Here is a 288,358-nt window from a genome sequence, read left to right on the forward strand (position 1 = left end):
CCAAGCCAGTAGAGATGGAGTATGAAGTAAAACTCCCCTCCTTATTGATAAAGTACCTGAGCGAGATGGAGAGAGGAGATGTCTAGTGGAGAATGAAGGTCATTCTCAGTTGGAGGGTCTGACTGCCTGTAAGAATCTGTTTCCGTCTGAAGACCCAAGATGCTGGAGAGAACAGATTAAATAAAGAGTCTGCTAAAGGACTCAAATGTAAATGTGGCTTAAAGCTAACCTAGTTCACTTTTTAGGATACCTTTCTTTTGGGTTCTCAATGGGGAGTGTTTGACCTAAGGGAAGAAAATGATGAATATGCTGCACTTCGCATATACTCTAGATCAACCAGCGATGGAAGATATTCTGGGAACTAAGTGTGTTGGCTACTGGTTACCTATGAGATACTGAACTAGTCTAAAGGACAGTTTTATTGCTTCTTTCAATTCTAACATAATTGCAAAAGGGTTTTCTAATGATCAATTTGTCTTTTAAAATGATAAACTTGGATTAACAAACACGCCACTGGAAAACAGTTGTGATGGTTTCTGATAATGGACCTCTGTAATGGAGCTCTGTACGCCACCAGAACGGATTTGAAATTAGACAACCAAGACGCAGTGTAAGTGCAGACTTTCAGCTTTAAATCAAGAGGTTGAACAAAAATATCATATGAAAGGTTTAGGAATTAAATCTATCTTCATATACATTCCCCTTATTTCAGGAGCTCAAATGTGATTGGACAAATTAACACAATCATAAATAAAAGTATCATTTTCAATACTTTGTCGAGAATCCTTTGCAGGCAATGACTGCTTGAAGTCTGGAACGCATGGACATCACCAAACACTGTTTCCTCCTTTGTGATGCTTTACCAGGACTTTACAGCAGCTGTCGTCAGTTGTTTGTTTGTAGGTCTTTCTGCTTTAAATTTTATCTTCATTGAGTGAAATGAATGCTTGATCGGGTTGAGATCAGGTGATTGACTCGGCTATTGCAGAATATTAAACGTCTTTGCTTTAAAAAAACACCTGGTTTGCTTTCACATTCTGTTTTGTGCCATTGTCCATCTGTGAAGTGAAGCGCTGTCCAATCAACTTCGCTGAAGTTGTCTGAAGCTGAGACGACAATATATCCCTATACACTTACAGAATTAATCCGGCTGTTTCTGTCACATCATCAATAAACACTAGTGAGCCAGTGCCATTGGAAGCCATGCATGCCTATGCCATCACACTGCCTCCACCGTGTTTTACAGATGATGTGTTATGCTTCAGATCATGAGCTGTTTCCTAATCTAAATCTAAGCTGGCCTTTGCACCTATTGGTGAACCCTCTATATTTGCTCTCATTAAGTATTTTTATGGTAGACTTGGATAATGATATGCCTACCTCCTGGAGAGTGTTCTTCACATGGCTGGATGTTGTGAAGGTTTCTTTTTACCATGGAAAGGATTCTACGATCATCCACCACTATTGTCTTACATGGACATCCAGGCCTTTTTGTGCTGCACAGCACACCAGTGTGTATTTTTTTTGCAGCCCACGGATGTCCTGTATCACTTGCATTGAGAGCTACTTTGACAGCATGTTGTGGGTTCACAGCAACAGCTTCCAAATGCAAATGCCACACCTGGAATCAACTCCAGACCTTTAACCTGCTTAACCGATGAAGAAATAATGAAGGAATAGCCCACACCTGTCCATGAAACAGCTTTTGAGTCAATTGTCCAATTACTTTTGTTCCCTTGATACCCACAAATTAAAGCTGTGAGACTGATCTTTAAGCCCATATTTATTATTTAACTGTAACTTGAATTTATTTTTGGTAAACAGACAAAATATCAAAACTTGTGTCCTTGTCCAATTATTTCCAGACCTAAATGTACATATTGCATTGAAAATCAGCCGTTCACAGCTACAATTGTCATTTCCAACATTTTATTTCTGAACAATTTGATGTTATTTAAATGGACAAAAAGACCTGAAAAAACTTTTGAAAAACAGTGTAAATACAACCTCAGGGGCAACAGAGGTAAGAGACCAGTGAAGGAACTGACTCTGTGCTAATAACTATTTGCGGGACATACCATTACATGCATATTGATAATGTTATTGGCTGTCCAGTTAATGTTCTGTATGTAACAGACTCCAGAGTGCCTCCTAATACGTCTTCTTGTCATAATCCTGTGAACAGCATGAAACAATGTGCAGGGGGCCAGACGGCCGGCTGTTAAAGCCCCTAATCTGATGCCATTGTGAGACATCTGCAAGTAACAGCATTAGACTTTAAATAGGTCTAGACATTGTTTCACAAAAACAAAATGGTACACAAACCCATGACAAAATGGCTGTCAAAATGATTCAGGTTTTATTTGCATAAATTACAATTAAATGTGAAGAGGGAAGAAAAATAACACACACACACACACAAAAATGTCCTCTAGCAAACAGAGGTACTGGCCAAAATCCTTTAATATCCTTCCAAAATCCATGTTCTTGTTCAGGCTGAATGAATCTCCCACAGTTCCCGCAACCTGACCGCAGATGTTCAATGTAAGCCGTTGAACCCAACATCCAATGAAAGCATTCATTTATACATGTACAGTCCCCTATCTAAACGGGTCTTCCTGTCGGCCCCATCAAAGCTTTCTGTGATAGTTATGTTTGATTTGTGGGATCCAGCCTGATCAAAAACATAATTTTAGGAAATGTAGAACGTGATAGCTAGTAGCTTTAACATATTAAAGTAAATAACAAGCTTTAAGAAACATCATAACATGGGGATCATAACAATTACAACAGCAAACCCAGCCATGTAAACACCATCCTTGGGAGTGTACTTCCAGTATGAACAAAAAACCTATCAGGGAACTCAGGAGAAGAAACAAAGACAGTATGAGGTAGAGGTAAAACCTCTGGCGAACAGATGCATTTAAAAACTACAGTATGCCTGTATGTTAATAACAGCCACCACATAATAAAGTACAAATATTTACAAAACTGAATTGAGTCACAGTCACAGTCTTCAGTGTATAGCAGTGTTTGTGTATGTGTGTGTTCATAGTGCAGGGTAGTATTTATTAGTGAACTAGGGGTGTCAAACTCATTCTATGGAAGCTACATTGCCTGCAATTTTAGCTTAACAAAATTACAGTCATGTAGACCAGTCCAGCCACAGAGACCTGTACAGCCATGTAGACCGGTCCAGACACATAGACCTGTACAGCCACAGAGACCTGTAAAGCCAAGTAGACCGTTCCAGCCACGTAGACCGTTCCAGCCACGTAGAGCGGTCCAGCCACGTAGACCGGTCCAGCCACGTAGACCGGTCCAGCCACGTAGACCGGTCCAGCCACGTAGACCGGTCCAGCCACGTAGACATGTCCAGCCACATAGACCTGTACAGCCACAGAGACATGTATAGCCACGTTGACCTGTAAAGCCACGTTGACCTGTAAAGCCACATAGACCTGTAAAGCCACATAGACCTGTAAAGCCACATAGACCTGTAAAGCCACATAGACCTGTAAAGCCACATAGACTTGCCGACAATCAGAATTCAAACATAGACAACCAGGTGAAGGATTTCTTTTAACTAATCTATGAATAAACTTACACAAAAACTAGGGATGAGGTCAAATGCAAAGTGATTCCTGGAATGAGTTTGGCAACCTTGTACACTGTTGTACACCTGTGTAGTACACCATTGCAAAACACTGTGCAAACAAAATCAAGCATTTCTTAAATTACCAAATTAACAACTGTTTTGGCCAGTTTTCTTCCATTTGGATCCCAGTAAACACCGGCCAGTGGAAACAATCCAGTTAACAATGGCCAGTGAAAACCATACAATTAACACCGGCCAGTGAAAACCATCCAGTTCTCACTGGCCAGTAAAAACCATCCAGTGAAAATCATCCAGTTAACACCTGCCAGTGAAAACCATCCAGTTAACACTGGCCAGTGAAAACCATCCAGTGAAAATTATCCAGTTAACACCTGCCAGTGAAAACCATCCAGTGAAAATCATCCAGTTAACACCGGCCAGTGAAAACCAACCAGTGAACACTGGCCAGTGAAAACCAACCAGTGAACACCAGCCGGTGAAAATCATCCAGTGAACAACGGCCAGTGAAAACCATCCAGTCAACACTGGCCAGGTTAAACAACCCAGTGAACAGCGTCCATTGAAAACCATCCAGTGAAAACCATCCAGTGAACACTGGCCAGTGTAAACTACCCAGTGAACTCTACGCAGGGAACACCACCCAGTGCTACACAGAGGAGGTCCGTGCATCCTCGTTGGGGGCCTTGTTGTTCCCCTGCAGAGTCCCAGAGAAGTTATCAGAGTCCAGCAACTCCACAATACTGTATGGAGAACAGTCCTCCAGCCCCAGCTTCCCACAAGCCCAGCCACAGAAGCCTTTCTCCAGGTCCCGGACCGACAGCCACCACTCGCTGAAGGCCCATGACACCTGGGCCAATGCGGAGTACAGGGCTAGAGACAGGGCCACTGGCATGATCAGCAGCGGGTAAAAGATAATGAGGAACGGGCAGATGGTGACTTTGTGCCAGAAAGTCCTTTCCTCGTTGTAGACCAGAAAGACGTTGTACCAGGTGAGCGTTCCGTAGTAGAACGACGTGATGAATGCCAGGAGGAAGACCACGGGAGCACATGATATGCTCCAGAGGATCACATGGGGTCCCTGGTAGAACCCAAAGCCACAGGAACGCTTGGCACCTGCGCCCCCCTCACACTCAGCATCCAGGCGTTCTTTAGAGCGGGCCATTTCTCGTAACTCCCTTTCCGACAGAGTGACGTGGATGTCCACCATCTGACCCTTCTTCTTCCCCCTGGTGATGGTGCCAGTCAACGTCACGTAGCGGCTGTCTGGGGGCACGCTCCTGTCACTCCACCCTCCTGGAGACACAAAAATATCATCATTATGACTCACTCCACCCTCCTGGAGACACAACAACATCAACATTATGACTCACTCCACCCTCCTGGAGACACAACATCATCATCATTATGACTCACTCCACCCTCCTGGAGACACAACAACATCATCATTATGACTCACTCCACCCTCCTGGAGACACAACAACATCATCATTATGACTCACTCCACCCTCCTGGAGACACAACAACATCATCATTATGACTCACTCCACCCTCCTGGAGACACAACAACATCATCATTATGACTCACTCCACCCTCCTGGAGACACAACATCATCATCATTATGACTCACTCCACCCTCCTGGAGACACAACAACATCATCATTATGACTCACTCCACCCTCCTGGAGACACAACAACATCAACATTATGACTCACTCCACCCTCCTGGAGACACAACATCATCATCATTATGACTCACTCCACCCTCCTGGAGACACAACAACATCATCATTATGACTCACTCCACCCTCCTGGAGACACAACAACATCATCATTATGACTCACTCCACCCTCCTGGAGACACAACAACATCATCATTATGACTCACTCCACCCTCCTGGAGACACAACAACATCATCATTATGACTCACTCCACCCTCCTGGAGACACAACATCATCATCATTATGACTCACTCCACCCTCCTGGAGATAAAACAACATCATCATCATTATGACTCAATCCACATCTTGTCACACTCCAGCAACTCATTGTGGTAAAGCGTGGTTGTTGGCTGGAGAATGCACTCTCCTCTAATATGTGCCACTATCTCTTGATTTTTGACTCGACTGAACATGCTGAGGAGTTGTTGTCATGAGTAAAGGACATAATTGCACATTAAAATTAGAAAATTGAGAGGGGAGAAAAATAGGGTTAAGAAGTAGTAATAGAATAACAAATAGAAATGTAGTATCTTACCTTCACCAGTGGGTGTGGTGAGAAACTTGGAGCCCTCCTCTGTGCTCCTCTCAGCACCTCCCTCCTCTCCTCCCTGCTCCTCTCCGGTACACCTCTCATTGTCTGAGCGGTAGACGATGATGGACTCAGGCCTGGGCTCCTTCCTCCTCCTCTTTCTCCGGGTGGCGGAGCCCACTACGGTCTCCTCTACGGGATTCCCGGACATCTCTAACCTCTCCGAGCCGAGGGAGATGAGCTGGGGGCTGCTGTCCCCACTGGGCTGGGGCTCCTCCTGGGCCATTCTGACTGCTTGTGACAGGGGGCACTACCTCACTCTGCAATCAAGACACAGGATTAGAAGAGTAAAGCGGAGAAGATGCAGTGCTTCTTGGAAGACGATGAAAGTAAATAAAACAGCGACAGGCACTCATCTGACTCACCCCTGTCCTGGCTGACTGACTCGCCCCCGTCCTGGCTGACTGACTCGCCCCCGTCCTGGCTGACTGACTCGCCCCCGTCCTGGCTGACTGACTCGCCCCCGTCCTGGCAGACTGACTCACCCCCGTCCTGGCAGACTAACTCACCCCCGTCCTCACATATTGACTCACCCCCGTCCTCACAGACTGACTTGCCTGCCCTGGCAGACTAACTCACCCCCGTCCTCACAGACTGACTCAGCCCCGTCCTCACAGACTGACTCACCTCTGTCCTCACAGACTGACTCACCCCCGTCCTGGCTGACTGACTAACCCCTGTCCTGGCTGACTGACTAACCCTCGTCCTGGCTGACTGACCCCCCCCCCCCCATCCTGGCTGAATTTGGTTTCTTTGAACATTATTTGTGGAAGAAATGTCAGGATAATTTATAATGGATGTGTTGATGCGACAAGGATGGTTTAAACGGATGATTCAAAGCCTCTGTGATATATGAACACTCAATGTGTATTATGTAAATGTTTTATTATTTTGTAAATGCACCTAGTGTTTGTGTTGATGCAGTATTCCATTTCTGTTTCACTTTTGATGCCGGTATTATTTGCTTGGCCTGCTTAATGTTAAGGCCAGAGTCCCTTAATATGATTCTCTCTGTGAAACTAAAGTACTTGCTGGGTTCTCCATCCGCATATTGCAATAAAGCATCGTAAAAAAGGCATAAACACGGTATAAATGAATTAATGGAAGGGTGAAAATGTTGTCCGACGCGCACATGTATAAAAGCGCCGACACCCTGTTCGGCGATGGATCACGTCTACACACAAGCCCACCTATAAACGAACCAACTTAAACACGGGGTTGACCACAATTCAGCGGTGAAACCTCGCATTAGTAGTGTAGCCTATTTTCTACATGTACCGCCTTATACAACAATGCATTTTACCACGTTTACAGGTCAGGATAAGGCTACATGGATGGATATAATACATGGATATAATGAAGAGGCTGTAATCGCCAGTGTTTTTCGTTGACAGCTGATAATTTCCCCTTTAAACCACATCACATGCACCATATCTGTTCTATTGTCTCAACTGACCCCTACGTAGAAAACGTTTGCACTTGCCATTTCAAGTATTACTGATCTTACCTTATTTACCTAGGGCAGTATCGAAAGAGCATTAGTTGTATGATATTCCTATATTTTAATTTTTATTCGACCCCTTCTCAATCGACGGACGGACGCACATCACGACGCTGTACACCAATCCAGAATTCCAGATGCGCGTCGTAAACTATTCCAGAATAGCACTAACTCCGCCCCACCAGATCCCTCCGCTGCCCAGCTCATTCCCATGCAGACATTACCCAGCGATGAAACCGTACTAAACACACCTGGACGATTTTCCACCCGGAGACAGACGGCTAGTTCTACATTAAAGCCGCAAATGCACCGCAATGTACGCTACTCTCGGTGGACTGATCTTCAAACACTTAGTGAAGCATGGTAGTTGTAATTATTTATTTGTTAATCATTTACCCAGCATGCACTTGGATTAGATGCTCTCACAGTTCAAGAGCTCGAGTCTGAAATGCACCCTAAAAAACTTCGCTGACCAGGTCTGTATATTCATGCATGGAAAAACTGCTATTGTCTGAAATAAGGGCGATTAAGGCGATGGGATGCTGAAAATGTGACCCATTACTGCGGGCAACATACTACCTTCCTTGGCTTGAATCTCAGTTTACCGAAGTTACTGTAAATGAGAACATGTTGTAAATCAATTTACCTGGTTAAATAATAATCATTAAACAAAGAAGAAACCATGTTGACTGGGTATTGCTCTTTTAGCATGGAAATACAGGAATTTCTTATTTTTCTTAATGTTTCTTCCATTTAATCAATGGCTCTAATATACAGAAACTCACATGAAAAACTGTAAACTTAAAATTGTCAAACACAGGTGAGCAAGTACTGTATGTCAGTCACACGATAACACAGGCTTTCTTCAGACCATCAACAGTCAGGGTTAGGGGACTTGATGGAGGAGGAGAGGATGCAGACAGACGTAAATCTGTGGAACATCTCAGTACTCAGCGGGACGCAGGGAGAATCATCCACTCTGGGGATGAGTCCCGCCTGCTTGTTGCTGCAGTTTTCTCTGAGAAGAAGAGTGTGAAGTGCTGTTCAGCAGAGTGGCTCTGGGACTTGTCCAGTTGTACATCTGGATCTGGACTGGTTCTTTGAAACCAGGCTTTCTCACCCCCTTGTGGTGAAAGATGTTCACAAACCAACTGAAAGCAAAATCAGTTGTTTTGAATGCAAGATTTAATGATTTACGAGTATGATCTGTTTGGAGTTCTGTACTAAGCGTTTTTAAACACTGCACCATATTACTGATAATATTACCAAAGCGACAAAAAAATCAGTGAAAACAGCCATCTGTTCAGTAAAAACAGCCAGTATGTTCTCTGCACGTCCATCAATGTTTGGTTGGGATCTGCCATGAAACTGGAAAGGAACAGACTACAATGGACAGTCAGAACTGCAGAAAAGATCATTGGTGCCAACCTGTCCTCCATCCAGGACTTATACAAAACCAGAGTCAGTAAAAGGGCAGGAAACATCACTGCAGACACATCACAACCATAGACTGTAAAAATAATGGACGACGCCTTTTCGCTCTTTTCCATTGGTGAAAAATGAAGCCACCAGTGTCCTGATACGGCGCTGACATCTTGGACTTGCGTCTGCGCAGATAGCGATCTTGGGACCAGTTCTGCGCAGTAGTTATGCGCAGTAGCGAGAAGGAAGTAAAGCCGTAAAGCCACGAAATCAACGGCCCCACCTCTGTGCCCCGCCCTCACTCTCCCTTGCAGAATGCGCATACCGTAATCAATCGCAAGTCCAAGTACAGTACAACCTTTGCTTGTTAAACCTAGACGATATTTTATAGCCTAACTTACATCATGTTTAACCTTTATTTAGAATAGGCCTAATACAAAAATAATTGGTTACTTCTAGCTAACGATCACCTGCTAGCTATTAACATGGCTATTAACGAGGCTTGTTGTCTTTTAGCTAAAGTTAGCTAGCCCATTACATTTATTTACTAATTAAATAGCTTATAAATTTAACTTACCGAAAAAAATTCAAAGATCGATTGGAAATGCCAGATCGGTTAGCACAATGTACTGCAGAACAACCCATTATGTCCGTGTGAAATTATAGAAATTTAGAGATTAAATGTAAAGTTCCAATCTCCTCAGTCCTCCGAAGATTCAGTGGCTCCTCGGCTCAGATAGCTGTCAATCACAGCTGTGAATCACGACGTCACACCACCGTTTTTAGAGCATTAAATAACTAACTAAAAACAAACTCTTGAATTTACATTAGCATGATACAAACTACAGTAAATGACAGAAACCAGCTTCGGAAAAAAGATATTTGAAGGGTAATTTAATTGTTTAGTTGGTCTCGCGTCCCATTGAATAACATGGGGAGGGCGGGGTTTATGACCTATACTGGGACCACTCACCAGAGGGCGATCGAGACGTTTTGGCTTCACTTTTCAGGGCTTGTGCGGCACGCTTGATCACAACCTGGATACAACCTGTTCCAGCCCCTCCCCTCTGGTAGGCACTTCAGAACACTGTACACCAAAACAAACAGACACAGGAACAGTTTCTACCCACAGTCCATCACTCTGATGAACAGTCAACTTCAGACACTTAGTGTCAGGCACAATCCCTGTATAACAACCCAGTAACTCTGACCCTAACATCCACCTGCCTACTACTTATTTATTTGTCATCTTGTAATTCAGTGTTGTTCATACTGTATATATCATATATACCTACCTCATGTACATGACAACTGCAAAACAATTACATTTAATAATTCCAGCATCATTTGCACTCTGCTCCATTACACTATATGTAGATCACACCCACTGTCATTATGTAAATAATAATACCTGTACAAAAATATTTATTTCCAGCACCTTTTATACCCTGCTCATTGCACTATTGTCTCATCAGTCTTACTATGTTATTGTTTTGGTTTATAATGTGTATTTATGTGTACTGTATATTGCAATCGGTGACTCTTGAGCCTGTATAATCCAGATCCCTCGTATGTGTACACCATAGACTGTATATATAAGGTGTACACATACCTGGCGAATAAAGCTGATTCTGATTGTCAGGGAAACCTCCCCATCTGGCGACACAGCACGGGCACGTTCACGCGAACGTCATATCACGTATTCTAATAGCGATATGGCCCCACCTGCTGGAGATAATACAGCATGACAGATACCTACGCGCCGTGAGGGAAGGCGGCAAAACCCCGTTGGAGCAGGCGCGAGCGGGCGGTAAAGAATATTTCAAACAGATAGATAAATAGTAGTCAAAGCATGTGCTAGCTAACTTGATAATATTGAAAAATCTTTATAATCATTTTAAATTATCTGTATCCTTACATTTCTCATTGATAGCGTAGCAAGTGTTAGCCAAGTTAATGGTCGTTTTTCTTTTCACCAGCCACTGATGGTGCGGGTAACGTTAGCCACTACAGCACACTACTGTACTCACTAAAGATGTTAGCGGCAAAACGTTCGGTAATTTAGTTTCTAGGTTCAACAACTTGTGAAACCCAGTCCTATGATTTATGTAACATTGTTAGCTAACAGCTGACTAGACATCTAACCGCTTGACCCTTGTGTGCTGTGCGTCAGGTTTGTTGAAATGGATGACAATGATTCCTTGGGCAGTATGGGCAGTATGGACAGTTTACTCCTTCAGCTGGGTAATATTTTTACTTTGATCTTTATGGCTTTGTAAAGTTAGCTAGCTAGTAAATTTACTAAACATGTTGCTGTTAAATTGTGGATTACAGCTCTACAAACCTGGGAGATAACTGAGAAGAGGGATCAACTAAATCAACAAATTCAAAGTAAGTGATGTAGTTAGCCCACCAGAGTATATCAGGGAAAAACACATTAAGACCATAACGTTGTGTGGTGGTTGCCTGATGTCTGAGCTGTGTGTTCACTGTTCATTAATCAGCTTCTTGTGTTGTCTCACAAGTCATCAAAGCTAATGTTGCAGAGAAGAAATCCTTCATTGAAGGTGTACAAAGAAACATCCAGAAGCTTGAGGAAGAATCTCACCATAAGCAGAAAATGGTGAAACATCTCAAAGACAACTCAAAAAGGTAAAGCAGAATTGCCTTAATTGTATGTACATACCTGGTCCATTCCCAAAGCAGATTCAGCGCTAGAGTCAAGCTAATGGACCATAATGGATCATTATGTAGGTAGAGCTGTTATTCTTGCAAGGAGAGGTAACACATTACTGAAAATGGATGGCAATCATTTTAAAAACATTTATTTTGATTAACCTGTATCATATATGTTGAAAATTACAGTATAACTCATTACCTTTGTTGTTTGTTATACAGACCTGTTTTGCTCTAGTTTATTTAACAGTTACCAAGAATGTCTTGTGAAAGAGTGAAAATGATCATCACCCTTGTTTTCAGTACAGTGTGAAAAACCATAAGAATTTATTTAAAAAATGTCTGAGATTGGAGAAAACATTGGTAGGTATCAAAGGCCATTCCTCCACACAGAAGCTGATCTGAGATTCCACCATCTGAACTTCGGCCCTCTTTAATTCAAACAGCAGGTTTCAATGGGAATCAGGTTGAAAGGCTGATAAAGCAATTGAAACCTTTCAGTCAGTTAACTGTTCCTTTATGGATTCTGAGGTCATTATCTAGATGGAAAATCTACCTGGCAGACACATTTTAGCCTCCTGGCAGAGACAAGCAGTTTTTTTGGCTTAAACTAAGGTGTACTTAGTATTGCTGGCTTGTGTAATTGTTCCAACTTGCTATCATAAGAAGAACACAACAAATAAGTGGCTTTGGATAAGCTCAACCTAGATCATTAGTCGGAAAAGAGTATATATGATACCAACTAGCTCTGGTCCAGGTTGCTGTTTGGCTTCACTCTCATGATTGTAAAAGCAGCCAAATGATGCCCTGGTCACAAGCTAAAACCAACCACCTCTTCTGCAGTCTGAAAGGAACTAACAGCCTCCTGCTGCATTATGAGAAGACCCTGCAGGCTGAACTGGAGAGTAGACAAGATAACTGCAACCAAGACATGTAGGTCAAATCCCATCTTTCACTGCCAGCTGGTGGCTGTTGATTCTTAATGCTTGTTCTACCATGACATGTATGAAACCACTGCTATTGTCGGCTGTTTGCGCAGGATTAGTGCTTTTATTCTCACATCTGATTGTTAGAGAATCTATAACACCTGACAATCAGGCCTCCACTGTTTCAACTGTAGGAAGGTGTACCAGGAGAGAATCGAGAGCTACAGGAAGGTTTACCAACAGCACAAAGAGCAGTACTGCCAGAATCCTCTGGCCAATAATCTGTTGCTGATACAGGGGGAGAAGGAAGAGATTGAGAGACGGATTAAAGCAATTGAGGAACGAATAAAGGCTAAAGAAAAACTTTTACAGGATCTCTTAGGTAACCAATAGCTAACACACTAAGTTCACAGAATATCTTCCATCGCTGGTTGATCTAGAGTATATGCGAAGTGCAGCATATTCATCATTTCCTTCCCTTAGGTCAAACACTCCCCATTGAGAACCCAAAAGAAAGGTATCCTAAAAAGTGAACTAGGTTAGCTTTAAGCCACATTTACATTTGAGTCCTTTAGCAGACTCTTTATTTAATCTGTTCTGTCCAGCATCTTGGGTCTTCAGACGGAAACTTCTTACAGACAGTCAGACCCTCCAACCGAGAATGACCTTCATTCTCCACTAGACATCTCCTCACTCCATCTCGCTCAGGTACTTTATCAATAAGGAGTGAAGTTTTACTCCATACTCCATCTCTAATGGCTTGGGCCAGTTTTGCGGACTGATTGGTTTAATCCTGGACTTGAGAAACATAAAGCTCAATGGTGATAAGATGGAAATCCTGGTATTTTGGTAAAACCTGTGAATTTAGGAAAAGGTACACTGTTCAAAAGTTCTGGGTCACTTGGAAGTGTCCTTGTTTCCGAAAGAAAATAACATTTCTGTCCATTAAAATTGCATCAAATTGATAATAAATACAGTGTAGACATTATTAATGTTGTAAATGACTATTGTAACTGGAAACGGGCTGATTTGTGTACAGAATATCTACATAGGTGTACAGAAGCCCATTATCAGCAAATATCAGTCATGTTTTCCAATGGCACATTGTTTGCTAATCCAAGTTTATAATTTTAAAAAGCTAATTGATCAATGGAAAACCCTTTTGCAATTATGTTAGTACAGCTGAAAACTGTTGTGCTGATTAAAGAAGCAATAAAATTGGCCTTCTTCTGGGTTCAATTACAGGATTTATAAATGGTATCTTGAAGAAGGAATGCTATCACTCCATTTGATAATGCCATGTCATACCCAGTGGACGGTGCTTGATTGGAGCCAATTTCCTCCTACAACCGGACAATGACCTAAAGCACAGCTACAAACTATGCAGGAAGTAGTCAGCTGGTATTCTGTATATAATGGAGTGGCCAGCACAGTCACCAGATCTCAACCCTATTGAACTGTTGTGGGAAGTGCCCATCAAGTCAATCCAACTTGAGGGAGGTGCTTCAGGAAGCATGGGGTGAACTTTACTGCATTTCATTAAACTGTACTTGTACTGTTCAATGACAAAGTTGAATCTAATCTCTTCAGATTACCTCAACAAATTGACAATTAGAATGCCAAAGGTCTGCAAGGCTGTAATTTGCTGCAAAAGGAGGATTCTTTGACAAAAGCAAAGTTTGAAGTACACAATTAGTATTTCAATTAAAAATCTTGTCAATGTTAGACTATATTTCCTAGTCATTTTGCTACATTTCCTATTCAAACTTATTTCAAGTGACCCCAAACCTTTGAACAGTAGTCTACCTTTATTTTGTTACGGTAGCTTACAGTTGTTTAGCATTGTAGACATTTTTATGCCAGTATAGCCCATTTAATTGAAATGTACACGTGGCATACCATCTTCCTTTGGTCCGTTACAGGAAGACAAACAAGGAGATGGAGTGACTGAAGAGAACCAGGAGATCTTTTTGAGGGAAACTTCTGCTTTCCCACCAGCACAAGAAGCCCCAAACTGTGACCTGTGGTCTGAGTCAGAGTCTATGGGTAGGAGGCTTGGTGCTTTGCCTGTGGGCCTTCTTGTTACTTTAATACTATTTAACCTTTCTTTCTATTTAACCTTTCTTTCTATTCATGGTTTGTGTGCTGTATTATGACAGTCCTTGGTGCAGTTGAATCCCCATTAGACAGTGAACAGCAGACCAACTTCCTGGGCTCCACAGTCCCACATTTAAAGTAAAAATAACTGTGTAGATTGGGGGTGGATTAGTGTCTGTTATTTCTCTTCATTGGGTTTATTAGTTACTCCTGTAGTAGGATGTTTTCATGTCCCAGTTCAGACAGCAGGCCAGGTGGCTGGCTTAGAGCAGCACACAGGGAGTGGGCTGGAGGAACATCTCAACATCTCAGGGGAGGGGATGGAGGAGGTGGTAAAGGAGAGAGGGACTAAGGGAGGAGAGGAGCAGCCTACATCTTTTATTACTGAAGAGGAGAATGAAGCGATGGTAGTAGCTGTCTATCCCCGGACGTCCCCTAAGACCCCTGCCAGAACGCCAGCAGTGTCCAGCACCCCAACCTTCTCAATAAAGTATGATCTCTGACTTATTTACTGAATTTTAAACTGAAGACCACCAATATACCGTTTTTTATTACTGAACACCCCTGACTTACATACCACGGGCAGTTTCTCTATGCTCTATACTACAGTACTACAGACTGTGGTCAGAAGTACTCTACTGGGGGAAGAGAAGAGCCAGATCTGGTGTTTGAACCCTTACTCACCTAGTTACTGTATAATGTGATGCCAATGTGTCATGTCTCCAGCAGTACCCCCAGCAGTTCACCAGGCCAACCAGATGGCTCCACAACCAAATCCCCAGGCTTCCTGTTCTCCCTGACGTCTGGTCCGAGGCCCGCCACACCGGCCTTCTCTGGCTTCGACTGTGGCTTTGAAATGGGCTCGGCTCCGGAGGAGGTGAGGTTTGACTGGCTTTGAAATGGGCTCGGCTCCGGAGGAGGTGAGGTTTGACTGTGGCTTTGAAATGGGCTCGGCTCCAGAGGAGGTGAGGTTTGACTGGCTTTGAAATGGGCTCGGCTCCGGAGGAGGTGAGGTTTGACTGTGGCTTTGAAATGGGCTCGGCTCCAGAGGAGGTGAGGTTTGACTGGCTTTGAAATGGGCTCGGCTCCGGAGGAGGTGAGGTTTGACTGGTTTTGAAATGGGCTCGGCTCCGGAGGAGGTGAGGTTTGATTGTGGCTTTGAAATGGGCTCGGCTCCAGAGGAGGTGAGGTTTGACTGGCTTTGAAATGGGCTCGGCTCCGGAGGAGGTGAGGTTTGACTGTGGCTTTGAAATGGGCTCGGCTCCGGAGGAGGTGAGGTTTGACTGGTTTTGAAATGGGCTCGGCTCCGGAGGAGGTGAGGTTTGACTGTGGCTTTGAAATGGGCTCGGCTCCGGAGGAGGTGAGGTTTGACTGGCTTTGAAATGGGCTTGGCTCCAGAGGAGGTGAGGGGAAATAATGATGACGATTGAGGACAGATTTTATACAATTATGTTGCCCGGAAACTGTCTGGATTAAATGTTGGATTGTTCATTACAGGACACCCCTTTTTCCTTCACCAGTTCTTACTTCAGCAGTGAAAAGGTACCATTATTATCCGTTCCTTGATAATTGTTGGTAGCGCACACAGTAGCTTGCTGAACTTGCTGGCTAATTTATTAGTTTTTTTTGGTCATTTTTAGAAATCGCTTGGATTCAGCTTGCCAACAGGTGGGAAATTGTATCTAATATTTAAGTCGTGTTTGATATTTTCTGGTCCGATACTTGACCATAGCTAGATGTTGTTGCAGGCTTCCCGTTTGCCCTGCCGGAGTTGGAGAAGTCAGAAGATGGTTTTGAGTTTCCTTTCAGCTCCAGGAGTCCCAATCAGCCATCTGCTAGCAGGGAGAAGTGGGAAGAGGACTCCTTTGCCTTTAACTTGGGGAAGTTCTAAAAAAAAAATACTGTGTTTAAAGGAGGAATCCCAAGAAGCAGCCTATTCCTTCTCTAGTGCAGTGTTTGAGCTCAACCCCAAAGGGTCCTGGCTAAAAATAGTGCACTTGGAGAATATGGTTCCAGTCCGCACACATCCTGATATACTCCAGGGGTTGTTACTGCACTAGTTTCCTGTTTGTTTGGTTATTTCCTGTTGGATCATTTCCTGTTAGGCTATTTGTAGAAATATGCTTTTAAGTTGTTTGAAAGTACAATTACATTGTAACATTCAGACCAAGTAAATCTTTTTGGGTACACTGTAATGTGGACATTTCCACACAAGTTTAGGACAGTCTAGCTTCTCTTCATTATAACACGTCTATATGTAACATTTATAATACTTGAGTTTTAAAAATAATACTTTTATGTACTCATATAAAAATAAAAATCTGAATCTGTAGAACCGTAAATGTTTTTATTCATGGATCTTTCCATAATTCATTATTGAATTAGATATTTTTATTTTTGAGGCGTTTCTTTTAAACTACTGACATTTAAACAACTGAAAGACTTGGATGTTCTGCTGAAACAGAACATCCTGGAATAAGGGAAGTTGCACGTGATCAGTGTTTTGATTTGAAGAATCATCAGTTCAGATTTACATAGTTGCACAAGCATGAATAAAACAGTCAAATAATAGGAGTGTTTTCAGTCATTAAAAATAAAGAATAACAAACCGACTCTAAAAATGTGTTGGTCCCTCAAAATTACTAAACAATTTGATTGTTGCACAACACAATTAAAAAAATGTCATTACATTGGCAAAGAGTAGGACTTCAAATCAATACAGATCATGAAGAGGGAATAAAAGTACAATCTGAGTAATAGACAATGTAATAGTTTGAGTTCAATAAGTCGCACAATGACACATGATGCCACTCAAATAGCACCCAAGTCCCTATATAGTCCAGTACTTCAGACCAGAGGCCTGTGCTAGGATGCTATTGGAAACTATAAAGCGTTCCTCAAGACTACAAATGCCTTCACAGGGATAGACATTAGAAGTGGAGTCTGTCAATGTTTTTAAAGGACTGGTCTAGAACCTACAGGTCCATGATGGAAAATACTCCCAAGGTTGTGGACGGCATGTTGTCTGTGTTAAGGTGTTTCTGCATGGCAGTAGAGTACCTGATGTATCTCAATGATATGTTGGCAACTGCTAGAATACTATATTTGCTGTTCATACGGTCACAATAACGTAATAGATCCTGGCACTAAGAAGTCTTAAAAAAGTACAGATTAAAAATATTTTTTTAAACAGACAGACTTGAAAACAAGCAGAGACACACAACACTTACTGACAGACAGATGTGAGATGTCATGGCACTTGTTTAAAGAGGGAGGATTACAAGTTGTTGGGAGACAGAGAGGATATGAACCTAACCCACTGTTTCAATGGCCAGAAGCTAGCATCTACAGACCAGGGTTAGTGTGTGTTTTAGAACCTATCAACTGTAGACCAGGATTAGTGTGTTCTAGAACCTAGCAACTGCAGACCTGGATTAGTTTGTGTTCTAGAAGCCAGTGTCAGTATAACAGGCTTAGTGTGTGTTCTAGAAGCCAGTGTCAGCATAACAGGCTTAGTGTGTGTTCTAGAAGCCAGTGTCAGCATAACAGGGTTAGTGTCTGTTCTAGAAGCCAGTGTCAGCATAACAGGGATAGTGTGTGTTCTAGAAGCCAGTGTCAGCATAACAGGGTTAGTGTCTGTTCTAGAAGCCAGTGTCAGCATAACAGGCTTAGTGTGTGTTCTAGAAGCCAGTGTCAGCATACCAGGGTTAGTGTCTGTTCTAGAAGCCAGTGTCAGCATAACAGGGTTAGTGTGTGTTCTAGAAGCCAGTGTCAGCATAACAGGGTTAGTGTGTGTTCTAGAAGCCAGTGTCAGCATAACAGGGATAGTGTGTGTTCTAGAAGCCAGTGTCAGCATAACAGGGTTAGTGTCTGTTCTAGAAGCCAGTGTCAGCATAACAGGGATAGTGTCTGTTCTAGAAGACAGTGTCAGCATAACAGGGTTAGTGTCTGTTCTAGAAGCCAGTGTCAGCATAACAGGCTTAGTGTGTGTTCTAGAAGCCAGTGTCAGCATAACAGGGTTAGTGTGTGTTCTAGAAGCCAGTGTCAGCATAACAGGCTTAGTGTGTGTTCTAGAAGCCAGTGTCAGCATAACAGGGATAGTGTGTGTTCTAGAAGCCAGTGTCAGCATAACAGGGTTAGTGTGTGTTCTAGAAGCCAGTGTCAGCATAACAGGGTTAGTGTGTGTTCTAGAAGCCAGTGTCAGCATAACAGGGTTAGTGTCTGTTCTAGAAGCCAGTGTCAGCATAACAGGGATAGTGTGTGTTCTAGAAGCCAGTGTCAGCATAACAGGGATAGTGTGTGTTCTAGAAGCCAGTGTCAGCATAACAGGGTTAGTGTCTGTTCTAGAAGCCAGTGTCAGCATAACAGGGATAGTGTGTGTTCTAGAAGCCAGTGTCAGCATAACAGGGTTAGTGTCTGTTCTAGAAGCCAGTGTCAGCATAACAGGGTTAGTGTCTGTTCTAGAAGCCAGTGCCAGCATACCAGGGTTAGTGTGTGATCTAGAAGCCGATGTCTGCAGTCCATGGTTAGTGTGTGATCTAGATGCCGGTTTCGATGCTGAGAGAGCGTCGGGTCACATGTTCTATCTCTCCAGGGACATATTCACTGAAGCTTGTCTGGTGCTTGGCCAACATCTTCAGCATCTGGTGGAGGTTCAGCCACCACTGCACCTTGGGCATCCGGTGTCTACAGACAGGGACAGATTTTAAGGCCTGACTCAACGGTTGTATTGCAAATCAAGACAAAACATGACAATTCAAGCTCTCTCTCCGCTGTTTTGTGTTTACGTGTTATTTAACCAGTTGAGTCAGTGGAGAACCAACTTATATTCAATGATAAGCAAGCCAAGGGCATTCCATTGCAATAAAAATTATATTTAAAAGATTGTTTAAAACTGTAACTGCTGTGATTGTCCTACTCACTCGAAGTCTGTCTGTTCCTTGAGCTCAGTGACAGGGATGAAGGAGAGAACCTTCTTACTGAAGCCAAGGACCGTAGCCGTGTCGGGCCCGTTGGCAAACACACGCCCTGGAAGGAAAGAAAGATGATGTATTCATCTCTACATGCCCCATTATATATACCAGTAGGTCCGGAAATATTTGGACACTGACACGATTTTCATAATTTTGTCTCTGTACGCCACCACAATGGATTTGAAATGAAACAACAGAGATGCAATTGAAACACAGACTTTCAGCTGTAATTCAAGGGGTTGATTAGACATTTTGTATGAAACGTTTAGGAATTGCAACCATTTTCATACACAGTCCACTTATTTCAGGGGCTCAAATGTAATTGGACAAATTGACATAATAATAAATAAAATGTTCATTTTTAATACCGGAATGCTGGGTAATCACCAAACGCTGGGTTTCCTCCTTTGTGATGCTTTAACAGGCTTTTACAGATGCTGTCTTCAGTTGTTGTTTGTTTGGGCGTCTTTCTGCGTTAGGTTTTGCCTTCAGCAAGTGAAATGCATGCTTGTTCGGGATGAGATCAGGAGATTGACTCGGCCATTGCAGAATATTTCTCTTATTTGCCTTTAAAAAACTCCTGGTTTGCTTTCACAGTTTGTTTTGGGTCCTGTAAAGTGAAGCGCTGTCAACTTTCCTCAGTTTGGCTGAATCTGAGCAGACAATATATTCCTATACACTTCAGAATTCATCCAGCTGCTTTTGACTTCTGTCACATTGTCATGGCTTTAGAAGCCATGCATGCCCATGTCATCACACTGCCTCCACTGTGTTTTACAGATGATCTGGTATGCTTCGGATCATGAGCCGTTCCAAGCCTTCTCCATACTTTTACTATTCCCATCATTCTGGTTCAGGTTGCTCATAGTTTCATCTGTCCAAAGAATGCTGTTCCGGGATTGGGCTGGCTTTTTTAGATGTTTTTGGCAAAATCTGGCCTTTCTGTTCTTGCGGCTTATGAATGGTTTGCACCATGTGGTGAACCCTCTGTATTTGCTCATCTGAAGGCTTCTCTTGATGGTAGACTTGGATAATGATATGCCTACCTCCTGGAGAGAGTGTTCTTCACTTGGCTGGACATTGTGACGGTTTTCTTTTAACCATGGAAAGGATCCTACGATAATTTTTTTTCCTTCTCAGAATGTACCAAACTGTTGATTGGGTCACTCCTAATGTTCCTGCTCTCTGATGGATAATTTTTTTGCAGTCTAAGGATGGCCTGTTTGACTTGTATTGAGAGCTCCTTTGACCGCATGTTGTGGGTTCACAGCAACAGCTTTCAAATGTGAATGCCACATGTGGAATCAACTCCAGACCTTTTACCTGCTTAATTGATGAAGAAATAACAAAGGAATAGCCCACACCTGTCCATGAAGCAGCTTTTGAGTCAATTGTCCAATTACTTTTGGTCCCTTGAAAAAGAGGGGGCTACATATTAAAGAGCTGTAATTCCTAAAGCTGTAATACATACCATTTTCATAGAACTATTTGGATTTTAGAAATTGCCATCACAATAGTACTCCAAAGTATTTCACTATATAAGGAAGAGCTGTCCACAGAGGACCCATCCTGCACCTTGTCTGAAGCTGTCATTCATCTTCTCAGTTAACCACTGCACAGCCTTCACACCAACCTTGGTGCCAAAGTTTCTGTCAAATGGTGTTGGTGAGCCTCCCTAGAATGGAAGACAAACAAAGGAATTTAATGTGATTGTTCATGTGCTTCCCATTCAGGTCAAGAAACATCATCCTTTTGGCAGTTGTATGCAAGTCAGATACTGTGGATGAGTTAGTTCCGTACCTGCTGGAGGTGTCCCAGCACATTGACCCTACAGTCGAAAATGCCCTTCCCCTCTGCAGAGTACAGCTTGTGGATGAAGTCAGTTGTGTAGTGCTCATGGCACTTCTCATTCCTACAGAGAGAAACAGTCACTTCACTAGAGAGAAGCTGACGGACAGACAGACACTTCGCTAGAGAGAAGCTGACAGACAGACACTTCGCTAGAGAGAAGCTGACAGACAGACACTTCGCTAGAGAGAAGCAGACAGACAGACACTTCGCTAGAGAGAAGCAGACAGACAGACACTTCGCTAGAGAGAAGCAGGCAGACAGACACTTCGCTAGAGAGAAGCAGGCAGACAGAAACTTTGCTAGAGAGAAGCAGGCAGACAGAAACTTTGCTAGAGAGAAGCAGGCAGACAGAAACTTTGCTAGAGAGAAGCAGGCAGACAGAAACTTTGCTAGAGAGAAGCAGGCAGACAGAAACTTTGCTAGAGAGAAGCAGGCAGACAGAAACTTTGCTAGAGAGAAGCAGGCAGACAGACAATTCGCTAGAGAGAAGCAGGCAGACAGACAATTCGCTAGAGAGAAGCAGACAGACATTTACAACCTGGGTGCTTGTTTAATGGATGTCTTACCTCAGCACCAGCCCTCTCTGGATATCCTTCTTCATCTTTTCTGTGAGGTGCTCCACATTACTCTATTTGAAAAACATGGTAGTTAAAGGACTGTATTGGAGGTCACTCTAGTTCTCTACATGGTTAGATACTGTATTGAAGGTCGTTCTAGAGCTCCACATGGTTAGATACTGTATTGAAGGTCGTTCTAGAGCTCTACATGGTTAGATACTGTATTTAAGGTCGTTCTAGAGCTCCACATGGTTAGATACTGTATTGAAGGTCGTTCTAGAGCTCTACATGGTTAGATACTGTATTGAAGGTCGTTCTAGAGCTCTACATGGTTAGATACTGTATTGAAGGTCGTTCTAGAGCTCTACATGGTTAGATACTGCATTGAAGGTCATTCTAGTGCTTTACATGGGTTAGGGATCGCATTCAAGTCAAGAAACACATCCTCATCCTGGAAGTTGTATGCAAGTCAGCGACTGTGGCCAATGCAGACAATGCCGGCCTGAGTAGACAATGTAGACCATGCCAGCCTGAGTAGACAATGTAGACCATGTAGACCATGTAGACATGTAGACAATGTAGACCATGCCAGCCTGAGTAGACCATGTAGACGATGTAGACCATGCCGGCCTGAGTGGACAAATGTTTCCATGTCAGCTGCCTCCTGGTTCTCACCTTAAGGTCCTGGATGTTGAAAGGGTCCTCGAAGATGTAAGCTGCGTCCGCTCCGACGGCGATACCAGCGTAGGTTGCTAGGTAACCAGAGTATCCCCCCATGGTCTCCACTACAAATACCCTTCTCTTAGTCCCTGTGGCCGACTGTTTAACCTTGTCACAGCTCTGAGAGGGAGACCAAAAGACCACCGGCAGACGCCAGGAAGACCACCAGCAGAGAGTGAGGCAGGCAGACGTACAGAGAAGCAGACAAAAGCAGGTCAACAATACAGACAACCATAACTATCAGAGGCTAGCCTTGCAGTTAGAGGGTTGGGTCGCTAACAGAACGGTACATAACCCAAACTGCCTTAAGACATAAATATTATCATTATGATGGCAGTTATATCTCTGCTGTGCCATTACACTAAAACAGGCCATGCTAAGGCAGCAGGATCTAAACATCTGGTTGGATTAACGTTTGAGTGAGAAATTAGAGCGTTTGGGGTTTGTGACATACCTCCATGGCGGCGTTGACAGCGGTGTCAGCCCCCAGACTGAAGTCTGTTCCCGGGACGTTGTTACTGATGGTGGCAGGGATCACCACCATGGGGATGCACAGCTCATCGTAAAGACCACGAGCAGCAAACAACTCCAGCACACCCTCGTACGCCTACAGGGATGCAATCACCAACAACACACATCCTACTAGTTTACTACTTTACTAGTTAATAAAAGAAAACAGAAGGAACTCTGTTTACCTCAAACCCCCCGACAATCAGCAGAGCCTGGATGCTGTACTTGGTGATGGTCTCCACTATCTTCTCCATACAAGTACTGGGAAGGGTTCTGTAGGAAACACCCACCAAGAAGCCAGCAGACAATTGAGAACATCGTCTTCATAGGTTGGTTCAGGGAAGTTGGTATTTGGTGTAGCAGTGTCTTACCGTTTGGTCCCCAGGAGAGACCCCCCCTGGCCCGTCCATCCAGCCACACTGCGCCACCCCATCTCAGTCAACTGGTGGAGACAACACAGGTCAGATACCATCCTCACCCTACTGGACATTATGCACTCTGCTCACATCACAACAGGGATTCTGACCTGGGTTATTATTATATATGGGAAAAAAAATCTGCTAGATAACCAAAAGGAACCCTGAGCTTTAAATTATTATCCTAGATAACCAAGAGGAAAACCAAGCTTTACTAATATTCTGTTGGAAAACCAAGATAAAACCGTTATGAACTAATATGCTTCACAACTGAAATGTAGGTATACTAAGGATGCAGCATAATGGATAATGCTGTTGAATTGAAGTCAGTCCGTCCCCACGTCGGTCCTGCCCAACCGCCTTCCCTCTCATTCAACAAACAAAGCTAGCGGTGGTCTCCAGACGACGTCAGGTCCTCACCGCTTCCTTCGCCAGCCCCTCGAACCCATCGTTGACCCCGTAGACCTGATGCCCGCAGGCCAGGGCCACTCTGACCGCCGAGCGCACCGCTGCGTTCATCCCCGCCGCCGGAGCCCCCACATTCAGCACCGCCATGGTCCGGCCACTCTGAGAGGGACGGGACAGGACGTCAAACACTATTCAACATTTCGGATGTATGTGGTGGCGGTGGTTTAAGAGACTGGTGTACCTGGGTAAGGGAAGGCTTCTGAAATGCAAGCAGTTTATATGTGTTCCAGTTGTTCTCAAAGCTCCTGGAATGAGACATATTTCACATGTTTAATTTTACAACCCTGTTTCCAAAAAGGTTGGGACGCTGCATAAAATGTAAATGAAACCAGAATGCAATGATGTGCAAATCATTTAAACCATACATTCAATAGAAAATACAGTGGGGAGAACAAGTAGGAATGTTTGAGTTTGCGGATTGTTGACGTGCTGTACACTGCCTGCTGTTACCTACCTGGCTACCTGCCAAACTTTTTTCGAATTTACTCTATATAAACGAATTGGTCAAAATTCTATTTTAAGAGTTTTACCAACGCAATATTTTTATCTGTTGACCCAACTTTACCCAACCGGGACTCTTACTCGACATAATTAACGGAACTACTCACCCCTGAACACCCGAGGCTAAGTATCATTACAATGCCTTATCACTGTAATTGTTGTAGCAACAACACGGAGGAGAATTATCGTCTTCAGTTAAAGATAGCAGAGTTAGAGGCTCGGCTTCTGACGCAAATGTCAGGCAAGGATTATGCTAGTGTAGAAATAGAAAAAACTGCGTCAGTGCCACCAGGAAGAAACAACAGTTTTGTTAGCCCCCCGGCACAGCTCTTGCAGCTGGGCAATAACTTTCTCTTGGTCACTGGGAAGAAATGCCGTCGACCAGTTAAACCTGAATCTTTGCTAAATCCAACTGAGACTTTCAACAGGTTTTCCCCACTGGAGTCAGAGTCAAGGCCCGAGCCGTCTTCGGAGGGGAATGATCGGCAGGCATGTTCTACCGGTGGCATTGAAAAACTGAAAACGCAGTATTAGACTAAAGAATCAGCCGGCGATCGTACACTGTTTACTGGGGGGCAGAGCCACCGACGTAGCCGCAAATCTGGGGTTGGTGCTAGCGAAGTCTAAAACTGGCAAGTATAGAGAGTACAGAGATATTGTTATTCACATTGGCACCAACGACTTTAGGATGAAACAGTCAGAGGTTACAAAGCAGAACATAGCATCAGCGTGTAAACTAGCTAGAAAGATGTGTCGGCATCGAGTAATTGTCTCTGGCCCCCTCCCAGCTAGGGGTGGTGACGAGCTCTACAGCAGACTTGCGCAACTCAATCGCTGGCTGAAAACAGAGTTCTGCCTGTCACAGGAGGTAGAGTTTGTAGATAACTGGCTTTCTTTTTGGGACTCTCCCAGAAACAAGGCCAGGCCTGATCTGCTGAGGAGCGACGGACTCCATCCAAGCTGGAGTGGTGCTCTTCTTTTATATAGGAACATTGACAGGAGTCTCACTCCTATAGCCTTAACATGAGATAGGGTGCAGGTCAGGCTGCAGGCTGTTAGCCAGCCTGCTAGCAGAGTGGAGTCTGTCAATAGCATAGCCAGAGTAGTTAGTACAGCTTTACCTATTGCCACAGTGACTCGTTCCAGGCTGAGAAAAGTTAAACAAGACAGTGCTAACAAAAACAACCTTATTAAGATGTTAGATCCCTTGCTCCAAAGGCAGTTGCCGTAAATTAATTAATCTCTGATCATGAACTAGATGTTATTGGTTTATGTGAAACGTGGCTAAAGCCTAATGAATTCACTGCCTTAAATGAGGCCTCTCCTCCTGGTTATACTAGTGATCATATCCCTCGTGCATCCCGAAAAGGAGGGGGTGTTGCTAATATTTATGACAGTAAATATACATTTACTCTCAAACATATCACTGAGTTTCATTCTTTTGAAGTTTTACTCATGAAAGTTAACCAGGCCGATAAATCGTTTTACATAGCTACTATTTATAGGCACCCCGGGCCATACACAATGTTCCTCAATGAGTTCCCAGAATTCTTGTCTAACCTTGTGGTCATGGCAGATAGTATTCAAATTTTTGGCGATTTCAATATTCATATGGAAAAGTCTAATGACCCTCTTCAAAAACCCTTTGAAGCCATAATTGACTCAATGGGTTTCATCCAACATGTCTCAGGTCCAACACATTGCCACAATCACACCTTAGATTTAGTCCTGTCACGAGAAATAGATATTGTAGATCTAATAATTTCCCCCCAAAATCCTGGATTATCGGATCACTGTCTTCTTACATTTACCGTTAAAACAAGAAATCCACTTGCTCCGCAAACAATGAGTTTCAAAAGCCATACTATAAATTCTCCGACTACAAATAAATTCCTTGATATTCTTACAAGTTCGAAATCGAGGATCTAAACTCAATACTGCGAAATACATTAGACACAGTTGCACCACTAAAAACAAAAGAAATACGCAACAAGAAACTTGCTCCCTGGTACACAGACAATACTAGAGCACTTAAGCAAGCCTCCAGAAAATTGGAGCGAAAGTGGCGCTCCACCAAGTTGGAAGTATTTAGACTAGCCTGGATAGACAGTACACTACAATACCGAAAATCACTCACGTCTGCTCGATCAGCTTATTTCTCCAACCTGATTGAGGTGAACAAAAACGATCCAAAATGTCTCTTTGATACAGTTGCAAAGTACACAAAAAAGCAAAGCTTAGCAAGTGAAGTGGGTCTTCACTTTAGTTGTAATGAATACATGAACTACTTTGATGAAAAGATCACCATTAGAAAACAAATAACTGACTCCTCCTTAAATAGTTATGGTCCTCAAAATCTCAGTTGTCCTAAAAATGTCCTGAACCTCCCTGACCAGGTGTCAATGGGGACATGTGAATTTTTTGATGCCGTATCGCTCGACACATTCACTAAATTTATAATGAGTTCTAAACCCACAAACTCTCAGTTAGACCCTATTCCAACAAAATTACTTAAGGAGCTATTTCCTGTGCTAGGTCAGCCAATGCTGAACATAATAAATTGCTCCCTTTCCTCCGGATGCGTACCAAACTCACTAAAAATTGCGGAAATTAAGCCTCTTCTAAAAAATTCTAATCTGGATCTCGATATATTAAACAATTATAGGCCAATATCGAACCTCCCGTTCCTCTAAAAAATCTTAGAAAAATGTGTTTCCCAACAACTGAATGCCTTCCTAAAGACAAATAACATTTATGAAATACTCCAGTCCGGTTTCAGATCCCATCATAGTACTGAGACTGCCCTCGTGAAGGTAACAAATTACCTTCTAATGGCCTCAGACAAAGGTTCTGCATCCGTCCTGTTGCTTCTTGATCTTAGTGCTGCTTTTGACACTATTCTATCACTCCCTTCTCTTAGAGAGACTGGAAACCCATATTGGGCTACATGGACATGTTCTAGCCTGGTTTACATCTTATTTATCTGAAAGATATCAGTTTGTTATGTGGATGGCATATCCTCTGACAAGTCAAAGGTATGCTTTGGTGTTCCTCAAGGCTCGGTTCTGGGCCCATTATTGTTCTCACTATATATGCTCCCTCTGGGCGATGTAATACGAAATCACAATGTAAACTTTCATTGTCATGCTGATGACACACAGTTATATATTTCAATGAAGAATGGAGAAGCCCCTAAATTAGCTACTTTGGAAGCATGCATTTCAGATATTAGGAAGTGAATGACAGATAATTTCTTGCTCTTAAACTCAAATAAAACAGAACTGCTCATTTTAGGACCCAAGAAACAAAGAGCGTTGTTAGCAGATTTCACTGTGAACCTCGACGGCTGCTTGGTCGTATCCCAAAAAACTGTAAAAAACCTTGGCGTTACCCTTGACCCTGACCTCTCCTTTGATGAACATATAAAATATGTCTCAAGAGTTGCTTATTTTCATCTTCGAAACATTGCAAAAATTAGAAACGTTCTATCAAAAACTGATGCAGAAAAATGTATCCATGCTTTTGTTACTTCTAGACTAGATTACTGCAATGCTCTTCTCTCTGGTAATCCAGACAAATTAATAAATAAACTTCAATTAGTGCTGCACACGGCTGCTAGAATCCTAACTAGAACAAAAAAATTAACACATTACTCCTGTCCTGGCGTCCTTACACTGGCTGCCTGTTAGGGTTAGGGCTGATTTTAAGGTTTTACTCTTAACCTATAAATCAATTAATGGACTTGCTCCTATTTACCTTGCTGAAATGATCCAGCCATACATACCTACGCGTAACCTACGATCGCAAGATGCAGGCCTTTTAATTGTACCTAGAATTTCTAAATAAACAGCTTGCGGCACTACTGTGGAATGATCTGCCAATGAAGGTTAGAAATGCAAACTCAGTGCAAACTTTCAAGTGTCTACTAAAAACTCATCTCTACAGCACGGTTTATAATTAGGTGTAGCCTGGCCCGGGGGCGTGAAGGTGACCAGTAGGCTTGATACTGTCCACCCTTGCAGTCTTGCCAGGTGGGCTCTCGTCGCCACTGGGATGCCCTCCCTCCAATGCCTTTCGGGGGAAGAGTCACTGGCTTATTGTTGACTCTCTGTTGCGCACTTGGGAAATTGGGCTGTACGCTGCTGACAATATTCGGCCCTCATTCAGGGGGGTTGCGGTTGATGGGTGTCCCTTTGATTGATACCTGGCAATATGGGTAGATTGATTTCCTGCCTGTTCCAAGGTTTTACGCTGCTATATTATTGTGCTGGGGGATATGAGGAATGCACTTCTAACTTTTCTCAGTCTCCTCCAGTTTTACATTTTAGGAGGAGATGAGGTCCTGGTCCACACCTGCGGATTACCTGGTTTGGGGGGCCCGTTGCTGTCCCTGTCCTTGTCCCCCTGGTCATACTTTTGACCTAGTCTAAAATCAAATAGCCTCTGGATTTAGCCCAGATAAATGTATGAATTATTCCAATTGGACTCTTAATATCTCACCCGGCACAGCCAGAAGAGGACTGGTCACCCCTCTGAGCCTGGGTCCTCTCTAGGTTTCTTCCTAAAATTCGGCCTTCTTAGGGAGTTTTTCCTAGCCACTGAATTTCAACACTACTGTTGTTTGCTCCTTGGGGTTTAAGGCCGGGTGTCTCTGTAAAGCACTTTGTGACAACTGCTGTTGTAAAAAGGGCTTTATAAATAAATTTGATTGATTGATTGAAGTATTTTTGATACACTGATGATTTTGCAGGTTTTCCCAAGTCTTCAACTGTGAGTAACGGAATCTAAAACAAAAATCCAGAAAATCACATTGTATGATTAAGTAATTAATTAGCATTTTATTGCATGATCTAAGTATTTGATACATCATAAAAGCAGAACTTAATATTTGGTACAGAAACCTTTGTTTGCAATTACAGAGATCATAGGTTTTCTGTAGTTCTTGACCAGGTTTGCACACACTGCAGCAAGGATTTTGGCCCACTCCTCCATACAGACCTTCTCCAGATCCTTCAGGTTTTTGGGCTGTCGCTGGCCAATACAGACTTTCAGCTCCCTCCATTTTCTATTGGGTTCAGGTCTGGAGACTGGCTAGGCCACTTCAGGACTTTGAGATGCTTCTTACAGAGCTACTCCTTACTTGCCCTGGCAGTGTGTTTCGGGTCATTGTCATGCTGGAAGACCCAGCCACGACCCATCTTCAGTGCTCTTACTGAGGGAAGGAGGTTGTTGGCCAAGATCTCACGATACATGGCCCCATCCATCCTCCCCTCAATATCGGTGCAGTCGTCCTGTCCCCTTTGCAGAAAAGCATTCCCAAAGAAAGATGTTTCCACCTCCATGCTACACAGTTGGGGTGGTGTCCAAACACGGCAAGTGGAGTTTAGACCAAAAAGCTCTATTTTTGTCTCATCAGACCACATGACCTTCTCCCATTCCTCCTCTGGATCATCCAGATGGTCATTGGCAAACCTCAGACGGGCCTGGACCTTGCGTGCGCTGCAGGATTTTAATCCATGACGGCGTAGTGTGTTACTAATAGTTTTCTTTGAGACTGTGGTCCAAGCTCTCTTCAGGTCATTGACCAGGTCCTGTCATGTAGTTTCTGGAGTGATCCCTCACCTTCCTCATGATCATTGATGCCCCACGAGGTGAGATCTTGCATGGAGCCCCAGACCAAAGGAGATTGACCGTCATCTTGAACTTCTTCCATTTTCTAATAATTGGGGGTCCACAATTTTATCCCTGATGTCCTTACACAGCTCTCTGGTCTTGGCCATTGTGGAAAGGTTGGAGTCTATTTGATTGAGTGTGTGGACTGGTGTCTTTAATACGGGTAAAGAGTTGAAACAGGTGCAGTTAATACAGGTAATGAGTGGAGAACAGGAGGGCTTCTTAAAGAAAAACTAAGAGGTCTGTGAGAGACGGAATTCTTACTGGTTGGTAGGTGATCAAATACTTATGTCATGCAATAAAATGCAAAATAACTATTTAAAAATCATACAATGTGATTTTCTGGATTTTTGTTTTTGATTCTGTCTCTCACAGTTGAAGTGTACCTATGATAAATTACAGACCTCTACATGCTTTGTATGTACAAAAACCTGCAAAATCAGCAATGTATCAAATACTTGTTCTCCCCACTGTAGTACGAAGACGCCTGAATTTGATCCCAGTAACTTGTTTTTGACAGGGGCAAAGTTGTGACAGGGGCAATAAAAGACTGGAAAAGCTGTGTAATGAAAAAAGAGAACCTGGTGGAATATTACACAACTAATTAGGTCAATTGGCAACAGGTCAGTAACATGATTGGGTATTAAAAGATCTGTCAGAGGTGAGGATGGGGAGGGGTTCATCAGGGCCGCGCTTAGCTTTCTCTCCAACGGGTGCGAACCTTAGCCATAGAGGCCCCCACACCACTAAATTTCCCAACTAAAAGATAGCTGCAGATAATATATTTAATACTATCCTCCCCAAAAAATACATAAGTTTCATGTACCATGATGAACAGACACTTGATATTAGGCTACAACAAAACATACCTGCAGTGACAAAACTTCGCTGCTAGCTGCTTTGGACCTGGATCATAACGGCAATCCCCTTTCGCTATAAAGTGCTCCTGTCATTGTAACATCAGATCTATCCATCTTCTCATGCTTCTGCTGCTCAACAACTTCACTAAAGAGGTTTCTCAAGGGCACATATCATTATATTACATTTTCAGAATGTATTACTTTTCTATCCTCTGAGTGGCAGACATATCTATGTTCCATTTTTATGTGGTGTTACTTTGGTTAGCTAACTTCCACTGTTTAAATCCTTAGCAAATGAGCTGACAAGATCCCAGGGTTGCCATATTTCACTGACAATATACTGGCCAATTAAGAACATAAAAGCTGCACAAATGCCATTTCTTCCATACAACCGGATCTGGAAACCTAAATTTCTGGCAACACTGGTTACAGCCCCATGGTCACATATTGGTCCATCAAACAAATGCATTATGAAATAAGAAAACAAGTACAGATGTTTATCACTGCAATGTCAACTAAATAGTATCAAGCAAAAAATCATAGTGTAATTTTATTCTGCTTGCAATGTTTTCTACTGTAAGCAACTAATTGTGGGCCCCTTTGATTGGCTGCCATGTGCAACAGTTTAAGAGTAATGTTTCTTAAGGTAAAACTGCAAAGGGTTTGGGGATCCCATCATCTACAATACATAATATAATTCAACCAAGACGGCGGTGCGTGTACATTGTGAGGCTTAGCGTCTACCCAGTTTTTGCTAATTAGCAGTAATTTACTTAATAGGTCATAGCTTATTCTCTTAGTACAGCTTAGCACATACTTTATACAGCTGACAAGAACTCCTGGACTTGGGTTGCACAGTGCACATAAAGAGTTTTTGACAACTTCCAACTTTCACCGGAGATCGCAAAGACGCCTCGGGAGATGCTGTTTACATGGCCGACTGGAAGTGCCCGGAGGAACAGTGAAGCGTGGAGACACCCGGGTTAGGCTAATGCTAGCCCCCCGTCAACCTTCACTGCCTAGCATTTTCCTTGCTAACGTACAGTGACTGGCGAACAAAACGGATGAAACACGACTGAGAATCATCTCACAAAAATGGATTATAGATTGCAGCGTCATGGTATTCTCAGAAACGTAGCGTAACAACATCATACCTGACAACATAACTGAGCTGGAAGGCCGCGATGTCTTGAGATCGGCCATTTCACAGCCATTCCCCTCCCCCACCAGGGACAGTAGGATCATCTTTCCCTGATCCTACCTCCCAAGTATTTTCCTTGTATTACACGTGTGAAACCATCAGTGAGGACAGTCAGTGTGGCCAGAAGTGTCAGACTCACTTCTATAGCACCAGTATCAACACACACACACTGGAGTTTGTTTGCCACTCAAGCCACCCTTGACACCCATAAGGACATTTAAATTCAACACTACTGTTGTTTGCTCCTTGGGGTTTAAGGCCGGGTGATTTTTAAAAGCACTTTGTGACAACTGCTGATGTGAAAAGGGCTTTATAAATACATTTGATTGATTAAAACGAATGCTTCCTCCCTTCTGTATTACATCAACATCTGCACCAACAATGTCACCACCATTAAACTAATAAAGACCTTCCCCAACCAGAAGGTGTGGATGAACAGAGAGTTCCAACAACTGCTAAAGGCATGCAAAGCTGCTTTCAGATCCAGAGCCAACCTGAATCTACATCTCATCCAGGGCCAACATGTAAAAGGGGGATCAAGATTGCTAAAAATGACCACAAACTGCAGACTGAAGAGCACTTCAACAACAATTCCAAACATGGACGCATGTGGCAGGGCATCCAAGCCATCACAGACTACCAGCCAAAAATCCTTCCCCCACAGCAAGTGATGTCTCCTTCACCGTGGATGTGCTGGGCAGCTGGTCACGGTCTTTACTGCCATTTTCGACCTGTCACTGGCCCAGGCGGTTGTCCCAATGTGCTTCCAGACCACAACCATTGTGCCAGTGCTGAAGCAGTCGTCTGCATAGACATAATAAACAGTAGACCCCGCATTGGCTGCTGGGCGCAAGAAATACGGCCGCCATCTTGGACCGGTCATACTCCTAGTTGCGTAGCAGCAGGAGCAACGATGCCAGAGCACTGTGCAGCATATTCCTGCTTAAATTGCTGGACCATCGAAAGCAGGGCTCGGGGGATCACTTTTCACAAGTGAGATTTAACATTACCGTACTATTGGTTGTATTTTGTGACTAGAATATTACCAGAGAGTTGAGAAGGAGCAAGGTTCTTTGATATTACTGTACAAAAAACGTATCCAGCTAGCTTGGCTATGTTTACCGCACCAGCCGGTGTTCACCCAGCTATGAACGGAGACCTGATAAGTCATATTCCATAACACTGACTTAGATTACAACTGACTCAAGAATGCTATTGTAGAAATAAAACAAATATTACTGGTATAACATTGGCCAGCTAATTTTACACAAGTGGCACAGACTGTATCATTTATATTATAAGACGGTATTATCATTGTTAAGCAGTACTAGCAAAAGTAAGATACCTCCCATGTCTCATACCCACCCCACTTATAATAAAGGCAACATAACATCTGATAGTAGAATGGTTTGCAAACAAGCTTATTCACAATTTCAGCAACTTTGGTTCATTATCAACAGATATGCATCAACGTAGGGGTTTTGTTTAAAGAAAGGTTCTAAGAAACTTGAAGGAAGAAAATAATCTTGACCTCCTTTTGAAATGTTTTTGTGTTGACTCTCCCAAATCTTCTGTTTTCATTTTGAAGGTTTCCCAAGGACAAAGATATGAGGAAGAAGTGGGAAGTAGCTTTGAGGAGAGAAGGATTCACTGCAAAGTGTGTCATCAGTGCTTTGCTGTCAACATTTTAAGCAGGGCGATTTTGATAGGACGGGTCAGATTGTCCGGCTCCGAGATGGAGTTATTCCATCCGCCAAGCTTCACCATTGCAAGCTCCGACAGTCACACACATCGTCCGAGAGGAGATTGGAACGGAGGATGTTTTTCTGCTTGGGGAACACATTGAGGAGACACAGTTTGGCATCGACAACCGTCATTCTGACTTGTTGTCATTGGTTGTGTCTGTTTCTCAAAATAAGGTTGCACCAGATTGCCAAACTCACCTCTCTTGAACTGCAGAGAGCATGAGGAAGACGCTTGGCAAAACTGTCCTCTTTCAGGGGTTTTAGAGCGTGTGCGTGTGTGTGGTTCCACGACAATTCAAGACTTTTATCCTATATTCCGGCATCCCAAACAAATTCTAAGCTTTATATCTGTAATTTAACCTTACTCATCACACATAGTATCTTTGTCATATCTGTCATCATTCTGACAAGATTAACACTGAAAGCAATGGCTTAAAACTGCCTGGAAACAGTGGTCTGTCACATTATATGTGAATACTGTTGGTGGGTCTGTAAATACCTCTGTTTGTGTTTCATGAACTCTAGCCTCATGGTGTGTGTCTCCAGGAATCAAAATGTTGGTCTCCTTTGCCTTACATTGGGTTTGCGAGATTGTGTATTGTGAAGTTTATCTTTACATTATGTCTTTGTGTTTGTGATTGTCTGAACACTGATCTCTTTCCCTCTGGGTTCTGAAAAGCACTTTGTTACTGTGTTTTGAAAATTGCTACATTAAGTTTGCAGACTTTTCAAGGGAGTTTCAACAAAGTAAATGTGCAGTTTAAATAAAAACAGTCACTTTTCATTTCATCCTGCAATTTTAGACAGAGTACTGGGACCCGTGTGTGTATGTTGGGAGGGGGGGCTGCAAAATGAAAGAGAGAGAGAAAAATAATATATATATATCTGACTTTACTGCCACTATTTACACATTAGGTGTTTCAATCAGAATGATAGTTAAACTGGAAATGTCCCTGTTTTTCTCCCTTTTTGGGGATTAAGTTCCCAGTTTTGATCTCGGACGTCTGGTCACTTTATATCATATATCAGAATATTCTATTACTGTTAAGCCCACTATGAATATTAAAATACGCCGAACCATGTGTCCTGTATCATAGCTACATGTATGACTATGCTATGCTATTCATAGATTTTAGCTCAATATTCAACACGGTCATTCCCTCTAGGCTGGTCAACAAACTCCATGACCTGGGGATCAGACCCTCTCTCTGCAACTGGACTTTGGACTTCCTAACCAACAGACCCCAGTCTGTCAGGTTAGACAACTTCACCTCCTCCACCCTGATACTGAACACTGGTGTTCCACAAGGCTGCATGCTGAGCCCCCTCCTGTACTCCTTCACCCATGACTGTGTTCCTGTACACAGTTCTAACAACATCATCAAGTTCGCAGATGACACCACGGTGGTAGGACTGATCAGTGACAATGACGAGTCAGCCTACAGGGAGGAGGTCATGTGCCTGCAGCATGGTTTGCTGACAACAACTTGGCCCTCAACGCAAAGAAAATCAAGGAACTCATTGTGGATTACAGGAAGTTTAAAGGCTGCAGTCACGCCCCAGTTCTCATCGATCGCAGTGAGGTGGAGCGTATGTCTCCAAGGACCTCTCCTGGACCCTCAACACCTCAGCCCTGGTCAAAAAGGCGCAGCAGTGCCAGTACTTTTTGAGGAGGCTGAAGAAAACCTGTCTGTCCTCAAAGATCCTTGTGAACTTATAACACTGCACAATCAAAATAATTCTGACAAACTGCGCCACGTGTGGTTTAGGGGTTGCTCTGTGGCCGACCAGAAGGCCCTGCAACAGGTGATGAAAACCGCCCAGCAAATCAATGGTGCCCAGCTTCCTGCAATCGCAGAGCTCCAGAGCAAGTGGTGTCTGCACAGGGCACACGGGATCATCAGGGACACTTCACATCCATCCCACATCTGTTTGCCCTCCTACGATCAGGCAGGTGGTACAGGTCACTTCATTCCCGCAACAGCAGGCTCAGGAACAGTTTCTTCCCATCTACTGTTACCCTGCTTAACTCCGTGACCCAGAGAACTCCGTGACCCATCTTTTACCATACCCCCCGCCTCTCAGGTCCTTGTTGCACTACTTCCTTGTACTACTCTGACACTGTCTTGCAAAGTCTGATAATGGAGGTTTTCAGTTGTAACAGGTACGGGTCTACCTCAGGAACCTCACTGCTGCTATCCCTGCATTTCAGTTGCACATGCATCTCGCACATTTAATTTGCTTCTTTGCACATCTAAAATGCCATTAAAAATTGTCATTTGTATCAGCACAACGATTATCCCACTTGTAACAAACACTATACTTAATACTTGTAAATGTTCTGCCCTCCTCTATTTGCCTCAATTGTACATTTAGTATTACCATTTGTACTGCATTTGCCTTCATTGCACATCTATACATTCCACTTGTAATATACATATACTTAATATTTGTAAATACTCTATTTGCACTTCTGGTTAGATGCTAACTGTCTTTCCTGGTACTGTACTCGTTCAATTATAATAAAGTTTAATCTAATCTAAAATATTCAGTGAATCTGTACAAATCTCGGTATGCAAGGGACAAGTCTGAAAACCGGATGGCGGTGATCTTCAGGCCCTCAGGTGGCAATGGATAGTTTGTCCAAAATTCATGTGTGTCTCAAAGTTTACTTACCAAAAGATATTACAGAAGGCCCATAGAGTCTCTATTTCAAACAATATATTATTCAGCTCTGTCCCAGTCTGTAATGACTGTGTGTCTTAAGGACCAACTGGGGGACTGTCACAGAAATATGATTTTTGGACAAATTATCCCTTTAAAACAGACATGATTCTGCAGTGGACATCCCTGCATGGGCTCAGGAACACTTCCAAAAACCACTGCCTGTGAACAAAGTACATCCACAAATGCAAGCTAAAACTCTACCATGTAAAGAAACCATGTATAACCAAGATCCTGCTCTTTAAAAATGTGTGGCTGGCATCAAATTCAAAATGGGCATGTATTTTTCCAAAAACAATCACATTTCTCAGTTTCAACATTTGATATGTTGTCTTTTTACAATTTTCAATTAAATATTGGGATACATGATTTGCACGTCATTGCATTCGGTTTTGATTCGAATTTCAAATCAGCTTTTTTGGAAATGGCGTTGTATCATATTATTACACATTTATAACATATTTCTCATGGTTATTATAACATCAAACAGTTTATATACCCCACAGCTCACCTTCCTCGAAGTTGGATTGCTTCGTCAAACCGCTTCTCATTCATGGCCTTCTGAACCTCTTTAGTCTACCGGGATGAGACAAAATCCTCATTCCATGTTCATCATAGAATCTCAATCATCCTCATTCCATGTTTATCATAGAATCTCAATCATCCTCATTCCATGTTCATCATAGAATCTCAATCGTCCTCATTCCATGTTTATCATAGAATCTCAATCATCCTCATTCCAAGTTTATCATAGAATCTCAATCATCCTCATTCCAAGTTTATCATACAATCTCAATCATCCTCATTCCATGTTTATCATAGAATCTCAATCGTCCTCATTCCATGTTTATCATAGAATTACAATAATCAGCAGATGGGACAGTGGAATTCATGCACATACATACACATGCATATTTTATTTATAACATGTGCCTATTACATATCATTTGAATATGCTGTCTCTCACAATTTATTGACTCCCTGGAATATTCTGTAAAACTGGTAAAGATGTAGTTCCACCAGCCGGGACTAGACTGAGGCAGACCGTGGATGGGATCAAATACATCCAGGAGATTCTAATATCAGGATGTGTGAGTTTGCCAGTGCCAAGACAAGATATTAACTGCCCAAAAAACGTATTGACCAACACAATCTGGGGGTTCTAAAAACAACACATTCCACTGTCAGGGGGTTCTAACAGTACTAACAGGTGGGATACTGTGTGGGGTTCTGACAGTACTAACAGGTGGGATACTGTGTGGGGTTCTGACAGTACTAACAGGTGGGGTACTGTGTGGGGTTCTAACAGTACTAACAGGTGGGATACTGTGTGGGGTTCTAATTGGACTAACGGGGTGACTCACCATCTCCACACACTCCATCATAGGCAGACGTATAGCCTGGTTCCCTGATAGGCCGATCACACAGGCAGGGGTCTCTGGAGTGGCTTCCAACAGGGCTACCACAGCCTCAACCCCCATTTTACTGCTCTGTAGAGACAGGCAGACAGAGAGAGACAGGCAGACAGAGAGAGACAGGCAGACAGAGAGAGACAGGCAGACAGAGAGAGACAGGCAGACAGAGAGAGACAGGCAGACAGAGAGAGACAGGCAGACAGAGAGAGACAGGCAGACAGAGAGAGACAGGCATGTTGTAGTAAACATAAAAAATATGATAATAGAGCCTCAGTGTATGAAGCCATACAGAGATAATGGAGACATGTCAACTCACCAGCACCCTGTCAAAGGCTGAGGGTGTTCCACCCCTCTGGACGTGACCCAGGACAGTGACCCGTGTGTCATAGCCCAGACGATTCACCATCAGCTAGAGAAACCGAGGAGAGAAGGCCAACAGACAAAGGACAGTGGTGGAAAAACAGGACAGATGGAGCGAAGTTGGAGAAATAAAGAGATGGAGAGACAGAAAGGTGGAGGAAGAAGGACAGACAGGGGAGGACGGACAGATAACAGACAATCAGAGCCAGGGAGATGTGGAGAGATATGGAGCAATGGGGAGAGGAGTGGAGCGATGGGGAGGTTTGAGAGAAAGTCCTTTAAAGTGTGTTAAATGCTGTTTATCAGGTTTAACAGGGGAAACATCTCCATACATCCTTAATGTAGCTTGAAGAGATGGGCTGGCCAGTTCTGTCGATGGCCCCTTCAGCAAGGATCACAATGTTCAGTCGTGAGCCCTTACTGCGACTCTACAAGAGACAAGAAAACATTCCAGTTTATTCAGTGTAGCTGAAATAGACAACACACAGTGCCCTGCTCAAGGACACAGCAACAGAATAATTTTTTGCTGGTTGAGATTATAACAAGCAACATGTCATTTACACCAGAGGTTCTTTGAGATTGAGTGAGAAGAGATTGAGTGAGAAGAGATTGAGTGAGAAGAGATTGAGTTCATAAGACGTCATGTATGAAGACCGTCTTTAGATTCATGAACAATAGTCTACTGTATCATATTCTGCAATTGAATATAATATAATTGAACTAATTGAATTACTCGCTCCCTTAATGACCGGGTACGCAATAATATTTTCAACCACTATACAAAACGTCTGATTTCTAACAAGTGTAACTGAATCTGTAAAACAGAGCAGACCATTAGAGAAGAGAGTGGACCTCCCCCAGAACCAGTTTTATAACAGAATATACAACCCTGTTAACAAAGAAGTTGGGAGGATGCGTAAAATGCAAATAAAAACAGAATGTAATGATGTTCAAATCATTTATCCCTATATTTAATTGAAAATAGTACAAAGACAACATATCAAATGTTGAAACTGAGAAATGTGATACATGCCCATTTTGAACAGTTGGGACAGGGGGGGACAGGGGCATGTTTACCACTGTGTTGCATCAGTTCTTTTGACAATACTCTAAGAGTTGGGAACGGAAACCAATTGCTGTAGTTTGGAAAGTGAAATGTTTTCCCATTCTTGCTTAATAGAGGATTTCAGCTGCTCAACAGTTCAGGGTCTCTTTTGTCATATTCTTCATTTCATAATGCACCAAATTATTTCAATGGGTGACAGGTCTGGACTGCAGGCAGACCGGTTTAGCCCCTGGACTCTTTTACTATGGAGTAATGCGGTTGTAAAACATGCAGAATGTGGTTTGGCATTGTCTTGCTGAAATAAGCAAGGCCTTCAGCTGCATTTTCTTAGTTGCATCTCAGAGTAAAAGCCATGGTGCTCAGAGAGCTTCCAAAGCATCAGAGGGATCTCATTGTTGAAAGATATCAGTCAGGAGAAGGGTACAAAAGAATTTCCAAAGCATTAGATATACCATGAACACATTGAAAACAGTCATCATCAAGTGGAGAAAATATGGCACAACAGAGACATTACCAAGAACTGGACGTCCCTCCAAAATTGATGAAAAGACGAGAAGAAAACTGGTCAGGGAGGCTTCCAATAGGCCTATAGTAACACTAAAGGAACTGCAGGGATTTCTGGCAAGTACTGGCTGTGTGCTACACGTGACAACAATCTCCCATATTCTTCATATGAATGTGCTTTGGGGTAGGGTGGCAAGATGGAAGCCTTTTCTTTCAAAGAAAAACATCTAAGCCAGGCTGATCTCACAAAAGCGTGTTAATGTGTTATGGTCTGATGAAACCAAGGTTGAACTTTTTGGCCATAATTCCAAAAAGTATGTTTGGCACAAAAACAACACTGCACATCACCCCAAAAAAAACATACCCACAGTGAAGCATGGTGGTGGCAGCATCATGCTTTGGGGCTTTTTTTCTTCAGCTGGAACCAGGGCCTTAGTCAGAGTGGAAGGAATTATGAACAGTTCCAAATACCAGGCAATTTTGGCACAAAACCTTCAGGTGTCCATTAGAAAGCTGAAGATTAAGTTCACCTTTCAGCACGACAATGACCCAAAGCACACATCCAAATCAACAAAAGCATGGCTTCACCAGAAGAAGATTATCATTTTGGAATGGCCCAGCCAGAGCCAAGTCCTGAATCCAATTGAACTGTGGCGTGATCTAAAGAGGGCTGTGCGCAGGAGATGTCTTCGCAATTGGACAGATTTGGAGTACTTTTGCAAAGGAGAGTGGGCAAATATTGCCACGTCAAGATGTGCCATGCTAATAGACTCCTACCCAAAAAGAGTGCTGTAATAAAATCAAAAGGTGCTTCAACAAAGCATTAGTTTAAGGGTGTGCACACTTACGCAGCCAGGTTAATGAGAGTTTTAAATGTATGTTAAATGTATATTAAATGTATGTTTCCTCCTCAAAGATATCAGTTTGGCATAGTTTTAATTGTTCAAGTTATAAGTCACATTAAAGGTGGAAAAATATTTATCTTTGTCTCATTCTTTTACAGCACAAGAACCTGGCATTTTAACAGAGGCGTGTAGACTTATATCCACTGTTTGTTGCTCCAAAACCAGTATATATTGTTCATTAGCACAGATCTGCAAGTCACCCATGCCATGTATACTAATGCACCGCCATACCATCACGGATGCTGGCTTTTGAACTGTGCACTCTCCTCTTTAGTCCGAAGGACGAGGCGTCCATGATCCTTGAAAATAATTAATCAGACCACAGGACAGTTTTGCACTTCGACTCAGTCCGTCTTAAATGAGCTTGGGCAGAGCAGACGGCGTCATTTCTGGATCTTGTTTATATATGGTTTCTTCTTTGCAAGGTAGAGGTTTTTATTTGCTTTTTATTTGCATTTATGGATGCAGTGACAAACTGAGTCCACAGACAATGGTCTTCGGAAATGTTCCTAAGCCCATGCAGTGATGTCCACTACAGAATTGTGTCTGTTTTTAATTCAGTGCCGCCTGAGGGCCCGAACATCACGGCCATCCAATCTTCAGCCTTGTCCCTTGCATACAGAGATTTCTCCGGATTCTCTGATTCTTTTTATATTATGTACCGTAGATGATGAGATCTCCAAACTCTCTGCAATTTGAGAAACGTTGAGAAACGTTTTGCGTAATGCTTTGCATTTTACAATCTTTTTTTGCCTGTCACAACTTTTTTCAAATGTGTAGCTGGTATCAAATTCAAAATGGGCATATATTTCTCTATTTCAGAAACAATAAAATGACTCAGTTTCAACATTTGATGTTGTCTTTTTACTATGTCTATTGAATATAGGGTTTAAATGATATGTACATCATTGTAATAAGTTATTTACATTTTATGCAGCATCCCAACTTTTTGGAATGGTGTTGTAATAGACCATTAGACAAGTCCGTAAACCTCTTCCAGACCCAGTCTTACAACAATATAATAGGCCATTAAAGATGACTGTATACCTCTCCTCAGACCCAGTCCAATAATAGAATAGAACATTTGAGATAACTGTAGACCTCCCCAAGAAACCCAGTCTTACAAGCTCCAACCGAGTACACATGTGGTCCTCCCATCCATCCAGTGGGGGGGCCTCCGGAATGAAGAGCCAGTCAGCTCCAGAGGCCAGGGCCGACACCAAGGCCAGATATCTGCAGAGATAAAGGTCATAATGAAACACCAAGGCCAGATACCCCCGGAGATCTCATTTTTCAGTGAAACACTAAGGCCAGATACCTAGAGATATCATTGTTTCTGTGAAACGCCAAGGCCAGATACCTACAGATATCATTGTTTCAATGAAACACCAAGGCCAGATACCTGCAGAGATATCAATGTTTCAGTGAAACGCCAAGGCCAGATACCTAGAGATATCATTGTTTCAATGAAACACCAAGGCCAGATACCTACAGATATCATTGTTTCAATGAAACACCAAGGCCAGATACCTAGAGATATCATTGTTTCAGTGAAACGCCAAGGCCAGATACCTAGAGATATCATTGTTTCAATGAAACACAAAGGCCAGATACCCGCAGAGATACCAATGTTTAAATGAAACAGCTGATTAACAGATGCTGCCAGAGACAGATTTGGAAGATTAAAGAACATATTGTAAAATAACAATATATTAACACAAAACAACTGACCCGCAATGGCGTCCCATTACCTCCAGGACAAAAGCACGCTGGTGGCTGTTGGAGAAATATGAGATATTTAGAAACATAAAGTAATACTTTTAAAGTTATGTTCTGCAATCATGACTTGTAACTACATGAAAACAAATTTTTAATTACATGAAAACAAAACAAATAGCCAGAAAGTCTCATCAGAGCACATTAAGATTAGATTATGATTCACAATTTAATTCCTTAACCCTTAACAGTCAAATATAATGTAAAACAGCCTTGTGTCATGTCTACAACAAGCTATAAATGCCATGTTCTCTCTGGCATGCTAATAATGTAACAGGTACGTGATCAATGTTATGCTCCCAGAATCCAGTTGACGACTTCATGACATCAACTGATCAAGAGGCCCACCCTGGCGGCATTTGCTTTAACAACATTCTTAAAACTACACAAAGAAAAGAAAAACTGTTGTGAAAATATGAACATGAGGCAGATAATGCGACTAGTCGATCTTTAGTCTTAACACATTTTTGCTAGATTTAGTCTTTAGAAGTTTCTGCTAGATTTACATTCAAAGCAAGCTGCAATAAGAACTTGGCTAAGAGAAAGCCGGTATACTGAAATGACAAAGGTTTGCAGAGTGAAAGGACCGAAACAGAAAATTTAGGGTAGCTGAAGGTAACGGCAAGTGAGAGTGTACAGTATGTAAATTAGTTGAAAGTGAAGCTTTTGTGATTGGACAATACAAGTTCAATGGTTTTGTTTTTTGACCCCGTTTCAGACAGGTTATTTTGTCACCGTATTTCTGGGGCTAGCCCGGAAAAGTCAGTGCTAACCCTGCTCCAGAGCAGAGCCAGCTAGCTCTAGGCTAAGGGTGGTGCTAGCCCACTTCAAAATATGCAAATATAAGCGCTTGCTTAGCCCTGGGCTAAAATCTCAGTGCAGCATTTGACACTGTAGATCATAGAACACTTATAGATAGGCTGGAAAATTGGGTAGGACTCTCTGGGACAGTCCTTGATTGGTTCAGATCTTATGGCCGGTGTTACTTTGTCACCATTGGTAATCATGATTCTGATAGGGTGGCTATGACGTGCAGAGTTCCACAGGGATCAGTTCTCGGACAGCTTCTGTTCAATCTATATATGCTAACTTTGGGCCAAATTCTACAAAACAACAACATTAACTACCACAGCTATGCCGATGATACTCAAATATATATGGCTCTCGAACCATTTGACAACAGCTCAATAGACTCTCTGTGTCACTGTGTAGAGCACATAAATAACCGGATGAACCAAAATTGTCTACAATTAAACCAAGATAAGAGATTGTGTTTGGCAACAAAAATAAAAGAACAAGTATTAGTAAAGAGCTGGATTCTCAGGCCCTTAAAACCAGGGATCAAGTGTGTAATCTTGGAGTTCTGATAAAACTCACATTTAACAGTCATATCAAAGCGGTCACCAAAACAGCATTCTATCATCTAAAAAATATCGCCAGAATCAAAGGCCTGGTGTCCCAAAAAGACCAAGAGAAGCTCATCCATGCTTTTATCTCTAGTAGGGTTGACTACCGTAATGGCCTCTTAACGGGACTCCCGAAAAAGAGTGTAAAACAACTGCAGCTCATTCAGAATGCTGCTGCTAGAATGTTAACCAGGACCAAGAGAACAGAGCACATCACTCTGGTTTTTAAATCTATGCATTGGCTTCCAGTCAGTTATAGAATAGATTTCAAAGTGGTGCTTTTAGTTTATAAATCTCTGAATGGTTTAGGACCCGAATACATTTCTGATATGTTTGAAGAATATAAACCAAGCAGGGCTCTTAGACCCATGAACACAGGTCAGCTAGTGGAGCCCAAACGTATCAATTTTTAAATCCAGGTTAAAAACACTTCTCTTCACACATGCCTATGACTGAGCACTTTAACTTAACCACACTGTTTAGCCTTATAGCTTCCTATGTTTTTATCCCATTTTGTATTCATTTGGTTTGATGTTTTCATTTGAGTTTTTTTTTTATGTTATTGTTTTCATATATTTTTCTTTGTAAAGCACACTGAAATGCTTCGGTGTATGAATTTTGTTATATAAATAAACTTGATTGCTTGCTTAGTGCAAGAGTTAGGCGGCTCTTAGCTACACACCTTAGGTGTGTTAGTGTAATTTGATGTAGAAGTGTCATGTGATATAGTACCTTAGGGGCGTTAGTATAATGTGAAGTACCGGTGTCATGTGATATAGTACCTTAGGGGCGTTAGTGTAATGTGATGTACCGGTGTCATGTGATATAGTACCTTAGGGGCGTTAGTGTAATGTGATATAGTACCTTAGGGGCGTTAGTGTAATGTGATGTACCGGTGTCATGTGATATAGTACCTTAGGGGCGTTAGTGTAATGTGATGTACCGGTGTCATGTGATATAGTACCTTAGGGGCGTTAGTGTAATGTGATGTACCGGTGTCATGTGATATAGTACCTTAGGGGCGTTAGTGTAATGTGATGTACCGGTGTCATGTGATATGGTACCTCTGCGCGGTGGTGGTGATGGCATCCACGGACTCCATGATGCGATGCAGGGCGGAGTCAGCTCCAATCGTCATGTCTGTTCCACAGAAGTCGTTATCGATAGATCCAACCAAACCTACAATGTTCAGGTGCTGATGCTTCTTGGCCATCTTGTCTGTAATCCTGCCTGGAAGACCACAGAGAGACAAGCTTACACACTGGAAGCATACCCTCTGTCAGTTTGGTGAAATGCCAAGGATTATGAATCAGAATGTGTTCATTACTGAACTATTACACACTTCACTGTAGATTCCACAACGTTGTGGGCGTGTACCTTTCTGCACGAGTTCAGCCAGCAGTCCACTCCACTCGTTCCTGAAGATGTTGGCTCCCGTGAGACTCCCGTCTCCTCCACACACACACAGGTTGGCAATGCCCCTCTTCACCAGGTTAAATGTTGCGGCCAGGCGCCCGTCACGAGTGGTGAAGGCCTTACAGCGGGCACTGCCAATCACTGTGCCACCCTGCCGAAGACGAGACAACAGACACTCAGAAACAGACAACAGACACTCAGAAACAGACAACACATTTTCTGAACATTGCAACAATCTGAAACTTTTTATCAAAACTGATGCAGAAAAACGAATCCATGCTAGGGTCATTTCTAGATCAGATTACTGTAATGCTCTTCTCTCCAGTCACCCTAATAAATCAATAAACATCAATTAGTGCTGAACATGGCTGCTAAAATTCTCATTAGAACAAAAAAATTTGAACACATTACTCCTGTACAAGCCTCTTTACAGTGACTGCCTGTCAGGGCATGGGCTGATTTGAAGTTTTTTTTGTTAACCTATAAATCAATACATTGACTTGCTCCTACTTACCTTGCGGAAATGATCCAGCCATACATACCTACACGTAACCTATGATCGCAAGATGCAGGACTTTTAATTGTACCTAGAATTTCTAAAACAGCTAGAAACAAGGCATCTCTCACAGAGCCCCACTACTGTGGAATGATCTGCCAATTAAGGTTAGAAAAGCAGATTCAGTGCAAACCTTCAAGTGTCTACCAAAGACTCATCTCTTCAGCATGGTCTACAATGAATATAAAAAGTCTACACACCCATGTTAAAATGCCAGGTTCTTGTGATGTAAAAGAATGAGACAAAGATAAATCATGTCAGAACTTTTTCCACCTTTAATGTGACCTATAACGTGAACAATTCAATTGAAAAACAATTTTACTCACAATAACCTGGTTGCATAAGTGTGCACACCCTTAAACTAATAATACTTTGTTGAAGCACCTTTTGATTTTATTACAGCACTCAGTCTTTTGGGGTAGGAGTCTATTAGCATGGCACATCTTGACGTGGCAATATTTGCCCACTCTTCTTTGCAAAAGTACTCCAAATCAGTCAGATTGTGAGAACATCTCCTGTGCACAGCCTTCTTCAGATCACGCCACAGATGATGTTCAATTGGATTCATGTCTGGGCTCTGGCTGGGCCATTCCAAAATGTTAATCTTCTTCTGGTGAAGCCATGCTTTTGTGGATTTGGATGTGTGCTTTGGGTCGTTGTCATGCTGAAAGGTGAACTTCCTCTTCATCTTCAGCTTTTTAACAGATGCCTGAAGGTTTTGTGCCAAGATTGCCTGGTATTTGGAACTGTTCATAATTCCCTCCACCCTGACTAAATCCCTGGTTCCAGCTGAAGAAAAACAGCCTCAAAGCATGATGTTGCCACCACCATGCTTCACTGTGGGTATGGTGTTCTTTTGGTGATGTGCAGTGTTTTTGCACCAAACAAATCTTTTGGAATTATGGCCAAAAAGTTCAACCTTGGTTTCATCAGACCATAACTCATTTTTCCACAGGCTTTTGGGGGACTTGATGTTTGTTTTTGCAAACTTCAGCCAGGCTTAGTTGTTTTTCTTTGTTAGAAAGGGCTTCCGTCTTGCCCCCCTACCCCAAAGCCCATTCATATGAAGAATACGGGAGATTGTTGTCACATGTAGCACACAGACAGTACTTACCAGAAATTCCTGCAGTTTCTTTAATGTTTCTGTAGTCCTCTTGGAAGCCTTCCTGACCAGTTTTCTTCTCGTCTTTTCAAAAAATTTGTAGGGATGTCCAGTTCTTGGGAATGTCTCTGTTGTGCCATATTTTCTCCATTTGATGATGACTGTCTTCACTGTGTTCCATGGTATATCTAATGCTTTGGAAATTATTTTGTACCCTCCTCCTGACTGATATCTTTCAACAATGAGATCCCTCTGATGCTTTGGAAGCTCTCTTCGGACCATGGCTTTTGCTCAGAGATGCAACTAAGAAAATGTCAGGAAAATCCTACGAGAACAGATTAACTTTATTTGTGATTAATCAGAGTCACTTTAAATGATGGCAGGTATGTATTGACTTCTATTTAACATGAGTTTGAATGTGATTGGTTAATTCTGAACACAGCCACATCCTCAGTTATAAGAGAGTGTGCACACTTATGCAACCAGGTTATTGTAAGGTTTTTATTTTTCATTTTTCCCCCTCGAAGATTTCAGTTTGTTTTTCAATTGAATTGTTCACATTATAGGTCACATTAAAAGTGGGAAAAAGTTCTGACATGATTTATCTTTGTCTTATTCTTTTACATCACAAAAACCTGGCATTTTAACAGGGGTGTGTAGACCTTTTATATCCACTGTATGTGTAAGTGCAGCCTGGCCCAGGGGTGTGAAGGTGGACAGTAAGGCTTGATACTGTCAACCCTTGCTATCTTGTCAGGTGGGCTCTCATTGCCACTGGGATGCCCTCCCTCCAATGCCATTTGGGGGCGGATTCACTCCGCTGGCAATACTCGGCCCTCATTTCAGGGTGGTTGCGCTAGGTGGGTGTCCTTTTGGTTGATTCTTGGCAATGTGGGTAGATTGACTGAGGCGAACAAAGGACCAGAAAGAGCTCGGAATCTATATCCATGCGCTACTATGTGATACTCCATGTCAGCTGAACATTACAGTCGATGTGACTTCAGTCCAACAAGCAGTGGTAAGAGCCACACCAGCAGGTGAACGCCAAGCTGATGTTATCTGTGCCAGTAGAACAGAATGCGCCCCCAACATAAAGCACTACAGCACATTAGAGCACCTAATACAACTCACCCACTGGCTCTGTCCATCTACAGATGAGATGGCTGCTAGGGGCTACATCGGGGCAGGGAAGCGGGTGCTAGGGGCTACATCGGGGCAGGGAAGCGGCTGCTAGGGGCTACATCGGGGCAGGGAAGCGGCTGCTAGGGGCTACATCGGGGCAGGGAAGCGGCTGCTAGGGTCTACATCGGGCGGGGAAGCGGCTGCTAGGGTCTACATCGGGCGGGGAAGCGGCTGCTAGGGGCTACATCGGTGCAGGGAAGCGGCTGCTAGGGGCTACATCGGGGCAGGGAAGCGGCTGCTAGGGGCTACATCGGGGCAGGGAAGCGGCTGCTAGGGGCTACATTGGGCGGGGAAGCAGGTGCTAGGGGCTACATCGGGTCCAAAAAAAGATGTAGTCAGGTTGTCTGTTGTCAATCCCTGGGCTACAGCCACACAAGCAGCTAGATACATTACCGTTAGGACAGCCAGAAGAGGACAGAAAGAATTGAGAGAAATGGAGAGAGGGATGAGGAAATAGAGAGAAGACCGGAAGATATAAAGGAGAATAAAAACATAAATCAAAAGGAAACACTTTATGGATGTCAGAGTGAAATGGCATTCTGAAAGAAATCTGATGTAAAAAACTATTCAGGTGCTAGTCATAAAATTTGAATATAATCAAAAAGTTGATTTATTTCAGTAATTCCATTCAAAAAGTGAAACTTGTATAATGTTCATGTACATTCAGTCGACACAGACTGATATATTTTGAGTGTTTATTTCTTTTAATTGGGATGATTATAACCCGGGAAAGTCTATGCCAGGGTTCTGGAGAGGAGAATACGGCCGATAGTAGAACCTCGGATTCAGGAGGAACAGTGTGGTTTTCGTCCAGGCCGTGGAACACTGGACCAGCTCTATACCCTCTACAGGGTGATGGAGGGTTCATGGGAGTTTGCCCAACCAATCCACATGTGTTTTGTGGATTTGGAGAAGGCATTCGACTGTGTCCCTCGCGGCATCCTGTGGAGGGTGCTTCGGGAACATGGGGTCCTGGGTCCCTTGCTAAGGGCTGTCAGGTCCCTGTACGACCGAAGCAGGAGCTTGGTCCGCATTGCCGGCAGTAAGTCAGACTTGTTCCCTGTGCATGTTGGACTCCGGCAGGGCTGCCCTTTGTCACCGGTTCTGTTCGTAATTTTTTTGGACAGAATTTCTAGGCGCAGCCAGGGGCCGGAGGGTGTCAGGTTTGGGGACCACACGATTTCGTCTCTGTTCTTTGCGGATGATGTTGTCGTGTTGGCCCCTTCAAGCCAGGACCTTCAGCATGCACTGGGACGGTTTGCAGCCGAGTGTGAAGCGGTGGGGATGAAAATCCGTACCTCCAAATCCGAGGCCATGGTCCTCAGTCGGAAAAGGGTGGCTTGCCCACTTCAGGTTGGTGGAGAGTGCCTGCCTCAAGTGGAGGAGTTTAAGTATCTAGGGGTCCTGTTCACGAGTGAGGGAAGGATGGAACGGGAGATTGACAGACGGATCAGTGCAGCTTCTGCAGTAATGCGGTCGATGTATCGGTCTGTCGTGGTGAAGAAAGAGCTGAGCTGCAAGGCGAAGCTCTCGATTTACCAGTCAATCTACGTTCCTACTCTCACCTATGGTCATGAGCTTTGGGTCATGACCGAAAGGACAAGATCCCGGATACAGGCGGCCGAAATGAGCTTTCTCCGCAGGGTGGCTGGGCGATCCCTTAGAGATAGGGTGAGAAGCTCGGTCACCCGGGAGGAGCTCAGAGTAGAGCCGCTGCTCCTCCACATCAAGAGGGGTCAGCTGAGGTGGCTTGGGCATCTGTTTCGGATGCCTCCGGAGCGCCTTCCTGGGAAGGTGTTCCGGTCCTGTCCCACCGGGAGGAGACCCCGGGGAAGACCTAGGACACGCTGGAGGGACTATGTCTCCCGGCTGGCCTGGGAACGCCTCGGTGTCCCCCCGGAAGAGCTGGAGGAAGTGTCTGGGGAGAGGGAAGTCTGGGCATCCTGGGCTCTGATAGTGGCCTTCAGCTCTTCTGCATTGTTGGATTTGGCGTATCGCATCTTCCTCTACACAATACCCTATAGATTTTCTATAGGGTTAAGGTCAGGCGAGTTTGCTGGCCAATTAAGAACAGGGATACCATGGTCCTTAAAACAGGTACTGGTAGCTTTGGCACTGTGTGCAGGTGCCAAGTCCTGTTGGAACATGAAATCTGCATCTCCATTAAGTTGGTCAGCAGCAGGAAGCATGAAGTGCTCTAAAACTTCCTGGTAGACTGCTGCGTTGACCTTGGACCTCAGAAAACACAGTGGACCAACACCAGCAGATGACATGGCACACCAAACCATCACTGACTGTGGAAACTTTACACTGGACTTCAAGCAACGTGGATTCTGTGCCTCTCCTCTCTTCCTCCAGACTCTGGGACCTTGATTTCCAAAGGAAATGCAACATTGACTTTCATCGGAGAACACAACTCAGCAGCAGTCCAGTCCTTTTTGTCTTTAGCCCAGGCGAGAAGCTTCTGACGCTGTGTCTTGTTCAAGAGTGGCTTGACACAAGGAATGCGACAGCTGAAACCCATGTCTTGCATACGTCTGTGCGTGGTGGTTCTTGAAGCACTGACTCCAGCTGCAGTCCACGCTTTGTGAATCTCCCCCACACTTTTGAATGGGTGTTGTTTCACAATCCTCTCCAGGGTGCGGTTATCCCCATTGCTTGTACACTTTTTCTACCACATCTTTTCCTTCCCTTCGCCTCTCTATTAATGTGCTTGGACACAGAGCTCTGTGAACAGCCAGCTTCTTTAGCAATGACCTTTTGTGTCTTGCCCTTGTGCAAGGTGTCAATGGTCGTCTTTTGGACAGCTGTCAAGTCAGCAGTCTTCCCCATGATTGTGTAGCCTACAGAACTAGACAGAGAGACCATTTAAAGGCCTTTGCAGGTGTTTTGAGTTAATTAGCTGATTAGAGTGTGGCACCAGGTGTCTTCAATTTTGAACCTTTTCACAATATTCTAATTTTCTGAGATGAATTTGGGGTTTTCATTAGTTGTCAGTTATAATCATCAAAATTAAAAGAAATAAACACTCGAAATATATCAGTCTGTGTGGAATGAATGTGTACATTATACAAGTTTAACTTTTTGAACGGAATTACTGAAATAAATCAACTTTTTGATGATATTCTAATTTTATGACCAACACCTGTATACATTGAAAAACATTGTTTAAAATAAAAGATCCATGGAAACCATCAGAATTGGATGACAGTTATAAATGAAGCCAGAGAGTACATACAGTAGAGTCCTCAGTCTACCTGAGATGTTTCCAGTCCATCAGTAGTAAAATATGGGCTCACCTGCTGGATGATGTTGGTGACACTCTGCCAGTGGGCCGGCTTTATGTTGTCTCCTCCATCCACCAGACCCTGGTAACCCTGGAAACATCCAATCATATTGATCCAACAGACCAATACGGGTCATAATGGAAGACAACCCAAGTGGGCTAGTAAGCTAGCTAATAACCTATGAACATATTAGTGAAATAAGGTGGAAATAGACTCCATAAATCTGAAGTGTCAGCTCTAAGACAGTCTCCATAAACGTGATGTTTCAGCTCTAAGACAGTCTCAATAAATCTGATGTTTCAGTTCTAAGACAGTCTACAGTATTGCCATTTGGAGGAACGGTCTCCATAACAATGATGTTGTCTGAGTGTGTGGTATTCCAAAATAATTATTATTCCCAACATAGAGCAAATCTTCTGACAAAGCCCTGTTGGACCTGGCACTGTAGGGAGTGAAAATGCAATTTTGTACTTATAGATCCTTTATGTGAGACTGTGAAGTAGCTCATAGATCCTTTATGTGAGACTGTGAAGTAGCTCATAGATCCTTTATGTGAGACTGAAGTACCTCATAGATTAGATACATCTTGGCTCCAACAAATATCCCCATACGGGTCACAGCACGCAGCGCTGCATTCATTCCTGGCGGAGCAGAAGAATACAAACGTATCTACCTGCTGATATCCTCCACATGGTCCCCCCCCACCTCCCCACGCCCCCCCCCCCACCTCCCCACTGACAGAGGCGTGGCACCAGGTAATAGGGGAGCTCTTCACTGAAGATCACTCTCAAATAAACTAAAACAGTGTTCAAATCACAGAGTAGGGATTTTGTGCTTTAATAAGCCTTTTCCAGCAGAATATAGCCTGGTACAAATCGCAATTCATAAAATATCGCTAATGTGTAGTTCCAGGTGCTGGTAAATTTTGTATTTATTTTCCACCAAAACACACTTTGTATCAAAGGAGTGTCTTTGATTGGCCTGCCTTCACATGCTTAATTCTGATACCTCTGGGGTATTCAACATTTACCCCATGAGGTCTAGAGCCTGCTGGCCTCTGTTCTACCTCATCAATAATTGCACCCAAATGAGTAAGTCCCTGATTAGAGTGTTGCATGGAAAAACAAGAAGTGGAATTAGCCTCAAGGTCCAGAGTTTCAAGGCTGTAGATCGGTCCCTGAGCAAGGCATTTATAGCAGCTCACCACACCTTTCCAATTCCAAATGGTTGGGTTAAAGACGGAAGACGTCTCGGTTGAACCTTGTATGAAACTAATATCTCCTTTCCCTAAGTTATGTCGCCATGATGACATTATTAACAAACGTGATTGATGAGTTTTTTTTTACTTCGTACCTTAATCTTGATATACATAATGTTGGCAATGTGGTAGGCAAAGTTTAAAACCAGATATAAGAACCCTCCATACTAATCAGAATAATAGTTTTTACAGGACAACAAAACACACCCACCTTGCATCATCTGAAAAAAACTAGTATTCTGATTAGTATTGAGGTTTTAAACCATTCAAGCGATTGAGTATTGCAACACTTTATTAAAGGGACGGGAGCAAATCTGTAAACATGCACAACAGTCAGTTATATCTTCAAGCCTCCTTTCTCCAGTATTTGATCACAAATAACCAGGTTTAATCAATCAGAAAAGTAGCAAGTAAAATTAAGTAAAAAAAAAAACTGGCAAACATCTATTATAACGCTGTTTAGCGTATGCTCCTACAATGTAGCCGAGTTCCTGTCACCATTCATAACAAGATAAGGGTTTATCAGTTGACCACACAACATATTTGACACGAACTTACCTTGCGCATCTCCGCCACTGGTCAGCACAGCGATTGCTTTCCCAGCTCCCGTCATCTTCAGTCTCTCTAAATCCGTAGAAGACATTTTGGCAGCGGTGCGAGGCGGTGTAAAACCCTTTAACAAAATATAAGCTGAGCGTTCCTCGAATTCACACAGCCATTATCGTGGGTGACCTTTCTCCTCGTACTACGTGCAGAAGCAAGTTTCTAAGGGTTCACGCCCCTCCCTCTGGTGCCTGAGTCTTCGTTAATAAAACACGGAAATGGTTCCAATCGTTGCACTTCTATTGACTGTTACCATCTTAAAAAGTGGTTCCTACGTACAATTCTTATCCATATTTGGTATTGATTAAAATCATTTTAATGGTTTAAACGAAGAACGGCTCGTTCGTTTAAAATGTTAGATTTTCTTTGAGCGTGAAAACACTCGTTCTTCCTGTCCTGTCTTTATTAAACTTCTTCATATTCTACCTGACTTTACCCTCCAGCAAAAAATGTGCAGTCTTTACTTAGTTGTTTTTGCAAGTTAACAGCATATAATCATTGTTTGAGCTAAATGATTTCAAGGAAATCAGGGAGCCAAATGAATGCATCCTTTCACCAATGAAATTCGGTGTCCAACTTTCACCAGAAACAGCTCTTTAAAAGCTGTAAATTCACGAATGAACCATCACTAATGTTTGTTGCAAGCTTACCCTAACTTGCCCCATAACCCTGAAAAAATCTACCGGACAAGATAACAATCAGTATGTTTAACCCTAATTGTCCTCAAACAGTTAAATGCTAAATAGCAGTTACTGTGGCTATACTCACATACTCTCTGACAACACCCACAAAGGCGATCCACGTTGCAAAGATGTTAATGGAACTTCACCCAAACAGTGGTAAAAGTAAAGGAAACGCATGGAGGAAAGTTCATAAATCTCCTTAATGCCCAAAGCAAAATTCACTTACGTATATGCAATTATTTTGTATTGTTTTTCACTATTTTTAGGTAGAAATCAAAGTAGGCTATTAATCTTGTATGGATGTCAACCCCAGTAATCCATGCATATGTGATCATCACTGATCAACTGTATTACAACTACAAACCACTGTCTACCACCACTAAATTATTTATGCTTGCTATGCTAGCTTACATGAATTTGAGGCATACTTTTGCAGTCACTCTTAAACCTGAAAAGGAAAGCTTCTAAAGGTTATGCATAATGTTTGACTTCTACCAGCTAGCTAACTGAATTTTTTGTCTGACATTAGCATCCTCTCTTTAATCAACAGTGTTAAAACCTAAATGTGAAAAGAAATGAGTCTGTTTGCGGTTAGTCCCATGAGAGCAGAGCATTAGTACAGGTAGTGGGACAATTTATACATTTGTTGGTATTTACATGTTTGTTATGGAGGTATACATCAATTCCAAATAAATCTGCCCAAATTTCAGGTTTAGTGGAACTATTACAACAATTGTTGTAATCTCAGTTTTATCTAACTGGATCCACCAACAAAACATAAACTATAGTTTTATTGTTTCCCCAGAATATCTAGGTGTTTTTTACCGTTGCAATTCCCATATAAACTCACAGCCACATTGAAAATACAGAAGGCAGGAAATGAGAGATAAGAGACATGCAACAGTGTGTTGGTACATCAGTGTTTATTCCATGCAGCAGTTTGCTTAGATTTTATTTTTCCTGGTGCCCATTGCACACTATGGTACACTGGATAATACAGGAAAATGAGAGGATTGGTTGATCATAATGCCATTCAAGAGAAGACAAAGAAACAAACCCTGGGTATGTATGGCTGAGGAGGTGGTTTACCGTGAAAGACACAGAAACTCAAATGTCACTGGTACCTTGGGATAGTGAGAGACAGGGAGTTGGATCCAGAGGAGAATGGTCTGATATTAATCTGTTCTGAGACCAAGTCTCTCTAAACCTTCTCTGCCATGGAACTGTCATTCAATCCAAAGCTGCATTCCTGCATACTCTCAGGTAATAACACTGCTCAGACATATTCAGTGGCAGCTTGATTTCAAGCTTGGAAAATCCAATGATATGTGCCATGAACAGGGAGGGTTATATTGTGGGCCCTAGGAGGAATAGCGGAAAAAGAAAATTCTGACAAACTATGGTGGCGAAATGGGTCGGCAGCACCCTTGCTGTTCAGAGTGGGTTTGAGACCCTGGTTCTAGCTGTGGATGGACAGCAGAGGAAGGCCAGCTACTATTTCCACTGACTGCTCCTCCTGAGACTGCCCAGAGGAAGTACAACATGGCTATATAGTTTGCCCAGAGGAAGTACAACATGGCTATATAGTTTGCCCAGAGGAAGTACAACATGGCTATATAGTTTGCCCAGAGGAAGTACAACATGGCTATATAGTTTGGGCTGAAGAAGTATATCACAGGAAAGAGGTTTCTTTTCCCCCATAACAAAATAAATCCACCTCTATCCTTAAGCTAACCTTAAAACCTAGTAGTTTGTCTTGTAACTGTAAGAAACCTACATCACCTTTTCTACTCCTCAAGTTTGTTATGCCCCACCCTCTTTACAACACTCCTTTGAATGTAATTCTTGAGGTATTTTTTGTATGGCCTCTTCAAGCCCCCCACAACATTTCCAGAGTATTATAATCTGGATTTAGATTCTGCCATTCTATAATGATTCTACTTTCAGCCATTTGATGGGATGATAAAGACTGATGCATTAACTTTGCATAAGGAACATGCGGTTCAGTTTATTTAAATTACACATATACACACATATATATATATACATATACATATATACACATATACATATATGTGTGTATGATTGCTAGCAGTAGTATATTAGTGTAATTTTGTCAGTGTTTTTTATTCAGTCAGGATACCTTTATCCCTCATTAGTGCGGAAAAAAGACACCACGTGTCAAAATGAGGAACAATACAAGATTTTAGGTGGTATCCTCACAGCACTGTATATTAAGTTGATTCAGAAGCACCCTTGATAAAGAAGAGCAAAAAAGACAGAATGAAAGAAATATATACAAAGTCTGAGCTTTTTCCTAATGTTTATCAAAAGTGCAATCATGTTGAATCTGTTTGAATGCTTGAATACTTTCCAGCAGATTCCTATAGCTTCCCAGAGCAGAAAGAGAATACAATAGTTAGATTGTTCAACCATACACACCCAAGACTGATCAACAAATTTTACAAAACCCAAAGAATTATGACAATAATACCTCTGATCACCATTCCTTACAAGGAATTCCTTCACTCATTATACAGTTGTGCTTTCTTTATGTCAAATAATACTTATTTTAAAGAGAAATCATAAAGACAAGAGAAACAACCATTCTAAAGCTGCCTGAAATTAAAAAGAACTTAACTTTCCAGGACAGGACATTGACAATAAATTAATTCAATAATCATGTAGGCCAGCTACAAAAAAAGCAAGAAAAATAATCATAGTTGACAGGATTTGTTGCCAGTAAGACATTGTTATTCACTCGTATCATAAGAGTGTCATCTGATTCCCATAAATGACACGTTTTTCTGCGTAAACACACTAAAGGAGGACTGGCTGGAACAGACAACAGGAGTCAGGGCCAGGCTGAATCCCAAATTGCACCCCATAGGGCCCTGGTCAAAAGTAGTGGACTATAAAGGAAACTGGGTGCCATTTGGGACTCAAGGGTTATTGGTATTCTATACTGATTGGACTGTGGACTACAGACCGTGGTCAACCAACACAAGAGATATCCTGAATTACATCATTATTAAATCACCCACAGCTTCGAGGTTCACACACTGGTCATGTGACAGGGGTCAGAACATACTACAGGTTAGAGGTCATACAACATGAATACTTAGACAGACTGGCTGGTAACACTAAAAAGAGGTCTGTTAGAACAGGAGCATCAGTCTACTTGTGGTCTTTATGTCTCTGGTTGTATTCCTTAACCTTCTGACCTTCATTAATTTAACTGAAGACAGAGTTTCATACAAACGTTTGACCTCATCTGTTAACCTTCAATCCCCACTGGCCATAATCTGAAGTAAAACAAACGCTTTACACAAACATGGAAACACAGACCAGGGAAAAAGGATCCTAGGGTATATAGTTACATGAGATGCAGTATCCCTTTTTAAAGAAGATTACACAAAGGTGTAAACAAGACTGTGATGAGATGATTAACTAAGAAGAAAACAATCCTTATCCTATCAGACCAAAAGAAGTGTCACAAATGGCGACCTATTACCAAAATAGCGCCCTGCTTTTGACCATGGCCCTTTAGACCGATGTCTAACGTAGTACAGTATATAGGGAAAAGAGTGCTCTTTGGAACACTAATTATGAAACAACACTAACACAGGGCAACATAACCCAGAGTAGCTGCCGCCACCTTGTGGACATTATATTGCTATCGCGCACGCACGCACATACACACTTTCTACAACTGAACCTGAGCGTCAAACCAGCCAAGGCAAGTTGGCATCATATACAACAACTACTCTCAGTCTTTAAAAATATAGCTATTTAAAAAGCCTGTCTGTCTGCCACTGACTAGAAAGCGGCAGTGCATCTGTCCAGCCGGCTAGACAGCCCTGAGCTAAGGATCACCTATCACATACAATCTATTACAATATCATCTACTAACTGTCACCTGAGACTTGATCCTACATTATTATTGCTGTTTGGCGCCTGTTCCTTCCTCTGATATCAACCATATAACATAGTTAGGTACAGTTAAATAAAGTTACATGGCTTACCACAATCTACAACCAATGCCTTATGAACAACCCTGCAGAGAGATGTGGAACAAACACTAATGCCTTAATTAAAAATCCGACTAAGATATTTGAAACAAACACCAATGCCTTATGAACACCGCTAAGAGAAGTCAAACAAACACCAATGTCTTCTCAATATCCCTGCTAAGAGAAGTGGAATAAACACCAATGCCTTCTCAATATCCCTGCTAAGAGAAGTGGAATAAACACCAATGCCTTCTCATTATCCCTGCTGAGAGATGTTGAAGAACCATCAATGCCTTCTCAACAACCCTGTTAAGAGATGTGGAACAAATGGATCATAGCTGGGATACTGCACCTCAGTGGTAACTATGTTACAGCTTCCTACCTACCTGGCTAGCCATTACATCCGGCCTACCTAGCTAATCATTACATCCGGCCTACCTAGCTAATCATTAGATCTGGCCTACCTAGCTAATCATTAGATCTGGCCTACCTAGCTAATCATTACATCCGGCCTACCTAGCTAATCATTACATCTGGCCTACCTAGCTAATCATTACATCTGGCCTACCTAGCTAATCATTAGATCTGGCCTACCTAGCTAATCATTAGATCCGGCCTACCTAGCTAATCATTAGATCCGGCCTACCTAGCTAATCATTAGATCTGGCCTACCTAGCTAATCATTACATCTGGTCTACCTAGCTAATCATTACATCTGGCCTACCTAGCTAATCATTACATCTGGCCTACCTAGATAATCATTACATTTAGCATACCTAGCTCCTTTATAACCTCTCTAGTTATAAAGGTTGAACACTGCTATCATGACTTAAACCTGGTCCAATGTGCCACTCAACCACAAACAACATGGTACTGGTCCAGTCAGAACAACATACAACATGGTACTGGTCCAGTCAGAACAACATGGTACTGGCCCAGTCAGAACAATATGGTACTGGTCCAGTCAGAACAACATGATACTGGTCCAGTCAGAACAACATACAACATGGTGCTGGTCCAGTCTGAACAATCAGGTACTATCAGTCCTGGTTCTTCACAGATAGACCACCCTGAGCAGGTGACATACAGTTAGTCCAGTACCATGACTGGAGTAAAGAGAGCAGAACTGTATCAATGCAGAAGTGGATACTTGATTATTGATTCCGGATTAAAGAGGGGATAAAAGCTGAGCTCTGTGCTGGGTAGTAGAGAAATGCTGGGGCTTGGGTCTATGGTCTGGGGCTTGGGTCTATGGTCTGGGGCTTGGGTCTATGGTCTGGGGCTTGGGTCTGGTTCTATTGGCAGAGTCTTGGGTCTATGGTCTGGGATTTATGTTTGGGTTCTATTGTCAGGGTCTTGGGTCTATGGTCTGGATCTTGGGTCTATGGTCTGGGATTTATGGTCAGGTTCTATTGTCAGGGTCCTGGGTCTATGGTCAGGTTCTACTGTCAGGGTCCTGGGTCTATGGTCAGGTTCTATTGTCAGGGTCCTGGGTCTATGGTCATGTTCTATTGTCAGGGTCCTGGGTCTATGGTCAGGTTCTATTGTCAGGGTCCTGGGTCTATGGTCAGGTTCTATTGTCAGGGTCCTGGGTCTATGGTCATGTTCTATTGTCAGGGTCCTGGGTCTATGGTCAGGTTCTATTGTCAGGGTCCTGGGTCTATGGTCAGGTTCTATTGTCAGGGTCCTGGGTCTATGGTCATGTTCTATTGTCAGGGTCCTGGGTCTATGGTCATGTTCTATTGTCAGGGTCCTGGGTCTATGGTCAGGTTCTATTGTCAGGGTCCTGGGTCTATGGTCATGTTCTATTGTCAGGGTCCTGGGTCTATGGTCATGTTCTATTGTCAGGGTCCTGGGTCTATGGTCATGTTCTATTGTCAGGGTCCTGGGTCTATGGTCAGGTTCTATTGTCAGGGTCCTGGGTCTATGGTCATGTTCTATTGTCAGGGTCAGACAGACATGCCAGGATGGGGCGGATCCACTGCAGGGTACATTTCAACACAGAACATGGTTGATGTTTGGACCACAATTGGGGAACATTGAATAATGGTTGGAGAACATTTTCTGGGCCAATTTGGTTGATGATTAGGAGAATGTTGGTAGATGGTTGGGCTGTTGTTTCATGCTGGTGTTGAAAATATATTTGTCCATGTATTTGTCTTACAGCTTCGGCCAGACTACAGGGCCTGGTTGTTCTGTAAACTCACGGTTCATCGGGTAGGTTATATTTTACTGTAGTATAGTTGCAGTCAGTCCCAGAGACACTGCTGGTTGTTCTAATCACAGAATCATGTCAGAGTCTGGTCTGATCTAGACCTGGTTTAATCTGGACCTGACCTGTTCTGGGTCCGGGTCCGCCTGACAGCACATGCTGCCCCAGCCCAAACAGTCACAGTCACAGAAACCCCCACTGGTTAGTTTCTGGTCTCGTTCTTGTCCAAGCTGCACTGCATCCACATCGTTTTACTCTTCTTTCTAATCATCATCATCATTATCATCATTATCATCATCATTCCCACCACCACTACATCGTTCTTCTCTTCCTCCTTCTCTTCATCATTAACACATTGTACAAGTCACATCAGTTTTTCCTTTGTAGTGGTTCATTTTAAAGTTTCACTGTTAGAGTTCCTGATTTTCCCCTCAAACCCAGACAAAAATATATGAACAAAGGTTAGAATGTAACAATCTACAGTATATTTCAAAAGAGATCCCTGCTCAGTTTGCCTGGGAGGGGGCTGCACAGAGATTAGGGAGGAGGAGGAGCTATTACAGGGGCGTTGCTATAGTAGAAGACTGTTTAAAATGGGGGTGGTCCTTTTATTGCCACAGAGGTTAAGGGTTGTTTTTGTTCTAGGTGCGGGGTGGGGTTGTTCAGGCTGATCACCAGGAGGTGCGAGCTCCAGGTCTGTTGTTCCTAACGGTAGCGTCAGAACACTCTGCGTCAGAGGTGTCGCAGTCTGAGTCAAAATGTAGTGGGTTCTGAGAGTGAAAGACAGCCAAGACAGAGAGAACAGATAGAAGAATCGGTGGAGAGAAAGTCAGACATTGAATGAGAAACATAAAATAGAAAATTACCTGCTGTGGTCATAAAATATATTTGCAAGACCACAGTCACTTTAAGCTGTCAATGAGAAACATTCAACACAGTGGAAAGAAAGCCAACCCTCCCCATCTCTCACCTCATAACTGTGCTCCTCAGAACACAGTTTCCCCAGGGAGATCTGGGTTTTAACCCTGCGGACAGCACACTCCTTATCTGACAGTCCGTCAGACTGTGTGCTGATGTCAATGGGGATGTCAGGTGTGTGAGACAGTAGCTCGTCCAGGTGATCCTCCTGGGAGGCTGAGAGGCGGTCCAGGGGGCGGTCCAGAGGTCCGCTGTGGGAGTGGTCGCTGGTGTTCCCCTCCTCCCCGTCTGACACAGATAGGTTCTCCGAGCTGAAGGTAGAATAGGACTGGAAGGAACTCATACAGCGATGAGCTCTGAACAGTGTGACAGGAGGAGGGTCAGAGAGAAGGGGAGGAGACAGAACCAGATATGGATTGGGTTAAAGTTGTACTAATTAATACATTTATATTGTTATAACAATTCACATACTGTAAAAACCCTAGAGGATATTCATATTAAATGTGATCATGGATAGAATGTCACAGATCTAGAGAGAGAAATAATGTTCTGGTTATGGGATTAAACGGCACCAAGCGCTGAAGCGAGACACAGCAGGCATTTCATCTGTATGTGTGGCCCTAATTTTGCTGAAGAACTGTTAGTATTGTTTGTGAATTAATGTCTTTATTGATCATAAAGACATTATGATCATTATTCTAAGTTATTATAGTAATAACATGATCAACATGAACACTGAGGAGCCTCTCACCTCTGTCTCCGTGGAAACTCCACCTCGCTGTCCACCTCCCCCTCTTCTTCCTCAGATGACTCATCTCCTGCCTGAGAAAGGCACAACGCACTTCAGAAGACAGATATTACAGACAAGCAGACAGTCTGAAACAACAGACAGACAGACCCCCCCCGACACACACGCACAGACAGACCCCACCCCCCGACACACGCACAGACAGACCCCACCCCCCGACACACACGCACAGATAGACCCCCCCCACCCCCACCATGCTAATAATGTCCCCTGAGAAATAGACTGTCCTCTCCCCTCTCTCTGTTTTACCTTCCTGGGAGGCCTCATGCTGCGTGGCAGGCCCGCTCCAGTGGGTAAGCTGCTCTTCCGCGCCGTGTCCTGCTGCTCTGTCCTACCCGGCCCCTCTGCCGAGACATCCGCTGGTCTGGGAGGCTCGGGGGAAGACCTCCCACAGGTGGACAGGAGAGGGTAGTGAAGCAGCTGTGTGTGGCTGGGGGCCAGCGGGGCCCCCAGCCGGCACTGAGGACACCCTGGGAAAGGCTGAGTCTGGCAGCAGGGACACAGCACCGCCCCACACCCTCCAGGACCCCCTGGGCCGGACACTGAAATGCTGCGCTGGCGCGAGTCCAGCGCGGCTGTGGGGATGAGGTCAGGCCCGGGCCCGGAGAGACGGCGCTGCAGGTGGTCGGTTTGGGGACTGCGGAGGGCTGCGGCCGGTCCGAAGTACCGCAGGTTGTTGGCACAATTCACCACCGCCTCCTGTCGGTTCTTCAAGGGCAGAACAGCACCCTCTGGTGGCGGAGGCTGAGCCCGGTAGTGTTGTTGGAGGGGCTGCTGCTCCTCGGGCCCTGCCAGCCCGCTCTTCAGCAGCCCTGGGAACTCGTTGTAGGAACCCCTGCTGTTGGCACGGCGATGCCGGGGCTTGCTGCGGTGCCTCTGCTTGCCAGGGGGCGTGGAAACCTTGGGGCTGGCTGAGAGGGGCGAGGGGGACGGTAGCATGTCGACACTGGGGATACCGTCAGAACGCAGCAGGTCAGGCCTGGAGGGGTCAGAGTGCAGGAATTAGAGGTCAGAGAGTGGCAAGTCAGGGTTATAGGTCAGGGTGCAGTGCTCTAGATTCTATTGATCAATAAGGCAGAAATCTTAAGCGTAGAACATACATGGTCCCTAATAAAACACACATTCTATGTTAAATCCCGGATTTAGGGTCATGGGTCACTTCAGTATTTTGGGGTGTGTGTTAAGGGATGCATGTATCGTTAAGACTACACAGTAAGTGTGGTAACTTGTAACTTAAGATTAGCCAGTTTTTGGACAAGTGTTAAGGGATGGACCTATCATTAAGATCAGACAGTGTAAAGGGTTAGTGTAAAGGGTTAGTGTAAAGGGTTAGTGTAAAGGGTTAGTGTAAAGGGTTAGTGTAAAGGGTTAGTGTAAAGGGTTAGTGTGAAGGGTTAGTGTGAAGGGTTAGTGTGAAGGGTTAGTGTGAAGGGTTAGTGTGAAGGGTTAGTGTGAAGGGTTAGTGTAAAGGGTTAGTGTAAAGGGTTAGTGTAAAGGGTTAGTGTAAAGGGTTAGTGTAAAGGGTTAGTGTAAAGTGTTAGTGTAAAGTGTTAGTGTAAAGGGTTAGTGTAAAGGGTTAGTGTAAAGGGTTAGTGTAAAGGGTTAGTGTAAAGGGTTAGTGTAAAGGGTTAGTGTAAAGGATTAGTGTAAAGGGTTAGTGTAAAGGGTTAGTGTAAAGTGTTAGTGTAAAGGGTTGGATTTATCATTAACATTCGGCAGTATGTGAGGTTAGTGTTAAGGGTTGAACCTCTCGTTAGGATTAGCCAGTATTTGGGGTACATTTTAAGGGTTGGATTTATGGTTAGGATTAGTAATTGGGGTAAGGGCTCTGACCTCTTTGCGGGAGGCATTCCAGGCTTGTGAGTCAGGCTGCCTTTCTTCCGGATGAGTTTCTCCACGGCGTTGGGCCTGATGATGGGCCGCACCAGCTGGGCACGTTTCCCATTCCCTGGGTACTTCTTCTCCACAGCCTGCTCTCTCCTGGGCGGGTGAGAAGAGCTTATTATTAACAAATTTAAGAAAGCTGTATCCATTCCATACTAGTAGAGCAGTTTCCATTCCATACTAGCAAAGCCGTTTCCATTACATACTATTAAAGCAGCTTCTATTGCATACTAGTAAAGCAGCATACATTCCATACTAGTAAAGCAGCATACATTTCATACTAGTAAAGCAGCATACATTCCAAACTAGTAAAGCAGCATACATTCCATAATAGTAAAGCAGCATACATTCCATACTAGTAAAGCAGCATACATTTCATACTAGTAAAGCAGCATCCATTCCATACTAGTAAAGCAGCATCCATTCCATAATAGTAAAGCAGCATCCATTCCATAATAGTAAAGCAGCATCCATTCCATAATAGTAAAGCAGCATCCATTCCATAATAGTAAAGCAGCATCCATTCCAAACTAGTAAAGCAGCATCCATTCCAAACTAGCAAAGCAGCATCCATTCCAAACTAGTAAAGCAGCATCCATTCCAAACTAGTAAAGCAGCATCCATTCCAAACTAGTAAAGCAGCATCCATTCCAAACTAGTAAAGCAGCATCCATTCCATACTAGTAAAGCAGCATCCATTCCATACTAGTAAAGCAGCATCCATTCCATACTAGTAAAGCAGCATCCATTCCATACTAGTAAAGCAGCATCCATTCCATACTAGTAAAGCAGCATCCATTCCATACTAGTAAAGCAGCATCCACTCCATACTAGTAAAGCAGCATCCACTCCATACTAGTAAAGCTGCATCCATTCCATACTAGTAAAGCTGCATCCATTCCATACTAGTAAAGCTGCATCCATTCCATACTAGTAAAGCAGCATCCATTCCATACTAGTAAAGCAGCATCCATTCCATACTAGTAAAGCAGCATCCATTCCATACTAGTAAAGCAGCATCCATTCCATACTAGTAAAGCAGTATCCATTCCATACTAGTAAAGCAGCATCCATTCCATAATAGTAAAGCAGCATCCATTCCATACTAGTAAAGCAGCATCCATTCCATACTAGTAAAGCAGCATCCATTCCATACTAGTAAAGCAGCATCCATTCCATACTAGTAAAGCAGCATACATTCCATACTAGTAAAGCAGCATCCATTCCATACTAGTAAAGCAGTATCCATTCCATACTAGTAAAGCAGTATCCATTCCATACTAGTAAAGCAGCATCCATTCCATACTAGTAAAGCAGCATCCATTCCATACTAGTAAAGCAGCATCCATTCCATACTAGTAAAGCAACATCCATTCCATACTAGTAAAGCAGCATCCATTCCATACTAGTAAAGCAGCATACATTCCATAATAGTAAAGCAGCATACATTCCATACTAGTAAAGCAGCATACATTCCATACTAGTAAAGCAGCATACATTCCATACATACTTCATGAGTTCCTTCTCGCGGACCTCCAGCTGCAGCATGATGGCGCTCAGCTCCATGTACAGGTTATTGGCTCTCTCCAGCTTCCTCTCATAGTGCTCCCTGATGTCCAGGGCATGTCTGGAGGGACAGAAGAGATCAATACATTGTCTGTCTGTCATGACCTGGAATGAATCATTAACCAGCGCTAGTGCAGGTTAATCACAGAGTTGACCGCCTCTCTATATCTGCTTCCTCCCTCTCCATTTGAAGAGGAGGGAGTTCAATAATGAAGGAGGGTTAAGACAGTCTAGGAACAAGACATTCCATAAAATATGCCAGGTCAGCAGACAAGACAAGATGTCTGGAAGTAAAGGCTAGTATTGCGCCATCAGTTTCTCAAACCCACTTTCTTGTAAATCTGTGCGTAAATTATTGGTCACAGGAATCTTATGTAACATATTACAACACAAACCAGAAGTGTTTGGTTTCAATATAAAGACAGGCCATATTTTGCTGAACTTCCAGAAGATAAATGTTACCATAACATCAGTTTTATAAACCTCACTTGCCAGACCCCCAACCCCCAATCTCTCTTTCTTTCTGTCCATCTTTCAATCTCACTCTGTTCTACCTGAGTTCATTCCTTCTTCGTTTGATTAGCTCCTCGTCCAGTCGATGGATGCAGGTTCCTTCTGACTTAATCTTCTCAAAGTGCTTCCTCACCTCCTCCCTCCACTCAGACTGACAAGAGGATAGAAAACAATGGTCAGGACCTGGAAGTTTAATGTCTTCAGTTCTACATGCTACATCACAGAATGGATCTGAAAGGATGAGTTCTAGAGGCTGAACATCAGAAGGGATGAGTTCTAGAGGCTGAACATCAGAAGGGATAGGTTCTAGAGGCTGAACATTAGAAGGGATGAGTTCTAGAGGCTGAACATTAGAAGGGATGAGTTGTCACCTGAGACCTGAAGTACGTTTCCTGTGGTGCTCCTAGGATGTCTGCGGAGGCGATGTCCAGATGGAGAAGAATCTGACGGAATGACGGACGACTCCTCGGCTTACCTTGCCTAGACGAGGAGAGACATCGGATGAGGAGAGTGATTAGAGAGTGAGGAGCAAGGATCGAGTAGAGTGAGAAGAGTGTGAGGAGAGAGTGAGGAGCAAGGATTGAGTAGAGTGAGGAGAGAGTGAGGAGCAAGAATTGAGTGAAAAGATTGTGAGGAGATAGAGAACAGAGTGAGGAGTAAGGAGTGAGCAGTGTGTGAGAAGTGATTGAGGAGAGTGAGAGTTGAGTGAGAAAGCAGAACAGAGTGAAGACAGTGGAGGTGCATCATGATAATAATCCACAACGAGATCACCTTGGATTTACGCAAAATCAACCACATGCTTGAAATAACTCACCATGTTTGCTTCATGAGAATCTTGAAGCCGTCGGGGCAGGTGGTCGGGACAGGGAGGTGCAGGCTGTTACTGCCCACCCCCCAGATGATGGCCGAGGAATCCACGTCTTTATAGGGGATCTCTCCCGTCAGCAGCTCCCATAACACCACGCCAAACGACCTACAGTCACACACAGGGTTTATTAGTCATATACCGGCTTATTTACAAGCAGCTACCTCCTGTGATCCCTGCCCATCTACTCCCAGACAATCAGACTGTTAAACTAACTGCCCGTCTACTCCCAGACAATCAGACTGTTAAACTAACTGCCCGTCTACTCCCAGACCATCAGACTGTAAAAGTAACTGCCTGTCTACTCCCAGACCATCCGACTGTTAAACTAACTGCCCGTCTACTCCCAGACCATCAGACTGTTAAACTAACTGCCCGTCTACTCCCAGACCATCAGACTGTTAAACTAACTGCCCGTCTACTCCCAGACCATCCGACTGTTAAACTAACTGCCCGTCTACTCCCAGACCATCCGACTGTTAAACTAACTGCCCGTCTACTCCCAGACCATCAGACTGTTAAACTAACTGCCTGTCTACTCCCAGACCATCAGACTGTTAAACTAACTGCCCGTCTACTCCCAGACCATCAGACTGTTAAACTAACTGCCCATCTACTCCCAGACCATCATACTGTTAAACTAACTGCCCATCTACTCCCAGACCATCAGACTGTTAAACTGGCCATCATCCCTGCACCCAAATCACTACCTATGAGTTATAAGTTCCAAAAACATTTCCACACCTTCATCTCTACAACTAAATCTGTCATTTGTATTTGACTAATAAACCAATAAAATGTGAAACATGCAAGTGAAAGTCTACACACATCCTGCAGTCTTGACATTTTGCAGCCTTAAATTAAATATGAAATAGGAGTAGGTGGTGTAAATCAGTATTACCTAAGTTTAAATCAAGTTTAAGGAATACCAGACTCAGCATTTTAAGAAACCCAACCCTGGAATAAAGTTAAGGTTAGATATTTCACGTTGGAGATTTATACAAGCAACCTTTTGGTAAACAGGCTAGCTATTTAACAAACTTACCACCTGAACGAATTTCACTATTTTTCATGCCACTAGAACAGCTTTCCAAGAGGTGTTGAGGGTACTTGAGTGGACTAGTCTCAATCTTGACCTGCATTTCCTTGAAAGTCAAGGTTTGTATACTGCTGTCAATCATTGCTGAGCATTTTTAACCAAACTATGGACATTTGTTGCCCTAAGAGCAAAGTTGTTTAAATGCTATTTAAAATTATTTACAACAGTGCCACCAAGCACAAACTCTAGTGAAGACATGTAAAAAGGACATTATTCTTATTATATTAATTTGCAATATTGTTTTTAACAATCTTTCTCTTTGAATATCGGGAATAGGTTTCGTAGCTTTTTTAAAAATGTATTTATATTTTACATTTAAAATGTAAAGACTGCAATGGGGTTGTAGATCTTCCAAAAAACATGAGTTTCACATTTTAGTCTTTTAGCAGAAGCTTTTATCCAGAGCAACTTACAGTAAGTGCATCCATTAAAAGACCAAGGTGAGACAACCACATAGTTGAAACAGATGTTGTCAACCTTTTGAAAGTAGATGACAGTGATCTTCAGAGATGGATTATGACGGGGAAGGAGGTGGAGGGTTAGGGAGTGAGGAGGAGGTGGAGGGTTAGGGAGTGAGGAGGAGGTGGAGGGTTAGGGAGTGAGGAGGAGGGTGGAGGGTTAGGGAGTGAGGAGGAGGTGGAGGGTTAGGGAGTGAGGAGGAGGTGGAGGGTTAGGGAGTGAGGAGGAGGTGGAGGGTTAGGGAGTGAGGAGGAGGTGGAGGGTTAGGGAGTGAGGAGGAGGTGGAACATAGTTTCCTGGGGTTGAAGGAAAAAGCCCTACATTTTGAGTGATACAAGTTGTCATTAGCAGCAGATAGGGAGGAAGAGAAGGTATCAAGTAGGGATTTAGAAGGAAGTTTAGTTCTCCTCCATTTTCTAAACAGCCCAAAGCCCACTCCTGTCAGCTCACAGTGAGTCACTTAGCAACGGAGCAGGAGGGGATGGCCGTGCCAGACGGGAGGGAAGGGAACAATGAGTCATGGGACTCGGATAGTGAGGAGAGAGGGGCGGAAAAGGTAGATTCTGGAGACAGAAGGGAGAAGGATCTAGACTCTGGAGACAGAAGGGAGAAGGATCTAGACTCTGGAGACAGAAGGGAGAAGGATCTAGACTCTGGAGAAAGAAGGGAGAAGGATCTAGACTCTGGAGACAGAAGGGAGAAGGATCTAGACTCTGGAGACAGAAGGGAGAAGGATCTAGGAGATGATAGGGAGAGGTGGAGAGAGAGTGTGAACGACCGTTGGGGTGACATAAGACATTGGAGAGAGCAGACAGTGTTGGGGTGACATAAGACATTGGAGAGAGCAGACAGTGTTGGGGTGACATAAGACATTGGAGAGAGCAGACAGTGTTGGGGTGACATAAGACATTGGAGAGAGCAGACAGTGTTGGGGTGACATTAGACATTGGAGAGAGCAGACAGTGTTGGGGTGACATTAGACATTGGAGAGAGCAGACAGTTGGGGTGACATAAGACATTGGAGAGAGCAGACAGTGTTGGGGTGACATAAGACATTGGAGAGAGCAGACAGTGTTGGGGTGACATAAGACATTGGAGAGAGCAGACAGTGTTGGGGTGACATTAGACATTGGAGAGAGCAGACAGTTGGGGTGACATAAGACATTGGAGAGAGCAGACAGTGTTGGGGTGACATAAGACATTGGAGAGAGCAGACAGTGTTGGGGTGATATAAGACATTGGAAAGAGCAGACAGTGTTGGGGTGACATAAGACATTGGAAATTCAACACTACTGTTGTTTGCTCCTTGGGGTTTAAGGCCGGGTGTCTCTGTAAAGCACTTTGTGACAACTGCTGTTGTAAAAAGCGCTTTATAAATACATTTTGATTGATTGATTGATTGATAAGACATTGGAGAGAGCAGACAGTGTTGGGGTGACATAAGACATTGGAAAGAGCAGACAGTGTTGGGGTGATATAAGACATTGGAAAGAGCAGACAGTGTTGGGGTGACATAAGACATTGGAAAGAGCAGACAGTGTTGGGGTGACATAAGACATTGGAGAGAGCAGACAGTGTTGGGGTGACATTAGACATTGGAGAGAGCAGACAGTGTTGGGGTGACATAAGACATTGGAGAGAGCAGACAGTGTTGGGGTGACATAAGACATTGGAAAGAGCAGACAGTGTTGGGGTGAAGGGGAGAGAACGTGAGAACGAGACAAAGTGCTCAGACGACTGCAGCGGTGTAGAGGTGAGATTATTAATGGGCAGACAGCCTCTAGTAAAGAATAGATCAAGGGCATTGCCCACTTTGCAAATAGGGAAAAAAGTCTCTACCACATCATAACCCTACCCCTCCCTACATGGTCATCACACCTCCCCTCCCTACATGGTCATCACAACGCCCCTCCCTACATGGTCATCACACCTCCCCTCCCTACATGGTCATCACACCGCCCCTCCCTACATGGTCATCACACCTCCCCTCCCTACATGGTCATCACACCTCCCCTCCCTACATGGTCATCACACCTCCCCTCCCTACATGGTCATCACACCGCCCCTCCCTACATGGTCATCACACTGCCCCTCCCTACATGGTCATCACACCGCCCCTCCCTACATGGTCATCACACCGCCCCTCCCTACATGGTCATCACACCTCCCCTCCCTACATGGTCATCACACCTCCCCTCCCTACATGGTCATCACACTGCCCCTCCCTACATGGTCATCACACTGACCCTCCCTACATGGTCATCACACTGACCCTCCCTACATGGTCATCACACCTCCCCTCCCTACATGGTCATCACACCGCCCCTCCCTACATGGTCATCACACCGCCCCACCCTACATGGTTGTAACCCTACTACTCACCAGATGTCTACTTTTTCTGAAACTGGTTCATTCCTGATGACCTCTGGGGCCATCCAGGCGACTGTCCCAGCAAAAGACATCTGGGTGCTTTTATCGCTGAGCTCCTTGGATGTCCCAAAGTCACTGATCTTCACCGTATCTTGTTGGGTCACCAGGACGCTGAGTTGGACAACCATGGAATTACAAACAGAACAATGACAACAGCCCATTGAACTACAGAAACATACAGTTAGGTCCTGAAATAATTGGACACTGACACAAGTAATGTTATATTGGCTGTTTACCAAAATTCATTCAAGTTACAGTTTAATATTGAATATGGTCTTAAAGTGCGGCGTCTCAGCTTTAATTTGAGGGTATTCACATCCAAATTGGAGGAAGGGTTTAAGAATTACAGCTCTTTAATATCTAACCCCCTCTTTTTCAAGGGACCAAAAGTAATTGGACAATTGACTCAAAAGCTGTTTCATGGACAGGTGTGGGCTATACCTTCGTTGTTTCTTCATCAATTAAGTTTGGAGTTGATTCCAGGTGTGGCATTCACATTTGAAAGCTGTTGCTGTGAATCCACAGCATGCAGTCAAAGGAGCTCTCAATGCAAGTGAAACATGCCATCCTCAGGCTGCTAACAAAAAATCCATCAGAGAGATAGCATGAACATTAGGAGTGGCCAAATCAACAGTTTGGTATATTCTGAGACAAAAAGAACATACTGGTGAGCTCTAAAAACACAAAAAGGCCTGGACGTCCATGGAAAACAACAGTGGTGGATGATCGTAGAATCCTTTCCATGGTAAAGAAAAACCCCTTCACAACATCCAGCCAAGTGAAGAACACTCTCCAGGAGGTAGTCATATCATTATCCAAGTCTACCATCAAGAGAAGACTTGACAAGAGCAAATACAGAGGCTTCACCACATGATGCAAACCATTCACAAGCATCGAGAAAAGAAAGGACAGATTAGACTTTGCCAAAAACATCTAAAAAAGCCAGCCCAGTTCTGGAACAGCATTCTTTGGACAGATGAAGTAAGATCAAACTGGACCAGAATGATGGGAAGAAACAAGTATGGAGATGGCTTGGAACGGCTCATGAACCAATACATACTACATCATCTGTAAAACATGGTGGAGGCAGTGTGATGGCATGGGCATGCATGGCTTCCAGTGGCACTGGGTCACTAGTGTTTATTGACGATGTGACAGAAGAATGAAGCAGCCGGATGAATGAAGTGTATAGGGATATATTGTCTGCTCAGATTCAGACAAATTCAGCAAAGTTAATTGGACAGCTCTTCACTTTACCCAAAACATACTGTGAAAGAAAACCAGGAGTTTTTTTAAGGCAAAGAAGTGGAATATTCTGCAATGGCCGCGTCAATCACCTGATCTCAAACCGATTGAGCATGCATTTCACTTGCTGAAGACAAAACGTAAGGCAGAAAGACCCACGAGCAAACAACTGAAGAGAGCTGCAGTAAAGGCCTGGCAAAGCATCACAAAGGAGGAAACCCGGTGTTTGGTGATGTCCATGTGTTCAAGCAGTCATTGCCTGCAAAGGATTCTCGACAAAGTATTAAAAATGAACATTTTAATTATGATTGTGTTAATTTGTCCAATTACATTTGAGCCCCTGAAATAAGGGGACTGTGAATGAAAATTGTTGCAATTCCTAAATGGTTTATATGATATTTTTTTCAACCCCTTGAATTCAAGCTGAAAGTCTGCACTTCAATTCCATCTCAGTTGTTTCATTTCCAATCCATTGTGGTGGCTTATAGAGACATAAATATGAACATGTCAGTGTCCAAATATTTCCGGATCTGACTGTATGTAAAATTTTGAATTTGAGTGACAAATTTTATCCATCAATTAAAACCTCCACATACACTGATGGTGGATTTGAAACGCGAGCAAATACTCTGACAGAAATACGACTGTGAGACAACAACTCTTTCCAATCACACAGACCGTAGTGAAAGGATGCAACAGTTCAAAGGATGAATCAGACAAATAGAAAGGTCTGTGACATCAACAGGCAGACAAATAGACAGGTCTGTGACATCAACAGGCAGACAAATAGACAGGTCTGTGACATCAACAGGCAGACAAATAGACAGGTCTGTGACATCAACTGGCAGACAAATAGACAGGTCTGTGACATCAACTGGCAGACAAATAGACAGGTCTTCTGACAGAAGCTGATTAGGAAGTCACAAAGACCTACAGTAGATTCCAACATGGTTGTCATTTACTAAGAAGAACTCCCTGTCTTCTATTGTTTTCAACATGGGATGATTTTTGGGTCACAGTCATGAAAACAAACCAGACACTCACTTGGGTGACTTCAGATCCCTGTGGATGATCTTGTGCAAATGCAAGTAGTTCATCCCGGAGGCAATTCCTGAGGCCCAGTCCACCAAAAGCCTGGGGGTCACCTTCCGCCCTGCCCTGAGGACCTCATACAGCTGGCCCTGGGAACAGTACTCCATTAAGATACAGTAGCATGGAGCCTGGGTACACACACCCCTGGAGAAGAGAGACAGAGGGCAGAGGGAGAGAGGGACAGAGGAGAGGGAGAGAGACAGAGGAGAGGGAGAGAGACAGAGGAGATAGTGAGGACAGGGGAGAGAGTGAGGACAGGGGAGAGAGTGAGGACAGGGGAGAGGGAGAGAGGGACAGAGAGGGGAGACAGAGGGACAGAGAGGGGAGAGGGAGGGGGAAGGGAGGGGGGAGAGAGAGGGGAGACAGAGGGAGACGGAGGGAGAGAGAGGGAAGAGGGAGGGGGAGAGAGGGGAGACAGAGGGAGAGAGAGGGAGAGAGAGGGAAGAGGGAGGGGGGAGAGAGGGGAGACAGAGGGAGAGAGAGGGGAGAGGGAGGGAAGAGGGAGGGGGGAGAGAGGGATAGAGAGGGGAGAGGGAGGGAAGAGGGAGGGGAGAGGGAGGGAAGAGGGAGGGGGGAGAGAGTGAGAGAGAGGGGGGAGGGAGGGGGGAGAGAGGGGAGAGGGAGGGAGGAGAGGACAGAGAAAGAGTGGAAAACAGGAGATAAAAATGAGAGGAGACAAATAAAGTTCAGAACACAGAATAAGACCAAAAATCTACTTAAAGGTACCCCTCATCACAGGATCATCCCAATGACACTACCAAGCTCCTTCAAAAACACACTGTTCTAAAGACAGGACCTACTGGAAGCTGAAGATTTGGGGTGTTTCAGAGAACAGGACATACTTGAAGCTAATGATTTTGGGGTGTTTCAGAGAACAGGACCTACTTGAAGGTAATGATTTTGGGTTATTTCAGAGAACAGGACCTACTTGAAGCTAATGATTTTGGGGTGTTTCAGAGAACAGGACCTACTTGAAGCTAAGGATGTTTGATTGATTCAGAGAACAGGACCTACTTGAAGCTAATGATTTTGGGGTGTTTCAGAGAACAGGACCTACTTGAAGCTAATGATTTTGGGGTGTTTCAGAGAACAGGACCTACTTGAAGCTAATGATTTTGGGGTGTTTCAGAGAACAGGACCTACTTGAAGCTAATGATTTTGGGTTATTTCAGAGAACAGGACCTACTTGAAGCTAAGGATGTTTGATTGATTCAGAGAACAGGACCTACTTGAAGCTAATGATTTTGGGGTGTTTCAGAGAACAGGACCTACTTGAAGGTAATGATTTTGGGGTGTTTCAGAGAACAGGACCTACTTGAAGCTAATGATTTTGGGGTGTTTCAGAGAACAGGACCTACTTGAAGCTAAGGATGTTTGATTGATTCAGAGAACAGGACCTACTTGAAGCTAATGATTTTGGGGTGTTTCAGAGAACAGGACCTACTTGAAGGTAATGATTTTGGGGTGTTTCAGAGAACAGGACCTACTTGAAGCTAATGATTTTGGGGTGTTTCAGAGAACAGGACCTACTTGAAGCTAATGATTTTGGGGTGTTTCAGAGAACAGGACCTACTTGAAGCTAATGATTTTGGGTTATTTCAGAGAACAGGACCTACTTGAAGCTAAGGATGTTTGATTGATTCAGAGAACAGGACCTACTTGAAGCTAATGATTTTGGGGTGTTTCAGAGAACAGGACCTACTTGAAGGTAATGATTTTGGGGTGTTTCAGAGAACAGGACCTACTTGAAGCTAATGATTTTGGGGTGTTTCAGAGAACAGGACCTACTTGAAGCTAAGGATGTTTGATTGATTCAGAGAACAGGACCTACTTGAAGCTAATGATTTTGGGGTGTTTCAGAGAACAGGACCTACTTGAAGGTAATGATTTTGGGGTGTTTCAGAGAACAGGACCTACTTGAAGCTAATGATTTTGGGGTGTTTCAGAGAACAGGACCTACTTGAAGCTAAGGATGTTTGATTGATTCAGATAACAGGACCTACATGAAGCTAATGATTTTGGGTTATTTCAGAGAACAGGACCTATTTGAAGCTGAAGATTTTTGCAAGGGATTCAGAGACCAGGACATTTTGTTGCTGATCACGGTGGGGTGTTTCAAGGAAGATGACCTACTTGAAGCTTATTATGTTGGGATGTTTCAGCTTCCTCAGGTGTTTGATGTCTGTTTCCTTCTGCTCGCGGACCTTCTTGATGGCCACCTCATTGCCGTGCAGCTTGCCCAAAAAGACAGCACCCTGCGCACCGCTGCCCAGCCACTGCAACTCCGAGATCTCCTCAAACGGAACTTCCCACATGTCTAGAGAGAGGACAGGCCAATGTGTTATTACACGTCCAGAGAGAGGACAGGCCAATGTGTTATTACACGTCCAGAGAGAGGACAGGCCAATGTGTTATTACACGTCCAGAGAGAGGACAGGCCAATGTGTTATTACACGTCTAGAGAGAGGACCGGCCGATGTGTTATTACACACGTCTAGAGAGGACCGGTCGATGTGTTATTACACGTCTAGAGAGAGGACCGGTCAATGTGTTATTACACGTCTAGAGAGAGGACAGGCCGATGTGTTATTACACGTCTAGAGAGAGGACAGGCCAATGTGTTATTACACGTCTAGAGAGAGGACAGGCCAATGTGTTATTACACGTCTAGAGAGAGGACAGGCCAATGTGTTATTACACGTCTAGAGAGGACCGGCCAATGTGTTATTACACGTCTAGAGAGAGGACCGGCCAATGTGTTATTACACGTCTAGAGAGAGGACCGGCCAATGTGTTATTACACGTCTAGAGAGAGGACCGGCCGATGTGTTATTACACGTCTAGAGAGAGGACCGGCCAATGTGTTATTACACGTCTAGAGAGAGGACCGGCCGATGTGTTATTACACGTCTAGAGAGAGGACCGGCCGATGTGTTATTACACGTCTAGAGAGAGGACCGGCCGATGTGTTATTACACGTCTAGAGAGAGGACCGGCCAATGTGTTATTACACGTCTAGAGAGAGGACCGGCCAATGTGTTATTACACGTCTAGAGAGGACCGGCCAATGTGTTATTACACGTCTAGAGAGAGGACCGGCCAATGTGTTATTACACGTCTAGAGAGAGGACCGGCAAATGTGTTATTACACGTCTAGAGAAAGGACCGGCCGATGTATTATTACACGTCTAGAGAGAGGACCGGCCGATGTGTTATTACACGTCTAGAGAGAGGACCGGCCGATGTGTTATTACACGTCTAGAGAGAGGACCGGCCGATGTGTTATTACACGTCTAGAGAGAGGACCGGCCGATGTGTTATTACAGACGTCTAGAGAGAGGACCGGCCAATGTGTTATTACAGACGTCCAGAGAGAAGACAGGCCGATGTGTTATTACAGACGTCCAGATAGAGGACAGGCCGATGTGTTATTACAGACGTCCAGAGAGAAGACAGGCCAATGTGTTATTACAGACGTCCAGAGAGAAGACAGGCCAATGTGTTATTACAGACGTCCAGAGAGAAGACAGGCCGATGTGTTATTACAGACGTCCAGAGAGAGGACCGGCCGATGTGTTATTACAGACGTCCAGAGAGAGGACAGGCCGATGTGTTATTACACACGTCCAGAGAGAGGACCGGCCAATGTGTTATTACACACGTCCAGAGAGAGGACCGGCCAATGTGTTATTACACACGTCCAGAGAGAGGACAGGCCAATGTGTTATTACACACGTCCAGAGAGAGGACAATGTATTATTACAGACGTCCAGAGAGAGGACAATGTGTTATTACAGACGTCCAGAGAGAGGACAGGCCAATGTGTTATTACACACGTCCAGAGAGAGGACCGGCAGATGTGTTATTACACATGTCTAGAGGGGAGGACGATGTGTTATTACACGTCTAGAGGAGACAGCAGGTGGCATCGTTAAATATAAAATATCATCATAATATATGCACACAATGTTGCGATTGGGAAGCATGCAATCATAACAAACAGGCATCCTATGACTATGGTCTTTAAGGGACACAACCAGCCGATTGGGCCCTGTCTGACCATAAGGATCATACTCATCTGATTTAATCTTCAATGTCTGATATTACATCCAACATTAGTATGCATAGTGGTAGAGGGGCAGCTAGCAGTTATCAACATGGTGTGTGGTTCTGGTCAGGGGCAGCTGGCAGTTATCAACATGGTGTGTGGTTCTGGTCAGGGGCAGCTAGCAGTTATCAACATGGTGTGTGGTTCTGGTCAGGGGCAGCTAGCAGTTATCAACATGGTGTGTGGTTCTGGTCAGAAGCAGCTAGCAGTTATCAACATGGTGTGTGGTTCTGGTCAGAAGCAGCTAGCAGTTATCAACATGGTGTGTGGTTCTGGTCAGAAGCAGCTAGCAGTTATCAACATGGTGTGTTGTTCTGGTCAGAAGCAGCTAGCAGTTATCAACATGGTGTGTGGTTCTGGTCAGGGGCAGCTAGCAGTTATCAACATGATGTGGTTCTGGTCAGGGGCAGCTAGCAGTTATCAACATGGTGTGTGGTTCTGGTCAGGGGCAGCTAGCAGTTATCAACAAGCTTTAGTCGTGGTCTCGAGGGATGCCAAAGATTATTCTATTTCCTGCCCAGCCCTGACAAGCTTCCCCAGTATTTCAGCTATGGTGATATATTTACGTAGAAACCACACAGCCAAACCCTTTTCCATCTTGTATCGTTCTGGTGCAGCTGGTTAAACGGACCCACCCCAGGAGAGCAGAGCCAAGACCCCTGACAGCTGGTTCAACTGACCCAGACCAGGAGACAAGGGCACACAGAAGTACAAAGACCGAAGGGATAGGATGAACTCAGGTCAATTATTTTGGGATGTTTCACAGTTGGCTTGCCTTGGCCAATGAAGTGTGTGTGTATTAATGTTTTACAAAACTCCAGGACCTAAAATCATCAAGAAGGGAAAACAATATTTTAGTTAGGGGTTGGGTTAAGGGTAAAAGGTTATTTAATGGAGAAAAAAAAAAATAGTAGGGAATGGGATTTTATTTTGTTTCTGCACACTTTTTCTGCATACTAAAATGTGTGTACAAACCTTGTTGCTGTAGTTTGTATTCTGTACTGTAGGTCTTCCCTATAATATTCCAGACAGGTCTGAGACAGCCAAACAAACCCTCCAGGAAACCTCCTCCGCCCCCACCAGGTGATCTATGAAAGTGCAACTTGATGTCATCGTGGGGGTGCGGGTGGTTGTGGGGTCCAGACCCAGGGTGGTGTTGGTGTATGGGACACACCCCCTCTTCTGTCCCCTCCCCCTCACTGCCCTGACCACATGGGGGCGGAGACTCCGTCTCCTCTTGTTCCTGTAGCTGCAAGACGCTGTTGTCGAAGTGTCTCTGCTCCCGCCCAGAGTCCTCACTCAGCGCTGTGATTGGTGGGCTGGTACCCAGTACCGCCTCCTCGTCCTGGCCTGGCGGCGGGGCCAGCGTTGACAGGGACACTGGGAGGTGTGTGGGTGGAGCCAGGTCTGTGATGATCTGCGGAGGTAGAGATGGGGCCTGGGGAGGGATGTTGGGGGAGGGTTTCTTAACACTATCCCCAACCACTGTGTTCTTTAGCTCCTCCTTCAGCTTCCCAACCAGCAGGCTGGGGCACGACGCCCAGGACAGCACCTCCGGAGAGCTGCCCATGGTGGACTGTGGGAGCATGGGCTACCCAGCAATGTGGCTGGAGGTTGGCCAGTTCGCTCCTAACAGGAGGGGTTCTCTGAACTCAGGGAATCACCTGCAGAGAGAGAGAGAGAGAGAAGAAGAGAGTCCTACATCAGAGTCCTCTCGTCACATGATGTACATTAGTCATGACTTCCTGTCATCACAGAGGTAATCCCTGGACTTCCTGTCATCACAGAGACAATCCCTTGACTTCCTGTCATCACAGAGGTAATCCCTTGACTTCCTGTCATCACAGAAACAATCCCTTGACTTCCTGTAATCACAAAGACAATCAATTGACTTCCTGTCATCACAGAGACAATCCCTTGACTTTCTGTCATCACAAAGGTAATCCCTTGACTTCCTGTCATCACAGAAACAATCCCTTGACTTCCTGTCATCACAGAGACAATCAATTGACTTGCTGTCATCACAGAGACAATCCCTTGACTTCCTGTCATCACAAAGACAATCAATTGACTTCCTGTCATCACAGAGACAACCCCTTGACTTCCTGTCATCACAGAGACAATCAATTGACTTCCTGTCATTGCAGAGACAATCAATTGACTTCCTGTCATTGCAGAGACAATCCCTTGACTTCCCGTCATCATGGATTTGGGACTGAGAAGAATTACACATAAAATATTAATTATTATTAGGACTTTTTGAACATGTAGACTCTACAGAGAGAGGAAGAGAGATATAAAGAGGAAGACAGCGAGTTGGGAAGAGATTCTGGGAAGCTACCTCTCTCCAGGCAACAGGGATTAATCCAGCTACAGCAGAGCATTAGAAGATGTGATCTGGGAGCTAAACATCTGGCAGCCCAACACACTGGGGGACTAGAGACAGGAAGGGGGTGGGGACAGGGAGGGACTGGGGACAAGAAGGATCTAGGGCAAGGGAGGGACCAGAGACAGGGAGGATCTAGGGACAGGGAGGATTGAGGGACAGGGAGGATCTAGAGACCTCACAGTACTCTGAGGAACCAACTATGCAGACAATGGGAAACAGGAGGAGGACAGCCAGGGGGACTGTGAGGTTAAGGGGGTCCAGTACTCTACCAACCACGGTCCGGTTTGGTGCTGGTTCTGCTGTGTTCTCTAGTGCTGCTGTAACAGGATCTCAGTGTAACAGAGTTCTATAGTGCTGCTGTAACCTTCTGTGTGACCTGCTCATAGTACAGAACCCTGCTGGACAGGAGGCGGCTGAGAGTGCAGGTAGGAGAGAACCAACGCTACTCCCAGGTAATGATGAATCCCTCCTTTCCTGTCTGTCCACACCAGCCCTGGATGCTGAGGGGCCCTTGTTGTAATTCCACCCCAGGAAGAGAGACGGCTGGGTTACTGATGAGGGTGGCATGATTCACCTGCCATGTGCTTGCATTATTAACAAAGACATACACGTTTTTGGGGTTCTCTCTCCTTGTGGTGTCAGAAAAGAAACCAAAGCCTAACCCCAACTCTAAGAGTAATTATTACTCTAAACATGTCCCCTGAACTAAATTATGTTGAAATGTCAGGTAGGTTAGTGGGTTTTTCAGTCCTCACAGAACACACACACACACGTATGGCTATCCTCATGGGGACTAGAAAATAGAAATTGCATGCTCCCTTGTCCTAATCTTAACCCTAACCCTAACCCTAATCTCAATAAAGTAACATTTATGCCCAAACTTTACCTAGATGTAATGCCTAACCTTAACCCTAAAATTAACCAACAGCGCCTGGACCTTAGAGAAGCCCAAATTCTAACTCTAAAATGAATTGTAAATTTGATCCTAAACATAAACCCTGAGCCGGAAGTGGACCTTTGCCTCACGGGGACCGGCTGTGATTCAGACGGACTAGCCAATATGTCCGCTTGGCTCCGACATGTTTCTACATCAACACATGAGCATTACGGAGCCATAGTCATCAACAGACTAGATCAACTATGATCTGTGTTGAGGTAAGGGTTAAACGGCCAGTGTTGGGGATTTAGGGTTAGGGGTTTGGAAAGACGTTAGTGGTACATAATAAGAGGTCAGGGTTATGGGTTAAGGCTTATATTAAAAGTCTAAAGGTTTGTTTTTAAGGGTTAGGTAAGACCTCATGTTTAGTGGTTAAATTGAGTGGTTAGAGTTAAGGGTTCATCAAATCAAGACTTGGTCCACTGAAGTGAATCCTGACATTTTAACTATGATGGAACCTTGGATGGACTGATATATTTTTGTCAAAAAACATCTGTTACTATGTTTGAATCTCTAATCTTAAATAATTTTAATTACCGGCATTAAACCAACGTTAAACAATCTGAAACACTGAGGAACAATGAAACCAAATCAGAGATGGGCTGGCAGAGATATAACACACCCCCCATCTTCACATAGGCGTGGGTGTAACCTGACACCATCCTCCCACACCAACTGTTACATATCCAGCGTACAGCACGCACGCACGCACACACACGTTTGTATGGCTATCCTCATGAGGGCAGTAGGATAATCCTGTACTGTAGCACTCAGTCTCTCTACAGCCACCCAGACACACAACCGTAAAATCCATTCACAACATTAGCCGCCGTAATATCCATCCCAACATTAACCACCGGAATATCCATCCCAACATTAACCACCGGAATATCCATCCCAACATTAACCAACCGGAATATTCATACCAACATTAACCACCGGAATATCCATCCCAACATTAACCACCGGAATATCCATCCCAACATTAACCAACCGGAATATTCATACCAACATTAACCACCGGAATATCCATCCCAACATTAACCAACCGGAATATCCATCCCAATATTAACCAACCAGAGGTGGTGGTTAACTTGAGTAAACACACCAGATATTCAACACTTGAGATGCTCAGCTCGAAATGTGGCTGAATCATTCAAATACAGGAGGCGGACAAAATAACAGAAACACCACATGGATAAGAACTTAAAGCAACTAAATCACAATTACAAAGCAACTGCAGGTCATAATAGGCTATCAATAAGCAGTGTATTGTATGCTGCCATTATATCTGAGACTGTTCCGTTGACAAATTGAATAATTTTTCCCTATACTAAATTGATACTAAGTACAAAGACAAAATATCAAATGTTGAAACAGAAATGTTATTGATTTTGAAAAATACATGCCCATTTAGATTTTGATGTCAGCAACACATTTCAAAAAAGTTGGGACAGGGTCATGTTTACCACTGTGTTGCATCACCTCTTCTTTTAACAATACTCTGTAAACGTTTGGGAACTGAGGAGATCAATTTCTGTGGTTTTGAAAGTGAAATGTTTTTCCATTCTTGCTTAATATAGGATTTCAGTTGCACAACAGTTCAGGGTCTCCTTGATTTTTCAAAAGGTTTTCAATGGGGCAGGCCAGTTTAGCACCCAGACTCTTTTACTATGGAGCCATGCTGTTGTAATACATGCAGAATGTGGTTTGGCTATGTCTTGATGATATAAACAAGGCCTTCCTTGAAAAAGACATCATCTGGATGGCAGCACATGTTGCACCTGTATATGTTGTTCAGCATTAATGGTGCCTTCACAGATGTGCAAGTCACCCAAGCCATGTGCATTAATGCACCCCCATACCATCACAGATGTTGGCTTCTGAACTGTACGCTGATAAGAGGCCGGACGGTCCCTCTCCTCTTTAGTCCGGAGGACGCGGCGTCCATGATCACCAAAAATAATTTAAAATGTTGATTCATCAAAGTTTTCCATTTCAACTCAGGCCATCTTTAATGAGCTCAGGCCCAGAGAAGGTGGCACCATTTGTGGATCTTGTTTATATATTGTTTGCATGGTAGAGATTTAACTTGCATTTGTGGATGGAGCAATGTACAATGTTTTTTTCGGAACTGTTCCTGATCCCATGCAGTGATGTCCACTACAGAATCATGTCAGTTTTCAATGCAGAGTCGCCTGACGGCCTGAAAATCACGGCCTTCTAATATTGGTTTTTGGCCTTGTTCTTTGTGTACAGAGATTTCTCCAGATTCTCTGAATCTTTTAGTGATACTATGCACCATAGACAATCATTGCATTCTGTCCCACATCATTGTGTCCCAACTTTTTCAGAAACGGGGTTGTAGATTTTGTAACCGATCCACCCGCAATTCAGGCATCAACGATTTGGTGTCTTCAGCACTCTCTAAGTTGCTTGAAAACAAAAACTAAAATATTAAAGTGCTGATTGTCAGACCTTTTTCATATCGGACTCATTGAATGGATGCAGCGCCTGTAAGGACACAATCCACGGTCCACATACAGGGTCATCGTCATGCAGGGTCATCGTCTGTGGTCCACATGCAGGGTCATCGTCATGCAGGGTCATTGTCTGAGGACCACATGCAGGGTCATCGTCATGCAGAGTCATCGTCATGCAGGGTCATCGTCTGTGGTCAACATGCAGGGTCATCGTCATGCAGGGTCATCGTCATGCAGGGTCATTGTCTGTGGTCCACATGCAGGGTCATCGTCATGCAGGGTCATCGTCATGCAGGGTCATTGTCTGTGGTCCACATGCATCGTCTGCCTCCTGCCCTCAATCAAGGTCCTACAGGACTCCAGGATCAGGAAGTGTGCAGGAAAGATAATCTCTGGCCCCTTCCATCCCGGACACACAATGTTCCAAAAATGATCCGTGGGCCAGTGGGAAGAACAGCTCATCCTCGTGGTCCTCCATAACAGGCCTTCTGTCCCATAGAGACTAACAAAACTATATTCACCACATGGAGCCACCTTCCGAACAGATCACAGCCAATTCAAAAGCCGTATTGTTCCGCTCCTAAAACTGCTCTCTATCGAATCATATACTGGAACTATAGATCTGTAATATGTCTAGATCAACTCTAAATTACTGAGAATGAATGTAAATTTTATACTCTTACTGTTAATAGTCCATTATCCTATATGCTAACTCACCACCCATTGTATGCAAATGCATGTACATTTTACATCAATTTAATGTTTCCTGTCAGAATTGCTACAAGGCAAATGCTGGGCATCAGTGAATTTATTTTGTGAATGAAGGTGATTGTGGTTCTGATGTGTGTGTACCTGCCTGAATGTTCAAAATAAAAACTAATATGGGTGTGTTTGTCTTTATATACCACAGCCCTTCATGTCTCAATGCCTTCAGCTTCCAATTCATACAGATGGCCTTATCCATCCGGGTTCACAAAAGACCCTTAACTCCAAAAGGCAGAAGCAAGGTGATGGGGTAGGAGCTATACCCTAAACTCACCAAGTAAGAGGATGAATAGGTACTAGCAGTACTTTATGTCCTCATGTGTTCTCTAAAATATGGGTCGATGTTGATGAATTTTAAAGCTGCTTTACACGCCTCAGGATGAGGAGGTTTTTAGGTAGGATGGAGGGCAGACATCTGCTCAGTTTAAAGGTACTAATAAATCATTCTAACATAACCCAGGCATTTGCTCCAAATATCACATCTGCCTGACTGTCTGTCTGCTAGCTCATTGGTAGACTGTCTCTCTCTCTGAATGTTGGTCTGGCCAACTGACTGATTGTTTGAAGGACTGCCTTACCGAGACGGTATTAGTTATTCTTCATTAAGGGCCTCTTGACATTCTTAATTTCCTCCTGATTTGGTACGTTCGCTACGTATCGTGGTTTGGTACGTTCGCTACGTATCGTGGTTTGGTACGTTCGCTACGTATCGTGGTTTGGTACGTTCGCTACGTATCGTGGTTTGGTACGTTCGCTACGTATCGTGGTTTGGTACGTTCGCTACGTATCGTGGTTTGGTACGTTCGCTACGTATCGTGGTTTGGTACGTTCGCTACGTATCGTGGTTTGGTACGTTCGCTACGTATCGTGGTTTGGTACGTTTGCTACGTATCGTGGTTTGCGGGTAATGGTACAGCTTCTCTATGAATTACATCATCATGTTAGAAGTGTTTCCACTCAAGCAGTTGACAGTGGCAAAGCAATGCTGGCAGACTGTACTTTGTTTACGGTCTTATTAAATTCGTCATTATATTTAACGCTGAATCTAAAATGTTCCCTCACAGTGGATTTGAAAGACTGCAATGCCTCTTCAAATTTGCTTCTCTTTGAAGGCATTTTAGCTCTGGTCGCACACAGTGAAAAAACACGATTTCAGTCAGAATGTTTGATGTCAGCAAGACACTCGTGGCGATTGGCTGCATTTCTCCCAACACGGTTGTTCATGAGATATAGTTGTGCTCAAAAGTTTGCATACCTTTGGAGAACTGGTAATATACACTCACCTAAAGGATTATTATGAACACCATACTAATACTGTGTTTGACCCCCTTTCGCCTTCAGAACTGCCTTAATTCTATGTGGCATTGATTCAACAAGGTGCTGAAAGCATTCTATAGAAATGTTGGCCCATATTAATAGGATAGCATCTTGCAGTTGATGGAGATTTGTGGGATGCACATCCAGGGCACGAAGCTCCCGTTCCACCACATCCCAAAGATGCTCTATTGGGTTGAGATCTGGTGACTGTGGGGGCCATTTCAGTACAATGAACTCATTGTCATGTTCAAGAAACCAATTTGAAATGATTCGAGCTTTGTGACATGGTACATTATCCTGCTGGAAGTAGCCATCAGAGGATGGGTACATGGTGGTCATTAAGGGATGGACATGGTCAAAAACAATGCTCAGGTAGGCCGTGGTGCCCAATTGGGCAATCGATGCCCAATTGGCACTAAGGGGCCTAAAGTGTGCCAAGAAAACATCCCCCACACCATTACACCACCACCACCAGCCTGCACAGCGGTAACAAGGCATGATGGATCCATGTTCTCATTCTGTTTACGCCAAATTCTGACTCTACCATCTGAATGTCTCATCAGAAATCGAGACACATCAGACCAGGCAACATTCTTCCAGTCTTCAACTGTCCAATTTTGGTTGAGCTTGTGCAAATTGTAGCCTCTTTTTCCTATTTGTAGTGGAGATGAGTGGTACCCGGTGGGGTCTTCTGCTGTTGTAGCCCATCCGCCTCAAGGTTGTGCGTGTTGTGGCTTCACAAATGCTTTGCTGCATACCTCGGTTGTAACGAGTGGTTATTTCAGTCAAAGTTGCTCTTCTATCAGCTTGAATCAGTCGGCCCATTCTCCTCTGACCTCTAACATCAACAAGGCATTTTCGCCCACAGGACTGCCGCATACTGGATGTTTTCCCTTTTCACACCATTCTTTGTAAACCCTAGAAATGGTTGTGCGTGAAAATCCCAGTAACTGAGCAGATTGTGAAATACTCAAATCGGCCCATCTGGCACCAACAACCATGCCATGCTCAAAATTGCTTAAATCACCTTTCCAATTCTGACATTCAGTTTGGAGTTCAGGAGATTGTCTTGACCAGGACCACACCCCTAAATGCATTGAAGTAACTGCCATGTGATTGGTTGATTAGATAATTGCATTAATGAGAAATTGAACAGGTGTTCCTAATAATCCTTTAGGTGAGTGTATATTGTTAGCAGTCGTACTGCTCTTACAACAGTGGGTACTTCAGTCGAATTGGGGTCCTTATGTATTTTTTGTGTGGGGTGAAATTGGTCTTAAATTGAATTCATAGTGGCATTGTTACGCAGGCGCACAGGGGCCGCATTGTTACGCAGGCGCACAGGGGCCGCGTTGTTACGCAGGCGCACAGGGGCCGCGTTGTTACGCAGGCGCACAGGGGCCGCGTTGTTACGCTGGCGCACAGGGGCCGCATTGTTACGCAGGCGCACATGGGCCGCGTTGTTACGCAGTTGCACAGGGGTCGTGTTGTTATGCAGTTGCATAGGAGAATGAACCCAGCTTGACAACAAAGGACACAAAGAGGAGCCGGCTCCATCCGACCGTCCGGCTAGAAGACATACAAACGGAGAGCAGCAGACCAGCTGCTCCACAACAATCACTGTTGTACTCTTCAAGAGGAAGCAGGGAATAACGAGAGACAGACACACAGAGATCAAATTAGACATACCATTTAGGATCTAGCTCAAAATATTCAAATCTATAATTGAACCAATTGCACTATAAGGCAGTGAAGTGTGGGGCTCGCTTACAAAACAAGAATTTGACAAATGGGACAAACATCCAATTGAAAGCCTTCATGCAGAACTCTGTAAGAGCATCCTGAGAGTCCAGAGAAAAACCACAAACAACTCATGCAGAGCAGGACTAGGCCAATTCCACCTTCTGATGAATATCCAAAAAAGCCACCAAATTTTATAATCATTTTTTTTTTTAAAAGCCACCCCCACTCCGATCACTACAAAGCCCTCCAATGCCATGAGGAAACCACACAGAAGAGAGCCATCAGCAAGCTGATTCTGAAACTAAGTTCACAAAGCAATACCAACCCAACAAAACATCAGGACATCACTCAGTCTGACCCAATTAAATTACCACAAAACAAAAAGAACTGCACTGCTATTTGGCCCCAAACAGACAGTATACAGGGGCAGATTATCTGACCACTGTGACTGATAGGAAACCCAGGCACTGAGTCTGTCAGTGTTTTTCTATGTACAAACTCAAGCTGCATTTCCACCACAGGAACTTTACCCAGGAACTATAACCAGGAACTTTACCCAGGAACTAAACCAGGAACTTTACCCAGGAACTATAACCAGGAACTTTACCCAGGAACTAGGAAACTTTCGAAGAACTGCGTGTCCATCGTTTATGTTGAGGACCAAATCCAGCGGGAATTATTATTCATACCGGGAAACAGTACCGGGAGAAGATTTAACATTAAAACAAATTGTGTTTAAAACAACCTGTGTTTTGCACATTTGTATTTTGTACCTACATTTTTGTGGAACCAAATGTGTGTATAGGCCATGTGTAAATCTGAAAACAAAAGAACTCCCACACAATGTCTTGCTCACTGCAGAAACATTTATTAATTCGCAGATAAAAACTAAAAATGTTTATGTGCGATAGCGTGAATTTCTCAGTCATCTCACGGTCAATCTCATCAAAAAATCTTTAAATCCGTTTACTTGCTTAAGGTCTAGAATGTCGGGCGTCTTGAACCTGCTTTGCTACTACGACTCATCTCTTCTCCACCATTGACTCAATGACCACATTTGCCAACCAATAAATCATGATCAACAGCAGCACAACTTGAATCTCCTCCCTGGTTGCTGTGCTGTTGCTGTGTCACATCAATAATAAAGATGCCTTTCCGTTGCTTTGTATGGCGTACATCAGAGTAAGAACATAAGTCAAAAGACAAAAGTTTCCTAATCTTCCCAGGTCTTCAGACCACGGTGGAAACACACAACAATGGGCTGAAGGAACATTTTAGTACCTGAAAAGTAGTTCCTGGGGCTAAAAGTTCCACATAAACACAACCTGACCACAGACACAACTCATCACAGACATCTGGGCACCCAGAGAGGACAGGTTGTGCTCTTCCCATTTTTCCCAAAATGTGACACCAAAATGTAATTGAAACACTGAAACGTTGAAAGAATAACAGAAACTGAGAAAATCGAGCTTATTCGAGGAGAAAAACAGAGTAATGCCATCTTAGCTGCAAATGATGTTACACCCAACCAGATTAGTAATGTATCAGGTTAATAATGTATCAGGATAATGTAATGAATACCTGGACCCTTTCTACTACTTACTTCGGTATTTATTTTTTTGTCTGTTTGTTTATTTTCCCTTTAACTTTATTTTAATGTATATTTCTGTATGTAGTAACACATTCCATGCCAATTAAGCCGTTTGAATTGAATTGACACAGAGAGAGAGGAGGACAGAGAGGAGAGAGGGGGACGGGGGAGAGAGATGGAAGGAGAGGTCAGAGGTTGGCTGTGACTGACCATTTTATTGACAGAAACCATATCAGACTACAGAGGAGAAACAGCAGAGCATAATTACCATAATATTACTATCATCCTGGAAATCATTACCATAATGATATGATCACCTTGGAGATCATTACCGAGTTACTATCATCCTAAAGATCATTACAACTATTAGGGATGCACAGATAACACTTTTTCTGATGTTAAAAGGCACACAAGGCATTTGTGGAAATTCTATAGCAATGTAGGATAAGAAAGTGGGTAAGTACTGTACAAAGAGGTCACTGAAGTGAAAACTAGGCATGTGACAAACGGAAAGTTTTCCTTAAAACCTGGTGTTAACTGGAAGGCCTCAGCTAGCATTAGCCAACTCTACTGACACCCCATGAAATGCAACATTTGCAACTACTAGTTTTACTAAAGGCTGTATCAAGTATAAAGTAATTCAGACTGCAGAACATTTTTGTTTCTGTGGTCTGGTCTGCCCATCATCAACAACTGACATTGTGTTTTCTGTACATTGTTATTACTGTTATCTTTTTCATGGTATCGGATCATTACAGACTCTCTGTCGCAGATACCTAATCCTGTATTTTTGGCCAGTATCGGACAAAGTTCTGATGCCAATATTGGATTGGTGCATCCATCACCATAATGTTACCTTGGACACCCTGGACATCAATAACATAATGTTACTATGATCCTGAATTTCATTACCATAATGTTACTATGACCCTGATGATCATTACCATAATGTAACTATGATCCTGTATATCATTACCATAATGTTACTATGATCCTGATGATCATTACAATGTAACTATGATCCTGAATATCATTACCATAATGTTACTATGACCCTGATGATCATTACCATAATGTTACTATGACCCTGAATTTCATTACCATAATGTAACTATGACCCTGATGATCATTACCATAATGTAACTATGATCCTGAATATCATTACCATAATGTTACTATGATCCTGATGATCATTACAATGTAACTATGATCCTGAATTTCATTACCATAATGTTACTATGACCCTGATGATAATTACAATGTAACTATGCTCAAAAACCCAGGCCAATGTTATATAATGATATATACTCCTACTGCTCTAAACCCCAGGCCAATGTTATATAATGATATATACTCCTACTGCTTTAAACCCCAGGCCAATGTTATATAATGATATATACTCCTTCTTCTCTAAACCCACAGGCCAATGTTATATAATGATATATACTCCTACTGCTTTAAACCCCAGGCCAATGTTATATAAAAATATACTCTGGATTTAGCCAAGAGAAATTTATTTATTATTCCAATTGGACTCTTAAAATCTCACCCGGCACAGCCAGAAGAGGACTGGTCACCCCTCTGAGCCTGGGTCCTCTCTAGGTTTCTTCCTAAAATTCGACCTTCTTAGGGAGTTTTTCCTAGCCACTGAAATTCAACACTACTGTTGTTTGCTCCTTGGGGTTTAAGGCCGGGTGTCTCTGTAAAGCACTTTGTGACAACTGCTGTTGTAAAAAGCGCTTTATAAATAAATTTTGATTGATTGAAATACATTTTGATATACTCCTTCTCTAAACCCACAGGCCGATGTTATATAATGATATATACTCCTTCTTCTCTAAACCCACAGGCCGATGTTATATAATGATATATACTCCTACTGCTCTAAACCCACAGGCTGATGTTATATAATGATATATACTCCTTCTTCTCTAAACCCACAGGCCGATGTTATATAATGATATATACTCCTACTGCTCTAAACCCACAGGCTGATGTTATATAATGATATATACTCCTACTGCTCTAAACCCCAGGCCAATGTTATATAATGATATATACTCCTTCTCTAAACCCACAGGCCGATGTTATATAATGATATATACTCCTACTGCTCTAAACCCCAGGCTGATGTTATATAATGATATATACTCCTACTGTTCTAAACCCCAGGCCAATGTTATATAATGATATATACTCCTACTGCTCTAAAGGACAGGCGGCCCAGTGTGTGTGTGTGGATTTTGGATGTCCTTAGACTGCTAAATGTCTCCTTCTGACAGAGAACATTATGGTCTCTCTCTCCTTTCCCACTATATTCTGTCCTTCATCAAATGACAGACAGGAAGGGAGAGAGAGTGTCAAAGAAACAGAAAGAGAGAAAGACAGGGAGAGAGAGTGAAAGACTGGGAGAGAGAAAGACAGGGAGAGAGAGTGAAACAGACAGAGAGAGAAAAGGATTGAGTTAGAGAGAGAGCGAAACAGATAGAGGGAGAGAGGGAAACAGAGAAAGGGAGACAGAGAAATGAAGAGAGACAGAACGAGAGGGAGAAACAGACAGAGCACTGCAGCATCGCAGGCTGATCCTAAAATAACTTCAAGCAACAAACACAATGAGCACGCACACGCACACACAAGCATAGCTACACACAAACACACAGATCGACCAACACACACCCACAGATCGACCCACACACACCCACAGATCGACCCACACACACACACAGACCCACACACACACACAGACCCACACACACACACAGACCCACACACACACACAGACCCACACACACACACAGACCCACACACACACAGACCCACACACACACAGACCCACACACACACAGACCCACACACACCCGTTCACCATATATTAACTCACAGCTGCCAGAGCTCAGAAGCATCCTGCTTTTCTCCGACCAGAGAGGGAGGGACTTTAAACAGACTGATAGAAAACCTGAGCAGATGGGAAAATGGAGGAAGGAAGATGGAGAGAGAGGGACTGTAAACAGATGGATAGAAAACCAGAGAAGATGGGAAGATGGGGAGAGTCTGATGCAGGAGAGGTCCTGTAGTTTGTGACTCGTGTGGGAGGACAGGGTGATCTGTCCACGTCCCTCTTCATGAATGAAGCTGCGCTATCACAGACAACTGGGGGAGGGAATAAATATGGATGTGAAATCCTATATGAGGGACAATACATAGAAAATAATTTCCTTAGAAGGAAGATGTATTTCATATTGACTGGATTATATGTATTTCATATTGACTGGATTATATGTATTTCATATATTTGATTGGATCAGTGGAACACCTATTGGCATCGGGGTAAAATAGATTTCATTCAGGCATGGTCACGGTGTCAGGCATATTGGACCTTTCAGTGGGTTCATTCTGTGATGGTCCTGTATCTACAGACCTTTCTAAATCCCTGTCCTAGCTGTGTCTGTGCCAGGTCATGCCTCCATCAGCAAGGTTACAAGTCCGAACCAGAGCAGTACCATTGCATGGATTTCTGTGGTTAACCTTCCAACTTCCTGAGGTCAAAGGGATAACATGGCTCTGCTGTAGCCGGAGCTTCCAAACCACAAGATACTACAGTATCATATCATTTAACAGGTAATTAATGACATATCAGTGTCACTTGTCAAGCAAATACAATCTGGAACTAGAATTAACTGATCTACACTGAGGATTACATAATTGGGGAAGTCTCTTTAACTACAAACACAAAATTGAAATGTTTTAATTGCATGAATACTTCCCCTTTTGTTCCAAATAACTTAAATATGATGTAGCAGGAACCCAAAGGAGAGAAAAGTAACTGATTACTGAAGGAAAAGAATGGAGTAACTGATTACATAAGGAGGACAGAGGAGTAGCAGGTCACTGAAGGAGGAAAACAGAGGAGTAGCCGGTTACTAAAGGAGGAAAACAGAGGAGTAGTCGGTTACTGAAGGAGGAAAACAGAGGAGTAGCCGGTTACTAAAGGAGGAAAACAGAGGAGTAGCCGGTTACTGAAGGAGGAAAACAGAGGAGTAGCCGGTTACTAAAGGAGGAAAACAGAGGAGTAGCCGGTTACTGAAGGAGGAAAACAGAGGAGTAGCCGGTTACTGAAGGAGGAAAACAAAGGAGTAGCCGGTTACTAAAGGAGGAAAACAGAGGAGTAGCCGGTTACTAAAGGAGGAAAACAGAGGAGTAGCCGGTTACTTAAGGAGGAAAACAGAGGAGTAGCCGGTTACTAAAGGAGGAAAACAGAGGAGTAGCCGGTTACTGAAGGAGGAAAACAGAGGAGTAGCCGGTTACTAAAGGAGGAAAACAGAGGAGTAGCCGGTTACTGAAGGAGGAAAACAGAGGAGTAGCCGGTTACTGAAGGAGGAAAACAGAGGAGTAGCCGGTTACTGAAGGAGGAAATCAGAGGAGTAGCTGGTCACTAAAGGAGAATGGGAAGAATAAATTAAAGGTTCCGTTTCTTGCTGAAGGTTAGGTAACATTCATTATAAACCCTACCCCACATCAGGGAATTCATTATAAACCCTACCCCACATCGGGGCATTCATTATAAACCCTAACCCACATCGGGGCATTCATTATAAACCCTACCCCACATCGGGGCATTCATTATAAACCCTACCCCACATCGGGGAATTCATTATAAACCCTACCCGACATCGGGGCATTCATTATAAACCCTACCCCACATCGGGGCATTCATTATAAACCCTACCCCACATCGGGGCATTCATTATAAACCCTACCCCACATCGGGGCATTCATTATAAACCCTACCCCACATCGGGGCATTCATTATAAACCCTACCCCACATCGGGGCATTCATTATAAACCCTACCCCACATCGGGGCATTCATTATAAACCCTACCCCACATCGGGGCATTCATTATAAACCCTACCCCACATCGGGGCATTCATTATAAACCCTACCCCACACCGGGGCATTAATGGAGCCTTGTTGTTGAGACTACACATTGGAGAAGGAACCTCCAAGAACCGTTTCTTTCAGAGTCTAACAGCAAAAACATAATCTCTCCCTAACCCAACAGCGCACACACTATATCAGTAAGTTGCCACGCCTCCCAATCTGAACATAAATAAGTCGTTTTTATTTCTATAACTTTGTATTTATTCCTGTTGGTTCTTTGTACTCTTTGAATGTATATTTATTGTTGTGTGCATTGGAAGAGGGCCCTTCAGTGAGCTGTTAGTCTACACCAAGGAAGCATGGGACCTTCCTCCATCTTACATTTTTCCATTCCATTTGGATATCAGGGGAAACATTTGTTTACACTATGAAACAGCGTGGAAAAAAGAAACATAAATAACTGAGAAAAAAAGACCTAATGAAAATGTAAAAAAAGTAGGTATTTTGAGTTTTAAGACTGTTTTAATTCAATCCCCACCCTACATGAGCAGCTAATTTGTTTAGTGTTTCTTTCTCTCAGCTTTTCACCAAAACAGTGGGAATTCGGAGTCAGACTGCAACATATCCAGAGTAGAGCAGGCTGAATCCTCTCTAGATATGACTGCTGATGTGGGGGGTGGGGGGGGGCATAAGATATGAAAGAAGGACAGGATTCAGGGAGAGTGGTGGGAGCAGATGCTCTACACCCTCATTTAAAACCCAAACCTTTGGGGGCAGCTGGGCCCCGCCTCCTGGGGTGAGGAAAGGGGGGCAGTGGGTCAAATCTGAGCCCTCCGGCCTCCGCCCACTCTGGGTCTCTGTTATATGGTATATTAAGATGGAGACAGAGAACAGGGGTTGATGCAGCAGTCTGGGTCTCTGTTATATGGTATATTAAGATGGAGACAGAGAACAGGGGTTGATGCAGCAGTCTGGGTCTCTGTTATATGGTATATTAAGATGGAGACAGAGAACAGGGGTTGATGCAGCAGTCTGGGTCTCTGTTATATGGTATATTAAGATGGAGACAGAGAACAGGGGTTGATGCAGCAGTCTGGGTCTCTGTTATATGGTATATTAAGATGGAGACAGAGAACAGGGGTTGATGCAGCAGTCTGGGTCTCTGTTATATGGTATATTAAGATGGAGACAGAGAACAGGGGTTGATGCAGCAGTCTGGGTCTCTGTTATATGGTATATTAACATGGAGACAGAGAACAGGGGTTGATGCAGCAGTCTGGGTCTCTGTTATATGGTATATTAAGATGGAGACAGAGAACAGGGGTTGATGCGGCAGTCTGGGTCTCTGTTATATGGTATATTAAGATGGAGACAGAGAACAGGGGTTGATGCGGCAGTCTGGGTCTCTGTTATATGGTATATTAAGATGGAGACAGAGAACAGGGGTTGATGCAGCAGTCTGGGTCTCTGTTATATGGTATATTAAGATGGAGACAGAGAACAGGGGTTGATGCAGCACTCTGGGTCTCTGTTATATGGTATATTAAGATGGAGACAGAACAGGGGTTGATGCAGCAGTCTGGGTCTCTGTTATATGGTATATTAATGGTGTGAAATTACATTCACAGATGGCCCAGTCCCACCTCACCATGTGGGTCTACTCAGAGATAGGAAGCATACTTTAATCTGAAAGGGCTTTTGAAACAGAGATTTACATCAAATAAACAACTGAATGTCACGTTTCTGAAAACCCCGTCTACATCTTACAAACAGGCAAATGTCCAGTCTAAAGGTCCTTCTGAAGCCCAGGTCTACATCTTACAAACAACCAAACGTCCAGTCTAAAGGTCCTTCTGAAGCCCAGGTCTACATCTTACAAACAGGCAAATGTCCAGTCTAAAGGCCCTTCTGAAGCCCAGGTCTACATCTTACAAACAGGCAAATGTCCAGTCTAAAAGTCCTACTCAAACAGTTTTTCATAATTTTACATCTTATGTCAGTCATTTCTTTTATTAAGATTAGCCAAATGACAGGACTGAAAGCTCTTCTGAAAGGTTTAAGACACACCAGCCTACATACTGTTGCTCTATTCTACAAGAATCTTAGTACAATACCAAGCAATACATAGCATTACTCACTCATAGCTAGCATTACAATACCAAGCACTACATAGTATTACTCACTCATAGCTAACATTCGGCATTCAGAAAGTACACAAAGCATTACCTCGTTGTCATATAGTGGAATAACAGTTACCTTGTCCTTGTCATGTTGCAGTGAAATAACACAGTTACCTTGTTTTTTGTTTTCTTGCAGTGTAATAACACAGTTATCTTGTTGTTGTAATCTTGCAGTGTAATAACACAGTTACCTTGTCTTTTCTAATCTTGCAGTGTAATAACACAGTTACCTTGCCCTTGTTATCTTGCAGTGTAATAACAGTTACCTTGCCCTTGTTATCTTCACATCATCACATACACTGATGAGCTAAAACGTTATGATCACCTGTCAAATATGCTGTTGGTTGTCCGCATGCAGCCAAAAACAGTGCCAACCCACCGAGGCATGGACTCTACAAGACCAATCAATCAATCAAATGTATTTATAAAGCCCTTTTTACAACAGCAGTTGTCACAAAGTGCTTTACAGAGACACCCGGCCTTAAAGCAAACAACAGTAGTGTTGGATTTCAGTGGCTAGGAAGAAGGTCGAATTTTAGGAAGAAACCTAGAGAGGACCCAGGGAAGACCTCTGGAGGTATCCTGTGGTATCTGGCACCAAGACAGCAGATCCTTCAAGTCCTGTAAGTTGAGAGGTGGAGCCGCCGTGGATCAGACTTGTTTGTCCAGAACATCCCATAGATGTTCAATCAGAGTGAGTTCTGGGGAATTTGGAGGCCAGTGCAACACCTTGAACTCTACATTATGTCCCTCAAACCATTCCCGAACAATGTGTGCAGTGTGGCAGGGTGCATCATCCTGCTGAAAAAGGCCACTGCCATCAAGGAATACCATTAAAATGAAAGGGTGTTTAGGTAGGTGGTACGTGTCAGATTAACATCCACATGAATGCCCAGACTCAGGGCTTCCCAGCAGAACACTGCCCAGAGCAGCACACTGCCTCTACTGGCTTGTGGTCTTCCCACAGTGCATCCTGGTGCCATCACTTCGCCAGGGAAATACTGCACACGTACACAGCAGTCATGTTATGTACACTGCTCAGAAAACATTAAGGGAACACTTTAATCACACATTGGGTCTTGATTAACAAAATATATTAAAGATCAAAATCTTTAGTGTACAAACCCGATTCTAAAAAAGTTGGGACATAGTACAATTGTGAATAAAAACAGAATGCAATGATGCGGAAGTTTCAAATTTCAATATTTTATTCAGAACACAACATAGATGACATATCAAATGTTTCAACTGAGAAAATGTATCACTTTAAGGGAAAAATAAGTTGATTTTAAATTTCATGGCATCAACACATCTCAAAAAAGTTGGGACAAGGCCATGTTTACCACTGTGTGGCATCCCCTCTTCTTTTTATAACAGACTGCAAACGTCTGGGGACTGAGGAGACAAGCTGCTCAAGTTTAAGAATAGGAATGTTGTCCCATTCTTGTCTAATACAGGCTTCTAGTTGCTCAACTGTCTTAGGTCTTCTTTGTCGCACCTTCCTCTTTATTCCTTCTTCTATGCAGCCATGACATTGTAATTGATGCAGTATGTGGTCTGGCATTGTCATGTTGGAAAATGCAAGGTCTTCCCTGAAAGAGACGACGTCTGGATGGGAGCATATGTTGTTCTAGAACTTGGATATAACTGTCAGCATTGATGGTGCCTTTCCAGATGTGTAGGCTGCCCATGCCACACGCACTCATGCAACCCCATACCATCAGAGATGCAGGCTTCTGAACTGAGCACTGATAACAACTTGGGTTGTCCTTGTGCTCTTTAGTCCGGATAACATGGTGTCCCAGTTTTCCAAAATTAACTTCAAATTTTTATTTGTCTGACCACAGAACACTTTTCCACAGTCCATTTTAAATTATCCTTGGCCCAGAGAAAATGCCTGCACTTCTGGATCCTGTTTAGATATGGCTTCTTTTTTGACCTATAGAGTTTTAGCCGGCAACGGTGAATGGCACGGTGGATTGTGTTCACCGACAATGTTTTCTGGAAGTATTCCTGAGCCCATGTTGTGATTTCCATTACAGTATCATTCCTGTATGTGACGCAGTGCCGTCTGAGGGCCCGAAGATCACAGGCATCCAGTATGGTTTTCTGGCCTTGACCCTTACGCACAGAGATTGTTCCAGATTCTCTGAATCTTTGGATGATATTATGCACTGTAGATGATGATAACTTCAAACTCTTTGAAATTTTTCTCTGAGAAACACCTTTCTGATATTGCTCCACTATTTTTCACCGCAGCATTGGGGGAATTGGTGATCCTCTGCCCATCTTGACTTCTGAGAGACACTGCCACTCTGAGAGGGTCTTTTTATACCCAATCATGTTGCCAATTAACATAATAAGTAGCATATTGGTCCTCCAGTTGTTCCTTATCTGTACATTAAACTTTTCCGGCCACTTATTGCTACCTGTCCCAAATTTTTTGGAATGTGTAGCTCTCATGAAATCCAAAATGAGCCAATATTTGGCATGACATTACAAAATGTCTCACTTTCAACATTCGATATGTTATTCTATTGTGAATTACAGATAAGTTTATGAGATTTGTAATTTATTCCATTCCTTTTTTACTCACAATTTGTACAGTGTCCCAACTTTTTTGGAATCGGGTTTGTACATTTGTGTAGTTTGTTTAGTTCGTGGCGAACAAAATCACGTAACAAAGGTCAATGGAAAACAAAATCACCAACAGATTGAGAGCTGGATTCAAACTCACTGAAAATGTAAGTAAACAACTGATGTCACAGGCAGTTCTAACTGAATTTCATTATGGCAACTCAACGTGACTCAGTAGTGCGTATGGCCCCCACGTGCCTGTATGCACTCCTGACAACATCTGGGCATGCTCCTGATGAGATGGTTGGATCAGGGCATCAGTAAGCTCCTGGACAGTCTGTGGCGCTGTTTGGCGCCATCGGATGCACCGATACTTAACGTCCCAGAGGTTCTCATTTGGATTCAGGTCTGGCCAACGTAAGGGTCAGTCAATGGCCTCAATGCCTTCATCATCCAGGAACTGCCTACACACTCTGGCCACATGAGGCCGGGCATTGTTCTGCACCAGGAGGAACCCAGGGCTCACAGCACCAGAGTAAGGTCTGACCAGAGTAAGGGCTGGCCAGAGTGTGGCCAGAGACTGATGATGGGTCTGAGGATTTCATCAGTCAGTGTACCGTTGGCTAGCGTGTGGAGGTCTGCGCGACTCTCCAAGGATATGCCTCCCCAAACCCTGGCAGTGTTCCTGATACTGGTCCTGCTTCTGGGTTTCATGTCCTTCTACGGCCCTGTCCAGCTCTTCTCGTGTTACGGCCCATCTCCAGGTATCTCCTCCAGGCTCTTGAGACTACACTGGGAGACATAGCAAACCTTCTTGCGACGGCACGTATGGATGTGCCATCCTGAAGGAGCTGGACTGCCTGTGTAACCTGAGTGGGCTGCAGGTACCACCTCATGCCACCAGTAGTGACAAGGACACTATCAAAACACAAAACTAGAGAAGATTCAGTAACGAAGGATAAGGAGAGAACAATTGTCTGCGGCCACCTCCTGCAAAAACATTCCCTTTTTTGGGGTTGTCTTGTTGTTGCCTCTCCACTGCATCTGTTGTCACTTTCATCTCCACCAAAACAGGTGACATTGATTCACAATCACTTATGATTCCTACTCCACCCTGGACTAGCTAATACTATACCAGTCAGTACTATCCTTCCCACCCTAAACCACCATGGACTAGCTGGTACTATACCGGTCGTTACTATCCTTCCGACCCTGGACTAACTGATACTAAACCGGTCAGTACTATCCTTCAAACCCTGGACTACTGGCGTTAAGGTTCGGTAAGGGGAGACGAGGAGAAAGTAGTTTTATTGTTTAGAGGCAGGATACCACAGGGTTCCTTTAATGCCTTTTACCAGCACCTCGCTTATTGCAATGCTTAGGTTGCACTGCGCTGATTCTGTCTTCAAGATTATACACTCCCGAGATTTAGCTGGAGCCTCTGGTGGTGTAAATAGTTAATGATTATAATACACAACCAGTCTGTAGTAGGCATGAGGCATGTCCTTGGAAATGTAACTGATTAAGTTAATTAAGCCTCATACGTTTTAAGACAGTAGCAACTCAGACTATGAAATATGAAAATGATTAAAGTTATCGTCAGGTTTTGCAACAGCAAAGATGCCTTAAGTGAGTTCTGATGTGAAGATTTCTAAAGTGAGTTTCCTATCTAATATTAAGGTATTAATTGTTATCAGCTTTTTTGGTCTTGCAATAATCTGGGCTTTTTTTGGCCTCCCAATAATTGGTATCGGTGTTGAATAATCATAATGGGTCGACCTCTAGTCAGAATCTTAGTTGAACATTCACCAGTAGAACGGAGAGCCAACAAACTACATATACCCCCCCCCCCAGCATGAGAGTAGCCTGCGAAGCTGGTGTGCTTCTGGATCACTGAACAGGATCATTCCAAAGTTCACATTAAAAAAGAAAACAACAGATAAGACCTGAGTAACTAGGCAGCACTTAGAGAAGAGAAAACTCTTCTCTAACAACATGGTCACACCCAAAACAGCATACTATTCTCTATAAAGCATCTGGTAAAAAAATAAAACAGAACAACTAGAACCATGTTCCTCTGAAACAAACCAAAACATTAGTCCACCAGACAGCAAGACAGACAGCCTGCTCACCAGCCAGCCAACCAGCCAGCCTGCCTATCAGACAGCCTGCTCACCAGCCAGCCAGAACAGAGACAGCTAGACTGAAAGAACATTAAGACAGACCGCAAGCCAACCAGATCATTCAGTCAGACAGACAGATAGACACAGCTAGATAATCAGTCAGTCAGTCAGACAGACAGGGCTCTCTGGCAGTAAGCCACACTGTTCCAAGCAGTATGTATTACTGATTCCAGTGTTACTTAGGTACAGACAGCCAGCTCCTCATTACTAATTCACCCAGTCCGGAACCCGACCCGACCGAGGAGAAGACACCAGCAGCACTGGCAGAGGTTCCAGTGTCCCATCAGTAACCAGAGAGAAACCTGCTTCATTCCTCGGATCAAAGAGGACCCAGCGCCTATAACTCCGTGCAGAGTTTCAGATATGCTGGGCTCTGATGTTATTGTTCTAGTAGAGGTGAAAGGGCACAGTAATATGCTGGGCTCTGTTGTTATTGTTCTAGTAGAGGTGAAAGGGCACAGTAATATGCTGGGCTCTGTTGTTATTGTTCTAGTAGAGGTGAAAGGGCACAGTAATATGCTGGGCTCTGTTGTTATTGTTCTAGTAGAGGTGAAAGGGCACAGTAATATGCTGGGCTCTGTTGTTATTGTTCTAGTAGAGGTGAAAGGGCACAGTAATATGCTGGGCTCTGTTGTTATTGTTCTAGTAGAGGTGAAAGGGCACAGTAATATGCTGGGCTCTGTTGTTATTGTTCTAGTAGAGGTGAAAGGGCACAGTAATATGCTGGTTCATGATGGATTAGGGTTACTATGGTGACGTCTACAGCAATACATAACCTCCCCCTCACTAAGCTTTTACATATACCCAAATACACACAGAAGTGGAAAATGACAAACACACAGCCCTGCGTGACTAGGGTCAGGCCTCTGAGGCTGACTATAAGTGCTCCACTGGTGTGTGTTAATCTGCTGCCATTGGGAGCTGCACAGCAAGAGGTTTGGGTTTGTGTGTGTGTGTCAGTGCTGCAGGGGTAGAAAGGCTAAGGCAGCATGGGTAATTATAGAAAAACTGCTCTGATTGTTGGACACACATTTTTTATACAGATTGAAGTCACTATTGATCCAGAAAAATCCTCAGTAAAAAAAACAAAAAAAGCTAATTATTAAACATGCCTGCAGGTCTTTTCCTGTGTGAGAGGCTTGCCTCTTGTTTACGACTTACAGGATTTGACAGGATCTTGCCTTTGGCTCGCAGAAGACGTCATGATATTTCCACCCCCCCCCCGTTCACTACGACCGGTCGCCTCCTGTAGCCCAGTTCAACGCGCGTCTCCTCCTGTAGCCCAGTTCAACGCGCGTCGCCTCCTGTAGCCCAGTTCAACGCGCGTCGCCTCCTGTAGCCCAGTTCATCGTATATCGGCAACCAGTCGGTGTCCCTAACAAACCCTTTTCATGACTACCGGACAGCAGGAGCTTCTTAATGAAGGGGGGCAGATGGCTGGCATTTCCATGAAAAGCTTCCCAATGTAATGTTGAACACAGTGGGGTATGGAGGCCCTGCCGAACAGTTCCATTCATCAAACAAATGTCAAATCGGCAGAGGAGAGAGACCAGGGGAGACAGGGAAAGGAGACCTGTTGGAGGGAGAGAGACCAGGGGAGACAGGGAAAGGAGACCTGTTGGAGGGAGAGAGACCAGGGGAGACAGAAAGAGGCAGAGAGACAGGAAGAGGAGACCTGAAGGAGGCAGAGAGACCAGGGGAGACAGGGAAAGGAGACCTGAAGGAGGCAGAGAGACCAGGGGAGACAGGAAGAGGAGACCTGAAGGAGGCAGAGAGACCAGGGGAAACAAGCAAAGGAGACCTGTAGGAGGGAGAGAGACCAGGGGAGACAGGAAGAGGAGACCTGTACAGACTCAAAGACAGAGTGGGGTAGTGGAGCCCCCCAGGGTACTCCCTGTTCATGGATGACTGCGTGGCCACACACAGCTCCAACATCATCCTCACATTTGCGGATGACACCACCATGATGCATACAGTGGTGTGGGAGCCAAAGCCTCTTTAAAGGTGTGGGGTTGTTTAATATTGGGTTTGGACGAACAGGGAACAGTATCACTACCGTATACACCGATCAGCCACAACATTATGACCACCTGCCTAGTATCATGTAGGTCCCCCCTGTGCCGCCAAAACAGCCCTGACCCGTCTATGCACTGTGTTCTGACTCCTTTCTATCAGTACCAGCATTCACTTTTTCAGCAATTTGAGCTTCAGTAGCTGTCCGATCTCTTGGACCGAACCTCATGTGCCTTCGCTCCCTGCATCCATCAATGAGCCTTGGCCACCCATGACCCTGTCGCCGGTTCAGCTTTTCCTTCCTTGGACCACTTTTGATAGGTACTGACCCATGCAGACCAGGAACACCCCACAAGGGCTGCAGTTTTGGAGATGCTCTGACACAGTCGTCTAGCCATCATAATTTGGCCCTTGTCAAAGTCGCTCAGATCCTCACGCTTGCCCATTGCCCATCCTCACTTCACCTGTCAGTGGTCATGTTATGGCTGATGGGTGTATTAGTGTTATTCACTTCACCTGTCAGTGGTCATAATGTTATGGCTGATGGGTGTATCAGTGTTATTCACTTCACCTGTCAGTGGTCATAATGTTATGGCTGATTGGTGTATACTAAACACTAGGTTTAAATTCTTGTGCAATTATTTTATTGTAATTTCTGACATTTTACTATAATGGTAGGAGACTATGACTGATGTACCTTGTATAGGCAGGGGATGCATTGTCATTGTATATCTTTCTTATTTGGTTACCGTCACTTTAAGACAGGTGGTGATTGGACTTCCTTTAACAGCTGAGTGTTCAGCAGTAAATGAAGTGGGTGTCTGGAGTTTTGGACAGCAGAGCAACACAGTTTTCTTACTGTAGTTGCACGAGTTATATGCAGGAATTGCTTTACTTTGTCTAAGAAGATTTCTTTAACATACTCTTAACTGTGAAGCAAATGGAATAAACACAATACATTCTATTATTCGTAACTACGTGGAGTTCTGTGTAAGACTTTTCTTTATATTAGCACGCACACGAGTCAAGGAGCTGTTGCCATCACGCTACCACCAAAGGCAAAGGCGGCATGAGCTCTTATAAGTGGATTTCAATATTTGAAGACTGATACAATCCATAAGAAATATGCTAAAGGCCATCTTTAACAGTCTAAATGTTTTAATGGTACAAGTCTTGACTGGAAAAATCTCAACATTAATGAATAACTTAACTTCAATTAATATAACTTAAATATAAATTAACCTCTGCAATTAAATAAATAAGCATTACCATCTACAGAATGATCTATGGAACATGGGGATGGACAGACAGGGAGTAGAGCTGGTTCAGGGGTATGGGGATGGACAGACAGGGAGTAGGGCTGGTTCAGGGGTATGGGGATGGACAGACAGGGAGTAGGGCTGGTTCAGGGGTATGGGGATGGACAGACAGGGAGTAGGGCTGGTTCAGGGGTATGGGGATGGACAGACAGGGAGTAGGGCTGGTTCAGGGGTATGGGGATGGACAGACAGGGAGTAGGGCTGGTTCAGGGGTATGGGGATGGACAGAGAGGGAGTAGGGCTGGTTCAGGGGTATGGGGATGGACAGAGAGGGAGTAGGGCTGGTTCAGGGGTATGGGGATGGACAGACAGGGAGTAGGGCTGGTTCAGGGGTATGGGGATGGACAGACAGGACTGCCGAGCCTGAAGCTGCATCTGTTGGGCCTGGCACCAGGGAGACGCAGGGACAAATTTAGTTTCAATAATTTGCTAAACATTTGCCTGCATTGATTAAATGCCAGCTAAAAGCGGAATGAAATGTAAACACAGAATTTTCTGAGACAATATTAAGTAACTAACGTTAGGGGTACAAAAGTAGCCTATTTCACTATGGACTAAACTAACAGTTAATGTCCACCACTCACGGACTACACCCACCTTCCTGTTTGAAACATTGGGTAACATACTGCATTGTTGAGATTGCGGATTGTTGACTTGCTGTATGCTGCCTGCTGTTACCTACCTGACAAACTTTTTCGAATTTACTCTATATAAACTAATAGGTCAAAATTCTATTTTAAGAGTTTTACCAACGCAATATTTTGTATCTGTTGACCTCTTACCCAACTTTACTACACCAGGACTCTTTTTGGACATAATTAACAGAACTACTCACCCCTGAACACCCGAGGCTAAGTATCATTAAAATGCCTTATCACTGTAATTGTTGTAGCAACAACACGGAGGAGAATTATCGTCTTCAGTTAAAGATAGCAGAGTTAGAGGCTCGGCTTCTGACGCAAATGTCAGGCAAGGATTATGCTAGTGTAGAAATAGAAAAAACTGGGTCAGTGCCACCAGGTAGAAACGATAGTTTTGTAAGTCCCCCGGCACAGCTCCTGCAGCTGGGCAATAACTTTCTCTTGGTCACTGGGAAGAAATGCCGTCGACCAGTTAAACCTGAATCGTTGCTAAATCCAACTAAGACTAAGACAAGTTTTCCCCACTGGAGTCAGAGTCAAGGCCCGAGCCATCTTCGGAGGGGAATGATCGGCAGGCAATTTCTACCGGTGGCCTTGAAAAACTGAAAACTTTAGACATCGGTGATTCCATTACCCGCAGTATTAGACTAAAGAATCAGCCGGCGATCGTACACTGTTTACCGGGGGGCAGAGCCACCGACGTAGCCGCAAATCTGGGGTTGGTGCTAGCGAAGTCTAAAACTGGCAAGTATAGAGAGTACAGAGATATTGTTATTTACATTGGCACCAACGATGTTAGGATGAAACAGTCAGAGGTTACGAAGCAGAACATAGCATCAGCGTGTAAACTAGCTAGAAAGATGTGTCGGCATCGAGTATTTGTCTCTGGCCCCCTCCCAGCTAGGGGTGGTGACGAGCTCTACAGCAGACTTGCGCAACTCAATCGCTGGCTGAAAACGGAGATCTGCCTGTCGCAGGAGCTAGAGTTTGTAGATAACTGGCCTTCTTTTTGGGACTCTCCCAGAAATAGGGCCAGGCCTGATCTGCTGAGGAGCGACGGACTCCATCCTAGCTGGAGTGGTGCTCTTCTTTTATCTAGGAACATTGACAGGAGTCTCACTCCTATAGCTTTAACATGAGATAGGGTGCAGGTCAGGCTGCAGGCTGTTAGCCAGCCTGCTAGCATAGTGGAGTCTGTCGATAGCATAGCCAGAGTAGTTAGTACAGAGCTTTACCTATTGCCACTGTGACTCGTTCCAGGCTGAGAAAAGTTAAACAAGGTAGTGCTAACAAAAACAACCTTATTAAGATAAAGCCTTCCTCCGCCTCGGTCACAAATAAAAATGCCACAATAATACCTTAGATTTAGGGTGCCCTGTACATACCGAGACGCTGGCCACGCCCTGTACATACCGAGACGCTGGCCACGCCCTGTACATACCGAGACGCTGGCCACGCCCTGTACATACCAAGACGCTGGCCACGCCCTGTACATACCGAGACGCTGGCCACGCCCTGTACATACCAAGACGCTGGCCACGCCCTGTACATACAGAGATCCTACAGAGACACTGGAGTCTCTAGGAAGAAGAATCCCATGGTGTATCATGGTCCACACTGACCTCCCAACGCTGTGGCCCTCAGGAGATGTGGAAGGTGGCTGAGAAGGCAGACAGAGCCCCCCCATGTCATCCATGACATCAACATGACATGTAACTGCACAGCTCTACCAGTCCACGGGGCACATCAGGCCAACCAGGGAGCACAGGACCAGATGGGCTGCACCTTGTTCATCAGGCCAACCAGGGAGCACAGGACCAGATGGGCTGCACCTTGTTCATCAGGCCAACCAGGGAGCACAGGACCAGATGGGCTGCACCTTGTTCATCAGGCCAACCAGGGAGCACAGGACCAGATGGGCTGCTCCTTGTTCATCGGGCCAACCAGGGAGCACAGGACCAGATGGGCTGCACCTTGTTCATCTGGCCAACCAGGGAGCACAGGACCAGATGGGCTGCACCTTGTTCATCGGGCCAACCAGGGAGCACAGGACCAGATGGGCTTCACCTTGTTCATCGGGCCAACCAGGGAGCACAGGACCAGATGGGCTGCACTTTGTTCATCAGGCCAACCAGGGAGCACAGGACCAGATGGGCTGCACTTTGTTCATCAGGCCAACCAGGGAGCACAGGACCAGATGGGCTGCACTTTGTTCATCAGGCCAACCAGGGAGCACAGGACCAGATGGGCTGCACCTTGTTCATCAGGCCAACCAGGGGACACGGGACCAGATGGGATGCACCTTCAGAATAAGCTGCTTGAACATACAGCAACATTAATCTTCAAATGTTGGCCTTAAACGTAAAGACCCTGATATCAGTGAAATCATGAATAATACTGCAAAAACCAAAACACTAAACCCTCTGCAAAAACAGAGGGTTTAGTGCCCTCAAAAAAAAGTAGCCAAGATTCAGGAGGGCTATTAATGTTGATATAAATTTGAGAATGTGAGAGAGTGGGAGAGTGAGGAGGGGGTTAGAATGAGAATAAGACACCCATACTTTGGGGGGAGGACAGACAGCTGGGTAATGGCAGCAAAATGTCGCCTTAAAAGGAGGGACAGTGTTAAAGCATGTTTTTCTGTTTTCTACTGTTGTTCATTTAGGGATTTCATCAATGTTTTATTTATCTTATATTTAAATAAAACATTTCTTATATATATATAAAGAAATCTTTCACGCCATAATAGAGGTAAAGAGACAGTGAGAGGGTAACAGTAATAGAGAGACATTCAGACAAATTCACCTCTCCCTCAATCTCAGGGTTGGTCTGTTGGTTTTTCAACTCTGAGGCCTTTCAGAAGCAGCTCTGCAGGGCATCTGAACATCAACATTCCCATCAGGATACTCTGTTGACATGGAGGTCAGCATGCAGTGTAAGAGTCACCTCACACTAAACAAGCTACCTAGTTCCATAACAATGTACTACCCTAAAACAAGTGGGACTGTAATTGAATATGTCTATGATCTTTCGATCGGCTGTGAATATCCAGCAGCAGATGACCTGACAGGACTTGTGGCAAGAGGTCATGGTAGTAAACTACACCGCTCAAAAAGAATTAAGCGAAAGCGTAAATATTCCAGTATTCCACCAGGTCAACTAAACATTAGGGATAATCTATCCAGTTAGGAAGCATAAGCGATTGTGAATCAATGTCACGCAGTATGATATCCTTGTAGGGTCTGATACTGTGTAATTTGGTATTCAGAGCAGTATGTTAGCCTTGTAGGGTCTGATACTGTGTAATTTGGTATTCAGAGCAGTATGTTAGCCTTGTAGGGTCTGATACTGTGTAGTTTGGTATTCAGAGCAGTATGTTAGCCTTGTAGGGTCTGATACTGTGTAGTTTGGTATTCAGAGCAGTATGTTAGCCTTGTAGGGTCTGATACTGTGTAATTTGGTATTCAGAGCAGTATGTTAGCCTTGTAGGGTCTGATACTGTGTAGTTTGGTATTCAGAGCAGTATGATATCCTTGTAGGGTCTGATACTGTGTAATTTGGTATTCAGAGCAGTATGTTAGCCTTGTAGGGTCTGATACTGTGTAATTTGGTATTCATAGCAGTATGTTAGCCTTGTAGGGTCTGATACTGTGTAATTTGGTATTCAGAGCAGTATGTTAGCCTTGTAGGGTCTGATACTGTGTAATTTGGTATTCAGAGCAGTATGTTAGCCTTGTAGGGTCTGATACTGTGTAGTTTGGTATTCAGAGCAGTATGTTAGCCTTGTAGGGTCTGATACTGTGTAGTTTGGTATTCAGAGCAGTATGATATCCTTGTAGGGTCTGATACTGTGTAGTTTGGTATTCAGAGCAGTATGTTAGCCTTGTAGGGTCTGATACTGTGTAGTTTGGTATTCAGAGCGGTATGATATCCTTGTAGGGTCTGATACTGTGTAGTTTGGTATTCAGAGCAGTATGATATCCTTGTAGGGTCTGATACTGTGTAGTTTGTAGTTACATTGCAATACAATAAACAAATTAATAAAGCAGGTACCATAGGGAGTTATGGCAGGCTCATTATGAAATATAATGGAGTAAACAAAAAGTAAAGATAGCCCTGAAGTAATGGGCTGATTCATACTTCAACCCTGACAGAACTTGGCCTGTCACAAATGGCACAATATTCACTAGTGCACTACTCCTGAACAGCACTATGAGTACAGCGCACTACTCCTGAACAGCACTATGAGTACAGCGCACTACTCCTGAACAGCACTATGAGTACAGCGCACTACTCCTGAACAGCACTATGAGTACAGCGCACTACTCCTGAACAGTACGGAGTAAATTTCACTATATGGCGTAATTTGGATTGTACCCTGGTTCCATCTCACTGAATCTGTGTCAATATGAATCAGAAGGATTTCTCTAGAGGCTGGATTACAGCTCACATCACATGACAATTACATAGACACACAGCGTCACCAGCATACTGCCCCCCACATGAAGCACCACCTCCCCAGCATCACTACACTGACCTCAGATGCCCACAAGGCCCCTCCAGGCATCACTTCTCCAGTCATTACAGACCTTTGAGGTTAAATACACCCATGAAAACGTATTAAATTATTGAAAATAATGATAATATTTCTATGTATGAGCATTAGAAAATCTGTTTAATTGGACTTAATACTCATTCATGAGATAAAAAAAGATTAATGGACTTCAGACATATGATTTTACATTAGTCAATTAGCTGATGCCTTTATCCAGAGCGACTTACAGAAATGTGTACTTTTCCTACCTCTGGCCTTGCAAGCGGCACAGTAAAATAGATTAATTGGACTTCTTACTCATGCAAAGAGGCTTGGGATACTGGACAAATGAGTTGCCATGCAACCACAGAGGTAGCCCTCTTTTTTTGGGGGGGAAGAAAAAGTCTTCCCAAAAAAATAACTGGTTTAATCTGAATTGTAGGAATATAAATAAGCCTAAAGAGAACGATATGGAAATAACCTTAACCTGCACCACAGTTCCTCACCCTTTAAACAACCAATACTAGTTGGCGCCATCACTTGACTTACAATAATCTATGGACAGACAAAAAATGAAATGGAAAAAAACAACATAAACTGTCTCCGTAAGGCCACAAGTCACCATGACAACATCAAAACACCATGACAGAGATTCTACGAGGCCTCTACTGGAGGGATGGAAACCCAGTCTTCCCTCATTTCATGTCAGTCTTTAATTTATCAAATGCACCAAGCAACAGCATCATTCTGAACAATGAAATTCTTGTGGCACATGACACCTATGCAGTAAGTGCCTTGCACGGAGGGAGGACGGCAGCCATTGATTCGCTCCACAGACTTCACCACCCTCTGGAGTGACTTGCGATCCACAGCGGAGCAGCTGTCTTACCAGGCAGTACTGCAGCCTGAGAGGGTGCTTTCAATGGCGCACCTGTAGAAGTTGGTGAGAGTTTTAACAGACATGCCAAACTTCTTGAATCTTTTCAGGATGTAAAGTCACTTTTGGGCAGTTTTCATGGCCGAGTCTGCTTGCCTGGACCAGGTGAAGTCATCTGTGATGAACACACCGAGGAACTTGAATTCGGAGACTCTCCATTTCAGCTCCATCAATGGGTATGGGGGCGTGACCCCCCCCCGCCACTTACTGAAATCCACGATCATCTCCTTAGTCTTATAGACGTTGAGAGAGAGCTTGTTGTCCTGGCAACATGTAGCCAGGTTCCTTACCTCCTTTCTGTAAGCCCTGTCCAAAGACCAAATCATGTAGCTGCCTGATGATTCCTGCTGCCACTGCCCACAGCCCATCTGATTGTCCCCGTCCACCTGATAGGCATGCAGGGCAGGGACAATCTGATTGTCCTTGTCCACCTCATTGTCCTTGTCATGCAGCCAACTTGGATTCTGTTCATAGACTCTGGACACGACCTCAACTGAACATGCAGAAACGTTGACATGGCCCAAAATGTAATGTACACTTAAAATTCTCACCTGGCACAGTCAGTTGAGAACTTGCCAATGCTCAGTCTGGTTCCTCATTCCTAGTATTTGTCCTTATCAGGGAGTTGTTCCTAGCCACTGTAGGAACAACTCCAACTCTGTTATTCCAACTTTGTTATTGTTTGCTCTTTGGGGTTTCAGGCTGGGTATATGTAAAAGCACTTTGTGACAACTGTTGTAGTAAAAAGGGTTTTGTAAAATAAATTTGATTAACTGATTGAAACAGATCATTGACTATTGACTATCCAGAGTGCAGATTTATAACAGTCCTAAGTATATGATACTCAACAAAGTAGCTATCAGCAAAGTCAGTAGTAAAAGACACCTAACGAAAATAGTAAGACAAGAGACCGATGCCAGTGTTCACAAGACAATAGAGAAGATGCATAACTCCAGAATGCGCAATTAGCTTAGACAATATTTCTTTACAATATTTAGGGACCATGCAATTCCATAGCTGATTAAACTCGACAAAAGATGATGAAGTAATGCTTCGCTGGAGTTTCCTCAGTTCAGTATGGCACTGAAGTGGGCCTGGGTCATAAAGGATCACGTTTTATTCTGAGCTCTAAGAGTACATGTTTGATCTGGGCCAACAAGGCCGTATGGGCTGAACAACCACAGTGTAACAATAACATGTGATTGTGATGTTCTACCAGGGTTAGGGCACTTTAAAACATGGCCAAACCCCCCCTTAAATGGCACCCTATTCTGTACAAACTATACATTACTAAAAGTGTGTGTGATGTAGGAAAAGGATGCCATTTTAGGCACACCCTAAGTCTGGCCCTGATTGTCACGCAGAAGTCAGGCAGGTGTTGTGTGTCCTTTGTTAACGACAGAATAACACCAGAGGTCCAGACTTCACAACTGTGCCAGTTGGTGTGTCCATCATACATTACAGCTGATGGCTGTGTGCCTTGTTACTGCTCCCTGTTGCTCAATGCTCACCACTCAGACAGACAGACAGACCACGTCCTCACTCGGCAGACTGAGGAAATGCAACGCTGACATCACAATGACAGACAAGATACACCGCTACCCTTTACACTGCGACCAGGCAAAAAGCGCTCGGGCACTGAACCCAATCTTACTTTCCAAGCACGGAAAAAACGCATACGCCTGTCCCCCTCCGACATAAAACAATGAAAATATAAACTTCAGCAGCTTGGACACAATAGAAATGTTACAACAATTGGTAGAGAAGGTTTTTATTTTATGTTTAGGTTATTTCATGTTTAGCCGCTAAAATGTAACAGAGTAGGGATAACGTCTGCGGACTGAAGCAACTCAAACGAAAAAAATCTAAATAATTTAATTCAATTATTAGTGCAATAATATTACTGCCATTTTGTGAAATGTTTCATGCAAAAAAAAAAAACATTCCGTCGTTTTTTAAACACACATTTCGCATGTTTCTTTTCCAATACTAGCAACCCAACGTCCAGTTACATAATGAAACGCAGCCGCATAGCACCGAACAGCTTTGTAATGACGGACCGACCGACCAACGTCAGGAAAGGGATGTAAAAATCAGCCACAACTGATCCAGTTTATAGGCTACATAACTAATAACAACGTTAAACAATTGAAGTCAATCATTTACTTTTCAGAAATATTGTTAGTTACCGGACTGCACAGTTCACCCACAGTTCGATGCCAAGAACACCAACACCGGACAGATAGCACCAATACAGAAACCACGTCTCTAACCTTAGTCTATGAAACCAGCAAAAATGTAACATGCATAGTTAAATACAATTTGCGTTTACTTTCAGATCTTCCATATTAAACTATTTAAACTATATAAATACTGTACAGAACCCTACCTTTTTAAAGTCGCTCGGACGGTCTGCCGCTCAATCCCACTGTTTACTGTAATCCAATGTTTTAATCCAAGTCTGGTGAGCTGTAACGTCACTTCCGTGTTTTGTGAACCGTGTACACCTGTAAATAAACTATAAATAGCTCAAACTATAGGCTATACTGCGTCTTCACTGGTTTTTTCTTTAACATAAATAGTAACTTTATTGTAAATGTCGATGTATTGCGATATTTTATACAAAATCTGTTTTATTTTAGGCAAGAAGCACATCTGATGTTTATTTTTGGTAATTTATTTAAACGCCACAAAATCTGTAGACATTCTACTATTTCCTTATTTTGACAATGTATGAGAAAACGGACATAATTTATGTTCTGATAACGGTACCCTGCCTATTTTAAATTATGAAATGTGTTTGCTGTGGTTGAAAGTTTAGAGAAAACGAACCTCACACACACAATCGACAAAAGTGCGAGGGAACAAAGCGTCTAACTGGCTGCTTTACTACATAGAAAAATCGCGATATCCAAATAGCTCCGCAACGAGGTTGGGAGGGGGTGAAACCGATACTGCGCCGTCCGTCTGGCCACGTTGCATGGTCCAATCAGAGCTCACTATGCTTGGTTTCGAAACATCCCATTTCTGTATGCTTGGCTAAGACACGGTCTTGCACACACCGAAATGGTTAGTGAAGGCTATGAAAAACAAAATATTACAATTGTAAGAAGACATTTGAGAGAGTTGACAGGATGAGAGTGTCATTTGTATCTGTAAAAGACACAAGACTAGCCAGTTCGTTATTTATTTGTAGGGCGGTTAGCCTCTAGATATCTATAAAAAATAAATACACAACCCTCCCCAACTTGACACTTCTCTGTCCTCCAAAAAAGTTATAAAACCCTTCCCTCTAATTATTATAATTATAGTAAAAATTGTGAAGTAGGTCTACCTGATGACAATGTGCTCCTGAAAACGTATTAAAGTTATGAAGGTCTAGCTCTTTAGGTAGAACAAGTCCAGTTTTAAAAAACATTCACCCGATGCACATAAAATATAAACCTGTTAATTTCAAAACAGAAAGTAGAAAGTGAAAGAAACCTCAACATTGTGCAGTCTCAATGTGAAGTTTAGATTTGCTGGTTGTTTGTGGTCCATGTTGGTTTATTGTTCATGTGGTTTACGGTAGATTAGGTTTGCTGGAGGTTTAGGGTTCATGTTGGTTTATGGTTCATGGTAGTATAGGTTTGCTGGGGGTTTATTGGTCATGTTGGTTTATGGTTCATGGTAGTATAGGTTTGCTGGGGGTTTAGGGTTCATGTTGGTTTATGGTTCATGGTAGTATAGGTTTGTTGGGGGTTTAGGGTTCATTTTGGTTTATGGTTCATGGTAGTATAGGTTTGCTGGGGGTTTATTGGTCATGTTGGTTTATGGTTCATGGTAGTATAGGTTTGCTGGGGGTTTAGGGGTCATGTTGGTTTATGGTTCATGGTTGTATAGGTTTGCTGGAAGTTTGAGGTTCATGTTGGTTTATGGTAGTTTATGGTTAATGCTGGCAAAAAGGAACAAAGCATGGAGACATTTTTAGTCAAAGGGATGTCATGCTCAGACTGGATATTAAAAACGTGATTGACAGATTTTGGAAGTAATATATTTATATATTTTTATTTTTTATACATGCCCATTTTGAATTTGATGACAGAAACACGTTTCAAAAAAGTTGGAAAAGGGGCATGTTTACCACTGTGTGGCATCACCTTTTCTTTTAACAATACTCTGTAAACGTTTGGGAACTGAGGAGACCAATTTCTGTAGTTGGAAAAGTGAAATGTTTTCCCATTCATGCTTGATATTGGATTGCGCTGTCCTTATCCTTCCTGACTGAATCTTCTCTAGTTTTGCCTTTTGGCCTGGGGACCAAATAAGTCAGCAGGTCAGGTCTTTGTCTCCACCTGCTGGCCACATAGCATCACTCTTTTGTTACATGGCTCCGTATGTCACAGTAAATATTCAGGTTGTGTACATCTTGTTTTCTTTTATTGTCATACTGATTTGGCTCAACTTCTGAGAAAATATACCTTATCTGCACAGGAATCTTGTGAACTGTGCTTCTTGGCCCTGTTCTTGGGGATTCATCAAGCCTCTTTTTAGGGTTTATGCTGTGATGGGATACATCCCTGTTGTTACAGTTGTGGGTTGGCAGGAAATGAGTTGCAGAGCTATAAAACATTTATTTTATTGGTTTCCTTCCAAAAATAACAAAGACAAGCCACCAACCAAGTGTTGCAGCACATAACACACAAACAATCATCCACACAAAGTAGAGTAACACCTAAACTTAAGTAGGATCCCAATTAGAGGCAAAGCAGGGCAGCTGCCTCAAATTCGGGATAACCAAGATTGCAGCACAGAGATGCCTAGAGGCACCTCTGCTGTCAGGCCCGGACCATCACCCCCAGGCACAGAGATGACTAGAGGCACTCCATAGTCAGGGCCTGACACCTGTAGTCCTCGTTGCAGGATTGAGAAGGAATGTCTCTAAAGGTGTAAAACTCTGACTAATTGATAGTGAAAATTAACTACTCTTTATTGAAATTATATGCCTTTTATTAAAAAAAATTAAGAGGTATGTCTCTTTTTCCTTAATTACTACTGTGTTAAGACGTGGCTATATGTCCCTTTATTAGTACTGCATTAAGAGATGTGGCTGTATGTCCTTTATTACTACTGCATTAAGAGATTTTGCTATATTTCTTTTATTAATACAGTGTTAAGCCGTGGTCTATATGTACTTTGTCACTACGGTGTTAAGAGATGGGGCTATATGTCCTTTATTAGTACTGTGTTAAGAGGTGTGGCTATATGTCCTTTATTACTACTATTCCGTTATCTTCCCACAGAAAGGGCAACCCAGTGTACAAAGGATATTACTCAGTATTGCAGATTAATTTATTTATTTTTCATAAAGAATAACCAGCAGGTAATAAACCTGAAATAATAAGAAATACAACGTTTCAAACATACTAGCTACCAACAGCATCAGTTTACCTCAATAGCCCAATAATAATAAGCAACAATAAAAAGCATAAATCAAATACAAATATACACAAATATTAATATACTATAAATAGCATATTTCATAATTATCATGTACACGCTTCACATTTCAAACATTATACACCATACTCAAATCCCACAAAACCTATGCAAAAAAGTTTTCTGCAAGCAGACACTACAGCTCCCAAAATGCCCGCGGCAAACCAGGAAGTACCGGTCCGCGATTCATACTTCAAACATTTATAAATCTAAATAAATAATCACAAATAGACACGTATGTTATAGAAAGGTTATGAAGACTAAAATGTTAGCTTTATGTCCCACGGCTGCCACCTTGTCAACTTATAACTTTAGAGCACAGCGTTATATTTATCCGTTAACTAAACTGCTTAGATCTACCAGAGCATAGTATTAACATTAAGTTCAACGGACGTAAACGCAATACAACAACATAACACGGCGAAAGTAGACAATATGAAGCGTACATCATAAACAGACAAGAAGACAAAGAGCTTACCAAGTGGCTGCACACCATCTGCGATCTGCATCTTGTGAGCAACATTAAAGAAACACTTCCGGGTCACGAAAATCTGGACATTTTCAAAATAAAAGCGACCAACGAATTACTTAAAAACTGAGATAAATTGAGTTTATTAATTGTTTGAGAACATGTACCTCTCAAATCATTGACAACAATTCAAATATGATCATATTTAAGTGTAATTTCGATAAAAAGTGGGTGTTAAAACACGTTCCAAGGGTAAAAATCAGACAATACCAATTACAGAATATGGAATACATATTGCCTCATGGCTCAAACTATTGAATATTCCACAGAGAAAGCAGTGTAGGAAATGTCCAGGAGAATGTGTAGAGTAAGATAAACCTGTCTAATTATGAGGAACGGTGTGTTACATCTAGCAACACAATATTTCCACACCCTCTTTTTCCACCATGTAACTCAATGGATATGAAATACATATTGACTCATACAGAAAAAACTATTCTATATGCCACAGTGAATGTATTGTAGGAAATGTTTAGGAGACTCTATGCAGTGATTATATGCAAAAAAATCAAGGGGCACTGTGTATTTGCAATTGTTCCTGGTGTTTTACTCCACCCATCCCATGCAACTCAATGGATATGAAATACATATTGCCCTGTACAGAAAAAACTATTCTATATGCCGCAGTGAATGGCATGGCATGGCATGGCATCTTCTTCCGCTTATCCGGGGCCGGGTCGCGGGGGCAGCAGTCTAAGCAGGGATGCCCAGACTTCCCTCTCCCCAGACACTTCCTCCAGCTCTTCCGGGACACCGAGGCGTTCCCAGGCCAGCCGGGAGACATAGTCCCTCCAGCGTGTCCTAGGTCTTCCCCGGGGTCTCCTCCCGGTGGGACGGGACCGGAACACCTTCCCAGGAAGGCGTTCCGGAGGCATCCGAAACAGATGCCCAAGCCACCTCAGCTCTTTCTTTTTTTTGAGCAATATATATTTCATATCCATTGAGTTGCAATGTGGCCAATGGGGCGGGCGGAGTAAAACACCAGCAACAACTGCAAATACACAGTGCCCCTATTTGCATATAATTACTCTATCCACTCTCCTGAACATTTCATTTAATAAATTTTTACTATATACTCTAATCAAAGTGTCAAAATCGATACATTTAATATTATTAAAATAGCGTTTTACCGCGGACTTCTATTTTGAAGGCAAAATCCGAAACCGGAAGTCTTACTGTTGCTACGGAATCTCTAATTTTGCCAGCATGACGCTAATCTGCACACCGAGTTGAAAGTCATAACAACTGAATGAAACGCGCTTCCTTTTAACATAGTAAACACCGGTCACATGTTTCACAGCTCATTCCTCTCTTAAAGAGGCACTACACTGTTAGGCTAGTGTTACTTGCAACATTTGTAGCTCTTGTTTAAAGTAAACACGTAAATAAACGTAAATAAGAAGTAACAAAAAATAGTTTTTACGAACTGCATTGTGGGATTGTTGAAGTGCTGTACGCTGCCTGCTGTTACCTACCTGGCTACCTGCCAAACTTTTTTCGAATTTACTCTATATAAACTAACTGGTCAAAATTCTATTTTAAGAGTTTTACCAACGCAATATTTTTATCTGTTGAGCCAACTTTACTACACCGGGACTCTTTTTGGACATAATTAACGGAACCCACCCCTGAACACCCGAGGCTAAGTATCATTAAAATGCCTTATCACTGTAATTGTTGTAGCAACAACACGGAGGAGAACTATCGTTTTACTACATTTCTACACTAGGATTATGCTAGTGTAGAAATAGAAAAAACTGCGTCAGTGCCACCAGGAAGAAATGATAGTTTTGTTAGTCCCCCGGCACAGTTCCTGCAGCCGGGCAATAACTTTCTCTTGGTCACTGGGAAGAAATGCCGTCGACCAGTTAAACCTGAATCTTTGCTAAATCCAACTAAGACTTTCAACAGGTTTTCCCCACTGGAGTTGGAGTCAAGGCCCGAGCCGTCTTCAGAGGGGAATGATCGGCAGGCATTCTCTACCGGTGGCCTTGAAAAACTGAAAAAATTAGTCATTGGCGATTCCATTACCCGCAGTATTAGACTAAAGCAGTGGCTCCCAACCTTTTTCAGTTACTGTACCCCCAAAAAGAATTTGTACTGCTTGGAGTACCCCTGAAGTACCCCCTCATGTTCATTTCACTAGTAAGTCTATGGTGTCATGAGTGTTTTCAAGTACCCCCTGTGGAAAGGCCAAGTACCCCCATGGGTCCTAGTACCCCTGGTTGGAAAACCACCTGGACTAAAGAATCAGCCGGCGATCGTACACTGTTTACCGGGGGGCAGAGCCACCGACGTAGCTGCAAATCTGGGGTTGGTGCTAGCGAAGTCTAAAACTGGCAAGTATAGAGAGTACAGAGATATTGTTATTCATGTTGGCACCAACGACGTTAGGATGAAACAGTCAGAGGTTATGAAGCAGAACATAGCATCAGCGTGTAAACTAGCTAGAAAGATGTCGGCATCGAGTAATTGTCTCTGGCCCCCTCCCAGCTAGGGGTGGTGATGACCTCTACAGCAGACTTGCGCAACTCAATCGCTGGCTGAAAACGGAGATCTGCCTTTCGCAGGAGCTAGAGTTTGTAGATAACTGGCCTTCTTTTTGGGACTCTCCCAGAAATAGGGCCAGGCCTGATATGCTGAGGAGCGACGGACTCCATCCAAGCTGGAGTGGTGCTCTTCTTTTATCTAGGAACATTGACAGGAGTCTCACTCCTATAGCTTTAACATGAGATAGGGTGCAGGTCAGGCTGTTAGCCAGCCTGCTAGCATAGTGGAGTCTGTCAATAGCACAGCCAGAGTAGTTAGTACAGCTTTACCTGTTGCCACTGTGACTGGTTCCAGGCTGAGAAAAGTTAAACAAGGTAGTGCTAACAAAAACAACCTTATTAAGATAAAGCCTTCCTCCACCTCAGTCACAAATTAAAATAAAAATGACTATCACCTCGCATCTCAAAATGGGACTCCTAAATGTTAGATCCCTTGCTCCAAAGGCAGTTGCCGTAAATTAATCTCTGACCATAAACTAGATGTTATTGGTTTATGTGAAACGTGGCAAAAGCCTAATGAATTCACTGCCTTAAATGAGGCCTCTCCTCCTGGTTATACTAGTGATCATATCCCTCGTGCATCCCGAAAAGGAGGGGGTGTCGCTAATATTTATGACAGTAAATATACATTTACTCTCAAACATATCACTGAGTTTCATTCTTTTGAAGTTTTACTCATGAAAGTTAACCAGACTGATAAATCGTTTTACATAGCTACTATTTATAGGCCCCCCGGGCCATACACAATGTTCCTCACTGAGTTTCCAGAATTCTTGTCTAACCTTGTAGTCATGGCAGATATTATTCAGATTTTTGGCAATTTCAATATTCATATGGAAAAGTCCAATGATCCTCTTCAAAAAGCCTTTCAAGCCATAATTGACTCAATGGGTTTCATCCAACATGTCTCAGGTCCAACACATTGCCACAATCACACCTTAGATTTAGTCCTGTCACGAGAAATAGATATTGTAGATCTAATAATTTCCCCCCAAAATCCTGGATTATCGGATCACTGTCTTATTACATTTACCGTTAAAACAATAAATCCACTTGCTCCGCAAACAGTGAGTTTCAAAAGCTGTACTATAAATTCTCGGACTACAAATAAATTCCTTAAATTCGCTCATTAACGACAGAGTAAATAAATCTGTAAACAATCAAATCGAGGATCTAAACTCAACACTGCGAAATACATTAGACACAGTTGCACCACTAAAAGCTAAAGAAATACGCAACAAGAAACTTGCTCCCTGGTACACAGACAATACTAGAGCACTTAAGCAAGCCTCCAGGAAATTGGAGCGAAAGTGGCGCTCCACCAATTTGGAAGTATTTAGACTAGCCTGGATAGACAGTACAGTACAATACCAAAAATCACTCACGTCTGCTCGATCAGCTTATTTCTCCAACCTGATTGAGGTGAACAAAAACAATCCAAAATGTATCTTTGATACAGTTGCAAAGTTAACAAAAAAGCAAAGCTTAGCAAGTGAAGTGGGTCTTCACTTTAGTTGTAATGAATACATGAACTACTTTGATGAAAAGATCATCACCATTAGAAAACAAATAACTGACTCCTCCTCAAATAGTTATGGTCCTCAAAATCTCAGTTGTCCTAAAAATGTCCTGAACCTCCCTGACCAGGTGTCAATGGGGACACTTGAATTTTTTGATGCCGTATCGCTCGACACATTTACTAAATTTGTAATGAGTTCTAAACCCACAAACTCTCAGCTAGACCCGATTCCAACAAAATTACTTAAGGAGCTATTTCTTGTGCTTAGGTCAGCCAATGCTGAACATAATAAATTGCTCCCTTTCCTCCGGATGTGTACCAAACTCACAAAAAATTGCGGAAATTAAGCCTCTTCTAAATAAATGGATCCCGGCATATTAAAACAATTATAGGCCAATATCGAACCTCCCGTTCCTCTCAAAAATCTTAGAAAAATGTGTTTCCCAACAACTGAATGCCTTCCTAAAGACAAATAACATTTATGAAATACTCCAGTCCGGTTTAAGATCCCATCATAGTACTGAGACTGCACTCGTGAAGGTAACAAATTACCTTCTAATGGCCTCGGACAAAGGTTCCGCATCCGTCTTGTTGCTTCTTGATCTTAATGCTGCATTTGACACTATTGATCACTCCCTTCTCTTAGAGAGACTGGAAACACACATTGGGCTACGTGGACATGTTCTAACCTGGTTTAAATCTCATTTATCTGAAAGATATCAGTTTGTTAGTGTGGATGGCATATCCTCTGACAAGTCAAAGGTATGCTTTGGTGTTCCTCAAGGCTCGGTTCTGGGCCCATTATTGTTCTCACTATATATGCTCCCTCTGGACGATGTAATCCGAAATCACAATGTAAACTTTCACTCTTACGCTGATGACACACAGTTATATATTTCAATGAAGCATGGAGAAGCCCCTAAATTAGCTACTTTGGAAGAATGCATTTCAGATATTAGGAAGTGGATGACAGAGAATTTCTTGCTCTTAAACTCAAGGAAAACAGAAATGCTCGTTTTAGGACCCAAGAAACAAATAGCGTTGTTAGCAGATCTCACTGTGAACTTTCGACAGCTGCATGGTCATATCCCAAAGAACTGTAAGAAACCTCAACGTTACCCTTGACCCTGACCTCTCCTTTGAAGAACATATAAAATATGTCTCAAGAGTTGCTTATTTTCATCTTCGAAACATTGCAGAAATGTGAAACTTTCTATCAAAAACTGATGCAGAAAAAGTAATCCATGCTAGGGTCACTTCTAGATCAGATTACTGTAATGCTCTTATCTCCAGTCACCCTAACAAATCAATAAACTTCAATTAGTGCTGCACACGGCTGCTAGAATCCTAACTAGAACAAAACATTATGAACACATTACTCCTGTCCTTGCGTCCTTACACTGGCTGCCTGTTAGGGTTAGGGCTGATTTTAAGGTTTTACTCTTAACCAATAAATCAATACATGGACTTGCTCCTACTTACCTTGCTGAAATGATCCAGCCATAAATACCTACACATAACCTACAATCACAAGATGCAGGGCTTTTAATTGTACCTAGAATTTCTAAACAAACAGCTGGCGGCACTACTGTGGAATGATCTGCCAATTAAGGTTAGAAATGCAAACTCAGTGCAAACTTTCAAGTGTCTACTAAAAACTCATCTCTACAGCACGGTTTATAATTAGGTGTAGCCTGGCCCAGGGGCGTGAAGGTGACCAGTAGGCTTGATACCCTTGCTGTCTTGCCAGGTGGGCTCTCGTCGCCACTGGGATGCTCTCCCTCCAATGCCTTTCGGGGGAAGAGTCACTGGCTTGTTGTTGAGTCTCTGTTGTTCACTTGTGCTGTACGCTACTGGCAATACTCGGCCCTCATTCAGGGGGGTTGCGGTTGGTGGGTGTCCCTTTGGTTGATGCCTGGCAATGTGGGTGGATTGATTTCCTGTGCTGTTGGGCCCTGTCCGGGGCCTCCCCCGGGTAGGGCCACAGTGTCACCAGACCCCCCCGTCTCAGTTCCAAGGTGTTACGCTGCTATATTATTGTGCTGAGGGATATGAGGAATGCACTTCTAACTTTTCTCAGTTTCCACCAGTTTTACATCTTAGGAGGAGATGAGGTCCTGGTCCACACCTGCGGATTACCTGGTTTGGGGGGCCCGTTGCTGTCCATGTCCTTGTCCACCTGGTCATACTTTTGACCTAGTCTAAAATCAAATAGCCTCTGGATTTAGCCCAGATAAATGTATGAATTATTCCAATTGGACTCTTAATATCTCACCCGGCACAGCCAGAAGAGGACTGGTCACCCCTCTGAGCCTGGGTCCTCTCTAGGTTTCTTCCTAAAATTCGACCTTCTTAGGGAGTTTTTCCTAGCCACTGAAATCCAACAGTACGGTTGCTTGCTCCTTGGGGATTAAGGCCGGGTGTCTCTGTGAAGCACTTTGTAACAACTGCTGTTGTAAAAAGGGCTTTATGAATAAATTTGATTGATTGATTGATACAGAAGTCAGAAATCATAAGAAAACACAACACCTCCCACTTAAGTTCCTGATCTTATGATCGAAATCACTCAAAAAACCCTCTCTTAGTGACACCCTATTCCACACAAATATTATTATAATTTTTTCTTTTTGACAGGGGGGCGGTGAATGAAAAGGGTTTGGGCCAGGGGAAAGGGCGGTGCGCAGAATGAGTGGGGTTCAGGAAGAGGTGGGATCATGGTGGCTGGGGTGGATGAATTCTTTCCTCCACCGGGAGGAGGACCACCAGTCTTCTCACGTCTCTTCTGATAACGGTCATGGGCAGTGAAGAACTCCTCTTCTTCCGGCCACCCACCAGGGAAACAGGAAGGCCAGCACATGTTGTGATGTCAGCATCCCTGACAATCCCTTTATTGTCAGGATAAACTGTCAGAATCCGGCCCAGACGAAACTGACCTCTCAAAGCATTTGGGTCAGAAATCCAGACGAGATCACCGACTTTGACGTTCCTCTCTGTCCGGTGCCATTTATGTCGAACGAACAGATTTGGGCCAGCTAGTTCCCTCCACTTTCCCAGAACCGGTCCACTCCGATTTGAATATCCCTTAGACGACGCCAGGGATGGGTCTCTAAGTCAAGCCCGCCGGTGTCTCCTCCAAGCGATGCTCAACCCAGTATGAGGGAGTTAGGTGTTAAATACTCGACAGAGTCTTCCTGTTCTTGAGCTCTGGCATCGATTGGGCGTTGGTTTGTCAAGTTGGCTGCCTGATAGAACAGAGTTTGGAGCTCACCCCATGTGAGAGACCCTGTAGCTCCATTCCTGTGGGGTGCATCTGCAAGGAAAACCAGTCAGCAGAAGGCTTGCTCCAAGCATACTGCCGCTTTGTTGATCTGAGGGGGCATCCAAGGAAACTATGGTCCGACAGAGGCACCAATTTCGTTGGCGCCAAGTCTGCTCTGTGTGAGCTGCATAAACATCTGGCTTGCCTGCAGGTTACGTCCATAGAAGATTTAGTCGCTAAGAACGGGACTGAGTGGAAGATTAATATTCAGGATTAATGATGATCAATATCCCTGCTTAGACTGCTGCCCCCGCGACCCGGCCCCGGATAAGCGGAAGAAGATGATGATGATGATGCAATATCCCTGATATTGAACAGGGGATGAATAATTGATCTTTTATTACATTATATAATTCTTTGTTAATTGTACTCACTGCTTAAAACAAACAGTGTTATTTCTGCCCACCATGAATGCGGTATAATAAATTCAACAAATCCACCCAAATCAATTATCAAATAATAATCTTACCTTTACAATAACATCTGGAAGGCTGGCTGTCATTCTAGAGAGGTCATCATTCAGGGCAAGTGTCTTTGACATCAGGCATGTGAGTGTTGGTAGTAAAGCCCCATAGGTGCACTCGTCCCCTTGTAAGATGTCTAATGCAACGGCCAGGGGCTTCATCACGGTGCATGATTCTGGAAATGGCCTCGTACAGGGAATTCCACCTGGATGTGGGTACCATTAGTTTCCTGCGGCTGACTTCCTCCACCTGTTCAGAGGCTAATGTTGATCAACTTGCTTTAGTCCAAAGAGCAGAGCATTTTGCAATACTACTCCTATATACAGCCTTGGTGTCTGCACAGGAATTAAGATGTTTGTCAACATCACTGGTGGAAATTAGGTTAATTGTGTGTGATGCACACCTGTAGTGTGGAGGGAGGCTAAACTGTCCATCACCAGATGCGGTTGAAAGAGCTTCTATGACATCTGTAAAGGTCGGTTCCTCATCATCATCACCTTCTTCTTCATTTTCAGATTCAGACTCTAATGATAAAGTTGTTAGTCACCAAAGAGGAGAGGAACCAAGAGAGAATGAAGATTTGGAGGCAACAGGGACAGAGAAAATAGAGAAAGAAAATGAGCGGGAGTCAGAAGTTGCGCCGGAGGAAACCGATGAGGAGGGAAGGAGATGGCAAAAAAAAGGGTGATGAGGGTGAACACCAGACGGGTAAAAAAAGAAGGAAATACGATGACAATTATCTGGGTCTGGGCATCACTTGGATCGGCGATACAGATTGCCCGAAGCCTCAGTGCGTGTTGTGCAGTGAAGTCCTAGGAAACAGCTGTCTGAAGCTGTCTTATCTCCGTCGTCACCTGCACACGAAACATGGCAATTTAAGTCAAAAGCCCCTTACATTTTTGAAAGCAAAGTTGGAGGAGTTGCATAAAAGCCAAAAAAAAATGCTGTTTCATTCATGCGTTGGGTCTACGAAAGACGCCTTACGGGCTTCAAATCTGCTCAGTTACAGAGTAGGGAGAAAGGGGCTGCCGCACACAATTGCCGAAGACGTGTGTTTGCCAGTGGCCAAAGAGATGGTGGAGTGTATGTGTTATATGTTAAGGGTGGTATTAGAGTTGTCCAGGAGGGGGCGGTGGCGTACCATGTTTGTGGGCTATAGCACTGTTAAAAGCAGAGAAGAATGCGCCGTGTGTGGTGCTTGCGGGTGTTTGTGTGTGTATTGCTGGCTACAGAGATGAGTCCTAATAAAGGGAGACCATTCTGAAGTTCCCGTTGTGTATGAGTTTCTCGTTGGAATCTACGATTCAACATATGGCGACGAGGATGGGATGGAAGTCAGAACTGTGGAGCAACAGATTTCTGTGTGGCAGATAAAAAGCAGGACGCCAATGGGGTGGGTTGAAGAAAGTGGCCAATGACCATCTGGATGATCCAGAGGAGGAATGGGAGAAGGTCATGTGGTCTGATGAGACAAAATAGAGCTTTCTGGTCTAAACTCCACTTGCATTGTTTGGAGGAAGAAGAAGGATGAGTACAACCCCAAGAACACCACCACAACCGTGAAGCATAGAGGTGGCGAATGATGTTGAGGAACCAGAGAAAAAACGAGCCATATTATGGAGCTGTGTGGGAGCCCAGACATACACACTGATGAGAAATTTACTGAGTCCTGTGAAACCGGGATCGAAACGTTTTGAGGATCTGGTGGGTTTGCTGAAAGACCACTTTAATCCAAAGCCCAGTGAAATAGTTCAACGGTGGAAATATAATTCCCATAACAGACACAGAGATGAAAGCCTGGTGAAATATGTGGCTGAACTGAGGAGGCACAAGACACACCGTTATGCTGAGAGACAGACTAGTGTGTGTTAATGATGACGGCATACAGCAGAGATTACTGGCTGAGAATGGACTGACGTTTGAGACAGAGACAGATTATCCATCCATCCATCTTCTTCTGCTTATCCGGGGCCGGGTCGCGGGGGCAGCAGTCTAAGCAGGGATGCCCAGACTTCCCTCTCCCCAGACACTTCCTCTAGCTCTTCCGGGGGGACACCGAGGCGTTCCCAGGCCAGCCGGGAGACATAGTCCCTCCAGCGTGTCCTAGGTATTCCCCGGGGTCTCCTCCCGGTGGGACGGGACCGGAACACCTTCCCAGGAAGGCGTTCCGGAGGCATCCGAAAAAGATGCCCAAGCCACCTCAGCTGACCCCTCTCGATGTGGAGGAGCAGCGGCTCTACTCTGAGCTCCTCCCGGGTGACCGAGCTTCTCACCCTAAGGGATCGCCCGGCCACCCTGCGGAGAAAGCTCATTTCGGCCGCCTGTATCCGGGATCTTGTCCTTTCGGTCATGACCCAAAGCTCATGACCATAGGTGAGAGTAGGAACGTAGATTGACTGGTAAATCAAGAGCTTCACCTTGCGGCTCAGCTCTTTCTTCACCACGACAGACCGATACATCGACTGCATTACTGCAGAAGCTGCACCGATCCGTCTGTCAATCTCCCGTTCCATCCTTCCCTCACTCGTGAACAAGACCCCTAGATACTTAAACTCCTCCACTTGAGGCAGGCACTCTCCACCAACCTGAAGTGGGCAAGCCACCCTTTTCCGACTGAGGACCATGGCCTCGGATTTGGAGGTACTGATTTTCATCCCCACCGCTTCACACTCGGCTGCAAACCGTCCCAGCGCATGCTGAAGGCCCTGGTTAGAAGGGGCCAACACGACAACATCATCTGCAAAGAGCAGAGACGAAATTGTGTGGTCCCCAAACCTGACACCCTCCGGCCCCTGGCTGCGCCTAGAAATTCTGTCCATAAAAATTACGAACAGAACCGGTGACAAAGGGCAGCCCTGCCGGAGTCCAACATGCACTGGGAACAAGTCTGACTTACTGCCGGCAATGCGGACCAAGCTCCTGCTTCGGTCGTACAGGGACCTGACAGCCCTTAGCAAAGGACCCAGGACCCCATATTCCCCAAGCACCCTCCACAAGATGCCGCGAGGGACACAGTCGAATGCCTTCTCCAAATCCACAAAACACATGTGGATTGGTTGGGCAAACTCCCATGAACCCTCCAACACCCCGTAGAGGGTATAGAGCTGGTCCAGTGTTCCACGGCCCGGACGAAAACCACACTGTTCCTCCTGAATCCGAGGTTCTACTATCGGCCGTATTCTCCTCTCCAGAACCCTGGCATAGACTTTCCCGGGGAGGCTGAGAAGTGTGATCCCCCTATAGTTGGAACACACCCTCCGGTCCCCCTTCTTAAAAAGAGGGACCACCACCCCGGTCTGCCATCCCAGAGGCACTGTCCCCGACCGCCACGCGATGTTGCACAGGCGTGTCAACCAAGACAGCCCCACAACATCCAGAGACTTGAGGTACTCAGGGCGGATCTCATCCACCCCCGGTGCCTTGCCACCGAGGAGTTTCTTGACCACCTCTGTGACTTCAGCCCGGGTGATGGACGAGTCCACCTCTGAGCCCTCATCCTCTGCTTCCTCAATGGAAGACGTGTCAGCGGGATTGAGGAGATCCTCGAAGTACTCCTTCCACCGCCCGACGACATCCTCAGTTGAGGTCAACAGCTGCCCACCTCTACTGTAAACAGCGTTGGTAGGGCACTGTTTCCCTCTCCTGAGGCGCCGGATGGTTTGCCAGAATCTCTTCGAGGCCAGCCAATAGTCCTTCTCCATGGCCTCACCGAAATCCTCCCAGGCCTGAGTTTTTGCCTCCACAACCACCCGGGCTGCAGCCCGCTTGGCCTGTCGGTACCCGTCGGGGATTGCCGCCTCGACAGGCACCGGAGACCTTACGGCCACAGCTCCGAGCGGCCGCTTCGACAATGGCGGTGGAGAACATGGTCCACTCGGACTCAATATGTCCAACCTCCCTCGGGATCCAGTCGAAGCTCTGCCGGAGGTGGGAGTTAAAGATCTCTCTGACAGGAGACTCGGCCAGACGTTCCCAGCAGACCCTTACAGTACGCTTGGGCCTGCCGAGTCTGTCCAGCTTCCTCCCCCGCCATCGGATCCAACTCACCACCAGGTGGTGATCAGTTGACAGCTCCGCCTCTCTCTTCACCCGAGTGTCCAAGACTTATGGCCGCAGGTCAGATGAGACGACAACAAAGTCGATCATCGACCTGCGGCCTAGGGTGTCCTGGTGTCACGTGCACTGATGGACACCCTTATGTTTGAACATGGTGTTCGTTATGGACAAACTGTGACTAGCACAGAAGTCCAATAACTGAACACCGCTTGGGTTCAGATCAGGGGGGCCGTTCCTCCCAATCACGCCGTTCCAGGTGTCACTGTCGTTGCCCACGTGGGCGTTGAAGTCCCCCAGTAGAACGATAGAGTCCCCAGTCGGAGCACTTTCCAGCACCCCTCCCAGAGACTCCAAGAAGGTCGGGTACTCTGCACTGCCGTTTGGCCCGTAGGCACAAACAACAGTGAGAGACCTATCCCCGACCCGTAGGCGCAGGGAAACGACCCTCTCGTTCACCGGGGTAAACTCCAACACATGGCGGCAGAGCTGGGGAGCTATAAGCAAACCCACACCAGCCCGCCGCCTCTCACTATGGGCAACTCCAGAGTGGTGAAGAGTCCATCCTCTCTCAAGGAGTGTGGTTCCAGAGCGCAAGCCGTGCGTAGAGGTGATCCCAACTACCTCTAATCGGAACCTTCCCCGCCAGCGAGGTGACATTCCACGTCCCTAGAGCCAGTTTCCGTGTCCAGAGATCGGGTTGTCTAGGCCCCTGCCTTCGACTGCCGCCCGATCCTCTCCGTACCGGCCCCTTATGGTCCCTCCTGTGGGTGGTGAGCCCACGGGATGGCGGCCCCACGTCGCCCGTTCGGGCTGAGCCCGGCCGGGCCCCATGGGGGAAGGCCCGGCCACCAGGCGCTCGCATACGAGCCCCAACCCCAGGCCTGGCTCCAGGGTGGGGCCCCGGCTGCGCCATACCGGGCGACGTCACGGTACTCAATTGTATTCTTCATTAAGGGGGTTTTGAACCGCTCTTAGTCTGACCCGTCGCCTAGGACCTGTTTGCCTTGGGAGACCCTACCAGGGGCATATAGCCCCAGACAACATAGCTCCTAGGGTCACTCGGGTACTCAAACCCCTCCACCACGTTAAGGTGGCAGTTCTTGGAGGGGAGAGACAGACTAGTGTGTGTTAATGATGAGGGCATACAGCAGAGATTACTGGCTGAGAATGGACTGACGTTTGAGACAGAGACAGACTAGTGTGTGTTAATGATGACGGCATACAGCAGAGATTACTGGCTGAGAATGGACTGACGTTTGAGACAGAGACAGACTAGTGTGTGTTAATGATGAGGGCATACAGCAGAGATTACTGGCTGAGAATGGACTGACGTTTGAGACAGAGACAGACTAGTGTGTGTTAATGATGAGGGCATACAGCAGAGATTACTGGCTGAGAATGGACTGACGTTTGAGACAGAGACAGACTAGTGTGTGTTAATGATGAGGGCATACAGCAGAGATTACTGGCTGAGAATGGACTGACGTTTGAGACAGAGACAGACTAGTGTGTGTTAATGATGAGGGCATACAGCAGAGATTACTGGCTGAGAATGGACTGACGTTTGAGACAGAGACAGACTAGTGTGTGTTAATGATGAGGGCATACAGCAGAGATTACTGGCTGAGAATGGACTGACGTTTGAGACAGAGACAGACTAGTGTGTGTTAATGATGAGGGCATACAGCAGAGATTACTGGCTGAGAATGGACTGACGTTTGAGACAGAGACAGACTAGTGTGTGTTAATGATGAGGGCATACAGCAGAGATTACTGGCTGAGAATGGACTGACGTTTGAGACAGAGACAGACTAGTGTGTGTTAATGATGAGGGCATACAGCAGAGATTACTGGCTGAGAATGGACTGACGTTTGAGACAGAGACAGACTAGTGTGTGTTAATGATGAGGGCATACAGCAGAGATTACTGGCTGAGAATGGACTGACGTTTGAGACAGCGCTGAGGAAAGCTCAGGCAATTGATGCTGCTAATAAGGATATGGCTGATTTGCATAACGATAAAGGAAGTCGAACTGTTTTCAAGATGGACACAGGAGAAAAAAGTAAGTAAACTTTTATAGGACTGTGCTATCGATGTGGTGGAGGTAACCATGGGCCCAAAGCCTGTAGATTTGCCAACGAAAAGTGTTATAATTGTGGGAAAATTGGTCTTATGAAAAGAGTGTGTAGAAGGAAACCACTAGAAACTGCTGTTGATAAAGACAAGACATTTTGGAAATGGGGGTGAGGAAATCAATCAAAGAGGGCTAATTATCTTCAAGAAGAGGAAGGGCAAGATCAGGCTGAAGACATGTTCACCATGTATAGTATAGAGACACCACAGCCTCATGTGCCCCCCATGACACAGACCTTGGTTGTAAATGACTGCCCTGTAAAGTTTGAAATTGACACTGGATGTAGTGTGACTGTTTTATCACAGATGCAGTATGGAGAAATAGAAGCTAAGAAGAATTGGCCTAAACTTAAAACAAGCTCACTCAGTTTAAAAACATACACCGGACAGTCAGTGCACGTTCTGGGTACCATCAAGGTTCAAGTTAAGCACAAAGAGCTCATCAAAGAACTCACAGCAGTGGTGGTGGCTGGATCTGGGCCTAATTTACTGGGACGGTCATGGCTCTCAGAGCTGGAACTCAGCTGGGAAAAAGTGAGTAAAATTAAAGACAATTTGGATTTGTTGCAAGATATCCTATGGAAACATGAAATTGTTTTCAAAGAGGAATTGGGAACATTAAAAGGCGCCACTGCTAAGATTCATGTACCAAGTAATGCAAAGCCTCATTTTTTTAAATCGAGGTCACTGCCATTTGCTCTGAGAGAAAAAGTTGAAACTGAACTGGATCGGCTGATCAAGAATCATATTATAGAGCCTGTGAAATGTTCGGGGTGGGCAGCACCTGTTGTTCCTGTTTCAAAACCTGATGGATCAGTAAGACTTTGTGGAGACTAAAGAGTAACTATAAACCGGGATTTGTCATTGGAACAGTATCCCATTCCTCGGATGGAGGACGTTCCTCGGATGGAGGACGTTCCTTGGAGAGAGGACGTTCCTTGGATGGAGGACGTTCCTCGGATGGAGGACGTTCCTCGGATGGAGGACGTTCCTCGGATGGAGGACGTTCCTCGGATGGAGGACGTTCCTCGGATGGAGGACTCGGATGTTTGCTACCCGAACAACAGGACAGGAAATCTTCAATTTAACTGACGTTTTTATGAGGACCAATGGGATCGACTGGGAGCGATGTGTGGGAATTTGCACAGACCGGGCAAAATCAATGACGGGGAAACACACAGGGCGTATAGCTCATATTAGGAGAGTCTGCCCATCAATCAGCTAGTTACACTGCCATATTCACAGAGAGGCCCTCGCAGCCAAAAACATGCCAGCTGATCTACTTGCAGTGCTGAACGACGCAGTCAAACTGGTGAACTTCATTAAAGCCTGTCCGCTAAATTCACGAATATTCACACTGTTATGTAATGAGATGGGCAGCGAACACAAATCACTGCTGCTGCACACGAGGTGCGTTGGCTGTCCCGCGGCAAAGTGCTGACAAGGCTCTTTGAACTCCGGCACGAATTGGAGCAGTTTTTTGAGGAGAATCCATTTAATTTGTCCTCCAGTATGCATGACGAAGATTTTCTGAAAAGACTCGCCTATCTAGCGTACATCTTCTCAGCTCTGAATGAACTCAATCTAGGTCTGCAGGGAGTCAGTGTAACTGTGTTCAACACACAAGACAGGATTGAGGCCATGATAAAGAAGCTACGGTTCTGGGCGAGTTGTGTGAGTGGGAACACACACCTGTGTTTCCCTACGCTTCACGAGTTCTTGGGGGAAAATGACATGGACCTGGGTGAGTATGGACCTGGGTGAGTATGTAAAAAGTCTCATAATTGAACACCTCAACCAATCGCCGAGCAGCTACGCAAACACTTCCCACCTATGGACACATCTTGCGCTTGGATTCGCAATCCATTTGAAGTTTCCCTGCCCCTCCCACAGCTGTCATTTCACGAGCAGGAGCAGCTGATCGAGCTGTCATCTGATGGAGCACTGCAGTTACAGTTGAAACGAAAGCCACATTTTTGGAATTTTGTACCGAGTCACTGACATCATACACAGTCTTGGCAAAGCAAGCCTTGAGAGTTTTGATGCACTTCGCCACAACTCATCTCTGCGAGGCTGGTTTCTCTGCTATGGCAGCAGTTAAAACTAAACATCGGCAAAGACTGGATGTTGTTCGGAAGGAATTGAGGCTTGTCTTCCATTGCGCCAAACTTCGGAGAGCTTTGTGCCAAGATGCAAGCCCACCCGTCGCATTAATGTGGGTAAGAATTTGATTTTATTGGTACACATATAGGCCTCCTGGGAATACTAACACATTCTCCTCCCCGTCTCCCACCCCCCCTCCCCCTCTCTCTCTCCCTCTCTCTCTGCAGGCTGAGCGACTTTTGCGCTGCACTTGAAAAGTTCCAGATGGATCCTCTTTTTATTTATTTTATCTATTTCGGAGCCTATTCTCTTTAATGTTGTGGATCGTTTGTAACTTCATTGCAATTTAATTAAATGTATTGTACTATCTGTCGTTCTAATTTCCATAACCGTGTTATGATGATGATGATGCTAGCTCCACGGTCATTAAATAGGCCTGGCCTGCTATTGCTGCAATGTTTCTTTTAAGCAGCTGAAAATAACCGTCCTTTCTGAGCCTGTCTGTCACTCGTCCTCTTAAAAGTGTAAGCTTGTGCGTAGCTTTGTTGCATTATATTGAAACTTTGTTGATGTTGTTGTTGTCATGCGTGTTCTGGTTATTTGCGCATGATTAAACATGAGTCTTTATATGGCGATAAAACAAAGCTTTGTTGCGTTTTTGGTTTTTTGAAGTGGGGATTGGGGGTGCACCAACCCGATTGGGACATAGAAGGGGGTGCGCAGGAAAAAAAGTTTGGGAACTGCTGCTCTATAAGATATCGTACTGTCTCGTTATAAATTCCCTGTCCTTAATTCCTCTATAAGATACCGTACTGTCTCGCTATAAATTCCCTGTCCTTAATTCCTCTATAAGATACCGTACTGTCTTATTATAAATTCCCTGTCCTAAAGCGTTTCAGTTTTTGTGTACTGTTTTGCCAAAAGAGTTGAGATACAATATGTTTTGGACTTGCGTTTTTGTTATTTCAAGACTGAAGAAAAAATAACTTCTGTTAAAGATTCTACAAACCCCTCATAGCTGCATGTAAAATTCTCTGTGTTCAAAATAAACATTATAGAAACTAAAAGGAAATAAACACTTCTTGTTGTGGAGCTCAATTATTTAATTCGTTTGTACCCTCCAACTCTTCAAGGTGTATGCTAGGTACATGCTAAATCATCAGGATTTGTGTGTGTGCGCGAAACTTCTAAAATAAATGTCCTTCAACAGTTCAAAGGCATTGATGTAAACACATTTATTGTTCATGTTTGCACAGTAATCAAAATTACAAAAAACGATGTTAATTCTATTTTAAACATACTATGGATGTTCCTAATTTTCTAACTATATTTTTTATTTCATGGTTGACATGAATATAGAAAAGGTACCCAGGGGATATGGTAAGAAGTTGTTCCATCACCCAGTTATCTATGTTTCAACACTGTTACATGCAAAATATAAGAAATAATACAAAAACAAGTACATTTATTGTTGTTTTAATGTCAAGGCAATGATGAAAATTATAATGCATAGACAAAGAGGGAAAATAGCACAAAAAAGAGAAATATCCACAACTCTGTCCCCATGATGATTTGAATCTGACGCCCAAATACAGCTGTAAGACGGTGAGGAACCAAGCTGCTGAGTCCATGTTAGACGATTGACTCTAAAACGTTTAGGATGTCCTGGATCTGGGTTATCTGGGACAACAAAGGAGACAACTTGATGTTGCAAAGTGGTCCCACTGATTGATTAACACAGGTGTAATATCTTATCATGTCCGTGATATTAAAGTGATGAGGGGTTCAGTACCTGATTAACACAGGTTTAATATCTTATTATGTCAGTGATATTAAAGGGATGAGGGGTTCAGTACCTGATTGATTGATTAACACAGGTGTAATATTGTCAGTGATATTAAAGGGATGAGGGGTTCAGTACCTGATTGATTGATTAACACAGGTGTAATATCTATTATGTCAGTGATATTAAAGTGATGAGGGGTTCAGTACCTGATTGATTGATTAACACAGGTGTAATATCTTTTGTCAGTGATGTTAAAGTGATGAAGGGGTTCAGTACCTGATTGATTAACACAGGTGTAATATCTATTGTCAGTGATGTTAAAGTGATGAAGGGTTCAGTACCGGATTGATTAACACAGGTGTAATATCTATTTTCAGTGATATTAAAGTGATGAGGGGTTCAGTACCTGATGGATTGATTACCTGACTGCTTGATTAATTCAGATGTAATATTTATTATGTCACTGATATTAAAGTGATGAGGTTTGTCAGGACCTGATTAATTGATTAACACAGGTGTAATATCTTATTATGTCAGTGATATTAAAGTGATAATGGGTTCAGTACCTGACTGATTGATTAACACAGGTGTAATATCTTATTATGTCAGTGATATTAAAGTGATGAGGGGTTCAGTACCTGACTGATTGATTAACACAGGTGTAATATCTTATTATGTCAGTGATATTAAAGTGATAATGGGTTCAGTACCTGACTGATTGATTAACACAGGTGTAATATCTTATTATGTCAGTGATATTAAAGTGATGAGGGGTTCAGTACCTGACTGATTGATTAACACAGGTGTAATATCTTATTATGTCAGTGATATTAAAGTGATGAGGGGTTCAGTACCTGACTGATTGATTAACACAGGTTTAATATATATTATGTCAGCGATGTTAAAGTGATAATGGGTTCAGTACCAGATTGATTGATTAACACAGGTGTAATATCTATTATGTCAGTGATGTTAAAGTGATGAGGGGTTCAGTACCTGATTAACTGATTAACACAGGTGTAATATCTATTATGTTAGTGATGTTAAAGTGATGAGGTGTTCAGTACCTGATTAACTGATTAACACAGGTGTAATATCTATTATGTCAGTGATGTTAAAGTGATGAGGGGTTCAGTACCTGATTAACTGATTAACACAGGTGTAATATCTATTATGTTAGTGATATTAAAGTGATGAGGGGTTCAGTACCTGGCCCTCCAGGCTCATCTCCTGTTTGGTCAGTCTATCATTTAATGCAGCAAGTTCTCCTTCCCTCATTTTGAGGGTTTTGAGGTAATTCCGGATCTGGAAGATTAAAGTGATGAGGGGTTCAGTACCTGATTGATTGATTAACACAGGTGTAAAACCTATTATGTCAGTGATGTTAAAGTGATGAGGGGTTCAGTACCTGGTCCTCCTGGCTAATCGTCAGTCTATTCTTTAATGCAGCAAGTTTTTCCGTTTGGAGGTCAATCCAGATCTGGGAGAGCTAGAGAGACAACTAGATGTTGACAACAGGTATAACTAATCGATTAACACAGGTACCATTGTTTGATTAGCACAGTAATATCTAGTCAGTGATATTAAAGTGATGATGGGTTCAGTACTTGATTGATTAACACAGGTTTAACATCTTATTATGTCAGTGATATTAAAATGTTGAGGGGTTCAGTACCTGATTAACTGATTAACACAGGTGTAAAATCTATTATGTCAGTGATGTTAAAGTGATGAGGGGTTCAGTACCTGATTAACTGATTAACACAGGTGTAATATCTATTATGTTAATGATATTAAAGTAATGAGGGGTTCAGTACCTGGCCCTCCAGCCTCATCTTCAGTGTGTTCAGTGTATTCATTAATGCAGCAAGTTGTTCTACCATTTTGGGGTCAATCCAGATCTGGGAGAGCTAGAGAGACAACTAGATGTTGACAACAGGTATAACTAATCGATTAACACAGGTACCATTGTTTGATTTGCACAGTAATATCTAGTCAGTGATATGAAAGTGATGATGGGTTCAGTACTTGATTGATTAACACAGTTGTAATATCTATTATGTCAGTGATGTTAAAGTGATGAGGGGTTCAGTACCTGATTAACTGATTAACACAGTTGTAATATCTATTATGTCAGTGATGTTAAAGTGATGAGGGGTTCAGTACCTGATTAACTGATTAACACAGTTGTAATATCTATTATGTCAGTGACGTTAAAGTGATGAGGGGTTCAGTACCTGATTAACTGATTAACACAGTTGTAATATCTATTATGTTAGTGATATTAAAGTGATGAGGGTTTCAGTACCTGATTAACTGATTAACACAGGTGTAATATCTATTATGTTAATGATATTAAAGTGATGAGGGGTTCAGTACCTGATTAACTGATTAACACAGGTGTAATATCTATTATGTTAATGATATTAAAGTGATGAGGGGTTCAGTACCTGGCCTCCCAGGCTCGTCTTCAGTGTGGTCAGTGTATTCATTAATGCTGCAAGTTCTACCATTTTGGGGTCAATCCTGATCTGGGAGAGCTAGAGAGACAACTAGATGTTGACAACAGGTATAACTAATCGATTAACACAGGTACCATTGTTTGATTAGCACAGTAATATCAAGTCAGTGATGTTAAAGTGATGATGGGTTCAGTACTTGATTGATTAACACAGGTTTAATATCTATTATGTCAGTGATGTTAAAGCGATGAGGGGTTCATTACCTGATTAACACAGGTGTAATATCTATTATGTCAGTGATGTTAAAGTGATGAGGGGTTCAGTACCTGGCCCTCCAGGCTTGTCTCCAGTGTGGTCTGTTTATTCTTTAATGCAGCAAGTCTTTCTTCCCTCATTTTGAGGGTTTCGAGGTCAATCCTGATCTGGGAGAGCTAGAGAGACAACTAGTTTTTGACAACAGGTATAACTAATCGATTACCACACGTACCATTGTTTGATTAGCACAGTAATATCTAGTCAGTGATATTAAAGTGATGATGGGTTCAGTACTTGATTGATTAACACAGGTTTAATATCTTATTATGTCAGTGATTTTAAATTGATGAGGGGTTCAGTACCTGATGGATTGATTACCTGACTGCTTGATTAATTCAGATGTAATATTTATTATGTCACTGATATTAAAGTGATGAGGTTTGTCAGGACCTGATTGATTGATTAACACAGGTGTAATATCTTATTATGTCAGTGATATTAAAGTGATAATGGGTTCAGTACCTGACTGATTGATTAACACAGGTGTAATATCTTATTATGTCAGTGATATTAAAGTGATAATGGGTTCAGTACCTGACTGATTGATTAACACAGGTTTAATATCTTATCATGTCAGTGATATTAACGTGATGAGGGGTTCAGTACTTGATTGATTACCTGATTCATTGATATAGATGGGTTTAATATCTATTATGTCAGCGATGTTTAAGTGATAATGGGTTCAGTACCTGATTGATTGATTAACACAGGTGTAAAATCTATTATGTCAGTGATGTTAAAGTGATCAGGGGTTCAGTACCTGATTAACACAGGTGTAATATCTATTATGTCAGAGATGTTAAAGTGATCAGGGGTTCAGTACCTGATTAATTGATTAACACAGGTGTTATGTCTATTATGTTAGTGATATTAAAGTGATGAGGGGTTCAGTACCTGGTCCTCCAGGCTCATATTCAGTATGGTCAGTCTATTCTTTAATGCAGCAAGTTTTTCCGTTTGGAGGTCAATCCAGATCTGGGAGAGCTAGAGAGACAACTAGATGTTGACAACAGGTATAACTAATCGATTAACACAGGTACCATTGTTTGATTAGCACAGTAATATCTAGTCAGTGATATTAAAGTGATGATGGGTTCAGTACTTGATTGATTAACACAGGTTTAACATCTTAATATGTCAGTGATATTAAAGTAATGAGGGGTTCAGTACCTGATTGATTTATTAACACAGGTGTAATATCTATTGTCAGTGTTTTTAAATTGATGAGGGGTTCAGTACCTGATGGATTGATTACCTGATTGCTTGATTAATTCAGATGTAATATTTATTATGTCAGTGATATTAAAGTGATAATGGGTTCAGTACCTGACTGATTGATTAACACAGGTTTAATATCATATCATGTCAGTGATATTAAAGTGATGAGGGGTTCAGTACTTGATTGATTGCCAGATTCATTGATATACATGGGTTTAATATCTATTATGTCAGTGATGTTTAAGTGATCTCCCGTGGGCTCACCACCCACAGGAGGGACCATAAGGGGCCGGTGCAGAGAGGATCGGGCGGCAGTCGAAGGCGGGGGCCTAGACAACCCGATCCCTGGACACAGAAACTAGCTCTAGGGACGTGGAACATCACCTCGCTGGCGGGGAAGGAGCCTGAGATCGTGCGTGAGGTTGAGAGGTTCCGACTAGAGGTAGTCGGGATCACCTCTATGCACGGCTTGGGCTCTGGAACCACACTCCTTGAGAGAGGATGGACTCTTCACCACTCTGGAGTTGCCCATGGTGAGAGGCGGCGGGCTGGTGTGGGTTTGCTTATAGCTCCCCAGCTCTGCCGCCATGTGTTGGAGTTTACCCCGGTGAACGAGAGGGTCGTTTCCCTGCGCCTACGGGTCGGGGATAGGTCTCTTACTGTTGTTTGTGCCTACGGGCCGAACGGCAGTGCAGAGTACCCGACCTTCTTGGAGTCTCTAGGAGGGGTGCTGGAAAGTGCTCCGACTGGGGACTCTATCGTTCTACTGGGGGACTTCAACGCCCACGTGGGCAACGACAGTGACACCTGGAACGGCGTGATTGGGAGGAACGGCCCCCCTGATCTGAACCCAAGCGGTGTTCAGTTATTGGACTTCTGTGCTAGTCACAGTTTGTCCATAACGAACACCATGTTCAAGCATAAGGGTGTCCATCAGTGCACGTGGCACCAGGACACCATAGGTCGCAGGTCGATGATCGACTTTGTTGTCGTTTCATCTGACCTGCGGCCATATGTCTTGGACACTCGGGTGAAGAGAGGGGCGGAGCTGTCAACTGATCACCACCTGGTTTTGAGTTGGATCCGATCGCGGGGGAGGAAGCTGGACAGACTTGGCAGGCCCAAGCGTACTGTAAGGGTCTGCTGGGAACGTCTGGCCGAATCTCCTGTCAGAGAGATCTTTAACTCCCACCTCCGGCAGAGCTTCGACTGGATCCCGAGGGAGGCTGGAGATATTGAGTCCGAGTGGACCATGTTCTCCACCGCCATTGTCGAAGCGGCCCCTCGGAGCTGTGGCCGTAAGGTCTCCGGTGCCTGTCGAGGCGGCAATCCCCGAACCCGGTGGTGGACACCGGAAGTAAGGGATGTTGTCAAGCTGAAGAAGGAGTCCTATCAGGCCTGGTTGGCTTGTGGGACTCCTGAAGCAGCTGACGGGTACCGACAGGCCAAGCGGACTGCAGCCTGGTGGTTGTGGAGGCAAAAACTCGGGCCTGGGAGGAGTTCGGTGAGGCCATGGAGAAGGACTATCGGCTGGCCTCGAAGAGATTCTGGCAAACCATCCGGCGCCTCAGGAGAGGGAAACAGTGCCCTACCAACGCTGTTTACAGTAGAGGTGGGCAGCTGTTGACCTCAACTGGGGATGTCGTCGGGCGGTGGAAGGAGTACTTCGAGGATCTCCTTAATCCCGCTGTCACGTCTTCCATTGAGGAAGCAGAGGATGAGGGCTCAGAGGTGGACTCGTCCATCACCCAGGCTGAAGTCACAGAGGTGGTTAAGAAATTCCTTGGTGGCAAGGCACCGGGGGTGGATGAGATCCGCCCTGAGTACCTCAAGTCTCTGGATGTTGTGGGGCTGTCTTGGCTGACACGCCTGTGCAACATCGCGTGGCAGTCGGGGACAGTGCCTCTGGGATGGCAGACGGGGTGGTGGTCCCTCTTTTTAAGAAGGGGGACCGGAGGGTGTGTTCCAACTATAGGGGGATCAAACTTCTCAGCCTCCCCGGGAAAGTCTATGCCAGGGTTCTGGAAAGGAGAATACGGCCGATAGTAGAACCTCGGATTCAGGAGGAACAGTGTGGTTTCCGTCCAGGCCGTGGAACACTGGACCATCTCTATACCCTCTACAGGGTGATGGAGGGTTCATGGGAGTTTGCCCAACCAATCCACATGTGTTTTGTGGATTTGGAGAAGGCATTCGACGGTGTCCCTCACGGCATCCTGTGGAGGGTGCTCGGGGAATATGGGGTCCTGGGTCCTTTGCTAAGGGCTGTCAGGTCCCTGTACGACCGAAGCAGGAGCTTGGTCCGCATTGCCGGCAGTAAGTCAGACTTGTTCCCTGTGCATGTTGGACTCCGGCAGGGCTGCCCTTTGTCACCGGTTCTGTTCGTAATTTTTATGGACAGAATTTCTAGGCGCAGCCAGGGGCCGGAGGGTGTCAGGTTTGGGGACCACACAATTTCGTCTCTGCTCTTTGCGGATGATGTTGTCGTGTTGGCCCCTTCAAGCCAGGACCTTCAGCAAGCACTTGGACGGTTTGCACCCGAGTGTGAAGCGGTGGGGATGAAAATCAGTACCTTCAAATCCGAGGCCATGGTCCTCAGTCGGAAAAGGGTGGCTTGCCCACTTCAGGTTGGTGGAGAGGGCCTGCCTCAAGTGGAGGAGTTTAAGTATTTAGGGGTCCTGTTCACGAGTGAGGGAAGCATGGAACGGGAGATTGACAGACGGATCGGTGCAGCTTCTGCAGTAATGCGGTCGATGTATCGGTCTGTCGATGTATCTACGTTCCTACTCTCACCTATGGTCATGAGCTTTGGGTCATGACCGAAAGGACAAGATCCTGGATACAGGCGGCCGAAATGAGCTTTCTTCGCAGGGTGGCTGGGCGATCCCTTAGAGATAGGGTGAGAAGCTCGGTCACCCGGGAGGAGCTCAGAATAGAGCCGCTGGTCCTCCACATCGAGAGGGGTCAGCTGAGGTGGCTTGGGCCTTCCTGGGAAGGTGTTCCGGTCCCTTCCCACCTGGAGGAGACCCCGGGGAAGACCTAGGACACGCTGGAGGGACTATGTCTCCCGGCTGGCCTGGGAACGCCTTTGTGTCCCCCCGGAAGAGCTGGAGGAAGTGTCTGGGGAGAGGGAAGTCTGGGCATCCCTGCTTAGACTGCTGCCCCCGCGACCCGGCCCCGGAAAAGCGGAAGATAATGGATGGATTGATGTTTAAGTGATAATGGGTTCAGTGCCTGATTAACTGATTAACACAGGTGTTATATCTATTATGTTAGTGATGTTAAAGTGATGAGGGGTTCAGTACCTGGCCTTCCAGGCTCGTATTCAGTATGGTCAGTCTATTCTTTAATGCAGTAAGTTGTTGCCTTTGGAGGTCAATCCAGATCTGGGAGAGCTAGAGAGACAACTAGATGTTGACAACAGCTATAACTAATCGATTAACCCAGGTACCATTGTTTGATTAGCACAGTAATATCTAGTCAGTGATATTAAAGTGATGATGTGTTCAGTACTTGATTAACACAGGTTTAATATCTTATTATGTCAGTGATATTAAAATGTTGAGGGGTTCAGTACCTGATTAACTGATTAACACAGGTGTAAAATCTATTATGTCAGTGATGTTAAAGTGATGAGGGGTTCAGTTCCTGATTAACTGATTAACACAGGTGTAAAATCTATTATGTCAGTGATGTTAAAGTGATGAGGGGTTCAGTACCTGGCCCTCCAGGCTCGTCTTCAGTGTGGTCAGTCTATTCTTTAATGCATTAAGTCCTCCTCCCATTTTGAGGTCAATACAGATCTGGGAGATTAAAGTGATGAGGGGTTCAGTACCTGATTAATTGATTAACACAGGTGTAATATCTATTATGTCAGTGATGTTAAAGTGATGAGGGGTTCAGTACCTGATTGATTAACACAGGTGTAATATCTATAATGTCAGTGATATTAAATAAGCATAGGGATTCTCTATGCTTATTATCCTGGTCCTCCTGCGTCGTCTTCTGTCTTTTTATTAAGGTAAGTCCTCTCTCCTCCCCATCTGTCATGGTGTATTCCCTACAGGACCAGCACATACCCCCCCCACATACACTTCAAGGTTAATGTTTGTTGTATGGATTGAACAAATATTTACTTTTACAAATCCTTTTCTCTGCTAACACTTAAACTAACTCCACACACCTAACCCTAAACCTGACCTGTAACACAGCCCCTAATCCCCACTAATCTTAATTCTTATCCCATCCCATTTATAACACTTTAACACTCCCGTTAACCCGAATAAAGCTACTTTAATTACATGGTCAAGGAATGCATAGTTAGTTTGATGAAAAACATTTGGCTCAGGAATAATTAGCCTTCCTTTTTCGTGCATAGACTATAATTCAGTGCCTGCAAACACATTAGCTAGATTGTTAAATATAGTTTTTTTTATGAATAACCATACAATGAACTGGTATTTCCTGTTGCAGAAATTATACCCAGTTCACACAATTTCTGTTAAAGTGAGAAAATATGCTCTGAATAGTGTAAGGTAAATATTATGCCATCTTATGTGCTTTTACATATTTTTAAATATCCCCCAAACTATTGTTTAACAGCTTTTGTCAACTGGTTGACCAAAGGCGAAAGTATAGCAGGCTTGGATATACTGTAATTGTAATACATAAAACACACACAAGGTGGCAGCAAATTCAGGAGATCCCATTTGTTCCCACTACAGAGCATGACTCACCCCTAGCAAGGATGTTCATTTACAGCACAATTCATACAAAGAAGCAATTCAATGTGCTTTACAAAGAAAGAAAAAAACATAAAATGACAGCATAATAATAAAACATAGAATAAGAAATTAGATATTGAATAAAAATGTGATAAAAACGTAGGAAGCTATAAAGCTGTAATACCCTACATTGATGTCTAAACAGCAGCACCAGAACTTACATGATCCGTCATCTGCAGATTGTCACATTTACACAGAGGTTATTCCTCTGATAGCACCAGAACTTGCATTACAGAAAACTATTGGTAAAAGATAGCAAATTAGAAATATTATAACACAGTAAATCAAAGAAAGAGAGAAATATAAAATACAGTGTGGTTAAATGTAAGTGCTCAGTCATAGGTGCATGAAAAGAGAAGTGTTTGTAACCTGGATTTAAAAATTGATCTTCTAAGATCTTCTGGTAGTTTATTCCAGTTGTGTGCAGCATAACTGCTAAATGCAGCTTCTCCATGTTTAGTTTGGACTCTGGGCTCTACTAGCTGTCCTGTTCATGGATCTAAGAGCCCTGATCGGTTCATATTGTTCAAACATATCAGAAATATATCACATATCGAAACCATTTAGCGATATATAAACTAAAAGCACCACTTTGAAATCTATTCTGTAACTGACTGGAAGCCAATGCAAATATTTAAGAACTGGAGTGATGTGCTCTGTTCTCTTGGTCCTGGTTAACATTCTAGCAGCAGCATTCTGAATTAGCTGCAGCTGTTTTACAGTCTTTTTGGGGAGTCCAGTTAAGAGGCCATTACAGTAGTCAACCCTACTAGAAAAGAAAGCATGGATGAGCTTTTCTTAGTCTTTTTGGGACACCAAGCCCTTAATTCTTGCTATATTCAAGCCCTTAATCCATGCTGATCTTCAAAGATTTTATCATTTATAAAACCGATCAGAACTTTAGGACTAAGGGAATGTTTTGAGGAAAATGATGAACAGGAATAGACCATAATATTTCCATCAGTGCCACTGACAATTACACAGAAGACATAACACCATAACATCATGACCACCTGCCTAATATTGTGTAGCTCCCCCAGATCCTTTCAATCCTTTAAAGTTAAAAGGGGGGCCTCCATGGATCAGACCTGTTTGTCCAGCACATCCCACAGATGCTCGATTGGATTGAGATCTGGGAAATTTGGAGGCCAAGTCAACAAACAGAATGAACAAATTAACAAACTCCTAATAGTCTGGATGAGGACACTGATGCTGTGCATTAATGGTTCTAATAGTCTGGATGAGTACACTGATGCTGTGTATTAATGGTTCTAATAGTCTGGATGAGGACACTGATGCTGTGTATTAATGGTTCTAATAGTCTGGATGAGGACACTGATGCTGTGTATTAATGGTTCTAATAGTCTGGATGAGGACACTGATGCTGTGTATTAATGGTTCTAATAGTCTGGATGAGGACACTGATGCTGTGTATTAATGGTTCTAATAGTCTGGATGAGGACACTGATGCTGCGTATTAATGGTTCTAATAGTCTGGATGAGTACACTGATGCTGTGCATTAATGGTTCTAATAGTCTGGATGAGGACACTGATGCTGTGTATTAATGGTTCTAATAGTCTGGATGAGGACACTGATGCTGTGTATTAATGGTTCTAATAGTCTGGATGAGGACACTGATGCTGTGTATTAATGGTTCTAATAGTCTGGATAAGGACACTGATGCTGTGTATTAATGGTTCTAATAGTCTGGATGAGGACACTGATGCTGTGTATTAATGGTTCTAATAGTCTGGATGAGGACACTGATGCTGTGTATTAATGGTTCTAATAGTCTGGATGAGGACACTGATGCTGTGTATTAATGGTTCTAATAGTCTGAATGAGGACACTGATGCTGTGTATTAATGGTTCTAATAGTCTGGGTGAGGACACTGATGCTGTGTATTAATGGTTCTAATAGTCTGGATGAGGACACTGATGCTGTGTATTAATGGTTCTAATAGTCTGGATGAGGACACTGATGCTGTGTATTAATGGTTCTAATAGTCTGGATGAGTACACTGATGCTGTGTATTAATGGTTCTAATAGTCTGGATGAGTACACTGATGCTGTAAAAACATACATCAGCTTCTGCGAGGACAGCAGGGAGAAAATCTGATATGAACTTTGAAGGGGACCCGGCCTCCAAAAAAGTTAACATTCCATTTTCCATAACATTCCATTTTCTCATTTCTATTCTTGAGGGGGACACCAAAATTTGTGATGTAATAATGTTTCAATTTGCGCCCTCGATTTGCTTGCTACTGTAGCTCTGCAAATTCACATATTGTGTGTGAACCCTACCAAGATAAAACTGACTGACAGCTACGTGCATTGAGTTCCTTTCAGACAGTATACACGAACACTGTCACCTTGCCGGCTAAGGAACACTACATACACTGCACTGCAAGCATCTCTCATGACTTGAATGAAACAGCTGCAAACACTGGTTGATGTTACTGTAGCTTGGTAGCCAATGTCAGCTAACCGCTAGCTAACAAAATGTGACCTGTAATTCAATGCAGCGATGAAGGCTGGTGACGGTTATAAATGGTTTTATTGTATTGAATGGTAAAAGTAAAGAAATGCCTCGCATATCCTTTGTTAGATCTACTTACTGAAAGTCAACCACCAACAACAGACTGTCAGAGGGCTGTGGGGGGGGGGGGCACTGGATCAAACCGTTGTGAGGCAAAGGGCGGAGGGTCACAATTTATTTTAAAAAACGCACTATTAACTGTCTATAATGAGCACAATTTCTTTCACTGCATATTATTAATATTATTGAAATTACATAGTTCACCCATCCCAAACATCCCCACCATTAGGACCCAGTCACATCCACCCATCCCAAACATCCCCACCATTAGGACCCAGTCACATTCACCCATCCCCACCATTAGGACCCAGTCACATTAACCCATCCCAAACATCCCCACCATTAGGACCCAGTCACATTCACCCATCCCCACCATTAGGACCCAGTCACATTCACCCATCCCAAACATCCCCACCATTAGGACCCAGTCACATTCACCCATCCCAAACATCCCCACCATTAGGACCCAGTCACATTCACCCATCCCAAACATCCCCACCATTAGGACCCAGTCACATCCACCCATCCCAAACATCCCCACCATTAGGACCCAGTCACATCCACCCATCCCAAACATCCCCACCATTAGGACCCAGTCACATCCACCCATCCCAAACATCCCCACCATTAGGACCCAGTCACATTCACCCATCCCAAACATCCCCACCATTAGGACCCAGTCACATCCACCCATCCCAAAACAGTTTAAATCGAAATGGTTCTAATTAGGTCCCTGAATAAAGGAATGTAAAATAACACTAAAGGCCCCTGTCTGCACTATTCTTGAATACATTTTGTATTCAGATTGTGCATATGTAGACCTGTACCCTCATGGAAGTGCTATACAAAGTTACCCGTCTTTCATAACCAAACCTCAGACACCAAAATGACATTTAGGTACACCACCCCATAAACAACTAGCAAACATTTTGTGTGTCAAAATATTCAGTCTCTCTCAAAAGTGAGCACACCCCTCACATTTTTGCAAATATTTGATTATATCTGCTCATGTAACAACACTGAAGAAATGACACTTTGTTACAAAGTAAAGTAGTGAGTGTAGAGCATGTATAACAGTGTACATTTGCTGTCCCTTCAAAATAACTCAACACACAGCCATCAACGTCCAAACCGCTGGCAACAAAAGTGAGTACACCCCTAAGTGAAAATGTCCAAATTGGGCCCAATTTGCCATTTTCCCTCACCAGTGTCATGTGACTCGTTAGTGTTACATGGTCTCACACTCCCTCATACTGGTCACTGGAAGTTCAACATGGCACCTCATGGCAAAGAACTCTCTGAAGATCTGAAAAATAATTGTTGCTCAACATAAAGATGGCCTAGGCTATTACAAGATAACAAGACCCTGAAACTGAGCTGCAGCACAGTGGCCAAGACCATACAGCTGTTTAACAGGACAGGTTCCACTCAGAACAGGCCTCGCCATGGTCGACCAAAGAAGTTGAGTGCACGTGCTCAGAGTCATATCCAGAGGTTGTCTTTGGGAAATAGACGTATTAGTCCTGCCAGCATTGCTGCAGAGGTTGAAGGGGTGGGGGGTCAGCCTGTTAGTGCTCAGACCATATGCCAAACACTGCATCAAATTGGTCTGCATGGCTGTCGTCCCAGAAGGAAGCCTCTTCTAAAGATGATACTACTAACACTACTGCCCTTAATACTACTAACACTACTGCCCTTAATACTACTAACACTACTGCCCTTAATACTACTAACACTACTGCCCTTAATACTATTAACACTACTGCCCTTAATACTACTAACACTACTGCCCTTAATACTACTAACACTACTGCCCTTAATACTACTAACACTACTACCCTTAATACTACTAACACTACTGCCCTTAATACTACTAACACTACTACCCTTAATACTACTAACACTACTGCCCTTAATACTACTAACACTACTGCCCTTAATACTACTAACACTACTGCCCTTAATACTACTAACACTACTGCCCTTAATACTACTAACACTACTGTCCTTAATACTACTAACACTACTGTCCTTAATACTACTAACACTACTACCCTTAATACTACTAACACTACTACCCTTAATACTACTAACATTACTGTCCTTAATACTACTAATCCTACCTGATGTGTTGGAGTTTGATGGAGTACAGGTATTCAGCTTTCATTTTGATCTCCCAGAAAGATAAGGTTGTATAGGTCGTATATGTAGTAGACTTGTCATCTGGGTTAGCAAAACAGCAAAAAGAGTTTGATGACTTCTTCATATCTTCATAATCCAGCTCCACCCCTGAGAAGTACATGATAGGATCAGAGGAAGTACAGAATGTACCCTGTTCACAGTAATAGATAGGTTATTAACCTAATAATCTGGCCAATGAGTTTATAAACGGTTTATACATGTCATTTAATCATTATACAGCATGTAAAATGTACTTTCTAGGTCCTAAACAAAAACAAAAAGCACAAACATACAAAAATATCCTAATCTTATTGAGTTCACTGAAGTAGAATGACTTTCCAGGGTTATCTGTTAGTCTATAGCAGCCAACAGCGGTTATCTGTTAGTCTATAGCAGCCAACAGCGGTTATCTGTTAGTCTATAGCAGCCAACAGCGGTTATCTGTTAGTCTATAGCAGCCAACAGCGGTTATCTCTTAATCTATAGCAGCCAACAGCGGTTATCTGTTTATTAAAGGCTCTGTGAGGTTTTGGGAGGTGGGTTTAGATTTAGGTTGCAGTCAGAACTTACTGAGGGCCGTTTTGTTAGACTTTGTCCTGTTACAGCAGATCAGACAGTAGATGAGGTGGAAGATGTTGAAAGGAGGGGGAAGAGGAGGCCGATGGTAGAACTCCAAAATCATCTCGTATCTCTGGAACTTCCAGATGGTGTCTGACCTCTTCTGAATATTCTCAATTGTGTTGCTGGAAAGGGGTTGGGCAGTTTTCTATTAGAACATTTTAGGATGTGAATATCCAGGATACAGTGAGGGATTTTTTTGTTGTTGATCTGATTGATTGATTGCTTCTGTGGACAGGTGTCCTTTATACAGGTAAACTGAGATTAGGAGTGTGCTCCTAATCTCAGCTCGTTACCTGTATAAAAGACACCTGGGAGCCAGAAATCTTTCTGATTGAGAGGGGATCAAATACCTATTTCACAAGTTTTTCTGGATTTTGTCGTTGTTATTCTGTCTCTCACTGATCAAATGAACCTACCATTAAAATTAAAGACTGATAATTCCTTTGTCAGTGGGTTCAAATCATTTTTTACCTCACTATATATACAGAGGTATTTACCAAAAATAATCTGGGTCTGTTTTCTTTCTTCTGTCAAACAAAAAATCTATAACAAACCAAATGAAAAAACGACTGGGATTTATTGGGGTGCAAATGTGCCACCAAATCAACGTCCCACACACCTGCCTCCACCCACACACACCTGCCTCCACCCACACACACCTGCCTCCACCCACACACACCTGCCTCCACCCACCCACACCTGCCTCCACCCCTACACACTCCTGCCTCCACCCCTACACACACCTGCCTCCACCCCTACACACACCTGCCTCCATCCCTACGCAGACCTGCCTCCATCCCTACGCAGACCTGCCTCCATCCCTACGCAGACCTGCCTCCACCCACACACACCTGCCTCCACCCACACCTGCTTCCACCCCTACACACACCTGCCTCCACCCCTACACACACCTGCCTCCATCCCTACACAGACCTGCCTCCACCCACACACACCTGCCTCCACCCACACACACCTGCCTCCACCCACACCTGCTTCCACCCCTACACACACCTGACTCCACCCCTACACACACCTGCCTCCACCCACACACACCTGCCTCCATCCCTACACAGACCTGCCTCCACCCACACACACCTGCCTCCATCCCTACACACACCTGCCTCCACCCACACACACCTGCCTCCACCCACACACACCTGCCTCCACCCACACCTGCCTCCACCCCTACACACACCTGCCTCCACCCCTACACACACCTGCCTCCACCCCTACACACACCTGCCTCCCTCCCTACACACACCTGCCTCCATCCCTACAAAGACCTGCCTCCACCCACACACACCTGCCTCCACCCACACACACCTGCCTCCACCCACACACACCTGCCTCCACCCACACACACCTGCCTCCACGTAGGACAAGAAGGAGAAGGCGATGACTCCCGACACCCCTTCTTCCTCAACCCCCAGTGGGACATGGTGATGCCGCCTCCCCAAAAAGTGGTTTGATTATTGGTTTTGATTTCTCCCTCACCTCCTCCCCATGCACTCCTGTTGATTTCTCCCTCACCTGCTCCCCATGCACTCCTGTTGATTTCTCCCTCACCTCCTCCCCATGCACTCCTGTTGATTTCTCCCTCACCTCCTCCCCATGCACTCCTGTTGATTTCTCCCTCACCTCCTCCCCATGCACTCCCCACTGAACTCAGGGCACTTAAAATATAAAAAGAATAACCATGAACTCTATGAACGTTATTCAATCAGAACCAGCCTGTTCTTAACTGAAATAAAGCCTGGTTACACCTGCAGCCTCAATGGTGTAATGACACAAAACGGCCAGCAGGTGGCAGCACTAGATCGCTAGTTACGTTTGGATATATTTTATAAACTCAGAAAAATTACCAACTTCTTCCCAAAAACTCAAGAACACCCCCATACTATGTGGACTAAATATTTATTTTTATATCATATTTATAATACAAACGATGTATTATGGTTCAAAACATCATATATAGTGATGTACACCCTTGTAATCCCTATTCTTGTCTACACATTAGCCTTTCTAAGATGCATGGTCAATGTCGTTGCCCTGGTGAAAAGTTCCCATAGCAACCCAAACTATACACAGACAACCCAAATTATACTCGGAACGCTTCAAGGAAGTGGCTACAAATAATATACCATTGGAATCGGACGATTATGGCGATTCCATTTTTCTGAATATTTATGCAAATGAGCACTGTCCGCGGAACCGCGGATGTCGACTTTGAATGGATAACCACCAATATATAATGTATATGTCTTGTATTGAATAATCATGAACGTATCTGCAGCAAACCATCATGTGCCTTGAAGTTAATGGCCCTGTGTTTTATTACATTTGTGTCCTGAAATTGAACCACCAGTGTGTGATAATTTATTGGACAAAGGTCCCCAAAAATAGCTGTGGGACAAAAGATAAAACACACCCAACGGATTAACAAAAAGTGATGGTCAGAACATGTCATATAAGAAGCTACTGTATAAAAGTAACGGTCCAGTCCTTAGAACGATGTATCTGTAGCAGGGCCTGGCTTTATTGACTGTGATTGTTCTATGATTTTCATTAAAGTCCATTGAATTCAGAATAGAGTTGTTGCACATTTGTTTTTGAAAGAGTAGACATGGTTTTTCTACGACAGTGATAATGAGGATTAACCCTCCATTGGATGATTCTGCTGTCAGTAAACACCCAGATGGGAGTCCTCGATGAGCCTGCTGCTACGGTTGGATTTTCAAGAGAATCTCTCCCAAATGAATAGCACTTGTTAGGAATAACAGGCGTCAGCAGACCCATGCTTTCGGGGCCCTAGATGTTTTTTGTTTATTTGGTCAAGCTGACATTAATTTGGCATGGGTTAGGGCATGCAATGTGAGCCAAGGACTGACCGCTTGATGTTCACTTCGTTAAATTTTGTTGTACAACATTGGAATATTTTCAGAAGAACAGATTATTAGAAGAAAACATAAGAAATGTACATTTATAAAATGTTGTGTATTAGCCTAGCTGAAAATAAGAAATGGTGCCCCTGTCAGAAGTTAAACAGCTACTGATGCTTAATCCTTATATATAGCTATGAGCAGGATATTTTTAGTCCATGACTAGATATTTGTCTGAAAACCAGCCCCTAATGTCTTGGAAAATCAGATTTAAACATTTGCTGGCACCAAAACACAGTAGATAATTGGACACACATTATCCTGAATGCTACTAAAACAACAAACATCTCTATAGCGATTGCTGAAAGCAAATGGAAAATAAATTGTGGCAAAGAGTGACAATGGATGTAGTTGGATGAGTTGATCAAGGGAACGTACTTGAAGATGGCTATGAGTAGGTTGAGCAGCAGTACGTTGGCTAACAGCAGGAAGACACACAGCAGGATGATGGTGATCCAGTTATGGAACTCGTTTAGTTGAGGACATTTAGCCTCCGTAGAGTCAGTTGCATTCTCACTGCAGGTTTTAGTGTAAAGGTCGTCTGGACAACAAAGAGGAATAAGCAGTACTTGATTAGTTCCTTATCAACTTTTAATAACATTTTCAGCAATATATTTGGGATAAGTAGACACATTGACAAACAGTCCAACATGAAGTCAGAGAGATTTTGTCACTTTGATAGACAGTCGAACACAAAGTCAAGGAGGTTTAGTCACTTTGACAAACCACGTTATGCATTTTTGCTTTGGCCTTAGATACAAGTGGTTTCCAAAAGGCAGTGCGGCCATAACTACCAACTTTGTGAAGCTCATGACATTCAGTTTAGTTGAGATTGGGTCGCAGAGGTGCTGATTCAATCCTGTGGTAATTTTCGAGCCTGTGCTTCTGGGGTATTTCGTAACTATCCTCTGAAGTCTCCATCTATCCCTATCAGTAAGATTTGACTTGCGACCACTGTTCCTCTTGGTCCATGCAATGTGTCCATATTTGGCATATAGTGTTTTGAGACTGCTCCCCTTGATACATTGAATAATTTAGCGGTTTTTGGAACCAATCCACCTGCAATTGAGTCATTGACTATTTGGCCTCTTTGGAACTATGTCAGTTGCCTCGGGTTGCTTTAAAAACTACATCTCAATATCAAAGTGTTGATTGTCAGACCTGTTTTATAGCTGACATATGTACTACTAATTGGCAATTAACCTAATGTGACCTCTGCAGCTGAGGTTGTAATTGTGATTTCGTTATTTCAAATTAAATGTCCTGTTCCATGTGACATGATCCCCTGAATGTGTGTGGCATGGAAGCTTAGCTCTAAGCTATCATGTTACAGTGGCATAAATGGCTCCTAAAAGTCATTCATTAGTATGTATGTTTTATCCTTTTTTAAATTGTTTTACTTTGTAATGTGTATATCGATTAGTGTTTGTGAAGTTGAATGTAGTTTTGTGTGAATATTGTATATAGGATTTAGCAAATTTATGAACTGACTGTAGATGTACATTTTATTTTGCAATGTTTTTGTGAGCTGTGTGATCTTAGCTCGTGGGACTACGGATGGAAATTAGCCCTTGGCTATAATCCGGCATTTTTACATGCATGTACTCCATGTCTTGTTCATTAACACGCACTGTCCCAATCAAATAAAAGTAAAACAAATAAAATAATCAAAGAGCACACAAATGTGTACTTTTACCAGTGTACATCATTGAACACATTGGCCAAATATAAACAGCCTAGGCCCGAATAAATAGGTGAACTGCAAAGACCGGGGACCACTTAGCCAGTTCTTTTTTTTCATTGCATCCCCCTATTCAGGACATATTACCAGGGGGGTGAAGTTAATGGTTAGGACAGGCATATTATAACCAGATGGGTGCAGTTAATGGTTAGGATGGACATATTATTACCAGAGGGGTGCAGTTAATGGTTAAGATGGACATATTATTACCAGATGGGTGCAGTTAATGGTTAGGATGGACATATTATTACCAGGTGGGTGCAGTTAATGGTGAGGATGGACATATTATTACCAGATGGGTGCAGTTAATGGTTAGGATGGACATATTATTACCAGATGGGTGCAGTTAATGGTTAGGATGGACATATTATTACCAGGTGGGTGCAGTTAATGGTTAGGATGGACATATTATTACCAGGTGGGTGCAGTTAATGGTTTGGATGGAAATATTATTACCAGATGGGTGCAGTTAATGGTTAGGATGGACATATTATTACCAGGTGGGTGCAGTTAATGGTTAGGATGGACATATTATTACCAGATGGGTGCAGTTAATGGTTAGGATGGACATATTATTACCAGGTGGGTGCAGTTAATGGTTTGGATGGACATATTATTACCAGATGGGTGCAGTTAATGGTTAGGATGGACATATTATTACCAGGTGGGTGCAGTTAATGGTTAGGATGGACATATTATTATCAGGTGGGTGCAGTTAATGGCTAGGATGGACATATTATTACCAGGTGGGTGCAGTTAATGGTTAGAATGGACATATTATTACCAGGTGGGTGCAGTTAATGGCTAGGATGGACATATTATTACCAGAGGGGTGCAGTTAATGGTTAGTATGGGCATATTATTACCAGGTGGGTGCAGTTAATGGTTAGGATGGGTATATTATTACCAGGGGGGTGAAGTTAATGGTTAGGATGGACATATTATTACCAGGTGGGTGCAGTTAATGGCTAGGATGGGCATATTATTACCAGAGGGGTGCAGTTAATGGTTAGGATGGACATATTATTACCAGATGGGTGCAGTTAATGGTGAGGATGGGCATATTATTACCAGGTTCCACCAGCGACAAAAAACCTTTGTTCTCATATTTTCCAGATGGTGTTGTTCATAAACGTTTTCAATGGCGACATGTACACATTTGTGTGTGTTCTTTGTTAATTCACACTATGTTCATCTATTGTGATTTAGATGAGACTATATTTTAAGTGCCAAATATGCATGTACAGTTGTGCTCATTGCACAGTTTGCATTCCTTAAAATAGTGAAATTCAGGCATTGATTTTGAAAATATGACTGATCATGCAAAAAAACTATTTCATTTAAGAATAGCGATCATTTATTATCACATAGTTGTTTGGCTCCTTTAACAGAAATCACCCAAATGGCCCTGATCAAAAGTTTACATACACTTGAATGTTTGGTGTTGTTACAGACACAGAAGGTGACACACACAAGTGAAAATGTCAATTAAAGGAGAATTTCCCACACCTGTGGCTTTTTAAATTGCAATTGGTGTCTGTGTATAAATAGTCAATGAGTTTGTTAGCACTCACGTGGATGCACTGAGCAGGCTAGATACTGAGCCTTGGGAAGCAGAAAAGAACTGTCAAAAGACCTGCATAACAAGGTAATGGAACTTTATAAAGATGGAAAAGGATGTAAGATGATATCCAAAGCCTTGCAAATACCAGTCAGTACTGTTCAATCACTTATTAAGAAGTGGAAAATTTGGGAATCTTTTGATACCAAGCCAAGGTCAGGTAGACCAACAAAGATTTCAGCCAAAACTGCCAGAAGAATTGTTTGGGATACAAAGAAAAACCCACAGGTAACCTCAGGAGAAATACAGGCGGCTCTGGAACAATTGTGTTTGTTTCAATGAACACAATACGATGATACTTGAACAAAAATGAGCTGCATGGTCAACTTGCCAGAAAGAAGCCTTTACTGCACCAATGCCACAAAAAGCCCCTTGACACGCCTCACAGCTTCTGGCACACTGTAATTTGGAGTGACAAGACCAAAATAGAGCTTTATGGTCACAATCATAAGCACTTTGTGTGGAGAGGGGTGAACAGAATACCATCCCCACTGTGAAGCATGGTGGTGGCTCACTGATGTTTTAGTGGTGTGTGAGCTCTAAAGGCACGGGGAGTCTTGTAAGAATTGATGGCAAGATGAATGCAAATGGGCAGCTATACCACCTGCAAGAATTTGGGGCCTCATAGACAACTGTTACAAAAGACTGCATGCTGTAAATGGTGCTAAAGGGGGCAATACACTGTATTAAGAACTAAGGGTATGCAGACTTTTGAACAGGGGTCAGTTAATTTTTCTCTTTGTTGCCATCTTTTGTTTTATGATTGTACCATTCTGTTATGATCTACAGTTGAATGTGAATCCCATAAGAAATAAAAGACGTGCGTTTTGCCTGCTCACTCGTGTTTTCTTTACAAATGGTACATATATTACCAATTCTCCAAGGGTATGCAAACTTTTGAGCACAACTGTATCTCCATGACAACAATACCACTCACTTTCAAACTTGGCATTTCAAGGCTGATGAAGGTATGATAGAGATTCTACTGATTATGCACATAAACACATTTCACAACCAGCTCAAAAAAAGGATGTGTAATTCGCTGTAGTCCCAGACTGCATCTCTAACTTACTGTCAAACTCTCCAAAGATAATGAGGTAGGGTTTATAGATGACTCCTTGTAAGATCCAGTCAAGTCTGTCCTCATTGTTGATGAGGATGCTCTGCCTAGCCACTCCATATGCTACCACCCAAATAATCAACAGGAACATGAAGGACAGCATATCCTTCACCTGGAGGACAGAGGGAAAAAGGACCGTGTTAAACCTGGATTTTCTGCAAACATTACTGAAACAATTGTTCCAGTGTAGACACGTTTGGTATGTACACAGAAGAACCTTGCAAATCCTGGCAGTCATTCTGAATGCAGGTTGTAGGTGAGAGAAAACCCCAAACAGTCGATATCCCTACTGGCATTAGTTCCAATAAGAATAAACCTTTCATCACATGTGGAATCTGATCTGTAGGCCTGATGTGTCCAAAAAAGCATTTCACTATAAATCACATATGCATTTTAAAGACTATAGTACCAGGTAGAAGAGTACAAACATGGTCATACTTTCAGTTACATAAGACACCATGACAGTGATTAGGATGCCTTCGTATCACTAGCATAAAGCACATATACTGGTATAAAACCTCCACTGTAACTAACTTAAAGCCACACCACTTTCTAAGCCGCGCCATGGATATCATTTCCAGAGTGCATTGCCCTTTTGGGTTAGTTACCCCCATGATAGTGTTTGTTGATTACATGGACGCTGTGGGCTGAATTTCTGCCCACAGAGGCCTTTCGTCTATTGCATTACAGTAATGTGGTCTATTGCATTACAGTAATGTGGTCTATTACAGTAATGTGGTCTATTACATTACAGTAGTGTGATCTATTGCATTACAGTAGTGTGGTCTATTGCATTACAGTAGTGTGGTCTATTGCATTACAGTAATGTGGTCTTCAGTCTTTTTGCCAGAGTGAACAGCCAGTGGACAGGTGAAGTGCCTCCTCCACTAGTTTGGTCAGTAGGAGACTGCCTCCTCCACTAGTTTGGTCAGTAGGAGACTGCCTCCTCCACTAGTTTGGTCAGTAGGAGACTGCCTCCTCCACTAGTTTGGTCAGTAGGGGACTGCCTCCTCCACTAGTTTGGTCAGTAGGAGACTGCCTCCTCCACTAGTTTGGTCAGTAGGAGACTGCCTCCTCCACTAGTTTGGTCAGAAGGAGACTGCCTCCTCCACTAGTTTGGTCGGTAGGAGACTGCCTCCTCCACTAGTTTGGTCAGTAGGAGACTGCCTCCTCCACTAGTTTGGTCAGTAGGAGACTGCTTCCTCCACTAGTTTGGTCGGTAGGAGACTGCTTCCTCCACTAGTTTGGTCGGTAGGAGACTGCCTTCTCCACTAGTTTGGTCAGTAGGAGACTGCTTCCTCCACTAGTTTGGTCGGTAGGAGACTGCCTCCTCCACTAGTTTGGTCAGTAGGAGACTGCTTCCTCCACTAGTTTGGTCGGTAGGAGACTGCCTTCTCCACTAGTTTGGTCGGTAGGAGACTGCTTCCTCCACTAGTTTGGTCGGTAGGAGACTGCCTCCTCCACTAGTTTGGTCAGGAGGAGACTGCCTCCTCCACTAGTTTGGTCAGTAGGAGACTGCTTCCTCCACTTGTTTGGTCGGTAGGAGACTGCCTTCTCCACTAGTTTGGTCGGAAGGAGACTGTCTTCTCCACGCTTCGACAGGGACAACAAAGAGCCAACCATTAAAGCTGAACTCACCCCCCTCAGACTGTCCACCAGATGTGTTGTCTGCACTGAGCAGGGTGAATGCATGCAAGGCTGCTGGTCCTGATGGTGTCCTCGGGCGTGTGCTCCGAGCATGTGCTGGGCAGCTGGCCCAGGTCTTTACCAACATTTTCAACATTTCACTGACCCAGGCAGTTAACATGCTACAAGACTGCAACCATCGTGACAGTGCCGAAGCAGTTGTCTGTGTCTAGCCTGAATTACTTCCGACCTGTTGCATGCATCCCCACAATCATGAAGTGCTTCGAAAGACTAGTTCTGGCCCACCTTAAGTCCTGCCTCCCCCAACAATGGATCCCTACCAGTTTGCCTATCGGTCAAACAGGTCTACAGAGGATGTCATCTCCAAAGTCTTACACTCTGCCCTGACCTACCTGGACAAAACCAACACCTATGTGAGAATGCTATTCATAGACATTAGCTCAGCATTCAACACAGTCATCCATTCTAGGCTGTTCAAGAAACGACATGACCTGGGGATCAGCCCTTCACTCTGCAACTTTTGACTTCATACCCTTGTGTATCAGGTTAGACAACTTCACCTCCTCCACCCTGATCCTGAACACTGGTGTTCCACAAGGCTGCGTGCTGAGATCTCTCCTGTACTCCCACTTCACCCACAACTGCGTTCCTGTACACAATTCCAACACCATCGTCAAGTTTGACACCACAGTGGTAGGCCTGATTAGTGACAAAGACGGGTCAGCCTACAGGGAAGAGGCCATACGTTTGGCCCCTTCACATCCATGCCACAAACGGTTTGCCCTCCTTCCATCAGGCAGGTGGTACAGGTCTCTTTGGTCTAACACCAGCAGGTTCAGGAACAGTTTCTTTCCATCTACTGTTACTCTGCTGACCTCTGTGACCAAACACTAACCATACCCCCCCTGCCTCTCAGGGACTTTGTTGCACTACTCCCTTGTACTACTCTGACACTGTCTTGCAAAGTCTGATAATGGTAGTTTTCAGTTGTTAAAAGGTACATGTCTACCTCAGGAACCTCACTGCTGCTATCCCTGCATTTCGGTTGCACATACTCCTTGTACATTCAATTAGCCTCTTTACACATTTAGAATTGGCATTGTGCTTGCATTTTTACAGTTGTTACACACACATCTACCTCCGGGACCTTAATGCTGTTATCTCTGCATCATGGTTGCTCATGCTACCCTACTACAGTACTCCTTAATTTACACATCTAGAAAGTCATTTAGAAATGGCAATTTGTACCCACTGGCAATTTGTAACTATTATCCCACTTTTATCATACACTATACCTAATACTACAGAGTTTCTGCCCTCCTCTATTTGCCTTATTGCACATTTAATATTGCCATTTGTACTGAATTTGCCTTCATTGCACATCTAAAAATTCCACTTGTAACATACATATACTTAATACTTTTAACACTTAATACTTTAATGGTCTGCCCTCCTCTATTTGCACTTCTGGTTAGATGCTAACTGCATTCTGTTATACTGCACATCTACTGTTGTGCAGTATGTAAAGTTGAATCTAATCTAGTTTGATCAGTGGACAACTGACTTCTCCATTAGTTTGACAAGTGAACTCACCATTTCGATAATCAGGATGATCTTAGGGCCCAGAGTTTTACTGGCGGCGAATATGGCCATCAGACGAAGGCAGAAAAGTATAAAGTCAAAGCAGATGATGACTTTCCCTTCATAGAACAGGGAGGTTTGCCATCTGTAAGAGAAATATTATAAAATCAGTTCTATGAGACAATGCCTCACTATGTTAAATATGTTAACATTAGTTAGCAGTAGAGAAAAAGGAAGAGGACAGCCTCACCTTAAGACCAGGCCGATGACGAACATCAGGATGGACAGAATGTCTAGGAGGTTCCACATGTTATGAAAGTACCTCCGAACGTTAATTTGTAACCCAATGGTATCCCCGTCAAGGAGCAGCTGGAGGCAGAACCAGCGCAGGAAATGCAACACCAGACACATTAAACTAGTAATGGGTCAATGCAGTGTGTGTGTGTGTGTGTGTGTGTGTGTGTTTGTTTGTGTGTGTAAGTGAGTGTGTCTTTGCGTGTGTGTCTCTGCTCGAGACTGAGAGAGAGTGTGAGAATACACTTCATCACACTTTTGTGTAAACACTGATTTATGGCTTTAGGGCTTGACCTTTGAGTGGTGTGACCTGGTTCATAGGGATTATGGGGGTTAATATTTTATCGACCATGTCAAAGGTTAAAAGGGTTCATGTCCGGAGGTCACCAGTGTCTTTTAGGGACGGGTGGGTTTTATGAGGTTGCCCTGTTCGGTTTAAGTACTAAAAGTGTTTATGTGTATGTTTTAATAGGTGTCTAATAATTTTTTAATGTTTTTTTTCACAGGAGGGAGACAGGCCTGGGTTTCTTAGGGAAAGGTAGGGGCTGGTCAAGCTGGCCTTTTCTTGGGTAGGGAGGGGTGATGGGCACTCAGGGGGGAAGGGGTCTGTGTTTGGTCACAGCACTCAAAGGTGAAAGGTCAAGCTCTAAAGCCATAAATCAGACAATGTTTACACAAAAGTGTGATACTAACACTCTCTACTGTGTCTCTGTATGTGTTTGATGACTGGGTCCTACCTGTCTTAGCTCCTCATAGACCAATGTACCCATCCAGGCATATAGACCCCACTCCAACCAGGAAGGTGTTCGGCGGAAGTCAGTAATCAGCACCACAGAGAACAGCACCAGGAAGCCAATGTAGAGCATGGTGTTGAAATAGAACGTTACCTGTCAGTAATCAGCACCACAGAGAACAGCATCAGGAAGGTAATGTAGAGCACAGTGTTGAAACAGAACGTTACCTGTCAGTAATCAGTACCACAGAGAACAGCATCAGGAAGGTAATGTAGAGCACAGTGTTGAAATAGAACATTACCTGTCAGTAATCAGCACCACAGAGAACAGCATCAGGAAGGTAATGTAGAGCACAGTGTTGAAATAGAACATTACCTGTCAGTAATCAGCACCACAGAGAACAGCATCAGGAAGGTAATGTAGAGCACAGTGTTGAAATAGAACGTTACCTGCATGGGCGGTGCAAAGTGGCCAAACATACAGTATCTCACAAAAGTGAGTACACCCCTCACATTTTTGTAAATATTTAATTATATCTGCTCATGTGACAACACTGAAGAAATGTCACTTTGCTACAATGTAAAGTATTGAGTGTACAGCATGTATAACAGTGTTAATTTGCTGTCCCCTCAAAATAACTCAACACACAGCCATTAATGTCTAAATCGCTGGCAACAAAAGCGAGTACACCCCTAAGTGAACATGTCCTAATTGGGCCCACTGTGTCAATATTTTGTGTGGCCCCCATTATGTTCCAGCAATGCCTTAACCCTCTTGGGCATGGAGTTCACCAGAGCTTCACAGGTTCCCACTGGAGTCCTCTTCCACACCATGATGACATCACAGGGCTGGTGGATATTAGAGACCTTGTGCTCCTCCACCTTCCATTTGAGGATTCCCCACAGATGCTCAATAGGGTTATGGTCTGGAGACATGCTTGGCCAGTCCATCACCTTTACCCTCAGCTTCTTTAGCATGGCAGTGGTCATCTTGGAGGTGTGTTTGGGGTCGTTATCATGTTGGAATACTGCCCTGTGGCCCAGTCTCCGAAGGGAGGGGAACATGCTCTGCTTCAGTATGTCACAGTACATGTTGGCATTCATGGTTCCTCAATTAACTGTAGCTCCCCAGTGTGGGAGTGTGAGAGCGATGACACCAAATTGAACACACCTGCTCCTCATTCACACCTGAGACCTTGTAACACTAACGAGTCACATGACACCGGGGAGGGAAAATTGCTATTTGGCCCCAATTTGGACATTTTCAATTAGGGGTGAACTCACTTTTGTTGCCAGCGGGTTAATGGCTGTGTGTTCAGTTATTTTGAGGGAACAGCAAATTTACACTTTATACAAGCTGTACACTCACTACTTTACATTGTAGCAAAGTGTCATTTCTTCAGTGTTGTCACATGAGCAGATTTACAAAAATGTGAGGGGTGTACTCACTTTTGTGAGATACTGTAAGTAAAACATGAATATAGTATATGTACAAGTATAACTTATAGATGCAGTCTGGGGTGCTTGCAATTAACAAAATTCCTTTTAACCTGCTGATTTTGGGCTGGATGTATAATGTTATTTCAATGGGAATAATGTACCAGTAGAATCACTATCACACCTCAATCAACATTTAAAACCAGGGGTTTTGATGACATGGCACAATTAGCGATGCACACAGTTTTCAGCAAAAAAATTATGACCACCTGCCTAATATTGTGTAGGTCCCCCTTTTGCCACCAAAACAGACTGCCCTATCGAGGCATGGACCCCACTAAACCTCTGAAGTTGTGCTGCGGCATCTGGCACCAAGAAGTTAGCAGCAGATCCTTTAAGTCCAGTAAGTTGCGAGGTGGGGCCACCATAGATCGGACCCGTTTGTCCAGCACATCCCACAGATGCTTGATTGGATTGAGATCTGGGGAATTTGGAGGCCAAGTCAACACCTTCAACTCTTTGTTGTGTTCCTCAAACCATTCCTGAAACTTTTTTTGCTGTGTGGCAGGGCACATTATCCTGCTGAAAGAGCCCAATGCCATCAGGGAATACCGTTGCCATGAAAGGGTGCAGATGGTCTGCAACAATGCTTAGGTAGGTGGTACGTGTCAAAGTAACATACACATGAATGGCAGGACCCAAGGTTTCCCAGCAGAACATTGCCCAAAGCATCACACTGCCTCCGCAGGCTTTCCTCCTTCCCATAATGCATCCTGGTGCCATGTGTTCTCCAGGTAAGTGATGCACACACACCTGGCCATCCACGTGATGGCAAAGAAAACATGATTCATCAGACCAGACCACCTTCTTCCATTGCTCCGTTGTCCAGTTCTAATGCTCACATGCCCATTGTAGGCGCTTTCGGCAGTGGACAGGGGTCAGCATGGGCACCCTGACTGGTCTGCGCCTACGCAGCCCCATACACAACAAACTGTGATGCACTGTGTGTTCTGACACCTTTCTATCAGTACCAGCATTAACTTTTTCAGCAATCTGAGCTACAGTAGCTTGTCCATTGGATCGGACCACACGGGCCAGCCTTTCACACCCCAGGTGCATCAATAAGCCTTGGCCACTCATGACCCTGTCGCTGGTTCACCGCTTTTCTTTTCTTGGACCACTTTTGATATGTACTGTCCACTGCAGACCAGGAACACCCCACAAGGGCTGCAGTTTTGGAGATGCTCTGACCCAGTCGCCCAGCCATCACAATTTGGCCCTTGTCAAAGTCGCTCACATCCTTTACGCTTGCCCATATTTCCTGCTTCAAACACATTAACTTTGAGGACAGATTGTTCACGTGCTGCCTAATATATCCCACCTACTGACAGGTGCCATGCTAAAGAGATGATCAGTGTTATTCACTTCACCTGTCAGTGGTCATAATGTTATGGCTGATGGGTGTATCAGTGTTATTCACTTCACCTGTCAGTGGTCATAATGTTATGGCTGATGGGTGTATCAGTGTTATTCACTTCACCTGTCATTGGTCATAATGTTATGGCTGATGGGTGTATCAGTGTTATTCACTTCACCTGTCAGTGGTCATAATGTTATGGCTGATGGGTGTATCAGTGTTATTCACTTCACCTGTCAGTGGTCATAATGTTATGGCTGATGGGTGTATCAGTGTTATTCACTTCACCTGTCAGTGGTCATAATGTTATGGCTGATCGGTGTATCAGAGTTATTCTCTTCACCTGTCAGTGGTCATAATTTTATGGCTGATGGGTGTATCAGTGTTATTCACTTCACCTGTCAGTGGTCATAATGTTATGGCTGATCAGTGTATCAGTGTTATTCACTTCACCTGTGAGTGGTCATAATGTTATGGCTGATGGGTGTATCAGTGTTATTCACTTCACCTGTCAGTGGTCATAATGTTATGGCTGATGGGTGTATCAGTGTTATTCACTTCACCTGTCAGTGGTCAATGTTATGGCTGATGGGTGTATCAGTGTTATTCATTTCACCTGTCAGTGGTCATAATGTTATGGCTGATGGGTGTATCAGTGTTATTCACTTCACCTGTCAGTGGTCATAATGTTATGGCTGATGGGTGTATCAGTGTTATTCATTTCACCTGTCAGTGGTCATAATGTTATGGCTGATGGGTGTATCAGTGTTATTCACTTCACCTGTCAGTGGTCATAATGTTATGGCTGATGGGTGTATCAGTGTTATTCACTTCACCTGTCAGTGGTCATAATGTTATGGCTGATCAGTGTATCAGTGTTATTCACTTCACCTGTGAGTGGTCATAATTTTATGGCTGATGGGTGTATCAGTGTTATTCACTTCACCTGTCATTGGTCATAATGTTATGGCTGATCAGTGTATCAGTGTTATTCACTTCACCTGTGAGTGGTCATAATTTTATGGCTGATGGGTGTATCAGTGTTATTCACTTCACCTGTCAGTGGTCATAATGTTATGGCTGATGGGTGTATCAGTGTTATTCACTTCACCTGTCAGTGGTCATAATGTTATGGCTGATGGGTGTATCAGTGTTATTCACTTCACCTGTCAGTGGTCATAATGTTATGGCTGATCGATATATGACATATTACACAATTTTCCTTTAACAAGCAGTTACCAGAAATCACAGACTGCGTCTTTCAAGTCAGGGATTAGGTGAGCAATTGACTAATGATTTTACCTGAGGAGAGTCATAGAATCTGACCAGCTTCTTGCAACAGGAGCCACGGGAGCCACTGGAGCCACTGGAGCCACATGAGCCACATGAGCCACAGGGGCCACAGGGGCAACAGGGGCCACGGGAGCCACGGGAGCCACGGGAGCAACTGGAGCCACAGGGGCCACAGGGGCCACAGGAGCCACAGGAGCCACAGGAGCCAAAGGGGCCACAGGAGCAACACGGGCCACTGGAGCAATGGGAGTCACAGGAGCCACAGGGGCCACGGGAGCCACAGGGGCCACGGGAGCCACGGGAGTCACAGGAGCCACAGGAGCCACAGGAGCCACGGGGGCCACAGGAGCAACAGGGGCCACGGGAGCCACGGGAGCCACGGGAGCAACGGGAGCCACATGAGCCACAGGAGCCACAGGAACCACAGGAGCCACAGGAGCCACAGGAGCAACAGGGGCCAATGGAGCCACGTGAGCAACAGGAGCCACAGGAGCCACAGGCTCTATCATGGGAAGAAAGAGATGCGTATTTAAAGCCATCATAAATACTGTCAATTCAGAAATGCGGGAGAAAATGTGACTGAATGCATCGTGTGGAGAACTAGCCGCTTATAGATGGTTGGAAAATTTATTTCAAATCAGTTTCTTATTAAAGCTGTGCCCACCTACACCCCAACACAAACACACCCCTACAACCCAACACACACCCCTGCACCCCAACACACAAACACACACACACCTACACCCCAACACAAACACACCCCTACAACCCAACACACACCCCTGCACCCCAACACACAAACACACACACACCTACACCCCAACACAAACACACCCTTACAACCCAACACACACCCCTGCACCCCAACACACACACACACACACACACACACACACACACACACACCTACACCCCAACACACACACACACACACACACCTACACCCCAACACAAACACACCCCAACACAAACACACCCCTACACCCCAACACAAACACCTACACACCTACACCCCAACACAAACACACCCCAACACAAACACACCCCAACACAAACACACCCCAACACAAACACACACCTACACCCCTACACACACAAACATACACCCCTACACAAACACACACCCCTACACCCCTACACAAACACACACACCTACTCTCCTACACACACACACACACACACACCTACACCCCTACACACACACACACACACACCCCTACACACACACACACACACACCCCTACACACACACACACACACACACACACTCCTACACACACACACACACACACACACACACCTACACCCCTACACACACACACACACACACACACACCTACACCCCTACACACACACACACACACACACACCTACACCCCTACACACACACACACACACACACCTACACCCCTACACACACACACACTTACACCCCTACACACACACACACACTTACACACCTACACCCCAACACACCCCAACACAAACACACCCCTACACCCCAACACAAACACACACACCTACACCCCAACACAAACACACACCAACACAAACACACCCCTACACCCCAACACAAACACACACACCTACACACCTACACCCCAACACAAACACATCCCAACACAAACACACACCTACACCCCTACACACACACCTACACCCCTACACACACAAACACACACACCTACACCCCTACACAAACACACACCCCTACACCCCTACACAAACAAACACAAACCTACACTCCTACACACACACACACACACCTACACCCCTACACAAACACACACCCCTACACCCCTACACAAACACACACACACACACACCTACACCCCTACACACACACACACACACACACACCTACACCCCTACACACACACACTTACACACCTACACCCCAACACAAACACATCCCAACACAAACACACACCTACACCCCTACACACACACCTACACCCCTACACACACAAACACACACACCTACACCCCTACACAAACACACACCCCTACACCCCTACACAAACAAACACAAACCTACACTCCTACACACACACACACACCTACACCCCTACACAAACACACACCCCTACACCCCTACACAAACACACACACACACACACACCTACACCCCTACACACACACACACACACACACACCTACACCCCTACACACACACACTTACACACCTACACCCCAACACAAACACACCCCAACACAAACACACCCCAACACAAACACACCCCAACACAAACACACACCTACACCCCTACACACACAAACACACACACCTACACCCCTTCACAAACACACACACCTACACCCCTACACAAACACACACACCTACACCCCTACACACACACACCCCAACACACACCAAAAACACACACACACCAAAAACACACACACACCAAAAACACAAACACACCAAAAACACAAACACACCAAAAACACAAACACCAACACCCCAATACACACACAGACACACCCCAATACACACACAGACACACCCCAATACACACACAGACACACCCCAGTACACACACACCTAAACACAGACACACACTTAAACACACAGACACACACAACCCAACACACACACAGACACAGACACACCCCAATACACACACACCTAAATACAGACACACTTAAACACACAGACACACACACCTACACCCCAATGCACACCTACCCACCTCATACAGACACACACACCAAAACACACCCCCCAACACACACACACACACATACACCTACAGTGGGGCAAAAAAGTATTTAGTCAGCCACCAATTGTGCAAGTTCTCCAACTTAAAAAGCTGAGAGAGGCCTGTAATTTTCATCATAGGTACACTTCAACTATGAGAAACAAAATGAGAAAATAAAATCACATTGTAGGATTTTTTATGAATTTATAGGTAAATTCCTCTGTAAAATAAGTATTTGGTCAACTACAAACAAGCAAGATTTATGGCACTCAGAGACCTGTAACTTCTTCTTTAAGAGGCTCCTCTGTCCTCCACTCGTTACCTGTATTAATGGCACCTGTTTGAACTTATAAAAGACACCTGTCCACAACCTCAAACAGTCACACTCCAAACTCCACTATGGCCAAGACCAAAGAGCTGTCAAAGGACACCAGAAACAAAATTGTAGGCCTGCACCTGGCTGGGAAGATTGAATCTGCAATAGGTAAGCAGCTTGGTGTGAAGAAATCAACTGTGGGAGCAATTATAAGAAAATGGAAGACATACAAGACCACTGATAATCTCCCTCGATCCGGAGCTCCATGCAAGATCTCACCCCGTGGGGTCAAAATGATCATAAGAACGGTGAGCAAAAATCCCAGAACCACAACGGGGGGCCTAGTGAATGACCTGCAGAGAGCTGGGACCAAAGTAACAAAGGCTACCATCAGTAACTACGCCGCCAGGGACTCAAATCCTGCAGTGCCAGACGTGTCCCCATGCTTAAGCCAGTACATGTCCAGGCCCGTCTGAGGTTTGCTAGAGAGCATTTGGATGATCCCAGAAGAGGATTGGGAGAATGTCATATGGTCAGATGAAACCAAAATAGAACTTTTTGGTAGAAACTCAACTTGTCGTGTTTGGAGGAGAAAGAATGCGGAGTTGCATCCAAAGAACACCATACCTACTGTGAAGCATGGGGGTGGAAACATCATGCTTTGGGGCTGTTTTTCTGCAAAGGGACCAGGATGACTGATCCTTGTAAAGGAAAGAATGAATGGGGCCATGTATTGTGGGATTTTGAGTGAAAACCTCCTTCCATCAGCAAGGGCATTGAAGATGAAACGTGGCTGGGTCTTTCAGCATGACAATGATCCCAAACACACTGCCCGGGCAACGAAGGAGTGGCTTTGTAAGGAGCATTTCAAGGTCCTGGAGTGGCTGTGATGGTAATTCCTACCCCCATCCTGCTGGAGCTTCTTGTTTACCTCAACACTTCATACTTCCTTTCCCACAGCACAACAAACATTCCTTTTCTCATCTACACAGTTGCTCAGTCGTTTAATCAGTTAGAATACATTATTAAAGAAATTTCCACAACATGGCCTAGCAAGTCACCAGATCTCAACCCCATAGAAAATCTTTGGAGGGAGTTGAAAGTCTGTGTTGCCCAGCGACAGCACCCAAAACATCACTGCTCTAGAGGAGATCTGCATGGAGGAATGGGCCAAAATACCAGCAACAGTGTGTGAAAACCTTGTGAAGACTTACAGAAAACGTTTGACCTCTGTCATTGCCAACAAAGGGTATATAACAAAGTATTGAGATGAACTCTTGTTATTGACCAAATACTTATTTTCCACCATTATTTACCAACACATTCATTAAAAATCCTACAATGTGATTTTCTGGATTTTTTCTTCTCATTTTGTCTCTCATAATTGACGTGTACCAATGATGAAATTTACAGGCTTCTCTCATCTCTCTGTGGGAGATTTTGCACAATTGGTGGCTGACTCAATACTTTTTTGCCCCACTGTACACACACACAGACACACACCCCAACACACACACACCACAACACACGCTCCACACACCTATACCCCAACACACACACACACACCCCAACACACACACACACACACACCAACACCTTTTGCCCAAAAGTATGATATTGTTATTTGTTCTGATAGCCAGCATTTCAATAGCTATAATGAATACATTTGGTGAAAATGGACATCTTTGTTTTAACTTCTTGATATTTTAACACTGTCTGAGAAATTGCCTTTATTTATAATTCTGAATCTAGTGTAACAATACAGCTCCTTCAACCATTGTTTGACAGCAGCACTGAAATTAAAACAGTTATATACAAAATCCAGTTGTATTTTATCAAAGACCTTTTCAAAATCTGCTATGAATATCTGGCTAGCTGCATTAGCCTTTTCATATTGTTCTATTATTTCCAGTTATTGACATATGTTATGAAATAATTAAATACAATTGGAAATATATCATTTAAATTATAAATAAGAATGAATAAAAAACATGTAACATATCTAATGGTGTATTTCTACATTTAATGATTTATTTCACAATTTCAAATTTCACAATTGTATTTTTCGTGGTTGCAGTCATTGTGAAATCTGTCATTGTGAAGTCTTTAAATCAGTCACTTTTACCCATTACAGTTGGAAGGGCGGGCTCTAACACTGTTTTCTGTGGTTCTTAGGCATCAACGTGGCTGCATTGGGTAACTTGGTGAAAAAAAATGCTTTCCACTGCAGCTGAAATTGAAACTGCCAGATAGGCTACCGACAGATAGGCTACCGACAGATAGGCTACCGACAGATAGGCTACCGACAGATAGGCTACCGACAGATAGGCTACCGACAGATAGGCTACCGACAGATAGGCTACCGACAGATAGGCTACCGACAGATAGGCTACCGACAGATAGGCTACCGACAGATAGGCTACCGACAGATAGGCTACTGAAATGTAATCGATTATAAAATTAAATGACCTTGGACTTACGGGCTAGTGCTCCGCGATGATACGGGCTCCGCGATGATACGGGCTAGGGTTCAGCGATGATACAGGCTAGGGTTCCGCAATGATACAGGCTAGGGTTCCGCAATGATACGGGCTAGGGTTCAGCGATGATACTGGCTAGGGTTCAGCGATGATACGGGCTAGGGTTCCGCGATGATACGGGCTAGGGTTCAGCGATGATACGGGCTAGGGCTCAGCGATGATACGGGCTAGGGTTCAGCGATGATACGGGCTAGGGCTCCGCGATGATACGGGCTAGGGCTCCGCGATGATACGGGCTAGGGCTCCGCGATGATACGGGCTAGGGCTCCGCGATGATACGGGCTAGGGTTCCGCAATGATACGGGCTAGGGTTCCGCAATGATACGGGCTAGGGTTCCGCGATGATACGGGTTAGGGTTCCGGTGTTAGGGTTCTTTACCTGAAACTCAGGAAGTCAGAAAAGATGAGGGGAAAGATAAACATGCACAGCAGAACTCTCCACCGAGGATTGTCCACTGTCAAATCTCCAAACCAGACCTGGGTTAGGTATGCCTTGTGGAGACAGAAAAGAACATGACTCAGGCCAATATTGTAGACAAATCATAGACTGACTGACACGGAACAGACCATGACACAGGACAAATCATAGACTGACAGACACGGAACAGACCATGACACAGGACAAATCATAGACTGACAGACACGGAACAGACCATGACACAGGACAAATCATAGACTGACAGACACGGAACAGACCATGACACAGGACAAATCATAGACTGACAGACACGGAACAGACCATGACACAGGACAAATCATTCTACATTGTCGTGCCTAAGAACAGCTTTTAGCCAAGCTGCATGGTATAAATTCCACCACCCATGCCTGATTGCTGATCTATGAGTATACCCACTTCTCCAGACACCACCTCTGGTATATTACAGTATACAAACTTATATACACGCTTCTCCAGACAAAAAAGTTGGAAAATAAAGTTGAGTGAGGAACAGAAGGTCAATTTACAGTGGTCTCTTATTTTTAACCCTTCAGAGTATACCCACTTCTCCAGACACCACCACTGACATATTAGAATATACACAGACTTCTCCAGACACCACTAAAACTACTGATATAGTAATTAAGTCATTAAGGCCCCCTTTCCCAGGATTTGATGCACAGTTCACAGTTGTATTTTCATCCTATTGTTCCTGGTCTCTGATAATGTACATTCAAATCCATTTGGGTGAGAGCAAATCAAATCTAGTAATGTGTGAAAGCAGAGTATGATTGTAAAAAGTAGCATATATTATAAATATATATGTTGTGTATTTTTAGTTCAACATTTCACAGGGGACCATGTTGAACCTACCTGAACCCCAGACTGAGCAATGAAGTTCTTGTGATCAGCCTCCAATGCCAATCCCAGACATGTGAATTCACCCCAGAATGGAGAGACTCGAGTCAGCAGCAACTTGGCCTTTTCTTTATCAGAACTATAGCACCTACTGAACACACCTGAAAAAACACACAGGAAATACACTTCACACACAAACACAGGAAATACACGTCACACACAAACACAGGAAATACACTTCACACACAAACACAGGAAATAGACTTCACACACTAGACACATACAGAAAATACACTTTAAACACACACACACACAAACTACACACGCACAGGGTGGCAGCGTGTGTTGGATCTTTAAACTAATGGTCGCTGGTCCCCATCCAGAGCGGACAAAGCTGGAAAAGTATGTCATTCTGTCCCTGAGCAAGACAGTTAAGCCTGATGTCTCCCGGGTTGTTGCTGTTAGTTTTTCCCAATTGAATAAAATTGGGAAAAACCCCTGCTACTCTCAGTCAGCAGGGGTTTGTCCATCACCATGCGTGTTGCTGTCAGTCAGCAGGGGGTTGTCCATCACCATGCGTGTTGCTGTCAGTCAGCAGGGGGTTGTCCATCACCATGCGTGTTGCTGTCAGTCAGCAGGGGGTTGTCCATCACCATGCGTGTTGCTGTCAGTCAGCAGGGGGTTGTCCATCACCATGCGTGTTGCTGTCAGTCAGCAGGGGGTTGTCCATCACCATGCGTGTTGCTGTCAGTCAGCAGGGGGTTGTCCATCACCATGCGTGTTGCTGTCAGTCAGCAGGGGGTTGTCCATCACCATGCGTGTTGCTGTCAGTCAGCAGGGGGTTGTCCATCACCATGCGTGTTGCTGTCAGTCAGCAGGGGGTTGTCCATCACCATGCGTGTTGCTGTCAGTCAGCAGGGGGTTGTCCATCACCATGCGTGTTGCTGTCAGTCAGCAGGGGGTTGTCCATCACCATGCGTGTTGCTGTCAGTCAGCAGGGGGTTGTCCATCACCATGCGTGTTGCTGTCAGTCAGCAGGGGGTTGTCCATCACCATGCGTGTTGCTGTCAGTCAGCAGGGGGTTGTCCATCACCATGCGTGTTGCTGTCAGTCAGCAGGGGGTTGTCCATCACCATGCGTGTTGCTGTCAGTCAGCAGGGGGTTGTCCATCACCATGCGTGCTACTGTCAGTCAGCAGGGGGTTGTCCATCACCATGTGTGCTACTGTCAGTCAGCAGGGGGTTGTCCATCACCATGCGTGCTACTGTCAGTCAGCAGGGGGTTGTCCATCACCATGCGTGCTACTGTCAGTCAGCAGGGGGTAGTCCATCACCATGTCACACTTGGCCCTTTCAACACAGCAGTCCATCTGGTGGTCTTTGGTGCAGTGTACAGTTGTGCTCAAAAGTCTGCATACCCTTAATTCCTAAGTGTGTATTGGCCCTTTAGCATCAATGACAGCGTGCAGTCTTTTGTAATAGCTGTCTATGAGGCCCTGAATTCTTGCAGGCAGTATAGCTGCCCATTCGTCTTAGCACAATGCCTCCAGGTCATGCAACGTCTTTGGTCGTCTTGCTTGAACCGGATGTTTGAGATCTCCCCAGAGTGATGATATTAGGTTCAGTAGACTGATGGCCATTCCAGAACATTCACCGTTTTCTGCTGTAACCACTGAAGGGTCAATTTGCCCTTGTGCTTAGGGTCATTGTCGTGCTGGAAAGTCCAAGAGTGTCCCATGCGCAGCTTTGGTGCAGAAGAATGCAAACTGTCTGCCATTATTTTCTTTTAACATGCTGCATTCATCTTGCCATCAATTTTCACAAGATTCCCATCAGAAAGCCACCACCATAATTCACAGTGGGGATGGTATTCTGTTCACTATAGGCCTTGTTCACCTCTCTCCAAACATAATGCTTATGGTGGTGACCATAAAGCTCTATTTTGGTCTTGAGCAGCCTGTATTTCTCCTGAAGTTACCTGTGGGTTTTACTTTGTATCCTGAACAATTCTTCTGGCAGTTTTGGCTGAAATCTTTCTTGGTCTACTCAAGAGATCCCTGAATGTTCCACTTCTTAATAAGTGATTGAACAGTACTGACTGGCATTTGCAAGGCTTTGGATATCTTATTATATCCTTTTATATCTCCATCTTTATAAAGTTCCATTTCCTTGTTAGGCAGGTCTTTTGACAGTCCTTTTCTGCTCCCCATGGCTCAGTATATAACCTGCTCAGTGCAACCACGAGAGTTAAAAAAAACTCATTGACTATTTATACACAGACTAATTACAATTTAAAAGCCACAGGTGTGGGAAATTCACCTTTAATTACCATTTTCACCTGTGTGTGTTACCTTGTGTGTCTGTAACAAGGCCAAACATTCAAGGGTATGTAAACTTTTGATCAGGGCCATTTGGGTGATTTCTGTTATCATTATGATTTAAAAAGGAGCCAAAAAACTGTGATAATAAATGGCTTCATATGTTTACTATACTTAAATAAAAGAATTTTTTTTGCATGATCAGTAATAGTTTCAAAATCGATGCAAATATATTAACATTTTTGCCAGGGTATGCAATCTTATGAGCACAACTGTATTTTCCTACCGAAACACAACACAGGGCCCTGGGCTCACCAACGACCCCCAGATCCAAATGAATTTCCTTCCACCATATTCGCCCTTCCTCAATCCAACTGAGGATGTTTTCTCAGCTTGGTGATGGAAGATGTTTGAACCTCATCAGCTAGTGAGTCTTCTGCAGGCAATGGAGAAGGTCTGTGATGATATCACTGCAGAGACATGCCAAGAATGGATCCAGGTAACGGAGGAGGTCTGTGATGATATCACTGCAGAGACATGCCAAGAATGGATCCAGGTAATGGAGGAGGTCTGTGATGATATCACTGCAGAGACATGCCAAGGATGAATCCAGGTAATGGAGGAGGTCTGTGATGATATCACTGCAGAGACATGCCAAGAATGGATCCAGGTAATGGAGGAGGTCTGTGGTGATATCACTGCAGAGACATGCCAAGGATGAATCCAGGTAATGGAGGAGGTCTGTGATGATATCACTGCAGAGACATGCCAAGAATGGATCCAGGTAATGGAGGAGGTCTGTGATGATATCACTGCAGAGACATGCCAAGAATGGATCCAGGTAACGGAGGAGGTCTGTGGTGATATCCCTGCAGACACATGCCAAGAATGGATCCAGGTAATGGCAAAACCCACACACACACACGCACACGCACACTAACTGAACACAAACTCGTCTAAGCCTAAGCAAATAAATCTCCGTTAAGATCACCTCTTTTGTAAGAACTTTGCAAACATGGAGGCAGTGAGAGGAAGAGAGAGACAGGAGCAGTAGGAAGAAGATGAGGACAAGAACAAAAAGGGGACATGGCAATAGACAAGGCAAGGCAAGGCAATTTTATTTATATAGCACATTTCATACACAATGGTCATTCAAAGTGCTTTACATAAATATCCATTTGAAATAAGAAAGAATAAAAACCATTAAGAATATAAAATCAAATACAGAACAGTGAAGAAATAAGAAAAATTAAAACCGTTAAGAATATAAAGTCAAATACAGTTTAGAATAAAAAATATAATAAAATAAAGGACAGTGAAAACAGTCGGACGGACAGTGGCACAGTGCTCATTCATTAAATGCAAAGTAAAATAGATGTGTTTTGAGTCTGGATTTGAATGTGACTACTGTAGGAGCACATCTGATCTCTTCTGGAAGCTGGTTCCAGCTGCGACTGGCATAATAGCTAAAAGCAGACTCTCCTTGCTTAGAGTGAACCCTTGGTATTTCTAGCTGATGTGATCCTAATGATCTGAGTGTTCGTTTGGGTTTATATTCATTGAGCATATCTGCAATGTATTGAGGTCCTAGGCCTTTGAACGATTTATATACCAGTAGTAATACTTTAAAATCGATCCTATATGTAACTGGCAGCCAGTGTAAAGACCTGAGGACTGGTGTGATATGATCATATTTTCTGGTTCTGCTGAGAATCCTGGCCGTGGCGTTCTGTACGAGCTGCAACTGTCTTATGGTCTTTTTGGGAAGGCCTGTGAGGAGTCCATTACAATAATCCACCCTGCTGGTGATGAAAGCATGCACTAGTTTTTCTAAGTCTTGACCAGAAACAAAGCATCTAATTCTAGCAATATTTTTCAGATGATAGTATGCTGATTTAGTTATTGCTTTGACATGACTACTGAAGTTAAGGTCTGACTCTAGAGACACACCGAGATTCCTGACTTGATTTTTAGTTGTTTGACCTTTAGAGTGAAGGTACGCGTTCACCTTGAGAACTTCATCTTTATTTCCAAACGCAATAACTTCAGTTTTATCTTTGTTCAACTGAAGAAAGTTTTGGCACATCCAACTATTTATTTCATCAATGCATTGGAGCAGGGAGTCAATTGGGCTGTAATCGTTTGGCGATAGGGCTAAGTAGATCTGTGTGTCATCTGCATAGCTGTGATAAGAGATTTGGTTCTTTCTCATTATTTGACAAGGACATATTTCCGACGACATTAGGGCCACTTTGGTGAACCATGTCATAAATCACAACCTAACGATGAGGGAGGCAGAGAGACCAGCCCAACCTGATTCTCTACACAGTAGCATCCATAATACGGACATTTAGACAGGAGAACAGGTAGGTCCTCAACTTTCTACACTAGACTGTATCTATGTTATTGTTGCACATCATTCTGCATCACAGTTCAATACAATGTTGTCCTACAGTATTTGGTCTATGCTGCTAAGTGAAGAAAGAAATAGGTATAGTGCTGTGACGTACTGTGAGGAGAACAGGTCTGTGAGAGCCGGAATTCTTACTGGTTGGTAGGAGATCAAATACTTATGTCATGCAATAAAATGCTAGTAAATTATTTAAAAATCATACAATCTGATTATCTGGATTTTTGTTTTAGATTCTGTCTCTCACAGTTGAAGTGTACCTATGATACAATTACAGATCTCTACATGCTTTGTAAGTAGGAAAACCTGCAATATCGGTAGTGTATCAAATACTTGTTCTACCCACTGTATCTGAGGGAATGGTATTTTGCAGCCAAAGGTAACAGAATGAAACTGTGTCAGATATACATTGAGGGCAAGATACTTTTTTTGAAGTATTGTATTATCGATAATGTAGATGTCATTGTTCAACATATTCTTCTGGATCACACTATACAGGGAGATGTATGAGGCAAAGGAAAATTAGCATAGAGGGAAGTAGATATTTATTAAACTATGAAGTATAAACTTTCCAAAAAAATAATAAACATGCGTATGAAACAATTAAACAAAATAAAATTGTAAAAAAGTAGAACAGAGTAGAAACTATGAAAAAGACTAAAAATCTATGGATGAAAAAAATAAAAACAACAGGAATACAAAATATAGCACACACTATAGAGAAGTAGTTCAAAAAACAGACATGGAATAGTTTAAGGAGTGAATTGGAGTAGAGAAGTCAGTGCAAAAGCTAAGAAAGGGCTAAATAAATAAACAGGGCATCTGCAGAGTAAGTAATTAAGCAAAAGTAAGATGTTGGAAAACAAACAATATAAAAAGACAATATAAAACTAGAGCAGTACATTTCCTGAAGAAAATGTGATGTGCTTGCTAGCTGTTTAAAAAAGTATAAATGGTTCACAATAGTGTTTACATATTGAAAGGTTTGGAGTCTATATTTTGTAAGGTTCAAGAGATACTGTTGGTCAGGGTAATTTGCATAAATTAGCATACATGAGTTACATTTGTTACCAATGACAGGTCTCATGTCTGTAGCTCAAATAGTTCAAAATATATATATACAGCCTAATAGTTAATTAACACTAATTACGCTAACTAGCATATGTAAAAAGAATAAACGTTTAATCATATGAACTGGGGAAAGCCTAAATGTGTGAATTAAAGTTGGTTTCGAGTCTGTAGCTCGAACGGTTCAAAATATACAGCACACTAGTTAATTACTGCTAATTATGCTAATAAGCATACATAAAAATCGCTAAACCATTCATAATTGGAATTAGGGATAGCTAAACCGGTTAAATAAAGTTGGTTTCCTGTCTGTAGCTCAAACGGTTTCAAACATTCATCCTAATAGTTAGTTATCACTAATTAGCATACGTAAAATCGATAACCGTTTCATAATTTGCAGTGGGGTTAGCTAACGGGTGAAACAAAGTTGGTTTTGTGTCTGTGGCAGGAACGGTTCAAAAGATAGAGCCTAATAGCTAATTAACGCTAGTGGTCATTAGAGTTAGCATAAAGGGCTAATTTGTGAAATCATAGTTCATAGTTTTGACACAGCAACTAGTTGTCAGCCTTGTTCCGAAGTATGGCCTAGAGTCCATACAGGCGAGTAAATCCGATGCACAGCTCGTGTGGAAAATGGAAAGAATTCTGTCATCTGCAGTTTAGCCGTCTTTAGAGATATCAACAAACAAATGCACATGCCCACCCTAATTACATGCACATGCTGTGTACATGGACTGCATTCCAGTACACAGTTCCAACATCATTGTCAAGTTTGCAGACAACACCACAGTGGTAGGCCTAATCAGTGACAATGACGAGTCAGCCTAGAGGGAGGAGGTCAAGTGCCTGGCCCTCATTGCAAAGAAAACCAAGGAGATCATTTTGGATTACAGGAAGTCTAAAGGCTGCAGCCACACCCCAGTCTTCATTGATGGTACTGAGGTGGAGCGTGTCCAGCTTCAAATTCCTGGGTATCCACATCTCCAAGGACCTCTCCTGGACCCTCACCACCTCAGCCCTGGTCAAAAAGGCACAGTTGTGCCTGTACTTTTTCAGGTGGCTGAAGAAGTACTCTAAGATCCTTGTGAACCTTTACCGGTGCACAATCGAGAGCATTCTGACAAACTGCACCACAGTGTGTTTTGGCAGCTGTTCCATAGCAGACCAGAAGGCCCTGCTATGGTTGATGAAAACCGCGCAGCACATCACTGGTGCCCAGCTTCCTGCCATCGTAGACCTCCAGTGCAAGCGGTGTCTGCGCCAGCGCGGGATCACCAGCGACCCTTCACACCCAGGCCACCAACTGTTTGCCCTCCTACCATCAGCCAGGTGGTACAAGTCGCTTCATTCCCGCACCAGCAGGCTCAGGAACAGTTTCTTTCCATCTACCGTAACCCTGCTGAACTCTGTGACCCAGAGAACTCTGTGTACTCTGTTACCCATTACTTACCATACCCCCCCTTGTCTCTCAGGTACTTTGCTCTACTCCCTTGTACTACTCTGACACTGCCTTGCAAAGCCTGATAATGGAAGTTTTTCAGTTGTTACAAGTACTTGTCTACCTCAGGAACCTCACTGCTGTTATTGCTGCATTTCAGCTGCACGTACACTTTGTACATTAAATTTGCCTCTTTGCACATTCAGAACTGCCATTGTGCTTGCATTTTTACAGTTTTTACACATGCATGTCTACTTCGGGGAGGCATTGCTGCAATCTCCACATCCTGGCTGCACATGCCACCTTACCACATCACTCCTTCAATTGCCTCGGTTGCACATCTAGAAAGTCATTTAGAAATGGCCATTTGTACCCACACAACTATTATCCCACTTGTAACATACAGTATACCTAATACTTGTAAACTTTCTTTTTTGTTCACCATGAGAAATGAGGCACTGTAGGTCAAACAGGGTGGAAATGGCATCATTTTGAAATTAGCAGATTGAATCGTGCACTGTAGCACCCCTGGTGGGGGAATCAGGGCGGGGGAATCAGGACGGGGGAATGTATGGTTGCTACATGGGGACTATAACTATATAGTTTATAGCATTTTTACCATGGACTGAGTTATTTAGAATTTTAGGCACCAAGAAAAATAAATATCATTAAAGGGGACGGGGTCCTCCCATATGGCAAGGCCACCGGTTATCATCTGGAAAGGTCAGACATGCTCAGACTTTATATGGATTCTTTATACAGGTTTTTTCCTGCATAGAGGAATTTTTGGCGCCAAAATGATAAGAATTGACAAGAAAATAGCATTTCATTTCTGAATATGTTTAATAGCAATTTATTGAACAACTGTTGAACAGGCAGAACTTAAAAGGCAAAAAAAGGCTAATGAGATCCTCTAACCAACGCTATTTTGGTTATTTCGTTTATTTAATCCCGTTAATACTTTCCTTTTAAAAACATGCTACCGCGTGTGTAGTCACATGACTCCACCCCAACTTGACGGAGAACTCAAACACTGAGTCCAATGAGCAAAAACACAGGGCCCGTCGTTTGAACACATTTTGGCGTCAGTAAAAACACAAAATGAAGTCAAATGTAAACACTGAAAAACAGTTTCAGCGACCAAAGTTAATACCACCAATCTGTTTCCACACTTGGAGCACAACCACGTTACCGAATATGAACAGTGCATGGCTCAAAACAAAGAGACTGCCAAGTTCCCAGTGAGAGATAATTAAATTTATTTTTCATGCTCTAATCATGACACAATGTATGATAGTACTAACAATCTCTGTACGAAGGACACCAGGTAGGAAATGTGATGCCCCATTACTGATGGGTCCCAAACACCCTGTCCATACCACCTGCTAGGAACTGTGTATGTGACTGTATAACCCTTTAGTGTCCATCTGTTGATTGTCCTGACATTGTGACTCCCCAGGAGTTGGGAAGGTTACCCATGTGAGGGAGGACAGCTTGCCCCTTGTGTGAAGCCTAGGTAGTAATAGAACAAAGGGAATGTGTTCTGTGGAATTAGGACAGCAACTTACCACACCCCTTTTTCCTCTGATAAATACAGACTGTTCATGTATTGAGTTAGAGACTCCTCTGACGATTATGTTTGTAACCGTTTGACGCGTCTCTTATTTGCAAATAATTAATAAAACGGTTAAATTGTGCAAAGAGAATTACGTCTCTGTATTTCCTCATTAAAGAGTGTAGATCGATGGAATTGCCATCAGTCATAGGTTGGAATACACCATACAAGGTTATTTTGTAGGATAAACTATTTCTTACAAGAGTCTGTGTAATGGTTGGCTATGAACACTGACCACCTCCTGTGTAAGTCAAGGTAAAATGTTCATTTAATCATGATTTTGATTTTAGGTCATATCGTCCAGTCCTATAGACTACCATGGCCTTGTCAGATTATTTTATTTAGTTAATAAAAAGAGGAGGGTGAAATGCTCTGAAGCAGGATGTGACATCTGCAACTGACTGCCTCTCTGAAATCCAGGTATAGAGGCTTGCACTGGAGCCAATGTAGTGGGTGACTAAGAAAGTGCTGTTAGCTATACATTCTATTTTCCCCCCATGAATTGACACTTTTAATGGATACTGTATACCCTAGTGAGTAATACTTGAAAGCCATGTTCCACATCACAATGTCAAGTTTGTTTGTTATAAGGCAATTTGCATAGGTCAAATTCAGGTGTCAAGTCTTGCACTGAAACAAATCGAGTGGGTGGCTAAGAAAGAGCTGCTGGTGTAATGCACATGGAGATAAACAGCATAGAAGTTGGTCAATAGGATAAGCACACGAAAACAGTCCGGCAGTTGACATTCGTGTCTGTATGTATGGTCATACAGACTTCTAACTCAACAGTAACTCTAAGGCCATAGACAAAAACACTGGCAATGGAAAATGCAGTAGTAGGATACTGCAAGTATGTTAAAAAAATTAAAAATTCACTAAGTGTGTGGGTTTGTGTGGCAAAGAGATACAGACAGCATAGAAGTTGGTTACTTCATTGTATCACAACCTTCTATTGTCTAATGGACTTACATTAACCACCTTTTTACTGAAGTAATTGTTCCACCATCTTGTAATTTATCTGTTGTTCCTCACAACCTCAGAGAGGCACATATGAGACAGTTGTACAACAACATTCAGGTCAATCAGACTACCAGTTGATTTTAAGGACATTTTTAGTGGTCATTAGAGATAGCATGAAGGGCAAAACTTTGTGGAGTCATAGTTAAGTCATCTTTCAAAATAGCCCTGAGTTTCTTTATCAGCCCTGTTCAGAAGTATGGCCCAGGGTCTAGAAATTTACTGGCGAGTAAATCCGATTTACGATTCAGGAGAAGCTGGGTTTTAAAAGCGTTTATTAGCATTAGCTTGTGTTGAAAATTGTCAGAATTCTATCGGCTGCCATTTCGCCGTCCATTGAGATATCAACAAACAAATGCAGATGGTGTGAGATGGTGGTGTCAGAAGGTACAATGAATATGAAGTGTATGCATTATTGTTCCATAAAGCAATGCAGATATGAATATTTTGCATACATATATTGTACAGTAATCAGTCATTTTATCCGCCATCTTACGAGATCTCTTAATCCCGAAATCAATTAAGGGAGGCATGTATGAGATTCCTGTATGCCAAAAGGCAGGTCAATCCAACTTACTTGGTAAAAATGTAAAAATTTAGCAGGTTTTGGCAAATTTTCTACCTACAGATAAATCCAAGATGGGGGATTTCATGGGTTTTTGAGGCTTTTTTGTTCTTGATGAAAAATTAGGCATGTACACAAAGATGCAAAAATATAGGTCAAACGGGTTGGAAATGCCATCATTCTGAAATTAGCAAACTGAATTGTGGACTGTAGCGCCCCTGGTGGAGGAATCTGGGCGGATGTCGGTGTGGTAGGTACTCATGGTCTATATTTTCAGTTTGTAAAGTTACAGCATTTTCTATTAGGGATTTTGAGAGTTATTCAGCAGTTTCAAGGAAAAATAAATAAACAATACTAACGATTACAATAGGGTTTCTCCTGCCGGAGGACCCCAAATTAGTAGGATACCCCTCTGTAGTGTTGTTGTATGGTAACTTACAGATGGCAAGATTCTCGTAGTCATTAGCCAGTTGTTTAATGTCCTCCACCTCTGACTCTTCTTTGGTCTTGTCCTCAGCCAGCTTCTTCAGGATCCAACTGGCCCACAGAGCAGTATAGATACTGTCTGTGCCCTGCAATCAACACACACATATGCTAATACAACAAATACACACACAAAAGACAAATAATGAAAAAACCCTAACACAAAAGGTTTTCCTGTCCGTTTATTCCATTGCTGTTTCCAGGAGAGTGCTGATTGTTGACTTTTCAATAACATCACGAAAGTTGACAAGTTTTTCCAGTCAGTCAGACATTCAGTGAGTCAGTTAGTCTGTCAGTCTGTCTCCGTCAATTAGTCAGTCTGTCAACGAGTCAGCCAGCCATTTATCCAGCCAATAAGTCCGTTGTCCAGGCAGTCAGCCAGTCTGTTTTTCAGCCAGTCAGTCGATCAGTCAGTTCAGTCATTCATTTATTTAGCCAGCCAGTCAGTTATCCAGCGAGCGTCGTAGACTCCTATCTTAATAGTTCCCTTAACGCATGTACATTTAGATTGAGTGGATACTTTTAATTTTTTTAACTAGTTAAAATAACCACACTGTTTAGTAATAAGGTCATTCTACTCAATGAATTCATTATCGACAAAGGTCAGAGCTGCAAAAAAGCCTATACAAATAAACATAAAAAGCTATCCTTCTTTTGAAAGTGGGTGACCAGGAGAAATGAGACAGGCATGGAAAAGAGACACATTCCACAAAATGATCAGATGTATAACAGTATAAGTGGCTGAGTGTCTTCCTCTGTCACTTCCTCAAAAAACATTTTGGAACAACGGTCTTTGTTTTGGCAACAGTCTTAGTCGCAGGTGACAACACTGCCACTACAAGCTGCTGCTTGAGGAAATGTAGGCGCCCAAATACTATACCATAACTATATAGTTGTCTGCATAAGGTTCTGCCTACCGTTTTCCAGGCGATCTCAGCAAGCTCCTTCTCGTTCTTCAGGATAGCCAAAAGGAAGATGTTTCTGTTTAGGTCATCCTTGTATTGGTTTGACAGCTACAGGGAAGATTAGTAGGTCAGAGTTCAGATAACAAAACAGACAGGTAGGACAGCTAACAGGGTAGATTGGTAGGTCAGACTTCTGATAACAGAACAAAAGTCAGCTAACCGGAACGATCCCATTACTCTGAGGTTTGGTGAGGCTACCAAATGGACACATTCTGTTTTATCAGGTAGATGACGAAACATGAAATAATGAAACTGTCTCATCTGATAATTGTATCTTTGTGAACCTCTGCAATATAAACGTTGATAGATTAATGAAGGGAGAGCCAGGCAGTTTCCTGTCCATAAAATCCATTAGGTCATTAACAACTTTGATGACTGCCACTACAGGCACGGACATTTCTGTTTTGATGAGCGTAAAAGCTTTCATTTAGCAAGACCTCAAAATTGCTTGTTGACATTGAAGGTGGTGGGTAACTATCAAGGGTGTAGGAGTGACTCTGATATTGGGGGGGGCACATTTGACTACAGTGTGAATGTTAATATATTCACACTGAATGTTGTTATATATATATTCACCAAAATGTCTATTTAATATATTAGTTCTACATGTTTTTCCACTTCTAGAATCCACTTTAAATATAGACATGCTCTGGTTAAAAAAGGCATTGAATTTGACCAGTGCGACCGACAGTTTCGCTCAGAGGGAATCTGGTTGAAAATACTGGGGATGATAATTGTTTCAACAACAATGGCTTGCAATACTCATTATGTCTGGATGAGTGTTGCAAGTAGATAGTTACCCCAAATAATGTCGTCTTTCTGAACCGAGGCCTTGCGGGTGTTGAAAGGACTCAAGCATTCAGTATGAAAATTCCAGTTTGACTTTAAGAAAGTAGTGATTTCTGAACATGCAATAGTCCTAACCAGCACTGGTAAATTATACTGTCATTTCAGGTAGATGATAATGTAACCAGAGTGCACCTTGTTAAATAAATAATACTACAATGATGTTGGTAACATCTCAGTCAGGCATGGTAGTCCAGCTTTAAGATTTCCAATCTGCTCCTATAGACCACCTTCAATTAATACTTCTCACTATCTTACCTGTTGGTTTGAGGCCTCTCTCTCTCCCATGCTCTGGCTACCTTTCTGACCAGTGTTTTTGGTATGACAGCCTCCCTTCTGCATAAAGTAAACACATACAGTACAATCCTAAATTCAGCTGCTGTCCTTTTATCAGAGATCCTATTCAATGACTGATTTACATGATTACTGATCAACAGTCGGTCTTGGCGTGGCACTTATCAATGATTTACCTGTTGGTTTGAGCCAAGGCCTGTCCCTGTCGTGCCAAATATTTGATTGAACTCAATTTTCCCCAGACAGTGCCTGTTGTCTGCTTGTTGATTTGCCAAAGCACTGGATAACAGTGCATTTACAGGATGATTTTCTTGTGCAGTCACAGAGACTGCATGGCGGTGTGTATGACTACTTTCATGTGCTTTAAATCTTTCAATAGCTTTTTTCCAATTTTTGAATCCAGAAGTGATAAAGGCGGGCTCTGATTTTACAGCAAATGGTGTGAGTTTGTCCTGGTAAATTCTTGTGCAATAAAAACACAAAACCCCCTTCTTCACTGCATCATAATGTAGCCAGGGAAAGTCCTTGTACCAGCACTCTTGGAAGGAGAGAGTTCTGTTAGACAGAACTTGAGTGTCAATACATTTTGGGTGTGGCTGATATAACTCTGTCCTCTGTCCCCTGACTTCAGTGTCTCTCAGCTCTCTGTCCCCTGACTTCAGTGTCTCTCTGTCCTCTGTCCCCTGACTTCAGTGTCTCTCAGCTCTCTGTCCCCTGACTTCAGTGTCTCTCTGTCCTCTGTCCCCTGACTTCAGTGTCTCTCTGTCCTCTGTCCCCTGACTTCAGTGTCTCTCAGCTCTCTGTCCCCTGACTTCAGTGTCTCTCAGCTCTCTGTCCCCTGACTTCAGTGTCTCTCAGCTCTCTGTCCCCTGACTTCAGTGTCTCTCAGCTCTCTGTCCCCTGACTTCAGTGTCTCTCAGCTCTCTGTCCCCTGACTTCAGTGTCTCTCAGCTCTCTGTCCCCTGACTTCAGTGTCTCTCAGCTCTCTGTCCCTGCTCTGAACACCCTAAAAGGAAAACAGTCACAATGTCACACAATGCGACAAGACTGCAGTTACTAATGATCACCTTAAAACCCTTTAAGGTTAGGTGAATAAGTTATAGAAAAATATTGATGGGAAAGCTATTGCAATATTAAAATCATGTATTTTATATTATTGCTTAAGTTAAACACTTCTTATCATGTTAAAACCTTCCTCTCATGATCAACCTACTAAAATCACCTCAACCTTCATATAACACCTACCTGCAAGTCTGCAGTGCTGGCTCTCCCTGCATCTCCTTCACCAGTGTTAATATCCAGCTGAACCTCATCTGATCTCTAATGTGAAAGCAGTGGAGATGAAGGTATAGAACAATACTAATGGGAATGTCAAAAACAAGCAAAAAACACAGACAGACAAACTCTTTTCTAGATGTGAGAGATGTGTAACGTTATTCGTTTTCAAGTTACATAGGTTAAGTTAACAGAAAAATCCTGTTGTTTTACAATCATCTTCAATACTATTTTTTGTGTCAAATCGCTTTTATCCATTACGTTACTGGAAAGTCCGCCTTATTTTCGCCAGCCAACGTTGGCTAGGAGTGACTCTGATATTGGGGGGGACACATTTGACTACAGTGTGAATGTTATTATATTCACACTGAATGTTATATATATATATATTCACCAAAATGTCTATTTAATATATTAGTTCTACATGTTTTTCCACTTCTAGAATACACTTCTAGTTCGATTCTCTTTGTCCATGACTACGTTAAATATAGACATGCTCTGGTTAAAAAAGGCGTTGAATTTGACCAGTGCGACCGACACAGTTTCGCTCCGAGGTAGTCTGGTTGAAAATACTGGGGATGATAATTGTTTCAACAACAATGGCTTGCAATACTCATTATGTCTGGATGAGTGTAGCAAGTAGATAGTTACCCCAAATAATGTCGTCTTTCTGAACCGAGGCCTTGCGGGTGTTGAAAGGACTCAAGCATTCAGTATGAAAATTCCAGTTTGACTTTAAGAAAGTAGTGATTTCTGAACATGCCATAGTCCTAACCAGCACTGGTAAATTATACTGTCATTTCAGGTAGATGATAATGTAACCAGAGTGCATCTTTTAAAATAAATAATACTACAATGATGTTGGTAACATCTCAGTCAGGCATGTTAGTCCAGCTTTAAGATTTCCAATCTGCTCCTATAGACCACCTTCAATTAATACTTCTCACTATCTTACCTGTTGGTTTGAGGCCTCTCTCTCTCCCATGCTCTGGCTACCTTTCTGACCAGTGTTTTTGGTATGACAGCCTCCCTTCTGCATAAAGTAAACACATACAGTACAATCCTAAATTCAGCTGCTGTCCTTTTATCAGAGATCCTATTCAATGACTGATTGACATGATTACTGATCAACAGTCGGTCTTGGCGTGGCACTTATCAATGATTTACCTGTTGGTTTGAGCCAAGGCCTGTCCCTGTCGTGCCAAATATTTGATTGAACTCACAAGTGTATAGGCTACTGGTTGAATCACAACATCAACAAAAGTATTACCAACTCACATTCCCTTTCTTTCTTTTCTTCCCCATGAGAAAGAAATCTCTTAAATTGAGCTGCTGCTGTCTTTTCATCTTAACCTCTGACCAGTCGCCGCTCAACAGCTACAGACTCCCGCTTCCCAAGCACTCTGAGCCTGAGCCGTTGAGGGGCGGGCCAGAGGCAAGACGCTGTGTTGCGCTTTCAAAATAAAAGCAAGCGAGTTACAGATTTCAAAATAAAATATTGTTCTCCTCTGCAGTATAATGTTTGGGTGGGACAATTGCGACTGTATCCAATATTGGAGGGGACACGTCCCCCCCGGTTCCTACGCCCTTGGTAACTATAGCTCTACTTGGTGACCCTAACATTCAGCTTCTGCTGTTCTCCAAGGTTCTCCATGGATTTTAGTTTTAACTCCAGATCCATTTAAACATCCCCCTAATAGTGCATGAGGCCAAAACACACTTGCATCCCTTTCCAGACAGATTCATCACAGCTCCAGTTGATTTAAATGACTTAATTACTGCCATAATGGCAGATCTTTTTAGGCTTGTGAATTATTTTTAAAGCCATTGCTCAATTTATGAAGGTCAGCAAACATTTCTCATTTAATTTGACCACAGCAAACTGGTTTCTTGGTGCGCTGTACATGTAGGAAACTGAATTTATAATTTGGAGCAAACACGTGTGGACAAAGCTGCACTTAAAGTGTGAACAAAAGTGAAACATTCTGAGATAAAGCTTGACATGTTCTATGAGCCTATTTGTTTGATTCAGTGTACATCTCCTCTAAACTGCTATGATAAATGTCAACAGAGATTTTAAAAAAAAGTGTGTATGCGCAATGCCTACAAAAGTAGTATGTATATGGCCTATACCACCCAATTACGTCACTGGTCCTGAAAGATTTTGTCTGAAACTCACATTATTAACAGGTTTCACATACTTGGTCAAACTGCCAAGCATTTTTCCAAGCACTTTTCCTGAGAGTTCTTGATCCAACATCTTGTAAAATGCTTCTTTGTTGATATGTGAAGCAGAGTCTTTCATGTAGTTCATCAGGTCAATAATTTCTTTTTTCTGGAATGGTAAGAAGAGTTAGTATTTAAATGAATGAACATGCCTCCTTTTTTACCAAATGCATGATTTACAATAAACAAAATATAATTTTACAGAAGTTTCATTAAACAGAAAACAATGTCTAAAGGCTGGAATATGGTCACAACAGGAATGGATCAGTGACTAAGGGCTGGAAAATGGTCACAACAGGAATGGATCAGTGACATGACTTAAACAAAATAACATACGGCTAAGAGACACTAACCAAGACCTGACATGAACTGGGAACACAAAAACAAGAAAGACTAATAATATACACAGGAACTGGCACAATGCAAAGGAACAAAATACTTTAAGAACTCACAACACTCTGACACAAACACAGGATTAAATAAATAACCCAATCAGAACAAAGACCAACAGGTGTGAAGACTAACAAGACAATGAGGAAAATATGTACTAATCTAACAAGGCAAAACTAACATAGAGATAACATAGAGATAACATAGAGATAACAGAGAACAAGAATGACAAAAAAAAACACACAAGACAGGACAGAGACATAGAAAACTAAACCAGACAAGACAGGACAGAGACATAGAAAACTAAACCAGACAAGACAGGCCAGAGACATAGAAAACTAAATCAGACAAGACACGAGACAGAACAGAGACATAGAAAACTAAACCAGACAAGACACGAGACAGGACAGAGACATAGAAAACTAAACCAGACAAGACACGAGACAGGACAGAGACATAGAAAACTAAACCAGACAAGACACGAGACAGGACAGAGACATAGAAAACTAAACCAGACAAGACACGAGACAGGATATTAAACCGTGTGGTATAAGATGATGACAACAGTTTGATTTTCCATTTTATGGATGAAATGGAGGAAAGTGAGACTTTTGTCACCTGTTATTTCATCTGATGTTTATTTAATTCTGTCTAATCAGATGTTATACTGGTAAAGTTTTTGACTCAAAAGAAAATCAGACAACATAACGCTGCGTGTGAGACCGACTCCCAGTTAACCTGTTGTTTCTCATCCTCTGCCTCCAGAACACAGCACACTTCATGTTCTCCATAAAGGCACCTCACATTCACCTGAATATTTAACACCTGTTAACCCTAGGGATGAGAGAAACATAGCTTTCCGAAAACAGGTTAGCGACATCTGGTGGCCAAATATGTTTAATGGAACTGAAAGACTCCCAGAAAATAAACTGTGTGGTGTAGCGGGTAGCATATGCTGGCATTGCCCCATGTTACCCTACATTTTTATGGTTATATTTTAATAATTGTAATTTGTGTATGAAGTTGGTCAATGTGTGCCACTATCTTAGGTCATGTAAAATACTGATGTTGTATCGTTGGACTTTGATATATTAGGAGACATTTATATGATTATACAATAATTTGTGTATGAAAGTTGTGAATAAAAGTTCACAAACCCAGTTTTTACTCACAAATCGTGCACTTCACAAGGTTAGGTTAAAAAATTGGAAAATGTTCCCACCCAGTGGATCTTATTTTTTTTTTCATTTCTCTAAATGAACTGAATTGTTCTGATAGTAATATCTGTCTCTTCCCTACATCAAACAACTCTCGAAATCCAGCCATTTTCACTTTCTGTTTTTCTCGACCCTGCTTTTGAGCCTGCCTGATTCTGTTCCATGGCCTCTCTGATCCTCTGTGTATTGACGTTGCCTGCCTGAAAAAAATAACTACTCCACCATCTGGGCCCAGGTCCTATACTTACAGTGTGATTTCTGGGATTTCACACAGTAAATATTTGTTGACAGGACTTGGATTTCAAACACCTAGCTGTGAGTGGCAATGTTGAGAAAGTAAATCAGCCTTTAGGCAGTTTTATGTTTCCATGTTTTAACTACCTAACAGAATATGCCAAATTGAATGGCATGACATCTGATATGTTCAACCACTGAGCTTTTTGTGTGAGTTAAGGTCATACTCTACGGATGTTGTAGAGCATGAACCTGCAGGGTTCAGTCACTGCCTTGATGTTTGCAGAGAACAACAGTGTGTCATCGAGGGTCACGCCAAGATTCTTTACCCTCTGGAAAGAGGAGCTTCTGCTTTAGAGAGAAGAATGGTCTGGTGTGCAATTATTGTATGAATGTATGCTTTAAATTAGATAACAACAGCACATCCGTTTGTATTAGTTCTGTCAAAGCTCACAACTGTAATTAGCCAATGGGCTTGAGCTGCTGTGTTGTGGGATTCAGGGTAGCCACGCCTCCTGAATAAATATCAGTGTTTGCCATTATATCTGTTAGATTGATTTGAACAACCAAAGAGGCAACAGTTACTGTGATCATTTCAATAAACATTGAACACTCTCCCTTGAATCTTGACAGATACATTATTAACAAAAATAACCAATATTCGTAACGGCTGGATTCCAACAAGTTACCCATTTTGACATCTGGGGCTAAAAGAGAGTTGAATGGAGCATGCTGAAGTGTTTTGGAATGGAAAAACAGGAGGGATACCGGGTTTTTTACATCAGATTAGTCAAGTGTTGGTTTCTTTAGGGGTGGAGCTACCCCGTCCATCTAGAAGTCTGCTGGGACACAACCAGTGCTCAGTAAAGAGTAGATGAAGGAGGTGAAGAATGGGAGGTCTCCTGAGAGGGTGTGGAGATGCGAGGAGGGAATTGGATCAAGAAGGCATGATGCTGGGTGGACAGGCAGGATATCATCTGGTAAGAAAGCGGTTAATTTGTGGCCAAGTGTGGTGTGTGAGTGACCAGTGGGCCCGCAAGACTAACTGAAGATGGAACGGATCATTTACCTTCTTTTGAAAGTGGGTGACAAAGTCATCTGCAGAGAGGAAAGATTGTGGGGGAGGAGGTGGAGGCTTAAGAAGTGAGGAGAAGGTGGAAAAGAGTTTATTGATGTTAGAGGAAGAGGCCCAGAATTTCAGCAGCAGCAGTTAGGGAGGAAGCAAAACTAGTGAGTACAGATTGGAAGGATACTAGGCCATTCTGAAGTTTATTTTTCTGGATTTTCGCTCAGCTGCCCAGAGCCCACTCCTTTAAGCTTGTAGTCACTCAGCCACGTGGTTAGAGGGGATGGCCACTGGGGACAGTGACAGAGGACAATGACAGTCATAGGACTTGGAAAGTGCAGAGAGTAGGTTGGATGAGGCCGACTCAGAGACACAAGGGAGAAGGATTTAGGAGATGGGGAAGACGATACAATTGAGGAGGAGAATGTATGAGTGTTGCGGCGGCAGAAGGCATTGGCGTAGTCAGTGTAGGGGTCCAAGAGAAAGAACAGGATATAGAAGTGTATAAGTGAGATTGTTTCCCAGACAGCATCTAGTAGATCAGGTTGAGAGCATGTTTGTGAGTAGGAGTACGAATTTTGAGCCGTCATCTGGGAATGCTCTAATGAGCATGTCAAGCTCATTGAGGAAGTCACCAAGAGCCCCAGGCAGATGACAACCATGTTAAGCTTGGAATTCAACAGAGAAAATGGGTAGGTGAGCACGAGGGAAGAGAATCTCTAATTTGAAGAAACTAGTAGGCCTGTGCTGTGACCGTGGAAACCAGATGCCCTTGGGTTATGGGACAATGCTAAGTCAGATGGGGAGAGAGCCGCTGGAGTAGCTGTATATTCTTGGGTAATGCCTGTCTCTGTCATGCAAAGAAAGCCAAGAGCCTTCTTCAGCATAGGCCAAGATGAACTGTTGTTGACAGCCGATTGACAGTTCCGAACACTGTTAGAACTTGTCAGAACTGTCTTTGTTCCGCAGAACAACTCATTAGAACAGTCTTTGTTCCGCAGAACAACTCTTTAGAACAGTCTTTGTTCCGCAGAACAACTCATTAGAACAGTGTTGTGGAAATTTCTATATACAATGTATTCTCTCTGAGTAAAGGATTGAGTCCCACTGTTAAGATAGGTACAGGAATGTGTGGGACCTGGTATTTGCATAGGGGACATCTATTGTCTGTCCAGATGGAGATCAATGGGTTTTAGGACAGGATAGGAGAAGATACAACAGGGGGCAGTAAGGTCAGTTGGCCCCTTTGGGTAAACACTACAGAAAACATTATGGCAGGAAGGATAAGGTGGGGGAAGATAGCATTTGACGTGTGTGATAGAACAAAGGGAAAGGTGTTTGATTGACATGAAACAGATGGCAGCATCTTACCACACCCCTTTTTCCTATGTAATAAATACTGTCGAAATGATGTTTTTATTTAGAAACTATTCACCGTTACCTTGTAACCTGCATACTTTCTCCTTGTAAGCAAGATTAAAACCGTTTATTGCTTAATTGATTTCTCCTGTCTTGCCTACCATTTTCATAGAACTATTTGGATTTTAGAAATTGCCATCACAACAGTCTTTGTTCCGCAGAACAACTCATCAGAACAGTCTTTGTTCCGCAGAACAACACTTTAGAACAGTCTTTGTTCCGCAGAACAACTCATTAGAACAGTCTTTGTTCCGCAGAACAACTCATTAGAACAGTCTTTGTTCCGCAGAACAACTCTTTAGAACAGTCTTTGATTCGGCAACAATCTTAGTTACGGACCACAACACTGCCGCTTGATAAGATGCTACTTCAAGCTGCCACTTGAGGGAACTATGAAGCCTAAATACTCCCACCAATTGGGAGCAGCCAAGGGAGGGCCAGACCACACATGGCTAGCCTGGTAATGAATTAACAAAGCAAATACTATCAAATACAAAGCAACTGCTACACAACTTCACAGATTAACTGGCCTATCGAGAGCAAAGGCATACTTCTTGATTGCTTCTAACTTGCAAGACAAAGTGAAAAAAGCATCAGAAATAAAAAGTGACTTTCGTCTGCTTTCCCTCTTTCTTATTTTTGTCCTTCTCTCACTGATGTTGTCATCCAATGTTCCAAAACACAGGTGAGGTTCCCTGTCAGGCCTTTTATTCACACCAACATCTCGACTACTTGCTGAGTAATAATACTTGTTAGTGTTTACGCCAAAACAACTGTTTTAAGCGTGTTGGAATTGTGATAATTTGAGTTAGTCTGGCATACTAACTGGTACTTTTTCTACACAACAACATGGTGATGATTGTGGTTTACAAAGGGAGTGCAAAGGGAAGCAGGTGAATAGTCATTAGGAGTTTCTTGGTAAATGGTCTTCTTTCTGGAACTTTCCAGAATGGTTTTGTGTATATTGTTAATAGAACCAGTTTTAGTGTGCTAGTGATTGTGAAAAGATGTAATTTCCTGTAGATTGAACAGGAACTAATCAATGCCTAGCGAGACACAATGCTGTTTACTGTCCATGGCATCTATTAGGTCAATAACAACTTCAATGACTGCAGTTTCAACATTCCTCCCGGCACTGACATTGTTTAAGGCACTGACATTGTTAAAGGCACTGACATTGTTTAAGGCACTGACATTATTTAAGGCACTGACATTGTTCAAGGCACTGACTTTGTTTAAGGCACTGACATTATTTAAGGCACTGACATTGTTTAAGGCACTGACATTGTTTAAGGCACTGACATTGTTTAAGCTACTTTATTATTGCATTGGAATGTATACAGTAAATTGTGCTTGGCTGAGAGGAGAGCAAAACAACTAATGAAGTTGTGTAAAAATTGTTCAGCTAAAATAAAACCCACCTTGTCCATTCTGAGGTTTACTTTGTTCTCAGGGATCTGTTGACCAGAACAAAAAATGTTAGTGTTCAGTGTGCATTCAAAATCCTGTCTAGTGTGTAGTGACAAATTAGCAGCAAGTCAATACTGTTAAACAGATATCATATTCCCAGAGAGGAGATGAATACTTTTGAACATAAACTGATGACCAAACATATTTGGACAGTTTTGTTGTTTTGGCGATATTACAGTGATGGGGTTCAGATATTCAGTTATAATTTCAGAATATTTTTCATCCATATCAGATTCATAAATTCAGGAACACCAATGTAGAAACATTAAATACATTTTTTTTATGCGGTGAATACATGTCATAATTATTATTTTTGCATTGCTTCGCTGTTAATACATTATTGACTGGTTCGTCTTTAATGAGATGTCGGCTGTTGAGAAAAATATTGATAATAATGATAATAATAAAAAATATTACCAAATTTCTCAGTCTGTTATATTAATTCTTATCATTATAAAAAAAAAATCAGCTATGTAGTTTATTACATTGCCACCCACTTGGTCACCATACAACTCTTATAACTGTAATGTTTGCTCTGGGAAATCGGCTTTTCGCTACACACAGGGCATTCACTTTCACAATGTTATCTAAAAGTCCCTCAGCATCTGCCAATTAAACAGAAATCTGCCCTCTGATAAATACAGTCAGGTGACAAAATTAAAGGAAAACCATCCTAAAGTGTCTCAGTAAGGTGTTGGGCCACAATCTGACAAAATAGCTTGATTTTCTCTTGGCTTAGATCCTATGAGTAGCGGGAACTTTATTGGAGGGAGGGAACCATTGTTCCAAAAGATATTCTGTCACTGATGTTTTGATGATGGTGCTGGAGAGCGTAAACACAGAGATCTGGTAACTGCAAAGGCCATAGCATTCACAACATTTGCATGCTCATCAAACCATTCAGTGACCCCTCGTACCCCAACCGTTCCAGCAAAATGCTCCCCAGAACATAACAATCAAATGTATTTCAATCAATCAAATTAATTTATAAAGCCCTTTTTACAACAGCAGTTGTCACAAAGTGCTTTTACAGAGACACCCGGCCTTAAACCCCAAGGAGCAAACAACAGTGGTGTTGAATTTCAGTGGCCAGGAAAAACTCCCTAAGAAGGCCGAATTTTAGGAAGAAACCCAGGCTCAGAGGGGTGACCAGTCCTCTTCTGGCTGTGCCAGGTGAGATATTAAGAGTCCAATTGGAATAATAAATACATTCATCTGGTCTAAATCCAGTCTATTTGATTTTAGACTAGGTCAGAAGTATGGCCAGGTGGACAAGGACAGGGACAGCAACGGGCCCCCCAAACCAAGTACTCCGCGTCTCTCATTTATTCAGGTTTTCCCTTATTTGTCACCCGTCTGTACCTCACACTGGACACATTTCTTTTTGTTGGACCGTGTAAGTGGAGCCGGCCAAGAAGAGCGATTGTCACTGACAGACCGACTGACTGACCCTTGTTAAATAGCATAGTGGTTAGGGATTCGGACCTGTAAAATATAGGTCCCGCATTCGATTTTCCTCACAGTCAAAACAAAGTATGCCTTATGAATTATTCCGTATAGACGAAAACTGGCTATAACCTTCAGTATCTTCATTATAGTAAGCACTGTTTACTGGAATATTGGGACTGTTTCTGGCATGGAAAAGTTTGTCTTCAGTCTCACTAGGAATTGCTAAATTCTCATGACAATTCCTAGGAATTTAGATACTAGTAAGCCTATAACTGGCTAATAAGCTGTTAAAACGGCCAGTGGCGAAAGCAATACAGTTAATAGATGCTATTTGTGGTGGAGGTAAAATAAGAAACGTTGTCAGTTCAACACAATGCTCAATGGTGTCTAGTGACTAACAAAATGTGTAGTGCCGTGGCCTTGTGGTTAAGGACAGTGCCTCTCATGTGGAAGACCGGAGTACGAATCTAGTGAGTACAATGGCTTTTATTAATTTAAATTGTGGGCCGCAATAAAACTGTTTACGGTTATATTGCGACTATTTCTTGTGGATTTTTGAAGTACGCACCCGGGCATGCTTCTTGGGTCAGGATAGACAGAAACTTAGTTGGCTACAACATTCAGGGTAGGCCTTAACTAAAACTGTTCGGTGACGGCCAAAGTATTTATTAATTTTAAATGTGGGCAGGCTGAACTAGGCTTGCCTGGTTCCTTTTCTGGTTGTTCTCTGCCACCAGTGATTGGCATTAAATGCTCTCAAACTTGACACTTTTATCACTTCTTACTCATTAGAAAACAAATACTCTCAGATGCTGTCTGATCACTGCACCTGATGACCATGTCATCTGAAGGTACAGTGCAGTCCATAAGAATTTGAAGTTTTGTTTTTTGCCTATGTACTCCAGCACACTAGATTTGAAAATGTATGTAATTTACATCATGAATGGATGTATTGTAAATACCTTCAAATTAAATGAGGGTCAGCACTTAATTATTGTATTAATATTGGGTTTTGATCAATCATTTACTGTCAAGTAAAATATTTGCAAAGTTTTTATATATCTGAGTTGCAGTCACAGATTTCTTATTGAGTAAGAAGCACCGGATTGTGGTGATACCACTAAATCTAACACGTGATACACATATTTCCTATTTTATTTTATACATTTTATCTGTATAAATGTAATATATATACAGTATATGTTTGATAAGATTGTACATTTATATAGTCAATTGTCACCCACAATTTAACTTATTGATTCATTGTTGCCCACTTGAACATAATAAAAATATTAAGCATATAACTGATTTGATAACTTGATTGCTTTTCCCTGTAGAAATTTTGTGAATTTATTTGATAAAATAGTTGAAACGATATGTAAGGATAGAAAAATCCAATTTTCTGCCACTTTTCATAATAATTTCCTAAATGTGTATGATAATGTAAGTACATACAGTAAAATGCCAGCAAAGTCACAGTTATTATTGAATCAATTCACATTTCTGAAAAGCATAGTTTTAAAAAAAGAAAAAGCACAAGTCTTACCTCTAAGACATAGCATCTCACACTTTCAAGTTTGTTCGGAAAATCTATTCCACTGCCCTTTTATACAGCCCTTTTTCAATAGCATAGTGATGAATCAGTATAACACCATCTCTACCTCGATCAAACCACAATTATTATTTGGAAATGTGCCAGTAAATACCTACATCCTTCCAACTATGCTCAGGGAAAATTTACTGCTAACCTGTTTGGGCTTATTCACTGTTTCAGGTAGGTCATATAACTTTATGTAATAAAGTCCTTTATTCATTTGGATATATGGCCTACAATGGATACACCAACTATTCACCTTTAATAAAACCTTGCAATCAACAACATTTAAGTTAAAAACAAATGGATAATTTCTCTGAAAATGAATAAAAATGTAATCTGTGAATGTTTTTGCTGCATAACTGTGCTACCAATACACAATATACACAATGCTAATACAACTAAAGTTTGGCGGAAGCACTTTTTTGGATTACAACAGTTTTGTCTGTTTGGATAAGTCTCTATCAAACTAGCACACTTGGATCTCTTGTTTGCAGAGGAGATCAAGCTTGGTCAAATTGTGAGGAGATCATTTGTGCACAGCTCTTTTTATGTCATTCTACAGATGTTCTGTTACATTGTGACTTCTGTCTGGGCCATTCTTTCTGCAAGCTATATTCCTAAATTGTAATCTAAAATTTACTTTACTGAGATTGGGTAATAAATTACGTTAGAGATAAAAAGAAAATAACATGTACTTGTACAGTACCATGAACAGTAACAGATTCCATTTCCAAAGTAACTAAGTACTAAGCATATCTACTTTATTTATACATAATTTTTGTCTGTCCAAATACATTTGGCAACCTAAAATGATGGGACTATGTAGAAATATAATATAATAGATCGAAATCACCTAAAATTAAAGTTGACATTCAGCACTTCATCCCCATTTTTTCTGTGCTTTCAAATCCAAAGTGCTTGAAAACAAAAAAAAAATAGGCTTTCTAAAGGCTTTTAGCACCCCTGTATGTTGTCTTTGACAGAGCTGAATCTAAGCTTTTAGCACCCTGGTATGTTGTCTTTGACAGAGATGAATCTAGATTTTTGGCACCCCTGTATGTTGTCTTTGACAGAGATTAATCTAGGTTTTAGGCACCCTGTATGTTGTTTTTGACAGAGCTGAATCTAGGTTTTTGGCACTACTGTATGTTGTCTTTGACAGAGCTGAATCTAAGATTTTGGCACCCCTGTATGTTGTCTTTGACAGAGATGAATCTAAGAATTTGGCACCCCTGTATGTTGGCTTTGACAGAGCTAAATCTAGGCTTTTAGCACCCCTGTATATTGTCTTTGACAGAGATTAATCTAGGTTTTTGGCACCCTGTATGTTGTCTTTGACAGAGATTAATCTAGGTTTTTGGCACCCCTGTCTGTTCTTTGACAGAGATTAATCTAGGTTTTTGGCACCCTGTATGTTGTCTTTGACAGAGATGAATCTAGATTTTTGCACACTTTTATGTTGTCTTTGACAGAGATTAATCTATGTTGGAGACACAGCAGGACGAGGAGGAAGTCCAATGTCAAAATCCTGACCTGTCTGATGATGACCGTGGTATTGATCAGAAGATCCGCTATGGAAGAAATGAATGGTGACACACAAAAGAAAAAGCGAATGTCTCTTACTGAGTGAGTTAGTGGTTAGTGACACATACTACCAAACAATAGGTTCTGTGTTCGAGGCTCATCACAGTCAAAACTAATGATGCGTTAGGATTTGTCCAGGACTCTGTTATCCTAGCTTTGAAGTCCATGCTTTGACATTAACCTTTTGGTTTTAAGTCACTGAAATATGGTTTTGGCTGTAATTTTGTGGTAATTGTCGAGGTCCCAGGTCTCTTGCAAACTTCAGGGGGTTTTCTCCCAGGGTTATTTGTACTTATCTCCAACCATTTTGCTCTCAATTCTCACAGTCTTTCCTGTTGAAAGAAAGACACAGGAACCTATCAAATCACAAACCCATCTAACAAGTCTGAGCCTGGTGGGGGCTGAGCATGCAACCCTGAGGGGTTGGTTTTTATCCCCCAAAAAATCCCCAAAAGCTGTCAGATAAGTTACTGCCTGCACTAATCCACTGTTTGTCAAAGACCAACTATGTAAAGCAATGGACAACAGTGAAAAACATCTACTTGGAAAGGATTTCACCACTACTCATGTTATTTAAACATTCCCTTGGGCACCATTCAACACCTGAATTAGAAGCTTTTCCAATGAACTGAGCTGGAAGTTACGTAATATGGCTCAGTCAATTTGTGTGTACCTGTGTCCCTCCTCTTTCAGGATGCATCAGGAAAGATCAGGTCTAACATCGGGTTAGGTCAGGTCTAACATCAGGAAAGATCAGGTCTAACATCGGGTTAGGTCAGGTCTAACATCAGGAAAGGTCAGGTCTAACATCAAGAAAGGTCAGGTCTAACATCAGGAAAGGTCAGGTCTAACATCAGGAAAGATCTAACATCAGGTTAGGTCAGGTCTAACTTTAGGAATGGACAGGTCTAACATCAGGAGAGGGCAGGTGTCTAACACCTTGAGAGCTGAGGACGTGAGGCGTCTATTTCTGAAATTAGACATTCTGATGTACTTATTCTTTTGTTTAGTTGTACATTTGCTCCTTCCACATCTTTCATTCCTCAAAACAGTGATTGACTGACTGGTTTCTACATTGAGCTGTTTCTTTTTTGCACTTTTTGACCTAATATTGACCTCAACATATACCAGTCTACTGCAGACTGTGGCAAAACACAAACACAAAGACCATATAAAGCTTAATTTATCAAAGAATACAGCTTTTAGCTGTTTTTGATATAATTAAGTGATGTTCTAGTACCACATTAGCAATTTGGCATGATCACTCAAGGATAAGGTGTTGGGAGTAATGGTTGTTGGAAATGAGGCCTGTGTAGATTTAATCAAAAAGACTTAAATAGTAATGTTATTACATCATTAATGTCCCGTTGATCAGTTGAAAACCACGTTGGTGAATAAAAGTAAAAATGTCCTTTCAAAACAGCAACATTTGTAAATTATTTCAAACTTTTGGCCCACAGTGTATAACTTCTATTGTTTGATTTCAGATAAATCCCATGGCTAAAATAAAGGTTTCCATGAAATGTATTTTATGCTGAGTGTTTTGTGCGTGTCTTTGGGTGTGGACCCGGTTATTGTGTGTTCAAGTGGCTCCATAGTCAATCAATCAATCAAATTAATTTATAAAGCCCTTTTTACAACAGCAGTGCTTTACAACAAAGTGCTTTACAGAGACACCCGGCCTTAACCCCAAGGAGCAAACAACAGTAGTGTTGAATTTCAGTGGCTAGGAAAAACTCCCTAAGAAGGTCGAATTTTAGGAAGAAACCTAGAGAGGACCCAGGCTCAGAAGGGTGACCAGTCCTTTTCTGGCTGTGCTGGGTGAGATATTAAGAATCCAATTGGAATAATAAATACATTTCTCTGGGCTAAATCCAGAGTCTATTTGATTTTAGACTAGGTCAGAAGTATGACCAGGTAGACAAGGACAGGAACAGCAACGGGCCCCCCCAACCAGGTAATCCGCAGGTTTGGACCAGGAGGAGACTGAGAAAAGTTAGTAGTGCATTCCTCATATCCCCCAGCACAATAATATAGCAGCGTAACAACTTGGAACTGAGACAGGGGGGTCCGGTGACACTGTGGCCCTACCCGGGGGAGGCCCTGGACAGGGCCCAACAGGCAGGAAATCAATCCACCCACATTGCCAGGCATCAACCAAAGGGACACCCACCAACCGCAACCCCCCTGAATGAGGGCCGAGTATTGCTAGCAGCATACAGCCCAATTGCACAAGTGCGCAACAGAGAGTCAACAACAAGCCAGTGACTCTTCCCCCGAAAGGCATTGGAGGGAGGGCATCCCAGTGGCGACGAGAGCCCACCTGGCAAGACAGCAAGGGTGGACAGTATTAAGTCTACTGGTCACCTTCACGCCCCCGGGCCAGGCTACACCTAATTATAAACCGTGCTGTAGAGATGAATTTTTAGTAGACACTTGAAAGTTTGCACTGAGTTTGCATTTCTAACCTTAATTGGCAGATCATTCCACAGGAGTGGAGCTCTATGAGAAAAGGCCCTGCCGCCATCTGTTTGTTTAGAAATTCTAGGTACAATTAAAAGGCCTGCATCTTGCGATCGTAGGTTATGTGTAGGTATGTATGGCTGGATCATTTCAGCAAGGTAAGTAGGAGCAAGTCCATGTATTGATTTATAGGTTAAGAGTAAAACCTTAAAATCAGCCCTAATCCTAACAGGCAGCCAGTGTAAGGACGCCAGGAAAGGAGTAATGTGTTCAAAAAATGTTGTTCTAGTTAGGATTCTAGCAGCCGTGTGCAGCACTAATTGAAGTTTATTTATTAATTTGTCTGGATAACCAGAGAGAAGAGCATCGCAGTAATCTAGTCTAGAAGTAACGAAAGCATGGATTAATTTTTCTGCATCACTTTTTAATAGAAAGTTTCAACTCTTGAGACATATTTTACATGTTCTTCAAAGGAGAGGTCAGGGTCAAGGGTAACGCCAAGGTTTTTTACAGTTTTTTGGGTTACGAACATGCAGCCGTTGAGGTTCACAGTGAGATCTGCTAACAACGCTCTTTGTTTTTTGGGTCCTAAAATGAGCATTTCTGTTTCATTTGAGTTTAAGAGCAAGAAATTCTTTGTCATCCACTTCCTAATATCTGAAACACATGCTTCCAAAGTAGCTAATTTAGGGGGTTCTCCATGCTTCATTGAAATATATAACTGTGTGTCATCAGCGTAAGAGTGAAAGTTTACGTTGTGATTTCGGATTACATCGCCCAGAGGGAGCATATATAGTGAGAACAATAATGGGCCCAGAACCGAGCCTTGGGGAACACCAAAGCATACCTTTGACTTGTCAGAGGATATGCCATCCACACTAACGAACTGACATCATTCAGATATATAAGATTTAAACCAGGCTAGAAAATGTCCATGTAGCCCAATATGGGTTTCCAGTCTCTCTAAGAGAAGGGAGTGATCAATAATGTCAAAAGCAGCACTAAGATCAAGAAGCAACAAGACGGATGCGGAACCTTTGTCTGAGGCCATTAGAAGGTAATTTGTTACCTTCACGAGTGCAGTCTCAGTACTATGATGGGATCTGAAACCGGACTGGAGTATTTCATAAATGTTATTTGTCTTTAGGAAGGCATTCCGTCGTTGGGAAACACATTTTTCTAAGATTTTTTAGAGGAACGGGAGGTTCGATATTGGCCTATAATTGTTTAATATGTCGGGATCCAGATTAGATTTTTTTAGAAGAGGCTTAATTTCCGCTATTTTTAGTGAGTTTGGTACGCATCCAGAGGAAAGGGAGCAATTTATTATGTTCAGCAATGGCTGACCTAGCATAGGAAATAGCTCCTTAAGTAATTTTGTTGGAATCGGGTCTAGCTGAGAGTTTGTGGGTTTAGAACTCATTACAAATTTTGTAAATGTGTCGAGTGAAACGGTATCAAAAAATTCTAGTGTCCCCATTGACACCTGGTCAGGGAGGTTCAGGACATTTTTTGGACAACTTAGATTTTGAGGACCATAACTATTTAAGGAGGAGTCAGTTATTTGTTTTCTAATGGTGATGATCTTTTCATCAAAGTAGTTCATGTATTCATTACAACTAAAGTGAAGACCCACTTCACTTGCTAAGCTTTGCTTTTTTGTTAACTTTGCAACTGTATCAAAGATACATTTTGGATTGTTTTTGTTCACCTCAATCAGGTTGGAGAAATAAGCTGATCGAGCAGACGCGAGTGATTTTCGGTATTGTAGTGTACTGTTTATCCAGGCTAGTCTAAATACTTCCAACTTGGTGGAGCCACTTTCGCTCCAATTTTCTGGAGGCTTGCTTAAGTGCTCTAGTATTGTCTGTGTACCAGGGAGCAAGTTTCTTGTTGCGTATTTCTTTTGTTTTTAGTGGTGCAACTGTGTCTAATGTATTTCCCTGTATTGAGTTTAGATCCTCGATTTGATAGTTTACAGATTTATTTACTCTCTCGTTAATGAGCGAACTTGTAAGAATATCAAGGAATTTATTTGTAGTCCGAGAATTTATAGTACAGCTTTTGAAACTCATTGTTTGGGGGGCAAGTGGATTTCTTCTTTTAATGGTAAATGTAATAAGACAGTGATCAGATAATCCAGGATTTTGGGGGTAAATTATTAGATCTACAATATCTATTTCTCATGACAGGACTAAATCTAAGGTATGATTGTGGCAATGTTTTGGACCTGAGACATGTTGGATGAAACCCATTGAGTCAATTATGGCTTCAAAGGCTTTTTGAAGAGGATCATTGGACTTTTCCATATGAATATTGAAATCGCCAAAAATTAGAGTACTATCTGCCATGACTACAAGGTTAGACAAGAATTCTGGAAACTCATTGAGGAACATTGTGTATGGCCCGAGGGGCCTATAAATAGTAGCTATGTAAAACGATTTATCAGCCTGGTTAACTTTCATGAGTATGTTAGTGATATGTTTGAGAGTAAATTTCTAGGTGGAGGAAAGCTTTATCTTAATAAGGTTGCTATTGTTAGCACTACCTTGTTTAACTTTTCTCAGCCTGGAACGAGTCACAGTGGCAACAGGTAAAGCTGTACTAACTACTCTGGCTATGCAATCGACAGACTCCACTATGCTAGCAGGCTGGCTAACAGCCTGCAGCCTGACCTGCACCCTATCTCATGTTAAAGCTAGAGTGAAATTTGTAATTAAGTTCTGTTTGATTCCCAATCAAGCCAAATGTTGTTGTGTCCTAGGGCAAGGCCCTCCCCCCTAATGTATTCCAGGATAATGTACCTGTACTTATTGTAAGTCGCTCTGTATAAGAGCGTCTACTAAATCACTAAATTGCATACTCATACATATTTTTTATATTACTGCATTTGATTTGTGTGTAAACACATTGTTATTTTTATTTACAATCTTCAAAGTGGAGTAAAACAAAAATGGAAATTGATTCCTTTATTAGAAACTTGCTAAATTAGCAATAAAAATGATTTGACATAACTACTCAATTTTGGTAATGGTGTTATTTTTATGAATGTACAGAAGTAATGTCTCTAATGTATTACCTACATTATCTAGCTCGGCTAGTTTTAATATTATTTTTAACTTAACCTTTCAAATTGTAATTTCCATTTTCAATGTGTAGCTTTTCACTATATAAAATTCCATCCTGGTCACTGAACAACTGACCTGCTCTTTACTCCAAGGATCCTGGAGGGGGCCTGGGAATATGCCCATCCAGTCTACATGTGTTTTGTGGAACAGGAGAAGGCGTATGACCGGGTCTCCCGGGAGATACTGTGGGAGTGGTGGGGGAGGAGGTCCCTTCTGAGGGCTATCCAATCCCTGTACGTCCAAAGTGAGAGCTGTGTTCAGGTTCTCGGTAGTAAGTCAGACTCGTTCCAGGTGGGGGTTGGCCTCCGCCAGGGGTGTGCTTTGTCACCAATCCTGTTTGTAATGTTCATGGACAGAATATCGAGGCGTAGTCGGGGTGGGGAGGGGTTGAAGTTCGGTGGGCTGGGAATCTCATTGCTGCTTTTTGCGGATGTGGTCCTGATGGCATCATCGGTCTGTGACCTTCAGCACTCACTGGACCGGTTTGCAGCCGATTGCGAAGCGGTAGGGATGAGGATTAGCACCTCTAAATCTGAGGCCATGGTTCTCAGCAGGAAACTGATGGAGAAGTATCTCTGGGTCTTGTTCGCGAGTGAGGGGGGTGTTCCAGGCACATCCAGCTGGGTGGAGAGATTATAGTTCAACACTGACCTGGGAACGCCTCGGGATCCCCCAGTCAGAGCTGGCAAATGTGGCTTGGGAACGGGAAGCTTGGGGTCCCCTGCTGGAGCTTCTGTCCCCGCGACCCGATAACAGATAAGCGGATGAAGATGAGATGATATATAAGATTTCTGTGTGTGACATTCATCTACTATATTTTATTACACTGATGCTGAGAATGTTTTGTTGTAATAATCTAAACTATTCTGCAAACAAAGTCAATTGACAATGTGTGTCAGGGTTTCAACAGTATGTTTGTTCCAGTTGCACTATTACTCTTCTGGCAAAAAACTGCCCTTAATGCAAATTCCTGAGTTAAAAGGTACCCAAATTAATATAGTAAAGCATCAAGAAACACAACTTCTGGTGCAGTGGACATGCCAATCAGCCTCATGGTGGCACAAGCCTGTGAAGTTGGACTTTTTGAAAGTTCACCACACCCATCCCTTGTGACCTGGTCTTGGAAATCAGTCCATAGGTGTATCTCTTCACTATGAACATTTTTGCCACTGAGACCCAAAAAATCGCCATCATGGATTTTCAGCCATCTTACTTATTTTGAAAAACAGTTAAAACACTACTCATATGGCAGCAAATGACCAATCTTGATGTAGTCTGACATTTGGTATCTATGTATGAAGATCTTCAAGGGTTGTATAAACTAGACCAGTATGTAAAAAACTACATGGGGTCACCATTGGACAGGAAAAAACATCCAACATTGGGTTAATGTTTGTACACGTGTGCAGTTTCTTTTACCCTACATACCATATTGCATAATTTTCATGCTAACTAAATGCTAAAACCCACTAAATGCTGCTTGCCGCTTGGAATGGCAATTTTATCGATCAGAACTCTTTAAGAAGGAAGTACAGAGACGAAATACTCTTGGCACAAATTAACAGTTTATTAAATCATTTGCAAATGAGAGAGACGCGTCAAACGCTTACAGACATAATCGTCTGAGGAGTCTCTAACTCCATACATGAACAATCCGTATTTATTACATAGAAAAGGGGTGTGTTAAGATGCTGCCATCTGTTCACCCCAAAGGGCGGGCTGTCCCCCCACCTTATCCTTCTCAACTCCTGAGGAGACACAATGTCTGGATAGTCAACAGAGACACTAAAGGGTTATACAGATTTACGAGTACCCCTCTAATCCACCCGTGCCGGTCAAGGATGTCTCCTGTTCAAACACCAGACCCCTCTCGGCATCTTTAACTAGTAACTCATTCATACATGTATAGGACGACAAAGAATACATCCTTCTTCTACGCTGGAGGACATGGCCCAAATACCTAATAATCCTCTAATATTATACAGACATGTGTGTCACAATCAAAGTACAGATTTAAATATCAGCCAATGGAAAGACAGACATTTCTCAAATGCACCTTAGTTCAAAATTTCCATAACACACTTTAATTGAAGTTGCAAATGTAAAGACAATTGCTTAGTTACAGTAACATATACATTCCAAGGGTCTTCAAGGTTTCCTTTTGTCATTACTTGGTCCCTTTAATCACTACTTGCAGCTATATTTATTGAATTGATATTGGATTTTGATCAATCATTTACTGTCAAGTAAAATATGTGTTTGGAGGAAGAAGAAGGTTGAGTACAACCCCAAGAACACCATCCCAACCGTGAAGCATGGAGGTGGAAACATCATTCTTTGGGGATGCTTTTCTGCAAAGGGTACAGGACGACTGCACCGTATTGAGGGAAGGATGAATGGGGCCATGTATCGCGTGATCTTGGCCAACAACCTCCTTCCCTCACTAAGAGCATTGAAGATGGATCGTGGCTGGGTCTTCCAGCATGACAACGACCCGAAACACACAGCCAGGGCAACTAAGGAGTGGCTCCGTAAGAAGCATCTCAATGTCCTGGAGTGCCCCTGCCAGTCTCCAGACCTGAACCCAATAGAAAATCTTTGGAGGGAGCTGAAAGTTCGTATTACCCAGTGAAAGCCCCGAAACCTGGAGGATCTGGAGAAGGTCTGTATGGAGGAGTGGGCCAAAATCCCTGCTGCAATGTGTGCAAACCTAGTCAAGAACTACAGGAAACGTATGATCTCTGTAAGTGCAAACAAAGGTTTCTGCACCAAATATTAAGTTCTGATTTTCTGATGTATCAAATACTTATGTCATGCAATAAAAATGCAAATTAATTACTTAAAAATCATACAATGTAATTTTCTGGATTTTTGTTTTAGATTCTGTCACTCGCAGTTGAAGAATACCTTTGATAAAAATTACAGACTTCTACATGCTTTGTAAGTGGGAAAACCAAAAAATCGGCAGTGTATCAAATACTTGCTCTCCCCACTGTATATAATCAATTGTCCCCCACAATTTAACTTATTGATTAATTGTTAAAACATATCATTGTTGCCCACTTGAACTTAATAAAAATATTAAGCATATAACTGATTTGATAACTTGATTGCTTTTCCCTGTAGATATTTTGTGAATTTATTTGATAAAAAAGTTGAAAGGATATGTATGGATAGAAAAAAAATATCATAATTATTTCCTAAATGTGTATGATAATGTAAGTACATACAGTACTTACAGTTATTATTGAATCAATTCACATATCTGAAAAGTCTTACATATAAGACATTGCATCTCATACTTTCAAGTTTGTTCAGAAAATCTATTCCACTGTCATTTTATACAGCCCTTTTTCAATAGCATGGTGATGAATCAGTATAACACCAACTCTACCTCGAACAAACCACAATTATTAGTTTGAAATATGCTAGTAAATACCTAGATCCTTCCAACTATGCTCAGGGAAAATGTACTGCTAACCTGTTTGGGCTTATTCACTGTTTCAGGTAGGTCATATAACTTAATGTGCCTTAGTCCTTCATTCATTTTGTGAAAAACATACCTGTGATATATGGCCTACAATGGATATCACCATAAGTCTACACCAACTATTCACCTTTAAAAAAACCTTGCAATCAACAATATTTAAGTAAAAAACAAATGGATAATTTCTCTGAAAATGAATAGAAATGTAATCTGTGAATGTTTTTGCTGCATAACTGTGCTACCAATACACAATATACAATACTAATACAACTAAAGTTTGGCGGAAGCACTTTTTTAGATTACAGCAGTTTTGTCTGTTTGGATAAGTCTCTATCAAACTAGCACACTTGGATCTCTTGTTTGCAGAGGAGATCAGTCAAATTGTGAGGGGATCACTTTTTATGTCATTCTACAGAGGTTCCGTTACATTTTGAATTCTGTCTGGGCCATTCTTTCTGCAAGCTATATTCCTAAATTGTAATCTAAAATTAACCCTACTGAGATTGGGTAATAAATTACATCAGAGATTAAGATTTTGAACATGAACTTATACAGTACCATGAACAGTAACAGTCCTGACCTGTCTGGTGATGATCGTGGTGTTGATCAGAAGATCCGCTATGGATGAAATGAATGGTGACACACAAAAGAAGAGCGAATGTCTCTTACTGAGTGAGTGACCGCTCGCCTGCCCCTTAGTGGTTAGTGACACATACTACCAAACAACAGGTTCTGTGTTCGAGGCTCATCACAGTCAAAACTAATGATGCATTAGGATTTGTCCAGGACTCTGTTATCCTAGCATTGAAGTCCATGCTTTGACATTAACCTTTTGGTCACTGAAATATGGTTTGGGCTGTATTTTTTGTGGTAATTGTCGAGGTACCAGGTCTCTTGCAAACTTCAGGAGGTTTTCTTCCAGGGTTATTTGTACTTATCTCCAACCATTTTGCTCTCAATCCTCACAGTCTTTCCTGTTGAAAGAATGACACAGGAACCTATCAAATCACAAACCCATCTAACAAGTATGAGCCTGGTGGGGGCTGAGCATGCAACCCTGAGGGGTTGGTTTTAGTCCCCAAAATGAGCTGTCAGATAAGTTACTGCCTGCACTAATCCACTGTTTGTCAAACCCCAACTATGTAAAGCAATGGATAACAGTGAAAAACATCTACTTGGAAAGGATTTCACCACTAGTCATGTTATTTAAACATTCCCTTGGGCACCATTCAACACCTGAATTAGAAGCTTTTCCAATGAACTGAGCTGGAAGTTACGTAATATGGCTCAGTCAATTTGTGTGTACCTGTGTCCCTCCTCTTTCAGGATGCATCAGGAAAGATCAGGTCTAACATCGGGTTAGGTCAGGTCAAACATCAGGAAAGGTCAGGTCTAACATCAGGAAAGGTCAGGTCAAACATCAGGTTAGGTCAGGTCTAATACCAGGAGGGGGCAGGTCAAACATCAGGTTAGGTCAGGTCTAACACCAGGAAGGGGCAGGTCTAACATCAGGTTAGGTCAGGTCTAACACCAGGAGGGGGCAGGTCAAACACCAGGAATGGACAGGTCTAACATCAGGAAAGGGCAGGTGTCTAACATCAGGGGAGGGCTGGATTACATGGTTTTCTTCCAGGAATTTAGCTAAATGGTTTTGCGTTTAAAGCAATATTTATTGGGAATGATCAACAATACCCGCACTCTATATGCCATGTTTACAAATTCCCTAAAGCAGATAGCATCAGAACTCTTGTCCACTATGAAATATAATGAATTTGCGTGTTTCTTTAGTGTTTACTGTTTTTAGTATTGCTGCACAATATATCGTTTCAGCATCGACATTGCGATTTACGCATCCCCAATAGTCAGATCGCTACAATATATATATATTTTTCCAATGGAAAACTAGCATTATATCTGTCTGATATAAGATAATTTACTCTGATTTATGAGTTATTGGATACACAATTTATTATTATTATTTTAAACACAGAGTTCGTTGCTGCACGTGGTTGACATGCAGGCTCTTCTTGCCCGTGACGAAATTATGAGCTACAGACAGAACGATGTTGGCCAAAAACAGGTACTTTGTCGAGAGTGCCTTGCAATTGTTGCCACAACACGAGGCAACACGACCAATTTGTTCGGTCATTAAAGGCTGCACCCCAAATCTTCGTATGACGAGTGCAAAGCATCTCAATGCCGTCCAAAGCAAAAATATATTTTGAATGCATTTGCCACTATTACACCATACGAGAAGGGTTCCGAACTGCAGAGAGAAATCACAGATTCAATAACATATCACGTCGCCAAAGACATGGTACTAATTACCACGGTTACCAAAGAGGGTTTTAAAAACATGATCCAGTCGCTTGACAAGCTGTATGTAATGCCATCACGCAACTATTTTTCTCAAGTTGCCACCCCAGAGCTGTACGAGAAATGCAAGACACAAGTGGAATATTTTACAGCAACAACAGACTTGTGGTCCAGCCGGACAACGGAGCCCTACATAAGTCTGACCGTACACTTTATTAATAAGGACTTCCACCTGAAAAGTCGCAGTTTGCAAACTGCAAAAGGGATGAGAAGCTTTAGCTGGTTGGGGCCTAGATGAGAGTTGTCTAGTCTGTATAACAACAGACAATGCCGCGAACATGGTGAAGGCTGCACCTGAACAAGTGGACCAGATGGCAGTGCTTTGGCCACAGACTGCATCCTGCAGTTGGTAAGTTATGCCCAATTGTGCATTCTATTTTACTACTGTGTCTATTGCTATACTATTACTGTTACACATTATTACCTAGCAACCTGTTGTAGATGTAGTGATTGTATAAGTTAGTAAACTGTTATAAGCTGTTGTAACCAATGTAGATGTATTGATTATATAAGTTAGTGAACTGTTATAAGCTGTTGTAACCAATGAAACAAAATATTAAATGTCTGTAATATGAGCCGAAACTGAAGGAGCAAGTAGGAGAATAGGAAACCCTGTTTAAGCAGTTGCCGGGGAGAGAAAGATTTAGTATGTCTGTTTTGTGAGAAACAGGTCACAGGTCAGAGACACACACACATAGTCGGACAGACAAGACAGAAACCAGAAAGGGGGGCAAGGGGATACTTGCAGTTATCCTATAAGGAATAAAACTGGGATTGGGCCAATGGCACACACTTTGTAAGTTAACGCCTCTATCTTTTTGGGCGTAGTAGAAGTATAAAAATGATGTTTTGAATGTTGATCCTCAGACATTGTGCAGCGACACGTGTCTCCAGAAGCTTCTGTAATAAATGGACGTATAACTACGGTAATTGCCCTGACTCCCTGTGTTTTATTCTCCTTTCCAACAAACCAACTCGGGGAAGTGTTATACTTCAACAATTTGGGGGCTCGTCCGGGATTGGAAAGAGGAGAAGGAATTCGATCTTGTCCAGACAACCTACGCGAGATTCACAGGTTCCGAGCCGGCTCATGATAAAGGCAAGCAGAGCCTGTTATATCTAAATCTGCATATTGGCTATGAACTAAATTTTGAACCTGTGGAAAACGTATTGGGAGACTGGTTTAAATTCAGGGGGTCAGGGGAACGGTCTGTGAGTTAGAGTCTCACTATAAGTCGGGTTAGAGGCCCGTTACCGGTGTGTGAGTTAGAGTCTCACTGTAAGTCGGGTTAGAGGCCCGCTACCGGTGTGTGAGTTAGAGTCTCACTGTAAGTCGGGTTAGAGGCCCGTTAATCGTTCTAGGGTTGACTACCCTACGCCACTTCCCGACGGGGACGGTGGAGAGTTGCGAGTTAGAGTCTCGGCAACCAGTCGGGTTAGAGTCCCGAGGACTTAGGGGCACCTCGAAGTATTTATTGTGTGTAAAGGTTCATCTGGGTTAGAGTCCCGGGGAGTTTTAGAACTCCCCAAATTCTGTATCTGGGTTAGAGTCCCGGGGAGTTGTAGAACTCCCCAAATTATGTATCTGGGTTAGAGTCCCGTGGAGGTTTAGAACTCCCCAAATTCTGTATCTGGGTTGGAGTCCCGGGGAGTTTTAGAGCTCCCCAAATTCTTTATAAGAAAACTGGGTTTGAGTCCCAAAAGTGTTGGGTCAGGTACCCGTTAATCATTTGTTAATTATTCTGAGTCTGGGACTCACAGTAACGTAAGTCAGGTTGAAATGGACGGGGAGTGTGAGAGAAGTTGATGACGATGGGCGGTGTCCAGGCACTGGGAAGTGGAAACAATTGGGGATACAGGTGGCAAATGTAATGACTGTTGTAGGCAGGATGGACCCAATTCAGAAAGAAAAAGAAGGGATAGAAGAGAAATTGCGACAAGTGGTGAGCGAGGCAGGATTAAGGATGGAGGAAAGGAGATCATTACATGTTATTTTGTGGAATAAGGAGAAGGAGTGTTCTAAAAATCGAGATAGAGTTAGAGACAAGAAGGAAACAGCCAATTTGGTCAAGAGAGGGAGATATAGAGAAAAGGAGAAGGAATGGGAAAAGCACAGAAAAGAATGGTGTAAATTAGCAGTGTGGTGTCAGGGCGTAGACCATGTGAACAAAGAGAAAAAGGGACAGAAAATTAAGGAGAAAAAGGGAGGAGAGATAGAACCCCCAGCATATGAAGATGACCTGGTGGTGCATGGTACCGTGTACCATTATATCCAGCGTTATGTTTAGAGAGTGGGATATTGTCTTTAGACACACAGAACAGCAAGCCCATAACTCAATTCACAGGAAAGCAAGATAAGAGAAAATTAAGTAGGAAGGCGGAGTCAGAGAGCGAGACAGACACTGAGGGGGAGGTGAAACCGTTCAAGGCAAGGGTAGAGAAAGAGGAGTGAGAAGGGGAGACGACTAGGAAAGAATAAACAAGAGGAGATTACTGGGGCCATAAAGAAAAGATCAGGCCGTACTAAAGGCAGGTTAGGTGAGGACTCAAGGTCAGGGTCGGACGATAGTGACACAGTGAGAAGGACCAGAACTAGGCAGAAAAAAGGGAATTCACATAGAGGACGGGTGGTACTCACGGGCAATGCAGTAGGGAGATGGACTGACTCAGACAAAGACCCCGACACAGACAGTAGTGGAGACGGGAGTGAGGGAGACGTGGACGTATACCCTCTGCCGCGTTCGCCCCCACCAGAACATAAACTACACCATGACACAGTAGAATCACTTCAAAAGACTCAAAATAAAATGTATACACGGTCATAAGCAGGGGAAGCTGGCGGTGCTGGGTTTCAGCTGCCTCTCTTTAGAGTGGGAGGCGGCGAACCGCGATATAAACCATTGGGGCTGGGAGACGTACAGGCACTGGTAGATAAATTACCCCCGATGGGAGGTGGACTATGGTTGTCACAATTTGATAAACTCACAGCTGGTCAAATGTTGGCACTGGGGGACTGGAGGGCAGTAGCCGCCCGAGCCGTGTCTGCCCAGGCTATGACTGAGATAGAAAAAGGGGCCGCCACTAGGCGGAGCCCTGACGACACTCCTTTCAGTCAGGTGGTCGGGCGCATAGCCACGGCCCTGAGGGAACGATTTCCCTTGCCCACTGGGGCCCCGATGCCCAAGTTACCTTGGGAAAAAGAGCAACACCCTAGACAGTATCTAGAAGCATGTAAGGACACATGGGCCAAACACACAGGGCACCACCCGGGGAAGGGGGGTCTGCAGCAGGAGTGGTTTAGAAGGGCGGTCTTAGAGGGACTTCCAGAGAAAATAAAAGAGGCAATGATGGCAAATCCTGACTTGCCAGGTAGTGAATCACACGTATGGGAAAGACACATAGTACATAATTTACAGAGGGCAAAAGATGAGGAGACAGAGAAAGACAAACAGATACAGGGACTGGAAGAGAACCTGTTGCGCTTACAGCTGGGTGAAGCCAAAGGGAGGCTCAATGAAGGGAAAAAGAAACACAGACAGATGGCAGCCCTAGGCTCAGGAGAACCCGACACACCCGATTTATACCCTGTTCCCACATGGGCACCCCAACCTCATGGTGGCCGTGGGGCATTCACCGCGCCCTATCGACCAGGGACTCCGAGGGGAGGTTATGGTAGGGGGAGGGGGCGGGGTAGAGGCAGAGGGGCTCCAGGAGCCCAAGTCCCATACGGAGTCTGCTTTACGTGTGGTGACCCGAACCACTGGTCCAGAAACTGCCCACAGAACACTGCAAGGGGCAGAGGATACCCAAACCAAGGGGCAGCTCCAGTTCACAACCCACACGCCGTCCCACCACCTAGCGCACCTGGACAATACCCACTCTCTTATGAGGGAGGGTGGGACCAGGTGTGACGGTCTACAGGGGGGGGAGGGGACAGCGGGGGAAGGGCAGATCCTATGCTGTCCCTGAATGTCGACGGGAAGGACTTCTCCTTTCTGGTTGACACAGGTGCCACGTTTTCCACCATCACCGCCCCTCCCGCCACAGGACTACTATCCTCCAAGACAGTGGAAGTTGTGGGGTTTGAAGGAGTGGGACAGACTTTGCCAGTGACATTTCCTCTTAAAACGATACTGGGTAAACAGGCCCTCAGCCATCCGTATGTGGTGTCGGCAAACACACCAGTGAACTTATTGGGGAGAGACTTGTTGATAAAACTGGGGGCTAATATCTTGTGTTCTCCAGATGGACTAACTGTCACGTTACCAGACGGGACATCGACTTCAAGTGGAGGCCGTGGATCTCCCTCCTCGAGCCGTACTTTCCTCCGCCAGACCCCCCACATGTGACCCTATTTTATGATCGGCAGGGCGATGAGGTGTATAGAGAGGGGTTTGGGGATGTAGTGTGTGGGGACACGTTACAGGTCGGGTCTAAATTCATACATGTAGGCCCTGCATCCTAAACACCAAGCAAAAGACCTGGGGCCCATGGTTAAAAGGGCGGTCGAATGCACTGATTGGACACTCCCTCAGGCGCCAAACGTATGGTACTCACACAGCTGTAAGATGTAAAAATGGTTCACCTGCATTGACCTGGCTAATGTTTTTTCTGTCTCCCACTAGCAGAGGAACTTCGTGATATTTTTTCTTTCACACATAGGGGTCGGCAATGGGGGTACACGAGACCACCACAGGGGTTCGCGCTTTCCCCTGTCATATTCAACCAGGTACTGAGAGAAGCGCTGCAGTGATGCTGCCTGCCGACAGGGGTAACTTTGGTCCAGTACGTAGACGACCTGCTGCTGACGGCCCTGACGGTGGCCGCCTGCATCCAAGCTACAATGACGGTCCTCACCAGACTGGCTGAGAAAGGGTTCAAGGTGTCAAAAGGAAAGCTACAGCTGGTAAGGACGCAGGTCTCCTTTCTGGGCAGAGTGATCTTGCAGAAGGGAGCGGGGCTTTCCCCAGCTCACCGCACAACCATCCTCCACCATCCTAAACCCACTACGGTTCAGTAAATGTTATCATTCCTGGGGCTCACGGGGTACAGCCGCAATTACATCCCAAACTATTCAGGGCTCACAGAGCCACTTAGAGCGCTAGTTAAGGAGCAGGGAATGCGTAAACTTAAAGCCACTCTCAATTGGACTTGCCCGGCCGACAAGGACTTCATTTTGCTGAAACAACAACTAGCCACCGCAGCTGATCTGGCCATACCAGACTACACAACACCTTTTTTCTAGATTTTTCTGAAACAGGATGAGTCATGAACGGGGTCCTGTTTCAGAAAAAGGGGGGAGAAGGCTCTGAGAGAGACGAGCTAGTGAGACATCAAAAGGGGGCTTCCCTACAAGAGAAAACAATTTGGCAACAGAGAGGAGCAACAGAGACGAGCGGGCTCTGGAGAGGGCCAGACGGTAGAGTAATACTTCCACCAGCCATGCGGGGAGATAAATTTGCAGAAGCCCACGGGTTGGGCCATGTAGGGCCAGCACAGATGTTGAGGAACCAATTATGGTAGACATGGTACGTAACTACACTAGGACATGCACCATCTGCACACACCACAATCCAAAACCGAGATCAACCGATCAAACCTGAGATGGGGGCGTTCCCCATGACGACGAGACCTGGACAAGAGATAGTGATAGACTACACTGACATGGGGGAAACTGTACGGGGGTGCCACTACATGTTAGTGTGTGTGGACATGTTCACAGGGTGGCCAGAAGACAGTTTCCAGGACCAGCCGCGGGGCCTGCGGTCCCAGAACGGGAAAAGTGGCCCAAAGATCACAGAATGTATTTTGATGAATTGCGAGCTCTCGTTTCAGAATTCACCAACAGAGTCGGAGAACGGAGGGACCTGCACCCGCTGGACCAGAACCTGCCCCAGGCGGAGTGGGTGTTGCTGAAGGTCATCAAGCGAAAGTGGTCGGAGCCAAGGTGGACGGGTCCTCATCAGGTGGTCGAGAGAACGAGTCATGCGGTCCGCCTGAGGGACAAAGGAGAGACGTGGTACCATTGGAGTCAGTGTACACCAGCGCAGGAGCCAGGAAGGTCGTTAACGGACCTCATCAAAACCGGGAAGGAGGAGCTTTCCCCAGTGTGGACGGAAGGAGGACCAACACCAGCCGGACCGGTGCCAGGAGCGGACCACAGGACACTGCGGGACCACGAGCGAGTGAAGGAGACAGAGGACGGCGCCAGGGGAATAGACTCTTAGGGGAAAGAACTGAAAAATACTGTAACTAAAGGGGGTATAGGACACCGAGTGGCTCATACCACTCGTACCAAGATGACAGGGTTACAGAGAAAGGTCTGGGGAGATGATAGTAGAATGAAGTAGTATATGGGAATTGGTAGAATAATGATATGTGTGTTGTGTGTTGTTACAGGTTTCCCAGGTTGGCATCGGGTCTTCATTCCCCCAGCGAAGAGGTCAGCGACCCCATCTGAGGACACCTGTTTGAGGAAATTTGGGGAATTGAATTGGACTATGTCAAGGGGTCGCATACGAGCATTCTGGGATAGATAATCCGCTGGAGGAATGGATGATCTCGATGTTCGGCCAGTGGAAAGGTTTGATAATGTCTGTTCTTTTATCGCTTTCTACATTTGGTGCTATAATGGTTACTTGTGGGTTTTGTTGTATCCCATGCATAAGAGGGCTTGCCATGAGAGTGATTTCTACAGCCATTGAGAAGGCTCCAGGATCGCCATCAGGGATGCTGATGCCTCTACTGGAGCAGCATGACCCGGGAGAACTGGAGCTTGGCGAATAGGGGTGATCTCTCTGGGGAGAGATCAAAAGGGGGAATTGTAGATGTAGTGATTGTATAAGTTAGTGAACTGTTATAAGCTGTTGTAACCAATGTAGATGTATTGATTATATAAGTTAGTGAACTGTTATAAGCTGTTGTAACCAATGAAACAAAATATTAAATGTCTGTAATATGAGCCGAAACTGAAGGAGCAAGTAGGAGAATAGGAAACCCTGTTTAAGCAGTTGCCGGGGAGAGAAAGATTTAGTATGTCTGTTTTGTGAGAAACAGGTCACAGGTCAGAGACACACACACATAGTCGGACAGACAAGACAGAAACCAGAAAGGGGGGCAAGGGGATACTTGCAGTTATCCTATAAGGAATAAAACTGGGATTGGGCCAATGGCACACACTTTGTAAGTTAACGCCTCTATCTTTTTGGGCGTAGTAGAAGTATAAAAATGATGTTTTGAATGTTGATCCTCAGACATTGTGCGGCGACACGTGTCTCCAGAAGCTTCTGTAATAAATGGACGTATAACTACGGTAATTGCCCTGACTCCCTGTGTTTTATTCTCCTTTCCAACAAACCAACTCGGGGAAGTGTTATACTTCAACACTGTTCTGAAATATTTCAACATCTTAAAGCTTCCACATTTTGTCTCGATACTCTGCCATCAGACTTAATATTTTTTTTTTATCTGTATAAAAATGGACTTACAGCAAATAGTTAATAGCTCTCTGTAATCAGGCATTTTCCTAAAGTCTCTAAAAACAGCTGCCATTAATCCTTTATTAAAAAAGAGAACACTGGATACATCTATATTGAACAACTATAGACCTGTATCAAATCTCCCTTTCATAGCCAAGATCATTGAGAAGGTTGTCTTCAATCAAATCAGCAATTTTGTGAACTCAAGCGGTCTCTTAGACAAATTTCAGTCAGGCTACCAAACTCACCACAGTGAGAAACACAAACTGAAACAGCCCTGATAAAAGTTTTAAATGATATATGGCTGAATACTGATTCAGATAAAATAACAGTTCTGGTTCTATTAGATCTCAGTGCAGCATTTGACACTGTGGATCATAGAACACTACTCTCCAGGACAGTCTTTATTTGGTTCAGATCTTATCTAGATGGCCAGAGTTACTTTGTCACCAAAACAGCATTCTATAATCTTAAAAATATAGCCAGAATCAAGGGCTTGGTATCCCAAAAAGACCAAGAGAAGCTCAGCCATGCTTTTATCTCTAGTAGTGTTGACTACTGTAATGGCCTCTTAACTGGAATCCCCAAAAAGATTGTAAAACAGCTGCAGCTCATTCAGAATGCTGCTGCTAGAATGTTAACTAGGTCCAAGAGAACAGAGCACATCAGTCCGGTTTTTAAATCTTTGCATTGGCTTCCAATCAGTTACAGAATATATTTGAATGTGGTTCTTTTAGTTTTTAAATCACTGAATGGTTTAGGCCCCAAATATATTTCTCATATGTTTGCAGAATATAAACAGAGCAGGGCTCTTAGATCAATGAACACAGGTCAGCTAGTAGAGCCCAGAATCCAAACTAAACATGGTCAAGCTGCTTTTAGCAGTTATGCTTCACACAACTGGAATAAACTACCAGAAGATTTTAGACATGCCCCAACGGTATACATTTTTAAATCCAGGTTAAAAACACTATTTTCTCACCGGCTATGACTGAGCACTTAAATGTAACCACGCTGTTTAGCCTTACAGCTTTTATAGCTTCCTATGTTTTTATCCCGTTTTTATTCTAGTTCTATTTTTTCTTCTATGTTTTATTATTATTATGTTGTTTTTGATGTTTTCATTTAACTATTTGTTTTAAGCTATTGTATTTATATACTTTTTCTTTTTTTTTGTAAAGCACATTGAATTGCTTCTATGTATGAATTGTGCTTTATAAATGTACTTGCTTGCTTAAATACAGCTGTGGTTTTATAATTTCTTATGAACTAGTGTTATGCATCAACTTGTAATGGAATTGTCTTATAGCCCAACATGTTTTAAAAAACATTCCCTTGGGCAGACAAATTAGGACCTGTGTGGGTGGGGCCTGTATCAGGTTGTATCTGCATGTGTGTCTGCGTGTGTCTGTCCTGCCATGTGAGTACATGATGGAACGTTTTATTTGCAGCCGAATGAGACAATGCTTTGTTGTTATTGTCCTCATCAGTGTTCCTGTTTACTCTCGCTATTTAATTACAGACACCTGTTTGTTGTTATTGTCCTCACCAGCGTTCCTGTTTACTTACCTATTTAATTACAGACACCTGTTAGTTGTTATTGACCTCACCTGTATTCCTCATTACTGTCCCTATTTAATTAGACACTTGTAAGAGCTGGGTATGTTTTTATTATTCTGAACACCCTTTTTGGTTATTTACGGTAATCAATGCACCTGGTGTTGGTGGAGGAAGTAGAGTTTATTCGCTGTTCACCTGCGTGGTTCTAGAGGGGGTGACGGGGGAAGTCATATTTTTGTTGACCGCTCTCTAAACGCTCTCTAAACGCTGTACTATTAAGGGTGTAACGATCCATCCAGTACATCGATGTATCGATTTATATTCCTATGATCCAACTACATCGATCTGTGCTCAGCAAGTTGGCCTTCCGGACGACATATATCGATCTAACATCGTTTTAAAATGTAATCAATCGATTTTATCGATACTAGGAAATAACCCATTGGATTTAAGCACGTCAGACTTTACAGAAATGTTTTTTCTTAGCACTTTTAATGATAAAGGCGATAAACGTTACTCGATTCAGTCTGCCTATCCGTGACGTCATCCGGCCAGCAGCAGCACAAAGACAACAAAACATAGCGAGGCAGATGGCAGAGGAGAAGCCGACGAGCGAGAAATTATCAAGCCACCATTGCGGTCCAGTGTCTGCAAAGTGTTGGTTGCACTTCATTTTTGATATTAATACTGTATTTGTATTATTTCTATGTTGAAAAACAACAGCCAAAGTAGCAGGTAAACCTACTGTTAATTCACTCTGAAGAAATGTTGGTTGCACTTTATTTTTGATATTAGTACTGTATTTTATTATTTCTATGTTGAAAAACAACAGCAAAAGTAGCAGGTAAACCTACTGTTAATTCAACCTGAAGAGATGTTGGTTGCACTTCATTTTTGATATTAATATAGTAGTATTTTTATGTTGAAAAACAACAGCAAAAGTAGAAGGTAAACCTACAGTTAATTCAACCTGAAGAGATGTTGGTTGCACTTTATTTCTGATAGTAATATAGTAGTATTTTTATGTTGAAAAACAAAAGCACAAGTAGCAGGTAAACCTACTGTTGAAATGTTGGTTGCACTTACTGTACTTTTATTGAAAATGTATTGAATATTGAAAATGAGAGCAAAACATTTTAATTTCCTGTTAATTCAACCTGAAGTGTTGGTTGCACTTTATTCAAATAAAATGTGAATGCATTTGCCATTAATTGTTTACTTGTTTGTTTATATCCATAATTAATTGATACCTGATTCCCTTACAAGAAACAACAGGAATCTAGGAAACTTCACCTGCACTGTCCAGTATCCAGGTATTTATTTCAGTCACACTGGTTGAATTTTTAGCTAAAAAGTTACTGAATCGATTTCAAGTCACTGAATCGTTTCGTATCGTTCTAAATGAACCAATATCGGCCTTGAATCGTATCGACAACCACGAATCGTGATACGAATCGAATCGTGGTTAAAATGAATTGTTACACCCCTATGTACTATCATATCGAATGTCTGAGAAACAATTATGGAATGTTTCAATACACGACCTTGTTTGCTTCTCATGATAATAAAACGACAAAATGCAGTCTTCGGATTTGTCATCATTGAAGCGCGTCTGCCAATTTAGTTTTCCCTGCTCAGCCTTTTGGCCAACCATTTTTGTGGCTCTCAGATTGTCGCCCACAACACCTTTTTGTTGTTATTGCCCTCACCTGTGTTCCTGTTTACTTACCTATTTAATTACAGACACCAGTTTGTTATGGACCTCACCTGTGTTCCTGTTTACTGTCCCTATTTATTTACAGACACCTTTTTGTTGTTATGGACCTCACATTTATTCCTCATTACTGTACCTATTTAATTACAGACACCTTTTTGTTGTTATTGACCTCACATGTATTCCTCATTACTGTACCTATTTGATTACAGAAACCTGTTTGTTGTTATTGACCTCACCTGTGTTTACTCTCCTGTTTACTGTCCCTTTAGTTCCTTTTTTCCTCATGTAACATGTCATTGATATGGATTCTATTCCTTTTTTTAACATTGCTCTGTTCATGTTCTGTTCTTTAGTTTTGTTACATCTTAATTCTTTTTATTGAAGGTCCTTTGTTCTCTGTGTCCTGAGGGCTGGACTACGAAGGGAGTTTAACCTACTCAGATTTAACTCTGGGTTATCAAGGAAAGTCAGGGTTGACAAATTCTGATTGCCTAAAATGGTGTTAAACAGTACTAAGACGATGATTAAGATGTTTGTTAGTTGACTCTGTGTGAACCTAATTGGAGTTTGTGCGCATTCACCTCAAGAGGCGCGTTCAGCAATTCAAGAAGTGTTGCCAACTTTTAGATTTAGTGAGGATTCAGACCCTCTAGCAACTCTTTTTTAAAAAAGCGACTAGCGACAAATCTATTGACTTTTTCTGGTGTTATTGGAGACTTTTGGAGACTGACGTGAAAGCACTAAATCGTTCTTACTCTTCTCAACGAGCAGCGGGTGCTGCCGTGGGCCCCTCCCCCATCCCAAAACACTTACAGGTGACCCAGTCCTCTTGCAGCAGTCCCTCTCAGCTGCAGTCAGAGAAGGATAAAGTTAATTTGTAGTTCTAAACATATTTACTGTCACGTTTCAGAAAGGGAGACTGAGGCAGGCGCAGAAATTTGAGGCGTTCCTTTTTAATAAACAAACAAAAGCCGATAACCAAAACGGAGTGCCGGGCCCTACAAGATACCCAGAGGTTCAGGCGTTCAGGGGTACATACAACATTACACACAGACGCACAATGACCAACTGTGGAGGGAGAAAATGGAAAAATGGGCCATTACATTTACGGTGTTTTTTACTCACTTTTTGTCTCTCCCACATCGTTATTCCTCTCTTCTAAATCGTTATTCCTCTCTTCTACAGCGTCCATCACAATTGGCCAACTATGCAAATTAGGTGATGACATCCTTTAGCGACTTTTAGCACAGCCAATTGCTACTTTCCTTACTGAGGAGTTGGCAACACTGTGCAAGCTGAGTTTTTGGACAATGGCTCGTGCTCTGTAATCTTCCCTGGAAGAACGCACATTTATAATGTCAGGATAAGAGGAGTTTAAAGCAAGGTTAATGGCTAAATCTTAGACCGCGGCGGCAAACAAAGCCAGGGAGGCTTGTTGGCAGTTCATTGCCAACAGAGTAAGAGCGGTGTTCTTGTCATATATCTATTCTGTATTACAGACACTTTGCCACCCTACGGTGATGATCATATGCATGTGTTTGTTTTGTGTTTTAATAAATACATGTGCGAACGTACTCGGCCTGGTTCCCTCCACTCAACCACCGCTTAGGGACACTCATCTTATATTTGCAGAAGCCTGTGATTGAGATGTAAAGCAGGGACATGTTAAATAGTCTAAATATTTGAAAACAATTAAGATAATTCAGTTATGGCCTACACTTGGCCTACACTTGGCCTACACTTGGCCTACACATGGGCTACACATGGCCTACATATGGCCTACACATGGGCTACATCACTGAAATTAACCCATTGCTCACTGTTAATGATTTAAGATATTGGCTACTCCATATAGCACCTAGGTTGTAGGGCTCCCTGAATGAATTTAATGATCAAATACCTGAACATTAATGCTGTGAAATGACTTCCTATTCACATAACCCCCTCATGTTCTCCCAGGGGCTCTAATGAGGATGTGTGCACTGTCATTCATACCAATCACCCTTGGGATTCCTATGGAAGGAAATGTGTTCTGTATACAGCCTAGGCCCAGCCTATGCACATTAAACATGGACCAGGTATTTTTTGCGATTGCATAAAAAGCATATTTGATATTTAGAACGCTTAAATGGCCAGGAACACAACAAATGCATCAAGCAGTTTAGGTAGAGCAGGTACCACCTTGCAAACGGCACGGCATACAGTATTCTGATCAGATGTACCAGGCAATACACCACAAAGCAAGACACACTAGTCTGTTTAACAGTGAGGGCATTACTTTGGCGAGTGGCATTAGGTACATCCGGCTCCAGAAGCTGGCAAAGATACGTAATTCCCTCAGATGAGAATCGATATCTTTATTAGAAAACATCATCGGGGTAAACTAGAGGACTTACACAGCCTCTAAACACCCTCCCCCTGCAGAGTAGGCCTCTCAGAATCTGTGAGACAATGTCGATTAGGTCTTCCAAATGTGCCTCTCTTTGTGGGAGCGGAAGGGCGGTGCTTATGTTGGGTAACATCATAACCATAACCGAGTTTACCAGGAAGATAACCTGCTCGGAGCAGTTTAGAGATGCAGCGTAAGTTGCCATGACAGCATACCTCAGGTAAAATGTATTCACCTTTCAGTACGGGATAATCAGGAAGTTAAACCTGACGTCGCTAAGTTACTCCTGAAGTTACTCCGTCACTAAGTTACTCCTCGATAAGCCAGTTACCTCGCTTCATAGTATGCCCCTCTGCCCTGTACAAGCATCATTACAGACATCATAAACAGTCCTCTACAAGCATCATTACAGACATCATAAACAGTCCTACACAAGCATCATTACAGACATCATAAACAGTCCTCTACAAGCATCATTACAGACATCATAAACAGTCCTCTACAAGCATCATTACAGACATCATAAACAGTCCTCTACAAGCATCATTACAGACATCATAAACAGTCCTCTACAAGCATCATTACAGACATCATAAACAGTCCTCTACAAGCATCATTACAGACATCATATACAGTCCTCTACAAGCATCATTACAGACATCATAAACAGTCCTCTACAAGCATCATTACAGACATCATAAACAGTCCTCTACAAGCATCATTACAGACATCATAAACAGTCCTACACAAGCATCATTACAGACATCATAAACATTCCTCTACAAGCATCATTACAGACATCATATACAGTCCTCTACAAGCATCATTACAGACATCATAAACAGTCCTCTACAAGCATCATTACAGACATCATAAACAGTCCTACACAAGCATCATTACAGACATCATAAACAGTCATAAACAAATCTGGGACTTATAAGAAATGTCAATATTTAGCACACACTACAATAATTTGTGTCAATTAATTTGGCCATGAAATCTTGTCCATGTAACAATGAGTATCTTTATTTTTCATGCACTCTGGGAATAATTTCTTGGCGTGGCAAATCCAACCCTGACATTGGTCTTTAGTGATGTCATGACATGGCTTATCCATGAGCTGTAGGAGGGGGACATGGGGAAGGCGGTCATAAACCTTCCACCTCCATAATGAAAAGGACATTATGGGGCAGGTAGGGTCAGGAATGAGGGATTGGCCCAAAAACCTTCCTGAATCCCCTCTGAGTGGTGGAACCTAACATTATTACACACAATAGACATTGAGGAACTTTATGTCCTCCCAGCACATCTTCAGATATGGCTACACACTGAAACCTGCTTTATCAACAAAGATGTATTTGTGATGGTTCAAAGTTTGTAATTTTGACACCTTTAATGTGACATTTCAATTGAACATTTCAATTGAAAAACAAACTGAATTATTTTTTGGGAAAGAAATTACATTTCAAAACTCACAATAACCTGGTTGCATAAGTGTGCACACCCTTAAACTAATACTTTGTTGAAACACCTTTTGATTTTATTACAGCACTCAGCCTTTTTGGGTAGGAGTCTATTAGCATGGCCCATCTTGACATGGCAATATCTGCACACTCTTTGCAAAAGCGCTCCAAATCTATCAGATTGCGAGGACATCTCCTGTGCACAGCCCTCTTCAGATCACCCCTACTTTTCTTCTGGATAGAGCATTGGCTTGCCTTTCTTTCCAATATAGCTATGTCATTACTCTTTCAACTGTATCAAAAAAGACAGTGGCAAAAACGAAACCGGCACAAACTGGCACAAATAGATAACAAATGATTTAGCCTATTTTGAGTCAGTTTGGAGCATGTTTGGGGGTTGCGTGACGTCATCACCTATAATTAAATGTCTAATAAATAAAACACAGATGTAGCACAAATTAAACTTTTAACAGCACAAACGGATCACAAACAAACTGGACTATTTTGGTTGAATTTGGAGCATGTTGGTGGGCTGAGAGACCTATACAATATTTTTTTATATCTATAAAATGATATCAGCACAAATGAAAATGTTCATACCACAAACCAGCACAAACGAACAAACGATTGAGCCTTTTTGCTTTGGGTGTGGGGCCAACTTCCTGCAGGTCCTTTTTTCTATGGAATATTATGTCGTTGCATAACCCAGAATGTTCCGGTTATGTTGCCTTTGAATATTGCTAGATATTTTTTCTAAGACTTTAATAGTCGGGGTCAGATACCTAATAAAACTGTTCAGCCATGTCCAAATGTTTCTCCCTCAGTCAGCACTATCAGTAACCCAGGCTACTAACACTGCATACTGTGGGCCTATGGGTGAGTTACCTCTGTGTATTTTATCTTAGTATTTCTCCAGTTCTTTGCCATTTTCGTTAAAAGGGAACTGGGAATTCACATCTTTGTCATCTTTGGCAAAAACGAAACCGGCACAAACTGGCACAAATAGATAACAAACGATTGAGCCTATTTTGAGTCAGTTTGGAGCATGTTGGGGGGTTGCGTGACGTCATCACCTATAATTAAATGTTTAATAAATAAAACACAGATCATCCATCCATCATCTTCCGCTTATCCGGGGCCAGGTCGTGGGGGCAGCAGTCTAAGCAGGGATGCCCAGACTTCCCTCTCCCCAGACACTTCCTCCAGCTCTTCCGGGGGGACACCGAGGCGTTCCCAGGCCAGCCGGGAGACATAGTCCCTCCAGTGTGTCCTAGTTCTTCCCCGGGGTCTCCTCCCGGTGGGACGGAACCAGAACACCTTCCCAGGAAGGCGTTCCGGAGGCATGCAAAACAGATGCCCAAGCCACCTCAGCTGACCCCTCTCGATGTGGAGGATCAGCGGCTCTACTCTGAGCTCCTCCCGGGTGACCGAGCTTCTCACCTTATCTCTAAGGGATCCACCCTGCGGAGAAAGCTAATTTCGGCCACCTGTATCCGGGATCTTGTCCTTTTGGTCATGACCCAAAGCTCATGACCATAGGTGAGAGTAGGAACGTAGATTGACCGGTAAATCGAGAGCTTCGCCTTGCGGCTCAGCTCTTTCTTCACCACGACATACCGATACATCGACCGCATTACTGCAGAAGCTGCACCCATCCGTCTGTCAATCTCCCGTTCCATCCTTCCTTTACTCGTGAACAAGACCCCTAGATACTTAAACTCCTCCACTTGAGGCAGGCCCTCTCCACCAACCTGAAGTGGGCAAGCCACCCTTTTCCGACTGAGGACCATGGCCTCGGATTTGGAGGTACTGATTTTCATCCCCACCGCTTCACACTCGGCTGCAAACCGTCCAAGTGCATGCTGAAGGTCCTGGCTTGAAGGGGCCAACATGACAACATCATCCGCAAAGAGCAGAGACGAAATCATGTGGTCCCCAAACCTGACACCCTCCGGACCCTGGCTGCGCCTAGAAATTCTGTCCATATAATTTACGAACAGAACCGGCGACAAAGGGCAGCCCTGCCGGAGTCCAACATGCACTGGGAACAAGTCTGACTTACTGCCAGCAATGTGGACCAAGCTCCTGCTTCGGTCGTACAGGGACCTGACAGCCCTTAGCAAAGGACCCAGGACCCCATATTCCCGAAGCACCCTCCACAGGATGCCACGAGGGACATAGTCGAATGCCTTCTCCAAATCCACAAAACACATGTGGATTGGTTGGGCAAACTCCCATGAACCCTCCATCACCCTGTAGAGGGTATAGAGCTGGTCCAGTGTTCCACGGCCTGGACGAAAACCACACTGTTCCTCCTGAATCTGGGGTTCTACTATCGGCCGTATTCTCCTCTCCAGAACCCTGGCATAGACTTTCCCGGGGAGGCTGAGAAGTGTGATCCCCCTATAGTTGGAACACACCCTCCGGTCCCCCTTCTTAAAAAGAGGGACCACCACCCCGGTCTGCCATCCCAGAGGCACTGTCCCCGACTGCCACGCGATGTTGCACAGGCTTTTCAGCCAAGACAGCCCCACAACATCCAGAGACTTGAGGTACTCAGGGCGGATCTCATCCACCCCCGGTGCCTTGCCCCTGAGGAGTTTCTTGACCACCTCAGTGACTTCAGCCCGGGTGATGGACGAGTCCACCTCTGAGCCCTCATCCTCTGCTTCCTCAATGGAAGACGTGACAGTGGGATTGAGAAGATCCTCGAAGTACTCCTTCCACCGCCCGACGACATCCCCAGTTGAGGTCAACAGCTACCCACCTCTACTGTAAACTGCGTTGGTAGGGCACTGTTTCCCTCTCCTGAGGCGCCGGATGGTTTGCCAGAATCTCTTCGAGGCCAGCCGATAGTCCTTCTCCATGGCCTCACCGAACTCCTCCCAGGCCCGAGTTTTTGCCTCCACAACCACCCGGGCTGCAGTCCGCTTGGCCTGTCGGTTCCCGTCAGCTGCCTCAGGAGTCCCACAAGCCAACCAGGCCTGATAGGACTCCTTCTTCAACTTGACAGCATCCCTTACTTCCGGTGTCCACCACCGGGTTCGGGATTGCTGCCTCGACAGGCACCGGAGACCTTACGGCCACAGCTCCGAGCGGCCGCTTCGACAATGGCGGTGGAGAACATGGTCCACTCGGACTCAATATCTCCAGCCTCCTTCGGGATCCAGTCGAAGCTCTGCCGGAGGTGGGAGTTAAAGATCTCTCTGACAGGAGACTTGGCCAGACGTTCCCAGCAGACCCTTACAGTACGCTTGGGCCTGCCGAGTCTGTCCAGCTTCTTCCCCCGCCATCGGATCCAACTAACCACCAGGTGGTTATCAGTTGATAGCTCCGCCCCTCTCTTCACCAGAGTGTCCAAGACATACGGCCGCAGGTCAGATGAAACGACAACAAAGTCGATCATCGACCTACGGCCTAGGGTGTCCTGGTGCCACGTGCATTGATGGACACCCTTTTGCTTGAACATGGTGTTCGTTATGGACAAACTGTGACTAGCACAGAATAACTGAACACCGCTCGGGTTCAGATCAGGGGGGCCGTTCCTCCCAATCACACCCCTCCAGGTGTCACTGTTGTTGCCCACGTGGGCGTTGAAGTCCCCCAGTAGAACGATAGAGTCCCCAGTCGGAGCACTTTCCAGCACCCCTCCCAGAGACTCCAAGAAGGTTGGGTACTCTGCACTGCCGTTCGGCCCGTAGGCACAAACAACAGTGAGAGACCTATCCCCGACCCGTAGGCGCAGGGAAAGACCCTCTCGTTCACCGGGGTAAACTCCAACACATGGCGGCAGAGCTGGGGAGCTATAAGCAAACCCACACCAGCCCGCCGCTTCTCACCATGGGCATCTCCAGAGTGGTGAAGAGTCCATCCTCTCTCAAGGAGTGTGGTTCCAGAGCCCAAGCCGTGCGTAGAGGTGATCCCGACTACCTCTAGTCGGAACCTCTCAACCTCACGCATGATCTCAGGCTCCTTCCCCGCCAGCGAGGTGACGTTCCACGTCCCTAGAGCTAGTTTTCCGTGTCTAGGCCCCCGCCTTCGACTGCCGCCCGATCCTCTCCGCACCAACCCTTTATGGTCCCTCCCGTAGGTGGTGAGCCCGTGGGAAGGCGGCCCCACGTTGCTCGTTCGGGCTGAGCCCGGCCGGGCCCCATGGGGAAAGGCCCGGCCACCAGGCGCTCGCAAACGAGCCCCAACCCCGGGCCTGGCTCCAGGGTGGGGCCCCGGCTGCGCCATACCGGGAGACGTCACAGAACACAAAATGTTTTTCTTCATTAAGGGGGTTTTGAACCTGCCTCCACAACACAGATGCAGCAGAACATAGCATCAGCGTGTAAATTAGCTAGAAAGATGTGTCTGCATCGAGTAATTGTCTCTGGCCCCCTCCCAGCTAGGGGTGGTGACGAGCTCTACAGCAGACTTGCGCAACTCAATCGCTGGCTGAAAACGGAGTTCTGCCCGTCGCAGGAGGTAGAGTTTGTAGATAACTGGCCTTCTTTTTGGGACTCTCCCAGAAATAGGGCCAGGCCTGATCTGCTGAGGAGCGACGGACTCCATCCTAGCTGGAGTGGAGCTCTTCTTTTATCTAGGAACATTGACAGGAGTCTCACTCCTATAGCGTTAACATGAGATAGGGTGCAGGTCAAGCTGCAGGCTGTTAGCCAGCCTGCTAGCATAGTGGAGTCTGTCAATAGCATAGCCAGAGTAGTTAGTACAGCTTTACCTATTGCCACTGTGACTCGTTCCAGGCTGAGAAAAGTTAAACAAGGTAGTGCTAACAAAAACAACCTTATTAAGATAAAGCCTTCCTCCACCTCGGTCAAAAAAAATAATAATTGTCTCACTTCGCATCTAAAAATGGGACTCCTAAATATTAGATCTCTTGCTCCAAAGGCAGTTGCAGTAAATGAATTAATCTCTGATCATAAACTAGATGCTATTATTTCTCCAACCTGATTGAGGCGAACAAAAACAATCCAAAATGTCTCTTTGATACAGTTGCAAAGTTAACAAAAAAGCAAAGCTCAGCAAGTGAAGTGGGTCTTCACTTTAGTTGTAATGAATACATGAACTACTTGGATGAAAAGATCGTCACCATTAGAAAACAAATAACTGACTCCTTAAATAGTTATGGTCCTCAAAATCTCAGTTGTCCAAAAAATTTCCTGAACCTCCCTGACCAGGTGTCAATGGGGACACTTGAATTTTTTGATACCGTATCGCTCGACACATTTACAAATTTTGTAATGAGTTCTAAACACACAACCTCTCAGCTAGACCCGATTCCTACAAAATTACTTAAGGAGTTATTTCCTGCGCTGGGTCAGCCAATGCTGAACATAATAAATTGCTCCCTTTCCTCCGGATGCGTACCAAACTCACTAAAAATTGCGGATATTAAGCCTCTTCTAAAAAAATCTAATCTAGATCCCGACAAATTAAACAATTATAGGTCAATATCGAACCTCCCGTTCCTCTCAGGAATCTTAGAAAACAACAACAACTGAATGCCTTCCTAAAGACAAAAAACATGTATGAAATATTCCAGTCCGGTTTTAGATCCCATCATAGTACTGAGACTGCACTCGTGAAGGTAACAAATGACCTTCTAATGGCCTCAGACAAAGGTTCCGCATCCGTCCTGTTGCTTCTTGATCTTAGTGCTGCTTTTGACACTATTGATCACTCCCTTCTCTTAGAGAGACTGGAAATCTATATTGGGCTACGTGGACATGTTCTTGCCTGGTTTAAATCTTATTTATCAGAATGATATCAGTTCGTTAGTGTGGATGGCATATCCTCTGACAAGTCAAAGGTATGCTTTGGAGTTCCTCAAGGCTCGGTTCTGGGCCCATTATTGTTCTCTTTATGCATGCTCCCTCTGGGCGATGTAATCCGAAATCACAATATTAACTTTCACTGTTATGCTGATGACACACAGTTATATATTTCAATGAAGCATGGAGAAGCCCCTAAATTAGCTATTTTGGAAGCATGCGTTTCAGATATTAGGAAGTGGATGACAGAGAATGTCTTGCTCTTAAACTCAAATAAAACAGAAATGATCCTTTTAGGACCCAAAAAACAAAGAGCATTGTTAGCAGATCTCACTATGAACCTTGACGGCTGCATGGTCGTATCCCAAAAAACTGTAAAAAACCTTGGTGTTACCCTTGACCCTGACCTCTCCTTTGAAGAACATATAAAATATGTCTCAAGAGTTGCTTATTTTCATCTTCGAAACATCGCAAAATTAGAAACTTTCTATCAAAAATGGATGCAGAAAAATTAATCCATGCTTTCGTTACTTCTAGATTAGATTACTGCAATGCTATTCTCTCTGGTTATCCAGACAAATTAATAAATAAACTTAAATTAGTGCAGCACATTGGCTGCCTGTTAGGGTTAGGGCTGATTTTAAGGTTTTACTCTTAACCTATAAATCAATACATGGACTTGCTCCTACTTACCTTGATGAAATGATCCAGCCATACATACCTAGACGTAACCTACGATCGCAAGATGCAGGCCTTTTAATTGTACCTAGAATGTCTAAACAAACAGTTGGCGGTAGGGCCTTTTCTCATCGAGCTCCACTACTGTCGAATGATCTGCCAATTAAGGATAGAAATGCAAACTCCAATGCCTTTCGGGGGAAGAGTCACTGGCTTGTTGTTGACTCTCTGTTGCGCTCTTGTGCAGTTGGGCTGTACGCTGCTAGCAATACTCGGCCCTCATTCAGGGGGGTTGCGGTTGGTGGGTGTCCCTTTGGTTGATGCCTGGCAATGTGGTTGGATTGATTTCCTGCCTGTTGGGCCCTGTCCGGGGCCTCCCCCGGGTAGGGCCACAGTGTCTCCGGACCCCCCCGTCTCAGTTCCAAGGTGTTACGCTGCTATATTATTTTGCTGGGGGATATGAGGGATGTACTACTAACTTTTCTCAGTTTCCTCCAGTTTTAAATTTTAGAAGGAGATGAGGTCCTGGTCCACACCTGCGGATTACCTGGTTTGGGGGGCCCGTTGCTGTCCCTGTCCTTGTCCACCTGGTCATACTTCTGACCTAGTCTAAAATCAAATAGACTCTGGATTTAGCCCATAGAAATGTATTTATTATTCCAATTGGACTCTTAATATCTCACCCGGCACAGCCAGAAGAGGACTGGTCACCCCTCTGAGCCTGGGTCCTCTTTAGGTTTCTTCCTAAAATTCGACCTTCTTAGGGAGTTTTTCCTAGCCACTGAAATTCAACACTACTGTTGTTTGGTTTAAGGCCGGGTGTCTCTGTAAAGCACTTTGTGACAACTGCTGTTGTAAAAAGGGCTTTATAAATAAATTTGATTGATTGATTGAGATGCAGCACAAATTAAACTTTTAACAGCACAAACGGATCACAAACAAACTTTGGTTGAATTTGGAGCATGTTGGTGGGCTGAGAGACCTATACAATATTTTTTTATATCTATAAAATGATATCAGCACAAATGAAAATGTTCATACCACAAACCAGCACAAACGATTGAGCCTTTTTGCTTTGGGTGTGGGGCCAACTTCCTGCAGGTCTTTTTTTTCTATGGAATATTATGTCGTTGCATAACCCAGAATGTTCCGGTTATGTTGCCTTTGAATATTGCTAGATATATTTTTTCTAAGACTTTAATAATCAAGGTCAGATACCTAATAAAACTGTGTTCAGCCATGTCCAAACGTTTCTCCCTCAGTCAGTACTATCAGTAACCCAGGCTACTACCACTGCATACTGTGGGCCTATGGGTGAGTTACCTCTGTGTATTTTATCTTAGTATTTCTCCAGTTCTTTGCCATTTTCGTTAAAAGGGAACTGGGAATTCACATCTTTGTCATTTGTTTTAATACTCTAGCCCAAAAGTTTTCAACGTGTGGATCGCATGCCTCCACAAGGGGTAGACCAAAATGAATCGGAAAGCAGTCATAGGCCATATTATCATTTATAACAACTCAGTGTTAAAATAAAGTCTCATGATTGTATAATAAATAATTCAGATCTTATAAGTTACTGGAAATGTTCCTTAGATGATATCACAGCAAGAATTGCTTCCCATACTGGTTGCAAAACACTGAAACACTTTGCAAGAATGCTTAACAGAAGGAATTAGTGTGGACTGTGATGCTTTTTGTAAACAACCATTGTTGTAAAAACAGAAAAGTCTAAGCTGAGAGTTAAATTTTGTACTGAGCAAGAATTAAGCTCAATAAGTCTGAGGTTCATGTAGATACTATAATCAGGAATGTGTATCGATAATAAGGCAGTTAAAAGCCATTAATGACCAACCAAAAGCGCACTCAGAACGCTTGTAATGACCAACCAAACACGCGTTCAGAACGCAACCTATGAAGATCTATGGACTGCGCTGTACTAAAGTGAACATAAATACACTGTGGAAATAAATGGGTCACGGCACTCAGACAAGGTACTGGACATCACTTTTATTGTTTACTCAGAACACACATTCTCCCCATTTGTCCCTCAGTAACTTGAACAAACTTTAATGAAAACGTGAGGAGAAATACAGTACATTATATACATTATTCACAGCAGTTAAGGCAACATGAAAGGGACATTTCATGCATATAAATATGAGCTGCTGTATCAACAAATCAACAAAAAGGCTCACAGAGTTACAAAGGGTATGTTACATGAAAATCTCCACAAACCTGAAAAGAAGTCACATAAAAATACATTTTGCTCCCAGTCTGAAAAAGTACAAAAACATTTTGTGAGTAGGTTCATACAGGCCGTTTTATACTGTATATACAAAAGAAGAAACATTAAAAAACAACAATAACAACACTGCTACATGTACAGCAGGATTTACACCATTAAAACCAGTGTCACATTTTAAACTTTGTTTCTCACACTTTTGGTTTTATTAAAGGTTCTCAGTTGCAAAAACAACTGAGAACCTTTTTAATCTATGTTGGAGACACAGCAGGACGAGGAGGAAGTCCAATGTCAAAATCCTGACCTGTCTGATGATGACCGTGGTGTTGATCAGAAGATCTGCTATGGATGAAATGAATGGTGCAACACAAAAGAAGAGCGAATGTCTCTTACTGAGTGAGTGAGTGACCGCTCGCCTGCCCCTTAGTGGTTAGTGACACATACTACCAAACAATAGGTTCTGTGTTCGAGGCTCATCACAGTCAAAACTAATGATGCGTTAGGATTTGTCCAGGACTCTGTTATCCTAGCTTTGAAGTCCATGCTTTGACATTAACCTTTTGGTTTTAAGTCACTGAAATATGGTTTTGGCTGTAATTTTGTGGTAATTGTCGAGGTCCCAGGTCTCTTGCAAACTTCAGGAGGTTTTCTCCCAGGGTTATTTGTACTTATCTCCAACCATTTTGCTCTCAATTCTCACAGTCTTTCCTGTTGAAAGAAAGACACAGGAACCTATCAAATCACAAACCCATCTAACAAGTCTGAGCCTGGTGGGGGCTGAGCATGCAACCCTGAGGGGTTGGTTTTTATCCCTGTCAGATAAGTTACTGCCTGCACTAATCCACTGTTTGTCAAAGCCCAACTATGTAAAGCAATGGATAACAGTGAAAAACATCTACTTGGAAAGGATTTCACTACTAGTCATGTTATTTAAACATTCCCTTGGGCACCATTCAACACCTGAATTAGAAGCTTTTCCAATGAACTGAGCTGGAAGTTACGTAATATTGCTCAGTCAATTTGTGTGTACCTGTGTCCCTCCTCTTTCAGGATGCATCAGGAAAGATCAGGTCTAACATCGGGTTAAGTCAGTTCTAACATCAGGAAAGGTCAGGTCTAACATCAGGAAAGGTCAGGTCTAACATTGGGTTAAGTCAGTTCTAACATCAGGAAAGGTCAGGTCTAACATCAGGAAAGGTCAGGTCTAACATCAGGAAAGATCAGGTCTAACATCAGGAAAGGTCAGGTCTAACATCAGGAAAGGTCAGGTCTAACATCAGGAAAGGTCAGGTCTAACATCAGGAAAGGTCAGGTCTAACATCAGGAAAGGTCAGGTCTAACATCAGGAAAGGTCAGGTCAAACATCAGGTTAGGTCAGGTCTAATACCAGGAGGGGGCAGGTCAAACATCAGGAAAGATCAGGTCTATCATCAGGAAAGGTCAGGTCTAACATCAGGTTAGGTCAGGTCTAATACCAGGAGGGGGCAGGTCAAACATCAGGAAAGATCAGGTCTAACATCAGGAAAGGTCAGGTCTAACATCAGGTTAGGTCAGGTCTAATACCAGGAGGGGGCAGGTCAAACATCAGGAGAGGGCAGGTCTAACACCAGGAGAGGGCAGGTCTAACACCAGGAGAGGGCATGTCTAACACCAGGAGAGGGCAGGTCTAACACCAGGAGAGGGCAGGTCTAACACCAGGAGAGGGCAGGTGTCTAACATCAGGGGAGGGCTGGATTACATGGTTTTCTTCCAGGAATTTAGCTAAATGGTTTTGCGTTTAAAGCAATATTAATTGGGAATGATCAACAATACCCGCACTCTATATGCCATGTTTACAAATTCCCTAAAGCAGATAGCATCAGAACTCATGTCCACTATGAAATATAATGAATTTGTGTGTTTCTTTAGTTATTTTCTTTTTAGTATGGCTGCACAATATATCGTTTCAGCATCGACATTGCGATGTACTCATCTGCAATAGTCAGATCGCAGAATGTGCGGTTTAGTAAACATATATCAGTCTACAATATATATATTTTTCCAATGGAAAACTAGCATTATATCTGTCTGATATAAGATGATTTACTCTGATTAATGAGTTATTGGATACTGTTAAGAATTTTACGTGTACCAGAATTTCTGAAGAAGGACGAGGCTCCGGTCCAAATGGAAATTTAGCACAAAGATTTATTAATATGAATTGATACATGTCAAAATACATGAAATACACTGCAGCGGTCAAATATTTGCTCAACCCTCGAGCTTCCACAAAATATTTGCCCACGAATAAAGATCGAACATCGGTTTTGATACTCCCGCCACAGGGGCGGTAACTTTTCACTCTCGTGAGTAAAACCCATCCTTATTGGCTCTTTGTTGGCATGGTGACATGTTGGACGAATCTCTTTGTTTTCGCTGAAGAAGGGGATGCTCGGTCATAGATCAACAGGTTCTTTGCATACAGGAGTGAAATCTTGACCAGGTTACAGTAATTTACATTCTATTGTCCTAACCTAGACTAGAACATCAGGGGGCTGGAGACAGAAGTTCTCTTTGTGCTGTATAGGGGGCAGTTTCATTTGTATGTTAATTGTGGGGTTTCAATCCTGTCTCTCTATCTGAGCCAGGTGTAAAGTCTGAGTGAGTGTGGCTGAGTGTAATGTATGGAGTTCTAAACTTTTTATGGTTATTGTATTCAATCATATTTCCCTAACCTGGCAGCAGCATACAATTTAATAAAACAAAAACATAAGAATACATGGTTATTAAATCAGCATTATCTAAACTTCATTTATCTCAACAATACACAATTAATTATTATTTTTTTACACACAGAGTTCGTTGCTGCACGTGGTTGACATGCAGGCTCTTCTTGCGCGTGACGAAATGATGAGCGAGGAACAGGTGAAAAAGACCAAAATGGAAAATTTGATTGCAAAAAGAAATGCATCGTCAATTATTTGGAAATATTTCGGCTACAGAAAGAACGATGTTGACCAAAAACAGGTACTTTGTCGAGAGTGCCTTGCAATTGTTGCCACAACACGAGGCAACACGACCAATTTGTTCGGTCATTAAAGGCTGCACCCCAAATCTTCGTATGACGAGTGCAAAGCATCTCAATGCCGTCCAAAGCAAAAATATATTTTGAATGCATTTGCCACTATTACACCATACGAGAAGGGTTCCAAACTGCAGAGAGAAATCACAGATTCAATAACATATCACGTCGCCAAAGACATGGTACCAATTACCACGGTTACCAAAGAGGGTTTTAAAAACATGATCCAGTCGCTTGACAAGCTGTATGTAATGCCATCACGCAACTATTTTTCTCAAGTTGCCACCCCAGAGCTGTACGAGAAATGCAAGACACAAGTGGAATATTTTACAGCAACAACAGACTTGTGGTCCAGCCGGACAACGGAGCCCTACATAAGTCTGACCGTACACTTTATTAATGAGGACTTCCACCTGAAAAGTCGCAGTTTGCAAACTGCAAAAGGGATGAGAGAAGCTTTAGCTGACTGCGGCCTAGATGAGAGTCGTCTAGTCTGTATAACAACAGACAATGCCGCGAACATGGTGAAGGCTGCACCTGAACAAGTGGACCAGATTGCAGTGCTTTGGCCACAGACTGCATCCTGCAGTTGGTAAGTTATGCCCAATTGTGCATTCTATTTTACTACTGAAGGATACAGACTGTCAGGTTGATAGCCAAAGCTCTTTCTGAAGACATCCTGTATTTTTTCATATCGCAATAAATATCACAGAAAAACAAAATATCGCAATGTCAGTCATTTCCAATATGGTGCAACCCTAGTATTAGACAGACCATCAGAACTACAGTCTAACAAGGACAATGCATCGTCACCACGACAACAAAGACATAACTTGGTTATTATGATGCAATTTAATATAATTAATAAAAAATCCCTAGAAGAAACAGTTCAACATCTTAAAGCTTCCACATGTTGTCTCGACACTCTGCCATCAGACTTAATATATTTTTTTTTATCTGTATAAAAATGGACTTACAGCAAATAGTTAATAGCTCTCTGTAATCAGGCATTTTCCTAAAGTCTCTAAAAACAGCTGCCATTAAGCCTTTATTAAAAAAGAGAACACTGGATACATCTATATTGAACAACTATAGACCTGTATCAAATCTCCCTTTCATTGCTAAGATCATTGAGAAGGTTGTCTTCAATCAAATCAGCAATTTTGTGAACTCAAGCGGTCTCTTAGACAAATTTCAGTCAGGCTTCCATACTCACCACAGTGAGAAACACAAACTGAAACAGCCCTGATAAAAGTTTTAAATGATATACGGCTGAAAACTGATTCAGATAAAATAACAGTTCTGGTTCTATTAGATCTCAGTGCAGCATTTGACACTGTGGATCATAGAACACTTCTAGATAGGCTGGAAAATTGGGTAGGACTCTCCGGGACAGTCCTTATTTGGTTCAGATCTTATCTAGATGGCCAGAGTTACTTTGTCACCAAAACAGCATTCTATAATCTTAAAAATATAGCCAGAATCAAGGACTTGGTGTCCCAAAAAGACCAAGAGAAGCTCAGCCATGCTTTTATCTCTAGTAGTGTTGACTACTGTAATGGCCTCTTAACTGGACTCCCCAAAAAGACAGTAAAACAGCTGCAGCTCTTTCAGAATGCTGCTGCTAGAATGTTAACTAGGACTAAGAGAACAGAGCACATCAGTCCGGTTCTTAAATCTTTGCATTGGCTTCCAGTCAGTTACAGAATATATTTTAATGTGGTTCTTTTAGTTTTTAAATCACTGAATGGTTTAGGCCCCAAATATATTTCTCATATGTTTGCAGAATATAAACAGAGCAGGGCTCTTAGATCCATGAACACAGGTCAGCTAGTAGATTCCAAACTAAACATGGTCAAGCTGCTTTTAGCAGTTATGCTGCACACAACTGGAATAAACTACCAGAAGATCTTAGACTTGCCCTAAATGTATACATTTTTAAATCCAGGTTAAAAACACTCTTTTCACGCGCCTATGACTGAGCACTTAAATGTAACCACACTGTTTAGCCCTACAGCTTTTATAGCTTCCTATGTTTTTATCCCGTTTTTTTTCTAGTTCTATTTTCTTCTATGTTTTATTGTTATTATGTTGTTTTTGATGTTTTCATTTGACTATTTGTTTTAAGCTATTGTATTTATATACTTTTTCTTTTTTTTGTAAAGCACATTGAATTGCTTCTATGTATGAATTATGCTTTATAAATGTACTTGCTTGCTTAAATACAGCTGTGGTTTTATAATTTCTTATGAACTAGTGTTATGCATCAACTTGCAATGGAATTCTCTTGTAGCCTATCATGTTTTAAAAAACATTCCCTTGGGCAGACAAATTAGGACCTGTGTGGGAGGGGCCTGTATCAGGTTGTATCTGCATGTGTGTCTGCGTGTGTCTGTCCTGCCATGTCAGTACATGATGGAACGTTTTATTTGCAGCCGAATGAGATAATGCTTTGTTGTTATTGTCCTCACCAGCGTTCCTGTTTACATACCTATTTAATTACAGACACCTGTTAGTTGTTATTGACCTCACCTGTATTCCTCATTACTGTCCCTCTTTAATTAGACACCTGTTAGAGCTGGGTAGGTTTTTATCATTCTGAACATTCTTTTTGGTTATTTACGGTAATCAATGCACCTGGTGGTGGTGGAGGAAGTAGAGTTTATTAGCTGTTCACCTGCGTGATTCTAGAGGGGGTGACGGGGGAAGTCATATTTTTGTTGACCGCTATCTAAACGCTATCTAAACGCTGTACTATCATATCGAATGTCTCAGAAACAATTATGGAATGTTTCAATACACAACCTTGTTTGCTTCTCATGATAATAAAACGACAAAATGCAGTCTTCGGATTTGTCATCATTGAAGCACGTCTGACAATTTAGTTTTCCCTGCTGAACAGATGTTCAGTTGCATCTGTTTGTGCACAAAATGAGTGGATCAAGCGTTGGTTCAACTTCATCACTCTGAAAAGGCTCTGGCAAACAGGATTGAGTCAATTCAGAAACAGCGTAAAAAGGAAGTAGGCAACTTAAAGAGCCAGATATCGTCTCTGAAAGAGCTCATGAGAGATGATCAAAATGCTTCACAAGTTAAAGCAGTTTGATGTTCTGCTGCAATTGTCTGAAAATGCCACTGCATTGCACAACTCTGTGAGGCCTTTAATCCCTTCTGATGAACAGGAGAGACAAAATGCATGGTTCAAAAGCATTGCTGAATACAGCCAAGGGTTTATTAAGGATGCCAAAGTATGGATCTCAGAAACCTACAGGCCTCGTTCAGAGCTAACTCATAATATTAAATGTGATCAGGAAGTTCTGTCTGGGGATGAAATTGGGATTCCTGAGGATGTAAAAACGGGACAACGGCATCCATCTTCTCAACACGATGACTAGGATGATATATTGCCATGTGACAGTATATCAAACCTAAGCAGTAGAAAACAAGGTTAAAAACCAAACCTTTCCACTACTTCATCTACACGTCTCAGAGCAGAGGCTGAAATGGCTGCTCCGCTTGCCCGTCAAAGTTTTCTGAAGGAAAAACATTCTCTTGAGGAGCAGGAGGAGAAACTAAGACAGCAAAAGGAACAACTTCAGCTTAAAGCCGATATCGCTGCATCAGTGGCTAGATTGAATGTTTTAAGGACCTGTGGATCTGGTGTACAGAGTGTGGTTTCTCATGAATCTAATGGTATGGAGTCATATTTTAAGAAAAGGGGAAAAATGGTTGAAGCTCTTAACACTGATGCGGAGACTTTTGTTCCACAGCTTGGAAAGGTTAAAAAGGGAAAACCAGCAATGGGAAACGCTGATTTACAGCTTGGAAGGCCAAAACAGAAAATGTTTGATAATACCATCTATCTCCAGCAGAGGCCCTCAGAGCTTATGAGACAGAGCACAGTTCCAAATACTACAGCGCTTCCAGTGTTCAATCATGGAAATGTTCATACACCGTTTTCCACGAACATTAACAGTGACCAGAACAACATGTTGTCTATAATGAAAACACAGAATGAGATAACATCAATGCTAGTACATCAACAATGTATTTTATCACTGCCTAAAAGAAATATCCAAATATTTGATGGTGACCCTCTACAGTACCATGCTTTCATGCCGTCTTTTGAACACGTAATTGAGCAAAGGTCTGATAATGCTGAAGACAGCCTGCATTTTCTTGAACAGTACACCAGGGGGCAACCACAACAACTTGTCAGGAGCTGTCAACATTTGATTGTTGGCTCAGGCTATGCAAAGACAAAGACTTTACTGCATGAACACTTTGGAAATGAGCATATGATAGCATCTGCCTATTTGGATAAGGTCTCTTCATGGACAGTGATTAAGCCAGAAGATGGAAAGGCTTTACATGTATATAGTATTTTCGTGGATGTTGCAATGCCATGGAAGAGGTTCATAGTCTGTGTGAATTGAATACACCTGCCATTATGATCACTGTGATTGAAAGATTACCTTACAAACTGAGAGATAAGTGGCGTACAGTGTCATGTAACATCCAGGAAATGCATTGCCGGAGAGTTATGTTTGCTGACATTGTGACTTTTCTAGAGTGTCAAGTGAAGATCATGACAGATCCTGTGTTTGGAAATCTACAGGACGTACCAGTGTCGGTGGCAAATAGAGAAGGCAGCAGGACAAATTCACTCCGCTCAGGGGCTAAAGGAAGTAGCTTTGCCACTGTTGCTACTACAGTTGAAAGGACACTAAAAGAACATAAGGTTAAAGATGGACATTCACCTTAAAGGGCTTGCCTGTACTGTAAAGGTGGACACATGTTGGAGTTTTGTGCTCTGCTGGAGAAGAGATCTCAAAATGAGAAAATTGATTTCCTGAAAAGGCTGAGAATTTGTTTTGGCTGTTTGTGTACTGGTAAGGAGTAAGGAGTGCAGGAAACGTCTCTCTTGTAAAACATGTGGCTTGAGGCACCCTAGTATGCTTCACATCCTCCACAAGGATAAGGGAGCAGATGCCGAGAAGGGTAAGAGCAACTCAGAGAGTGCAGTGGGCAGTTCTTTGGTTGCAGTCATTACTCTTTCTACTGTATCAAAAAAGACAGTGGCAAAAATGAAACCGGCACAAACTGGCACAAATAGATAACAAACAATTTAGCCTATTTTGAGTCAGTTTGGAGCATGTTGGGGGGTTGTGTGACGTCATCACCTATGATTAAATGTCTAATAAATAAAACACACATGCAGCACAAATTAAACTTTTAACAGCCCAAACGGATCACAAACAAACTTTGGTTGAATTTGGAGCATGTTGGTGGGCTGAGAGACCTATACAATATTTTTTTATATCTATAAAATGATATCAGCACAAATGAAAATGTTCATACCACAAACCAGCACAAACGAACAAACGATTGAGCCTTTTTGCTTTGGGTGTGGGGCCAACTTCCTGCAGGTCCTTTTTTCTATGGAATATTATGTTGCATAACCCAGAATGTTCCGGTTATGTTGCCTTTGAATATTGCTAGATATTTTTTCTAAGACTTTAATAGTCGGGGTCAGATACCTAATAAAACTGTTCAGCCATGTCCAAACGTTTCTCCCTCAATCAATACTATCAATAACCCAGGCTACTACCACTGCATACTGTGGGCCTATGGGTGAGTTACCTCCGTGTATTTTATCTTAGTATTTCTCCAGTTCTTTGCCATTTTCGTTAAAAGGGAACTGGGAATTCACATCTGTGTCATTTGTTTTAATGCTCTAGACCAAAAGTTTTCAACGTGTGGATCGCATGCCTCCACAAGGGGTAGACCAAAATGAATTGGAAAGCTGTCATAGGCCATATTATCATTTATAACAACTCAGTGTTTAGATAAAGTCTCATGATTGTATAATAAATAATTCAGATCTTATAAATTACTGGAAATGTTCCTTAGATGATATCACAGCAAGAATTGCTTCCCATACTGGTTGCAAAACACTGAAACACTTTGCAAGAATGCTTAACAGAAGGAATTAGTGTGGACTGTGATGCTTTTTGTAAACAACCATTGTTGTAAAAACAGAAAAGTCTAAGCTGAGAGTTTCATTTTGTGCTGAACAAGAATTAAGCCCAATAAGTCTGATGTTCATGTAGATACTATAATCAGGAATGTGTATCGATAATAAGGCAGTTAATGACCATTAATTAAGGCACTTAAACGCCATTAATGACCAACAAAAAGCTCGCTCAGAACGCCTGTAATGACAAACGGACCACAAACGATTCTGAACGCGTGTTTGATGTGTTGTTACAGATGTTCTGAACGCGTGTTTGATGTGTCATTACAGGCGTTCGGGACGTGTGTTTGATGTGTCGTTATAGGCGTTCGGGACGTGTGTTTGATGTGTCGTTATAGGCGTTCTGAACAAGTGTTTGATGATATACTTTACGAATGTAAGAAGCGTGTGAAAAACCAGAAAATGCACTATAGACAGGGACGGATCTAGAAAAATATTTATGGGGTGGCGAGAGGGGGGCAGGAAATTTTGAGGGGTGGCAACATATGGCAGACATATATATATACTGAATTTAATCACAGTTATCACAGTTTGATGAGAAATAGTATGTACACACAACAAAAGGGCACAGGCTGCAATTTACAAACTCATACAGACAAACTTAATCTCATGCAATAGATGTCTTTGTCAATGCATTTGAGGTTTCATGTGAAACAGTTCATATTAGGAATAAGTGACCATACAATGTGATCTCACAGAAGTATGATAGAAGTAAGGGACATTATCACAGGAAAGGCATTCAGGTAAGACACAGGTGATGAGTGGCAGATGTGTGATGAGTGGCAGATGTGTGATGAGTGGCAGATGTGTGAGAGGGGAAGCAAAAAAAATTTGACTTTGTAATCCATTTTTACCTCTTTCCTCTTGTGTCTCCTTTCCTCGTGACTCCTTCACTTCGCGTCATCTTATGCTGCATTCTCTGCAGTCGGACATTGGAGATTCAGGCTCGTAAATTGTCAAATTGGCCATAACTTTTAATTTGTTGCTGCCAACTGGGGTGGCAGCAGGGGTGGCAAGGCTTTCTTTTAGGGTGGCATTTGCCGAAACGCAGTTCCCCTAGTAAACCGCCGTCCAAAACGTCGTTTGGGACGGCGTTGAGGATGTCAATAAGCGCCGTAACTTACGGTGTTCAGTTTCACTCAACGCCGTTATTAACGTCTGTTTGGTTTCAATTCCTTATTTGGATTTTGCATCAATCACATGGCTAGATTTCGACCAATCACTGAGGAGAACCACTTTGAAACACGGAAAATAACAAGAACAGCAGCAAGTAAAACTGCACTATCTGTATGTATGTTGCCTGTTGGAGATGTCCTTATGACTTTGGCTTACAACATGTAATAAGATTGTTTTAGAGCGGTATTTTACTAGCTAGATGTTGTGTTAGTAATGAAGCTAAAATGACATTTTCCCTCTGAAGCTCTACATTGAACGACAGTTAATCAGTATATGTTAGTTAACACACTCACCAATTAACCAGTGTATGTTAATTAACACACTCACCAGTTAACCAGTGTATGCTGTATGTTAGGTAACACACTCACAAGTTAACCAGTGTATGCTGTATGTTAGTAAACACACTCACCAGTTAACCAGTGTCTGCTGTATGTTAGCTAGCTGGCTGCTCATATGCTGATAACGGCTGTAATACCACGCAGCTGCAATAAACGTACCTAGCCAAGGCGCTTGAATAACGTGGTAACCAGCCAGTGGGCAGCGTATTAAACACAGGACTCACGGTAAGTTTCACGTTTAGGCAAAACCATTTGGAAGGAGAGGGGTGTTCTGTTTTTCACTTGGGTGCCTATTTATCATGTTACTGCGTACTCTTTTGTTATGTGAAGAAAAATATGATATTTTTTAAATAACATCTAGACAGAAGAGAACTTTGTCAATGGCAGGACAGAGGGGGGCAGACAGAGGGGGGCAGAGAGGGGGCCGTCACCCCTGCCTGCCACCCAGTACCCCAGGGGTTACTCCACCCAGTACCCCAGGGGTTACTCCACCCAGTACCCCAGGGGTTACTCCACCCAGTACCCCAGGGGTTACTGCACCCAGTACCCCAGGGGTTACTCCACCCAGTACCCCAGGGGTTACTCCACCCAGTACCCCAGGGGTTACTGCACCCAGTACCCCAGGGGTTACTCCACCCAGTACCCCAGGGGTTACTCCACCCAGCGCATCAGGGGTTACTCCACCCAGCGCACCAGGGGTTACTCCACCCAGTGCTACAGGGGTTACCCGTGTGTGAAGGAGGCACACCATACTGTGCTTGCTAAACCTCACCAACATATTCTCAATAAAAGGGTTAAAACTTGCAAGGCTTTTTCCAGAACTATTTTTATATTTTGTTTTACGTTTAAGTTCTAAGGAGAGACATGGAAACACAAACAGGTTTATAATGATGATTTATTTATCTGTGACAGTCATTCACTCAGCAAGTTCACTGGACTCTGCATTAGCAATCAAATCAAATCTTTTTAATCAATATTAAAAAGATGGGAAGACCAGCTCGCTACCATTCAGGCATGTGACTTTCACTACAGCTGAGTAGGCGAGGTCGATGACTGCTCGTCCCACTGACATCTCAATGGACACGGTCTTCCCTGGAGGGATCTTCACAGTGGTGTTATCTGCTTCTGTTATGCTCTCCTCATTGGATATTGAGGAGGACTGCTCATGTCCCACGGTCAAGCTCCACCCAGTAGACACCTCAGCCAGATCTGGGATCCCTGCTTGAACAGACACACTGAGGGTGGACTCAATCTTATTGGTGGTGGTCCAGGAGGAAGACTTGGTCACGGTCCTGCTGTACTGAACGGTCTGTTCTTGAGGCTCAGTGGTGTTGTTGTGATAAGACACCGATTTGATATATTCTTTTCTCACCTAAAATAAACAAACACCCCCCCACACACAGACTAAAAATTATTCTTCAGTAATAATTAATGTTATATATCTTATATATCTTGTGTATGTTGTTTGTGTTTACCCATATCAAAGTATAATGTTTATTCAGTGGACAAGACACAACAAGTTTTCCTGTATGGAATGCAAAGTGGGCCAACAAGCATTTTATTAGAACAAGTATTTATTTATTCACCTTGAATAAGCAAGAGAAAGAGGATAATTTTAATGCTGAATAGTGTCTGTAGTTGCTGTTCACAATATAAATTGGCCCCAAAACACATAGGAGATTAATCTGCTCTTTGAAATATGGGTATAATAGATGATATTGTCAGAGATATTGTAAGAAAAAGGAAAAATGTATGGCAATTTCTGTCCTGGATATAACTCCCATAATGCCTCATTTTCGATACAGACGTTTCTATCAGAGTTGACAGTCATGGACTATGAGAACAAGGGTTTTTCATGCATGAAATTGATCCCATTACAGTTGCTTTTCTGAGTGAATAAAGAAACACCTTTATTAGAAAGGTATTGGCCCACTGGTCCTGCCATATTCTGACTGTATGAGCTGCACTCACCTGAGGTGTGATCATGGCCAGGTTAGTATAGTGCATGTCGGTTAGCACAGACGTCCTGATGGGGCTGATGAAAAGGAAGCCCATGGAGTCGATGTCAGCGCCACACCTCCCCTGCAGCCCCAGACAGACCCCAGACCCCACGTCAATGGAGTACTCAGTCTTCAGGGGCCAGCTATTCATATGCTCAAAGAACTCCCGGCCTGTACTGGTCCAGAACCTGATGCCACCCAGACGCGTGCCGGCACCGTTCCCCCACAGGGAAAGCTTGGTGATGCGCTCGCCAAGGCTGAACTCAAATTCACGGAAAGTGTTTGCATCTCCAAAGGTCTTCACACGCCCGTCTGTCAGCTCTGCCCGCACTGCTTTGATCTGCCAGCCGCCCACTGCCACTCCAATCTTCTTGAGGGTGGCACCATTGTCCCTTCCAGTGAGTTCAAATGAACCTCCACCTTGTCCACCGATGAGATACAGTAAAGTTGCCATGTTGGGTAACCTGAAACAGAAATGTTCATCATACATTCATGTATCCTCTTACTCCACCCAAAAAGATTCAGACATTTAATTCAGTAAAAGTGTACATGTTATTTACATTAAAATAAATAAAGAACTACCCTCATGAGCAACGAGATGGGAACATTTTGCCTTTATGAGTTGTGTGATGCAACATCACATTTTATTTATAAATTATTTGATATATTACTCATTTTGTCACATAAGGCATAATACATTCTGTCAGATGCTTTATAAAAATACGTACATTTAGGCAATATGATTTAAGGGAAGTTCTCAAACCTTTCAGTGTTGTCATATATCCAGCAGTATAAAACTATACAGCTAATATATTTTTACCATGCAACACTAAATATTGAGTTGGCTGGGTTGGATCAAACTGCAGTTATACCAGTCAATAATCCTGTCACACTCAGGCCGGGCAATCATCATAGTTCCTTCATCTTTAAACAACCAATACTAGATGTTTGCGGCATCACTTGACTTACAATAACCTATGGACAGACAAAAAATTAAATGGAAACCCAGTCTTCCCTCATTTCATGTCAAAGTCTTTAATTTATCAGCCGAATCTGCTTGCCTGGACCAGGTGAAGTCATCTGTGATGAACACACCGAGGAACTTGAATTCGGAGACTCTCCATTTCAGCTCCATCAATGGGTATGGGGGCGTGACCCCCCCCGCCACTTCCTGAAATCCACGATCATCTCCTTAGTCTTATAGACGTTGAGAGAGAGCTTGTTGTCCTGGCAACATGTAGCTAGGTTCCTTACCTCCTTTCTGTAAGAGGTCTCATCATTGTTGGAGATGATGATGGTCCTTGTCCCCCTGATTGTCCCTGTCCAAAGTCCAGATCAAGAAGCTGCCTGATGATTCCTGCTGCCACTGCCCAAAGCCCATCTGATTGTCCCTGTCCTTGTCCTCCCCAATGTCCTTGTCATGCAGCCAACTAGGATTCGCTTCATAGACTCTGGACACAACCTCAACACAACATCAACTGAACATGCAGAAACATTGACATGGCCCAAAATGTAATGTACACTTAACATTCTCACCCGGCACAGTCAGTTGAGAACTTGCCAATGCTCAGTCTGGTTCCTCATTCCTAGTATTTGTCCTTATCCAGGAGTTTTTCCTAGCCACTGTGCATCAACTCTGTTATTGTTTGCTCTTTGTGGTTTCAGGCTGGGTATCTGTAAAAGCACTTTGTAGTAAAAAGGGTTTTGTAAAATAAATGTGATTGACTGATTGAAACAGAACATTCAGTGGTCTGAACCAGAATATTGACTATCCAGAGCGCAGTAGTCCTAAGTATAAGATACTCAACAAAGTAGCTATCAGTAAAGTCAGTAGTAGAAGACACCTAACGAAAATAGTAAGACAAGAGACCGATGCCAGTATACCATACCATACCATCATCTTCCGCTTATCCGGGCCGGGTCGCGGGGGCAGCTGTCTAAGCAGAGATGCCCAGACTTCCCTCTCCCCAGACACTTCCTCCAGCTTTTCCAAGGGGACACCGAGGCGTTCCCAGGCCAGCCGGGAGACATAGTCCCTTCAGCGTGGCCTAGGTCTTCCCCGGGGTCTCCTCCCGGTGGGACGGGACCAGAACACCTTCCCAGGAAGGCGTTCCGGAGGCATCCGAAACAGATGCCCAAGCCACCTCAGCTGACCCCTCTCAATGTGGAGGAGCAGCGGCTATACTCTGAGCTCCTCCCGGGTGACCGAGCTTCTCACCCTATCTCTAAGGGATCGCCCAGCCACCCTGCGGAGAAAGCTCATTTCGGCCGCCTGTATCCGGGATCTTGTCCTTTCGGTCACCCAAAGCTAATGACCATAGGTGAGAGTAGGAACGTAGATTGACCGGTAAATCGAGAGCTTCGCCTTGCGGCTCAGCTCTTTCTTCACCACGACAGACCGATACATCGACCGCATTACTGCAGAAGCTGCACCAATCCGTCTGTCAATCTCCCGTTCCATCCTTCCCTCACTCGTGAACAGGACCCCTAGATACTTAAACTCCTCCACTTGAGGCAGGCACTTTCCACCAACCTGAAGTGGGCAAGCCACCCTTTTCCGACTGAGGACCATGGCCTCGGATTTGGAGGTACTGATTTTCATCCCCACCGCTTCACACTCGGCTACAAACCGTCCAAGTGCGTGCTGAAGGTCCTGGCTTGAACGGGCCAACACGACAACATCATCCGCAAAGAGCAGAGACGAAATCGTGTGGTCCCCAAACCTGACACCCTCCGGCCCCTGGCTGCGCCTAGAAATTCTGTCCATAAAAATTACGAACAGAACCGGTGACAAAGGGCAGCCCTGCCGGAGTCCAACATGCACAGGGAACAAGTCTGACTTACTGCCGGCAATGCGGACCAAGCTCCTGCTTCGGTCGTACAGGGACCTGACAGCCCTTAGCAAAGGACCCAGGACCCCATATTCCCGAAGCACTCTCCACAGGATGCCACGAGGGACACAGTCGAATGCCTTCTCCAAATCCACAAAACACATGTGGATTGGTTGGGCAAACTCCCATGAACCCTTCATCACCCTGTAGAGAGTATAGAGCTGGTCCAGTGTTCCACAGCCTGGACGAAAACCGCACTGTTCCTCCTGAATCCGAGGTTCTACTATCGGCCGTATTCTCCTCTCCAGAACCCTGGCATAGACTTTCCCGGGGAGGCTGAGAAGTGTGATCCCCCTATAGTTGGAACACACCCTCCGGTCCCCCTTCTTAAAAAGAGGGACCACCACCCCGGTCTGCCATCCCAGAGGCACTGTCCCTGACCGCCACGCGATGTTGCACAGGTGTGTCAACCAAGACAGCCCCACAACATCCAGAGACTTGAGGTACTCAGGGCGGATCTCATCCACCCCCGGTGCCTTGCCACCGAGGAGTTTCTTAACCACCTCTGTGACTTCAGCCCGGGTGATGCACGATGCCAGTGTTCACAAGACAATAGAGAAGATGAATAACTCTAGAATTCGCAATTAGCTTAGACAATATTTATTTACAATATCTAGGGACCATGCAATTCCATAGCTGATTAAACTCGACAAATGATGATGAAGTACTGCTTCGTTTGGCATTTCCTCAGTTCAGTATGGCACTGAAGTGGGCCTGGGTCATAACGGATCACGTTTTATTCTGAGCTCTAAGAGTACATGTTTGATCTGGGCCAACAAGGCCGTATGGGCTGAACAACCACAGTGTAACAATAACATGTGATTGTGATGTTCTACCAAGGTTAGGGCACTTTAAAACATGGCCAAACCCCCCCCTCAAATGGCCCCCTATTCTGTACAAACTATACATTACTAAAAGTGTGTGTGATGTAGGAAAAGGATGCCATTTTAGGCACACCCTAAGTCTGGCCCTGATTGTCACGCAGAAGTCAGGCAGGTGTTGTGTGTCCTTTTAACGTTTGTTAACGACAGAATAACACCAGAGGTCCAGACTTCACAACTGTGCCAGTTGGTGTCCATCATACATTACAGCTGATGGCTGTGTGCCTTGTTACTGCTCCCTGTTGCTCAATGCTCACCACTCAGACAGACAGACAGACAGACCACGTCCTCACTCGGCAGACTGAGGAAATGCAACGCTGACATCACAATGACTGTTATGCACAGACATCATATATGAAGGCTAGATACCTTGTCTGCGCTAAAGGCTAATGGAGGTCGACGTCCGCACATGGCGGCCATCTTGCCACAGGCCGCTCGCTCACTCGTAACATTGTGTTTTATGGTGCATGTACTTTTTAAATAACCATAACTTTCAAACGTTTCTACCGATTTTCAAACGGTTTGGTTTGTTATAAACGTCAGAGATAAAGTTATGACACTGCATACATATGAACCATTAAAACCATGGACTTCCATATGAAAATATCATTGAACAGAACCAGATAGGTGTAATGAATATACAAACACAAGGTATTTATGTTAAATCAATGAATAGGCTACAGAATGGCAACAAGACATATACACTTTTGTACAATTAAAATAAAATTACTATTATAAAATAATTTTTATTACTACATGTTTTTTCTTTCTGCCCGATAACAAGCATCTCGGAACTGACCACATTTCAGCCCTCTAGGTCTCTTGATATGACTTTAGAAACACAACTGAGCCCTTGCATCAGGTCTTGTGAAGATGTGTGCAAAAGCAGATCAATATAGAATGAAATTGAGTACTTTAGACCATTATTTGCCAAGGTATGGTCATGCGTATTGTAAGATGCCCTATGGAAACTCCCCATAGGACTTTGTCAGACAAAATGCTGACAATAAAATGCTTACTGTGTGGCAACCTCTTCATGTAGAAGCATAATGAAATGAAATCAAATGAAAGGCAACACTGATGTTACTTGTAGACTATTTGGATTGTATGTCAGGGGTTCTGATTCAGAATGACAACAAAAAATATGGAATAATAACACAAGTCTCTATTTTTAAACTATTATAAAAGTGACATTTATTTGCACACAAAAAAAATAAAAATAGGTACATGATTCCCCCTTAGAAATATCCAAAAAAGAAATGCTGTAGAGAGAACTACACTACTTGTAACTGTCAATGACATGTTTTTTGTTGAGATGTGTATTTGCTTTATGTTATAAATTAATGTAAATTTGAGTTCATTTAATTTAAAAAACAATTGTGATATACAGAAGTCAATATTCATAATTTATGTATAAAGTTAAGGGGTTCTTTAAGTAAGGATTACGTTGATAACGAGGTGTCAAATGACCCGGTTCAGTTTAGAGCGGATTTGCGTCATTTGGGTCAGAAGAACTAAAATGGATGCAGAGAAACGACATGTAGTCTGTCAAAGAAATTCTTAATCTGCATGGTTTGAGAGGCGAACACGGTAATTTAACTTTATAAATATCTGATAATGTGTATAATGTTGTTTTATATTGCTTTACGTCCACGATGTGATGTGCTATTCATGATGTTGATGGGATTCGTTGTATTTCTGTTACAACATTTGCCTGCATAACATTAGATATTGACACGAGAGACGCAAAATGCATATTTTGAATATATGTTTTTTATTTCTTGTAGTTTTCACGGTGTCTACAGTGTCTATTCTAAAGAGAGAGAGTGAATAAACAACAAAAAGACATCTGTATGAAGCGTGGCCTTTATTCTGTCAGACCAGTGCAGTTAAAGTGAAAACGTAACGCCATTGCACGCCGACACGCTTACGAGAGGAATGGCATCGGCTGAATGAGAAGAGGAAACGAGAGCACGGGCGCATCGTACAAAGAGACGTTGGATACGAAGTAAAGAAAAACATTTGTATATATTGTTTGATTTAACAGCCTAATTTGTTGCATATGCCTTACAATTGACGTATTGTTGAACCGATACACGTTTTTTCTATCTGTAGTAGTTCAGTAACACTAAAGTGTTTTGTTAAAACTTTGTCAGTTTATGGAGAAAAATCTCAATATGATGAATCAAATCAGCATATTGAGTCCCTTCAGGCAGAGTTGACTAGTTTAAATGAACAGTTAATATTTCAAAGTGATGATGATACTGAAAGGGAAAGATTAGAGTCACTCATAGCTGATATTCATGCTAAAATACAGTCACTTCAAATAGCAAAACCTACTGCTTCCACTTCAAGAAGAGATGAATCCAGGAAATCTTCACGGGAGAGAAAATTAACTCCAAAAATGCAAGAGCTCAAGCAGCAAGACATTTCTCTAAAGGAGAGTAAATTCTTCAAGTTGTATGAAAGCTGGAAAGAACAAGTAAGAATAACACGTACCAAACTTAAGGATGAGTGCTCTGACCAAGACTTGGGTGACATGATGGAAACTGTTGAAGGGCTGGAAACTCAAGTAAAAAATGTGTACGAACTTATACGATCTCAATCACTACCTTCAACTGAGATTAGAAGAAAAATGTATTCCTGTACAGCAGTAACAACCGATTTGATGGGGCTAATGAAAGTACGTATGAGTGAAGTAGGGCAGGAGGAATTTGAAGCTAGTGCAGAAGATGCAAGAATTCGTATGGTGCTTGACAAAGATTATGCTAAGTCAATCTTTTCAGCTACAAGCTCCAAGTCTACTATTCGTAGTCACCATTCAAGCTGCTCATCAGAACAGCAAAGCATCTCCGCAAAAAGAGCAGAGTTTGCCGCACAGTTAGCTGCAAAGCAGGCAGAGATAAAAATGGAGGAGGCTATTGCTGCTCAAAGACAAGAACTTAAAAGATTGGAAAATGAGCGAGATCTTCAAGTAATAGCTGCAAAGCTCAAAGCATACTCTGAAGCTGACTCAGGTGAGTCCAATAACGAAAGAATAAAAGCATGCTATGAGGTGACTCCTCCAGTAGCTTTTAAGGAAGTTAAAGAGGAACAAACTACCCATTTTGATAAGGAAGCCTCAGTAGTACAAGCCTTACATGACACAATGGTTCTCAGCAGACTTCCGGCACCTGAGCCCTCCGTTTTCTCAGGAGACCCACTTAAGTTCTTAGAATGGAGAACAAGTTTCAAGGCATTGATAGAACAGCGATGCACAAATTCAGCTGATAAGTTGTTCTATCTACAAAAATATATCAGTGGTGAGGCACAATCTGTATTGGAAGGAAGCTTCTACAGAAAGGACGATGAAGCCTATGGTCAAGCTTGGGAAGCATTGAATTCTTGGTACGGCCATCCGTTTGCAATTCAGCGTGCTTTTAGAGAAAAACTGAATAACTGGCCAAAGATTGGTTCAAGAGAATCAGTTAAACTGAGAGAGTTAAGTGACTTTCTGACTGCCTGCAGCAATGCCATGCCACACATCAAAGGGCTTCAGGTGTTAAATGACTGTGAAGAGAATAGAAAAATGCTACAAAAACTCCCTGATTGGGTGACGTCTCGTTGGAATCGCCATGTTACAATGCAGTTGAGAAAAAAGGAGGAATACCCTAATTTCAAAGAGTTTGCTGAATTTCTGGCACAAGAAGCAGAAATAGCCTGCAACCCTGTGTCATCCTTTCATGCCTTAAAGCTCTCTGAAGAACGGTCATCTAGAGAAGTTAAGCGCTCAAAGGTTAATGCATTCATCACAAATGTGAAAGCATCAGACAAAACAAGCACAGTGCCGAAAAAATACAGTGTAGAGGAATGCAACTCAGTGGGGTCAAACAGGTCCAATAAAGTAAGTGCAGCGCCTTTATGTCCATACCTAGTCACTTGCAGATGTTGTGGGGAAAGTCATTCCATCTACAAATGTCAAATGTTTGCCAGTAAATCTGTGGAGGAAAAGAGAAAGTTCATATTTGACAATAACCTGTGCTTCAGCTGTCTTAGGAAAGGACATAATTCAAAGGATTGCAAGAACAAAGCTACTTGTAATATGTGCAAGAAACAGCATCCAACACCACTTCATGAAGAACGTTCGTTTTCTGCAGCCCTTTCTCATGTTAAGCAAACAGAAGAAAATACATCTTCTCTTTCTTGTTGCGTAGACAGAGGTAACGGTGGGAGCACATCAATGATCGTGCCAGTATGGATTTCTTCAATTGACAATCCTGAAAGAGAGACCTTAGTGTACGCCCTACAAGACACCCAGAGTAGCAACACTTTTGTAGACCAAGAGGTCTGTGAGAGGATGGGGACAGTTTCAGAGCCTGTCAAGTTAAAGCTTACTACCATGATGGGAAAGGATTCTGTGGTTCAAAGTGAAAGAGTTAGTGGGCTCAGAGTTAGGGGGCTTTCTTCTCACAACCTAATTAATTTGCCACCATCCTATACCAGAGATTTCATTCCACTTGAACGTTCCCACATTCCTACCTCTGAAACTGCAAGAAGGTGGAAACATCTGAATAAAATAGCACACGAAATACCAGAGTTGTTGGATTGTAAGGTTGGACTTCTGATAGGTTACGACTGCTCAAGAGCTTTAGCACCTCGACAAGTCATCACAGGAGATGATAATGAGCCGTATGCCATCAGGACTGACCTGGGTTGGAGTATTGTTGGTAGTTCACAACAGGTTGTAAAGTTGACAGAAGTCACTGGTCTGTGTCATCGTGTTTCTGTTAAGGAACTTGCGATACTGACTCCTGTCGCTGTCATCAGAGCCCTTGAACAGGACTTTAGAGATACAAATCCAAAGGAAAAGAGCATATCGCACGGTGATATACAGTTCATGCAATTACTGAATGAGAAAATTAAACAGAATACAGAGGGACACCTGGAGATGCCTCTTCCCTTTAAGACACGTCCACAATTACCTGAAAATAAGCGTCTGGCTCTTGTGCGGCTGAAACGTTTGCAAGGAAAATTTGAGAGAAACCCAAAATTCAAGACTGACTATGTTAAATTCATGGAGATTGTCTTCAATGATGGTGATGCAGAGAGAGCTGAACATCAACCCAAGCCAGGAAATGTCTGGTATATTCCTCACCAAGGGGTGTACCACCCCAGAAAGCCAGAGAAAATTAGAGCTGTGTTCGACTGCTCTGCCAAGTATGACGGCACTGCTTTGAATGATCACTTACTAACTGGACCTGATCTAACTAATGGGCTTACAGGGGTACTTTGCAGGTTTCGTAAACATCCAGTCACAGTTATTTGTGACGTAGAAAGGATGTTCCACAGATTCCATGTGAGCCAAGAAGACAGAGATTTCTTGCGGTTCTTGTGGTGGGAAAATGGCGATACACATTCAGAGCCAAAAGAATATCGCATGAAAGTCCATCTTTTTGGGGCAGCATCCTCACCTGGCTGCGCAAATTATGGAATGAAGTATCTTGCATGCCAAAATGAAAGAGAGTATCCTGCAGCAGCCAGCTTCATCAAAAGGAATTTCTATGTTGATGATGGGCTAATTAGTGTCGAAGATGTGGACACAGCTATCAAACTAATTCAAGAAGCCCGAAATGTATGTGCAAAAGGGAAATTGCGGCTACACAAGTTTATGTCAAACAACAGAATGGTTTTGGAGTCAATTCCTGTCAGCGAAAGAGCCAGCGAAGTTCAAGATGTGGACCTTGGTTCTGATGAACTCCCTGTTCAGACCGTGTTGGGAGTAAAGTGGAGTATAAAAAGTGACACCTTTTCCTTTAAAGTTGCCCTGGATGAGAAACCGGCAACACGGCGAGGAATTCTCTCTACTGTGGCGTCTGTGTTTGACCCACTAGGCTTTCTGTCTCCTTTTGGGTAAAAGGGTACTCCAGGCGATGTGCCAAAAGGGTGTTGGATGGGATGAACCGCTGCCTGAAGAGTTAATGCCACAATGGACAAGCTGGCTCAACGAACTGAAGAACCTGAAAAATCTCCAGATTAGGAGATGTTTTGCTCCTGAACATCTAGGTACTGTCCAGAGGATTGAACTCCATCACTTTTCAGATGCGAGTAGTTATGGCTATGGTCAGTGCTCATATATCCGAGTGTTGAATGAAGACAAAGTGCACTGCTCCTTTGTTATTGGCAAGGCATGGGTTGCACCCACAAAAGTCGTGACCATACCAAGGCTCGAGTTGACAGCTGCGGTGATCTCTTCAGCAGTCAGTAGCATGTTAAAGGAGGAGCTGGAGCTCAAAATTGACCAAGAATATTTTTGGACAGACTCAAAAGTAGTCTTAGGCTACATTAACAATGAAGCCCGCAGATTTCACGTTTTTGTGGCAAATCGAGTTCAAAGAATTCGTGAAACAACTGACCCTGCACAGTGGCATTATATAAATTCGGATCAAAATCCAGCGGATCATGCCTCCAGGGGCCTCAAAGTGTCAGATATAATTCACTCAAATTGGCTAACAGGACCCAAGTTTCTTTGGGAAAAGGATATTATCACACCAAAGACAACTCCAGAGCTGCTTGTTGGTGATCCTGAAATCAGAACAACACAAGTACTACAAACAAAGGTAGTAGAAGAAAAGTTTTTGGAGAGGTTTAAGCATTTTTCAAAATGGCACACAGCAGTGAAAGTTGTCGCTCGAATCCAGAAATTTGCAAGACACAAAACAGTTCAACCTATAAATGTTGAAGACATGAGAATGGCCAGTATCGTGCTTGTAAAATTGGCGCAAAAGGATGCCTTCAAAGATGAGTTGGAAAAACTGAGTCATGGCAAATTGCCACATTGTCATCCATTGTTCCAACTAGACCCAGTACCGCATGATGGTGTTCTCAGGGTGGGAGGGCGATTGAGGAAAGCTTCCTTATCTCCTGACTCAAAACACCCAGCAATTCTACCGAGAGATAGTGTAGTTACACGTCTTATCTTGGATTACTGCCATGAAAAAACTCAGCACCAAGGCAGAGGACAGACCCTCAATGAATTGAGAGCAAACGGTTACTGGGTTGTTGGTGGCAGCAAAGTTGTTGCAAATCACATTAAGCAATGTGTTACGTGCAGGCGAAATCGCAGGTCAACAGAGATGCAAAAGATGGCTGATCTACCAGCTAGCCGTGTTGATCCCTCTCCACCGTTCTCTTATTGTGGGATGGATTGTTTCGCACCATTTCTCATCAAGCAAGGTCGTAAAGAACATAAGAGATATGGTCTCATAATCACCTGTTTCTCCTGAAGGGCAATACACATAGAGATGCTGGAAGATCTTACAACTGATGCCTTCATAAATGCCTTGCGGTGCTTTATAGCTATCCGTGGAGCTGTAAGAGAGATCAGATCAGATCAAGGGACACATTTTGTTGGAGCGAAAAATGAGCTGACAAAAGCTCTGAAAGAATTGGACAAGGACAGATTAACTTCTTACCTATCCCAGAAGCAATGTGACTTCATAATGAACGTACCTGATGCCAGTCACATGGGAGGGGTTTGGGAAAGGCAGATCAGAACAGTTAGGAGTGTTCTAAGCTGGGTTCTTTCGCAGAGCTCAGGAAGATTGGATGATGCTTCCTTGAGAACTTTCTTCTATGAAGCCATGTCGATCATTAATAGCCGCCCACTCACCACAGATACAATCTATGATCCCGAGCCACTTACACCAAACCATTTACTCACCATGAAATCCTCCATTCCTCTGCCTCCACCAGGCAAATTTGTGCAAGAAGACCTGTACAGAAGAAAACGGTGGCGTAGAGTGCAATATTTGACGGAGCAATTTTGGAGTAGATGGAGGAAGGAATATCTGACGACCATTACTCTCAGACAACGATGGCATACTCCAAGACGCAATGTGAATATTGGGGATATTGTCATCGTCAAGGAGTTCCGCGAAATGAATGGAGACTTGGAAGAGTGCTTGATGTTTGTGAAGATGAAGATGGCCTGGTGCGGAAAGCCACAATACAAATAGGAAATAGAAAGTTAGGGAAAGAGGGGCAACGTCTTCCTAATCCATCCATTCTTGAACGTCCTATTCACAAATTAGTGGTACTAATAGAAAACAATTAGGCCTAAATATTATGCAGATCTAATCTCTTTACTCCTACACAAGTTGAGTTTGAAGTATTAAGAGTTTATAATATTGGATTTGATCTAGAGACTCAGGGAAAATTCTATTTTGTTTGTGAAATTACTAAATTTATTCGAACTTTTGCATAAGAAATTCTTAATCTGCATGGTTTGAGAGGCGAACACGGTAATTTAACTTTATAAATATCTGATATGTGTATAATGTTGTTTTATATTGCTTTACGTCCACGATGTGATGTGCTATTCATGATGTTGATGGGATTCGTTGTATTTCTGTTACAACATTTGCCTGCATAACATTAGATATTGACACGAGAGACGCAAAATGCATATTTTGAATATATGTTTTTTATTTCTTGTAGTTTTCACGGTGTCTACAGTGTCTATTCTAAAGAGAGAGAGTGAATAAACAACAAAAAGACATCTGTATGAAGCGTGGCCTTTATTCTGTCAGACCAGTGCAGTTAAACTACTGTTGAAGTAAAAAAAAAACAGTACCTTGAAAACACATACCTTGGACTAATGCCCTTTGAAAAGGACAGTTTTATTAGGTTTCTGTTGCATGTTGTTGCTCTGTGAGCTAAGGATTGTAATTCTGGCGATGTGGCGCAGCCTAAACTTAAAAAACAGGGACAGAATTATTTTTAACAGCCTATAGTGGTACCTGTCTATCCCAACACAAACATCCTCTGAACCGATCCTTTTTCAGACAATGTAAACAACCTCAAGCAGTTTGATGGGCTGTGATCGTCTGGTACTGCCTGATGACTGCCGAATGACCCACTCTGCTGCCCTGACGACCCTCACGGTTCCCTCTGATGGAATCACCAGACCTCAATTGTTTTTTAAAGTCAGCAGATGGCAGCTCTGGTCCTTGATGGCAGATGCAGGATCTGTCACCAGGCTGGCACGGCAGACATCACACGACAGCTTCTTCAGAGCCTGTCGCACAACAAATCCTGAAATTTTAGTTAGTAATATCATAACTTATAACAATAATAATTAATAAGCATGGGGAAATTAAGGGAACACTTCTCTTTTTGGACAATCGTGAGATTGTTTTTCCCCAGTAAAAGCCTTCACCTGAAATGTACATGACAGCGTTGTCCACAAGACCATCGAAGTGGACGGGAAGGTAGTTGTGATCATTTACTAGAGCAGGAATGTCAGCAAACGGGGATGGAAGATCTTCTCCTCCTGCAGCAGAGGACACATCTACAGCTGACAGGCTTGTAAAAATAATAAATGAATAAAAAAGATACGAGTATAGTACACAGATATTCAATACATGCTTTAAAATGTTTTATGCTTAAAACATTTTTACAAAAAAAGACTAATTAGAACTAGCCACCCCTGAATGATCTTTCCACATAAAATAGGTTGAATGACATTATCATACAATTCAGACTGTATCAGTGATGATAAGTTCTGCAAACAAATAGTCAAACACTGGCATTTTTCTAAATACTCAAAATGGTTTGTGACACTTCCAGGTATTGTGTATGTCTTAGGGTGTATGTCTTCAGAAAACATGTTACCAAAAGTAAAAAAAACATATGGACCAACAAACGGAAAACAATACAAGCATTTGCTGACACTGTGTCACTTAGTGTTGCAGCTGGTAAATATAAATTATGAACCCTACCAGATACTCTGATGGAGTTGAAGAGAAGCTCCAAGTGGTCCTGGCTGAACCTGTAGGTCAGGACATATCGCTGTCCTTCAAGCAGCACAGGAACCAACCGGATTGAAAAGCATGTGCAACTTTGCTGGTTAGCAGCTAAAGTGTAACGTTAGCTGCCATAGGTCCCACTCAAAGCTTATTGTTATTAGCCAGCAAATAACTACAACCACATCCACAAATATTGTAATTCTGACAAAAGATTACTTGTCATAAAATCGTTATTGGTGTAAGTAAAACCTCTATAATCGAACAGCTCGTTTGTGATATCTGCCTTGATAACTTGCGCAAGTAGCGGTGATGCAACTATGCTGCATGATTTAGACGTTTTTAGAAAAGAAAAGCTGCAATTTCAACATTTTCAAGCATTCAGAATTATAGCCTCGTTAATAACCTTTGTAAGAAACCAAACCGTTTGTAAATCCATCAAGGTTTCAGCGAAATAAGAGTATTTGTGTTAGTGCTGATCACTCACCTTACATCAGGTACCACAGAGCCCGACAGGAAGCCTGCCTGTGACAAGATGGCCACCGGTGATGCCGGAAGTGACTGCGCCTTGAGACGTCTAGCCTTTATATATGATGTCTATGATGTCTACACGTAAAGCGCCCTAGGACTTGCCAGAATGGGTATGGGGTCGTGGGTGCGAGGATGGACGACAGAGGCAGGACTACCGTTCACCGGACTATTTAATTAACACAACGGTAATTCAGGGAAAATGGGCTGGACGGAACCAAAGCAAAGAACATAAAAATAAACCCAAACCCTCTAACCCTACCTTTATGGAAGCCATAGCTATCTCTCCAACAATAAGTGCTAAGTCAGTTGATGTACTCCTGGATAGTTTTAATGCCAAAATATTCGAATGTCATGGATCGTGTTGCACCGGTAAAGGTAAAGAAAACTATGAGCAAACAGAAAACACCATGGAGAACCACCCTGATGGTAAGCGCCCTGAAAAGAGAATGTAGGAAAGCGGAAGGTAAGTGGAGGAAAACTAAATTTCAAATTCACTATGACATCCATATACAAAGCCTTGGTAGCTTCAACAATGAGTTACGCAGGGCCAGACAGCAACATTTATCGGGAATGATAAACAAGAATATCAACAATACCCACACTCTATTTGTCATGGTCGACAAGCTTACAAACCCAATAAAGCAGAGAGCATCAGAAATCATGTCCACTGTGAAATGTAATGAATTTGCGTGTTTCTTTAGTGAAAAAACTATAAGAACTACACAGTCTAACAAGGACTCTGTACCGTCACCACGACCACCAAGACATAACTTGGTTATTATGTCACATTTTAATACAATTGATCAAAAATCCCTAGAAGAAACAGTTTGACATCTTAAAGCTTCTACTAAAAGAACATAAGAAAATAAAAGAACAAGTATTAGTAAAGAGCTGGATTCTCAAGCCCTTAAAACCAGGGATCAATTGTGTAATCTTGGCCTTTTGATAGCCAGAATCAAAGGCTTGGTGTCCCAAAAAGACCAAGAGAAGCTCATCCATGCTTTTAACTCCAGTAGGGTTGACTACTGTACGTCGACTGGACTCCCCAAAAAGACTGTAAAACAATCCATCCATCTTCTTCCGCTTATCCGGGGCCGAGTCGCGGGGGCAGCAGTCTAAGCAGGGATGCCCAGACTTCCCTCTCCCCAGACACTTCCTCCAGCTCTTCCGGGGGGACACCGAGGCGTTCCCAGGCCAGCCGGGAGACATAGTCCCTCCAGCGTGTCCTAGGTCTTCCCCGGGGTCTCCTCCCAGGAAGGCGTTCCCGGAGGCATCCGAAACAGATGCCCAAGCCACCTCAGCTGACCCCTCTCGATGTGGAGGAGCAGCGGCTCTACTCTGAGCTCCTCCCGGGTGACCGAGCTTCTCACCCTATCTCTAAGGGATCGCCCAGCCACCCTGCGGAGAAAGCTCATTTCGGCCGCCTGTATCCGGGATCTTGTCCTTTCGGTCATGACCCAAAGCTCATTTAGTACAAAGAAATTTAGTACTCTCATACATTGTGTCAAGCTTAATTCTGTTACTTTTCATGCCCATTATCTATCAACTTTATACAGATGTTAGAAAGGTATAATTACTAACCCTGTATGTAGTATAGTATAATTACTAACCCGGTATATAGTATGGTATAATCACTAACCCTGTATATAGTATGGTTAATATGGTATAATTACTAACCCTGTATATAGCATGGTTAATATGGTATAATTACTAACCCTGTATATAGTATGGTTAATATGGTATAATCACTAACCCTGTATATAGTATGGTTAATATGGTATAATTACTAACCCTGTATATAGTATGGTTAATATGGTATAATTACTAGCCCTGTATATAATACGGTATAATTACTAACCCTGTAGATAGTATGGTATAATCACAAACCCTGTATATAGTATGGTATAATCACAAACCCTGTATATAGTATGGTATAATTACTAACCCTGTATATAGTATGGTATAATCACAAACCCTGTATATAGTATGGTATAATTACTAACCCTGTATATAGTATGGTATAATCACAAACCCTGTATATAGTATGGTATAATTACTAACCCTTTATATAGTATGGTTAATATGGTAAAATTACCAACCCTGTATATTATGTGGTTAATATGGTATAATTACTAACCCTGTATATAGTATGGTTAATATGGTATAATTACTATCCCTGTATATAATACGGTATAATTACTAACCCTGTAGATAGTATGGTATAATCACAAACCCTGTATATAGTATGGTATAATCACAAACCTTGTATACAGTCCGGCTGTTGTAAAAAGGGCTTTATAAATACATTTGATTGATTGATTGATGTAAAACTGCAATATTTTTTAATTTACGTCATCGTCACAGAACGAGAAGTGGTTTGAAACTGTTGCATGAGTTGTGGCCAAGATGGCGCTGTTCCGTGCTGTCACGCTGCCACTGTAGTCCTCTGGCTCTTCAGAGAATTGCATGTTAACAGCATTGTATTTTACAATGTTCATATATTTTTTATTGTAATACGGAAGGCTAACACAACCTGTAACCAGTCAGGGACCTGTAACCATGGATATGGGTAAGAGAAAAAGTAGAGCTATTCCTCAAGGTGACATCCCACGTATGGCTAGCAGTGTAACAGACGCTATCATCACAACAGACTGCCCTGCAAGTGTCGACAACAGTTTTGCTAAATGGGGTGAAAATATGCAAGGTGAGGTAATGGAAGAGGAGGATTCACTGACAACTCACTCCACTCCCAGTAATAGTCCAGTGTCTAAGAAAGGAAAGACAAAACCCACTGGAACAGATATCAGTACCAGCCTTTGTGCTACAAGTTTGCATACCCTTTGAGAATTGGTAATATATGTAACTGTAAAAAAAACAGTGCGCAGGCAAAACATGTCTTTTATTTCTTATGGGATTCACATTCAACTGTAGGTCATTACAGAATGGCAATATCATGAAACAAAATATGGCAACAAAAACAATAATGAACTGACCCCTTTTCCAAATCTGCATATCCTTAGTTCTTAATACTGTGTATTACATATATTGTATACGGGTGATATAGCTGAACATTTGTCTTGGCAAAATGCCTCCAGGTCATGCAAAGTCTTTGGTCATCGTGCATGAACCGCATGTTTGAGATCTCCCCAGAGTGGCTCGATGATATTAAGGTCAGGAGACTGTGATGGCCACTCCAGAACCTTCACCTTTTTCTGCTGTAACCACTGGAGGGTCAACTTGGCCTTGTGCTTATGGTCATTGTTGTGCTGTAGTCCAAGAGCGCACAATTCGCAGCTTTCATTCGGAAGAATGCTAATTGTCTTTCAGTATTTTCTAACACTCTGCATTCATCTTGCCATACATTTTTACAAGATTCCCTGTGCCTTTAGAGCTCACACACCCCAAAACATCAGTGAGCCACCACCATGCTTCAAAGTGGGGATGATATTCTGTTCACTATGGGCCTTGTTGACCCCTTGTCACGTTTTTAGAAATGGAGACGGAGGCAGGCGCAGAAGTTTGAGTTTCTTTTTTAATAATGTTCAGGAGTTCAGGAGTTCGGGAGTTCAGGAAGACACAAAATATGACAGGCACACAAGCACAATGTCAGGAGTCGAAAGAGGGTCAGAAGTCGGGGGAGCTGGCGGAGGTTCAGGAGATGGGAGAGCCGGCGGAGCCGGGAGAACCAGCGGAGGTTCAGGAGTCTACGGAGGGTCAGGAGCTGGCGGAGGAGCAAGAGACGGGAGAGCCGGCGGAGGTTCAGGAGCCGGGAGAGGTTCAGGAGCCGGGAGAGGTTCAGGAGCCGGGAGAGGGTCAGGAGCAGGCGGTGCGGCCGGGACAGGCCGGGGAGGCAGAACGGCCGGGACCGGAGAGGAAGGCGCCGCAGCGGCCGGGTCAGGAGAGAAAATAATACTTTAAATACACAGACCACAACAATCATCTCATAAAACATGAAAGGTTAACACCCACCAGGTGTAGGACATCTGTTGTAGCACTTATCGGAACATAAAATGCCAGGGGCATTGCTGAACATATGGCGCCCCATTTGTTAAATGCCAAACATTTTGCCACTAATATAACATTTATTTATTTCCTTGGAATTTAAGATCCTGGAACCCTAAGACGCCCATTGTTAAACATCAAACATCTCACAAATGTTTAACACTCGTCCGAGGTGCTTATCAGTCATTGTAAAACATCAAAAATGGACACATCAATGTAATAATAAATTACAAAGTCACCGGACATGCATACAGTCGGGAGAACAAGTATTTGATACACTGCCAATTTTGCAGGTTTTTCCACTTACAAAGCATGTAAAAGTCTGAAAATTCAATCATAGGTACACTTCAACTGTGAGTGACGGAATCTAAAACAAGAATCCAGAAAATCACATTGTATGATTTTTAAGTAATTAATTTGCATTTTATTGCATGACATAAGTATTTGATACATCAGAAAAGCAGAACTTAATATTTGGTACAGAAACCTTTTTTTGCAATTACAAAGATCATACGTTTCCTGTAGTTCTTGACCAGGTTTGCACACACTGCATCAAGGATTTTGGCCCATCCTCCATACAGACCTTCTCCAGATCCTTTCGGTTTCGGGGCTGTCGCTGGACAATACAGACTATCAGCTCCCTCCAAAGATTTTCTATTGGGTTCAGGTCTGGAGACTGGCAGGGGCACTCCAGGAACTTGAGATGCTTCTTACGGAGCCACTCCTTAGTTGCCCTGGCTGTGTGTTTCGGGTCGTTGTCATGCTGGAAGACCCAGCCACGACCCATCTTCAATGCACTTACTGAGGGAAGGAGGTTGTTGGTCAAGATCTCGCAATACATGGCCCCATCCATCCTCCCCTCAATACGGTGCAGTCGTCCTGTCCCCTTTGCAGAAAAGCATCCCCAAAGAATGATGTTTACACCTCCATGCTTTACGGTTGGGATGGTGTTCTTGGGGTTGTACTTATCCTTCTTCTTCCTCCAAACACAATGAGTGGAGCTTAGACCAAAAATGTATTTATTTTTGTCTCATCAGACCACATGATATTCTCCCATTCCTCCTCTGGATCATCCATATGGTCATTGGCAAACTTCAGATTGGCCTGGACATGCGCTGGCATGAGCAGGGGGACCTGGCATGCGCTGCAGGATTTTAATCCATTTTGGCGTAGTGTGTTACTAAGGGTTTCCTTTGAGACTGTGGTCCCAGCTCTCTTCTGGTCATGGACCAGGTCCTGCCGTGTAGTTCTGGGCTGATCCCTCACCTTCTTGATTATCATTGATGCCCCACGAGGTGAGATCTTGCATGGAGCCCCAGACCATCATCTTGAACTTCTTCCATTTTCAAATAATTGCACCAACAGTTGTTGTATTCTTACCAAGCTGCTTGCCTATTGTCCTGTATCCCACCCCAGCCTTGTGCAGGTCTACAATTTTATCCCTGATGTCCTTACACAGCTCTCTGGTCTTGCCCATTGTGGAGATGTTGGAGTCTGTTTGAGTGAGTGTGTGGACAGGTGTCTTTTATACAGGTCATGAGTTGAAACAGGTGCAGTTAATATATGTGGAGAACAGGAGGGCATCTTAAAGAAAAACTAACAGGTCTGTGAGAGCCGGAATTCTAACTGGTTGGTAGGTGATCAAATACTTATGTCCTGCAATAAAATGCTAATTAATTATTGAAAAATCATACAATGTAATTTTCTGGATTTTTGTTTTAGAATCTGTCTCTCATAGTTGAAGTGTACCTATGATAAAATGTACAGACCTCTACATGCTTTGTAAGTAGGAAAACCTGCAAAATCGGCAGTGTATCAAATACTTGTTCTCCCCACTGTACGTCATTCCAGAACTCCCACCCTAACACACGTCATACAGGAAGTCCCGCCCTAAAACACGTCATACAGGAATCCATACATCACACCGGAAGTCCCACCCTGCAAACCAGATGTCCCGCCCACCTGTAAAATAAATCTTGAAGCCCCGCCCACCAAAGTGACATAATATACCCTACATTTACTACTGATCACTATCCTTCAATAAAAGACATGATCAGTCATATTTTCAATATAAATGCAAAAATGTCACATTTTCTGCCAGTGTTAAGGTTGAACCCTGCAGTATGTCCTGTCTTATTACCAAAGAAGCTACTCATGAATGCCATGTATTTAGAAGCCACGTATAAATGCTGTCTCTAACATTCTGGTGTGCTGTTTAAATGGACATTGGACTTGGACTTGGACTTCAGGAATACATTAGGCCCTGTCCTCCTGGTTGAGTTGCAGATCAACATGCTACTTGATGACTTCTGCTGCCATTGCCCATACGCCACCTGGTTGTCCCTGTTCTAAGGTTCGACCCTACTAGGGTGTTTTCTCTTGCCACTGTGCACACTCCACAGACCTAAACAATTATCAGCCTAACTCTCTTACCTAGCTAAAATCCTAGTCCCTGGTAAACAAGCTGCTAAGACTTTTTTTGAACAAAAACATTTACAATTTAAAATACTGTATACACCAGTCAGGGGTTGATACCTGGTTCATGCACAATTGTCTAGTTACGTGGTTCCCAAACCTCTCATGGGGCCCTCCCAGCCCTCTCACAGTATAGTTTCTGCCCTAAACTAGCTCACCTGATTCAACAGGTCCCCCTTGTCAACTAGGGACACATTTCAATCTATGCTTCCTGGTTTCATACCATAACACAGAGTATTCTAACTCATATGTCAAACTAGGGTGATAAAGGCATGACCTTTGGTCCTGTATTTAGACCCAAGATATACATATGTAACACATTAACATTCCAAATATAGCATATGAGCAGACACAGGTTGTAGGGTAGAGCAGAAATTAATACATTTTATAAAAATGGCTATAGTAAATAATAAAGAGTATTTTAATATTTAAATTAACAAAGAATTGACAGTTTTCAGTTCCTTCAAAGTGATGAGCCGCATTTGAAGTCAGTTAAATAAAATCATAAAACATTGCCAGAAAATGTAGCATAGTTTTGTTTTAGAAAGCGGAGTTTTGGGTTTCAGGAAAGTCAGACGCCACACAGAAGCAGAGGAAGGAATGGCTGCAGAGACTGAAGCAACACAAGTTGAGAATACAAGCACACTTCACCTATACATGATAAAATGTTTTAACATGAACATTACATTTAACATTAAAATGCTTTATGTGTGTGAAATGTATTTACAACCCAAAATTGGATGGCCGTGATCTTTGAGCCCACAGAAACAGACACTGCATTAGAAAAAGACACAATTCTGTAGTGGAAATCACTGTAGTGGAAATCACTGGGCTCAGGAACACTTCCAAAACCATTGTCTGTGAACACAGTACGTCGCTGAATCCACATATTCAAATTAAAACTCTTTTATGCAAAGAAGAAACCATATATAAACAAAATCTAGAACCACCATTGCCTTCTCTGTACCCAAGCTCATTCAAGATGGATTGTGGCGAAGTGGAAAACTTTACTGTGGTCTGACAAATTAAAATGTTTAATTCTTTTGGGAATCATGGGCTTCCATCCTCTGGGCTAAAGAGGAGAGGGACCATCTGGCTTGTTATCATCACACAGTTCAAAAGCCAAGCATCTGTGATGGTATCAGGGTGAATTAGTGCACATGACATGGGTGAATTGAATGATCTATGAAGACACCATTAATGCTGAACAATACAGACAGGTTGTGTAGCAACATATGTTTCCATCCAGGTGACGTCTGTTTCTGGGAAGTCCTTGCTTGTTTCAGCCAGACATTGACAAACCACATTCTGCATGTATTACAACAGCATGACTTGGTCGTAAAAGAGTCCAGGGGCTTAACTGGTCTGCCTGCAGTCCAGACCTGTCACCCATTGAAAACCTTTGGTGTAATATGAAGTGAAAAATACGACAAAGACCCCGAAAGAGACCCCGAACTGTTGAGCAGCTTAATATCAAGCAAGAAGGGGAACGTATTTCACTTTCAAAACTACAGAAATTAGTCTCCCCAGTTCCAAAGCACTTACAGAGTTTTGTTAAATGAAGAGGTGATGCAACACAATGGTTAACATGGCACTAAATGATTGGCACTTCAATGCATTCTGTGTTTATTTGCATTTCATGCAGTGTCCCAACATTTTTGGAAACGGGGTTGTACATGTATAAGGCTCGGAATGGGACTGGACATGTGGTAATTGTGTATAAGGCTCTGAATGGGGCTGGACATAAGATAATTGTGTATAAGACTGTGAATGGGACAGGACATATGGTAATTCTGTATAAGACTGTGAGTGGGACTGGAAATATTTTAATTGTGTATAAGACTGTGAATGGGACTGGACGTGTGGTAATTGTGTATAAGTGTCACGGTTGTGGTGGGAGAAGGACACAGGCGCAGAGTAAAGGTAATTTAAATAATCCATGTTTTAATAAAGAAGGATTCAAACAAACAAAAAGCAGCAACCAGTGACCTGGGTCGTCTAAAACAGGACAAAACCAAAATGAACCACATTGGCTTGGCCAACACCATGAACTTAAATAGGGTCTCCAATTGGAGGCAATGATCAGCACCTGCCCCCAATTGGGGAGACCAAAGAGGATTAGAGGTGGCTAGATGCCACCTCCTGTCCTGTCCTGGCTATGCCCTAAGCCCAGCGCAGAGATGGCTAGGGCCACAGCCAGGACGTGACAATAAGGCTGTGAATGGGACTGGACATATGGTAATTGTGTATAAGGCTGTGAATGGGACTGGACATATGGTAATTGTGTATAAGACTGTGAATGGGACTGGACATATGGTAATTGTGTATAAGACTGTGAATGGGACTGGACATATGGTAATTGTGTATAAGACTGTGAATGGGACTGGACATGTGGTAATTGTGTATAAGACTGTGAATTGGACTGGACATGTGGTAATTGTGTATAAGACTGTGAATGGGACTGGACATATGGTAATTGTGTATAAGGCTGTGAATGGGACTGGACATATGGTAATTGTGTATAAGGCTGTGAATGGGACTGGACATATGGTAATTGTGTATAAAGCTGTGAATGGGACTGGACATGTGGTAATTGTGTATAAGACTGTGAATTGGACTGGACATGTGGTAATTGTGTATAAGACAGTGAATGGGACTGGACATATGGTAATTCTGTATAAGGCTGTGAATGGGACTGGAAATATGGTAATTGTGTATAAGGCTGTGAATGGGACTGGACATATGGCAATTGTATATAAGACTGTGAATGGAACTGGACATATGGTAATTGTGTATAAGACTGTGAATGGGACTGGACATATGGTAATTGTGTATAAGGCTGTGAATGGGACTGGACATATGGTAATTGTGTATAAGGCTGTGAATGGGACTGGACATATGGTAATTGTGTATAAAGCTGTGAATGGGACTGGACATGTGGTAATTGTGTATAAGACTGTGAATTGGACTGGACATGTGGTAATTGTGTATAAGACAGTGAATGGGACTGGACATATGGTCATTGTGTCTAAGCCTGTGAATGCAACTGGAAATATTTTAATTGTGCATAAGACTGTGAATGGAACTGGACATATGGTAATTGTGTATAAGCCTGTGAATGGGACTGGACATATGGTAATTGTGTATAAGGCTGTGAATGGGACTGGACATATGGTAATTGTGTATAAGACTGTGAATGGGACTGGACATATGGTAATTGTGTGAAAGTTCGTTAATGAACCAGGTGGAGCCAATTTTTATTCCTGAGGTAATGACACTAAAGAGAACCTATATAATTAATTTCCACCTATTTCCATTTATGCTACATGAGCATATCTTTGTTCAGAAATACATGAGTGAAAACATGCAGCTGCTGTTGAGGAGTTCTTTCAATGTACGTTTATGTAAATAATGTCATAATAACTTCATCATGAATCTTTGTGGATGGGTGCAAACTTGACTGAAATGTTATTCACATAACATCTGCCCCCCAGTGGACAAAGAGGAAAATAGAACTGCAAACCAAATAAGGTTGGAGAAACAAAGTGTTTTGTCCTAAAAAGGTGTGGCTCACATTCACCTCCAACCCTCTTTATCTGTATAAATAGGTGTGTGCTTCCACTTAAAAACCACATCTACTGAAGGACCTCTGCACTAGAGAATCCAATTTGACACTGCTCTCTTGGTTTGCTTGTTTCATGTTGAAAGGTGAGTATTCAGAGTCCTGCAATTCAGATTGCTGCGTTTTTAACGGTTCACTGACAATCCCTCTATTGTTGATGCTCTAGTGTTGCAGTAAAAAGTCTTTTTTCCAACTTTAGTTTTGTGCTTGATGGTTGTTATATTTCATACCATCTTGCTAAAACTAGATTGAATTTGATCTTGTAGACCTTAGATTGGATGTGTGAAAACAGTGTAGACTTAATGACACCATCACTGATGGGCTGAGATGATTGCGCAGCCTGAGTGTGAAAGGATTATATTCTGTTATGGTATACCAGCAGTTATATCCAACCCAGCCATCTCAATATTTGCTTGGTAACAATATATTAGCTGTATGGTTTTATATTACTGGATGAATGACAACATTGAAAGGTTTGAGATAACGTTACATAAATCATAGTGCCTAAATGTGGGTCTTTTTATAAAGCATCTGACAGAATGTTTATTGTGCCTTATGTGGCACAAATAGTAATATATCAAATAATTTATAAAGAAAAAAGTGATGTTGTATCACACAATTAATAAATGTTCCTGTCTCGTTGCTCATGAGGGTAGTTCTTTATTTATTTTAATGTAAAAAAAAACAATCTGAATCTTTTTGGGTGGAATAAGAGGATACATAAATGTATGATGAACATTTCTGTTTCAGGTTACCCAACATGGCAACTTTACTGTATCTCATCGGTGGACAAGGTGGAGGTTCATTTGAACTCACTGGAAGGGACAATGGTGCCACCCTCAAGAAGATTGGAGTGGCAGTGGGTGGCTGGCAGATCAAAGCAGTGCGGGCAGAGCTGACAGACGGGCGTGTGAAGACCTTTGGAGATGCAAACACTTTCAGTGAGTTTGAGTTCAGCCTTGGTGAGCGCATCACCAAGCTTTCCCTGTGGGGGAACGGTGCCGGCACGCGTCTGGGTGGCATCAGGTTCTGGACCAGTAAGGGCCGGGAGTTCTTTCAGCATATGAATAGCTGGCCCCTGAAGACTGAGTACTCCATCGACGTGGGGTCTGGGGTCTGTCTGGGGCTGCAGGGAAATTGTGGCTCTGACATCGACTGCATGGGCTTCCTCTTCATCAGCCCCATCAGGACGTCTGTGCTAACCGACATGCGCTATCCTAACCTGGCCATGTTCACACCTCAGGTGAGTGCAGCTCTGACAGTCAGAATATGGCAGGATCAGTGGGCCAATACCTTTCAAATAAATGTGTTTCTTTATTCACTCAGAAAAGCAACTGTAATGGGATCAATTTCATGCATGAAAAGCATCTGTTCTCATAGTCCATAAGTGTCAACTCTGATAGAAATGTCTGTATTGAAAATGAGGCATTATGGGGGTTGTGTCCATGACAGAAATTGACAAGAATTTTTCCTTTTCTTTCAGTATTTCTGACAATGTTATACCCATATTTCAAAGAGCAGATTAATCTCCTATGTGTTTTGGGGACAATTTAATTTGTGAACAGCAACTACAGACGCTATTCAGCATTACAATGATCCTCTTTCTCTTGCTTATTCAAGGTGAATAAAGAAATACTTGTTCCAGTAAAATGCTTGTTGGCCCACTTTGCATTCCATACAGGAAAACTTGTCGTGTCCTGTCTACTGAATAAACACTATACTTTGATATGAGTCAACACAAAAAACATACACAAGATAGCACACAGAAATATATCTGTTTTTTAATGTTGGACTGATTCTTAATTAATACTGAAGAATAATTTTTAGTCTGTGTGTGTGTGGGGGTGTTTGTTTATTTTAGGTAAAAAAAGAATATATCAAATCGGTGTCTTATCACAACAACACCACTGCGCCTCAAGATCAGACCATTCAGTACAGCAGGACCGTGACCAAGAAATCCTCCTGGACCACCACCAATAAGATTGAGTCCACCCTCAGTGTGTCTGTTCAAGCAGGGATCCCAGATCTGGCTGAGGTGTCTACTGGGTGGAGCTTGACCGTGGGACACGAGCAGTCCTCCTCAATATCCAATGAGGAGAGCATAACAGAAGCAGATACCGCCACTGTGAAGATCCCTCCAGGGAAGACCGTGTCTGTTGAGATGTCAGTGGGACGAGCAGTCATCGACCTCGCCTACTCAGCTGTAGTGAAAGTCACATGCCTGAATGGTAGCGAGCTGGTCTTCCCATCTACCGGGAACTACAATGGTGTGACTTACACTTCAGTGAATATAAAGACCACTGAGTCTGATAAAGTTATGAATGTAAATTAAGATGTATTAACATCTTACTGTGCATAGTTTCATATTGATTGCAAAAGATTGATTTGATTGCTAATGCAGAGTCCAGTGAACTTGCTGATTGAATGACTGTCACAGATAAATAAATCATCATTATAAACCTGTTTGTGATTCCATGTCTCTCCCTAGAACTTAAAAATAAAACAAAATATAAAAATAGGTCTGGAAACATTGTTGCAGGTTTTAACCCTTTTATTGAAAATAAGTTGGTGAGGTTTAGCAAGCACAGTATGGTGTGCTTCCTTCACACAGTGGTAACCCCTGGTGTGCTGGGTGGAGTAACCCCTGGTGTGCTGGGTGGAGTAACCCCTGGTGCGCTGGGTGGAGTAACCCCTGGTGTGCTGGGTGGAGTAACCCCTGGGGTGCTGGGTGGAGTAACCCCTGGGGTACTGGGTGGCAGGCACGTGGCTGGCAGGTGCGAAAGGGGGTGACGGCCCCGCGTCTGCCCCCTCTGTCTTGCCATTGACAAAGTTCTCTTCTGACTAGATATTTTTCTTCACATAAAATTGGTCCGTCCCAATTTTGGTACTTAAAAGGAGTTACATTAAAAAATATATATATCTGTTTGCATGGTTATAACAGAGCATTGGCATCTGTTATGGTTTCTGTTAAGAATCTTCCGTTTTTAGGATTTGATTAAAGTTGTTTGTTTGAAATAAGATCTAACATTTTTATGGTGGAATAGATTAGATCATACCATTTATGATTTGGCTAAGCTAAGTTAACCAAGCTAGTTCTGGATAGATAAGGAAATTTAACATAGACTATAATGGAAACTTGTCTGAATAGGGTGTACGCTTTACTCTGATGATGGAACTTCTGAGATCCATAAGTTTTCAGGCCTGATCTATTGTCTTCCTTGTTGGGAGTTGACGGAACCATACTCAGTTCGATTAGTGTGTGTTGAACCACACTAATCGTTGTTCTGCAGTTATACTTTCAACAGATCAGAACATCACAACCCCTTTTCTGATGATACATCACGTCACTGACTGGACACAGATAACTGAGTGAGTTCCAGCAACATGTTCAAGACGGATTTCTACAACCACACGGGTGAAACCTGTTCCAAATCTTCCTGACCAATCACATGGCAGAACGATGCCAGGGTCAGATCACTTGGCTTCACATTCCATTTCCAGAAGAATCCTCAACAGCAAGATGAGAGGAGAGTCCTGAGGGACTCCACATACTACACATCAGAGTACTAAGGGCCAGTTGACTGGAAAGGTCATATGGTCCCATTACAGTGGAAAACACTGTTGTGGTGTTAATCTTGAATTAGTGAAGTGTTGGAAACTCACTTCTCCACTAGACAACTACACTGACTTGTTAGGACACCCAGGCAATTTGCTGGGTCCACATCACACTGACTGCAATAACTGATATTGGAACTTTACTGATATCACTGATACAAGACAGATAAGACTGATCACTACAACTACAGGAATCTAGCTTAATTCCTAACAATCAAATGTTTTCCCAAATTGACTGATATTTTGACCTCTTATGTATGTTCATTCCTCACAAGGTGGGTAGAGGACTACATGTGATCACTACCCAAACATTGGTCATTTATACTTTTTGTGAAGTTGCTTAATAGTCATGATTACAACAACTATCCTGATATGTTTAATAGTGCCAAATTCCTTTTCAAAGGTAGAAACTGTCACTAGTACATTCATTGGAGTTGAGTGTTGTGTTATGTTCAGGATATGTTGGGTTGTTAGTATGATTTTGATGCATGAATCATGATATGGACAAGGGGGGACTTTGATTGTTTAAAGGGTTTATTGAGAATTAATTATGCATTTCATTAATATGTCATGTTAGGTCTGTTTCTGTTGGACACGGGTTAGACTGATAGTAGCCTGGGACTTGATATGTTTGGTAAAGATTGATCACGATGGTCACTAATACTGCAATGTCATACAGTGCTATGTGTCAGGGCAAGCTGTGTCCCCTGCATATTATTTTCATTTCATTTAAGGAATTATAAAGCCTCATAGGCTAGAAAATGTTTTATTTTCTTTATTGTGTTTTTAACAGAAGTGTTTGGACCTTTTCAGTTCCTTAGGAATTGGATTGTACTTTTATTTTCTGCTAGTTTAATCAACATGTAATGATTAGTTATCATATGTTTGAAAGGGGGAATGATAGGAAATGGGCATGAGAAACTTAAGACAACACAGATGTGCTGACTAACTCTGAAAGAAGGACCATAGATAGGATTTGTTGCCTGTAACTGATGGGCCATACATTCTGTACACACATCCTGTCCATACATCCTGTCCATACATCCTGTCCATACATTCTGTCCATACCTCCTGTCCATACCTCCTGTCCACACATCCTGTCCATACATTCGGTCCATACCTCCTGTCCATACCTCCTGTCCACACATCCTGTCCATACATTCTGTCCATACATTCTGTCCACACATCCTGTCCATACATCCTGTCCACACATCCTGTCCATACATTCTGTCCATACATTCTGTCCACACATCCTGTCCATACCTCCTGTTAGGAGTTGCCCATGTGACTGACATTGGCTATATGGATAGGTCCATTGACCATAGGTTGGAACATACCATACAAGGGTCTGTTGTAGGATAAACCTTTCTTATTGGAGGGTATTGGAATGTGTAATGGTTGGTTATCACCACTGGCCACCTCCTATGTATCCTGGCATAATAGACTGTGTTGCCTCTGTAATTATGTAAGACATAGAAATGAGAAATGGTCAACTTTTGACCAAAAAGTCATCCTCATTTACCGGCCACCTAAACCAAATCCCTCCTTCCTCTCTGATTTTACTGAACTCCTCACACTAGCCTCATCTCTCTCTCCACGTCTGCTGCTACTCAGTGACTTAAACATCCACATGGAGTCCCCCACCTGCAAACTCTCATCAGAATTCACCATTTAACTGGATAACTTCTCTGTCACCCAACATGTCACATTCCCCACCCATGAAAAAGGACACATCCTCGATCTGATCTGCTCCATGTATAGTCACCACACAACTACAAACCCATCTTCATGCCAACAACCAATTCGAACCCCTCCAATCTTGTTTTCGCCCCCTCCACAGCACTGAAACCGCTCTCCTCAAAGTTCTCAACGACCTCCTCACCTCTGCTGACATCAGTTCCCTCAACATCCTCATCCTCCTCGACCTGAGTGCAGACTTCGATACCGTGAGCCATAACATCCTGCTTACCAGACACAAAGACCTCAGTATCGAAGGTCCTGCACTCAGCTGGCTCCACTACTACCTATCCAAAAGATCCCACTTCATCTCTCTCCATAACCACACCTCTGCCACAGCCACAGTCACTCAAGGTGTTCCCCAAGGCTCTGTACTCGGCCCACTCCTCTTCATCATCTACATCCTCCCTCTAGGTCAAATACTCCGCCACTTTAACATGGACTTCCACTGCTATGCCGATGACACCCAAATCTACCTCAGCACCAAATCCCCCCACAATCCTCCCCTCTCCCACATCAACTCCTGTCTGTCAGCTATTAAAACCTGGATGCGCCACAACTTCCTCAAACTCAACAGCGACAAAACAGAATTCCTCCTCATAGGCTCCAAATCCACACTCAGTAAAACCAATAACCCCACTCTCACCATCGACGGCACCATTGTCTCCCCATCTCCCCAGGCCCGCAACCTTGGCATTCTCTTTGATTCTACCCTCTCCCTTGTGCCTCACATCTGTCAAGTTATTAAAACCTCCTTTTTTCACCTCTGCAACATCGCCAAAATCAGACCCTCTCTCACACCCCGCGCTGCTGAAAGACTCCTTCACGCCTTCATCTCCTCTCATACCTCACTGACCTCCTCTCCCCGTACCAACGCTCACGGTCCCTCAGATCCTCCTCAGCTGGTCTCCTCTCCATCCAAAAATCCAACCTCTGCAGTTTTGGGGACAGAGCCTTCTCCAGGGCGGCTCCCAGGCTCTGGAACTCCCTCCCCCAAGAGATCTGCACTTCTAAGTCCCTCACCATCTTCCAGTCCCACCTCAAGACCCATCTCTTCACCTCCGCCTATCCGTAGCCCCACCCCCCCTCCCTTCTCATATGTGCCTGAATCTTGTCTTGTCTTGTTTTGTTTGTTTTGTTCTGTTTGTATAATCTATCTGGGGACTGCTTCTATTGTGTTCAATATTCAGGGTCAATGCATAACGTGAGCTGGCACCTAGTTCAGGAATACTTTATCCTGGAACTGTTTACTTCCTGCCTTGACTATTTACATCCTAGACCCCCATGCCTGTTGTCACAAAGTGCATTACAGAGACACCCGGCCTTAAACCCCAAGGAGCAAACAACAGTAGTGTTGGATTTCAGTGGCTAGGAAAAACTCCCTAAGAAGGCCGAATATTAGGAAGAAACCTAGAGAGGACCCAGGCTCAGAGGGGTGACCAGTCCTCTTCTGGCTGTGCCGGATAAAATATTACAAGTCCAATTAGAATAATAAATAAATTTCTCTGGGCTAAATCCAGAGTCTATTTGTTTCTAGACTAGGTCAAAAGTATGACCAGGAGGACAAGGACAGGGACAGCAACGGGCCCCCCAAACCAGGTAATCCGCAGGTGTGGACCAGGACCTCATTTCCTCCTAAAATTTAAAACTGGAGGAGACTGAGAAAAGTTAGAAAGGGCATTTCTCATATCCCCCAGCACAATAATATAGCAGCGTAACACCTTGGAACTGAGACGGGGGGGTCCGGTGACACTGTGGCCCTACCTGGGGGAGGCCCCGGACAGGGCCCAACAGGCAGGAAATCAATCCACCCACATTGCCAGGCATCAACCAAAGGGACACCAACCAACCGCAACCCCCCTGAATGAGGGCCGAGTATTGCTAGCAGCGTACAGCCCAATTGCACAAGTGCGCAACAGAGAGTCAACAACAAGCCAGTGACTCTTCCCCCGAAAGGCATTGGAGGGAGGGCATCCCAGTGGCGACGAGAGCCCACCTGGCAAGACAGCAAGGGTGGACAGTATCAAGCCTACTGGTCACCTTCAAGCCCCCGGGCCAGGCTACACCTAATTATAAACCGTGCTGTAGAGATGAGTTTTTAGTAGACACTTGAAAGTTTGCACTGAGTTTGCATTTCTAACCTTAATTGGCAGATCATTCCACAGGAGTGGAGATTTTATGAGAAAAAGCCCTGCCGCCAGCTGTTTGTTTACAAATTCTAGGTACAATTAAAAGGCCATCATCTTGCGGTTGTAGGTTACGTGTAGGTATGTATGGCTGGATCATTTCAGCAAGGTAAGTAGGAGCAAGTCCATGTATTGATTTATAGGTTAAGAGTAAAACCTTAAAATCAGCCCTATCCCTAACAGGCAGCCAGTGTAAGGACGCTAGGACAGGAGTAATGTGTTCAAATGTTTTTGTTCTAGTCAGGATTCTAGCAGCCGTGTGCAGCACTAATTGAAGTTTATTTATTAATTTGTCTGGATAACCAGAGAGAAGAGCATTGCAGTAATCTAGTCTAGAAGTAACGAAAGCATGGATTCATTTTTCTGCATCAGTTTTTGATAGAAAGTTTCTAATTTTTGCAATGTTTCGAAGACGAAAATAAGCAACTCTTGAGACATATTTTATATGTTCTTCAAAGGAGAGGTCAGGGTCAAGGGTAACGCCAAGGTTTTTTAAAAAATGTTGGGATACGACCAGGCAGCCGTCGAGGTTCACAGTGAGATCTGCTAACAACGCTCTTTGTTTCTTGGGTCCTACAACGAGCATTTCTGTTTTCCTTGAGTTCAAGAAATTCTCTGTCATCCACTTCCTAATATCTGAAACGCATGCTTCCAAAGTAGCTAATTTAGGAGCTTCTCCATGCTTCATTGAAATATATAACTGTGTGTCATCAGCGTAACAGTGAAAGTTTACATTGTGATTTCAGATTACATCGCCCAGAGGGAGCATATATAGTGAGAACAATAATGGGCCCAGTACTGAGCATTGAGGAACACCAAAGCATACCTTTGACTTGTCAGAGGATATGTCATCCACACTAACGAACTGACATCATTCAGATAAATAAGATTTAAACCAGGCTAAAACATGTCCACGTTGCCCAATATGGGTTTCCAGTCTCTCTAAGAGAAGGGAGTGATCAATAGTGTCAAAAGCAGCACTAAGATCAAGAAGCAACAGGACGGATGCAGAACCTTTGTCTGAGGCCATTAGAAGGTCATTTGTTACCTTGACGAGTGCAGTCTCAGTACTATGATGGGATCTGAAACCGGACTGGAGTATTTCATAAATGTTATTGGTCTTTAGGAAGGCATTCAGTTGTTGGGAAACACATTTTTCTAAGATTTTTGAGAGGAATGGGAGGTTCGATATTGGCCTATAATTGTTTAATATGTGGGGATCCAGATTAGATGTATTTAGAAAAGGCTTAATTTCCGCTATTTTTAGTGAGTTTGGTACACATCCGGAGCAATTTATTATGTTCAGCATTGGCTGACCTAGCACAGGATATAGCTCCTTAAGTAATTTTGTTGGGATCGAGTCTAGCTGAGAGTTTGTGGGTTTAGAAGTCATTACAAATTTAGTAAATGTGTCGAGCGATACGGTATCAAAAAATTCAAGTGTCCCCATTGACACCTGGTCAGGGAGGTTCAGGAAATTTTTAGGACAACTGAGATTTTGAGGACCATAACTATTTAAGGAGGAGTCAGTTGTTTGTTTTCAAATGGTGACGATCTTTTCATCAAAGTACTTCATGTATTCATTACAACTAAAGTGAAGACCCACTTCACTTGCTAAGCTTAGCTTTTTTTTAACTTTGCAACTGTATCAAAGAGAAATTTTGGATTGTTTTTGTTCACCTCAATCAGGTTGGAGAAATAAGCTGATCGAGTAGACGTGAGTGATTTTCGGTATTGTAGTGTACTGTCTATCCAGGCTAGTCTGAATACTTCCAACTTGGTGGAGCGCCACTTCTGCTCCAATTTTCTGGAGGCTTGCTTAAGTGCCTCATTTAAGGCAGTGAATTAATCAGGCGTTTAGCCATGTTTCACATAAACCAATAACATCTAGTTTATGGTCAGAGATTAATTCATTTACTGCAACTGCCTTTGGAGCAAGGGATCTAACATTTAGGAGTCCCATTTTGAGATGCAAGGTGATAGAGTCATTTTTATTTGTATTTGTGACCGAGGTGGAGGAAGGCTTTATCTTAATAAGGTTGTTTTTGTTAGCACAACCTTGTTTAACTTTTCTCAGCCTGGAACGAGTCACAGTGGCAATAGGTAAAGCTGTACTAACTACTCTGGCTATGCTATTGACAGACTCCACTATGCTAGCAGGCTGGCTAACAGCCTGCAGCCTGACCTGCACCCTATCTCATGTTAAGGCTATAGGAGTGAGACTTTTCGTTTTCAGCCAGTGATTGAGTTGCGCAAGTCTGCTGTAGAGCTCGTCACCACCCCTAGCTGGGAGGGGGCCAGAGACAATTACTCGATGCCGACACATCTTTCTAGCTAGTTTACACGCTGATGCTATGTTCTGCTTCCTAACCTCTGACTGTTTCATCCTAACGTCGTTGGTGCCAACGTAAATTACAATATCTCTGTACTCTCTATACTTGCCAGTTTTAGACTTCGCTAGCACCAACCCCAGATTCGCGGCTACGTCGGTGGCTCTGCCCCCCGGTAAACAGTGTACGATCGCCGGCTAATACTTTAGTCTAATACTGCGTGTAATGGAATCGCCGATGACTAAAGTTTTTAGTTTTTCAAGGCCACCGGTAGAAAATGCCTGCAGATCATTCCCCTCCGAAAATGGCTTGGGCCTTGACTCCGACTCCAGTGGGGAAAACCTGTTGAAAGTCTCAGTTGGATTTAGCAACGATTCAGGTTTAACTGGTCGACGGCATTTCTTCCCAGTGACCAAGAGAAAGTTCTTGCCCGGCTGCAGGAGCTGTGCCGGGGGGGCTAAAAAAAAAATCTTCCTGGTGGCACTGACGCAGTTTTTTCTATTTCTACACTAGCATAATCCTTGCCTGACATTTGCGTCAGAAGCTGAGCCTCTAACTCTGCTATATTTAACTGAAAACGATAGTTATCCTCCGTGTTGTTGCTACAACAATTACAGTGATAAGGCATTTTAATGATACTTAGTCTCGGGTGTTCAAGGGTGAGTTCCGTTAATTATGTCCAAAAAGAGTCCCGGTGTAGTAAAGTTGGCTCAACAGATAAAAATACTGCGTTGGTAAAACTCTTAAAATAGAATTTTGACCAATTAGTTTATATAGAGTAAATTTGAAAAAAGTTTGGCAGATAGCCAGGTAGGTAACAGCAGGCAGCGTACAGCACGTCAATAATCCGCAATCTGAACAAATTGCCCATAGTTGTGATGAGTGTTGATTTTGTGTGGCCAATGCATTCTGCTAAAAATCTGAAGTAGTTATGGAAGTCATTAAACACACTGTCATGAGATTTAAGTGAGCAGTCTCTTGTTTGGAAAGGATTGGGGAATGGAAGAGCTTCTCTGGTTCAATGTCACTGAGAAGTATCCTCTGCAAAGTTGTTGTTCAACATCCAAAGGGCCAATGACTTAAACATGTATGTACAGGAAGTTGCCTTGTGTGTTGATGATCCTCCTGACTTGTAGTGGAATGTATATGAAAGTGTTTGCCCAGGGTTCTGTCCTTCAACCCTAGAGATTTGAGGAAGCCTAATAGATCCATCATTGAATGCAACACCGTCTCCATAAACACAGGCAACATATGTTTATGTAATTGATACATTAGGTGGCATTTCTATGCATTAGGAATATTTGTTATTTTTAATTAGTGTTGTTTGTAATACATTTGACAATGAAATGCATGCGTGTAATTTGGGAATACTTACTTAGAACAATGCATTGGAGATGATGTACTGTACAGTAATAGTCCAGTCAGACCAACTAAACTGGGACAAAGGGATAGCAAGAGAGTACAGATAGGGACAACATTAGGGGAGAGGTCCCATAACTGTCAGAAAAGAAAGAAAACTTGTTTCACTGAATTCTAAAACAGGCAAATTTTTGCTGGATGTTTAGTTACCAGGCCTTACACACAACCATGTTCTCTAAAACCATATAACATGGGTACTATTGCAACCAAGACAGTAAACCAACAGAAACGCCATGATGAAGTACTTTGCTTCACAGCTAAAGGCATAATCATTATCTAGCTAGCTAAAGCCAGCTTGACCTATTTCATGAATGTAACAGACACTTAATGATAACACAGAACGTTCTGCACAACACTTAAAACCAACAGTAGGGAAGAGATGTTACTTAACTGCCAGGTAAAACCTTGTTTTATGTCACTGAATTGTAAAACACAGTGATTTTTGCTGTTACCAGGCCATAGACACAACCATGTTCCCTAAAGCCGTGTAACATGGATAGTATTCCAACCAAGACAGAAAAGCCATTGGCAATAACTAACAGTCATGACTAAAGGCACTATTTACCTTGCTAGCTAATGGCATCTTTCCCCAGTTCATGCAGTTCATGAAGGTGACAGACACTAAATTTAACACAGAACGTTCTGCACAACACCTAAAACCATTTGCACACAGCCTGTTAGCATACAAGTAAGAGCAAATTAGGCAATCTAGCTACTTGATTATAAAACGATTAAAGCTTATTGACATCAACAACGCCGTCGCAAACGCCGTGTAGAACAGGGGAAAAGATGGCGGCCCCACGGCTTGCAGCGCCAGTAGACAGTAGCGGTCGATGCGGCGTCTACTCTTTATTATGTCTATGTACACAACCACAGACGCGGACCAAAGTATTGGTACGCCAAAGGCTTCACACCGTCTTATTCTGAATGGGCGTTTTGCTTTTATGACATTGAAAATGAGTGCTTGGGTTTCATTTACAAGCTGTATTTTAGCCTATTTTTCCTTTGAAAACGTGTAAATTGTCACTGAAAATTTCTATAGTCAGGGGTGGATCTACCAACCCCTGCTGCCACCCCAGTTGGCAGCAACAAATTAAAAGTTATGGCCAATTACACAATTTACGAGCGCGAATCTCCAGTGTCCTACTGCAGTGAATGCAGCACAAGATGACGCCAGAGCGGCAAGAGACTGATTTGAGTGGCGCGAGTGAGCCAGGAGTCGCGAGGAAAGGAGACACAGGAGGAAAGAGGTAAAAACGGATTAACCATCTATCAATAAATTATGTTATAATGAAAGCACAGTGCTAGCATAATTACAATGCTGATTTTGAGATGATAAAAATCAGGTTGAAGAACGTTATTTGCTAACTATACATATAATGTTAGTTAGGTCTTACGTTTGTTCTGTGTAAAGTAGGCTACACAAGCTAATATTGATTCAACGTCTGTCAAGGAAAACATTGTAAAGTTACTTTGAATCTTACAGAAATGAAGAGGAAAGGTAGCATATGTAGTTTTTTCTCACCACAGAGAAAGGCAAGAGAAATAGAAAATGAACAACTGAGCAAGGTAGACAGAGAAGATGTGGTGGACGGAGAAAGAGAAGATGAAGACGAGGTTGAGAGAAAAGGGCCACAGAAACGTGACAGAGATAGAATACAAGGCCAAGGCCACCAGGGACAGGAGGAGGTGGGAGAACACCACAGCAGTGAAGATGAGGAGGGAGAACACCACAGCAGTGAAGATGAAGAGGGAGAACACCACAGCAGTGAAGATGAAGAGGGAGAACACCACAGCAGTGAAGATGAAGAGGGAGAACACCACAGCGGTGAAAATATGGAGGGAGAGCATCACCAAGATGAGGAGGGAGAAAGCGAGAGACAAGATAACGTGCAGGCCTCAGACGGTGAAAGGGAAAGGAAAGTGCATGGGCCATCACCAACCAAGATGGTCCACAGGGTATGGAAATGGCTGCTGCATAGTATACTAAGTTACATATGAATAAGAACAACAAATGACAAAGAAGGACATTTTGCTATAATGCCACTCATCACACATGATGAGTTTGGCTGTAATCAGCATTGAATCAAAACGCACAAGGGCATTAGAACTAGATACATTTGTGAAGCGTTTTGCTGAGCAACATGGATATCGCTGCATTCAGCTGTTATAAGCAACTTCATGTTGTGCTCACTGGTGAACCTTTACAAAGCTGTTAAAATGATGACCTCAACAAAATCTGTACTTTAAATTTCAGTGTTTATATCTTTGTTTTGGTAACTGAGAACCTTTAATAAAACCAAAAGTGTGAGAAACAAAGTTTAAAATGTGACACTGGTTTTAATGGTGTAAATCCTGCTGTACATGTAGCAGTGTTGTTATTGTTGTTTTTTAATGTTTCTTCTTTTGTATATACAGTATAAAACGGCCTGTATGAACCTACTCACAAAATGTTTTTGTACTTTTTCAGACTGGCAGCAAAATGTATTTTTATGTGACTTCTTTTCAGGTTTGTGGAGATTTTCATGTAACATACCCTTTGTAACTCTGTGAGCCTTTTTGTTGATTTGTTGATACAGCAGCTCATATTTATATGCATGAAATGTCCCTTTCATGTTGCCTTAACTGCTGTGAATAATGTATATAATGTACTGTATTTCTCCTCACGTTTTCATTAAAGTTACTGAGGGACAAATGGGGAGAATGTGTGTTCTGAGTAAACAATAAAAGTGATGTCCAGTACCTTGTTTGAGTGCCGTGACCCATTTATTTCCACAGTGTATTTATGTTCACTTTAGTACAGCGCAGTCCATAGATCTTCATAGGTAAGTTTGTATAGTTTCTTCTTGTAAAAATGCTGCCTGCCATGCTGCCTCTCTGACAGTCAAAATCTGTTTGCTTCCCCTCTCACACATCTGCCACTCATTACACATCTGTGTGAACAGAACATAGCATCAGCGTGTAAACTAGCTAGAAAGATGTGTCGGCATCGAGTAATTGTCTCTGGCCCCCTCCCAGCTAGGGGTGGTGACGAGCTCTACAGCAGACTAGCGCCACTCAATCACTGGCTGAAAACGGAGTTTTACCCGTCGCAGGAGGTAGAGTTTGTAGATAACTGGCTTTCTTTTTGGGACTCTCTCAGAAATAGGGCCAGGCCTGATCTGCTGAGGAGCGACGGACTCCATCCTAGCTGGAGTGGTGCTCTTCTTTTATCTAGGAACATTGACAGGAGTCTCACTCCTATAGCTTTAACATGAGATAGGGTGCAGGTCAGGCTGCAGGCTGTTAGCCAGCCTGCTAGCATAGTGGAGTCTGCCAATAGCATAGCTAGAGTAGTTAGTACAGCTTTACCTATTGCCACTGTGACTCGTTCCAGGCTGAGAAAAGTTAAACAAGGTAGTGCTAACAAAAACAACCTTATTAAGATAAAGCCTTCCTCCACCTCGGTCAAAAATAAAAATTATTGTATCACTTCGCATCTCAAAATAGGACTCCTAAATGTTAGATCCCTTGCTCAAAAGGCAGTTGCAGTAAATTAATTAATCTCTGATCATAAACTAGATGCTATTGGTTTATGTGAAACGTGGCTAAAGCCTAATGAATTCATTGCCTTAAATGAGGCCTCTCCTACCTGTTATACTAATGATCATATCCCTTCTGCATCTCGAAAAAGGAGTGGGTGTTGCTAATATTTATGACAGTAAATATAAATTTACTCTCAAACATATCACAGAGTTTCATTCTTTCCAAGTTTTACTCATGAAAGTTAACCAGGCCGATAAATCGTTTTACATAGCTACTATTTATAGTATTCTAATTTTTGGCGATTTCAATATCCATATGGAAAACCCCAATGATCCTCTTCAAAAAGCCTTTCAAGCCATAATCGACTCAATGGGTTTCATCCAACATGTCTCAGGTCCAACACATTGCCACAATCATACCTTAGATTTAGTCCTGTCACGAGAAATAGATATTGTAGATCTAATAATTTACCCCCAAAATCCTGGATTATCAGATCACTGTCTTATTACATTTACCGTTAAAACAAGAAATCCACTTGCCCCCCAGACAGAGTTTCAAAAGCCGTACTATAAATTCTCGGACTACAAATATATTCCTTGATATTCTTACAAGTTCGCTCATTAACGACAGAGTAAATAAATCTGTAAACGATCAAATCGAGGATCTAAACTCAATACTGCGAAATACATAGACACAGTTGCACCACTAAAAACTAATGAAATACGCAACAAGAAACTTGCTCCCTGGTACACAGATAATACTAGAACACTTAAGCAAGCCTCCAAAAAATTGGAGCGAAAGTGGAAAGTATTTTGAAAGTATTTAGACTATTTAGACTAGCCTGGATAGACAGTACACTACAATACCGAAAATCACTCACGTCTGCTCGATCAGCTTATTTCTCCAACCTGATTGAGGTGAACAAAAACAATCCAAAATAGCAAGTGAAGTGGGTCTCCACTTTAGTTGTAATGAATACATGAACTACTTTGATGATAAGATCATCACCATTAGAAAACAAATAACTGACTCCTTAAATAGTTGTGGTCCTCAAAATCTCAGTTGTCCAAAAAATTTCCTGAACCTCCCTGACCAAGTGTCAATTGGGACACTTTTGAAATGTACATTGCATAATAAGGTTTTAATAGCTTTTAATACATTTCTATTGGTTAGACCAGCCCATGCAATGCATTAATAGATGTTGCTGGAATGTTATTCATACCTACGTTATTTTACCTGCGTGAAGTTGGCCCCCTACCCAACCCAAAACATTGTTTGTGCTCCGTTTGTGCTGGTTTAAAATGTTCGTTTGTGCTGATATCATTTTATAGAACGCGTGTTTGGTTGGTCATTACTGGCATTCTGAACGCATGTTTTGTTGGTCATTACAGGCGTTCTGAGCCTGATAATAACAAACTTAATATCGATACACATTTCTGATTATAGTATCTACATGAACCTCAGACTTATTGGGCTTAATTCTTGGTCAGCACAAAATTAAACTCTCAGCTTAGACTTTACTGTTTTTACAACAATGGTTGTTTACAACAAGCATCACTGTCCAGACTAATTACTTCTGTTAAGCATTCTTGCAAAGTGTTTCAAAGTTTTCAAGTATGTCTTAAACAATATAGCTCCCATTTTCTGTATTTTGCAACCAGTATGGGAAGCAATTCTTGCTGTGATATCATCTAAGGAACATTTCCAGTAATTTATAACATCTGAATTATTTATTATACAATCATGAGACTTTATCTTAACACTGAGTTGGTATAAATGATAATGTGGCCTATGACTGCTTTCCAATTCATTTTGATCTACCCCTTGTGGAGGCACGCAACTACACATTGAAAACTTTTGGTCTAGAGCAGGGGTGTCAAACCGGTTCCACGGAGGGCCGAGTGTCTGCAGGTCTTTGGGTTTTCCTTTAAATTGGTTCCCAGGTCAGACCTGAACAACCAGGTGGGGGTAGAAATTAACCAATTAGTGAACTAATTAATCAATCAGGTACAAGGTGAGAGCGAAAACCTGCAGACACTCGGCCTTCCGTGGAACCGGTTTGACACCTGTGGTCTAGAGCATTAAAACAAATGAGAAAGATGTGAATTCCCAGTTCCCTTTTAACAAAAATGCAAAGAACTGGAGAAATACTAAAATAAAATATGGAGGTAACTCACCCATAGGCCCACAGTATGCAGTGGTTGTAGCCTGGGTTACTGATAGTACTGATTGAGGGAGAAACATTTGGACATGGCTGAACACAGTTTTATTAGGTATCTGACCCTGAATATTAAAGGGGTATTAAAAAAAATGTCTAGCAATATCCAAAATGCTATTCAGAATCAGCTACAGGTCGGCCGACTCGATTTTCTTCTCATATAATCCTGTAACGTCACAGTACATTTCCCTGTTGAAGCCGAGCGTCCATTGACTTCAATGGGGCTGCTTAGAACAGTTTTTTTCAGTGCTCCGAAAGTAGACGGTGATTGGATAAATGACGCTCAGCGTCTTTGGGGTGAATGAGGAGTGGGCTGTCCCGGACTCCGGGAATCCGCGTGATTATTGGAGGATCTGATGATCTGTCAAACTGCATTTCCTTTTGACTGACAGAGGTCTGTCCTATAAGAAGTTACTGAAGCGATTCCGCGCTCACTCCCATCGCAGATTTCTCAAGTGTATTCGAAAGACAAACTGCTGCAATATTTCTTGATATTTGTTTGGCGAAATTGCTAGCCGATTTGTATCATACATTTCACACAATTATAGGCTACACCACAATCCTTGTTTAAGTTTTACAAAGTTTAATAATAACAAAGTTTTTTTAGATAGTTCTTTCATTTATACACAGTAGTAGGCTATACTAGCGTCGTACGCGGGTGAAACTGCGCACGATGGCAGACAGTGCTAATATTGTCGACCTGATTTTAGCGAAGCCATTTGGAAGTCTTCCTTACGAGGAAAAAATGTGAATTAAACAACAGGGCAGATCAACACCTTAGATTGATTTTGTGCAAAAGATAAGGAAAAATAACAGGTCTTTTCAGCTCTCCTGGTATGACAAAGTTAGCTTGCTGACTGGAGGTGCTGTGACAAATAAAATGTACTGCTGACCATGCCTATTGATGAAACCATCTCACGGATGTGTTGTTTGGTCAAAGGTGGGGTTTGGAGATCTGTCTAACTTTGACAGGGCATATATAAGACATGAAAAGAACAATGAACATGTGAGTGCATGTGCTAGATTAAGTTGCATGCAATCAATGAAGGTGCTCGTATTCTAGTGGTGTCATGGTGCGGTGAGCAGCTGTTTGAATGTTGAATGTTAATTGTTAAGACGCATGTTGCGCACTTTTATTTCATTCAGTCATTAGTATTGTTTTTCCGTTCGTGTTTGGTTTGTTTGTTGTTTTAATAAATCCCACGAACGAGAGTACTGCCTGCGTCTGGTTCCCTCCAACACTACACCTTGACAAGTTGTTACAAGTGGCTAATAAATCCTCCAAAATCTGCACAAATGTTGAGTAAAAACATTAATAAACAGAGTAAATATATATAAAAAACATTTTATAATAATAATTGTTCTGTTGCAAAATTAAATGTTATTGTCTGGGGTCCAAAAGACCCCAAAGACCCAGAGTGTTACTACAAATGAAGACCATCAGAGGGTTATAATGTAGGCCGAAAATGAGCTTCCCCTCTTTGAAAGACCAGCAGCCTCCACTGTTCAACAAAGTATTAGTTTAAGGGTGTGCACACTTATAAAAGTAAAAGTTACTTTTTGCATCAACGATTGTAGAAGATATCTACATTGATCTCAGAAAAATTGTCAATTGTGATGGGTAATGTACAGTTTTGTACAGTAGAGTTTTGCCTAATGCTAAAACAGTGAAACAATTATGACAGATTACCTTTACCACTTCTAATAGTAATTTTGAAACACGTATCTTACATTGTTTGGTCTTGGAATAAATTATTGATGCTTGTAGAGGACTGTTTATGATGTCTGTAATGATGCTTGTAGAGGACTGTATATGATGTCTGTAATGATGCTTGTAGAGGAATGTTTATGATGTCTGCAATGATGCTTGTAGAGGGCAGAGGGGTATACTATGAAGCGAGGTAACTGGCTTATCATGGAGTAACTTAGTGACAGAGTAACTTCAGGAGTAACTTAGTGACGTCGGGTTTAACTTCCTGATTATCCCGTACTATGAAAGGAGAATACGTTTTACTTATGCTGTCATGGCAACTTACGCTGCATCTCTAAACTGCTCCGAGCAAG

General features: G+C 43.0%; 8 protein-coding genes across 15 annotated transcripts; 3 read left to right on the plus strand and 5 right to left on the minus strand.

The window, feature by feature from the left end:
* Nucleotides 1–1,954: 1,954 nt before the first annotated feature.
* On the minus strand, nucleotides 1,955–9,950 carry tmem169b (transmembrane protein 169b). 4 transcript variants are annotated; one of them, XM_034288970.1, is made up of 3 exons: nucleotides 9,825–9,950; nucleotides 5,875–6,188; nucleotides 1,955–4,912 (listed from the first exon to the last, which is right to left on the minus strand). In XM_034288970.1, exons 2-3 carry the CDS (start codon nucleotides 6,152–6,154, stop codon nucleotides 4,266–4,268), a joined length of 927 nt encoding a protein of 308 aa, XP_034144861.1. In that variant the 5' UTR covers nucleotides 6,155–6,188; nucleotides 9,825–9,950; the 3' UTR covers nucleotides 1,955–4,265. The 4 variants fall into 4 exon arrangements, with proteins under 4 accessions (XP_034144861.1, XP_019896787.1, XP_010901741.1 ...); XM_020041228.3 differs by lacking the exon at nucleotides 9,825–9,950 and adding an exon at nucleotides 7,681–7,765; XM_010903439.5 differs by lacking the exon at nucleotides 9,825–9,950 and adding an exon at nucleotides 7,445–7,589.
* Nucleotides 7,818–17,108, plus strand: LOC105029885. Its single transcript, XM_020041225.3, has 17 exons — nucleotides 7,818–7,905; nucleotides 9,862–9,921; nucleotides 10,494–10,661; nucleotides 10,831–10,907; nucleotides 11,025–11,095; nucleotides 11,186–11,242; nucleotides 11,377–11,503; nucleotides 12,371–12,460; nucleotides 12,648–12,835; nucleotides 12,937–12,970; nucleotides 13,059–13,161; nucleotides 14,376–14,499; nucleotides 14,788–15,040; nucleotides 15,277–15,427; nucleotides 16,048–16,092; nucleotides 16,191–16,218; nucleotides 16,299–17,108. Exons 5-17 carry the CDS (start codon nucleotides 11,035–11,037, stop codon nucleotides 16,439–16,441), a joined length of 1,404 nt encoding a protein of 467 aa, XP_019896784.2. The 5' UTR covers nucleotides 7,818–7,905; nucleotides 9,862–9,921; nucleotides 10,494–10,661; nucleotides 10,831–10,907; nucleotides 11,025–11,034; the 3' UTR covers nucleotides 16,442–17,108.
* Nucleotides 17,109–18,079: 971 nt separating this feature from the next.
* Nucleotides 18,080–54,197, minus strand: pfkla (phosphofructokinase, liver a). The gene is made up of 22 exons (XM_029115409.2): nucleotides 53,541–54,197; nucleotides 52,292–52,365; nucleotides 51,737–51,814; nucleotides 45,559–45,748; nucleotides 45,246–45,411; nucleotides 42,731–42,775; nucleotides 42,124–42,232; nucleotides 38,857–38,952; nucleotides 38,481–38,573; nucleotides 38,114–38,239; nucleotides 37,261–37,325; nucleotides 24,227–24,290; nucleotides 23,998–24,144; nucleotides 23,533–23,603; nucleotides 23,347–23,434; nucleotides 23,106–23,258; nucleotides 22,607–22,771; nucleotides 21,941–22,002; nucleotides 21,324–21,435; nucleotides 21,099–21,198; nucleotides 19,473–19,578; nucleotides 18,080–19,236 (listed from the first exon to the last, which is right to left on the minus strand). Exons 1-22 carry the CDS (start codon nucleotides 53,623–53,625, stop codon nucleotides 19,089–19,091), a joined length of 2,343 nt encoding a protein of 780 aa, XP_028971242.1. The 5' UTR covers nucleotides 53,626–54,197; the 3' UTR covers nucleotides 18,080–19,088.
* Nucleotides 54,198–55,167: 970 nt separating this feature from the next.
* On the minus strand, nucleotides 55,168–115,944 carry si:ch211-45c16.2 (mitogen-activated protein kinase kinase kinase 13). 4 transcript variants are annotated; one of them, XM_020041229.3, is made up of 15 exons: nucleotides 112,360–112,687; nucleotides 107,305–107,407; nucleotides 78,456–79,144; nucleotides 75,506–75,689; nucleotides 73,325–73,516; nucleotides 70,988–71,146; nucleotides 66,997–67,155; nucleotides 66,554–66,662; nucleotides 66,224–66,333; nucleotides 65,614–65,730; nucleotides 64,053–64,199; nucleotides 62,469–63,198; nucleotides 62,163–62,233; nucleotides 61,464–61,767; nucleotides 55,168–61,263 (listed from the first exon to the last, which is right to left on the minus strand). In XM_020041229.3, the coding sequence occupies exons 3-15, from the start codon at nucleotides 79,066–79,068 to the stop codon at nucleotides 61,165–61,167; spliced, it is 2,994 nt and encodes a 997-aa protein (XP_019896788.2). In that variant the 5' UTR covers nucleotides 79,069–79,144; nucleotides 107,305–107,407; nucleotides 112,360–112,687; the 3' UTR covers nucleotides 55,168–61,164. The 4 variants fall into 4 exon arrangements, with proteins under 4 accessions (XP_019896788.2, XP_028971275.2, XP_028971273.2 ...); XM_029115442.2 differs by lacking the exons at nucleotides 107,305–107,407; nucleotides 112,360–112,687 and adding an exon at nucleotides 115,927–115,944; XM_029115440.2 differs by lacking the exon at nucleotides 107,305–107,407.
* Nucleotides 115,945–133,343: 17,399 nt separating this feature from the next.
* On the minus strand, nucleotides 133,344–186,483 carry trpm2 (transient receptor potential cation channel, subfamily M, member 2). Of its 2 annotated transcripts, none has more exons than XM_034288612.1 (26): nucleotides 186,337–186,483; nucleotides 186,014–186,091; nucleotides 185,029–185,103; nucleotides 183,748–183,825; nucleotides 182,596–182,691; nucleotides 181,635–181,767; nucleotides 170,781–170,926; nucleotides 169,851–169,963; nucleotides 163,923–164,415; nucleotides 159,771–159,920; nucleotides 158,990–159,108; nucleotides 158,752–158,884; nucleotides 155,464–155,623; nucleotides 151,408–151,570; nucleotides 148,040–148,212; nucleotides 147,412–147,577; nucleotides 141,809–141,962; nucleotides 141,622–141,705; nucleotides 141,208–141,297; nucleotides 137,579–137,668; nucleotides 136,696–136,800; nucleotides 136,358–136,447; nucleotides 135,725–135,817; nucleotides 135,316–135,396; nucleotides 135,117–135,212; nucleotides 133,344–133,801 (listed from the first exon to the last, which is right to left on the minus strand). In XM_034288612.1, the coding sequence occupies exons 1-26, from the start codon at nucleotides 186,403–186,405 to the stop codon at nucleotides 133,754–133,756; spliced, it is 3,276 nt and encodes a 1,091-aa protein (XP_034144503.1). In that variant the 5' UTR covers nucleotides 186,406–186,483; the 3' UTR covers nucleotides 133,344–133,753. The 2 variants fall into 2 exon arrangements, with proteins under 2 accessions (XP_034144503.1, XP_034144504.1); XM_034288613.1 differs by lacking the exon at nucleotides 186,337–186,483 and adding an exon at nucleotides 186,226–186,330.
* A 54,001-nt stretch (nucleotides 186,484–240,484) lies between these two features.
* Nucleotides 240,485–243,936, plus strand: LOC117593498 (uncharacterized protein CG42266-like). Its single transcript, XM_034288897.1, has 3 exons — nucleotides 240,485–240,553; nucleotides 243,442–243,822; nucleotides 243,931–243,936. Exons 1-3 carry the CDS (start codon nucleotides 240,485–240,487, stop codon nucleotides 243,934–243,936), a joined length of 456 nt encoding a protein of 151 aa, XP_034144788.1.
* Nucleotides 243,937–244,056: 120 nt separating this feature from the next.
* On the minus strand, nucleotides 244,057–245,618 carry LOC114829690 (aerolysin-like protein). The gene is made up of 2 exons (XM_029115480.2): nucleotides 245,052–245,618; nucleotides 244,057–244,452 (listed from the first exon to the last, which is right to left on the minus strand). Exons 1-2 carry the CDS (start codon nucleotides 245,568–245,570, stop codon nucleotides 244,057–244,059), a joined length of 915 nt encoding a protein of 304 aa, XP_028971313.2. The 5' UTR covers nucleotides 245,571–245,618.
* A 24,375-nt stretch (nucleotides 245,619–269,993) lies between these two features.
* Nucleotides 269,994–271,718, plus strand: LOC106024146 (aerolysin-like protein). The gene is made up of 2 exons (XM_034288829.1): nucleotides 269,994–270,507; nucleotides 271,126–271,718. Exons 1-2 carry the CDS (start codon nucleotides 270,025–270,027, stop codon nucleotides 271,594–271,596), a joined length of 954 nt encoding a protein of 317 aa, XP_034144720.1. The 5' UTR covers nucleotides 269,994–270,024; the 3' UTR covers nucleotides 271,597–271,718.
* Nucleotides 271,719–288,358: the final 16,640 nt, after the last annotated feature.

This window comes from Esox lucius, chromosome 20 (genome assembly GCF_011004845.1).
Source record: "Esox lucius isolate fEsoLuc1 chromosome 20, fEsoLuc1.pri, whole genome shotgun sequence".
Classification (NCBI taxonomy): Eukaryota; Metazoa; Chordata; class Actinopteri; order Esociformes; family Esocidae; genus Esox; species Esox lucius.

Bases quoted from the DNA above. Each gene is read 5' to 3' on its own strand.
- tmem169b (XM_034288970.1), bottom strand. From the start codon at position 6,154: ATGGCCCAGGAGGAGCCCCAGCCCAGTGGGGACAGCAGCCCCCAGCTC. The intron at 4,913-5,874 runs GTAAGATACTAC...TTGTGTCTCCAG, and splicing joins CACCACACCCACTGGTGAAG to GAGGGTGGAGTGACAGGAGC.
- LOC105029885 (XM_020041225.3), top strand. From the start codon at position 11,035: ATGGATGACAATGATTCCTTGGGCAGTATGGGCAGTATGGACAGTTTA. The intron at 11,504-12,370 runs GTAAAGCAGAAT...CCTCTTCTGCAG, and splicing joins CTCAAAGACAACTCAAAAAG to TCTGAAAGGAACTAACAGCC. The intron at 15,041-15,276 runs GTATGATCTCTG...TCATGTCTCCAG, and splicing joins ACCCCAACCTTCTCAATAAA to CAGTACCCCCAGCAGTTCAC.
- pfkla (XM_029115409.2), bottom strand. From the start codon at position 53,625: ATGTCTTCTACGGATTTAGAGAGACTGAAGATGACGGGAGCTGGGAAA. The intron at 42,776-45,245 runs GTACCATATCAC...TTTCTCCAACAG, and splicing joins ATCACCACCACCGCGCAGAG to CCACCAGCGTGCTTTTGTCC. The intron at 38,240-38,480 runs GTGAGTTGACAT...CTGTCTCTACAG, and splicing joins CAGCCTTTGACAGGGTGCTG to AGCAGTAAAATGGGGGTTGA.
- si:ch211-45c16.2 (XM_029115442.2), bottom strand. From the start codon at position 79,068: ATGCTCCCACAGTCCACCATGGGCAGCTCTCCGGAGGTGCTGTCCTGG. The intron at 65,731-66,223 runs GTAGAACAGAGT...CTGTCCCTCCAG, and splicing joins CGAAGAAGGAATGAACTCAG to ACATGCCCTGGACATCAGGG. The intron at 63,199-64,052 runs GTCAGAGCCCTT...TGACCCCTCCAG, and splicing joins GGAATGCCTCCCGCAAAGAG to GCCTGACCTGCTGCGTTCTG.
- trpm2 (XM_034288612.1), bottom strand. From the start codon at position 186,405: ATGAAAAGACAGCAGCAGCTCAATTTAAGAGATTTCTTTCTCATGGGG. The intron at 183,826-185,028 runs GTAGGTGTTATA...TACTTTATGCAG, and splicing joins CCAGCACTGCAGACTTGCAG to AAGGGAGGCTGTCATACCAA. The intron at 181,768-182,595 runs GTAGGCAGAACC...TGTTGATTGCAG, and splicing joins CTGAGATCGCCTGGAAAACG to GGCACAGACAGTATCTATAC.
- LOC117593498 (XM_034288897.1), top strand. From the start codon at position 240,485: ATGCTTCACATCCTCCACAAGGATAAGGGAGCAGATGCCGAGAAGGGT. The intron at 240,554-243,441 runs GTGGGCAGTTCT...AATAACATCTAG, and splicing joins AGAGCAACTCAGAGAGTGCA to ACAGAAGAGAACTTTGTCAA.
- LOC114829690 (XM_029115480.2), bottom strand. From the start codon at position 245,570: ATGTATGATGAACATTTCTGTTTCAGGTTACCCAACATGGCAACTTTA. The intron at 244,453-245,051 runs GTGAGTGCAGCT...TGTTTATTTTAG, and splicing joins TGGCCATGATCACACCTCAG to GTGAGAAAAGAATATATCAA.
- LOC106024146 (XM_034288829.1), top strand. From the start codon at position 270,025: ATGGCAACTTTACTGTATCTCATCGGTGGACAAGGTGGAGGTTCATTT. The intron at 270,508-271,125 runs GTGAGTGCAGCT...TGTTTATTTTAG, and splicing joins TGGCCATGTTCACACCTCAG to GTAAAAAAAGAATATATCAA.